Below are 288,358 nucleotides of genomic sequence, written 5' to 3'. Positions count from 1 at the left end.
CTTTCGGAGAGGAAAAAGGTATTTTCAAGAACTGCATTATATATTTTCCAGAACTACAGTACATATCATTATATATATGAACACTGTGCAGTCAATTTTAGGCGAAAGGAGCGTCTTGGGCACAGTAGACGTTTTACAGATGCGGGTGCTTTCGCAAACTCGTGGCACAACATGCAGTAATTACGTTAGCGTTATTAACGGCATGCGCGATATGAACAATCCCGTGTCGGTGGCTGAGTGGTTAGAGCGCTCGGCTACGTTGGAGTAGCCGCAGATTCGAAACAGACCGGGGCGGCCGCGTTTCGATGGAGGCGAAATACAAATGGAGGCTGTGCTCTGTACGATGTCGAATCATCTTAAGGGGACACAGAGCTTTGTCACAATTTTTGTTGCATGCAAAATCTAATAGTTCGGCATTAATTGGCGCTTGTACGGCAGCAAGACGACGCGTGTATTGCTGAGATATTACGCGAGATCGAGCGTACTGAGATTGTTGTGTTCAAAATCTGCCGCCGCACCCCACAATTATCGGGAAAGAGCTTGGCATCGTTCCAAAAGTGCCGGAAAAAAAATTACGCGTGTGATTTCGTACGCAAATCATGGAGCAAACATTTCTGCACAGCGTTCAGGATGGTGTCATATTCCATTTCGCTTCCCCATTTGGCATACATCTGTTAGTCAGGTTGTTGGGGGATGTATAGTTTGCGATAGGGGATTCGAACCAACGACATGTGCAGCTTCCGGTGCGGCAGCTGACGTATAAGTATTAGCCACCGTCATGACTGATGAATAGAGACAGCTGCGTACGGTCGTTTTTAAATAGCGACAATGAATGAATCAGGTAGAGCGGCAGAAGGAGGAAAAATATGTTTCTTCCATTCCTTCGTTGTTTCAGTTCTTCGAACGAACCAAGCTGTCGTTTACTCGAAGCTTACTCGAGCGCTTTCAGCTATAGAAGCCCCGGTTTAAATTCAATTGTCGGCGCCAGTGTTTATCGGGCCACACATAAAGCTTAGTGACGCACTGACGCGCTTTTGTGCATACTCGCACGCGTTCTCAAACGATGGCAGATCTTCCAGATTAAGAAACAAGGATAGTCTTGGATTTTTCTGCAAAACTGCGATGCTTATTGAAGACTGGGAACATCGGTGACACCTCCCAATGGCCAGCAAAGAAATTCAGCACGCTTGCAGGGCAATCAATTAGCTAATACTGCAAATTTTAAGCATGAAAAAAAAAAGCGAACAGTGAAAAGGCACAATTAGGCTTAAAAAAGCAAAAGTGCTCGGCGTGGGCCGTCTGTGGCACTCAGATGAATCGCTCCAAAAGTTCTGGCCTGCGGCTTGGTTCTTGGGGCATAAGATTACACGGTTATGCCGGAACAGAATGATCGTCTATGCCCCCTAAATACCCGAGCGTTCCGTTTCATAAATTTAAGCTAAATGCGCATTAACAGAGGGATCGTGCTCCCTCCGTTGAGCGTCATGCACAGAATTTCCCTCCGCACCGGCCCTCAACATTTGGTTGAGGCTAGGCCTATAACGCCTTTCTGACAAGAAAAGGTTATTAAATATGCTCCAGGTTACTCAAAACACCAAACATTAAATTCAACGCTTTCGTCGAATGTTTGTGACATTTATTTAATCGTCCAACTTGGCATGTGAAATAGTTGCCGTGTCCCCCCCCCCCCCCTTTTTTTTTTTCGTGATTGGTCCAATATGATTACTAGTAAATTTTTGCAGGTTTCGTCAAAATTATTGACAACCCTCGTTTGCTGGGATTTATGGAGGGAGTTTATTCTGCGTTGCGGTGTCTGATTGTTTGGTTTTTCTAAAGCGTTTGCACTCTGTTCCGCGAAAAAGTCATTAGAGCGATTTGATAGACGCTCTTTCATTGCATTGTTCCTAAACTTAATTTGGTTTGAAGGACGGTGACTCGCTAATGTGTGCGTAGAGCGTAAAAATGCCCATTTCTTCTTGCAACGAAACGTTTTTCTACATATTGCACAGCGATGATATAAGTGCTAACACGCACAGTGACTCCATAAGAAAAATATTTCAGTATCTGCTGTTAAATGTAGTCTGCGAGATGTACATGAAGTCGCGATGCGATTTTGTTTTCGGACGTGCGCTGCAATGACCGCTATATGGAAACACTTCGTTTTAAATTTCTGCGATTTAGGATGTCTTGCGGTGGCTCAACCTGACGCAGATTTGAGGTTTGAATGCAGGAATGGGGATAAAAAAGAAAATATTTGATTAAGAAACGCCAAAGTATGAAAGCTTCCATTCCAACAGACCAGATAGAATTAGCAGATATATCAAAGCTAATCAATAAGCGCAAAGTGGCCGATATAAGGAAGTATAACATGGAGAAAATTAAGCATGCTGTAAAGAACGGGGGAAGCTTTAAAGCGGTGAAGAAGAAATTGGCTTAGGCAAAAATCAGATGTATGCGATAAGGGACAAGGCGGGCAACGTCATCACGAATATGGACAAAGATAGTCAAAGTAGTCGAAGAGTTCTATACTGATCTTTACAGTAGCCAGAGTAGTCAGGACCGCAATGAGATTGGCAGTAAGGAAAAACAGTCAGACATTCCACCAGTGACGAAGGACGAAATTAAGAAAGCCTTAAAAACTATGAAAAGGGGGAAAGCAGCTGGAGAGGATCAGGTAACTACAGATTTGTTGAAGGACGGGGGGGACAACGTGCTAGAAAAGCTAGCCACCCTGTATACGCAGTGCCTGATGTCATCGACGGTACCGGAACCATGGAAGAATGCAAACATTATCCTCATTCATAAGAAAGGGGATTCTAAGGACCTTAAAAATTACAGACTAATAAGCTTATTGTCTGTTACGTATAAGGTATTTACCAAGGTAATCGCTATAGAATCAGGTCAGCCTTAGACTGCAACCAAGCAAAGGATCAAGCAGGTTTTTTGGAAAGGGCACTCTGCTATCGATCATATCCATATCATCAACAAAGTGACAGAAAAATGCTCGGAGTATAACTAGCCCTTACAGATAGCATTCATTGCTTACGAAAAAGTATTTGACTCAGTAGAAACTTCGGCGGTCATGCAGGCATTGCGAAATCAGGGTGTCTACACCCTGATTTCGCGAGTCGTACGTGAAAGTGCTGGAAGATATATATAAGTGTCGCACAGCAACCATAGTTCTTCATAAAGAAAGTAACAAAATTCCCATACAGAAAGGTGTTAGGCAAGGAGACATGGTATACCCAGTACTGTTCAAAGCCTGCTTAGAAGAAGTGTTTAGAGACTTGGAATGGAAGCAGTTAGGGAAAAGAGTAGATGGAGAATACCTCAGCAATCTGCAATTTGCTGATCACACTGCCTTGCTAAGTAACTCAGGGGAAGAACTGCAAATAATAATTTATGGGGCTGAAATATGGAGGCTAATGAAGAGGGTTTTACTTAAGTTGAGGACAACGCAGAGGGCTATGCAACGTAAAAAAGGTAGGGGTAACATTAAGAGATAGGAAGTGTGCAGAGTGGGTCAGAGAAATAACTCGTTACTGACATTCTAGTGGAAATCAAGAAGAAATGGGCGTGGGCAGGACATGTAGTGCGAAGAGAGTATAACCGATGGTCGCTTAGGGTAACAAACTGAATTCCAAGGGAAGGAAAGCGTAGCAGGGGGCGACAGAAAGTTAGGTAGGCGGATAAGGTTAAGAAGTTCGCAGGGATCAAGTGGATGCAGCTATCATAGGACCGGGGCAATTGGATGAATATGGGAGAAGCCTTCGCCCTGTTGTGGGTATAGCCAGTATAGCTATATAGGCTGCTGCTGCTGCTGCTGATGATGATGATGATACACGTTTAAAACTGACATCTGTCAGCAAAATAATAAAATAGTGGCACGTCAGAGTGGGCGTCAAATGTGCTGAAAGGTGTGGAAACAGACCGGGAAATCACGGATGAAAGTGGTCGTCAGACGAGTTTCTTCTTGAGCAGCGTGATAGACGGAGTGCTGATACATTCACCACCGATGTTATGTATGTACAAGGCCTCGAATATCTGGCTTGTGCGTATTTCGCTGTATGTTTGTATGATGCTGCACTTGTCTAAGGCTGAACGGCAGCTGCGGTATGATGCACAATGCACTGCCATATGGTTCCCAGTTTCAGTCCGGAGGTTTTTCTTGTGTTCCAACAACCAGTCGTTCATGCAACGACCTGTCTGGCCCACGTAACATCTACCACATGAGGGGGGGGGGGGGGGATCTTATAGACTACACCGGTCTTGCATGCAACAAATGGATCCTGGTGCACTTGTGTTGTGTTGGTCATATGGGCAACTCGCTTCCTCTGTGGTAAGCCGAATAATATGCACTGACAGGAGTATCTGTACCACTCTGTCTGTGGAGGCAGAGGACAGGGGAGCTTTGCTTACGCCGCGCGTGTTCGCAGAATAAACAGACTAAAAAAGAAAGACGAAGCCAAAAGCGAGCCACTGGCAGGGAGAGATAATTATTTGGAGAAAAAAAAATTACACTACCGCGGAACATTTTTTCTGGCCATCCGTAAACTGCGCGCTGCAAAGTCCTCGAAAGTAGCGCGCTTGTCCTTTCTCCGAACCTCCAATTTCCCTCCCTCTCATACATATACATATTTTCTTCAAGCGTACTCGAAAGAATGGCGCATCAGGAAGAAAGAGCGCCCTTGACGACAGGCGGCGGCCGGCCAAACGAGCGCTCGCGTGCACGCGCAAATGCTAGGAACGTGCTCCGCGCACCAAGGCAGTTGCGTCGGAACACGACCGGGCGCCCAAGGTCTGCCCGCGGTCGTGTGCATCGCCTTCTCGCCGACGAACCACGGCGGCGAAGCGCGTCCCGCACACTCGCTGGCGATCTTAGATCCATACCATGGCGCTGTAGGCCTGCGGCTGCGGCGCCTGACTGCCGAGCTCGAGGTCACAGGTTGGAGACCCGGTCATGGCGGCCGCGTTTCGATGAAGATGGAATACAAAGTCAACTGCGTATTTCGGTGCACGTTAAAGTTGCTAACTAATCCGGAGCACTGTACTATGGACGGCAGCCTCGCTATTCGCTTCGAGATCGGCCTTGAGGTGGTGCCAGCGTCGCTCCGACGCTCGCAGAAACGCGGCCTATGTCTGCTTCCGAGTTTACGGCGGGTTTGTTGGCGATGAAAACGAAGCTTAAGCAATGCATTAGCGATTTACTGTTTAGAATGTTCCAATATTGTAGAAAACAGAAAAAATTCCGAGGGTATCGTCAATGCAGCAAAAAAAAAAAAAAAAAAAAAAGTGCGCGGATTTTAGGAAAACAGGGCACGCAACCACCCGTCTTTTAGATCTACTGGCATCGCTTTGCACGCTTTTTGCGTTGTACGGCGCTCACAGGCCTGATACTTGGGCCTGAACATGACCATAGCCTCCTTTATACATGACATATCGCCTTTTCGACAGCGTGCGCGTGTCTTTCACGAGTGAGACAGGTAAATTAAGTATGAAGCCCACGGAGGTCCAAGGTTCGTGCTCTGACTTGCAGTACTTTAGATTGAATCGGTTCATATATCGTACTTGACTCGAGGATGAAGCAGGTGAATTGCAGCACTGACAGCGTACTGTCCGGAGGGTTGCCGTAGACTGAGTGGACACTCCGGCTAGACAACCAGGCACAAGTATTCCCCAAAAATGAGATTACGCCGACACTGTACAGGAAACCTCGCCGCACAGGAAAGCTGACTGCTCACGTGTAGAGCGGTGAGTGGACTGAGTTTGCCGAGCTCACAACAAGGCGGATGCTTCTTGCGGCGGATAATCTGGCGTTGCACTGTGATATGACTCTAAATGATTTCCTGCAACTGAGGGAATTATAAGATATTTCAAATGTGTGTGATGTTTATAAACGGTATATTAGTAGTGTATTTTTTTCAATTACAATGAATTTCACCATGCGACAGAACTTTTACACACATCACAAAATTTAGGACTATCAGCGATTAATTTTCAGTAACGTTAAAGTGCGAGCTACCAATCAGTAGCTGCGAAGACATCGTAAAAACTGCGGTCGCTGTCATGTTCTGGCAAGAAATTTTAAAGGATTTCTTTATCATTGTAATTAGTGTTGAGCAGTGACTTAGGGTGGTTCTGTCATTTACTTCCAAAACAGGTGTCGTATATAAAACAATCCTGAAAGAAATGGAGTTCATCTCATCATGAGAGTATAAATATGCATTTGTTCCTGAAAAACACCGATGGTTAAGCCCCTATAAGCTATTTTACTCCCATTGTCAGAAGCAACCAGTTTGCTCGAAAGACAGCACAGACGAAAAGGGGTTCTAATGATTCTAACGGGCTACCATGTACATTGATTAATTATGTAATATTTAGTGTAACAGGTGCTGCGAAGATTTGTTTCTCAAACGTTCGAGCATTTCTCTAAAGCGAAATGTGCTCATTACCACTGTTACGGATGCGCAGAGTCCTTCAACAGAAAAAAAAAAAAAAAAAAAAAAAAAGAGAAGAAATGCATATATGGGTTTTGTCGTTGACCGCGTGGAATTGTTTACGCACAGTGAAGTTTCTCCGCCGAGGAGCGCCTTTCGAAACGACCGGGTTCGAACCCCCCGTTCTCGAAATCAGCAGTCGAGAACCCTACCACTGATACACCGCATGAGACACCACTGAATAAACAGAGTGTGGAATTATACCGAAAGTGGAAAATGCAGATCAGGAAGGAAGCTTTCTTTGACAACTCAAGAGGCAGTGCCCTACTTTTTGAAGCTAGATCAGGGTGCCTCAGAACACGCAGCTACAAAAAGAAATTTAACAATGAAGATGACGCATGTGCTGTATGTGGTGTTAACTCCAGTGAAACAATTGACCATATTATACTCGAATGTAATGGTATCCATCCGGAAGTTGATCCGGAAGAAGCTCTGGGGTTTAGAGATTCCAGTGGCCGGGTGAATAAACCGGCGGTGGAAACTAGCAAAAAACGACTGGGAGATTGGTGGCTTAAAAGCAGAGAAGTGACATAATGTTAGTAATAGAGAAACAAAAATTTTAATAGAATGATGGTTTAGTTAACCAATCTAAGTCAATAATTAAGATATATGGAGAAAAATGAGCATGATAGCTACTGCTACCACCCCGTTTCAAAGGGGACGCTCCTATATTCCATCCATCCATCCATCCAATCCATCCACCACGACAAAAATTTAACAGCAAAAAAAAAAAAAAAAAAAAAAAAAGAGAAGAAAAAAAAAAAAAACTCGGACAACTCTATCGTGGATACCGAAGGCACAGAGTGGCTTGTTCAAAGTGTATTTTGCTATGCAGCAGTCAGCGGTCGCAAGTTTCAGTGGTTGCGGTATTCCAAACAGAAACGGTAATATACGATTTTTGAGCGTTTGCATTAAGTTGTATTGACGGTAGCAGTGACCTGCTTTGCTTTGACACGGCGTCTAACGACAGCAGCACTTCGTTTGAGACAACGCTTGTCAAAAAATCTCAAGCTCCGAAGACCGTGACTGAAGATATGTCCTTTCCTGCGTGACATATACTCGATATGGACAAGTACTTTTTTTTATTATTATTATTGGAGCGGGGGGTAATAATAGCCTGTTCATATTTATTTTGCAAGAGGCAGATAAGTAAGCAAAAGCGCACAGGAACCGCGAAACAAAGTGCACTCTTGTACACGCCGCACGCGCGCACGTAAATCCCTCCCGGCTGGCACACGACACGAACACGCATCCACACTGGGTGGGGTTCGCCACTATGACGCTAGGAGGCGACTCTGCTCGATCTCGAGGCCAATGTACAGAACCCTACCAACTACTAGATTCGTCATCTGAATAAATTAATTCGCTTATTAGTTTCACCTGAAGGGCGAGACCATTTTGAACCACCCAAACGAAGAACCGTCAGGTGCACAGTGTTATAGGCCAGTATAGCAATGCAGCTTGTTTAGTTTTTATGAAAGCGCAGCGGCAACCCAAGAGCGGAAAGGTATGCGTTCTTTTTTATTTGTAGGGTTTAACGTTCCGGTGCGGTTCAGGATATGAAGGCGCCGTAGTGGAGGGCTACAAAGATTTTGACCTCCTGGGATTTTTAACGCGCACTGACATGGCACAGCACACGAGCGCCGGCGCCTTGCTTTTCGCCTCCTTCGAAAAGGGCCGCCGCAGCCGGAATTCCCAATGCCTGCTCTGCGCCCTAAAGTTCGGCTCAGGTCAATCTTTTTGAAGCGAAAAGCTTCACTACGAGGGTCGGAGCCGAGCTTCACTTATGCCGTATGCCGCGACCGAGCGACGTCCAAGCCAAGGCCAGCTGCGCAGCTCCCTCGCCAAGCTCTGCCGGCGTTGCCTAGTAACGTTTAAGAGGTGTGCGACTCCGCTTCATTAAAAAAAAACTGACACACACACACACACACACACACACACACACACACACACACACACACACACACACACACACACACACACACACACACACACACACACACACACACACACACACACACACACACACACACACACACACACACACACACACACACACACACACACACACACACACACACACACACACACACACACACACACACACACACACACACACACACACACACACACACACACACACACACACACACACACACACACACACACACACACACACACACACACACACACGCGCGCGCGCGCGCGCGCGCGCGCGCGCACACAACTTAGAACCTTTAGTAGACTTGCAGACCTGACGGTGGCAGGTCATAACGCGGCTGTTCGAAAAAGGTGGGCAGCAGAGCCAGTAGCTAACACTAATTGATACTTCGAAACTGCGAGCGTAGTCCTCGGACAAGGACCATGCCGGCTGCGCGGACGCCTCTTCGCCAATGCTGGAGCTACTTTGATTTATTCTGTTTACGACGAGGTCATTAAACGTTTTAGTTATTCCGTTCAAATGCCGCTAATAAGTGAATTTGGGAGGTCATCTGCCTCTCTCTGGTGAAAATCTAGTGAAAATTTAATCGACCAAGTGTAAGCAGTGTAAGGCGCACGCTGGGCCTTACACTGCTTACACTTGGTCGATTAAATTTTCATACGCCGGCGCACGAAAGTCTCCTGCGAAAAGCGAAAGATTTCTGAGAAAGAGAGACAAACAGAAGAACGGAATAGCAGGGATGTTAGCTAGGCGACACCCTGTAGGATACCATACACGTGCAAAGGGGGACAAACGGAGAAAAAGGAAACAAAGCGAAATATCACTGAGGAAATCGCGACACGAAGGGCAACGCTACGTGCACGTATCCCTTACTGTCGAACGGCAAAATGCAAAGTAATAAAGAGAGATTACTTTTTGGCTCTATTAAAAAAAGCAATCAACACAAAAAGTCAATCAGCAACACCATATGATTAGAGCGTATATAACATGCTTTAGAGGACTTATTTTTGGTTCCTGCAACTCCACTGAGGGATTGATCTACCTTGGAGCTTTTACGAAACGCTGGGAGCGCCATTTTTCAGCACAGTGCAGCAGTCGACCGTGGAGCGGGCCGCGCAGAGTCAAAGCGATGGTCTACTGTGCGGCCGTGGACTGTATAATAACCGAACGCAGACTAAAGTGCGAAAGGTCCGGAGAAGAAAACTGCAGGTTTTTCAAAATACTGAAAGCTAGCTTGCACGAATGCGACAAGACCGGGAGCGATCGAAACGTCGGAGTGGCTTGCACGCATCAACAGACGTGGCATTTACAACAGTCCGGACAAATACCAAGTCTGTGCACGTCATTTCGTGTCAGGATTGCAGTCACCGAAAAGTTTAGACGGCTGACCTGCAAAATGATTACGTGAAGCTAGATTGGCGAGTTCCTGCCGCAATCCGTGCCTCAATTTGTACAACATCAGAGGTGCAAGCATAAGCCACTCTCGTCTGCGACGTTCCGATCGCTGGTCTGGTCGTATTCGTGCAAGCGTACCTTAGGTATTTTGAAAAACTCGCAGTCGTCTTGTCCGGACTTCACCTTTTGCACTTTAGTCTAGCTGCATTCGACTATTGAAGCCCACGACCGCACAGTAGACCATCGCTTTGACCTTATTTGCGCCGAGTGCTGTACTGTACAGGAAAATGGCGCTCTCAGCATTTCGTACAAGCTTCCTCTACAGTGTTCTAGAATTCTAGAACACTATAACCTATCATCATCAGCCTGACTATACCCATTGCAGGGCGAAGGCCGCTCCCCTATTTCTCCAATTAACCCGGTTCTGTGCTAGCTGCATCCACTTGACCCCTGTGAACGTCTTAACCTCATCCGCCCACCTAACTTTCTGCCGCCCCCTGCTACGCTTTCCTTCCCTTGGAATCCAGTTTGTAACCCTAAGCGACTACCGGTTATCCTCTCTTCGCGCTACATGTCCTGCCCATGCCCATTTCTTCTTGATTTCTACTAGAATGTCCGTAACTTGAGTTATTTCTCTGACCCACTTTGCACGCTTCCTATCTCTTAACGTTACCCCTACCATTTTTCGTTCCATAGCTCTCTGCGTTGTCCTCAACTTCATTAGAACCCTCTAACCCACTCCAGTATTTCCTGCCAAGAAAACCCTATGGCCAGTCACAATACCATTATCGATATGGCGCCGAAAATGAGCCCCCCAGGTTGGAAGGCGTCCCATATGTTACTGGGGATGAACAAAGGGCGATTCCTAGTAGCTCCAGGACGAATGAAGCGGCTGGGCTAAAGCCAAAAGGACGCTCAGTTGTGGATGTGTCGGGAAGAGACCGGAAAGTCCGATGTTGCAAGGAGATATATCACATAGCAACATGGAATGTAAGATCTATGACGCAAGGTAAACTGGATATCGTCAAGCGAGAAATGGACAGATTGAACATTGATATCTTGGGTATCAGCGAGCTCAAGTGGACCGGAATGGGAGAATTTAACTCCGGCGACCATTATGTCTTTTATTGTGGGCACGAATCCAAGAGAAGGAATGGGGTCGCTCTCATAGTAAACAGAAGAATGGGCAAAGCAGTGCTAGGGTACAACCCCAAAAACGACCGAATGATTTCACTTCGGATCCAAGGTCACCCTTTCAACATAACAGTTATCCAAGTCTATGCACCGACCACTGCTGCTGAAGAAGCTGACGTTGAGAGATTTTATGCGGACCTACAATGCCTTTTAGACCGCACCCCATCATCAGACGTCGTTTTTCTCATAGGAGACTGGAATGCTAAGGTCGGGAGTGAAGAAATATCCGGAATTACAGGCAAGTTCGGTCTTGGTGAGCCAAATGAAGCTGGGCAGAGGCTAGTAGAGTTCTGTCAAGAAAACAACCTGACCATAGCGAATACTCATTTTCAACAGCTCAAGAGGCGCCTGTACACATGGATTTCACCGGACGGTCTGTACAGGAATCAGATCGATTATATTATTTGCCGGCAGAGATGGAGAAGCGCTATACAAGCAGTAAAAACAAGGCCTGGGGCCGATTGTGGCACCGATCATCAGCTTCTTGTTGCCAAAATTAAGCTTCGATTGAGGAAAACGCAGAAAACTAGAAGGCCTTTCAGGTATGATCTGGATCAGATTCCATTAGAATATGCTGTGGAAGTGAGCAATCGATTTCAAGAATTAGATCTAGAAGACAAAGAGCCCGAAGAGATGTGGACTGATGTTCGTGATATAATACAAGAAGTTGCTACTAAGGTAGTTCCAAAGCAAAAGAAATGCAAAAAAGCAAACTGGTTATCTGAAGAGGCTTTGCAAATAGCTGAGGAAAGGAGGATGGCAAAAGGTATGGGGGAAAGAGAAAGATACAAGGTTCTCAATGCGGATTTTCAGAAAATAGCAAGGAGAGATAAGAATGCCTTCTTGAACATACAGTGTCAAGCAGTTGAGGACAACAGCCAATTAAGGAACACAAGAGCTCTGTATAAGACAATCAAAGATATCAAAGGAAGCTTCTGTGCTAAGCTGGGCGTGATAAAGGACAAACGAGGCAAGGACCTCACTGAAGCCTCAGAGATAAAGAAGAGGTGGCAGGAATACACAGAAGAACTGTACAAGAAGGACCCGGATGTGCAAACCCAACATAGGACGGTTGTGATTACTGATCTCGAGCCGGGCATCCTGAAGAGTGAAGTTGAATGGGCCTTAGCCAGCCTTGCTAAGAACAAAGCTAGCGGAATTGATGGTATTCCAGCTGAGTTGCTTCAAAACCTCAACCACGACGCTGTTAACACACTGCATACATTATGTCAAAAGATTTGGACAACCCTGCAGTGGCCACAGGATTGGAGGAGGTCAGTTTACATCCCCATTCCAAAGAAAGGCAGTGCCAAAGATTGTTCCAACTACCGCACGATCGCGCTTATTTCGCATGCTAGCAAGGTGATGTTAAAAATCCTGCAAGGTAGGCTGCAGCAGTATGTGGATCGGGAGCTTCCGGACGTGCAAGCTGGGTTTCGCAAGGGCAGAGGAACTAGAGACCAAATTGCCAACCTTCGCTGGATCATGGAAAAAGCAAGAGAGTTCCAGAAACCCATTTACTTCTGCTTTATTGATTATGCGAAAGCGTTTGACTGCGTAGATCACAGCAGATTGTGGCAAGCTCTCCAAGAGATGGGAGTTCCAATTCACCTCATCTGTCTCCTCAGGAACCTTTATGAAGGGCAAGAGGCCACAGTCAGAAATGGGCATGGTCTTACTGATTGGTTTCCGATTGAGAAAGGGGTGAGGCAAGGCTGCATACTGTCGCCCTGCCTATTGAACCTATATGCAGAGTGCATCATGAGGAAGGCCGGTCTGGACGAGTCTTCAGCTGGAGTAAAGATCGCTGGAAAACGCATCAACAACCTTAGATATGCGGATGATACCACTTTAATGGCAGAAAGTGAAGTGGATCTCAAGAGACTTCTGATGCGCGTACAAGAAGAGAGTGAGAAGTTTGGGCTTAAACTGAACATTAAAAAGACGAAGATCATGGCGTCTTGCCCTATCAAGTCCTGGAGCATCAATGGACAAGAAGTGGAAGCTGTGACAGATTTTCTGTTCTTGGGCGCCAAGATTACCTCGGAAGGAGACTGCAGCCATGAAATTAGGAGACGCCTGCTTCTGGGAAAGAGAGCAATGGTTAGCCTTGATCGCCTAGTAAAGAGCAGAGACATTAGTCTGCCAACCAAGATCCGTATAACCCATGCTATGGTCTTTCCAGTTGTGATGTATGGATGCGAGAGTTGGACTGTGAAAAAGGCTGACCGCCGAAGAATTGACGCGTTTGAATTGTGGTGCTGGCGAAGACTCTTAAGAGTTCCTTGGACTGCCAGAAGATCAAATCAGTCGATATTGTCGACCATAAACCCTGACTGCTCATTGGAGGGTCAAATTCTAAAGTTAAAGCTCAGCTACTTTGGTCATCTGATGAGAAGAGAGGAGTCGCTGGAGAAAGATTTGATGTTGGGAAAGGTTGAGGGTCGCCGGAGAAGGGGTAGGCAGCGAACGCGATGGTTAGATGGCATTCTCGAGGCATTGCAGATGAAGCTATGTGATGTTAAGAAGATAGTGAGAGACCGGAAAGCGTGGCGTGACATGGTCCATAGGGTCATGAAGAGTCGGACACGACTGAACGCCTGAACTGAACTGAACTGACTCGTTAGCCTCCACGTTTCAGCCCCATAGGCGAGTACAGGTAAGATGCAACTGTTGTATACTTTCCTCTTGAGTGACACTGGTAAGCTGCTAGTCATAATCTGCAAGTGCTTGCCAAATGCGCTCCATCCCATTCTTATTCTTCTTGTTATTTCCTTTTCATGGTCCGGATCTGTGGTTACTACCTGTCCTAAGTAGACGCATTCGCCTACTACTTTCAGTGCTTCGCTACCTAACGTAAACTGCTGTTCTTTCCCGAGGATGTTGAACATTACCTTAGTCTTCTGCATATTGATTTTCAAGCCTACCTTCCTACTTTTCCTCTCTAGGTCAGCAATCATTCTTTGCACTTTATCTCCTGAGTTACTTAGCAAGGCAATGTCATCAACAAATCGCAGATTACTGAGGTATTCTCCTTCTACCCTTATCCCTAACTGCCCCCATTCCAAGTCTCTGAATACTTCCTCTAAGCAAGCTGTGAATAGTACTGGGGAGATTGTGTCTCCTTGCCTAACACTTTTCTTTACGGGCATTTTGTTACTTTTTTTATGCAGAACTATGGTTGCTGTGCAGCCACTATATATATATATCTTCCAGAACTTTCACGTACGGCTCGTCTACCCCCTGATTTCGCAATGCCTGCATAACAGCCGAGGTTTCTACTGAGTCAAATGCTTGTTCGTAATCAATGAATGCTATGTATAAGGGCTGGTTATATTCCAAGCATTTTTCCATCACCTGACTGATGGTATGGATATGATCGATAGTAGAGTACCGTTTCTGAAACCCTGCTTGATCCTTTGCTTGATTGCAGTCTAAGGGTGTCCTGATTCTATTAGCGATTACCTTAGTAAATACCTTATACGTAACAGACAGTAAGCTGATTGGTCTGTAATTTTTAAGGTCCTTAGCGTCCCCTTTCTTATGAATGAGGATAATGCTTGCGTTCTTCCATGATTCCGGTACCGTCGATCTCACCAGGCACTGCGTATACAGGGTGGCCAGTTTCTCTAGCACAATATCCCCCCCCCCCCCGTCCTTCATCAAATCAATAGTTATCTGATCCTCTCCAGCTGCTTTCCCTCTTTTCGTAGTTTCTGTTGCTTTCTTAACCTCATCCTTCGTCACTGGTGGAATGTCTGACTGTTTTTCCTTACTGCCAATCTCATTGCAGCCCGGAACAGTCTCGCTACTGTAGAGATGAGTATAGAACTCCTCGGTTACTTTGACTATCTTGTCCATATTCATGATGACGTTGCCCGCCTTGTCCCTTAGCGCATACATCTGATTTTTGCCTACGCCAATTTCTTCTTCACCGCTTTAAGACTTCCCCAGTTCTTTACAGCATGCTTAATTTTCTCCATGTTATACTTCCTTATATCGGCCACTTTGCGCTTATTGATTAGCTTCGATATCTCTGCCAATTATATCTGGTCTGTTCGATTGGAAGCTTTCATACTCTAGCGTTTCTTGATCAAATCTTTCGTCTCCTTAGACAGCTTACCGGTATCCTCTCTAACTATCCGACCACCTACTTCTACAGCGCACTCAGTAATGATATCTCTGAAACTATTGTTTTATTCTTCTAGGGTAACGTTGCCATCCTCTGTTAGAGCTGAATATCTATTCCGTAGTGTGATCCTGAACTATTCTGCCCTCCACCTCACCGCTAAATCGTTGATGACTTCTTACTACTCTGTTGTGTTCCTTCTTCAGATTTAGACTAATTCGGAACCTCACCATCCTGTGGTCACTGCATCGCACTTTCCCAATTACCTCTACATTTTGCATAATGGCGTGGGTTGAACACAGTATGAAGTCAGTTTTATTTTTAGTCTCCCCGTTAGGACTTTTCCATGTCCATTTCCCGTTCTTCCGTTTGCTGAAGAAGGTATTCACAATTGTCAAGTTACTGCGCTCTGCAAACTCAACTAGTAATTCCCCCCTGCTATTCCTAGAACCAATGCCATAGTCACCTACTGCCTGGTATCCTGCCTGCTTTTTCCCTACCTTAGCATTGAAGTCGCCCATTAGTACAGTATACTGCGTCTTTACTTTTCGCATTGCCGATTCTACATCTTTGTAGAAGCTTTCAACTGCCTGGTCATCATAACTACATGTAGGTGCATAGGCCTGTAAAACCATCAGTTTATACCGCTTATTAAGCCTAATTACGAGGCTTGCCATCCTCTCATTAATACTATAGAATTAATCTATATTACCCGCTATATACTTATCGACAAGGAAACCTACTCCTAGTTCTCGCCTCTCCGCTAAACCTCAATAACACAGTACCCGCCCATCCTTCAGTACAGCATATGCCTCATTCAGCCTCCTAACCTCACTAAGCCCTATGACATCCCTTTTCATACCCTCTACTTCCTCTAACAGCACTGCTAAACTAGTTTCAGTAGCTAGGGTTCTAGCATTAAACGTTGCTAGGGTCAGTTTCCAATGGCGGCCTGTCCAGCGGAGCCAGGAATTCTTAGCACCATCTGCTGCATCCCAGGTCTGACCGTCGCCGTGGTCACTTGCTCCGCAGCCGCTGGTGACTGAGGGCCGGGGTTTTATGGGACTCACCAGTGTTCACCGGCATCAGGTCGCACCCCAAACTTGTTTATGCAATTTTGCAGGAAATGCGAAATTCTGCAAGGTAGGCAGAGGCTTGCCTAGCTAGCGGCTTTTATATGTCCGTAAGGATAAGAAGTATGAACCTTGCCGAGGCAAGATTTCTGTGCTCTGTACCATGCACTTTCTTACAGCTTGCTATTACTGGCCCACAGGTCTATTGAAGCTCATTTATATAGCCTGTACTAGGCAATTTGTCACAATTTACTATTCCTCAATCGCAGCCTTGCTGGGAGATGATTAATTACATGCTGTAAAAAATGTGTTGCAAAAGTTCTGCTGGAGAAGATAATATGAGGAAAGGTTTCCTGTTTCCAAGGATCTTTGCTCTTTCATAGCTGTATAATAAAGATTAGTCACTTTAACTTTTGGCTATTTTCTTGTGCCCGACTGTTTCGCTTGGTGCCCGTAGCAAAGTTGGGCTAAGCATCGAGACCTTGCTTTCAACTAATGTTTTCATTATAAAGAACCACAAGACAAGTTGGCTTTATGCCTGGCTTTTGGTACTTGACTCCTTTACCTTGAACACACTGCATATAGTGCAGATGTTAATACATTCCCACATTTCAGTATGTATGCATTACCAGCCTATGTGCCTACTGGAAAAATCTGAATGTACACAATCTGTTTTTCTGTTCAACCAGACCTCAAGCACAAAGTACACAACAGCAAAATAGTTACAGGCTCTTCCAAGCTTTGAGTGGAAGAAATAATAGTTTCACATTCTGAAGGTTCTGTAGGTTTCAAGAGATGCCATTAAAACAAAGCTTTTGTTTTAGTACTTTTTTGACTGCAGCAATCAGTATAGAGAAATCAAGCATGGGAATTTCAAACATGGAGAGCTCCACAGTTGTATGTGAATGGCATAAAATGTCCCACACACTATGCTTGGTTAATTTTGTTTATGAGTGGGGTTTTCTCGCATGCACTGCATCCTCGGCAAGTGGATATGTTTCTCCGACTACTGGAATAGCTGTCACTAGCCGATACAGGCCCTCAACATGCACTAGTAGAGGTTTTTGGCCGTATATTCTTGACTGCATACATGTTGAGGTACGATGCAAGCAGAATGAATACAGCAATGCTAAAAATTCAACTTATATGTTATGCAGTTTCGTTTTCGTAATACAACTCAAGTAAAAATCAAATGCTTGAGAAAGATTATTGACAGTTAATGTTAAACATGATATAGTTCTTCGGCATTCTACCTCCTACAGGTTTTAGAAAAAAAGAAAAGCACATATATGTGAACAAAATCAGCTTAAAATAGCGAAGATTGTGCACACTTGTAAGGTTTCGAAGCACTGGTAAATCTAGATCTTCTGAGGAATAGCACAACATGCTGTTATAATCGCATATGTCACAATTTTAGCTAAGCAACTAAAACGCGGTGTACCGGCCGTGCTTGCAGACAGCTGCAGTACACGGCAAGACAAGAAACCCTAGCTGCTTTGACTCTCTCGGGCAGCGCAGCATAAACAGAGAAATCTTTTGTAAAGGCTTCCAATAAAGTGCTGTGTCCTCCTGGTATTTGCATGCTTTCAGCTCTTTGCCGTCGCAGCTACAACTTGTGCGACTGTCTGCTCCCTCGAAACTGCGGCTGCCAGCAGTCTATTTATGACTTCTGCTAGCGAAATGCCTCTAAAAATGTTTACCCTAGTATATTTTTAGACATATGTAGAGACTGCATGATAACATCGACAAACCAACTTCAGCCGAATTAATGATGCTAAACTTCAGCCCGGACAGACGACGCATGCTGTAATGGTTGCCCTATGCAACGGTTTTTCATCCATTTTCTTCAAATAGGAAACGTTAAATAGGGTCATAATATGTGCGCAGATCATTGACCTTTTCTACGACCTTATTCGCACTTATGAAAACACGTGAAAAGTCGAATTTAAGCTTGTCGATGCAGAGTTTCAAGCACAGCGCAGCAGACGCATGTCTGCAAGATAGATCCGGAAGTCAGAATTATCCAGCGTGCTTTGCAGCTTGTTCAGATTGGATGTCACCTATGGCAGCACATCCTTTACGTCATGAAGCATCATTTTCACATCACCGTATGATGTGCATGCATTACGTATCCCGCTGCACAAGGTCAGCCAATCAGATTTCAGGAAGCGCCTTTTGGCGGCAAGCAGTACATTTCACCCCTTTCCTAATATAAGCATAAATGCTTTCCTTCCTACCATCTATACCTTCTTTTTCCCTCCACAGTTATGTTCGCCATCCAGGCAGCATGAATAGCTCTGCTAACAAAGTCCGCTCTGACCAACTTTCTTAGTGCAGCACTGTAGGCCCAAACGATCACTAATCTCAAAATGACCGCAGCCTCCCCTCCGCCCCCCTACTGGGGTGGATGTCTAAGGCAGAAAGTTTAAACACTTATCTTCTTTCAGCAACGTAACGGGAAAATAAAACTGTGTTCATGTTTTTAAATACACTTGTATGCACATATGAAAGCCACCGCGTCAACTGATGCGTCTGAAGCAAGGAGGTTGCAGACGCGGTTCAAGCATGTCGTCTGTTACCTGTCTGCTTGAGATACGTCTGCAAACGCAGTGGCTTTCATATGCATACAAAAGTGTGCATAAAAACGGAAACAGTTTTATTTTCAGTTGCGTTCCTAAAAGAAGAAGGTAAGTAGCATTTAAAATTTCTGCCTTATACCCATCCACCACAGTAGGGGGGGGGTTGCAGTTTTGAGATTAGCCGACGCCATATAGGGGATCGTTTGGTTTGGGACTGCTTCAATGCCCGTCATGCCTCTGGTCAGGCCATAGGGGAGGGACGTGGAGATACACAACGGCGTCAATGCAATGCCACCTTTATTGATACTACACCTGAGGCTGATAATGCTTGCACCAGGCTCCAGAGTTCTGAAACCGAAACATATTGAAACATACCCTTTCCTTTAAAGGAGAGAAGACTGTCACAACACTTCGTAACCAGGCTGTTACTGCACCACATAATCACTTAGATGCCACGGTAGCATTCTTTTTCGCGCCGGTCGGGTGTGGACTGCACTGAAGGTTGATATAACCTAACACGGCGCTCTTCCACAATACTGGGTGAATTCTTGCATTCAAACACGTGTGGTGTGGCAGGTGCAATCTTTGGTGACATGCTGGCACTATCTGGACTGGTGGGAATCTCTTGAACGTCTCCATAAAGTCCATGTCTAAGTCTTTGATTTGATTTCGGCACTTGTCGCTGGTGCACCGTATTTCTTCTCAGTGTGCTGCCATTAACATCACCCTTGTAGGACCTTGGAGTCACAGGTTGCACAACGGTACCCTGCACCGTTTCTCCTTTGCATAGTGTGGGGAGATCCTCTGACGTCCTGTTGTAGTACATTTTCATCCGCCTTGTCTTCTTAGTCCACCGTGCTCGCTGATTCAATGTACACGGCTTTAAGAGCTCATTTGTCGAGTGCCGTTCGAGTCCTCTTACTCATCATTAGTTGAGCTGGACTTGCCTTCCTGCTTTGGCATGGTGTGTTGCGATGACCTAGGAAAGACAAATGTGAATCGTGGCCTATTCCTAGTGCTTTCTTTAGCGGAGACTTTGCTGCCTTGACTGCTGATTCGACTAATCCATTTGACTGGGCATACCCTGGACTTGATGTGTCATGAACAAACTGCCACTTAGCAGCAAACTCGGTGAATTCACTGCACGAAAATTGAGAACCATTGTCACTCACAAGTACAGCTGGAATGCCATAACGGGCAAAATGTGCTTTGAGCTCCTTGGCAACAGCTGAAGCAGTGGTAGAAGTAAGCTCATCTATTTCCCAAAAGTTGCTGCCGTAGTCAACAGTTACTACGAAATTCTGACCTTTGCACTCCATTAGGTATGTGCCAACTCTATCCCATGGATACTTGGATTCTGAATGTGGTATGAGACTCTCCTTCTGTTGTGCATGGCTGTACTTTTGACATACTTCACATGACTGGATGAAGTCTTGGATCTCAGAGTTCATTCCGGGCCGGAAAATGCACTCCATTGTTCTCCGCAAATAGCTTTCAATTCCTAGATGGGATACATGAAGAACCTGCTTCATGTCTGCTCGCATGTTCTGTGGTATCACAACTCGTTGGCCCTTGTAGACGAAACCTTCGTCGATTATCAGTTCATCACGGAAGTTGAAGTATGCATGTGTTCCTTCTGGGGGATTTGACCTGTCTTTCTACCATCCTTCCTGAATCAACCTCATCAGGTTCCACATAACAATGTTGGTCTGTGTTTTCCTTGATTGCGTCAAGTCTGGCACTTGATGCGTTGACGACAAACAACACTGACTACCTCTGCCAGTGGTCCACAGCCTGTGTCCTTTAGGTATGCTCTGGACATTGCATCAGCAACAAAGAGCTGTCTTCCTTGGCAGTATTTGACTGTGAAGTTATACCTCTGCACTTGTAACAACATGCTCAGCAGTCATTTGGGCACCTTGTCAAGAGCTTTCTTCATGATGCTCTGCAGTGGTTTGTGGTCAGATATGACTGCGGTGTGCCTGCCAAAGGTGTATTGGTGAAACTTGTGCAGGGAAAAGCAGATAGCTAACATCACTTTCTCTATCTGGGCATACTAGTCTCTGTTGCCATCAGAGCTCTACTAGAATAGCAGATAGGAGAACAGTCTTACAGCACCACAGCACCTAGGCCTTTCTCACTGGCATCACATTGCACTGGGAGTTCATTGTTTGAATCATAGAACTTCAGGACAGGCAGTGAGGCCAGTAGTTCTTTCATTCTGTTGAATGCACTCTGCTGTTGAGTGGTCCATGCCCATTCTGTGTGCTTGGCTGTGAGACTCCTGATAGGTTCCATAATGTCAGATATACCTGGTAGAAATCTTGCAAGGTAGTTTACCATGCCACAGAACCGTAAAGGTCCACTCACATCGGTGGCTGCTTTCATGTTAACGATAGCAGTGATCTTGTTAGGGTCAACTTCCAATTCATGCGACGTGAGCCTGTGGCCCATGAAGGTTATCTGTTCTGCCTTCAGTTCAAGCTTGCCCTTGTTAATATGAATGCCCTGGTTCCGATATCTCCATGAGTGCGTACAGATTTCTGTCATGTTCCTTCTGTGCGACTTCCTTGGAGCTGCCCTTTCCATATACTATGATGTCATCTGCGACACACGTGATTTCTTGCAGGCCACCCACTGCAGCATTTGGAAGACTTCACTACTGACTTATAGGCTAAATGTAAGTCGAAGCCACCTGTGCCTTCCAAATGGTGTTCAGAAGGTTGTGAGTATGCTAGACTCATACCCAAGCTTGCAATGCCAGTATCCATTCCGCAAATCAAGACTTTTGCCGCTGCTAGTTCAGTTAAGACATCTTAAAGGACTGGTAAAGGGTGTAATTCTCTTTTCAGAGCACTGTTGAGTGCTTGTGGATCAATGTGTATAAGAAACTCACCATCTTCCTTGATGGCGACGACCATGCGACTGACCCATTGCGTAGGATTGTCCACCTTTGCGATGATTTGCTTGGCTGTCAGATCCTTCAGCAAATTTTCCAACTTCGATTTGATGCTCACGGGCACTCTGCATGCTGCCGACGTCTGAGGTTCTACCGTTGGGTCAACTTTCAGCTGTACATACCCTGGAAAGCATCCTTGTGCACTGTTGACGACATCTGGGTACCCTGCTAGTAATCCATCTTGAAGCACTGTTGTCTTAACTGCTGAAACAAGGTCATAGTTGACACTGATTAGCCACGTCCGCTCTGAGGTTTCTCTCCCCAGGAGTGGCGTAAGGTCGCCTGCAACAACAACAAACTGAACTGAGTACTTATTTGTAGCACTGTTGGTCAGGTGTAGTCTACATTTTCCTTTTGGCTCGAGAGCTGTACTGTTGTACATCTGAAGCTTTGTAGGGGCATCTTGCAGTGTCTCGTTCCGAGCATAGTGCTCTGGGATTATATCCACTGATGTACTGCTGTCAACTTGAAACTTGATAACATCATTTCTGTTCTGCAGGGTGGCGAAGACGCCTTTCCTCTCGTGCTCACGCACAGTCAAAACCTCTTCCGAACTGGACCCATCATTGACTAAGTGAACAGAATTCTTTGACTTACACTGTTTTGCCCTAGGCAGGGCAGTGTCGTCTTGAATATGTGCACTGTCCCGCAATACCTGCTGCTTCTATTTGCCTTGGACACATACTTCCTGTTCTGCTTGGTGATGACATTAACAGCATCGCTGTCACATACTGGTACCTCCTCGTAGGAATGGCTTCATCTACTGTGCCGAGGTTTCATGTATGTGGCACAATACCTTCACAACCATATCAACAGTAGGCTCTTCTAACCTTAGTAGTTTTGTGCGCAATTCCTCGCTGGCCATGCCGAAAACTACCTGGCCGCGGATCATCTTGTCACATCGGTCCGCAAAGTTGCATTCTTTCGCTTTTCGTCCAAGATCGATCATAAAAGCGTCAAACGATTCGCTTGCTTGCTGTTTTCTGCAGCGAAAAACACAGCGCGTACAACTCGTTGCGCTTCGGCGCGAAATATTCATCGAGTTTCTGAAGCACTATGGCGAGGTCTTTGGCGCTGGCTCCGCTTCGGTTGGGCTGCCGAAGTCTAACTTGTTATATATCTCAATAACGGCTGTCCCGCCAATCGTTAGCAGTGGTGCAACTTTCTGTTCTGAAGACTTGGCGTCTTGGCAGGTTGCGATGAAGTAGAGTTCATAACGCTGTCAATCCGCTCGCAAGTCGCCTATGCTATGGTGCGTCTGGCGCGTCAGTAGGAGCTGCCGACGCCATGTTGCGGTTAGCTTGTCACGTCGGCATGCCCACCTTTGCTCCACCGTTGTCACTTGCCCTCGTGCGGTCTTGAGTGACCTGGCTTGTTGCTTTTTGCATCTGACATTTCTGATGCTTCTGACCCCATGTTTCAATGCTCGTCGTACCTCCGTCAGGCCGTACGGGAGGGGCGTGGATATCGTGGAGGCGCACACCGGATTTAAAGCAACGCCATTTTCATTGATGATGCTATGCTATGCTACGCTTCATCACCTGATGCCGATAACGCTTGCACCAGGCTCGAGAGTTCCGAAACCGAAACATATTGCATCACGGTCACTCCACACCACGCAGTTTTCCAACTGTTTTTCATCTAAGGTTATCTCTGACAGGAAGTAGCGCGATGGTCACATGACCTTCCAAGCTTCCTCCATTATTTGCTTTTAGCAGACAATGCGAATCGCCACCATAGAGCTTCTAAATACTACCTAGAGGGAAAGCTGGCAGCGCTGCACTTCATCATTATGGAGGCTCAAGGCATGCCGGGAAGACAAGGCTTCGAATATGCTTGTTCACTGTTCTAATATAGTTCTAATCATAAAAAAATGGCTGTGATTTGACCAATGGCCATCCCGAGTAGAATTGCGGAAGCAACGAATTACGAAGATCTGCTCGCCTAAAGCGATCAGCCTATGTTTGGCTCAACTTCTCCATGGCTGACTGCGCCGGTACCGGCGCGGTGCCACATATATATATATACACTCCGCGCATGCGCAGTGGCTCCGGCGTATCGCAAGAGCAATGACGTCACTGCGGATGCATGGCACATGGCGCAGCGAACGCAGAAGTTGGCGGTGGCTCCGGTCCCTCCCCCCCCCCCCCCCTTCCCTGGCGCGCCAACGCGCCAACTGTGCACCGTGTGACGTCACTCCCTCTTGGCGCATACGCAGCTGGCGCGGCGGCGGTGCACCTCTGAGTCACCCGCGCTTCCGAGGAGTTTGTGGCGGCTTCGACGCGGCTCTCCAGCTGCGCTCCATGTGATGTCACTCGCTCCTCGCGCATGCGCAGCCTGGCTCATCGGGAGCTCCGCGAAATGGCTCACCTACTAGCGTAGTGTTGCTTTCGAAACAATAAAAAAAAAAAAAAAAAAAAAACTAGCGGGAAACTTGGGACCACTAAAGAGCGATGAGGCGAAAGCGTCTATTGCACTGTAGTGCGAAGCCCTCCACTATGGCGCTTCTTTTTTTCACTCCCACCTTCCTCCTTTTCCTTACGGCTCGGTTAAGGCGTCCGCGGATAATTGTGACAGATATAATGCGCCTTTTCCTGTAAACCAATTTGAAACGCCGCTGATGCCTGCTGTACTGCATCTGCTTCTGTATGCTGTGTGGTGCGGCGTTCGAGGAAGCGCCAAATAAAAGGCACCGCACGGATGCCTGAACAGGACGCCCGGCGGGGTCGGATGCGTGCATGCGTGAACCGCCTGATGAGTACACAGTCAGTCATCTCTGTCATATTGTCACACTGTCACTATCACTACCTACCACTATCCCTGGGTCACTATCTACCCCTAACTAGCGGTGGCGGTCTCCATGGCAACCACGCTACCATGACGCTAGACAAGAACCAAGATTCGTTTCTCACGTGCCCGGCGTGGCTGTGAACGATTGGCGGCTATAGTGGGACAGGACGCCGAACGTGAGCATGAGACATTAAAAGCTTTCGCCTTGATAATAATTCGATCATAGGAAGGGAAAGGCGAAGTATCTGACACGCTTGTTTCTGTGGACACCTGGCCGCACCGTAGGGAAGGGAGAAGGTGGAGAGAAAGTAGATGGAAAAAAGTGCCGTAGTGGAGGGCTACGGAGTAATTTCGGCCACCTGGGGATCTAACGTGCGCTGACATCGCACAGCACACGGACATCTCTTAGTTTCGCGAAGGAGGGCGCTGCGGTGCCGGCATGATCGGACGCGTCTCCGCACAGCTCAGTGCTTTGATGCTGTTATCGGGAGAAATCCTGCCCATCGACTGAAAACAAGTGAAGAATCGGATGTCGGAACCCGCCGGGAATACGTGGATAACAAGTTCTCCACCAAGTGAGTCCGATTTCTCGAATCATCAAGGATTTTTGGGCGAAGCGAGCTAAGCCTAACCCAGACGATAAGTGGTCGAGGCCCCGACGGGGGAGCCGAGGGTGCAGCAGCCCCACCGGCGGCGAAGAAATTCAGCACGGCACGAAGCGCGCGGGAAATTTGAAGTGAGTGCAGCCATGGATGTGGTTGAAGGTGAAGAAGTGGACCCGCGGGAGTTCACGGTGCCGGGACAGTGGTTCCAGTGCAGAGGGAAGAAGGTTGTCCCGCTTGAAAAGAGCAGGAGGGAAATCGAGGACGAGCAGTTCAGGCATAAGCAGGCCGGACGAAAACTGGCAGCATTTTCTGTAGAAAGACAAGAGGCAAGAATCCCGGAGGGAGCAGACAAGATTATTCTCCGACCCGAAGGAGGACTAGATAGACTCCTTAAACGTGGAGCCGCATATTTAACAAGAATGATCAGGGCGTCGGCGGGCGTAAATATTGAAGAAACGGAAGAGCAAGACATCGTGATACCCAACACGAAACAACATTCCATTCTCATCGCTACAACAAATGGGGAAAGGAAAATGAAATACGCGAGCATAAACCGAATTAAGCTAGGGGAAGAAGAAGAGGTGGCAGTCTTCGCCTACGTGGGCACTCCGGAGGAGTGCGGCAAGGGAGTGGTGCACGGGGTGGATAGGATTTTCACCCAAGAGGACATCATGCAAATGCTAAGGCACAAGGCAAACCCGGAGGCTATCGGGGTAAGAAGACTCGGGAAAGATTCCACGACTATATTAATACTCTTCAAGGAGGAGAAAGTACCGAGGACCGTCATCCTTGGGGGAGCCCCGCACAGATGCTACCTGAATAAGAAGAAATATGAAGTATGCAAGGCATGCGGAAGACTAGGCCATAGAATCGACGTATGTCCAAACCCGACAAACATCAAGTGCCGTGGTTGCGGACAGGAAAATCCACCAGAGGACCACACCTGCAAGCTGAAGTGCCAACTCTGCGGGAAAGAACACATGCTGGGGGACAGCAAATGCAAGCTCATCCATCGTACACCGTACGAAATCAAAAAGACAATCTGGGAAAAGAAGATGAAGAAAGAAGCGGAATCGGGGGGAGCAACCAACCAAATCGCAAAAACCCAAGAACACCAGAGCTGCCCAAGAGCCAGACAAGAAGGGGAGAAGGAAGGGTACAAGTCCAGGACGAGCTCCTTCCCTAGACTAGGAGAGGAGCAGCGGACAGCCTCCAGGGGACGAAGCTCTTCCAGGCGGAGGAGCCAATCCAGGGGACTGTCAAGCTCGAGAGCCAGGACCCCCAGTCTAGACCGAGACGAACCAACAACCGAGAATGGTGAGAGCAAAGGCGTGAGCTTCGCAGGCAAGGTTACCCAGGGCCGAAATATTAAGGACAAAAAAGACGAGGAAATAGAAAAATTAACAAGCATTATTAAGAGCATGAATGCAACGATCCTTAGTTTAAAGGAGGAAATACAAAATTTAAAAACAGAGCGCAATACAGTGGCGACTAAATCTCAAACAAAAGCAGGCGGATCTGAAATAGGGGCGCCCAACAAAATCGAAGGCCAATATCTTACAGCTAAAGTCGACAACAAGGGAGCGGAGAATAATATGATGGTCGAGGATACCTCTCCACCCCCACCTAAACGCAAAGTTAGGGAGGATAACAGCTCAGACCTAACAGTGGATGAAAAGCTAGAGAAATTAAATGCGAAACTGGACAGAAGTCTTAAGAATTTCGCTAAGGAAAGAGACAGTAAACTTGAGGACTTAGCCAAGCAGATTCAACATATGCAGATACAGATGCAAAATCACTTTCACCTCATGACGGAGGCGTTCCAGCAATTAAAGGGGGAAACCGCCAACCTAAATGCGAGAGTGACTATACTTGAGGAGAACAAAACAAAGTTGAATAATGTACAGACCGCCCAATAACATCCAAATTTGGCAGTGGAACTGTCGCGGGTATCGACGCAAGCGACCGGTATTGCAGAGCACGCTGTCGCTCCGCGAATCAGCCCCCCTTGCTATAGCGTTGCAGGAGACCGGCGGCCCGGCCAAATTGCAAGGGTATCGCGCCTTCCACAATGGGAAAGGGGACAAATCGAGAGTTACAACACTGGTGCAGAGAAACATAGCAACAATCCAACACGAATTAGAAGACAACGTCATAGAAAACGTCTTTGTAGAAATTCTAACAGGAAAAAAGGAGGAATCAAACACTTTCCTACTCAATATCTACAGCCCACCGAGACAACGGAAGGTCCGCTTCAGGGCGATAATGAACAAGGCACTTAAGATAGCAGGGAACCAGCCGCTAATTATAGTGGGGGACATTAACGCCTATCATCCGGAGTGGGGGTACAGTAAGGAAGACGCAAAGGGGAGACAGTTGTGGGAGGACACGCATAACCTGGGGATAACATTGCTGACTGACCCATTACACCCCACGCGGGCGGGGAACAGCGTTACCGCCGATACCTCACCGGACCTGACCCTGATTAAAAACGTAGAAACAACGCAATGGCTAAATACGGAACTCAACCTGGGGAGCGACCACTCAATAGTGGAAACCACGGTTGAAATCAGGAGTAAAGTCGAAGAAAAAAGTGCTTCCGGACGAAAATCACAGACTGGGACCGATTTAGAGAGATTAGGGGGAACAGAGACCTGACAGAGATAGGAAATATAGAGGACTGGTGCGAAGCGGTAAAGAAAGACACCAGGAAAACAAGACGCTAGAAGGGGAAAAAGCTCCGGAAATAGCGGATGCCCGACTCCTACACGTGGGAGGCCAAACAGGGCATGGAACGTCGACTTAAAAGGCAAGGCAGAAACAACAAAAATCTCAGAAGAAGACTGGCGCGTCATAACAAAGAAATAGAAGATTACGCCTTTAAACTATGTGAACAAAATTGGACTAACAAATGTGGCGACATGGAAAGGAATATGAACCTCCCGCAGACGTGGAATATCCTAAGACATTTAATAGACCCTGAAACGTCCAAAACACAAGCACGAGTCAAAATGGCTAAGGTTAGACACGCATGCGAAGAGCAGAACGATGACATATTCATGAAGAAACTCGTCGAGACATACATAGGGGACACCGAAATTAGAGAGCTACCGACTACCAGGGAATTCCAAATGAGAAGTTAGATGCGCCCATTACGAGAGCTGAAGTAAGGGCGGAGATAGCGAAACTCAAAACCAAGTCAGCTCCAGGGCCAGATGGAGTCACGAATAAGATGCTCAGGAATTTAGATGACAACTCGATAGAGGCCCTTACCAGCTACATGCAGAAATGCTGGGAAAAAGGGGAGATCTCACCGCTGTGGAAAGAGGCTATCGTGATCCTGATCCCAAAACCCGGGAAGCAACCGAAACTGGAAAATCTCCGGCCTATATCGCTCACGTCATGTGTAGGAAAGTTAATGGAACACATAATTCAGACCAGAATTTCAAATTATATGGAGGAAAAAGAGAAATGGCCAGACGAGATGTATGGCTTCAGGCCCCATCTGAGCACACAGGACGTCATGCTGCGGCTGCAGCAAGACATAATTAATTCAAGAACCAAAGATGCGAAAGTCATTATGGGACTGGACCTAAAAAGGGCCTTCGACAACGTCAAGCACGAAGCCCACTTGGAAGGGCTCCAGCAGGCAGGAATAGGGCTAAAAACTTATCGCTATGTCAGAAATTTCTTAACGGACCGCACGGCGGTTATAACTTTCCATGAAATACAATCTGGGGTGATCAGGCTAGGTAACAGGGGGACACCTCAGGGATCGGTACTGTCACCCACCCTTTTCAACATGGCCATGAGAGGGCTCCCGAAGGAATTGCGGAAAATTGGGAATTACAACTTAAATTACAGCCTGTACGCGGACGACATCAATCTCTGGATCAACAGAGGGAGCGACGCAGAGATCAATGAAACGCTGCAGGCGGCAGCAGATGTCATCTCTAAGTACGCGGCGGACAGAGGACTTAAATGTTCGCCTGAAAAATCAGAAATCTTCGTGTATAATGACAAGGCACTCAGGAACAAACCTCCCTCTGACCCACAGGTGTACGTGGAAGGAAGGGAGATACCAAAAGTAGAGACAATACGAATATTGGGACTCTACTTACAAACACACGGAAGGAACACGATCACCATTAAAAAGTTGGAAAACCACGCGACCCAGACATTAAACCTCATCAGGAGGGTCTCACGTAACGGAGGCGGCCTCAAGGAAAAAAACCTCCTGAGATTGGTACAAGCCTTCATCATTAGCAGAGTGGGCTACGCCACGCCATATCTGAACCTAAAGGCAGATGAGAGGAGAAAGATAGACGCGCTCATCAGAAAATGCGTTAAAAAGGCCCTAGGCCTCCCAACATGTACATCGACGGAGCAGCTACTGGCCCTAGGACTGCACAATACGATTTCAGAAATCATGGAAGCGGTTAAAACCTCGCAACTTGAAAGACTCAGCACGACGCGAGTGAGAAGAGCTACGCTAAGTAACCTTGGAATAGCCACAGACAGGGGGCAAAAGGAAAGGGTTGACATTGACAGGAAAATCAGGGCGCACCTAAGAATCCCTCCCCTACCCAAAAACATGCACCCTGAGTTTAATAGGGAAAGGCGACAGAAAAGGGCGGAAGCGATAGAAACAATATATCGGAGCAAACCTCCAAATGAAGTTGCCTACGTAGATGCGGCAGGAAACAGACATAGTCGATACATGACCATAGCGGCGGTAGATGGGGGAGGCACCCTCATCACGGTGGCTACCATACTAGGGAAAGAAACCGAGATAGCGGAGGAAGCTGCGATAGCGATCGCTTGCGTTGGCACCAAAGCTAGATATATTATTAGCGACAGTAAAACTGCAATCCAAAATTTCAGTAGGGAAGGGTAAACCCCCTCACCACCAAAATTTTAACACAAGGAGTGATTGATAGGACGATCAACATCATCTGGACCCCGGCGCACGAATCTGTCAGCGGTAACGAGGCGGCCCACAGTGCAGCTCGAGATCTCTACCTCCGAGCTGTACAGGATGGCTCGGCTCAGGCAGAACATAATAGAGAAGGGCGATTAATCTCGTATCAAGACATTACAGAACACTACAGGCAATGCCGGATGCGTTTTCCCCCACCAAACACGGCGTTAAATAGAGGTCAGGCAATGGCGTGGAGACGCCTGCAGACTGGAGTATACCCAAACCCAGTACTAAATAAACATATCCGATCGGACTGCGAGGACGATAAATGTAAAAAGTGTGGGGCGAGAGGAACCCTCGACCATATAATTTTGGGAGTGCGCTTACACCCCGGGCAGGGCGCAAAACGTTAGCAGTAGGGAAGCCTGGGAAACCTTATTGCGAAGCTCGGACCCTGAGCTCCAACTCACCGCCGTCCAACTGGCAGCAAAGGCCGCCGGCGAAACCAAACCGGCCAGCATCTAATGCGACCATCCCGTGCGGCTGGGCCGCTAAGTCCCCTCCCCCTTAAAGGGGGGTGAGACAGAGCGGCCCAGGCGGTGTGGTCCTTCTCTGTTGGAGAATAAAAGTTTTCAACAACAACAACTCTTAGTTTCGCCTCCATCGAAACGCAGCCGCCAGCGCTCAGGATCGAATCCGGGTAAACCGGCACTGTAGTCACCGTGGCGTTCTACGTATTGCATTTTTTTATTCTGCAGTGGCGTTTTCAAAGATGCTTTGCGCGCTTTGGCGTCGTGTGGTTATACAGCAACGCACGCCGTTCATTTGAGATCCGAAGCATCTGAAGGCTGCAGTGCGACAAGCATGCTCACAACAAAGAGGACGAAAGTACAGTAGCAGCACTTATTATGTGCGGTAAAATTCACATATTACAGCTGCTCTCGGTGTACGATCGAGAAACGGAAACGGTTCTTTTGTTGCCCGTCTTAAAGGTGGCTGCTGGGAAAAGTTCGATTAGTCTCATTCGCGAAAACAGTGCACGTGGCCTGCAGATCGACAAAGACAAACAAGCGAAAATCAGAGCACATTCGCCAGTCCCTTTTTTTCTTATTAGGCACGACATGCCGTTGGAGTGCATAGCAGACTTTTCAGCTGCTCTGAGTGGTAAGCGGAAGTCCGCGGTCTAGTTAACTGCAGTCTGCGTGGTTCATTAACCTAGGCCGTAAAGCCGGGCCATTCAGCTGGATACAGAAACGCACACGACACTAATGAAACGGTTATACTTTTCCGTAAAGCAAAATCGGAAGCTCCTAATTTGTTCTAGTTCTGGCGCTAACAATTTTTTAAAATAATATTTACCGTAAAGAGTGTGCCTGCAAACCTCAAAATTTGTCTTCTGCTTTTAGTTATATTTGGCGACGTGAGAAGAAAGCCTCCTTTCACATTCGGTGCTCGTTTAGGCCTATTTGCTTTTCTGCTCTTTTCATGCAATGCAGGTGCCCACAGAAACAAGTGCGACAGATACTGCGCCTTTCCCATCCTGTGAACCAATTATTATTATTTTTATTAGGCAGATTTTACATAAGCACATATGAAACGTTTCGTTGCAATGCTTTTTCTAGAGTGCACCGCCGTGATGGTGCACTGGTAAAAGCCCGACTACTGTGCCCGGATACCTGGGTTCGATCACGACCGCCGGCGGCTGCGTTCCGATGGAAGCGAAATGAAGTGGCGTTCGTGTGCTGTGCGATGTCAGTGGATGTTAAAGATCCTCAGGTGGTTGAAATTACCCCGGAGCCCTCCACTACGGCACCCCTTTCTCTCTTTTAGCTTTCACTCTTACGGCGCGGTTCAGGTGTCCACAGAAAAAGTGTGGGATACTGCGCCTTCCCTTTCCTGCGAACCAATTTATTATTACTTCTACAAATACATTTCTGGAGTCGCAATTGCGTTTTAGGGCCAAGCCAAGTAGGCACTCCTGTCTTCCCGACATCCCCACCGTGGATGACGTGTCCTTTAGGAAGGCGGCGCCATATTGCCCTTTAGGTCGTATTTAGAAACTCTGGTGACCTCGACTCGGTTCTCTCGCGCTGGCGCCGCACGCACGTTTATCTTTTGTTGTACAGGTAATATTAAAGATAACGGAGGCACGAATCAATCGGCGCTTTTCACAAACTGAGCGTGACGTGCCTGAATTTGAAGAACACAGTTTACAGAACACAGTTTGGCAGGTTTTGCCTGCAGTTGCTGCTCGTGAAGAGCTTTCAACTCACAACGCTTAAAAGCAGACTAAACTAAAAACAACAGATCGCAGCGGCAATGTAATAGTTCAAGCATTTGCCTCGCGTGCGGCAGGTTCGATCCTCTGTTCCTCTGGTTTCAAATGAATAGAATGTCTTACCTTATCTGGTCGGCTTATCCGATGGTCCTAGAACAACGGGCCAAGAACTGTTGCTTCGAAAGCTAAGTGCCTGCCATTAAACACTTCGAATGCGCTACGTTGGCTAGGCCGTACGTAGGCCTCGCCATGACATTGCTGCTCTGGCTCAGGGCAGTGTTGCCACACTGGTAAGCTGAATTTTTTTTCTTCTTCTTCTCCAAGACAACACAAAACTTCCTCTTTTTTCCACGAAATATTTTTTCCGTGAAATTATAATTTTAGAGTGAACACCTGCAATCAATTTCATTAGAAAAGTAGCACAATAAAATGAAATATAAATAAATAAAATATAGATAACACGCAAAATGTTCAAGACACCTCCTTTGATGAACAGTGTCAGCCTGTCTGTGCAGGCTGACACTAACCTTGTTGTTTTAAAGGCTTTCTTAAACGCCCCTTATGGTCTTATTTTGATGCTACAGGTGTTTAGAGATGGTCTTGGTGAGCATTGAGATGATATTCGAAAAGCTCTGCGTGTTAGCTATAATTTACAAATAATTTTTTTTAATTGCCGCTCGCAGTCGAGTAGGGCGTCTCACCACTATGCATTTTCAGCCGCCCAGCCAACGTGACGTCAGTGTGGCAAGCGTTATCATTGGCCATGGCCATATGACGTCACGTGATTTTTGCAGTTACAAATTTTAAAATGAGCACAATTGTTTCTTGAAGTAATATTTTCTTCGTTAGTTATTATTGTATAATAAAAAAAAACGCAAGAATTCTGCGCGCATCTGGATGGAAACAGAATATTTCCGGCGGAGAGAGATCCGTCTGTTCGCAAAAGCACGCGTTGGTTGTCAGGTTGTCTGTTTTGAAATCTCGGGATCCCAACTGCTGCTGCTGCTAGCTTTGTTTCTGGTTCGGAATGGACCACCATTGCTGTGTAGTTGGCTGTAAAGGCGAGGACAGGAAAGATGTCACAGTGCGACATCGTGTTCCAACAAAACAAAGGAACAAGGTGTCAAGCGGGAAAGCGGACTCCAACGCATCGGGCTGTCATGCTGTCATCGTCGGACAAGCGCCAGGAGCGAAGCTTTTGTGGCCGCCACTTTTCCCCTGACGCATACGCCTCAATGTGAGACGTCAACGCCTGAAATCCGACGCGTTGCCGACTCAGCTTCTTCCTGGAATGGTAAGTTTTCTAGGTTGTGAGTTAGTGTGCAAACACACGTAGTACGGCTCGGAGTCTAGCATGGGAGTGCATGAAGCCTAACGCAAGTTTTGCAGGCGCAGATACCTTGCGCGCATTATGTGGGAAAAACACCGAGATTTCGCCCGCTCTTGCGAGAGGAACTACACGTTAAGGCGTTGAAAGTGTATGAAAGGGGGCTCGCGCCCTGTGCGCGGTACGAGCATGGATAAATTTTCACTTCCCTGCGCAGTCGTCCGCTATAGTTCTTGCTTCTTGGCGCGTTAATTCTGAAAGCGCATAAGAAAAAAAAAAATAAGACGAGGCGAGCTGTGCGCATGGAACCATAACATACACTAACGGAGGCGATCACTTGTCGCAGTATAATTTGCCTAGGTGGTGCAGTGAGTAATTAAGGCGGTCGACTGCTGTGCCTAAGGCACAGCGGCCGCTTTTCGACGGAAGCGCAAGCAAGACGTAAGTACGTGCCCGCGTACCGGTGTGGACAAAAGTAAACGGAGCACATTTTTTCTTCTACCATTTTTTACGTGGTGCATATTTGAAACTGGCAGTCGTGGTATGTGTGAGTCGGTAGTAGACGCAAGTGCCATTTCAAATATTGTTTTCTTATCTCCAATGCGGAAGGCTTTATTTTAATGACTGAAAAAGCAACCTGCAGTGGCCAGGCTATAATGTTCTAGAATTGAGAAGTGTGCCGTCTGCCGCCGGCGAGCTGGTCGTTTCAGCGATGACAGGAGAGAGGGCGCTGTGTGCAGGAGGAGCGCAGTGAGCGCGGAGCAGACAGCTGGGTGAACCGTCACCGCTACTTCAATCGGACTCCGAAGGCGCAATAAATTGTGTCGCTCCCACACGCTAGTCTAAATGTATTAAAACGGTTATGTTCATGAACAAAACAACTAGTTCCCTATAAAATAAGCGGCCGTCGTCAGGGAACGGCAATACAAATACAGGCAATGTAAGATACAGATTGCCGACGAACTGCCAAGCAACGGCAAGATATATTTCCTGAACGTATTGGGTGCTTTATTTCTCGAACACTAGCGGGAGGGTCAATGACGAATGTCTAACGCATTTCTATGATCATGTAAATTTTTAATATTGGATGCACCGGTTTATGCGGGCTAGACTGAAGTCTTCCATCGACGCTCGCACGTACTGAAAACGCAGTGAATGGTGTTTTAGGCTAGGCTATAGCGTACTTTTTGCGCCATATGTAAATAGAGGTATGCGAAGATTGCTTGAAGACAAATTATGCCAGCGCTTACTGATGACTTTATTTAAATGTGAGCGAATACATATGAACTGGCAGTCCTACTCAAAATGAAATGAATGAATGAGAGCATATAGCCATGAACGAAACCGCATAGCCGGCGCGGTCGGGTTGCGTTCGCCGTTGTACGGCGGGAAGCATCTCGGCTCTCATTTTCTGCGGTTTTAAGGCAATTGAATGTCTTCAGAGCTACTTCCGAAGACCAATACTGGCGAAAGGACACCGCCTGTTTGAGAATGGCCAAGTTTAGAACGTGAATGGTGTCGACGTCACAGCGAAGTGCGCGCCGCTCGCGACGGAACACCCGCGCGCACAACTTTGAATTTCGCCTGAGTAGACGGAGTTTTTTTTTTTTTTTTTTTTGTAATGAAATTCATTGCCTTAAGGCATCAGTCGGATATGTGATAATGAATTAAGAAATGAATAAAGGAATAAAAACCTTGAAAGTGCAGAGAGAACCTGAGAAGAGATTGATCGCCGTTTCTTCTTTTTTTTTTTTTTGTTCTTGTTGTTTGATTCTAGCAGCATAACAATTTTCTCGCTGTTGCGCTTTACAGTTTAATACCATGGCGAACACGTTTGTTCGTGGTGCACCTTTAGACAGTGCCGCGGAGGTTACAGGAGGCATGGTGCTGTACCCGCTACGGATGTCGTGGCGATTGCAAGCACTGTGCATGCAGTTGTAGCGTGCGTCATCAACAAAAACTGGCATTTGGTCACAGAAACCCCGGCCTCCGTCCCATAGGCCTGCGTGTCGGGGGCGGGGAGTAGGGGGCCTCCTACTTCAGTGGAAAAATAAAGTTTTTAACAACAACAACAACTGGCATGCATTTTATACCTCCGTACCACAAGCTTGGGGAATGCCGGCGGGAAATGCTAGTACTCAACGGCAAAGCTTCCGTAAATGAGGTCGTTAGAGTTAAGATTTTTTACTGTTGTTACTAATGATGGAACGGTCTATCGTCATGGGACAAGAAACTCTTCAGCAGCTTGAGCAGTCGGTGCAAGAAATGTTTGGCGCGGAACGATAGAATGAAGTTATATATGCTTCGCGTACACATACGTATCACGGGCCTCCCCACTCCGCCACTTCACCTTTTTCAGCACCTTAAGAACTATTTTACAGATAAATATCCAAATCTGTAATTGGAAGTTTTGAGCATATTTTGGCTTTGAGGTTCCTAATTGACACCACATTAGAAATCCGGTTCACAGATCCACGAGCATGTATTATTTTAAATTTCGCCTCCGATGAAACACGGCTGGAATTCGATGCTGCGGCTGTGCGACTTTGTTGCTTTTCTCGACGTTACGTCCTTTAAAATGACAATGCCACTCGATCCTGCACAGCATATACTAGTACACGCCAGATTTTACAGCGCGGAGCGCGTACTGAGGAGACTGCCCCAACCAGCGTGCGACTCCCGAGTCAGAAGTTTATAGCGTTTCTTCCGCTCAACGGGCAATCGTTTTATTTTAGCTAGCTCCTTGGCGTCTGTACGCCATTGGCCCCATAACAAAAAGAATTTCAGTTACATTACTCTCTCACAGCCACTATACCCTTCTCTCATCATTCTCTTCAGGTTCTCCCAGCAAGCGGTACGCGCTTGGGTTTCCTTCACGATTGTGGCTGTCTTTCTCGCCGCCTCTGCGCTTATTTTTATTCTTGTTCACATCCGCAGTAGTCGACGTCTCACACGAGACCCCTGAAGTCACTAAATGAGTAAATCACACTCACTGGGATAACAAAACGCGAACGCAGAAGGAAAACAGCGGCCGCAACATACACGGCGTCAGCTTCTGCGCCGCCTCAGTATTAGCTCCCGTCGGCCGCCAGGTGTCACCACATGTCTCAGCAAACTCCATTGCAGGTTGCCTATGTCCGCACCTGTATATGTGCTGTGCGATATCAGTCAGTGCTGTGCGACGTCTCACGCCTGAGTCGAATTTGGGGCGTTGAACCCCATAAACCAAACCGGGCTTTTAATAAAAAATAACAGCACACATAAGATAAAGCAGAAAATTGAAGGGGAAATTAGGGGTGATATGATACAATGAAAGGAGCCAACAGTCTGAGAGGCCAAGGTAAACATAGGCTTCTTTTTTTTTAAAATACTTTTGTGGTTGATATTGACCAGAATTAGTCCTGCAATGATTTTAGGGAGAAAGATAATTAAATACAAAGTGGAAGGAAAAACAACATGGAGTATATAGAAAAAAAAAAAAGAAGATATCCCCTATGTGTATACCTTGGATTGTAAGACTGTTGGCTCCTTTCATTTTCATTCACGTGCCGGATAATAAAACTGCCATTAAAGCTATATTGATTACACACAAATTTCCTTTCTTTTCCTAGCATGGCAAACCATCATCGCCAGGAAGCCCGAAAGACCACGGCACTACACAAGTTTCCACTGGACAGGTTAGCACTGCGATCACGGCATTAATTACATGTACGCTTGAATTTAGGCATCCAGTGCTCTTCCAACTGAGCTATCTACATATGTAATTTTGCTATATGTTGCAGACATATATGATGGCTCCTCCTCGTGGTTCAACACCCATCCCAATGGAAGTGGATGAGACTCTGTGCACTGCAGACAGGGACATCAGTTATGTGCTGCCGTCTAATTCCAGCTTCTGCAGGTATTGATATTTCCACTTCAACAGAGTCTCATTATTTAAAACCAAAAGCCCCAGCTACAGACAGTCATGATATTATGCATTACATTGCAACTGTAGATGGGTTGCAATTATTCAAGCTAGCTCAATGACATACCAAAAAATTATGTCTAGTGGCAGCATACAAGTATTCAAAATATCCTAGTTTAGTTCATCTTTAATGAAAAACAGCATAAAAGTGGATGTCAGACAAAAAAAAGAGAAGCATACTACATTTTTCGTGTGTACTTAAATTTCCTTGTCCCTGTTTTTGCAGTTTTTCCTTTGAAATGGATGTCACCCAACTTTCTATCTACTGCAGCGGGGTCAAGTAGTGCATGTTCACAATTATTTGAGCCAAATCAGATGCAGACTTGCACTTTCAAATACCATGCAGTTCCATGAATAATGTTACAAAACTCATCTAAAGCCTTCACTAGCTTCTTTCTTGGAGTGTTGCAAAGACAGGATCAAGATTGCAGTGCTCCACAGTGCATGGGATGGAGGGCTTGGCCGCAGTATGGGAAATGTAGTTTTGCAAGTTGTGAACAAACAAGCACAGAACACGGTGGTGACACAGCATATATGTCATAGCCTCCTTCCTGGTTCTCAGGAGTATGCGTGTTGGGATGTGAAGAATAAATGCGAGATGGCAGGAGCCATGAAGTCTACTTCCCTGTAGTGTGCGGGACGTTCATGGTGGGGCTAAGAAGTAGAAGAGGGAGTTGAAATATATCGAAATTATGGCATTACATACTCATCATATCAATAAGTCAACAAAATGCAAAGCTGGGAGCTTGATTAGCAAGGGGCCTATAGACCCTATTCACTATCAAGTTTAGCAGGCGGCAGTTGTGGCAACCCTGTATTGCGGAGGCGCCATAACATTGGATGGTTCGAAACTAAAAGCGCACAAACGCTTCAGACGCATCGGTGCTGGTCTATCGGCATTCTTCCTGCTGCGCGCCGCTCATTTGTCGGACACTTGGGACGCCGTTTGCAACGCCGTCCAACCAGAGCGCGAATTTCACAGACGCCGTGTTCTGATTCGCCATGTACCCTCTCTTTTTTCTTTTTTTTTTCTGAATAAGCTCTATACCGGGCTATGGTAGCTTCATTAGGAAGTGCTCGGTACACTTTCCTGTGGTCTGGTACTTCCTGCTATTACTGGCCACACGTTAGAACTTCTTTCAGCTACCTTTGTGCATTTGCTGTCTATGCCAGAGAAAAAAATTTGCCATTTCAGCACAGTTCATTAGGCAAAAAAAGAAATAAAAATGACGAGATACATAGACGTGACATGTACGCTAGGTCACTGATGTGTCACATGTTCACTCGTCCACCACCTGCAAAAATACCCTCCCCTTGACACAGTCCATTGGAGCGCCCACGTTCATAACTATCATGCATGACTTGACATGATTAAGGATGTGGTAATGCTCACAATGGGTCAAGAAATATTGCCTTAACGAGTCTATAGGGGCCATGGCTTATACATACCTTGCACACCACTCACCTTGGATGTGGTGTTAGGATATTTAGTTGCTTCAGGTAGCAAAAGGGCAATTTTTCCTTATATAATATGGTATAATATGGAAATGGGCAGGACATGCAGTGCGAAGAGAGGATAACCGATGGTTGCTTAGGGTAACAAACTGGATTCCAAGGGAAGGAATGAGTAGCAGGGGGTGGCAGAAAGTTAAATGGGCGGATGAGGTTAAGAAGTTTGCAGGGGTCAAGAGGATGTAGCTAGCACAGGACCAGGTTAATTGGAGGAATATGGGAGAGGCCTTCGCCCTGCAGTGGGTATAGTCAGATTGATGATGATGATGAATATGGTCATGTGTCTGCCTAGTGTATATTAGTGCTATTTTTAGAGCCACCACGCAGCCATCAGTTGCACTTTGTGGTTTCATTTTGCACAAACATTTGAGCAAGTCACTAAGATGCACAACGATATTTGATTCTGTTGTGAAAAAATAAGTTTCATAGCCCTAAATTTTACCTAATTTGCTATGGCATTTTTCTATTTCCTGTTGATGCAACGAAAAACAAAAATAAATTGCATACTTACTTTGAACTTTGACAGCAGCTTTATTTAGCACAACATTTTACAGCCAAGACTGCCACATATTAGTTCATAATATTAACAATCACATGGCACCCCCTCGCCCCACCCCAATCCCCGATATCATTGCACTTCTTTTTCAGCGACCATGAAACAGGCCAGTCAGCGATTGAGGAACCCCTCTACAAGGAGCGAAAATTTTTTTGTGTTCAAGGGTCGCCTGCGGTAGCTTCTTCAAAACTGTGCAATGTGCGGACAAGCAAGAATTCTTCTTCAGCATAGTAGGAATTCTTCTTACTGCAGTATTCTTTGCTCTGCCAACCACTGGTCGAAGGAAAGGCAGCAGGAAATGTCCTCCTGGCATTTTATTCTCTGGCTGCTGTGTAGCTTCAGTTCTTCGGTTCCTGCAATCCATCAGGGTGCAATGCATCAGTTCAGTCATGTCCGACCTATGGACCATGTCACGCCACGCTTTCCGGTCTCTCACTATCTTCTTCCTCACAGAGAGGCAATGCTGTAATGGCGGCTAGTTGGTTTTCCATTATAGGTAGGTGCGCTAAACCTTGACCCAAGATGATTCACTAAAACAAGACAAGACTGGTACATGCGCGAACTTTCAACTGTTTATTACATGTACTTCTCTCCTTATATACACACATACAAAGAAAACATGTACAAACACGTGTCAGATACAAGTTTAGTGCAATTCATCAAATCGTAACTCATGGGTCACCGTTTTCCATCACACTGCCTGTTAACTGGATCTCTGCGCGTCACCGCTATCGACAGATTGCTTACGCATTCCGTGGAACCGGCCCATGCCATTTTTTATGCTTCAAAGATTATTCTTTCGCGCCGGTCTGTGAAATGTCCGATTATAGCAGTTTCTTCAAATCTTGGGATGCATTTTTTACAGCTATTAACGTGCTTGGCGAGATTGCTTGGGTCATTATTTTTGCCACAATTCCTTCGATGTTCACCCAATGTTATGTTTATACATCTTTTGGTCTGGCCCACGTATCTCCTGCCGCAAGACAGAGGCATGCTGTACACAACAAGCTATTCACAGTTTATGATCTTTTGATGGTCGATCCGCATGTTGTGCTAACCCTCTTTTACCTATCCCGGGAGTTAATTTTTCTGCACAATGAGGTTAGTTTTGGGGGGCTGAAAAGACAACGGGGGTTTCTTGTTTTGCTGCAATTTTCTTAAGTCGGTGCGATACCTTGTGTACGTATGTATCTGACACGTGTTTGTACATGTTTTCTTTGTATGTGTGTACAGTCGTGCCCCGTTAATATGACCTCCGTTAATATGGACGACCGAATTATGGACAGTTTTTCTGGGGACGAAACTTTTTCAATGTATTTATGCCTCGTTAATATGGAAACTCGCTGTCTGGACAATGGACAGGGGAAGAATGCACATAGCCCACTTGAGCCCATGTATTTTTGTCTCGTTAATATGGACGGCGCTTGAAAAAAAGCAGAGGAGTCCAAACGCAAGTGAAAGAAGGGCGCGCCGCCCGCGAACCTATGCAATAGCCGATACGGCCGGATGCTTGAACGAGTCCTGTGGGGTTGGAAAGAACCATAGCAGGCGCGTCGCCGTTTTAGGGAGGGGGAGGGGGGAGCGCAGGAGCAAACCGAGGGCCAGCTAATTAAGAAAGACCCCGACAGGAGGGAGCCGGGAGATTTCTGAGTGCAGCGGAAGCGCCGCAAAGAGAGGCCGCAGTCGGGAAAACAGCAGCAGGTGGTTGCAATAAATTCTACTGGACGTGAACAGAGAGGCCGGTAAAGGCGGAAGAAAGAAATGACAGGAAGAAAGACAAGCGCCTAACGTGGCGGCAGGAACTGAAGTTTTTCTTTCCCAAAGCACAATGTGTGTTCCACGAAGCCGTTAACGCTTTTCGGTCAGAGTTAAGACACACTCACGAAGTAGAGCGACAAAAAAAAAATGCGACGAGCACGCAACTGGGACCGGGAGTCCCGTCCTGGACGCGCTTCCCTTTCATGCTCCTGGTTTTCGTCACTGTTGCGCTGCCGAACTGTCACATTTTGCGCCGTCGGCTTCGCTTTGAGTCAACGATGCGGCCTTGACAAGGTCTGAGCTCTTCGTAGTCGGCTAGCCGTCGTTTACTTCAGCTTGCAGTGTTCGTTTCATAGGAACACACACAAATGGCGCCAGAAGGGGCTGTTCAATAGCCCTCTGCATAGCAGCCTGCCAACATGACTCCCTCGCTTCCTTGCTTTGGCTTTCACTTTATTTTCACCACACATATACAGAAGGTTTAAAAAACTACACGTGGTGAGGAAAGCGAGAAAAAAGCTGGTGCGGTGCAGCTTGACTGGCCCCGCCTCTCCTTAAAGTTGGCAAGCAGGACAGCAAAAATAGCTCAAGAACATAAAAGGTAAAAGGAACAGAAAGAGTAAAGGGAAAAAAAGAAAGGTTATCCAGGCAAAAACAAAAAAGTGCAAAGAATCAGGAGCCTGTAACCCTCAACTTTAGTCTAACTTTTGGCATGGCGGGAGTTAAACGCAAAAGAACGGAGCTGAACGTTGCCGCAAAGAGGGAGATCTGTGAACACAAGCGGCAAAAGCCATCTCAGTCAGTCCAGGCCGTGAGGGATTGGGCCCAAGTTAAGCTAGGCCTCAGCCTCGCCAGGTCGACAGTAGCATCGATATTAAAAGACTCCGACAAATGGCTCAGCGTCGGCATCGCAGCGTCAGCCACAGTCCGACAGCGCCCAGCACAGTTCGAAGAGATGGAGTCGGCCTTATTGATGTGGTTCGGGAATGTGCGCGCAAATGGTGCTGTAGTGAGCGACGAAATGCTTCAAGAGAAGGCTCGCTGCCTCGGCAACATTATGGGTACGTACCGTTCCTTCTCCTCCGTCTTGATAGACTTTAGCTGTGATGACTTACGAAATATTTTGTTCAGTAAAACAAGGTGATGTTTACTGAGAAAAAATATTCTGCGCTCTGTCTAGGCGTGACTGACTTCAGCTACTCAAGAGGATGGCTGACAAGGTTTAAGAACCGACATACCGACATGGCATTTCGAGTCGACGGATTCATGGAGAAGGGGGCAGCATCTACAGCTCGGCTGTTTCCTCGTCTCAAGAAAATCTCAAACAGCTACTTAGCAGCTATCTCCTGGATGATATCTACAACTTTGACGAAACCGGTTTCTTCTATAAGCTCGGTCCATCCGCAACTCTTGCTCGCGGCCCTGCAACAGGAAAAAAGCGCAGTAAGGAGCGAATTACGGTAGGCCTCATGTGCAATGCGAGTGGGACGGACAAGGTGAAGCCAATCGTAGTGGCCAAATCAAAAAGACCCCGATGCTTTGGAAAAACCTTCTCCCCATCTATATACTGTACATATGAAGCAAATAGAAAATCATGGATGACTTCAAATATTTTTAGAGGGTTTCTGCAAACATTTGACCAAAAACTAAAGCTAAGCGGTCGCAAAGTGGTTCTTCTCGTTGATAATGCCGACTGCCACACTATCTCCCCTGAAGAGTTCAAAAATATCAACCTCATCTTTCTCCCACCAAACATGACTGCTAAAATTCAGCCACTTGATGCCGGCATAATTAGAGCAACAAAAGCACACTACCGAGCTGCCTTGGTCCGACACTACCTTCGTTGTGCCGAGAAGCAGGAGCCGCAGACAGTAGATCTTCGCTGGTGCTTGAGGCAGCTTAAGCTTGCGTGGGATGCCGTAAGTGAAACGACCATCACTAACTGCTGGCGCCACACTGGTATTTTACCGCATCAGGAGTTGGACCCAGAAAGTTGTAGTTTGGATGATGACATTCCCCTGGCAAGGCTTCGAGGATCACTAAAAGAGGCAGGTGCAGCTGACCCAGAGAGCGCCGCAGAACAACTCCTCACCGCGGATGACGAAGCGGACGTGGAGGAGCAGCTCAGTGATGAGGTCATTTTGGAAGTGGCGGCAAATATAGAATCGGACACTGATTCATCAGCCAGTGAAGAGTTGGTGCTCGAAAGTACGACCAACATAAAGCCTACCATTACGCGTGTCATAGTGCGTGAGTCGCTTCAGACTGCACTGCAATATTTTGAGGACAACGATGACAGGGATAATGCACTCAAAATTGCCGGTGTTCGGTCTAATTTTGAGTCCAGTGCACACCGGTATGCACAAAAACAGTCATTAATTACACATTTATTTTCTCAATAAAATCTTTTTAGTTTTTATTCATGACTCGTTATTATGGATGACTCGCTTTATGGACAGTTTTGGTCGGAAACCAAAGTGTCCATATTAACGAGGCACAACTGTATATAAGGAGAGAAGTACATGTAATAAACAGTTGAAAGTTCGCGCATGTACCAGTCTTATCTTGTTTTAGTGAATCGTCTTGGGTCAAAGTTTAGCACGCCTACCTATGATGGAAAGCCAACTAGCCGCCATTACAGCATTGCTTGCGATAATTTCGAGTTCATGTGGCTTTATCGTCCCTGACCTGTGGCCATTACCACATGTATACCTTTTCGTCAACCTAATTGCAGAAGAATGAACACGAACCTGAACCCTGACCTACGCCCTGTCACAGAGACTCTCTACACCGGTGCTGATGATCATGCTCGGCAGGATGGCACCTAGCGAAAAAACAGCCAGGCCCCTCTGCAAGATACTTCGTGCGGAGAGCTGGAGACAAGTGCGATTCTACCGCCAACACATCCAGGTTATCTGTGCGTCAACACTAGAACAAAACGCGGTCCATCTTATGACAAGGTACTTGCTGAACTTGGCCGAAAAAATTGGAGAGCAACGATGGAATATAGCCCCAGGAAAGCTACCACGCAAGAGAAAAGGAAACGGCAATGATGCGTTTGGACATAACCTTTCAGACTGCCAGCTACCAGGCATAGTGACTTCGACTCTGGACAAAGGTTCCAAGTTCGCACCGCAGCCGCACATGAAGCCTCTGCAGCTGATCAGCATGGTGCACGCAGTCTCGGACCGGGCGCCAGCCAACCAGAAGGACTCTCGTGTGTCTGAAGGACTGCAGTGCATCCTGAAATACTCAAGACCGAAGAATAGAGGGTGTGCCGAGAGAAAAACTGTGTCTTTCTTGAAGCAGAGGAACCTTAGACTGATACTATCGGACAAGACGGCAAGGCTCATGGTCATGAACAAGGATGACTACGACCAGAAAGCTCTGGAAGCCATCAACAGTAGCTTCGAAGCAATGGACCTCTGCGAGGAGCACCTTAACCAGGTACGCTTGGGGGTGGCAAAGAGTTGTGGACGTATGGGACATGATAAGCTAAGGATTGTGGTGAAAGGAAGTAGTGAGCTTTCACTGAGACCATTCTTTGCCGTGAAGACTCACAAGGAAGGGTTGTCGTTCCGAATGATCGTCGAGGGCCGGGGCACGTGGCAAAGGCATGTAGCCAAGTATCTTCAGGCACACCTATCCGCACTCCCCATCAATGACCCGAGGCTGCCGAGATAATCGAACAATAAGCCAGGCTAGCCCGTTGCCAAAATATGCTTAGCAAAAGGGCAAGAAAACCAAGGTCGAAGCGGGAGCAGCGACTGTGGCTGCGGCCGATGGCTAATGCTCATGACATTTGGTTCAAGGAAGGTTGAACCTCCACAACATTTTTAAAATTGCAGTACTGCCCCTACACTATTAGGCTGTAAATAAATTGAAACTAATATTTCAGCTCGGCAAATATAGAAAAAGGAGTTTTGGTTTGATTTGTGCTTCACCTGTATTACTCCACTGCTGGAATGGACGCATTCTGCGATTTGTTTTCATGCATTCACAGCTAGGAGTATCAATAAACAAACCTTTAAGCATTCATTTCCTTGTGTCAATATTGAGCACTTGCATGGTAACAATAGTAACATTCCATATAGGTTATGCCTGCTTAGTCTAGGCTGCCTTGGCACAAGCCTTGAGTGTTCTGATTTTAATTTTTTTTTCTGCAAAATTCCATTCCAAATGAATGAATGTTTATTGTAGATGCTTGGAAGCATGTGCTCAGACAGAATTGGTGATATGCTCAGTGTTCTCCTTCTAGCACCTTGTATGGATGTGTATATCTATATATATTTTTTACTAGGATTTGAGCTTCCTTCCAGGCTTTGTTCATTTTTCGCTAGCTAAAGTTCTACACCTTTCTCGCTTGTACACCTACAAGCTCTACGACAGACATCCATTAGTTTTGGCACTTTAGAGGAATAAGATGTCTGTTCTTAGTGTCACAAAGCAGACACTCGACAAAGTGCATAACTTGGCGTTCATAAAAGCATTCTCTATTTCTTCAGCCTAAAGATAAACTGGCACTACCATGCACCACCCTAAGCAGTGTGCCTGGCACACGTGATAAACTCCGCCACGACCTCCTTTAGTAGTACAAAGGAGGCTATGACTCAGCATGCAGTGAAGCGACAATCGCCTGAAATTAAAGGAATGCTACGTAGGTCACCGACGGAAATTCACGCCGAATGCGACTAACGACGCAGGCCGGCAGCACCACTCTGTTGCCTTCGCTCAGCCTGCCCCAAATACACTTCGTGAACAAGCAGTATGCTATGAAGCGCCGCTGCCTGAAAATACCACGCGTTACAGCAAACGGATCACACAAAATATGCGCATCTGCCACCCGACGCTTCCGCACAACCAATTGATTTGTTCATCTCTGTCCCCATCGATGTTCGCCCCCTCCTCCTCCAGTGCAATGTGCACAGCCCGACGGACTTCGGGTGTCAGACACACGGTTCAGAATGCTGGGTGGTCAGTAATGCAGCCGCCGTACTGTTGGCACACGACCACCACTGGAACGCTGCGGCAGCACAATCTTCAGGTGCGGGCATGCTTTCGCAGCGGCACCTGCGTATAAGCAAGATGTGAGACGGCGCCAAAGCAAACATGAAACGGCCTTTCGTGAAATAATAAAGTTGCAATAACGCATGCCACGGAACGCACCATGGTAGGCCGCCGTCTCCGTCGCCACCAGGTGATTCAGATGGGCCAGGCGATGACATGCTGCTGTCGTCGCTGTCAACCAGCGGGTCACGAAAGGGGCGGCAGCTGTGCGCCTTGCTATTTTTTTTTTTTCTGGTGGGTGCATCGGCTTGTATGAGTTGAGGGGTAGAGTGACAAGAGGAGGAGCATCATTTTTAATATGGAATATCTGCGTTGTTAAAGAAGTTAGCGTAAATGTTTTTGCGCTGTGCCGACAAGTGAAGGAATACCGATCGCTCGTGCACCTTTCTTAAGCACGGCTTCAAGCTTTTCATGGGTCCTTTAAGGAAGAAGAAAATGCACGAGCTTGCTACTGGCTCTGTAGCTGAGCCACCTCCGCTGCCTCATGCGGAAAGAGAAAATATAGAAGAAAAAAGGAAAGACGTGCGTTGCAACAGCCGTCGTCTGCCACCGAAGCAGTGGCGGGTGTAATGACGGCCTACAACAGATACAACCGCCGGTGGCAGGCGAGCCCTCGCCGCAAACGGCAGGGGCCTACTACCATTCCCAGCCCATTCCCGCAGTAGCTTGCATTTCCCACAAAATGGGAAATTTCCCACGATTTGGTAACACTGGCTCAGGGTTGTATGTGTGCGAGTTTCATCGCTAGTACTGATTCTATGCATGAAAGATGGGTCATCACTGGCACCTTGATAGAGTTCACAACCGATTTCGACGCAGTATTGCTTCCTACTGTGCTTGGGTCAACAGGCAAAGGAATTTCGCCACTAAGTGGAGTATGTTCATTTCACACGCGAGGATTGCCTGGACTGTTCTGTATGACATGGCGACAATAGCAGCAAAGTTGTCGATTCTCATCTCGCGCACAAGCAGCCACCTGCTCCAGACTGCTTTTGGTGCAGTGGTACTACCATTTTTGTGAAACTCCATGATAGCTGTTCACCCACTAGCTGAGATGAGGCTGTTCTCATGGGAGCACTCCTACGAGTTCACTCGCTGGTGTGCAGCATAGCACTGCATTCTCTGAGGAAGCAGTGAGGTAGGAAAATGGTCAAATCTAGACACAACTTTCCAATATAGTGAAGGAACTGTTTATTTGTATGTTGCCTGGGTACTTTGAAACTTGAGGCCAAGCAGGAACAATAATTTTGAAACAGTTCAGTAATGCTGCTTAGTACAAACTGCGCTCCGAACTGCAATGAGAACCAGGGAAAAAAAACTACAGCGTCACCACTGCAGGAAGAATAACATCAATACCAAATGACTTCAAGACCTGAACTACACTTCTCAAAATAATGGACTTCACTCTCTGCTTAATAATAATAATAATAATAAAAAAAGAAACCTCTCAACTATGCGATCACATGAGAGAAATATGTATAACGAAAAAATTCCAAGTACCATTTGCCTTATACAACCTTCAAAACTGAAAAGTAGAGCTTGTGCACACCTGCAACTCACTCTGCACCTTCAAAGCTCAGTAAGGATAACGTGCACCATTTACATAAAGGCAGCACAATGCCCCAATAAACTAGACAGAGACAAATAACACACAGTACAGAAACCTGCTGACCAGACAACAAGGATTTTGCAGACAAGGCTGTTCCTACAGCAATGCTGCTTGTACAGAAGAAATTGCAGTATGTCTGTACGTGCATGTGTGTAAGCATCTCTCTCTGGCCCAGTTTTAAAAAGAATGCAAACAAAAAACCAGCAAGTGCATGGAGATATGGCACAAAAACAATTTGCTGTTTGGCATATAAGATGTTTTCTACATCTTCACAGAACCATGTCACTGTGCTTAGATAGCAAAAAATGGAGATGGAGACAGCATACCTGCCCCTCAATTAAGCTGCATGACAAGTGTTTTAATGTATGCATGAAAAATCCTACGAAATGCAAAATCTACTTGTAGGAGACGATACAAACCAAAGGATGTGTCTGACATCTTGTTACAAAACCAGACTTGCATTTTTAGGAATGCTTTTTTTTTTGTTGCAACACTGCACCCACTTAGGAAAGCTACTGTGAGATCGCCACATTTGAAATGTCCTATCGAATGCAATGTGTCCATGGTGTTTATTAATAGCTGCTTGCGCATCAACAGTGGCATCACACAGCTCTTCTAAGCGTGCCAAACGGGTGTAGTTTTGCCGGGAGCAACATTTTCATTAATGGGCCAAACACAAGTGCAACGAGTTGGCAGCCTCTGGACAATTTTCAAAACTAGTTACAAGGGAGACCTTTGTCCTCCAAACTGCCAACATGCTTGACAACTATACAACATTAATGTGATGCACACAGAATGTTTACACCCCCGACAATTCTTTTACCACATTCGATCTTGCTGTACCAGCCAACAAGCACACAATAAAAAGTGACAGCTCCAAAACCAATTGTTTCGACATACAATATTCTTTGCTCTCTGGTGTTTGAAGTGAAAAACACAGAACTTCATAACAGAGAGATTTGTACCTGCTATGACAATTAAACTGGCCTGCAGAAGTAAGCAAGAATCCTTGCAGACCCCAGGTTTGTTACCAATTCTTGGGGCAATGCTAAGCACGGCCGTGCAAGACTCTCTTCCTCCCTGCTTACCCTGTTTCTGCAGCCACAATGGTGCACAACATAAAAACAATGAAAGGTACAGATAAAGGTGAACAAGAAATGAGTGATGTGCTTACAAACAGTGGTGGTCCTGGTACTTCATGCTTTTCCTCAATTTTCGGAAAATGAAACGGAATGTTTTAAGGGGGGGATGCACAATTTGGAGTAGCACTTCCACCCCTGTAACACAACAATAATGGAACTTATATGTCCAAGCTAATGTAATATTAATACCAAAGTTAAAAGCTAGCATGTTAACTAAGCACAAAGTAAATACCTTTTACAAGGAAAGACAGCTGTGGTTATTTCACATGGAATAAATACACTTTCAAAGTTTAAACTTTAAAACCTCCCATAATTTGGGTACATGATAACAAGAAAATGGAAGCGAACATGACAAGGACATGCAAAAATATTTACTATATCAGCTGTTGATGATGACATGGCTCTGATGATGCTGGTAATTAAATGCCTACTTACTCAGTATATCTTGTTGCTTAATGAAAAAGCAGTCTAAAATACTTTCTTTCTCTCTCTTATCGCCTCTTCGTGCCACTTTTTTCAGTTGTGAGATTTTGATTGCGTGAGCATTAAGTGGGTATGTTTTCAAGGTCGTGTCACCAGAAGGTTGTCGGCAGGATTGCATTCAAACGAAACAAGTGATAAGTAAACGAATAGTTGCACTAGATAGAGAATGAAAAAATCTCACTGAGGGAAAAATTTGGTGCATGCAGAGTGATTAGTTTATTAGAGCCAATTAAACCAATCAGACGTCAGGTAAGTTTGTCGCCAGAAGTTTGTCGGCATGCTATTGTTAGAACGAAACGAATGATAAGAGAACGAGTGATTGCACTAGATAAAGGATGAAAAACTCTCGCTGGGGAAAAAATTTAGTGCACGTGGAGTAATTAATTAGAGCCAATTAATTCAATCAGATGTCGAAATACCGTCAACGTTCAAGGGGAGTCATGTGGTATCCAACTTCCATGGGGTGTTACGTCATAGTGCGACGTCACAAACTGGAAGCCTTCCGTGTCTCTTTATTCTACAAAGGATGCTTACTCATTCCCCCAATGTGGGTGCCACAGTGATCTCGAATTTTTTTCGGTTACACCTTGTGGAAGCACCTCTTGAGCATCAGGGCAACATGGCTACGAATACAAACGAGTTTGATTTTAAAGTGAAAACCAAAACCTTGCATGAACACACCATCACCTTCCGCTGTTTCTGTCTTTTAAAAGCCAACAGATGAGAAATGCATGCGGCAGTCAAGTGCTGCCAAACCGCACACGCCGCGCCTCCAACTCTTGCACCACTGTATCATGCTTTATGCTGCATCGCGCTGCAAATGTTCGGGTGTTTCTTGCCTTTCCCATTTCTTGCCACACTTTTATCCTCTTTCACTCTTTGAACGAACCCCGCTGCCTTGTTTCCACGTTTGTAGACAGCTTTACTTTTTTCCCCCTATGCACTTAATGACTTCCTTCACGGCTTCAAGGCCTATGCAAAGTTGGCTTCTCCTGAATGCTGCCAATCCTGGTGGTAAAGCCAATAATAAAAAAAAAAATTGCCCTTTGCTCACATGAAATAAAAAAGGAAGCACCAAAAAAACTTGCGATCAGGCTGAGAAGTCATTACAAGTGGAGAGGTGGTGATGCTTGCTTGTAATTTAGTAACATAAGACTGAAAGACTAACCACCACTTAAAATGTTTCAGAGGGCCAACTGCTTCTGTGACACAGAAAATGCAAATGTTATGGATATCTTTCTTAGAATAAGCTTCTACGTTTTGTAATGTGGTAACATGACATCCTGGCCAAACACTTTCTGTAGGGCTATGAAACGTTTTTGGCCAATTCTTTTCGACCAAATACTAAAAATGAGGCCGTTACAGTGGCAATGAAGCAGTGTCAACATCTGCAGTGTTCCTAATTCCTTGCAGATGCACCGGCAGAGCGGCTAAAACAACAAACAGAATTAAACTGGGCAAGTTGGGCTCATCAACTCCGCAAAAAGCGCTGGGTGCTGTCATCGGTGTACAGCATGCGCTGTACGCCGATGACATCACCCTGTGGGCCATACAGGGCTCCCTCGGAGACATTGAGGCCATCCTGTAGCAGGCGGCGACCATATTGGACCGTTATGCTCGTCGCTGTGGCCTCCAATGCTCCCCCTAAAAATCTGAATTTGTGCACATACGCCCATCACCGAAGTGCACAGCCAAAATTGCGCTGTCTCTTGAGACAGGTCCAATCCCTGAACATGTCAAAGTCCGGGTACTGGGGCTCTTCATACATCAACACAGACAGTCAAACGACATTGGCGAAACTGCGTAAGGTGGGGGACCAGGTGGGCCGCATGGTCCGTCGGGTTTTTAACAAGCGCGAGGGGTTACGATGCAAGGACGCCTTGAGGCTGGCGCATGCATTTGTAACCAGTCGAATTCTATACTCAACTCCGTACCTCCACCTGCGGAAGCAAGTCGAGGATGCACTCGAAGTCCCCCCCCCCCCCCCCCCCCCCTGCAAAATTATTAAACAGTCCCTGGACCTCCCCGTGAACACCTCCAACCAGCGTCTCCTGGGGCTGGGCATGGTGAACACGTTTCGGGAGCACCGGGAAGCCCACTTGACAAACCTATATACACGTCTCTCGAAGACATCGTCGGGTCGCCGCCTTCTTGCCCGACTACATATCCAACACACCACTCTCATGGAAGAGCGCGTATGCATTCCATCCCAGTGGAGATGCACCCTCCACGTGCGCCCTCTTCCCGCAAACATGACCCGTGAGGACCATAATGGCCGGTGTCTGGCGCGGGCGGAAGTCCTGGCTCATCCCTATGGATCGAAACCTGGCATATTCTACGTGGACGCCTGCGGTCCCCACCATGGGGGATGGTATACGGCTGCAGTTGTCCACCAATCCAAACTAGTGAATGGACTTACTTTTCGAGCCTGCGACAGAACACATGCGGAGGAGGTTGCCATTGCATTAGCTGCAGCTTATCCCACTTTCAAAACAATTCTTTCTGACTCATGGGGGGCCTGTCGGAACGTCGAGCAGGACTGGGTACCGTACCTAGCCCATCACCTTCTTCAAAACAGCGTCTACACCGGGGACCCCGCTCATCGGAATATCATTTGGGCTCCTGCTCACATAGGCCTTGAGAGAACTGAGGCAGCTGACGCTGCCGCCCGTGCGTTCTCTCACCGGGCATTCCCCTCCGACCCTGATGATCAGGAACTCGAAATCACTCCAGCTTACTCTTTCAAAGATATTGTTTTACTATATCAATCTGGCCACGACATTTATCACCACCCATGTAAAAGGACTCTCAAAGGCTGAGGCGAGGCTTCTGCTCCATCTTTATACAAATACTTTGCTGTGCCCGGCAGCTCTCGAACACATCAACCATTCTTTCTTGGGCAGCTGTCCGCACTGTGCGGAGAAGTCTTTGGACATTTACCACATGGTGTGGGCCTGCCCCTCCAACCCTGCTATCCCCCCTCCTCCCAACCCCACCCGGGAGGACTGGGAGGCGACCTTGCTCGGATGCTCTGACCTACAGGCCCAAAAGGGCTTGGTTGAGCGCGCCCGGGCAGCGGCCAACGCCACTGGAGTTCCGTACTAGGGACCCCACCTAGTGCTTGTGAGGACTGGCCTCTTAAGGGTTGGTGCAATCATACCTCCCTGTGAATGCTCTTTTGAGCCAATAAATTTCTTTCACCACAATAAATGTCTTTCACCACCACCACCACACCGAAAAAATGAAGGTCATGAGCAACATTAGGTTTTCTAGCAAGCTGCTTCTCGCCCATAAATGCATGGAGTCCAAAAAAAAAAAAAAAAAGCAACGGCGAGCGGGGGAGCACGCGCAGCAATCAGATAAAATGCGCGGCCGGCGCCATGCAGGAAGAAGGGGGCTGAGCTGGGGGCTGAAAGGGGGGCGGAGCTGGTTACGAGGCAGACGCCAATGCGAAACCCAGGAACGGGCGCCAAAGAGCTGCACTCTAAAAGAGAGAGAACTAAAACACTCAGTCTCCTTAAAAATGCCCTAAAAACTCAACATACTGTACAGAGGCTAGCTAAAACCATAAGACGTGGGATATCAGAATAGCACACCAGCAGTATATCTACGCTAGTACTGCCTTAGGCCAGTTTCCCATGCATGTGATTTTCGCCTGCGACACTGCGAATTTCGTCGGTCTGCGACTGGGAAGAGCCATCGTTCAAGCCGCAGACTGCTTGCAACTGCTTGCCAACTTGTTGGAATTCGATCGCAGCGTCGGTGTGATCTGTCTGCAACTAACCATGGACTGACCAATAGGGAGCATCCCGACGGCGCGTCATGAGCACGTCACTTGCCGTCACCTGCTATCGCCGGAAGTGAAGTATCGCAAGCAGTGCAGCAACGTAGTTTAATAATGCAAACTGATTTATTCCAATAACAGCATACGAAATATTCTGTCGTGACTAAAAACGCACATAAAACTAGCAACATCGATACACGTTTTGATGTGTTAATGTTGCATTTAACAAATGGTTGGCTGTACATGCATCAAGCAACCCTGCGTGTCAGCCCGACCGAATTCGCTGAGAACGTGCTGTATGTGAAAGCACTGACTGAAAATCGCACTGCGGCGTCACTGACTAGACAGATTATTTTCGGTCCAGTCGCAGCATGTGAAACGGTCCTTAGCCACATCATCATCATCAGCCTGACTATACCCACTGCAGGGCGAAGGCCTCTCCCATATTTCTCCACTTAACCCGGTTCTGTGCTAGCTGCATTCACTTGACCCCTGCGAACTTCTTAATCTCATCCGCCCACCTAACTTTCTGCCGCCCCCTGCTACGCTTTCCTTCCCTTGGAATCCAGTTTGTTACCCTAAGCGACCATCGGTTATCCTCTCTTCGATGTCCTGCCCATGCCCATTTCTTCTTCTTAATTTCCACTAGAATGTCGGTAACTTGAGTTATTTCTCTGACCCACTCTGCATGCTTCCTATCTCTTAATGTTACCCCTACCATTTTTCGTTCCATACCCCTCTGGGTTGTCCTTAACTTAAGTAGAACTCTCTTGGTTAGCCTTCACATCTCAGCCCCATATGTGAGTACAGGTAAGATGCAACTGTTGTATACTTTCCTCTTGAGCGATACCGATAAGCTGCTAGTCATAATCTACGAGTGCTTGCCAAATGCGCCACAACTGGCAAGCAAGTCAAACGGGCCGTTCTAAACACTTCTCAGTGCTCCATTGGGTGAAAAATGCTTGTGTGCTTAAGAGGCTGTTCAAAAACATGCACTGCTATTTATGGAGTGATGCAGTGCAGCCTTGTCTTGAGCAATTTGCCCCCTTGGCAAATCCTGCATGAACTAATATGATTCTCAAGAACCAGGGCCCAACAGTGCAACTAGACCACCACTGCTGAAGCATAACACAACGAAATGATAAAGAGCATAAACCACATAAATCTTCTGCCATTTACGCAGATGAGTTTTGGTGTCGAACACAAAAACTGAGTTTTCAAGTCTTCCCAGCACCGTGGGAAAATTGAAAAGATGATAAAACTAATAAAAACAAAAGGACAGGGTCTTCCCAGCACCGTGGGAAGATTAAAAAGATGATAAAACTAATAAAAACAAGAGGACAGGGAGAAAACAACCCTACCAGAACTAGATACAAGGAAACATCCACATTTTTTTTTTTCACTCTCATTAGCAGCCGGCAAGCACGTATTCTCCTGCACAACAGCTGATGTTTCAGGAGCTACTCATGGGCCATGTTGCATGTGTACAAGCTTTGGGGGAGGGAGAATGTCAAAAACTCCCAACAGAGCAACAACGACTGCTTCATCCAGCAGACCAGGAAGGATGCTCATCATTCGGAGCCAAACCACTCTGTCTTGTACTTGATTGATTAAGAAGCACGTAGCGATCATAGCTGGCAGGTTCCAGCTAGGTCTGCTCTGTTGAACCAGAACAGGCATTTTTTTTTCGCCCTCAGCCAGGAGGACAGGCGTCTCGATGCTTGCTGAACACCAGCAAGTGACTTTGTTCGCCTCACTCTAAGGCCAAGTGGACATGCTGGAGACTCCGGTCAGCATGGGACTTGTCTCAAGTACTTGATCTGCTCCCCAGTTGGAAAAAGGAGCTTTCACTGTGCAGCACCATCTCTCCACAGCTTCTGCTGTTCGAGCAAACGCTCCAGCGGTGAGGGGCCGGGTCCCGACCACAGAGACTGCATTGGAAAAAAAGACAGTCTTTGAAGTCTCAAACTGCAATTTGCAAATGCACAGCAGTAAATACGGGCAATGAATTATTGATGTAGCGGGATAAGAAGCCTCATGGGTAAAGAAATGCATTGTTTGTCATAAAAATCAGCGACCGGCTGGATGGAAACGTCACTACACCGGTAATGACACCTACACATTGCTGCACCTGCGATCTGCGTCATCCCCTCCAGACACCTTAAGGGAAATGTTAAACCAACGGAAAACACAAGCTCAATGCTGAGGCATCAATGGCTTCTAATCTTATGACAGTGAAAACACATAATGTAATTAGGTGTCCTCATGAATTTTTGGCTCAATCAGCTCTGCCTTCCAGTATTGATCTTGCCTGCAAAAGCACTGTTGACACATGAAGGAGTTAGGGCAAAAAATTTTAGGCTGAGTGCTTCATTTTATTAGAATCGTGTGTAAGGCAGTGTACATGACCTGTGTCCATAGGTCGGCACCATGAGGAGGGGCTCACTCACACTAACGACCAGTGACACTCAACGCCACTCACCCACTCCCATGCATCGTCAAACACTCACACTCATGGCCACTCCTGTTTGCGGCCACTCACTCACACTCACGGTCACTCTGATACATGTCCACTCACTCACGCCCACTCATGTCCTCTCCCATTCATGGCCACTCATTCACATTCATACTCGCGGCAACTCTCATACATGTCCACACACTCACACCCGTTCCCATTCACGGCCATTGACTCACACTCATGCCCGCCAACACTTGCATCCACACAGTCGCACTTACTCATGGCTGCTCCTATTTGCGGCCACTCACTCCCACACTCATGCCTGGTCCTGTTCATGGCCACTCACTCACACTCATGAGCCTGCTCCCATTCCCGGCCACTGGCTCACACTCATACCCATGGCCGCTCCCATTCGTGGCCACTCACTCGCGCTCACACTCATGGCCGCTCCCATTTGCGGCCACTCACTCACATTCATGGGCACTCCTATTCATAGCCACTCACTCACACTCATGACCACTCTCATACGTGTTCACTCACTCACACTCACGCCGTGAGTGTGGGTGAGGCGATATGAGTGCACTCATGAGTGAGTGTGCCGACCTATGCAAGAAAGTATAAGAATAGCGCAGGTAGGCTTACACTTAAACAAGCATTATGCAGGACATTATGCATTTTGTCACTTCTGCACTTTTGGCTCAGCAGTTAATTAAATCTACTGGAACCCACTTGTTTGAACAGTAGCCGTTTTTATCAAAAAACCAAAACTTATTGTTAGGTCTCATTTCTGCGGCACAATCATCACTGGGTATAAAAAATAAACCAAAATTAGAGCTACGAGATCTGTTCTAAGCGATGGGTCCGGAATCAATTTGAGCCGCCATTTTGGAAACGAACACGAACAAGAATTGCGCATACTAAACGCCCGTTTCACGTGCAGTGGTTTTACTCACCGCCACTGCGATCATCATCAGCCTGCGACAGGACAGAGTGTAGGTCCAGCCTCAAACGGCTTGAGCAGCATCACTATGCTCGCTCTGCGTGCGACCAATGACTAACACTGAACACCGGGATGTCCTCTGATGAGCGGTCACACGGGATAATTTGCTGCGGCAGAGGTCAAACTATTTGTTTTAGTTAAACTGAATCTTGCACTGAATCTGAAAGCGCACTGACTGTAATATCAATGCAATCCGTGTTGTTACCACTATTGCGAGAAATCCCAGACAGCCTATGCAAACACCAAGCAACCCTGCATGCTGTCCTTGCATGTCAGTCCAATCATACTCACTACATACGCGTCGCATGCGAAAGCACTGATTGAAAATCACACTACAACATCAGCATCAATATTTTCGTTTGGCGCAAGCGCACTTTAAAGTGCGGTAGCTCACTTTTATTGCGAAAGCAATACTGCTCGCAGTTTAAGCCTTCAGCGTAGAATGGTGGTGCCCACCATTGACCTTTGACCTTTAGATGGCCCCTGTAGACGACCCCAAGCTGGCAGGAGCTGCCAACTTTGGTCTCTTGTTTCACATGGGACGGTTGTCAGAATCAGCCTGCCAGGACCCTGGCATTCACGTTACTCCTAGAGTCCAATAAGGCACGTTCATATGGCTTGGTTAAAGAGGGGCTTTATATGTGGGCTGGAAGGAGCTGCCAACATGGGTCTCTCGTTTCACATGGGACGCTTATGTTAGTATCAGTCCGCCAGGACCTTGGCATTTCGTTACCTCTCTAGGCCACTAAGGCACATTCATACGGCTTGGTTAAAGCGGGGCTTTATGTGTGGGCTGGGGAAGAAGAAGAAGAATTAGAAGAATGTTCGGTCACCCGCAGCTATTGCTTTCACTCAATATTCGGTTCAGCAGTGTTGAACTCTTCTAATTTTTTCCCATGTCAATTTTATCCTGCAGCGTTTGAACATCAACACCATACTCATCGCAGCTTTAGTAGCACTGCCAAGAAGTACCGAGATCGAGTATAGTGTGGGTCTCTAGAAGATTGGCTTCTAGAGCTCTGCATAGTATAGCCCTTTGTTTTCCAGGTAATGGATATTTTTTGACAATACCGCACTCCTTGAGCGGATGAACAATGAAGTATGTTTGTCGGGTCGGGACGCCTAAACACCCGTATATTTCACCTCGCTCAACTCTTTGGTTCTCCGATGCGCACTCTCGCTGCTTCATGCACTTCCTTTTCTCCCTCCCTCTCTATACTTTTCGTCCTGGCTTCTGTCGTTCTTGCGCATTCCTCCATGCAGCTTGGTAAGAGCTCGTTTTTCGCCACAGCACTTCTCATGTGAATCCAGCAAAACAAAAACAACTTCCAGTCAAAGAACACCGAACGCGACTTCCTTACCAAGCATGGTGAGCGCGCTGACCATAAGATCGCCTTCGAGGAAGTGAGCTGTGAAACATGCTGCCTTTAAGTTGTATCACACCCAGTTCACCAAGGCGACTGGAATCAGGTTGCCGGGGACGCTAGCCCGCTAGCTCCCTTTCGCACGCCAGCTAACAAAAGAGGGGAAGCAAAGGCCGTGGCCTTGCTGCTGCTCGCTCATCTTGCAGCCCTGTGGTGACATGCCTCGAAATGCTCAGCCACCCGCCTCTGCTCACTGACCATATTGTTAACATCAGCTTCGGGCTGATTCATCCTTTTAGTGATTGTTCGTTCTCCACTACCCCCCAACCTTTCACACACACTCTGCACGGGGACAAAAGCTTCTTTTTCTGCCTTGCTGTAGAATTGTGCAGAAATTATTTCACAATGGTGGGGTGGGTTTATTTTCCAAGCAGTAGTTGTGTGCCAGGCTGGTCTCGCTTAACTTGGGCAGAGATGCGAGTCATCTGTGGACCCACCTTGACAACCATGGAAAAAGGACATGGAACAATCGTAATTATAAAACTGCTAGTGCTCACATTTCTGGCTTCATCGAGATATTTTATTTCAGAGAGCCGGAGCTGGGAATTCTCAGATTTATTGCCCTCATATAACGTTCCCTAAACGTTCAGATTTTTCCTTTGTTTGTTTTATTCTGTCATTATAAATTGTCGTCAAAAGAATAAGAGTTTATTACAAAGGTGGCCCTAACAGCAGTTACTTGAACGCAGCTTTCACTAACAGTCGCAAGTCTTACTTGGCGGATGACGATTTGTCGACTGGTGGTGGTAGTGGTTATTTATTGAATAATCAAACGAAAGGAAGGAAAAGAGTGCCGCCAGCTGCGGCAACTGCTATCTAAAATCTGAAGCACCCAAGCTGTGACCGGTGGAAAAGCAAAGGAATAGGGAGAGGATAGCGAAGGGAAGTGCAGAGGGGAGCGATAGCAACAAAGGACAGGAAAAGGACTGTGCTGATATTTGGCCTGCAGCCTTTTTACTTCTCGTAGAAGAGACCATTTATTTTGTCAGTTAATGAAAATGCAACATATACAGTCGAACCTGGATATATCGAACCCAGATAGTTCGAATTTTGGTTATATCGAACTCGCGGAATAACCCCTTAAATATCCAATGTAAAAGTATAGGAAAGATGCGTCGTAGATCGAACTCAATTTCACCGGTCGTTCAATATATCGAACTCCGCACCACGCACTGGACGGTGTGCCTCCCCCAAAGACGATCGCATCACCTCGGCCGTTTGCCGCGTCTCGTTTTCAAGCCACGCGCGGAGGGAATGAGAGGACACAGCTCGGCGACAGCTGCAGCGAAAGCCCTTCCCCCAAAGGTGCGCGCATCTGCGGTGATTGCTGCCGCACTAGCACGTGACGTTTGCAAGTCATGTGTGTGAAGGAACGAGAGGGAACCAATGCAGCCGTGGTGTTCGGGAGAGGGGAAAAACGCGATAGAGCGAAGCGCAAGGGTGTGCCCACTCTTCTGCTGAGCTTTATCTCTCCCCTTCCTCTCTCTTTCCCAGTCGCATTCGCCGCAGCACGCACTACGCATGCGTGGACAAGCCAGCTCAGCCTGTGGCAGACGCATAGAGAAAGAGATTGGTAAAGAGTGGACACTCGGCGAAAACTGGCCCAAGGAAAACGACGCGCGACTTGTTGCGCTGCCGCCGATTGATGGATTACGGCACCAGCGCAGACATGCGCGGACGGGCTCACGACGGCACTTGCTGCAGCGGTAGCCTGCCGGAGCAGACGACAAAAAGCTGTCGAAGGGAGCGAGCAGTTGTTGGCTCGTGCTTTGCCACGCCTGTGCGGCACAGACCACATATTTTATCTCTCGTGGGCTGCTACGCGGAACGACGCCAAGGTGAGCAACGTTTTTTGCTGAACTACGCTGCATTTGAAGCAGTTTACCATGACCACGCCGGCCGGTGCCAATTAAGTTTCGCAGCTCATGAACAGGCGCGCCGGCTGTTCAGGCATAGAGAAGTTCAGGTGCAGTTCGTGACGCTGCGGCAGTTTCCAACCGCGGCGAGGTTTAATATGTTGTGTTCTTGCGAAACTGAGCTGCATTTCAAACAGTTTATCTCAGCGCGCTGAACAAAGTGGCATGCGAAGCACCAAGGCACGCCGTTGCGCCAACATGGCGTGTTAGCCGGCCGGTGCGGCCAGGCCTGACACGGTTTGCCGAACGACTAGTTTTCCTAAGTGTCGCGTTTAACAGGGCGACGGTAAGGTCAGAAATGTTGCATTCTAGACTTTTTTGTCAAACTGTGCAGAATTTCAGGCAGTTTAGCTCAGTACGGCGGCGACTGCGCTTCACAAAGTCGCGCGTGAAGGGAAAGCTAACAGGCATGACAAGGCGTGCTGGCCGCCGCGGTGACGTGACATGGCATGAGGCGGTTTTGCGGACGGCTAGTTTTGCGTGGTGTTGCGTTTAACAGTGCAACCGCAAGATGAGAAATGTTTCATTCTTGTCAAACTGCGAGACATTTTGGGCAGTTTAGCTCAGCACGGCGGTCTGCACTTCACAAAGTCGCGTATGAAGGGCAAGCCAACATGGCGTGCTCACCGACCGCGGTTTTGCGAACGGCTAGTTTTGCGTGGTGTCGCGTTGCATCTAACGGGACAACATTAAAGTGAGGTGTTTTATTATGCTGCAAGCTTCATTACTTCAGGTGTTCAGCACTTTTGAGGAACATTGTTAGTTTAGTGGCTGTTATTTCACTCACTGTAGAAATGCATTTTCAGATAGGTTCGGTTAGCCTGCCTTTCCTGACCTCTACGTTGTAAGAGTAGCTTTTGTATCAATTTTACGAATGACAGCTTTTCTGTTCTGGACCATAACTGCTGCTCACCAAGTCTTTAGTACGCACCCACATGCACAGATGTGTGCGTGGTGCAGTGCCCTTACAGTTCATTGCAATCTTCTGCATCATGTTCATTCCTTTTCCAACGGCACTGCATGGACCCACGGATTGCAGCCGAAGCACGGCAGCTGCGACGAGTGAACAGTGTGGCCTTCCCCCAAGCGTCAGTACTCCTCTCTGCCCTGAACAATACAAGTTACCTTCGCTAAGGTAGCCGCTACTAGGACTGTGTAGTTTATGATAATGCCTGCTTTGCTACATATCATTTGCCATAATTCGGAAATCAACGTTATGCTATTTTTTTTGTCGCTTAAGTACTGTTTCTCGTCTTGTGTATTATTTTTCTGTACTGTGCACATCGTCTAATGTGTGCCAAGTTTTGTCAATGCATCCGTCTACATCTGTTGCATCTCTTATGTGTTTTATATGCAGCAAAATAAATGTTCATTTCACAAAGCACTTGGAATCTTTTTTGCAATACTGTTTCGCAAAGACTGTGGCGCAGCTGCGTTGATGGCCAGTTTAGAGAACTGGGAATCAATTTTTCATGTTGTTATGCATGCTGAACATAAATAGAAACACTAGCAGACCGTGTAAAACCAAAATAATGCACCAAAAGGGCAGGGAAGGGCACAGCACATGCTTCCATTCAAATCGCGCGCCTTTCAGCAAGACCGGAAGTAGTTGCTGCCGGTCGCTTGGTGCGCTACAGTCAAATGGGCTGCTGGGCCCTATGGGAGTGTCCGCTCTTTACCAATCTCGTTCTCTATGGCAGACGCTTCTCCAGTGCGTGTTGTGAACACTCTGCGCACGGCGCAGCGGCTGGCGTGCGATGAGTGTCTCGTGTCGTCGTGCTGAACGCACGTATACGATGGCCGTGAACGCTAAAAACGGCAAATTTTTTTTTTTTTTTTGCTACAGTCGTTTATTCTTGCCGTCGGGCTGAACGTATGCTATGGCGGCTGCGGAGGTTAAGAAGCGGCAATTGTTTTTTTCTTTTGCGAGAGTTGTTCTTGTCGGGCTGAACGTTCGGCACAGCGTTAGCTATGGCGGCTGCGGACATTAAGAAGCTGCAGTTTTTTTTTTTTTTTTGCGAGAGTTGTTCATTCGTGCAACTATAAATCAATGAAAGCACGCGGTCGGCTGCGGTCATGCCATTGGCTTTTAGCACTGTTCGCTCCAAACGGCAATAGCAGCTATCATGCTTGCCAATGATTTTGTAGCAGCGGACTACACCCGCCCCATGATAAACCGAACCAGGCTTGTGCAATCAAGCCATCACACGGGCACTCTGCCAAGTTCGCTCCCTGCCATCGCAGGATCTATGAAAAGTGTAGTTAAAAGATAAACAAGTCGTGGCATTATCGCTGCGCAGCATCTTGGCACGCTGCCAGTAAATGAGCTGCGGATGCGCCGGTCGAAACAGAGAAACGCGCCACCGAACGTTTTTTTTTTTCTTTCAAATTCTCGGGGGCAAAAATGGGGAGTGGGTTCATTATGAGAGTGGGTTGACTACGTGACAAATACCGTATCATTTTTCAAGATCGCAAGTGGCGTCTCAAGCAGATTTCTGTATATCGAATTATCAATATATCGAACTATTTCACGATCCCCTTCGAGTTCGATATATCCGGGTTTGACTGCAGCAGTCTAGAGCGGCAATAAATGAAACTGTATAACATGATAGGGACAAAGTACAAAACTGAGCTGTGCGCGATTTCCCAGCAACGTGTTCCCTCATTGTTACAACCAGTACAGCACAGACCACAGATTGACAGAATAAAACTTCTTGAAAGGTCTTATAAAAACGGCTGTCAGGCTCGGCTCACGCCCAACAGCCTAAAGATCTTAACAGATGTGGAACAAGCCGAGCTTCGGGTTTTCTGGTGTACCCCGGTCGTTGCAGTGTATTAGGCGGACGTTGTCATTTTTTTTTTATTTCCTGCCATGCCTAATTGCTGTTTCTTGCGTTTACAACGCCCTGCTTTTAAGGGGACATAGACTGACGTTGATTCTTATTGATGTGTTAATTAACAAAGGTAGTAATCAGACCAAAACGGGGACTTTGTAAGAGAGAAAGGCAAAAGTCCTTGTCCTTTCTTCCTGTCACTAATCTCTTTGATTTCCTATCCCTCTTCCTTACTATCCCGTTATTTCCATCGCTCCAGTTCAGGTACTTCTGATGATTAGGCAGCAGATACTGGGGCTGGCAAAAATCTTTTTACTTCCGTTTTTGTTTATATGAATAAAACTATTTGCTACAACTGTACTACTACTACTGCAGGAAAGGCAAAATATTTACCAGATATCGCTGCCATAGGCTGTATTAACAAGCAAAATGAGATTATGTCAACCACGTGCTGCCAGACGTAAGTTCGGCAGCCCTTTCCAAGAACTTTCAATGCGTGATCGGATATTGTTTATAAATGAAGTAGGGAGGTAAAATGTACGAATTCTTGTTTGTTTTAACAAAAAGCAGAATAAATTTGAAAATTTCCCTAATTTCACGACTAGTTGGCGGCGTAGCTGGCTCTTTCCAGCAAAGGTTTGCTTTAATTATTGAAACATTGCTGCGGGAGTATAATGATTAGAAATAGACATGGTAACACGAGTTTGGATGTTTTTCTCTGGGATACAAGCAACTAGCATATGGCATGCAGATTTGTAATCAAAAGCTGTTCTTTTGCTTTTTTTTTTTTGGGGGGGGGAGGGGACTTTATGCAAATCACGTCGAATGAGGCTAAGCATTCCAGGATACTCACCAGGTATTGCATATGCCTACTTCATGCTACGTTTACTGAAAACTCGACTGAGATATTTATGGTGTTAAACCCTTCCAAGACGTTCCACTCGTGCATGGGTGATTAACACATGTTGAAATTTACCATTCATCTATATGCCCCATTTCAACGAAACATAAGTTGCTGAGTACACTGTTAACATATGTATAGAGATCATTTTGCACAGCACGATAAATGACACAGTCATCCCTTAATTTGTACTCAAAGACTTCCACATCTTTACTAGATTTAAAAAAATATCGAAACCAATACAGACCTTAGGAAGTTTGGAACCTCGAAAGAACATGAGTTGGTTTAGCTCCTTTGAACAAACCATGCTGCGCTCGGTCAGCCGAATGATTTCTGAACTGAGTGAATATATTCACTATGGTATCTGAACTGTTAATTTTATTTTTTGGAAGCAGTCAATCTGTTGCAAAAGAAAGCGACGCACACAAGCACATTTTTGTGACCAACTGTTAAAGATACCAGGAGAAATTTTCCATAACAGCCACTCATGAAATAACTTGTTGCGAAGGCTAAATCCCCAACAAAACAAACAACAGAGGAAAAGACAGCAGCACACCAAATAACAAAAAAAACTCGGCCAACGCCGAGTAAACAAATGTCAACAACCAAAGTGGCTATGACGATTGCATTGCAAAATTGATGCAGCGCTAAACATGTAAAATTGAAAAGGAGTCATATATATTAGAGACAATAATTAAAAAGGCCAAAGCTGATACAGTGAGGGATAAAAGAAAGAAATCGAAAATTTCAAAGGGAGCATTGATATGTACAGCATTGGGCTTAAGTCAGGTGGAAAATATATTGATACAAAGATGAACAAAATTTCTTCTTGGGTGGCATGCTACAACTCAGATTGCTTACTGATTACAGGTGATGGCTGCATCAAGTATTTCATGAATAAGCTGGCTGTTTATTTGCCATTATACTTGTGTTTGGAAAGGTCGGAGGGCGGCGGCTGCAGTGTATAATTTCACGACAGTGAATGGCCAAGTCACCAAATATTTTATCTCTCGTTGTGAATATGCTTCTGCAGTCTTTTGCTGACACAAGCGACCTGTCTCCCTGAAGTATTCTTTGCGGCAAGATTGAGATATAGAATGTACGACTCCTATGGCGCATATTAAACAACGGAAGCGATACGCCTTACTGTACATTCATGCATTTGTTAGGCTGGTTTGTCCATGCGTCGATAAAGCCTAAATAGACGGTGACGAGCACTCTCTATCACTGTACAGTCATTACCAGAATGTGGAACGCAATGAATGTAGGCTAGCTTTTGCTTGATCTCTTGCATTCGGCGAAGTTAGATTTTTTTCTTCGCGTATCACTTAACGATTTCTTGGCTTCTTAATGACTGGGAAAAACAATCTTGTTCAGCAACATATGCAGCAGAAACATGATAATTTAGGTAGTAGCAAGGTGTGAGGAATTATAGTGAGGCAACCGGCAACGGACTACCTTACAGCCGGAGATCATAGGAGTTATAACTAGACTATAACTCCTGTCAGGAGTAATAGCCTAGTGTTAGGAAAAACAATTTTCTGCTTTTGACATTAATTTGCACTTAGATAATTGCGCCTTTTTCGGTCGAATGAAATCAGCCTAGCCAAAAACTATGTATTTTGTTCAACAAATTTAAGCGGCTGGAAACTGAAAACCGCAAGTTAACAGAGACATTATTGCCCTCTCATTTGAGTTCGCTCGTCCGCATATAACTGCTTAGTGTTCAGCGCATTTGCTAGCTCGCCGTGCGCATTCATCATACCCATAGAGCACACTATATGAACCCTACCCAATCCGCATAGCACAGTTGGTGTGACGTGGTGGGAGACAGGTAGTTTAGCTCCCATTTATACCAACAGCATTAGCCGTTCATACGGCTGATTTGAAATATGTGTCATGGTCGAAATAACAAATATTCTCAAAAAGACATGATGTAATGAGATATAATACCAAAACTCAGGGGGCTTGTTAAACACTTTCTTAAAGCAGTAAATGCGATAGCAGTTTCGGTTTTGCAGTGTCTGGAATTTTTCTCCCAGCATTTGTTCGTATATCAAAGTGAATTTTATGTTTCTGCCATTACCGTATACACGCGTGTAATGGCCGCACGCATGTAATGGCCGCACCCCGAACTTTAGAAAGAAAATTGGGAAAAAAAACTTTTAAAAAATTTCCCAAGTAAAAGCATCACCATGAGTTTCAAGAAGTTGGGCAGTGCCGTCTACTGTGCGGTGCAAGAAATACGGAACGTTTTGTGGTTACTGCCGCCAGGTGGGGCCCAAAAAATTAAGTGAAAGCCAAAATGAAGCGTAAGGTTAGAAGCAGAATTGCCCATAAGAATTAAGAACAAAATATTTGAGGAAAAAAAAAGTCGAGCATGGGGGCAGCGGCCACCACCTCCGTTACAAAGGGGGCGCTCCTAGCTGCAGCGATGACCGCCTGTTACAAAGGGTGAGGCCAGCAAATCCAATCCAATCCAATCCAAGTCTGTTCGCTCCTCCGTTTTATAGCCATTTCCTCGATCGCCTGAAGCATATCATGTGCGATCTCGCAATCGGAACGCATCGCTGCCCTGATTTGTTCTGCGCTCGTGAGCTGAAGATTTTTTTTTGCCTCGATGGAAAAATACGTTAGTTACACCGCTCACTTTAAGCTGGGACAAGGACGAGCCTGAAGTCCCGATGAGTTCAGAGGAGGAGGAGGACGATGACGAGGAGTGATGTTTTGGACACGGGACAAGCCTGAAATCCCGACGAGTTTAGCGGAGGAGGACGAGGAGTTTTTTGACAATAATAAAGACAGGTACCACCGCAAATAATTTTTTTCGCTGTCTTTTTTTCTTATGTAAGCGCCGCACCCCCTGATTTTCACCCCAATCTCGAAAAAAAAAAGTGCCGCCATTACACGCGTGTATACGATATGTTGTTTTTATTCTGTTTGTAATTCTTTTCTTGATTTCTCGTTTGCGGTTCTTATGTTTCTTCTTTATCCTTGGGGGAGTCAATGAATTAATTCTGTTGCATACGTACATACAGAAAGGCGAAACTTTTCGCAAGCCAACAACCAGCTCTATGGGTGATTCTTCACTTTAATAGAGGGTGCACAGCGATAAAGAGCCATGTGTTGGACATGCACTTTTGGCAATGCGCGCTTAATTTTGTGTGTAAGAATAAAATTATTTCTTCTGTTCCTGTTGTTAATCAACTCCAACTACCCTTTCACCCTCATCTGCATTTCACTTCCTGCTTGATCCCATACCTTACAGCGCAGTTCTATTCTCCTATTCAGTAAGGAGCTGATAACCTTACATTCCTCAGGACCAATTATTTCTCCCACCACTGGCATACCATGCTGTCATCCCTTGAACACGTGCACTCAAGCGATGCATGGCTTGGAGTGGTGCGCGCGCATTTTTCATTTGACAGTGGTGACTGCTTACTGAATTGCAACCGAGCGCTTCCTGCTTTCTTGATGCACTCCCCCCTCCGTCCCCGGTTGTGAGGAGATTTGGCCGCATAGTACAACAAAACACATTCTTGACACAAAGCCGAACAAAAAGACTTAAGGTTTGTACAGCAGCTCTTCTGTGTTGTAAAGACTCCTTTATCATGGCGGAGGGGTGTCAGGACGCTTTTCCAGTAGCGCGCCCACCAAGTAGCCGCCAGTCAAAAGTGCGTTTGCCGTGTTGGTTTTCCTGGGCTTCCTTGAATCTTTTCTGCGAAAATTACTTTGAATTGGTGATGACGGCTACAGTGGGGGCAGTAGGAACAGTGCTGGCCCAATGCCTACTTCTCCTGGCTATAGAAGATCATCTGTAGACACATCTGCAGCCCCTCGTGGAATCTTTGACTCATGGTTAAGTGAGGCTGGTGAACGTCTCTACACCTTCTCGCTTAGGCCAGTACATGCAGCGAGCATGCATGCTTCTGCGAAAGCATAGATGGTGCCAGTACTGCGCCCGATTATTGTTCCCTATTTCGCTGCGTCCTTGGTCGAGGAACATATTATTATTGGAAAAACATGGGAACTGTAGCTGCCTCCGCATTTTTGTCTTGCAATGCATGGCCATCGAAAAATAGAGTGGACGAAGAAGCTTTGGGTGCCACTGCATAAGCATTCTTTGAAAAAAATTTTGCATTTCTAGGAAGTGATTGCAACAAAGGAATACAGGAAATGAAGTGTACATTAGTCTGACAATTGATACCTGCAGCCTTGTGCCTTATCCCCCCCCCCCCCACCTCTAGACTAGTTAGGTCGCCGTGGCGATAGCGTTTTCGATTTTCAGAGAAACTCACTTCCGGATTTCTGCCCCTGGCCCTTTATATAATGCCTTTACATGTGCGTGGGAAAAGGCATGTATTGTGGGGTTAAACCAGATTCTGAAGTCACAGCTGCTTCCGGGAGATGCTTGAACTGGGACTATGGGAGGCTGTGGTATGGACCAATCGGGAATACCGATACATCGAAATGACAGCGACCAACCGAGATACAGGCCAGCTGCACGAGAAAGGCAGGAACACGCGATGGAAGTCTATTTAATCACAGATGACTAACGCATTAGAATAAATTCAAGAGGACTCTCTAAGTCACCGACTGCCTCACCTAGTGTGTCTATGGATCAAATAGCAACTGTGGCTGCCACAACGTCCTTTTCATCATTTTTTTTTACTTAATGTGATTAGTCATTAACTACTATTTGCTACAGTCATAGATTCTCAATCACACAAAGACCTAGCCATCTTCTAGCCATCAATTAACATTTTCTATCTGAACCAACATGGCTTTTGGAAGCAGCTATCATGCGAGACCCAGCTCGCTGAATTCATCCACGACATTTTACAGCACTTAGAAAGCCTCGTCTAAATTGACGCAGTTTTTCTAGACTTCTCAAAAGCATTCGATCATGTTCTCCATAATCATCTTCTTTTAAAATTATCATCGCTCAGAATTCCGCATAATCTGCTGACCTGGCTAGAACATTTCCTTAAAAGGATGCAAACAGTTCGCCTATATCAATAACTGCACCTCAGCTCTTGGCAACGTAACATCCGGCGTACCGCAAGGAGCAGGCTTGTCACCTCTTTTATTCCTCATTTACATCAATGACCTGCCAATTACAGTCGAAGACTGATTTTTCGGACATGCACAATTATTCGGACTTTTTCCCGGCCCCAGGACATACCTTATAAAGTCAATGTATTACGCGGCTCAAAATTGCGGACACTCAATTCGGACATTCTTTTCGGACATTCCAAGCATCAGCCGGGCCAACTGCCACATATTTTGAGCTCGGAGCACTTAGTATGCTCACCGATGAGTGGAAGTCGGGGCACCCACAACGCTGCACAGTTGCTTCCGCCACGCGGGATTTGTGCTGAATGACAAGTCAGCTGCCTTGGAAGAGGAGAGCGTTGTCGAGCAGCTGTCAGGCAGTGAGCAGCTCATTGACGACCTTTGCACTGTAGGTGTCGAAATTCCATCGACTGTCTCGTTTTCAGAGTTCGAGTTGGAACTGTGCGCTGGGCTCACAGATGCAGAAACTATTCGCCAAGTGCTTGCGGAGTCTGAGAGCGACGACGACAATGACTCATCTTCAGCAGCGCAGCCGACGCAAGCTGAGCTGATGCAAGCGGCCGCAACCCTTTCGTCGGCTTACAGCGACACTACGACTCTCGGCTAAATTCAGGCGGACCTGTTAGCACGGAAGCGGAGTATGGTGTTTTTTAGAAAAGCATTCATGACTTTTTCCAGCCTCAAAGTCAATAATAGGCAAAAAATTGAGCTTTTTTGGTACACATTTGTTTTTTCAGACATTTTCACAGTCCGTTGAGAGTTCGAAAAATCTGTCGTCGACTGTAACACAAAATCCATGCTACGCTTATTTGCAGATGATTGCGCTAATACAGCCCAATCCTCAGTGCTAACGACTACCACTCTGCAACAGGACTTAACATCTATTGCAAAGTGGTGCGACAAATGGCACATGCCTCTTAATCTAAGTAAATGAAAATCCATAACATTTTCGAGCAAACGCAGTCACTGACTACACTTACAATATAAAATCAGTGGCCATTGCTAAAACATCATCTTACAAATACCTGGGAGTGCATATTACGTCATCGCTATCATGGACAACACACATACAATCCATCTGTTCAAAGGCATCACGCACACTTGGCTTCCTTCGACGCAATCTAAAATTCTGCATCACCCGAAGTAAAAAGTAGGCATATATACAACATTCGTATGTGTGAAGCTAGAGTACACATCATCTGCCTGGCATCCTTCGCAAGCATGCCTCACCTCAGAAATTGAAGTCATTCAAAACTGCGCCGCCCGTTTCATCACATCCCAATACTCAAAAAGTACAAGCGTCACTTTACTAAAACGATCTCTCGGCCTGCCAACACTCACATCCCACCGCGTAATCTCACACCTATGCCTTTTCTACTCTTTCTTCTATCATTCAGCAAGACATTCTTGGCTCAAACCACCCTCTAGAACATCATCTCGCATAAACAACAGCCACCCCATCGCACGCATTACTGCCCGCACCTCCGCCATGAGCAGTTTGTTTTTCCCGACGCCATAGTGCTTTGGAACGGCCTTCCTGATAACATAACAACATGCACTGACTGCCATCTATTCAGCGACAAACTGGCTAATCACATTTCGCAACCCCAGCGACATATTTTCCATCACTGCACACTGCCGTAAGTAGAGTCATGTTAAAACCCTATTGGGGTGCTGAAGCTTAAATACTACCCGGTTTTCTATTTTACTTTTTGAAAACCTGCTTTTCCATCACACTTTACTTTTGTTCTTAGGTTGCATATTATTGTGTTCCTTTTGTAACCTGTGCATTTTTGTTTTTTTCTACCACTACCCCCAAACCTATAAGTACACCCCCCCCCCCCCCCCCCCCTGCATTACTCTTTATTTGTTGTTCTTAGGTTGTACATTATTGTATTCCTTTTGTAACCTGTGCATTCTCATTCTATTCCGCCACTTGGGGCGGCGGTGTGGTTGCACACTTTTGCTCCATTCTGATCATAACAAAACGATCAGAACATCAATATGACCGGTGGCTTGCCTTTTTTGGCTTTGTTAATGACCTCCTAAATGTTATAAAGAGTTTGAAGGTCAAAACATGACACGGGAACATAGTCACATTTGTGATTTTTGCGCATCGTGAGATTTATTTTACGCTCCAAAGAACGAAACTCCCTCACGCTTGAGGAAAACAGCTTAAATGTGAATTTCTGAATATGCTCTTTTTACATTAAAACTTTTTGCAGTAAAAAGAATGCTAATTCGACTGCGCACTAGCCGACTCTTTATAGCGTGCACTGTCGTTGCACTTCGAAAAAGTTCGCATATATAGAATAATAGCAATCTAGCTTCTCTAAACAGCTCCAATTCTTCCTCGGCAAACGCATGCTTGAAACAGGCAGCGACCGCTACCCATTAAAATCACTACGTATTTCCTGACCCCGTCTGGAATGTCGACAGTGCTAGCGTAAACAGATTTATCTTTTCATTTTAGTCTGTGCTATTTTTTTTTTTGCTTTCTTTGGTGCCATTTACTTTTCACCTTCATGTTTGCTTTGCTTCTGTATTGTTTCTAAAAGACTCTTTTCAGGTTATCATGGCCAGTAACACTGTTTTCTGGATCAGCAGCCACAGCCTCTGCATTCTGATGATATTTGTTTCAAGTCTAAGTGTGCTCCATTTTAACGCTACCCATTCCAACCTGGTACCTGCTCCTGAAGTGAGGAGCGCACATAGCATCAGCGAATGATGGACATACTTAGGCTGACAAAGACAAGTCTTCTCACTGAACTGTTGGTTACTGGACTGAGGCTTTCCTTTCATTCCGATCAGGTTGGCAGTTCAGTAATAAAAATTTGCTGATCCTTGTGGTTGTGCAGTATTAAGAATTTAATTTGAAGGAAATGCTTTCCTGCTGAGAAAAAATCAAGGAAACCGAGTTAATGATTTTCACTGCTGGATGTCTGGGGAGAGAAGCATTCCAACCCAATCACATTGATATTGCATAACGTTTCTTCTGTTATTTCGATTCTGACTCATATCTACTCACACTCACACTAACACTCACGTCCATTCCCGCTCACAACCTCTCACTTGCACTCACACTCATGTCCGCATCCCACTTGCATTCACTCATTCACACTCACGTCCACTCCCGCTCGCATCTACTCACACTCACGCCCAGTTTCGCTGGCATCCACTCACTTGCTTTCCCACTCACGTCCATATCCCGCTCGCATCCACTCACTCACACTCAAGTCCACTCCCGCTCGCAACTACTCACTCGCGCTCACACTCATGTCCACTTCCATTCAAGGCCATTCACTCACAGTGTGAGTGTGAGTGAGGCGATATGAGTGCACTCATCAGCGAGTGTGCCGACCTATTCCTGTGCCTACTAAATAATTTGCAACTACAACTTTTCTCTCATTCATTCCGGTTTTGGCTACGACAACAGCTGACTAGGCACTGCAACAACACAGAGAGCTTGATACAACACCGAAGCCATGTGAGGCAAGCATAATGGCTCCGTCGTCTCTCTACAGTCGAACCCGGATATATCGAACTCGAAGGGGATCGCGAAATAGTTCGATATATCGATAATTCGATATACAGAAATTGGCTTGTGACGGCACTTACGATGCGAAAAAACGATACCGTATTTGTCGCGTAATCAACCCACTCGCGTAATAAACCCACCGTCCACTTTTGCACCCGAGAATTTGAAAAAGAAAGAAAAAATGCGTTAAGGCCAGCTCACTCACATGCAAGCGACTGAGCGATATCAGCGACGAGCGGCAGCGACAGAGCGAAAATCTTCAAACTTGTTGGAACTGCGTCCCTCTCGCCGCTCCAGCCACCGCGGCAGCTCAAAACAAGGTTTCTGTGTCACCGCGGCGGCAGAAATCGCGAGCATTTTCGCTTGCATGTCAATGGAGCGCGTCAGTCCGTTTCGGTCGTCTCATCCACAGCTCATTGACAGCGTGCCAAGATGCTGCGCAGCGATAACGTCAGGGCGCGTTTATCTTTTGATAGCTCCTGCGGTGGCGGGGAGCGAACTTGGCAGAGTGCCCGTGATGGCTTGATTGCACAAGTCTAGTTCGATTTATCACGCCGCGCTTGGGGCGGGCGTCATGATCGCAGCAGCTGACGGCGTGCTTTCGCTGATTCATACATGCAAGGATAAACGATAAAAAAAAAAAAAAAGCCCTGCCGCTTCTTAACGTCCGTAGCCGCCATATCTTATGCTACGCCGCGCGTACAGCACAACGATAAGAAAGAATGACTCTCGCAAAAAAAAAAAAAAAAAAAAAAAAAAAAAAAAAAAAAAAAAAAAAAAAGCAGAGAGAGCTGCCGCTTTTTAACATCCTCAGGCGCCGTAGCCACGTCAGCCGCCGCGCCGCCGCACACAGAGGGTTCACAACACACGCTGGAGAAAGCGTCCGACGTCTGTCTGAAAACGGGCTGAGCTGGCTTGGCGCATGCGTTGCGCGTGCTGAAGGAGAGAGATAGCTCGGCAAAAGAATGGGCACACCCACGCACATGACTTGTAAACGTCATGAGTTGGCGCGCGGGAAACAACTGCATATGCGCGCGCCTTTGGGGAATGGGCGCGGCGCTGCCCAGACCAGCCGTCGCCGAACTGTCCCCTCTCATTCCTTCCGCGCGTGGCTTGAAAACATCACGCGGCAAACGGCCACGGGTGATGCGATCGTCTTTGGGGAAGGCCCACTTTCCAGTGCGTGGTGCGGAGTTCGATATATCGAACGACCGGTGAAATTGAGTTCGATATATAACGCGGCTTTCCTATACTTTTACATGGGATTTTCAAGGGATATTTCGTGAGTTCGATATAACCAAAATTCGATATATCCGGGTTCGATATAACCGGGTTCGACTGTAATTCACTGCAACTTTTACGCTGCCATGTCCCAAGAGCCAGCAGGTAAGCAAATGAACAAACAGTTATTACATCGCACTCGTCGTGGCGGCTCGGTGGCTAAAGAACTATCAGTTCAGTTCAGTCGTTCAGTCATGTCCGACTCTTCGTGACCCTATCTCGCCACGCTTTCCGGTCTCTCACTATCTTGCTAACATCACATAACTTCATCTGCAGCGCCTCGAGGATGCCATCTAACCATCGCGTTCGTTGCCTACCCCTTCTCCAGTGACCCTCAACCTTTCCCAACATCAATTCTTTCTCCAGAGACTCCTCTCTTCTCATCAGATGACCAAAGTAGCTGAGCTTTAACTTTAGAATTTGACCCTCCAATGAGCAGTCAGGGTTTATGGTCAACAATATCGACTGATTTGATCTTCTGGCAGTCCAGGGAACTCTCAAGAGTCTCCGCCAGCACCCCAATTCAAACGCGTCAATTTTTCGGTGGTCAGCCTTCTTCACAGTCCAACTCTCGCATCCATACATCACAACTGGAAAGACCATAGCACGAGTTATACGGATCTTGGTTGGCAGACTAATGTCTCTGCACTTTACTAGGTGGTCAAGGCTAGCCATGGCTCTCTTTCCCAAAAGCAGGCGTCTCCTAATTTCATGGCTGCAGTCTCCTTTTGGTGGCATTTTTTCCTTGTTAATGCGTAAGTCATTCCTGTATATCGATCCGCACGCAGTTTTCGTCTACAATTGTGAAATGATTTATAACTGATTTTTTTTTTCTCACCAGTTTCGGTTTCGACATCCGAGAGATGGCTGTGATGTTACAATCATGTCCCGATGCGCGGCATGGAAAAACAGCAATATAATTGCTCATTCTTCCCTTGTAGTGATTCCTGTTCTTGAGGCAGGCTGGCTTTATCATTGTAGTGAATTCAAATTATGCAGCAATGATTATATCGCTGTATTTTCATCCCTCGCGTGACCTAGACTTGACTGTGATGTCACAGCCATCGCTTGGCTGTTGAAACCGAAACTGAAACAGGTGTCAAAAGAAATTCGATTAAAAATTATTTAGCAGTCGTAGGCGAATGTGACGTGGCAATCTGTGTACAGTAATGTCCTAGGCATCATTAATTAGGTGTCTATAGTCCTTTAAGACGTTCAGCTACTGAACTGAAGTACCCAGGTCTGAACCCAGCCGCGGTGGCAGTGCTTCAATGGAGGCTAAACAAGACTGTACGTGTGCTGTGCAATGTTAGTGCAAGTTAAAAGAACCCCAGGTGGTTGAAATTATTACATAGCCCTCCACTATGGCACCACTTTCTCCTTTCATTCTCCCCTTCCCCCTTCTTTTATGGCGTGGTTCAGGTGTTTATCGAGATGTGCGACAGATATTGTGCCTTTTTTTTTCTTATAAATAAATTTACAATTTATTGTTATTTACCACATCACTGTTTTTGTATGCCTCACATGACCTCAATGTGCCAAGTTGTCTGTGACATCACAGCCACCATTCAGTTGTTCAAATAGAAACCAAATCAGCACAAGAGGAAAAAATGCACCAATATAAATGAAATTAGGATGCCAGCACCACTGCTCAGAGCCCAATGTGCCACTGGCAGCTTCACAGTAAAAATTTAGTTATTTACTGAGCTTCGATGAATTTCACCATGCCCCAATGTTACGTAGGAGAAAGTTGAAAAGCTGTGCAGTATGGAGTGGGCCCAAACGATCGTCGATCTGACATCAGCGAATCTTAACGCACTGTCCCTGGTGACCGACGACAAGCTGATGGGTGCTTTCCTGTCTGTTAGCTCTCTGCTTGAAATGTGTCAGCAGACGACAATTCACATGCATACAGGCATGTATTTAAGGATGCTCATGGGGTACCAATAATAAATTTTATCAAGTTATACTGAGTGTGGAGAGGCGGCCTTTCTTTGAAGCCTCGAAAGGACCCCGAGGAGCTAATGTGTGGTCAAATGCAGTTACTCGCATGAACATCAAGACCACGTCAAAAACGTATGTGTGTGACATTCATTTTCAGCCTTACGACATCACTTCCTATGGACACATAGTCAACGTCCAAGTTGGAAAGATTCCTCAAGGTAGGTGAATGCGCAATGAAGGTGCAGTGCCTTCTATTTTCCCAAACATTCCGGTGCATCCCTAGTGCGCATGTGGTATGAGCCATTTGCCAATGAGTCTTTGACGTGCGGTAAGAGAAAAATTTTAAATGTTTAAATTTTAACAGAAATTACGTGTTTCAACAGAAATGTGTGTTTTATAAATACAACTTTGTAAGCATGCAAGCCATCGAGTCTGCTGACATTTGAAGCAGGGAGGTAGCAAACAGCAAGCTTGAGAGCACTTGTTTGTGGGGGGAGTGGTGGGGGGCGGGGGGGGCTAAGGTCACCTTGTGATCAATGATTAACCCATACTGGAGCGGTGACTGTTTGGGCCCACTGCGCAGTGCAGGTTTTTTAACTGTCTGTTATGTAAAAATGCTGCTGTGCCCTACACGTCATTCCAAACAATGAACAAAGCCAAAATTAGGCGTCACTGCTTGATCTTTATCTAATTTTCCTTTTCCGCAAAAAATGATCCTATAGCTCTTTTTGAGTATGCGGCTGCTTGTCTGGAAGAAAAAAACGTATTTACTCTTGAGGAAATCATACTCAATACAATAGAGCCCTGCTATAGTAAACTTGGATATAGTAAAGTGAAACTGAGGTCCCAGTTTATCTTAGTTCATCTTCCATAGATGACATGTACAGGGGTGGTCAAAAATTACCAGGCCAGAGGGTCTGCTTCTGAGCAGTATAGTCAGGCAGCTACGATGGCCTCAAATCTCAAAATACATGTGGAGGGTAGAAGAAGCATTATTCTAACCTCTGAGATAATCTATAGCTGGGATCTCACGTGTCAGAATATGCTGACCAGAAGCAAAACCTGCGGCCTGCGAACTTTTGACCCCCTGTACATTTTCTCTCCTTTATAGAAAATACATTTTTTGTAAAAATTGGTCATAGTAAAGTGCATCTAGCCATGGCTATGAATTCGCACGAAATGGCTTTGCTGCACGCACGCTACCTAAGACTGCGAGGCCATTCTTTATTTAAAAAAAAAGAAAAATATAATTTTTTTTTTAAATGGCTTTACCACCATGCTTAGCAGCACTGAGGAGAAGCCAACTTTACGCGGACTTTGGAGCCGTGAGGGAAAGCATGCAGCGCGTAGGAAAAGGAAAATTAAAGCTGTCTACAAACATGGAAAGAAGGCAGCGCGATCCGTTCAGGAAGTAAAAGTGCAGTGAAAAATAGGGAAGAGAAGAAACAATTGAACATTTGCAGCACGAAGCATGAGGCAGTGCTGGCAAGAACTGGAGCGCGAAGTGTGCGGTTTTGCAGCGCTTGAGGAGGAGGAGGAATAACTTTTATTTGGTGTCCGGCAGGGTTTAGCACGACCGGGCCTAGGCCTCCCACGTGGGAAAGTCTTTTCGCCGCCACGAGGGCCTGACTGCCACATACATTTCTCATCTATTGCCTTTTTAATGACAGAAACAGCAGAAAATGACATCGTGTTTATGCAAGGCTTTGGCTTTCACATGAAATCAAACTGTTCTATTCATAGTCATGCTACCCTCATGTGCAAGTGGTGCTTCCACAACATGTAAACAAAAAAATCTAGTAGCTGAGAAAATGATACGAACAGGCAAAAAGAGATGGAAGGTATTTTAGAGTGCTTTAATTTTTTTATTAGCATATGAGACGTGTTCAGTAAGTAGGCATTTAATTACCAGAAAGCATCTTCAGGACCATGATACCACCAACAACTGATATAATAAAGACCCCGATACACAGTAGACCACCTTTATAGTAAGGTCATTGGGATTGGCAAACATCTTTACTATATCAGGGTCTTTGCTAAATCAGTTGTTGGAGATTACATGGCCCTGAAGATGCTGACTGGTAATTAAATGGCTACTTACTGAACACATATTTTTGTTTATTGAAAAACCCCTCTAAATTACCTTCTATCCCTCTCTCTTACCACCTGTTAGTGCCATTTTTTTTTTTTTTTGGTTATTAGATTTCTAGTTTACATCTTGTGGAAGTACCTCTTAAGCATGAGGGCAACGTGGCTACAAATACAGCTTAGCTCGATTTCATGCGAAAACCAAAGCCTTGCATTACATGGCATCATCTTCCGCTTTTTGTCTTTTAAAAGGCAATAGACCTTATGCAAAATTGCTGCCATCTATCAGACCTTCAGCGAACCGCACTACGCGACGCCATGTTGAAGGGTTGAGTGAGTTGGCTGCACTTACGGCTGCTGCCATCGTGCTAGTTGCGTCTGCTTTGTGCTGTGATTTCCATGTTATCTGTTCGCATTCAGAGCAAAAAAAGAGGGAATAATAGATGATTGACTTTTCCACGCTGCCTACATTCCAATTTTACTTCGTGAAGCGATACTGCACTGCCAAAACTTCTTGCGACTGATGGCATCAGCATAGCTACAAACAGCAAAACCTTTGTTGCTGCTCCGACGCATTCCTTAATACACTGCTTAAATACGCGTCCATGAAAGTGCAAAACATACTAATATTGCTTCCGGGTGTAAAACATGTCTGTGATGTCATTACGCTGCGTCAGGCGCTGCAGGATGTTTTCGAGTCCAGCACGGGCAAGGATCAACTTGTTACTACAGGGCAGCGCTTGTTCCTGTGGTTTCTTCCTTTCGTCCCCGTTTGTTCGCGCTGTTTTTTTGGATATTGTTACTGCGCCCGGCGCTTGGTTGTGATCATTGTCGTTCCGTATAGTATGTTGTATGCAAGTATACATGACGTAGCTTAATGTTTTTTTTTTGTTTTTTTTTTTTGATATAGGACTGATGCCTTATAAACACTGTGCTCCGATGGACCTTCACAATTCCCATTACGGCGTGCGCACTATTGTTCTCATCTTCTGTCTGAACATTTAGCCACTGATGTATCTCGTAAGTGTGTAAACAATCATATAGCAGATCCCATATTCTATATGTTATTGGCTAAAACTCCCAACCACGTGAATTTGTCGGCGAAACGAGACAGGTCACGACGTGATTCCATGCGCACTGATCCTCCTCAGATATGTAGCTCCTGTCACAGTCGCATCATGGTTCTATTTCATGAAAATCAATATATCAGCAGATACCACTGCCTGCAAAATGAATCGCAGAGGTCTGCCTTATACCCACATGCAATCTCAAGTTCCTTCATGGATGCATATTTGAGCAGTGCTATGTGCAATGTGCAGTTTTTGCAGCAAAGTCATTCTCCTCTCCAATGCCGCATTTTTTTCTTTTCTTCCCGTAATTCTTTACGGAATTGAAGCAGTATTTCATTTTTTTTTTTGTGGTCCATGTCACAATGAGCTCAGCAGTGAGACAGGCACCAACTATCAGAGCCTATTCAGAATCTGTACCAGTTTCCAGCATTGGAGAAAAGCTGATTTTTTTTTTTAAGTTTCGGGAAACGAGGGGGGAGGGGGGCAAACGAGGTTTTAGTGCCTTTCTTTGCTTGTGAAGATTTTGAATAAAAAAAAATTAATAGCATTGCAATGTTCAACACTAGCGACATTCTTCCCGAAATTGTTTTGTGCAAACGTAGCGAACACATATGGGCTGTCTAATGTTGAATGGTTTTCGTTTTAAGCTGCCGAACATATTCTGCAAAGTCTGAATTTATGGGGAGGCAGTCAGTTGACACCTGAAAGAACACAAATGTCATCAGTGTTGAGCTGTGATACATGGGATTTTTTTTTTTTGGGGGCCATATTACAAAACAAATATTATTTGCCAGCAGCAATTCAGGGAAGTAGTAGAATGTACCGAGCAATGGGCATACAGAAAATGTGATGCATTCATATATAGGGCTGGGTACTTTTAGACAAAATAAAGTTGGAAGACATGCGTGCGGTCATCCTTGTTTCCACTGCGATAGCCGCAGTATCAAACTTCACTGCTAAGCACGGTAATACCCGTGTTACACGGGTGTTTTAAACGGCCGTTCAGTTGAGCGTCAGTTGAACGCCGTAACGGCCGTGGGAGCGGAACGGTGGTGGCTACGCTCACACGGCACTTTCACTGTTCGGTCGGTTCACGGCGCTGGTTGAACAGCGCCATCGTCCTTGCGTACACGGGCGCATTGTGTTTCTGAGCTCGCAGTTCGGCAAGGTGATCTTGCCACAAGTTTATAAGTAAATGCGTCAGTGACGCTGTCCAGGCAAAGCGTTTCTGCGCCGGAGTGCTCACCTGCAGCGGAGACACGTTGCTGCTGGGGGCTACCATCCCGTCGAAACGGACGGAAACGGCGGCGGAACGGAGACCGGCCACCTCCGTTGGTGTCAATCGCCGTTGAAGTTTCAACAGCGCTCGCGCTGCCGTGTAACTCCGCCTAACGGCCGTTAAGGCCAACTGCCGTTTTCCTCAACGGCCGTTAACGTGCCCGTGTAACAAGGGTATAAGGCTCGCTACAAACGGTATTGCTTTGTGGATAGTGTCAAATGGTTGACAGTTTCAATCCCTACCTCATTACACTAATTTGATGGCATGCCATGAAGGTTAAATGAAATATGGATGGGAGAAAACAAAACTGGCATGGTCCAAATTAAGGCGTAAATCCATACCTCGCAGAGAAAAAAAATCTCTCACTAGTAAAAAACTAAAAAATAAACAGTGCGGTGACCGCAATCACTATAGCAATAACAATCATGTGAACTCGCGATAGACGAGAGCAGCTAAATGGTAGAAGCAGTTGCTGCCGTGCATATATACTTTGAGTCATTCCTTTTGCAAGTCGTGTTCTGGAGACGCATCTCAGCAACTGAAGCCTGGACCGTAGTCAACTATATTCAATTCATCGATTAATCGAATGCTTAAAGACGTTAGAATATCTCGCTAGAATTTAAGAGAAAAGTCTGGCACCTTTGAAGTGCCAAAACGTGTTCTATCTGGATACCTGGATGTATACACACGGACCAAATCTGTTGACAGCTTGTACGCATGAAACCGTAAAAGCTGGAATGAGTTGGCACAACAAGGAAATCAGGAACAACACGCTTGCAATCTTTTACGTGAAAAGGCGATGCACAGTCCCTCTACAGGCAAATTTAATGCACCGTGGGCGATATATTTCGTCTGCCTTAGTACCGAGTATGGATTTGCAATCTTTCAAAGTATGCTAAGATATCATTTTACAATTCAGGCGCGCTGTTTATCGAAAGTGTGCCTATAGCACGACAACCACGTGAGAGCAGATTGCCACAAGCCTCAAGAAAAAAAAAAAAAGATCTGAAGGAATATAACTTGAAGTTTTTCGTACAAGGGACACGACACAACAGTATGTCGATATTATCGGCGACACCGATAGATGGCAGCAATTTTGCATAAGGTTTATAGATGAAAAATGCCTGTGCCAGTCAAGTGTTGCAAAACCGCACATGCAGTGCCTCCACTTCTTTCCCCCGCTGACTCGTGCTTCACGCTGCACAGTGCTGTGAAATTTCGCCCGTTTCTTCCCTTTCTTATTTCTCACTGCATTTTTACTTTTTTTCTATTTTCTGAACGGACCGTGCCGCCTTCTTTCTATGTTTGTAAACAGCTGTACTTTTTTTTTTCTACGCACTGTATGCTTTCCCTCACGGCTCCAAGGCCTTTAAAGTTTGCTTCCCGTGAGCGCTGCTAAGCCAGGTGATAAAAAAAAGTGTTTTGTGATCCTAGGTAACGTGCGTGCGGCGATGTCATTTCATGGGAAGTCGTTACCACGGCCAGACGCGCTTTACTATTGGCCAACACCGATCTGTGACGTAAGCAAGATGCGGTGGCACTGCTGTCACCAAACTGGGCTGACGGGATGAAAAAGAGGCCTAGTGCCCACCGGAATGTATGGAACCAAAAGATTTCAAAGCATTTTTGTAAGTTAACAGTGCGTTAATTATGTTGCCATTTGGTGCTAAGTAACTATGAACATCGCAGAACATTGCAAAACTATGAAACCTTACTACAGATGCATAGTATTTTTTAAACAGCGTGGAACACATGGAGGTGCAAGCCAGGAGCACGGCCCATAGAAACGCATCCAAGGAAAACTTACAAAAATTATTTTACGATTATGCGGAGTATAAATAAGTTCGGCTGAAAGTTAAACGTTGGCTAGCATTTTGAAGTAAACGTGTGACAAAGCATGCTGCATCATTTTGAAGTTAATCTATCGTTATAATGCCATGATAAATGTGCATTATAAAACCGACATACCCATGAAAAAGTGGCTATCCACTGGGTGCTTCTCGCAATTGCGACAGCTTCTCGTGCTGTCTGACATGCTGCCACGCAGGTTACATTCCCTCTGAAATACTGCAGCTCAAATGATACAAACTTTTAAGCTGAAGACACTCCTCCACACCAAGATAAACAAGCCACGTTCGCCGGTGTCGTCCACAGCGCCGTTTGTTACGATAAGCCGTTCTCTTTTGTTCCAGTGACATCATGTTCAGAAAGTGCTTTTTGAATGCAGTTTTCCCTAGTATGCGCACCTTGAAGGACCGTTACTATAAAGCAAATTAAGTACATATGGCAGCAGTCAGACTACAAGAGAAGCTGCGGGAGTAGCAAAAACACCAGCGGATAACGCGCCTGACGGCAGTAGTACGGCATCACAACACATAAAATAGATTGTCTCTGAAATGACGCACCATATTCTGTCACATATTTATCCAGAACTTCTAATTGTATAGTGTTCGGTCATTTCTTGTGCTCTGTGAAATAATAATAATAATAATAATAATAATAATAATAATAATAATAATAATAATAAAAAAAATGTTGCGGTAAGTTGTGCTTACATGTTTCTATGGGTCATCCTCAAAACTTGCACCCCATACATTGCATGGTGTTTTAAAAATAGTGCGCCATTGAAAAGGCCTTTCATGTTTTCCCAATCTGTTCTAGGATGCTGGTGTTTGCTCTGTACCAAAAAACGACATCACAGGTGTCTCATGAAATGAGAAATTTGCTGTGAAAGATTTCGCTTGTACATATTCCTATGGGGTGTCGCGAGCGCTGCCTTTGTTTGTAAGCACAGTGTTGGTCTACAAGAGATTTTTACCAAAAATGTCTTTACAACAAAAGAGGCAAAGGCAAAATGCTCAGTCGTCTGTGGAAGTTTCATTTCATTATATCTAAGTTTTTACTATTTACTATAGCGGGGTTCTACTGGAGTAAAGATGTAGTGAAGATTTTTGCCGGTCCCAGTGACTTCACTATAAAGGGGTTCTACTGTACATCTTTTTCTGCCTCACTATGTCTACACTAAGAAGACTCCACGGCCAACATTTTGAAATAATATGATGTGTAACCTAGCCTCTGGGAGCCATACCCAAAAAATCTTTTCACAGCTCACTTGCGAAAACTGCAACCACTTTCCTCCACGACATGGAGATGTGACAGGAAAGCAAATTATGAATAACCCCACCTTTCAAATAAATGTTTCCCTTCCTCTGGGAAATCGCTGCCAGGCAAGCAAGCATAAGAATGCTCCATTCCAACCTGTTGGTAAGGGACCGCTTGCATCTTAGGATCAGTGATTAAAATCGGGTGATCATATTGTTACGGGGATGTACTTAATGTGACGGCACTGCGATGGGCTGAACTCGACGCTAAGACTTCGGTAGCCGTGCAGAATCCACTCTCTCAGCGTCGTTCTCTTTTTCAACGCTTCGTCGTGCCCGCGTTCCTCGATCGTCGTCTTTGTCAGTGAGCACATCACTTTGGTCCCGCGTTTCCCGGTAACACTACCCCCCTCGGCAAAAGGCACCGTCCCGGTGCGTATTAGGCGTGCGGTGTGGAGGGGGAGTAATATGGCTTGAGGAGGGCGACATGTACAATTTCGGAAGTGGGTGTAGCAGTCGGTGACTTTGGGTGGAGCGGTGCAATCTCATAGGTCACGTCGGTCACTGGGCGTAGTACACGGTAAGGACCCGTGTAGTGGGGCAGAAGTTTCTGACACAATCCCACACGACGGCACGGAAGCCAGAGCAGCACCAGAGATCCGGGAGGATAGTGCACATCGCAGTGGTGAGCGTCGTAGCGGCGTTTTTGAGCTTCTTGAGAGACGGTGAGATTGTGACGAGCAATCTGGCGAGCAGCGTCGGCTCGGGCGATGGTATCGCGGGCATAGGTTGTGACGGGGCCAGCGGCGGGAAGCAAAGTGTCGAAGGGCAGTAAGGGGTCTCGTCCAAAGAGAAGATAGAATGGAGAGTACCCAGCAGTGTCATGACGCGAAGAGTTATATGCGAAGGTGACAAATGGCAGACTAATATCCCAGTCGCGATGACTGTCGGATACGTACATTGCGAGCATGTCGGTAAGTGTGCGGTTAATACGCTCCGTAAGGCCGTTCGTATGAGGGTGGTACGCAGTGGTGAACTTGTGCCGAACGAAGCAAGAACGAAGTATTTCCTCAACAACTCGGGAAAGGAAACAGCGGCCACAGTCGGTAAGTAGTTGACGGGGAGCACCATGGTGTAGTATGACGTCGTACAAAAGGAAGTCAGCAACGTCTGTGGCGCAGCTGGTTGGAATGGCGCGAGTGATCATGTACCGTGTGGCATAATCGGTGGCCACAGCGATCCATTTGTTTCCTGACAAGGACTCGGGGAAGGGCCCTAGGAGGTCAAGGCCAACACGAGAAAATGGCTGTCGGGATAGCAATCGGCTGCAGGTGTCCAGGTGGCAGCACAGGGGGTTTCTTCCGGCGTTGACAGAGGTCGCAAGCGCCTACATAACGTTGGACAGAGCGGCAGAGTCCAGGCCAGAAGAAACGCCGGCGCACGCGGTCGTATGTGCGTGAGAGGCCAAGATGACCAGCTGTAGGGGCGTCGTGCATTTGTTCTAGAACGGCAGAGCGTAGGTGTTGGGGAACGACGAGCAAGTGCTCAGCGCCATCAGGTCACATGTTGCGGCGGTATAGCGTATTCCCATGAAGGAAGAACAGGGCGAGGGAAGAGTCACGGCTGTGTGTGCGGAGGCGGTCGATAAGAGAACTGAGGGTTGGGTCCAAGCGCTGTTCGTCGGCTATGTGAGAAAAGTCCGATATAGAGAACACACAGGGGTCCGACTCGTGGTCAGTAGAGGAAGGGGGATCGACGGGATAACGGGACAGACAGTCTGCATCCTGGTGGAGCAGACCTGATTTGTATACAACGGAAAAGGTATACTCCTGCAAGCGCAGTGCCCAGCGGCCGAGGCGGCCAGCAGGATCCTTGAGGGAAGAGAGCCAACATAGGGCGTGGTGATCGGTAATTACAGTGAATGGCCGGCCAAACAAGTAGGGTCTGAATTTTCCAACGGCCCAGACGAGAGCCAGGCACTCCCGTTCCGTAATAGAGTAGTTCTGTTCCGCTGATGACAGGAGACGACTGGCGTAGGCAATCACGCAGTGTTGGCCGCGTTGTCGCTGTGCAAGAATGGCACCAATCCCGTGGCCACTGGCGTCGGTGCGAAGTTCCGTCGGGGCAGACGGGTTGAAATGGGCCAACACAGGAGGATTGGTGAGAACAGCGATGAGGGTGGAGAATGCGTTAGCCTGCTCTGGTCCCCATGAGAAAGGAACGCCTTTCTTCAGGAGATTGGTGAGAGGACGAGCAACAGCGGCAAAGTTTGGGACGAACCGGCGAAAATAAGAGCACAGTCCTATAAAGCTGCGGACATCACGGGATGAACGGGGAGATGGAAAAGCACTGACAGCACGAACTTTGTCAGGATCGGGTTGCACGCCGGTGGAATTCACCAAATGGCCAAGCACTTTAAGTTCGCGGCGACCAAAACTGCACTTCTTTGAGTTCAGTTGAAGTCCGGCACGGCGAAAAAGTGCGAAGATGGAAGAAAGGCGACGAAGATGGCTTTCGAATGAGGGCGAGAAGACAATCACGTCATCCAAGTAACATAGACAAGTCGTCCATTTGAAGCCGCGGAGTAAGGAGTCCATCATTCGTTCAAACGTAGCAGGGGCGTTGCAAAGTCCAAAAGGCATAACCTTAAATTGGTAAAGACCATCGGGTGTGACAAAAGCTGTCTTCTCGCGGTCTTGTTCGTCAACAGAAATTTGCCAGTAGCCGCTACGAAGGTCGATAGAGGAAAAGTAGCGGGCTCCATGTAAACAGTCCAAGGCATCGTCTATTCGCGGCAGCGGGTAAACATCTTTCCTTGTAATCTTGTTCAGATGTCGATAGTCGACGCAAAAGCGCCAACTGTTGTCTTTTTTTCTAACGAGCACGACAGGAGAAGCCCAGAAGCTGTTCGAAGGTTCGATGATATCGTTGGCCAACATCTTGTCGACCTCCTGCTGGATGACTTGGCGCTCAGAAATGGACACACGATAAGGCCTCCGATGTACAGGTTTTGCATCGCCGGTGTCAATGCGGTGAGTCACAACTGATGTTTGGCCCAGAGAACCGGCAGCAAAGTCAAAAATGTCGGAGAAGGATAACAAAAGGTTGTGCAGGTCCTGAGCGTGTTCGGGGCTGAGGTCAGAGGCAATCATTGCGAAAATAGGGTCGGTAATTGTGGTGGGGAGTACGGATGTTGGAAGGACGCTTGAATGTGGGCCAGGGTTGAGTGCACAAATGGTGCAGTCTGTGAGAGGAGACAAGGTAGCAAGGGATATTCCTTCGGGGAGAACTTGGGGTGACAGACTGAAGTTCAGGATAGGAAGGTAGGTGTTGTTCTGTGTAACGCGTACGATGAGATGAGGAAGAACAACGTTGCGGTCAAGAAAGACCTCGGTGATAGGGCAGGCAACATAGTCACCGTCAGGCACAGGCGGGAAAGGTGACAGAGGTAGGTAAACAGCAGAGTCAGGGGGCAGGCGAGCGAACTCGGTGGAGCGAAGGCGGGGTGTAGATGGAGGATGTTCTGAGCAGACAGGTAGGTCCAAACGAAGAAGGCCGCTGGAACAGTCGATAAGGGCAGAGTGGGCCGTTAAAAAGTCAAGGCCGAGGATCACATTGTGAGGGCACTGGTTGAGGACGGTGAACAAAACAGGGATGTGATGACCGGCAAGGGTGACTCGGGCAGTGCACAGCCCAGTGACGGCAGCAGTACTGCCATAGGCAACACAAACGGTGGGCGAAGCGGCGGGGGTCTGTACTTTTTTGAGGCGGCGGCAAAATGATGAGCTCATGATCGAGACTTGGGCACCAGTGTCAATGAGGGCAGAGACGGGAACACCATCCACGAGCAGGGAGAGGAGGTTACAGGGCGAAGAAATGGGCAGAGGATTTCCAGGTCGGGGTACCAATGCAGCGTCACCTCCGGGAGCTGCATCGGCTAGTTTCCCGTGAAGCGGCCGGCAGAGGACGGCGAGGAACTGCGGCTAGGAAGAGGTGAACGGGAACGGCGGGCTGGCGGCGAAGGAGAGCGACTGGACACAGGAGGAGGCGGAGTGGTATCGGTGTGGGGCGGCTCATAACGAGGCGTGAAACGGCGGTGACCGTAATCGGAGTAGCGGTCAACGTAAGGGAAACGTCGAGGTGGTGATGTCCAGTGGCTGCGGCAGTGGCGAGAGATGTGGCCAACACGTGAGCACGTGAAACAGATCGGCCTGTCGTCAGGGGTGTGCCACTCCTCAGGATTTCGGTATCGGTAGCATGGCGTGTAGGTGTTGCGGGGCGCAGCGTGGGCGACCATGGGAGGGATGGGGCTCAAACTGTGGTGTTCCACGTTGTGGCTATAGGGGACGCCCAAGTTAGCAACCTCTTGACGAACGACGGCTTGAATGAGGGATATCGTCGCTAGGTTACTGTCCGAGGAGGGCGGGTTGGGTGCAGCAGGAGCGAGCGCTTCCAGTTCACGACGCACGATGCGGGTCACATTGTCAGTGTTGGAAGGCTGCCTTAGGGTCGGCAGATCCTCGCACGTGGAGCTAGGGGCAGTGTTGGGGAGCCGATTGAAGCGATGTGCAATGCGTTTGTGTTTGGCCTGCTCGAAATGTCGACAAACTTGCAGAACGGAGTCAACCGTAGAGCAGTCTCGACAGAGTAGAAGATTGAAGGCATCGTCGGCTATGCCTTTGAGGATGTGCCCCACCTTATCAGGTTCTGTCATGTCTTTGTCGACTTTTCTGCAGAGGGCCAGAACGTCTTGTATATACGTAATATAAGGCTCGGTAGATGTCTGGGCACGTGTGGCGAGGTCCCTCTTGGCGGCGAGTTGACGGCCAACCGGTTTTCCGAACAGGTCACGGAGTTTTTGTTTGCAAACATCCCAAGAGGGTATATCTGCTTCGTGTGTTTCGAACCACACGCGTGCCGTGCCAGTAAGGTAGAAGATGACATTGGCCAGCATCAGCGTGGCGTCCCACCTGTTGTGCTGGCTAACACGCTCATAAAGCGAAAGCCAGTCCTCGACGTCGACGTCATCTGTACCGCAGAATGTGCCAGGGTCACGGGGGTGGGCTACGACGACAGTTGGAGTTGCGGTGGTTGATGGAGCCGCGTCGGTTGTCATCGTGACGGTTCCGAGGTGACGGACGCTGCGGAGATCCAGTGTCAGATTGTGTCGAACCCGCGACCTCCACCAAGATGTTACGGGGATGTACTTAATGTGACGGCACTGCGATGGGCTGAACTCGACGCTAAGACTTCGGTAGCCATGCAGAATCCACTCTCTCAGCGTCGTTCTCTTTTTCAACGCTTCGTCGTGCCCGCGTTCCTCGATCGTCGTCTTTGTCAGTGAGCACATCACTTTGGTCCCGCGTTTCCCAGTAACAATATGACCCAACAATGGTGATGGACCGCGTTTTCTATGGCCACACTATACTAGTAATAGTACCACTATACCACAAACAAGCAAAGGAAAACCTCCCTGCTAAGGTTATCTCAAAACAGTGCTACACAAGGTACATACAAAGTACATGCCTACAAAACAGTCTGAACAGGTTCAGGTTCATAGCAGTTCTAAAGACAAAAAGATTCAGGGGTTTTTAAAGATTTTCAAAGACCTCTAGTGAAATTGTGTTCAGCACCTTGGTCAGAAAACATTTCCTTCAAGAACAAGATCCTTAATTTTTACTGAGTAAAGAAAAAGGAGGGCACACATCGCCTTATATAACTGAAAGAAGCCAACTGTCAACAGAGCAAAAGAAAACCCAGGTATTTTCTTAATATGTGCTGTACATGAACTGTTAGTGTATTAGCTTTATGAATAATATTTAAATAACCAAACAGAAAAAAAAAAAAAAACACTGCTGGTGGGATCCAAGACCGCAACCTCACAATTTCGCTTACAGAGCTGAGCCACACTGACGATTATTCAATTTTTTACTTTCTTACAACTTCCAGTACTTGTGCAGTGCTCTAGACCATTATATCTTGGGTGTTAATGTTGCTTGTAACCGGTAAAGGTGCAACATGCCCAAATGAAGCTGCCACACACATAGCTTTTCAAGTACCTCATTTTTGAAGGGTTTACAAGGCTTTGAAAGTGGGGTTTTGGAAATCAAGGGTTTTTCCAATGCTCTCAAAAACCACTACAAAACCCTGAGGTTAAGTCAGCAATAGAGACTATTTTCCCTCAAAACTTGAGATGGGCTAGCAACACACTGGCTCACCTGGATCCTGGAATGCATCACCATGGGGTCAATTGGGCCAGCTGGTGACTTGCCACCTGCAAGCAAACACAAGCCCTCTGAGACAGACAACAGCCAGCACAGCAGTCTTTCATGTTAAAAGCAGCCAAGCATTTATTGAAAACTCAGGAAGTATGAACTCTTCATTCAGCAATCTATCAGTTGCTGAAGGGCAGCAATTGGTCACATGTCAAGACATGTCAAAACGAACAGATAGTTAGTCTGAGTTTTACAAGTCCCGCAGAAACAGGCAAGCTTTTGTATTCACACCTCCCCAAAATGCAAAAAATAAAAGAAACCAGGTGATTGCATTCTGCCTGCACAATGCAATTGAATGACTAAACATGAAAAAAACAACAAAAAACAAGCGCACTTAACGAGGTCTCCTGTAGCGAATGTGGTCCATCACGCCATGGGTAAAATGGTGCCTCAGAATTTGCCATTTTAACTGGACACATTATCTACAACAGGCACAAATTTCTTAGCTTTGCTAAAATGCCACTAACAAGTCTTTCCAGTTTAATCCCACATCAAGTGCATATTCCTATTGTTCTGCACTCACAACAACAAACAACTCACTGCTGATAAATAATGCTAAAGAAAAAAGTTAGAGCTCTCCAAACCCTAAGAGCAACCCTAAAGTATATTAAAAATGCATTGCAGCTGTTAAAACATGATCTGGACTTCACGCCGGCAGGAATATTTATTTGCATTCCACCAAAAGCATTTATTTCTCTAAGGGACCGAAATACGTTCGTAAATTTTTTTTGGAGTCAGACAAGCATACTTGCAGATGCTAAAGTGTAAAAAGGCAATGCTATAGTGGAGTCAGCTAGTTAAATTTGGCAGTACAAAAAGCAAAAGGCATACCTTGAATAGCTCTACTGCCTTTACCACCCTTCCATTTAAACAGGAAGTTAATAAGCATGCCATAGTCGAATTCCTGAAAATGCAGTATGCAAACTCTGCAATTTTTTTTTTCTTTCAGTTTCCAGACAAACTTTGTAATACAGTCGAACCCGGTTATATCGAACTCATGGAATATCCCCTTGAAAATCCCATTAAAAGTATAGGAAAGCCGCGTCATATATCGAACTTAATATAACCGGTCGTTTGATATATCGAACTCCGCACCACGCACTGGAAAGTGTGCCTTCCTCAAAGACGATCGCATCACCCTTGGCCGTTTGCCGCGTGACGTTTTCAAGCCAGGCGCGGTAGGAATGAGGGGACAGTTCGGCGACCGCTGGTCTGGGCAGCGCCGCGCCCATTCTCCAAAGGCGCGCGCATCTGCAGTTATCGTTTCCCGCGCGCCAACACGTGACGTTTGCAAGCCATGTGCGTGGTGTGCCCATCCTTTTGCCGAGCTATCTCTCTCCTTCAGCACGCGCTACGCGTGCGCCAAGTCAGCTCAGCCCATTTTCAGAAAGGCGTCGGACGCTTTCTCCAGCGTGTGTTGCGAACCCTCTGCGCGCGGCGGCTGACATGGCTATGGCGCCTGCGGACGTTAAAAAGCGGCAGCTCTCCGGGTTTTTTTTTTTTTTTTTTTTTTTTTTTTTTTTGCGGGAGTCATTTACCCTTGCATGTACGAATCAACGAAAGCACGCGGCCAGCTGCTGCGATCATGACGCCCGCCCCAAGCGCGGCGTGATAAATCAAACCAGGCTTGTGCAATAAAGCCACCACGGGCACTCTGCCAAGTTCGCTCCCCGCCGCCGCAAGAGCTATCAAAAGATAAACACACCGCGACGTTATCGCTGCCCAGCATCTTGGCACGCTGCCAAGAAATGAGCTGTGGATGAGAGGACTGAAACGGAGTGTGACATGCAAGCGAAAACGCTGGTGATTTCTGCCGCGGTGACACAGAAACCTTTTTTGAGCTGCCGCGGTGGCTCCAGCAGCAAGAGGGACGCAGTTCCAACAAGTTTGAAATTTTTCGCTCTGTCGCTGCCGCTCGTCGCCGAGATCGTTGAATCGCTTGCATGTGAACGAGCTGGCCTTTACGCATTTTTTTTTTTTTTTCAAAATCTTGGTGCAAAAGTGGAGGGTGGGTTCATTATGCGAGTGGGTTGATTACGCGACAAATACGGTATCGTTTTTTCGCATCGTAAGTGCCGTCACAAGCCGATTTCTGTATATGGAATTATCGATATATCGAACTATTTCGCGATCCCCTTCGAGTTCGATATATCCGGGTTCGACTGTACTTTTGTTTAACTTTTGTAGGGTAAAAGCAGGCTCACATATTTTAGAACAGCTCAGGGAGCAGTAATAATACCATTTTGGAGCAGCTTTGGGGCAATAAAATGAGGTTTGAAGCATTTAAATGTTTTGGAGCATGCTTCTTAAGTCAAATGCCTTTAACATTTGCAATTTCTTATTCCAGAGCATATTTTCATGATCAATTCCATCCTAACACTTTTGGCTCACTTTAAAGGAACTTGCGAATATTTATTTCGCTCAACGCTTCTCTAGTTCATGAAAACTGCGTTCACATTAGGCCCAATGCGAGATGCGAGCACAGATGCGCAAATCGCATGTCACCAGCCTGCTGTGCTTCTCATAGTTGCTTCATTGGATTGGACTGGATTGCACTTTTGCAGGCAATGCAATGGACCACTGTGTGCAAAACCTATGCTCCACTAAATTTGATGGCAAAATTTCGAGGGAGATGTCTGGAGCTGCTTTTGGAACAATATTACATATTGGAGCCGGTTGGAGCAGGGAAAGCAGCCTAGAGCAACTGGAGCAGCACTTCCACCCCAAATTTGTATCTCTTCAATTTATTATATTTATACTTTTTTGCACCACCATTTCATATGCTTTTCTCACATACTCAGCTCAAATAACTGCATACATATTACCAGTGCGAAGCAAACAAACTAGAACCAAAAAGGCAAAATTATCAGAATTACTACCTTTACGAAAAGCTAGAATGCATGCAAACATGCAATTGTAGCAAAGAGACAGAGTAAAGAGGAAAACGAAGAAAAAATTGTTTATTGTGATTGAATGCTGCTGGTCCTGAGACACGCATGCCAAAGTGCTCTTTATTATTGCACAGTACATGGAAGCCCTACATATTCTCACTGTGAAGCTTGCTTATGCTTCAAAAAGTGGGCAACCAAAACTTGCTCAAAAGCTGGCAACATTATTTTTCATGCTTGTTAGGAATAGTTATAGCTGACCTCATCATGGTCACAAGGGTTTGCAGAAAATAACCCACAGGCGACTTGTGCATCACTTCCCCATCCACATTCCCTACGTTAATGCTTTCTCTGCAGAGTGGATAGTTGAGAATGCTCATGAAAGTAGCACCTTAACCACACCAGCTATACCTGAAACCTATCATTCTAGGCGATTACTTTTGCCTGTCTCCTAGCAACACCTCAGTGGTGTCATTTTTCTTTACAGTAAGACATTCACTTTTTTTAAAAAATAATTTTACTAATGTTCTCTGTGTTCTTCACTTTCCTGCAGCAAGAAGCTCTGCAGTTCATTTCTATGACAGGCACTTTCAAAGGCATGCAGTGTGCACACAAGCAAGCTAGCTAGTGCAATTTGCTGGCCTATGTGCCACAGTCAGGCATAAGTTCTTGGAAGTTGCAGACATTAACTGTTGCAAACACAAAGCTCATTACTGATGTTTAAAACATTTTGCTTACAAAGAAGCATGGTGACTAATGTTGACAATGCAAACAATGAAGAATAAAAACAACAAAAAGACACTGGACAGAGGCAGGCGACAACACAGGTTAAGTACATTTCTTCACACACTATCCCAGTCACCGGGTGACATGCACATATACTATATCTTCAATGCTACCCAAGTCAGCAGCATGCCAGTTCACTATTCATAGCTCTACTGAGGCCATTACACTCACACCAGGCACAATCATGAAATGAGAGTTGCAATATGACAAGAACTGTAACATGCAATCCCAACTTCCAAGCCTCAGGGTCTAATGTGTTGGTAGTTTGTTGGCAGGTCAGAGATTTTGTTTCCTATGCCATTTAGTCAAATGAATGAATGAATGAAATGCGATTTAACAAGCTAAAGATGATTCTGCGCACTTTTCTTCATTCGGTGCCTTGACGCAAGCTAGCTGTTACCCGAGCAATCAGCCAGCCATCAAGGAGAACATCTGCATGTCATGACTAGATCAGATATCCTTGTGGTTTGTATAAGGCACTTTTGCGGAGACAGGGAGCCCAGGGTCCAGCATCCCATAAGCTCGCAGGTGGAACATATGAGCATTCATTCTTTCCATTTTGTATGCAGAATGCTCTATTCATTAGTTTAGGCAACACTTGTTACAAACCTTCCAGTTATCACTGCATGAAGTACTGTACACTCATCAAGGAGCAGCACACTGCCCAGGTGGAGAGTGGCTTCAACCGTCGGTCGTCTCTTGCTCAGCGTGCATCTCACGACCTCTCTTTACTCATAATGGCAATGGCCCACTGCCACTGAAGGCCAACAGTAAAGTGCGATCACAGCTAAGCAAGCGACCATAACGGGCACTGACCACTAGTGCTGGGAATGCCCCCTGGCTGGTATGCTAGTAATCAATCCTCTGCAATACTAGGCTTGAAAGCCAAGGTAACCAGGCTCCGGACTATGCTAATGGGCATCACATATTTTCTAGTTTCCCCCACCTTCTGTGCCTGTTTCAGAAATGGGAGGTCATGCAGCTAAGGGAAGAGTCGCAAAACGCTGAAGTTGGCACCTAAATGCCATTAATTTGTGAATCATGTGAGGATAGTCTGTGTTCCACATCACAGCAGCGTAAAATCAGTGCACAAATTACGATACCCTAATTTGTAGCAGTAGGAGTCGTTCAGCATGTCTATGATGCAATATGGTATGGTTTTCTGTATAAAATTCCATTTTCTTGACAACATAAAGATGAAACTGCTTAACCTACTCTTCCATGAATTGCAAGCCACTGCCAGTGTTGCTTCACCAAAGAATACATTGAATTCTATTAGATTACGGTGTACCAAGTGTGCCATAAAAACAAGCAGCAGAAAAACAAATATATCTGGAGTGAAATTTGTTGACAACTGTGACTGTACACATACCTATCTTGACTACCCCAGATCTGTGCCACAGCTCATTTGAATGCCTTCAAGATATTTGGCTAAGTGACAAATACAGTAAAACCTCATTGATACGTTTTTAAAAAAAATGCAGGAGAAAAACATATCCAGGAAAACATATGATACAAGCTGCCTGATCTTGAAAAATTTGTCTGCTGAATGAGGTACAAAGGCATTTCGAATAGAGATTTGCAGAGCATAAATGTGTAGATTAGCATTTATAGCCACTCAGCAAGCAGAGCTCCTTTTGTAGCTTTCACAGAATTCAGTATGCATTTGCGTGTCGTAAGCACTCGAAGAGATTTAGTAACAAATTCGGTTCGTGAAAGCCAATAACGAATCACGATCGCTTCCTTGGTTGTTTTCTGATGCTTCGCCCCCTTACATCGGTGAGATGTGGAAAAGCCATTGCGATAGCTTACAGTAACCCCGTTTTGGCTTAATTTTGTCCCCCAGATCCAGCCCGCTCGTATATGCAGCTGAATATTGTAGTTATCAAATGGTTCACCCCTCTGCCCCTAAGGCACCGCAAAGAAGCCACTGCATTTCTCCTCATGGAGTCACATTTCCGTGGGAAAGGATGCCTCATATCTTGGCTCGTTGACTTTCTTTGATACTTCGCCCCTTTGCATCTAAGCACTGCAGGTAAGCAACTGTGGCGGGTGAGTGCCTCTGATCAGTTTTTTGTCGCGAGTGCTCATTAGCACACGTCCGGTTATCACAAAATGTATTATACGGTCACAATTTGTCGAAATTTCAAATGTAATAACTGGGAAATCATGTTATCCGGGAACGTATTAACTGGGAGAAAAATAGTGTACTCTATGGGGATGTTGTACTGCTCACAATTTTGAGCGTACAAAATGGCAAATCGTATGAACTGAGAGAAAACATCAACGAAGTCTTACTATACTATAATAAATGTGCTACAACAAAAGAAAGAAGTCGACATTATATGAAAAGTAAGCAGCTTCCTTTGGTTCTTTTTGTTTTCAGGCCCAATGTAATTTTCAGCCTTTGAACCAAACTTTTTTTGCCTATAATCAACCCAGATTCCATTCCACTTATGCTAATGTTTCAGTACATGTGCACACTCCTCGGTGAGTTTATTATAACCTAGTAAAATTCCCTAGAGAGTTTAAAAATAAGAACAAAACACCGCTTGTGAACGCAAACGACTTAAGCTGCTGGACTGTCTCCACACTGTCGCACATAACAGAGCCACACCAGGCTGAAGTGACCATGGAACTTACTTGGAATAACTCTGACAAAAGACCCGCTCCTTCAGAACTGATATTTATGAAGACAACCAGTTTAGGCTTCTTGGCATGCTGCCAAGCCCAATGTCGAATGCCCACTGGCGGGCTGTGGCCGGACAGTCACAGTTAGCCAACGTCACTTTAATTATGGCATTGCATTCGAGGTGCCTTAGTACGAAGCGTTTTACTCTTTGTGCAAATGCATTTGAATGGGAGCAAAGTGCAGTCTCCTTGGCGTGCACAGCTGATCATGCCAGCAGATGACTTGAGATGGACCAGACCTAGGTGAAGAAAATGTGTCATGTGCGATTCCAGTGGAACCTGCTGTTTTCAGAAAGTTTCAGAGGGGTGATCTGGGACAAGCACTCTCTCTTGACATAGCCTTGGAACACAATTTGCATTCCAGCCCAGTTGTTCACTAGCATTCACTGATCTCCCAAAGAGTCTTTTGCAATTGTATTTCTTACAATATGATATGAATGTGATCAATGACAAATTCACAATGGAATTTTGGATGTTGTGAGCCCTGTCCCTGTCTTGTGCCGTACGGATAGTATGAACATACAAGCCACAAGAGGGCAGTAAGAGGGACACACAGTCCACGCATAACCAACTCCATGATTACTGCACATGTTACATATACAGGGATTGTCGGCGCAGCCCACACGTCACTGACATTGCATGTGAGTGTTTGGGGTGCGACCTGCGTGCTGCCAATGTCGCGATCGCTAGCTGTGCTGTAAGCCCCGAGCTGCGGCTGTAAATGAATCTTATCAGCTGTAAGCATACCTGCGAGAACGAATTTTCTACGCTTCCGCACACTGATGGATGATAAAAATTTCGTAACACATTTTTTTGTGACCTGGTGAGATTCACAACACTGATATTCTGCTGTACTACAAATGAAGCTGATTTTAATGCCTTGTTTCTACAAGTTTTTGTGTTTCCCCCATTTTCATGATTTCACAGATAAAAGGTGTTCATATTAAGAGTATGTTGTGCTACTTCACACAGCACTCCATTACTTTACCCTCAGTTTAGCCTTGAGAGCTTATGCATAGTGTGGCTAGAAAAGTTCCACTTCTAAAGTGCACTAGAAGCACAGCCAGTAGAGTACAAAACAGAGAACCCCACAGTGCTGGACTGCACTCACTCAGGTACGAGCATGTTTTCGAAAAGTGATGACTTTAACGTGCTAGAGAGTATACTCATTTGCTTTCAGAATGGAGAGAACATACTAACACGCTGCTCAAGCTGTGACTGTTTGATTTACTCTGTGATGATACTCTATGAATACAAGGTTCAATACCCCAAAGCTGTACAGGGGGTACGAAGGAGAAAGACACTGTAGTGGAAGGCTTTAGATTAATTTTGGCCCCTTCTGGTTCTCTAGCACACGCTGACATCACAGCACGGAGGCATTTTTGTAGTTTGCCTCTATTATAGTGCAGCTTTCACACATTAGATTTAATCCCGTGACATCTGCATCAGCAATCTAAAACAATACCATCGCACAAACAGGCAAAGCTTCTGAACAAGCAAAGTTCAAGCAAAGAAGCAAGGTCCAGGCGAACTGTCATGCACAGCAGTGGGTAGTGCTTTGTTCCACCAGAGAAGCTGTCAAGAGGTGCTAATGCTGTACAGCATCCCCTTTAACTGCGCATGTTTCCTATGCACTATTCAAAACACAGAAAATAAGCACGTGCTGATTAGTATTCCACCGTATAATGAAAGAAAAAGAAATAGGCAAGAGACAGAATAGGGTCAAATATCTTGATGATCAGGAGGGAAGGTGGCCATCACCGGCATTACAATGCCACATGGCAGCGGAAATGAGAGTGGCGCCGATTCAAGCAAACCTTCTTTGGACACGTGATGAAGACCAGACGGCCAGGGAGAGTTGAATAGTGAGTAAGTGTTTGCGGGCAAGTCGGATCCAGAGGGTTGAGCTGCACCACCAGGAGACATCACCTGGCAGCCATTGACCTGCAACAAAAAAAAAAAAAAAAAAAAAAAAAAAAAAAAAAAAAAAAAAAAAAAAAAAAAGAGGTAATCTGAAGCAGCACACTGGGACCTACCACCTTTAATACAGATGAGCCAATCGCTTATTTTTTATTTTCTTTTAGATCTTTTACACAATGCAATATTAACTAGTGCCCAATAAGGTGTCTTTATATTCAACAAGCAAGACCAAACATTTTTAATAGAGAAAAAGCTCGTTGATTCGAACTTCCCGGGACAGGAACAAAATTCGAATAATCCGATGCTTCAATTATGGAATGGCCTTGAACGAACTGACAAAAACTATTTGCATTACAGTAATTTACCATATTTACTCGCGTAACAAACCCACTTGCATAATGAACCTACCCACCCCCCGCTGTTTGCCTAAAAATTTGAGAAAAAAAAAAAAAAAAAAAAAAAAAAAAAAAAAAGGAGGCGTCAGTCGTAAGCGCTTCCCTGTTTCGCAGAGTCACTGTCCACAACGTATTTCTTGGCAGTGCTCCAAGATGCTGTGCAGCGATAACATCACGGTATGTTTACACATTGCAGTTAGCTCTAGCAGGACGAAAAGAGAGGGGGGGGGGGGGGGGGGGGGGGATCGAACTTTGCAGAGTGCCAGCACTTGTCCTGTTGTGCAAGCCTTGTTTTATGATGCATTCGGTAGGGGGGACAGGAGCCGATAGCAGTACAGGAGCACACGGAAACGCTCTGTGCATGTCAAGAGCAGAGCGCCACAATCATGTGACCGCACTTCTCTCCTCAGCATTCTCCGCCTGCCCGCAGTGGCGGCCGTTGCAACCCGAGGAGAGGCCAAGGCTGTTTTGTATGCCTTTGTTCTCACAGCGTGGCGATCTGCCTCCTTTGGCCCTTTCGACGCCAGCAAAGACTCTCAAACATGCATACAGCACCTGAGCAATGCTTTCCGCTCGCCGAGCGCCGACATTATATCAACGTTTTGCAGCCGCCGACTGAAGAGAAAAAAAATTAATAAAAAGATGGCGCGGATATGACGCTTTATGCCATGTGACTTCCTCTACTCTCGCTTTAGACTAGGAGCAGCCGGGAGTGCACTTTGGTGCTCTCAGCGGAGGAAAAGCCCTCCTCCTCTACCATTGGAAGCCAGTGATTCTACTCCTGCTCTCCCACTGGAGGGCGCCCGCTTGTCTGAGAGCCCTTTCGAAGTGCTCTCGAGTGCGCCTGCTCTCCCACTCGAATTCGGCATTAGTATGTTTGCTTGCCTACTGTCACTCAATCATTGGAATGTGCAATAGCAGCAAATGCCCTTTGAAGCGAACTATGCTAAAAGCTAAACACTGCCGCTTTTTTTTTTTTGAGAGGGGGGGGGGGGAGGGGGAGAGAGAGAGAGAGAGAGGAGGAGGAGGAGGAGGAGGACGTGCTGTGTGCCAAGCTGCCCTGGTGTGGCGGCGCGTAGTTCGAATTATCCGTAGCGAAATTGATTTGCGTTCGAATTAACAGGCTATTTTGCACACAGATCTCTATAGAGCCTGACCGGACCAAGCAGTATAATTCGAATTATCTGAAAATTCGAATGGTCGATGTTCGAATTGACAAGATTTCACTGTAGCATTCTTCACTACTCTAACGCTACCTGATCCGACAGAAATAGAATGACGAGTGCTGAAAAAAGATTCAGAATGTGTAGAGATAACACAGGTTAGTGCTGTCACCTCCTTTTGCCCCGTGCCTGCTGCAGTTTTTAGTTTTTGTCACACTAACTGGCCAGCACCTCCACCCTCCTAAGAGAGATGAAATTGCACAATGTCCTCCTGTAATGGGTATTCATCTAAACAGAGCAGCTCCCTCTATGATTAACTGTAATAGATATCCGAAGCAAAAAGAATAAATTACTCCCAGGCTTGGTTTCAAAGCAAGGTCATGATAACTACTTTATGCACCAGTAAGTGAAAGTGCGTTTCTGTGACAGATGCAGCGATGTACACAAGCTCTTTTGAGGTTTGCGCAACCAGGCTACTGCCTCTGGCACAGGTAGTAACACCCAGGAACTTGTGCCATTTTCATATTTCCTGGCTTATACAGACAACAGAGATGCCCACAAAGCCAAATCTGAAAGCACTTTCTCCAAATGAGAGCCATCTAGTGCACAAATATTTCTAGGTATTTCCAGACATCCAGATTCAGAATATCTCAAATTTCTATTTTTCTGAAACTTTTTGAGCAATGAAAGATTTTCGGAAGAATGTTTACAACTTTACAGGAGACTCCCTGCTCGTTTCTGTGGAAAGCATATGATACACTAGTGTTCTCTCAAACTTTTGTCGGCACTGTACTCGTGTAATTTTCTCTTTGCCAAGCATCCCAATACAATTTTATACCTTCCACAGCACACAGCGTCTCATACTAAACCCTAAGCAACATGAAAATATTATTAGAAGTGATGCAAGCTCCTCTATTTTACACTGCTAATGCTATACTTTGGCCACAGCCTCCTATATTATTTATGCCTGGTCATAGGTGTCGAAATCAAGGTACCAGTGGAAAAAGAATGTGGCCGCTGTCCTACTGTGGCGAGATAGCGGTCGCTAGTGTGTGCTACTCGTGGTAGCTCGTTTTCAGGAGGCTATGCTTTCCGGCGGTTCTGCAGGCGTTCCTACACGGCAGTGGCACATAGTATGCTGAAATTTCAACAACTCTGTCAGCAATAAAAATCTGCACCATGAAGATGTGTGTTTTAGTTATTCAAATGCCTAATTAGAAGATTGTAGGAGCTTTTATGTTGCCTACTGTCCGAATCAATTAAAAATTGGCTTGACCGCCGAGTGGGTGCATAAGAGCTGCGCTCTAACGTCGGAACGCTGAGACGTGTGTCGTTTGCTCGAGCAGCGATGGAGACAGCCCAGCAAGAGCCACCAGTAGTAGGTTGCCTCGCCTGAAAAACTAGAAGCCGTTCAATAACTTCATGCCACTAACAATAACCCCTAGTTTCATATCAGCAGCTCAGATGACAGAGAAAGTCAAAACTCGCCTGTTTATCAAAGATATCCCAATTCCCTCTCAAACTCCCACAGGGTCCTGTGCTTTGGCTAACTTCAAATAACAAAACCAATTTCCTGATCTGTTTTAATTTACAAACTTTGAACGACTGCGATCTAATGATAATACCGAGGAATGCCTTCCTTTGCCCTGCTTTCACCAAACTGTGCCGTGCAGAATGAGATTTGTAATTTTGAACTGAATTCACCAGATGGAGGGTGAAGCAGTGGATGCCCTTTACCTGCTGCAGCAGTTTGCCGAAACACGAGGGGATGGCAGATGGACTGTGCGGAATGATCGCCCATCATTAAGTATTTATCCCTTTATAACAACCCCCCAGGATGCACTTCAAAATAAAGAGGAATCAGTGTGGTCACTACTTATTAAGTGCATGCAAGCAAAGGTCACAGACTTCTTTGCAGCCTTCTAATTGTCCCCTGTGGCATACAAGACAAGTAAAAGTGGTACCTGCCTAAGAACAAAGCAGTTGCAAGCGGTGAACGGCAGAAGTAAGCAGACATGTTAAGCAGTTCTTCTGGTAATAGATCTGCCAGTACTAAGCAGCAATGAGATCCCAAAATAATTTCATTCGAAACTCTTAATCTTGACCTCTGTGGCTGAAGAAAACATACACTCGCCAAGTACACAAAAAAAATAATAAATGCTTTACAACATGACATTTCAAGACCAACATCATGTTTTAAAGAGCAACTGCGGCGATTTTTCAATCATACTGAGTTAATGATTGATTTATATTGCTGAAGGCTCTGCCACCACACTACCCGATTACATTTTTCACAATACGCAAGCAATACTTTTAAATAAACAAAGTTTTTAAATAAACAAAAAACTTGAAACGAAATTGAAACTTCCGCGTGGGGCCTCACTGCTTTGCATGATATCACATGACAAAACAGGTGAGCAGCCGAGCCGCATGCACCCGCTCTGCCGAGGTGCACCAACGTCAATCGCTGCCGCGTACGGCACAATGTGAAATGTGAAACATTTTGCGATGTTGGTGAGTCGCCTCGATGTCATCGAGCAGCGACAGCTAGATTAGTCATTCAAATGCAAAAAAAAAAAACAAGCAATATTTGGCATGCACGGCCAATGAGGGCAAAACAAGCTAGCAATCTTGCCGTATGAAGCACTAATTCCTGAGAATTTTTAAGGCATTTATGCATTCACAAACTGCGATTCAAGTGGCTGGCATATATGAGGCGACCGATCGTTACTACAAATTCCCCTTTTTTTTTCTCGATACAGACTTTAAATCCACCTCGCTGCAAGTTAAACTATTGTCCACAGAGCAATACCCCTGCCACATAAAAAATTTAATGTCATTCCTACCAAATGGCATTTGTTCAATTTATATAATTTTTTTCTGCGCACTGCTACATGACAAAAGCTATAATGCCTTTTGCAAATAATGGCAACTGCGATGGATAAAAATTGGAGCATACACAAAGTTTTATAGGCTTTCGATATGTTACCAAAATGATTGCGCTCTGAGCGAAAGCAGCTTTCAAATTCCTGTTGACGTCTTACATGCCATACGTAACCAGCCTGCTGATCCCGACTATCCATTACAAGGCTCAGCGGCGATGCTGGCGTTTGTTTACGCAAGGGTATGGAAAGTGCACCGAGCTAGGGAGCAAAATTTTAAAGTGCACGGGGTGGACAGGATGTTTCAAATATGTGCACTTCACACACTAAAGCAAGTTTCATAAGCAACAAGCCATCTGCCATTAGTGTGTCGTCCGATGGATACAACCTTCGAGAATATGCGCCCAGCGGCGCAGCATATCCACGTAACCCCGTTCCGTTCTCGCAGGATCGTTTGCTCGGCGTAATAAATGTTAAGCGGTACACCAAAATATGACCAACCCCAGCCGCGTCAAGAAAGTCGACGACAAATTTGCAACACTTGCCGCACTGAAAGCAGCAAGCTTACCGCAATGTTTCTGCCCATGAGAGTGGCAGACAATGGCGCTCTGGCCTAAATGGTTTCACACCGAATTTGCTGCACTTTGGAATTGATAGGCACTATATTAAATGGTCTGTTCGTCAATCTAACTGTCACAGAGTAAAAGACAGATGCAATTTCGACAAACCATTAGCAGCGGAGCTAGAGTACGAGATCGGATGAGCTGAGCCACATAGCGGCAGCTGGCAGCTGCGAGCAGAAATTCACTTATCGCAGTTATCCCCAAAATCTCGTTGCAGATCAGCGATCCTCATTAAGGTTTTTTTTTTTTTTACATTAATTTATCCAATCGCGTATTATTTAAGAGATCAACAAATTTTAGCCTGCTTTTTTTTTTTTTCTGACGGTGGCTCGCAAACAGACTGCAGCAGGCGGTCTAGCTTATGTCTTGCGCGAAAATATCATTGACGCAGCATACGATTTAAACCATCGCCCAGTACTCGCAAGGCCAAACTACTGTTTCAAAACCATCCTGTGTTCGTAGCAGTCCTGCGTTTTCATTACCACCGTCGTCCGCTCGAAAACCCCTGCATGACTAAGACATCAAACTCAGCGTTGGCTGTAAAAATTTCTTGTCTGACAGCGCGAGCTGCAGGTCCCAGAGCGCTATCTTTAAAATTACTTTGTGGGAAAACTAAAGCATCCTCAACTGTGCTTTTTGGAACGCGCAATCTTGACGTTGAGAAGAACCTCTCATGCAAGTTTCTTTGATATCTGTGACCATCGAAAAGTCGCCGGAGTTGACCTTTAAAGCATCTTTTTTTTTTTCTTTTTCAGTACTTGACGAGTATATGTTTTCCTCAGCCACAATATCGGCCCATCGCCATACAGGATTCTGCCGAACCCTCGACTAAAATCTTGACCTCTGTGCACATTTATGCCTTCATCCACTCAAACAGCTGAAAACGTACAGAAGGCGTTGTTAATGTCAACTGCTATGCTCCATGGCCATGCTGGCAGTGCATGCCTGAATGCATGTTTTCAGGTGGCTGCCGCAGGGGTATTAGCGACTGCGTAAGTAGAAATGAGGCAAAAAGGAAAGGCAAGGGCAGAAGGGTTTTGGTGCACAGGGCAGGCATCTTCCTAAAGGAGGCCATGGTCAATCGAAAGAGGGGCCAACTAAAGGCATAGCCAAATCCGCATCCATAGTCTGTTTATTCTACAATACCACGCCGGCCATGTTTACAGCACACTTTGTTACAACACTGTTGAGGAGTCTGGTGCCATGACAGCTACATTTTGCTCATTTCTATGAAAAGCATTGATTAATGCACATTACTGGGAGTGTTAACTGCTCCATAATGGCATAATGCCCCATAATGGCTTCTTTCAGTGTGCAATGCAGTACAGCTTCTTTCCATGGGTTGTCGCATGTGGTAAGGCTTGACTGAACAAACAGCGAACACCACATGCCTGACCGGTGTGAAGTTTCGGTGCGCTGGAAAATGCCATGCAGATGGAAGCGATACAAGTGCACATTTCTAGAAAAAAAAAAAAAGTGAAAAGTTAATTATAGTTCGAAACGGTGTGCAGCTATAGGCTCATTTGGAAGGCTGAGCGACACGGCCAGTAGCCATCATCAGAGAGGGCTGGAAATGAAACCCCTACAATAGAGCTGTGTAGCTAGCGACACCGTAGGCCCGTAAACTGTCAACACACCTACCATTGCATACATTTAGGAGGGCCACAGGAAGCAATGTAATAGGCAATTTGAGCCTAAGGGCTAATATTTGGGCAACTGTTTGTCAAACACATGATACTTCAACATGGTGCCACCTTCGGAGCCCGGCCAAAATAACCGATGGCAACCACGGGGCATCCAAATAAATAAGCGCCCGACGCCACCAACTTACACGGGCGTTTGGTGGGAGTTCAAATGATACGAGTTAATATGGCTTATTAATGTGGTTTTACTGTACACTTTTCAGAGTGGCAGTGAAACCATTAATGACAGCAGTAAGACTAACAGCAGTGGCAGCATTTAGAAACACTGCGGTGACCTTTTTGCAACAAATTTGATACATATTTGATTTAAAAACAAACTTATCACTGCTTACGCAGTTCCTGCTTAGTCTTACTTCGTGCAGGAAAGTGTGTGGGTTATATGAGAGGACAATTTTTTTTAGTTCATGGGATTTGAAGTTCAAGGTGAGGGTTTTATGCATGAAAATACAGTATGCATGACTAATGAGGTAGTGCTGTTCCTCATAGGTGGTCAGGTTTTTGCCAAGGCTTGAAACCCTCACGAGTCTTGCATAATTAGGTGCTCACCTCCATCAGGTGCGGTGGTGCCCATGGGGGCTGTGGAGGTGGTATAGCCATGGCAGAGATCAGGTTGTCCTGGAAGAGGCCTGGGCCCCTCGCCACTTCGTTGGGATCCAGATTTGTTTGCTGCTCCTGTTCTTGCAGGTGCTGCTCCTGCAGCTTCTGTTCCTGCAGGTGCTGTTCTTGAAACTTCTGTTCCTCCTGCAGCTGCTGCTGTTCCTCCTCCTGCTGCTGCTGCTGCTGCTGTTGCTCCTGCTGCTGCGGCTGTTGCTCCTGCTGCTGCGGCTGCTGCTGCGGCTGTTGCTGCGGCTGTTGCTGCTGTTGTTGCTGCGGCTGTTGCTGTTGCTGCGGCTGTTGCTGCTGTTGCTGTTGCAGCTGTTGCTGTTGCTGCTGTTGCTGCTGCAGCTGTTGTTGCTGCAGCTTCTGTTGCTGCAGCTGTTGTTGCTGTAATTGCTGTTGCTGTAGCTGCTGCTGAAGGTGCTGCTGCTGTTGCTGTTGCTGCTGGCGCAGTAGGCTTTCTAGTGGGTGACTGCCCATTGGCTGGCCAGTGCCTAAGTACAGCAAGGGCGCCGGTTGAGGGATTCCTGGTGCAGCCAGGGGCGGGGGAGGCACATAGTAGTTCCACAAGAAGGGTGGCCCCAATGCTGGTGCACCCAAGCCTGCTGGTGCGCCCAAGCCTGCCGGTGCGCCCAGGCCTGCCGGTGCGCCCAGGCCTGCCGGTGCGCCCAGGCCTGCCGGTACACCCAGGCCTGCCGGTACACCCAGGCCTGCCGGTACACCCAAGCCTGCCGGAGCCCCAAGGCTTGCCAGTCCACCAGGCACAAAGGCTGGTGCCACCGGCTGCTGGGCAGCAGCCTGCTGCTGCCCACCGCCTTCCATTTGCTGTGAAGAAAGGGATGAGCAGCACTGCTCAGTGGTTGTCCTAGTCCATCAGAACTAAAAAAAGGCACATCCCAGGTTGTTATGCTTCGTACCATACATAACTATCAAATCATTGTCCTACCCTATACAGTTAAATCATGAAAAATGACATAACTGCTGCGGAAACAAACAATAATTTGGTATTACTGATGCATGCAGATGAAAATCCCACATATGATAAAGTGCCACTAACATCACAATACATTACCACAATAATCTGATTTCTTGATTTAATTGTTATAACCCTCATGCCTAGAGGCATTACACAGGTGGAGTGGCATACACACAAAAATGGAGAGAAAAATACAGTGCTTGCATGAATGTTAAAAAGCACCTGAATATATGATGTACAACATTAGCTAATGCTTCACAGAATTGCTCATGTTAATAACGCCAACAACTTTTGCACAAAGGCCATTCCAGTCGCAGATTGACCTTTTGAAAGAAGCATTTATTTTTGCATGTCAAAATACCCACTTTGTGATGTTGGTCAATGCAATGGGATAAATAAATTGGTTGGGGGATGAGATCATGTAGAAGCACGATGATAGTAAAATTTGTAGAAAAAGAAAATGCGGGAATTTTTTTTCTGTTTGGTTTATGGTTTATGTGATTTAACATCCCAAAGTGATTAAGGTTATGAAGGACGCCCTAGTGGAGTGGTCCTGAAATTTTCTTTAATGTGCACTGACATCACACAGCACATGGGTGCCTTGTTTTTGCCTCACTGAAAAGTGGTGGCCAAGATTTGACCTTGCATCTTTGGATTCAGTAGTCAAGCACCATAACCACCGAGACACTGCTGTGGGATGAACATTTTTCTGTGTGCTGTCAACAGTGGGAGGCAGAAGTTTTACCGAAAATGGGCTTGCTGTGCAATTGTAGTTAGCAAGAATAAAATGAACAGTGCTATTATGGACCATACTTCTCAGAATCAGTAATTAGTAAAGATGAGCACTGTGCAAACAGCAAAATTTTGGATGGGAAGCAAATTCGAACATAAAAACTGAGTGCTAATTGAACTGAACATTTTTTGAATAATTGTCAAGTTAAATTACAGATGAAGTCTTATGCAAACCATGGCCAGAAGAACGCAAATTTTTTTTAGAGGTATGTGAATAACAAATTTTTAGGTGCAAAGCAAATGCTATGAATGAATAGCACACAGAATATTTTCTAATCAATTCAAAAATTAGCACACTTCAAAATAAAGAGAAACATTTCCCACAAAACACAGCTATGAAAACAGACATATTGCAAAAAAAAATGTTTTCCCTTATCACAAGGTATCGGTAATTTGCAGCCCCTGTAAGGACTACCAAACATTAAATTAATAAGCAAGGATCATGTAGTAATCCGTTTTTGCAATTACAGTTAAATCTCTACGTAACAAACCTCCATGTAGCGAATTCCTTGATATTACAGTCTTTCGATTCCCCAATGCTGGGCCTATTGAAGTGTGCGTACATACAGTCAAACCCGGATATATCGAATTTTGGCTATATCGAACTCACGGAATATCCCCTTGAAAATTCTATGTAAAAGTATAGGAAAGCCGCGTCATATATCGAACTCAATTTCACCGGTCGTTCGATATATCGAACTCCACACCACGCACTGGAAAGTGTGCCTTTCCCAAAGACGTCGCATCACCCTCGGCCGTTTGCCGCGCGACGTTTTCAAGTCACACGCGGAAGGAATGAGGGCGGACAATTCGGCTAGGGCAGTGCCGCGCGCATTTGTGGTTGTTATCGTTTCCCGTGTGCCAGCACGTGACGTTTGCAAGACGTGCGTGAATGAACCAGAGAGAACCGGTGGGAATAAGAGGGGAAAAACGCAATAGAGCGAAGCGTAAGGGTGTGCCCATTCTTTTGCCTACCTATCTCTCTCCTTCCTCTTTCCCGGCCTTCGTTCGCAGTAGCATGCGTTACGCATGCGCCAAGCCAGCTCAGCCCGTTTTCAGACAGAACGTCTGACGCTTTCTCCAGCGTGTGTTGCGAACCCTCTGCGATCGGCGGCTGACGTGGCTATGGCGCCTGCGGAAGTTACGAAACCACAGATTTTGTTTGTTTTTTTTTTTTTTTTTTTTTTTTTTTTTTTTTTGCGAGAGTTGTCTACTATTATTGTTGCGCTGTACGCGCGGCGTAGCATAAGATATGGCGTTACGAAGCTGCATTTTTTTTTTTTTCTGCGAGAGTCGTTTATCCTTGCAAGTATGAATCAACGAAAGCACGCGGTCAGCTGCGATCATGACACTGGCTTTTAGCATTTTTCGCTTCAAACAGCATTTGCAGCATCTGTATCACGCTTTCCAATGATTTTGTGGCAGTGGACTACGCCCGCCCCAGGCGCGGCGTGATAAATCGAGCCAGGCTTGTGCAATCAAGCCATCACGGGCAGTCTGCCAAGTTCGATCCCCGCCGCCGCAGGAGCTATAAAAAGATAAACACAACACGCTGCGACGTTATCGCTGCGCAGCATCTTGGCACGCTGCCAAGAAATGAGCTGTGGATGAGATGACTGAAACTGAGTGCGACAAGCAAGCGAAAACGCTGGCGATTTCCCCCGCCACAACACAGAAACTTTGTTTTGAGCTGCCAGGGATGCAGTTCCAACGAGTTGGAAATTTTTTGCTCTGTCACTCCCGCTCGTCGCTGAGATCGCTTGCATGTGAGCGAGCTGGCCTTAACGCTGGATTTTTTTTTTTTTTCCAAATTCTTGAGTGCAAAAGCGGAGGGTGGGTTCATTATGAGAGTGAGTTGGTGAGTTGATTACGCGGCAAATACGGTATCATTTTTTCGCATCGTAAGTGCCATTCCGAGCTGATTTCTGTATATCGAATTATCGATATATCGAACTATTTCGCGATCCCCTTCGAGTTCGATATATCCGGGTTTGACTGTATTTGAAAACTCTATGCAACGAAAATGTTGTGGCGGTTGACCTTGACATAATGAATTTGTGGCCCCGACTGTCTCTTAGCTAGCGCTGAATTACTGAAAATTTGGCAGTACTCTGCAAGTTCTATTACGATAAAGCAAGAACTGACGTGAGAAGAACGTTTACAATTCCAATAAGTGCCTGCAGTTGATACAATGCGCTGTGTTTCATCATCAACAGCGCATCTACATGGTGATTAAATGCAGCACACTTGGCTGCTTTCACTTTTGGAATGTGGCACTATAATAATTCATGCTCAAAAGCAGTGAAAAATAACAGGATAAAAATAGAATATACGGGGCGAGCTCTGTGCGCCCATCGCCGCCACGCGACTGCTCACGAGATTCCGGCCCCGATAGCTCTCGTGAATCAGCAGCGGGAAGTGCGGAGTCTGTTTCATGCGGGGGAGGTGGGAATCAAGGACGGCGGGCGAGCAGGAGTATGCGTGAAGACGCAGGTGCCTCCGCCTCCTTGGCCAGTGGCGGCGTGACTGCGCACCCTCCTCTAGCCACAGCCTGGCTTCGATCAGCATGATCGCAAAACGTTCCACCATTTTGATGAATTCAATTAATGGGAATTTACTGTAAACACTATCACGGTGATCTTCCTTAATTCAATTCTTAATGTGATTTTCATTCTGCGTTGTCATTTTGAGTCTTCACGCGAAAACTGCATACAACGAAAACCTGGATGGAATGAAAAATCGCAGGCAATTTACAATTTTGTTATCACCACATTTAACTGCATTCGATAATATCCGTTATCAGTGAAAAAAAAAAAAAAGTAATATCTCAGAATCACTTAAGGTTCATATAAAAGGAAGTTTACTAAGATGCTGTCACGAAGCACTGTAAGGTGGATACCTCCTTACTGGAGGGGTCATGTCAGCACTCGATTAAAGACGAGGCTAAGCACTAGCAAAAGCCAGCACACTGCTGCGTGGACTTTAGCCGCATGCTGGCAGTTTCCTCTTTGAGAAAAAAACAAGCCAAGTTATCTAGAAATATCACAATGTTTCGATCCTAGTTTAGATCAACTTGAAATTCGTCACTCCTAAGTGCTTCAAAGGTTTGCAAACAGCTCTTTCATTATTCGAACTGTTCGCAAATAAGTGGGACAGCGAAAGTGCTGTGCAACTGAACCGAATGGAACAGCAAGTACTATTCAAAATCTATCACAAGTTTTGAACATATATACACTCCTAATGATTAGGTTACCAGAGTCAAGGGCTGAATAATGAAATTGTTTGCATTTTTTAGGTAACCTACACTTTCAGTGTCAGCATAATGCGCAGTTTGGTGCGAGTGCCAAGTAGAACGTGATAGCACATTCCATTTCGCACTCGCGGCTCCGCAGGATGTTTCGCATTCACCGCTATTGTGGAGGGTGGCAGTAGCGAACACTCTCGAAGGATAGGCTACACCAACCCAAATATCGAAGAAAGTGAAAGATTAACTCATTCCCTACTGCGCTCATTGAGTATCGTTAGCCCACTAACGATGACTTCGCGCACCAATTTTGAACCCTTCCGCGTCGCTCACGGACACGCTATAATATCTAGCGTGTAGTCGGATAACTGAAGCTTAGATTTTATTGCTGCTTACATTTTTTCCAGTGAGGTGGCTATTTCTGAACGCGCTTCAAGCACACAGCAGCGTCGGAGTCGCATGCGAGAATGGTGGCATCCACATCGACAGCTCGGAATCCGCATTGATGACGCGCGCTTCAAAATGTCTCAAATCTCCCGATTCCACACTGTGTACGACAGATTTTATCGATGACCCAAGCAGCAGTGACTCTGAAGATGCTGTCTTATCGTCAGAATTCAGTTCCGACCCCGATAACGATGGAAACCAGCCCGAAACATCGGCGGCCAAACTTTGTTGACCTGTTTTGCATGCGCCTGGGACCGCTCTAAATGTTTTGTTTCTGTTGCTGGTGTCATTTATCTCATTCCCAGGGTGTCAACGTCATTTGGGCCCGATATCTTGCCTCCCACAAAACAGGGAGTGGCGTTCTGCCTAAGAAGAGAATCTGGCATCCGTTTCGGCTTGACGCTTTGCTGCGGCCCGTGTTGATTGCTCATTTTGCATCAAGAAAATTATTCAATGCTGCACTTTTATTTTTTCACGGGGAGTGGCCAATATAATTCTGTGCATTTAGCATATCTCGAAAAATTTTAGAAGTTTTTGCTGTTTCATTTACAAGTACATTTCGTCAAGTTTTGTTCAATTTTTTCTAAAATCTGGATTTTGGGGAATTATATTGTGTGTTACAACCCATAACTTCATAGTCAAAGTTGTGTGGCTAAAAAGCGAATCTATTTAGCTTTCTTTTCGTGTATTGTATACAATTTTTCATGATAGTTTTTCAAAAAAAAAAAGAAAAAAAATTCTACTGAAACCTACCGAAAACGGCCATTTTCCTCACGGTAGGGAAAGAAAAACAGCTGCCGCCGTAGCTCAGTGGCAGAGCACTAAATGCGAAATTTGGATGTCGTGGGTTCAGATCCCACCACCATCATGTGGTTGTTTTTGCTTCTGCTTGCTAAATAAATACCTCCACAATTAATTAATACTTCACATTCATCAAAAGCAAAGAAAAAGGGAGGAAAAAAGAACCCCTATGTTTTCCTTTGCATAAGTGGCTGTTAGCTCCCTTTTTAAGGGGGGACATGGGTCTTAAAACTAACTTTATTATTTACTGCCCAAATGTGATGAAACCTCACAGAAATGATCAGTTTTTTCTGCTGATTTCGAATATGCAAAAATTTCTCTTCTCGGGATATTAGTTCTAAGGGTATTAGAGAATTATTGCTATTGTCTGCTCAAACAATAGAGGAAAAAATGCTCATTAGAAATTAATTTTTAATATACAGGTAGATACTATAAAGTATAAGGAATGCAATGTTGGAAGCGCATTTTTTATTTTCACTTCAAGACCCGGCTCCCCTTAACTTGAAATCCTTACACAGTTGCCATGCCTGTGAGTGCGAAGTTCAGTGGGCTGCTAAATCTCTATTATTAGCTCAATTTTAAAACTGCTTCCAACATTGCACTCCTTACACTTTATAGTATCTATCTGTATATTAAAAATAATTTCTGATGAGCATTTTTTTCCCTATTGTTTAAGCAGACAATACAATAATTCTCTAATATCTTTGAAACTAATTGCCCTAGACGATAAATGTTTGCATATTTGAAATCAGTAGAAAAAACTGAACAATTCTGTGAGGTTTCATAAAATTTGGGTAATAAATAACAATACCAATTTTAAGACCCATGTCCCCCCTTAAGTGCCGCATAACAAAGCCCCTCATTTCCACTGCATTCCGTCTCAGGCCACATGTAATATATAGCTGAAATGAAACTAACATTTTCTAAACCTCAGCAAAGCATTATTATTTTTATCAGGCGAGGGGAGTCTCAAAAATTGCAAAATATTTGAAACAATTATGATGATTATAATGCAATCGCAAACTCATCAAAGGATGACTCAGGCGTCGAATTATCCTTAAAGCAGTTTTTTTTTTTTTGCATCTTCCTTTTTATATTTGCGGTCACAGCCTCTTATACAAAAAAATTTCAACTCTTGAACGAGCAATATTGGTAACTTGGTAACGGTAACAAGAATTAAAATCTGTCCAATAAATTCCCTCCTACCAAGCCAAAGTGCTGCTGTGGCTGTGGAGGGGGCATTGCTGGTACTCCTGGATCGAAGGTGAGAGGAGCAGTAGGACCATTCAGATGCTGCCCATTGGCTGGATGGGGGAGGCGAAAATTCCCTCGGTTGCCGCTGTTGGTGGCTAGCTTATGGCTGCAGGGAACAAAAAACAGTTGGGATAAAGGTCTCATGCTGGACTAGGAAACAGATTCCACATGACAATCTGGTTGAAACCTGCGAATCCAAAAATGAATAGCTGATGGAAGGACAGATAGCTCCAGAAAACTGCCCATGTGCTGGCTACAAAGAAAGGACCAGCCCACCACATGGTGATCAGTGAAAGTAGGTTCAATGCTCCCCTTTCAGATTCCAACTCAATACAATGCACACAAAAGTTACTGACACAGTACTTGTTTCCTGCCTGAAAATTACCTTTGACAGCCCTGCAGGCTCAAACTGATCCTCAGTAAATGCATTTCAAGGACATGTCCCCGATTCAAAACAGGCATTTGAAGTTCTAAAGTCACTAGATGCGAAGGTTAAATGTTGTATGTTAAGCCTGAAACCAGGCCCACAGGATGCATGAACAGTCTTTTTGAAAAATTTAGAGCCCAGGAGGTTTGCTTCTTAGCCACACCATGCGGCTTGTAATGCATTCTCAGTGTTCCAAATCTCCTGAAGGTAAGAAGATTTTCTGCCCTACTTTCACCAACTGCAAGGACTTCCATGAATGCTAAAGAAGCACTACATACGATTGAAGCAGACTCCGTGAGCTCCAAACTTTTGACAAAGACTACCTGAATTTTACATTGCACACACACACAAAAAAAAGGCAGCAGTAACAACATTAAAACAGTACAAACAGAAATGATAACAGAGACAAGACACAAGGGAGCTTCAGCACTGACAACAAAAGTTCTGATGAGGAAAGTGCACTGGGAGAGGTGTCAATCCCGTGCAGTATTACAGTTGGTCTCTGCACAGTGTGTTACACACAACTTCAAACAAAGTTTTAAAATGTGTGCCCAGCCAATGTACTCATTGACCTCTGCCGGCTGTGAGCGCGAGGCCATGTGAGGTGAGCAGAGCACTCCTCTCCCTTTTTCGCGTGTGCTTCCCTCTTTTGGTGGTTTTTCACCCTGGCACATGAGTGGACATTCACTCACTATGGTGGCTGTTTCTGAGTGTTGTTTTTGCAGTGTATAATCACTCCTGTGGAATAAGGGCCGTCCTCGAGTACGCAACTAAGGTCTCTCCCCTCTGGCCCGAACCCATCGTAGTGGCAACTTATCGCACCATAGGTGCTAGAATGAGGCTTCCGTACAGCACACGAGTGCCTGGCTTTTTGTCTCCATCGAAAAGCAGTCGCCGCAGCCGGGATCGAACCCATGTCCCCAGGAATCAGCAGTCAAGCAACCTAATTGTACTTGAATCGTTTTAATTGAATAATAATTTGCAGTAACATCCACTGGAAAAAGCAAAAAGATTTGCTCACTAGAATGCCACCTGTGCATTTACAAGACTTGTTGTCATGTGCTACACCCATGGGCCATAATGGAGGAACCCAATCTTTTCATGAGGTATCGAATGACATTCATTAAAGACCTAATCTGCAATGGTATATGAGAGGTTGCCTGAAGTAGAGGTTGAAACTGAAACGTCTCAACTTGAAAGCTGACGGACATACTGAGCACATACTGAGCATAGCTGGCACTGAGCTGCCATTGCCACAGAAGGTGCAGGTGGTACCTATAACTCGTATCAACACAGCTGGCTGCAAACAACTAGTAAAGAAAAAAGTAGCTCAGGTGGAGACAGGGTTCCAGGAACTTTATCTTTGGATTAAATATAATGAAAATGGACAATCAAATTTTTATGATGACTCTGAATATGCAATCACTTTTCTGATATGTCAATTAGTTCTGTACACTGTTAGACATTTTCACTCCATTTTCAAAAACAACAGAAAAATAAAACACTGGTCAGAAAACTTATTTACCTGTGGCTAGGTAGTACATGGTACGAGGAATACAATGTATGAGCACTTGTTTTATTCAGCTAATACTAGTTATTTTACAACTTGTAAAGCTGAATGTAGAGTGGACTGGCTGACGAGCAGTTTAAATCTGAGTACACAAAAAAATTTGCAAGCAGAAATGGAGAAATCAAGTTCCAACGTTGTATTCTTTATTCCAATAGCGGCATGTTATAATATAAACTACTCCTTTACCTGGTCTAGATGCAAAGTTATCCTCCTTGTAAACAAGCGAACACTATTATATAAACCGTATTACAGTGAAAGCTCAATTCAAACCTCGATAATTCGAATTTTCGGACAATTCGAACAACACTACTTGGTCCGGCCAAGCTTCATAGAGATCTGTGTAAAACAAAGCCCGTTAATTCGAACGCGAGTCGGTTCTGCTACAAATAATTCGAACTACGCGCTGCCGCGTCGAGGCGGCTTGGCGCACATCACGCAGCGAAAAAAAAAAGAAAAAAAAGAAAACACCTCCGCGATCGGTAGGCATAATTAGAGGCTGCGCATGTCCAAAATGGGGGCAGAAGATGGAACCAGGTAAAACTATGGAAGAGCAGGTAAAACTTAAATGGCGCCATGACCGGCGTGGCGGCCGGTGGCGTTGGAGGGAGGGGACGGCGGCCGCGGCAAGGTCAGTGCATGGCCGCGCGGCGGCGGCTGCCTGCTCTCTCTTCTGCGCAACCTCCGTACCGTAGCTCGCAACTAAATACTCGTTAATTCCAACCCTGTTAATTTGGAAATAGGGATGAGTACTGTCGGCGCGGTCCCAGCCAACGGCCATAAAAGGCGATGATCTCGGATGGGCACTATGGGTTAAACTTTTTTGCGCTAGCCATCCATCCTTCCACGCATCAGTCGTCAACGGAAACACACGAGTCAGCCGCGATCATGACGCCGGCTTTTAGCACCGTTCGTTCCGATGATTGGAGTGGCAGTAGACGGCGCCGCCCGCTCCAGCAAGATAGAGCGAACGTACTGAAAAGAAGGCTTGCACAACCGGACAAGCTCGCTTTCCTCTCCCCTGCTGGAGCTAAAGTCAAAAGATAAACACGCCGTTATCGCTGCGCAGCATCATGGCGCACTGCCAAGAAATGTGTTGTGGACCTTGACGGCGCGAAAAGGAGGGACGCGCTAACGACTGACGCCTTTAATAGAGACTTTTAGTATAGCGTATGGACGCTTTCGTACGATAAACGGCAGCAATTTATGGGACGCTACTCTGTGTGTTGCATCGGCGCTTTTAGTTGGCCGTACGAAAGCGCGAACGCCAACTACAGTGGTGACATCTAGATTTAAAATAAAAAAACACATTCAAGCTTTTTTTTTTGTCCCTAGCCAAAACCAGCCAAGTCGCACCAGCATTTTAGCCAGTTTCTTTGCTGCGACAGTTTCGTTATGGTGGCTAGAAGGGGGCAGTGTGACGGGCGACGTACCCGCGCCTTGTGAGAGGAAGGCGCGATCCGCGATGAAATTTCCCGGCGCCGCAAGGGGCGCTGCAGCGCTCTGGTGTGCATGGGGAACCAGCCGCTGCGGGTGCGGGCGAGGTCTGGGACGCGTGGACTGCACTTGTTTGCACGTGGACCGCGAACGATTTGAAGCTGATAGTAACACATGTACCACAGCGAAGTGGGTGATTTTGTGCTGATCCTGTGTTATGCAGTAGATAACACTGTGCGCACTCGTGGCGCAAAAGCGCGAACATGTTTTGTACCAGGGCGCAGTAGCAGGTACAAAGCGCGCAAAGCCGAAACCCCCTTTTCAGACCACCTAAATATGTAGCATAACGTGAACTGGGGTTGCGAAATATCAAACGTGCTGACAAGGAGCTGACGACTAATTGTGTCTCGTTTGCGAACGCATGGCATATTAAGTCAGGACAAGTTTTTCGGTATGGAATACTCGAGACAAATCTTCACCCAAGACCTGCGAAGTTGCTCGTAACTATCATCTGCCCTAGTTTCTATAACCTTGCCCGTCCTCAGAAACAGAAGAATATTCAAGCCAAACTTAATTGTTACGCTATGCCTTTGCTGATTAACAGCTGAAAATAATATTTGAATACGCTGGACATGTTTATATTTCAGGACATATGCTCGAAGCATTGTGATGCTGGCTCTCTTATTCAGCTGTGCCTCAGTTCCGGCCGCAATAATGTGGGTGAAACAAGGGATAGCCAGCTTATCTTTTACATGGCAGGATGTGTGACACAGAAGTTTAGCAGCACAATTTCTTGCCAGAATTGTGATTAGTCACCCGAGCAGCAGCTGAATGCAAATAAGATCGCTGTGCACGCAACAATTTTTATAGGGGAGGCTTATTTTACAGCCAGGGACAAAAGTTTGAGGGATGTTGGCTCGTGGAATTGTGTGTGTGTGTGTGGGTGGGCGGGCGGTGGGTGGGGTCGGGCAATTGTGAAGAAAACTTTGTGGAGTCATGAGGGGACATGCACGCTCCATTCAGAGAAAAAAAAATAAAAATCAGAAGACAAACTAGCGAGGCAACGAAGAAATAAATTTTTCCCACAAATCCCCACCCCCAAACGTTTGTTCCTGGCTGTAGCATATAGAACTACGCTGGCCGGCTTTAGTAGGGGACGCATTCACATTTTTTGTCAAAAAATGAAAATGTTTTATGCTTTCAGTGTGCATGATTTCGCGCAGTTTCTCAGCAGTCTAACAAACTCCACCAAGTGGGATGCGTGATGCGTGATAAAGAGGTTACTGCAAAATGTTTCCAGTTTGTGGTGCTAACTATGAATTCTTTTTTGTTACTCTTTGAATAAAGAACAAGGCTCTTCAAAATGAGCGCCAGAAACATTTGAAGTTATAAACAGAGTGAATTCGAAGCAGAGCCATTAATTCGTTGTTCAGTTGCTCTGACGTCTGCATTTGTATATTGTATTAATAAAATAAACGTCATTTATGCTCTTGTGGACATTTTGTGCAAATGATTTATTTGCCTTAATTGTAATGAAGTGTTTCCTTTGGTCTTGTGGATTTATCCAGCAAAAGCAGTGATGGAAAATATTTAGTGCATGATATGAGATGCGCCAGAACATCCACAAGTGCACCTATTATTTATGAGCTACAGCTTCCAAGTAACGTAGCCATAACGGCATGTTGCTGGTGCATGCAGCCCGACGAACAGAGCACTGTCTGTTCATCGTCCTGTCTGTTTTACGTTTGTCTACTTGTTAGCATGTCTTAGTGCACTGAGAACTAATTTGCTACTACATCCTTTTTTTATTTTTTTTTCTGTGGCCACTCATTATATTTTCCGCGGCTGCAGCCGAACTCCAAAGCTCCCAGTCAGAGTTCCGAATCGTTCGTGTTCGTTGTCCATGTTCACTTTTGCTATCAAGCTTTTAGTGAAAACTAAATGCGTGCAGAGTTAACATTCTGATATGCGTTCTATTAAAGCTTGCTCTTCCTAAATTGCGTCGCTAAACTCCATTTGCGTGCACTGATGGAGAAAACAATGCATCTTTTCATCTCCGATCTGCAAACATTTCATCGTGTTGGCATCGCACCAGAATAAAAATTCAAACGCGACACACAATTCACGCGACGCGTGCCTGGTGCCCTGTGCCGCCCCCTCCAACCGCCGCGACGGCTGCACACCAGCTGCAAGTAGCGCCATCTATAGCTTTCATCGCTCCCCTGTGCGCCTCGCCGGCTCCCGCCCATCACACTGCCCCCTTCTAGACACCATAGTTTCGTTGTACTCCCAACGTTGGTATTCCCATGTTGAATACTTGTATTGCCGTCATGGTGAGTACCGGCTGCCTTTCAGCCCCGTACTGCCAAACATATTTTTACGAATACACACGTGTAAGCAGTCAAGCTAAGGCGATCCACTTCATGGCGTTGCCATGCCAACAAAGCAACGCTACTCGTCAAGCTTAGGCACTGCCGCCGTTCAAAATAAAAAAACAAAGCAAATTATTCACTAATTATTGGAGCTGAATGCTACACGAGGCAAAGCGAAGACCCCGTGTGTCATTTATAGGCGGCAGCGCGCCCAAAAACGCGGTAACGAAGACAAATTCACTCTGAAGCGGGCGGCCTGGACGCCGCCATCTTGTCAACGCTCATCTCCCATCGTACGCGAGGGCCGGGCACGATAAACTCAAGTTTCGGCGTACGCTGGCCGATTGTACGAAAGAGCTCGTTCTCGGGTATCGTATAGCGCATGCGCAGTGCGTGTCACAATATTTTTGGCGTGCGCTATTCCTCTGCGTGTGTTTGTGTACGCTATACTAAATGTCTCTTATTATCTTTTTTTTTTCCCCTTCAGATTCGTAGGCACAAATTGGGGCTAGGCGGGTTCATTATGCGAGCGAGTTTGTTACCCGACTAAATACGGTACATTTACCATAATACAAATGGTTTTGGTCAGTTTTTTCGAAGCCATTTGATAATTCGAACTTTTTTCCCGGTCCCGTGAAGCTGAAATTAACGAGCTTTTACTGTATAGATTGGGTGGGAATATAGGTCGACCCCCTTACCGTGAAGTGAAAGAAAGAAAAATTAAACAAGAAAAAAAAAAGTGGAGACGCGCATATATTAAAAATATCGGCTGTATCCCTGCGTCACTGGAGCTACGATCTTAGTCCAAACTTTTAGCAGAGTCGTCGGAAGACGACTCTCCGATGACTCTTTGCTGCTCGCCACATTCCAGTGTGTGTCATCTAGTTCTATCAAGTGTGTTGCTTAAGCAGCATTTCTTGAAAGGTTACATGCAAACAGCTAATCTTGTCCACGGCATCGCACGGTCTTTTTCTGAACCGCCGAACTGTTGCCGCTGCAAACTGCCTCCACATGCAGTTATTCATTGCTAAAGAGGCATTTTATACTCTCGTAGGTCGAACGAAAGAAAGCACGCGAAGATGAATGCACTTGTGACAGGGAAAAAAAATGCGAGCAACTGCAGGATGTCGATACAGCTTTAGCTGTCCGTTCATAAGCAAGCACACCACTTGCTTACAGATTGTGCCTCAAATTCCAGTTTGTATGGTAAAAATGTGTTTTGAGAACATTAACAAAACAGAAATGGGATTTATCTAGCTCATTTGCATCTAATAAAGTGCAGTGAATGATACAGGGAGTGAATAAATTAGTAGATATGTAGGAGATGAGCCGAAAGTCTCCGAACATCAATTAAAAAAAAAATATATATATATATATATTTTTTGATGATTTTCGGTCCCTCAAGAGCCCTGCCCCCCCAACCGCCCCATTTATGTAAATATTTTGCATAGGCAATGCTTGACAAAGCATTATTGTCCAGTGACACCATTAAATACAATGTCAAAGCAGAACAGCAGGGAACAAGTTAAACCTACTGCCTCACAAAAATGATCACAAGAAGTAAAAGCTAAATCTCACGTAAGCAGCGATGGCTGTTGATACCAAGGCTTTTCATCAGGCTTATGGTTGTTCCGAGACTGCATCTGCAATGACATAAAACAGGGAGCCAGGTTAAAGGTTAGTGCCATACAAGTGATGTCTTGCATATTTAGTTTGCACTGAAACAATGATTAAATCAAGGCAATGTGTTACGATGAAGTACAAACCTTTGATGCAAGGAGAAATTGAAACAATTTGATAAAATATTAGTTTACCGCACACAAAACTATTTGGAATGGAAACTAGAAATGCAAAAACGAAGAAGCAAATGCACAGCCAATTCCACAGCAGACAGGCAGCCAGCGTAGCAAAGAACCATCCAATTTAAAATTTGAAGAAAGCAGCAGAAATGGGTGTATATTGTGAGAAATGCACACATGCTCATGTCCCGACAACCACAGAGCAACAGAAAAGATACGGGAGTGCAGATTGAATCTTTGACAGAAACAATTTACAAATGCTGCGCTCCATCCAAGCAATACAAAGTCCTGCACAATCCTCACTTCCTCGGTAAGGTGCTAAAAATAAACCGCCAGTTTTTCACACCTCTAAAAATGAGCAACAAAACAAAAGTTTTAATAATAAAAACAAAACAAAACAAAAAAAAAATACCTGCACACTTTACAGAGCCCACTATTCAAAATTACAAAACAAAGAAAATGTTTTCATGCTCCAATATGCACTCTTACTGAGGAGTTTGAACTTGCACAGTGACGCGAGTGCAATGTACTAAATTAGAAAACTAAAATAACACTACTCGCAGTACAGAGCACAAAACAAGTAAACCTGAAGCTATAATGCAAAGTCAATTCGCAATTTGAGACTTTTTTATCCTTGCCAGCATACAGTGGTGGGTTGATATGTGCTTTATCCTTTTTGTTGGCAACACTCACAGAACTGATTTTTTTTTTTTTTTTTTTTGCAGCCACAATGCACACTTCTTTATGCATTATGATATGCTACGTCCCTGCTAACTTTCCATGACACAGAATGAGGTGGCCAAAAATAAGACAAGTAATACAATCACAATAAATGAAAAACTAACTTTTCTTTGCAATTTGAAATCACAATGCATACATGCATAACAGAGGTTGTGTTTTCCTTTCCGTCTACTGCTGCATAAAAAACTAGCTGGTATACACACACATCGCTCATACATTAGGGTTAACTATCATATTACTACCAGTAGACCAAACTGTAATCCAGGCCCTCTAACACCCATTTTGAACAAACTAGACCCCAAGTATGAAAAGAAAAAAAAAAAAAAACAGCATGCAGGGAACATGCCAAGGGTTGTACTAAAGGCGTCTGCAAAGCAAGATTAAGGAACATTCACAGCCAAGCAACAAGCGGACTTGTGCAATTATGAAAGAAAAAAAAGAGGTGTGCAAAAAGCAACATTTTCTATATATGCACGGAATGGCCCAACTCGTCAAGCCAAGCAGGCATTCATGCAGGAGTACGAAAATATGTTTAGGTAATCTACTTTGCAAGAACAAACTACAAATTTCTTCCAGATGCTTTAGCTTTCTTTCTTCTACAGAACTTTACAAGCTTATCACTAACTGCTAGTTAAAGGTGTCAATATAATTAATAGGCATATTTATTATTTCAGACAACACAAAGAAGAAACTAAATACAGGCCAATAGCTTCGTTCGTTCAAAAAAAGCAACCTGTTTTCACAATGAATTTTCTTACCTATTTGATTTCCTATTGCTGCGCTTGGTTAATTTTAAAAATGGTTAATATGAGTATCTTCCATGGTCTCAATGACTGAATTAGCAACGCTTTACTGTATATTTACCGAAAAAAGAATTCTTCCAAGCGGAATAACATCCACGAAAAAGAAACTGTACTCTAAAATAAACACATAAAAAAAGGTTACCTCACTTTTAAATGAAAACAGAAAAGCTCAAACTAAAGACCCCTTCTCTTTTTCTAATAGGGAACCCAAGCTGGCGTTCGAATGGATGGATGGAATATAGGAGCGCCGCTTTGAAACGAGGTGGTAGCAGCTACTATCATGGTAGTTTTTTTCCCATATCCTGAATACTGTTTTAGATTGGTTAACTATACCATCATTCCACTTATTGAATTTTTATTTCTACATTACTAACATCATGTCACTTTAGCGCTTTTAAGCCACAAATCTTCCAATCGCTTTTTGTTAGCTTCCACTGCAGGTTCATTCACCCGACCACTGGTATCTCTAAATCCCAGGGCATAAGGAAGAGTGACTGCGTCTGCATTGACATCCTGATGGATACCACCACATTCGAGTGTAAGATAATTGTTTCTATTGATTTACCACATATGCATGTGCCATCTTCATGGTTAAATTTCTTTTTGTAGCAGTGTGTTCTAAGGCACCCTGATCTAGCTTCAAAAAGTAGAGCACTGCCTCTTGAGTTATCAAAGAAAGCTTCCTTCCTGATCTGCCTTTTCCACTTCCGGTATAGTTCTACATCCCGTTTCTTTTCCATAGAATTTATCCAATTTCGCCTTCTGTGTTTTTCACCTGTTTAACAAATTCAAGCACTGGAACAAAAAAATCTAGAAAATTTTAATAAATTACAGGAACACTTCCATCAACATTTATATTTTTGGAACTACTGCTCTTGCGCATCACTTGTGCCAAGTTTAGTTAAATGAGCTTTGACTACACAACTGCTATAGAATATTTTGTCACTGCTACTTCTGAAGCCTCACCTCAAGGGGAGAAGCGGGTCTTTGAACGGTCGAAAAAAGTAAAAAAGTAATTTTGAGAAAAACTCATTTCCGGAACGTTTATCCTTTCGAGCACCTGCATTCAAATTATTAACACTGAATTTGGTCAGGAAACGTGATAAAATCAACTTTCAAAACGTCACGGCACCCACGAAATGCCCCCCCCCAAAATAAAATTTGTTCGAAATTCCTGCGCGCGCCGCGGGTGTTGCAGCTGGCCGATCGCCACCATCATGGGCTTTGTTTGAAGCTGTTTTATAATTGGTTCACAGGAAAGAAAAGGTGCAGTATCTGTCACACTTGTTCTGTGGACACCTCAGCGCCATAAGGGAAGGGAGGAACATGGGAGTGAAAGTGAAAAGAGAGAAAGGGGTGCCGTAGTGGAGGGCTCTGAAGTAATTTCGACCACCTGGGGATCTTTCACGTGCATTGACATCGATCGTACAGCACACGTATGACACTTCGTTTCGCCTTCACCCAAACGCAGTCCCCGGCGGTCGGGATCGAACCCAGGTACTCTGGCACAGTAGTCTGGCATCTTACCACTGCGGCGGGGGAAGCTGTTTTTGTTGCGTACAATTTGCGCCATCTCAAAATGAATGCGCTCAAGCCAGCACTGCTCAAGCGGAGTGGCTGCGCACACCAGTTTTCCGAAGGCTGTTTATGGCCTCTGATTGGCTTTCACATGACGAACTTTTCAAGCGCACCGTTCCACGTCTTCCATTGGCTGGCGTGACCGGTGCGCCATTTTTTTTTTTTTTCCTGTTCTGCATTTGCTGTCGTCGCTGCCGCTTCATGCGCGTCTGCGTTTGTGCTCGTGTTTTTCTCAATGCACCGCATTGTGCCAAGTGTTTCCTTGCGATCGAGATGCCGGAAAACAGTAGACTGCAACTGTGCACGCAACGAGCCTTTGCAAGCCGTAAGATACGGGCGTGGAACAAAAATCAAACGCCAGCCACAGGCGTGCAGTCGGGACCTGCATTATATCCGGTGCCAGGCTTGTTTGTGTGCAGTGAACATCAACTACGCTGCCCGGTGACGACACCAATGGTTCAAAGTACACCGCGAATTGCATTCCAGATCATGGTACACTTCGTGGTGTTGACGCAGCTTACCCGTACTACTCTACAGCAGAGCCGGTGCACTGTATTGAGCGGTCGGCGCGAAGACTGCTCTGTCGGGAAAGTCAGCGACCCAATGAGAGTTTCATGCGATGCCGAAACTGAGCTCATGATTATGGACATGAAAGTATTAAACAACTTCATCTCGCGCACAAAGCGTGAAACCTGCAGCGAGATAGCGAAGATGTGAGCGGTCAAACTGCTCGAGCGTCACAACGGACTTTTTCAAGGCCATCCAACTGTTTATCATGGTTGGGCTTGGGCCTCCTTTGCTCCAAACCGCTTGTTCCCTCAAGAAACCATTTTCAGAGCTCAAAAATGCTGTCGTTGAAGCTGGGCACCATAGCCCTGCACTCTCGTCGGCAAAAAAAAAAAAAAAAAAAAAAATGTCGACCCATAGCTTCATGAAAATATTTTTTACACTTTCATCACGTAAACACTTCAACATTTTATAAAATATGTTTCCTTGGATTTGCAGGGAGACAGAGAACATTCAAATAAAATCTGTAGTTGAAGATTCCTCCCAAAATTTTCTAGTCAGTTTCAAAACTCCAAATGCGATTTTCTCAACTTCATATTTTTTACCAACACAAATAGCCTTACGGAACATTTCATTATGTTCTTGTGGCACAATTCTAACAAGCCTTATACCATTGAATTCAGGAAGAATTTAACTGTGCAGCAATGCTATTTTTATGTTGCTAGGTAGAACAGATAAAATTTTGAGGACAGTAATGCGAGCTAATCATATTTTAAAATAATGAAGCATCAGCATAATTGAACATATTTATATGATAATGCACCTCAATAACATTACAATATAGATAGCATAGTTCCACATGGCAGGTCATTGGCTACAGCTACATTTTAATCGGAACAAAATGATATTGGGAGAGAGGTTCTTAACGACCCAAAAGAAATTACCAAATCAGGCACGAGTTATGTTTCCATAGCATGAGAACTAACCGAGATACAGTGAAACAAATTATATGTTTGAAAACAGCACAAAGAAACACATATGCAGGACGAATTTCGTTATAATATCTCTAATAATAAAAACTTTGGTTTTAAGACCAGTGTCTCCCCTTAGACTAACACGTAAGACACACCAGAATGCATTAACTATATATGGTAAAAGTCCTGTGCTACAAGACTGACAAGTCAAATCTCTTGCATAGTGTTAAAAGGGAAGAGCGATATCCATGGTACAGGACTGGGCCCACTGAGTGCAGTTTATTTCATTTGTTGTCTTATATTTCAATATTTGCATCTGCCATAGATCAATTCATGCTAAACACCTTTCGGTGTTAGTTTTCTATTTTTTTTTTTCTCCATGCGCATGAATGGTGTTTACTGGTTGTCATTAACCTTGACCCCTGCTTTTTTCAGGGTGTCTACCAAGTTGATGTTTCCAAATTCCCCATGTTTCCAGGTTGTCCAGACTGCTTTGCAAAATTCCTCAAGTGCCACACAGTACTGTGTTTTATGCGAAAACAGGCTGACGTAATACCACCCGCTGTTGTCATTCTCTAGCAAGCATGTTAAATAAAAATACAAAATACAGTTGCTGACAGATTTTAGGCTTTGCGGGAGCTGGAAAATAGTCCGAACTGAAGAGCTAAAAAAATCCACTAAAATATCCTACAACTGCTCTGAAAAAACGGCTTCAAATACCATTGAGAGCTGCCGCATGATCCATTCTCGTGATCTGCTTCCGTGCACCACCCGTGCGCATACGCTAGCATGATCTGATACCGGATGCCGCCAGTGCACACGCGCTGATTATTCCCGACGTGGAAGATCGTCGGCAAGCATGCGACTCCTTCAAGGCGATAGCGCGTATCAGCGGCACCTCGCCAAAATGGATCATGCTACGCTGTCCAAAGTCATTCTTTCGTCATGTCTGCACCGCTCCACTTCACGAGAGGGCTACACAGCTGGAAATTATGCTGCGAATGAATGCGCCTGCAGTGCAAAGTGATAACATTCAGTTTCCACAGGTAACAATAGTCGCGAAGGCAGTGAAATGGAACTCTCTGCATTGCCTGTGTGCACCCCGTGTGGCAGAAACGAACGCTTCCATCAATGTTTGGCACAGGAAGGACTCACACTGTTCATGATGGAATTCATAAGCGGCGCAACATTTTCTGCTGCCTTGCTCAAGCTCTCTACTAGGTAACACAAGAAAACAAAGAGAGGCCGGCAGTTGTCAGACAGCTCACGTGCAAACTGTAGGAAGTGCATCCTCTGTGTTGCGTGGAGCTATTGGCGACAGCATCGAGGAAGTATCCTCTCTGACCTCGCTTTGAAATTCGATGTTCTGCAACGCTTTTCGCTGCTTTGCTGGGACGGTCCAGCGGACAGCACAGTGAGGAAGGCTGGCGGTCATTGAGGAGAAGACGCTCATCGTACGAGCCGTGGGAAGCGCATCCTCCTTGTTGAGCGTGAAAGCATCATTGCGACGTTCGTTCCCTTTAAGTAAAACTACTGCTAATCTTGCCTGACACAAGCACGAATTCCTCGAGCTTTCCTGGTTATCCGGATTCCCTGGGAATTCCCTGCTTTCCCAATTGGCAGACACCCTGTTTGTAAATGTCCACTAAACAGTCAACGTAAGTACCAGTCCGTACAAGCCTCTCCCATGCAATCGCTCATCAATACTACACCTACCCTGCATGTTATAACCCCTTGCAGCACATTCCCCTCAATCCATGTCTGTGTTTGTTCAAAGCAATGGCTTGCTCTTTTGCAGTCCAAATTTGGTTTCACGGTAATGGTACAAATGTGACCCCTCACGTTATGTGCCGTAGATGTTGACACAGCATCAGCAGACGCATCCCTCCGCCCAATATGGCTGTCAGCCTGGCTTGCGCTTCGCTGCTCCCGCTGCTGAAAGATGGCCTAACGGCAGGAATAATTTGCAAGGGGAAGGGATGGAGACAAAAGTTTCACATTGGAAGTAATCATGAAAAGGCACAAAAACTCTGAGCCACACAGGAGAAAAAAGTGAAACAAAAGTCAGAATTCATTAGTTGTGCAATGATTCGAAAGTTGCCCAATGGTGCTTCAGCAGACTGTTCATGGGCCAACTGGCAGCCCCAAAAATAGAGTTTTGAATGCCACGCAACAGTGATCAATCGCAGCAAGCATCCCTCAAGCACGATGCTAGGGACACTTTCTTCACTTTTATCTGTTTCAAAAAAATCATCTCCTGTCAAACGCTCGCCTCTGTGTCCCTGATGCATCATCTCCAACTCGGCACTGTAGCCAAAATGGAAGCTACAAAAGCAGGCCTAACGAAGCATATGCAACACTGCAACAAGCACAGTGCTTCATATGACCAGACACTCTTCCCACAACTCCTGACAAGACATACGACAATACTCTTGCACAGTCCACCATCGCCTTTAACACAATGCCATTATGTGAAATACACAGTCACCAATAATCACGTGAAGTGAATTTTGCATGGTTCATTATACATCTATAACATGTTCAATCATTTACATGTTTATGAAGCCAGCTGGCAGAAATGATACGCAACCTTGCAGCATTTAACAATAACCCTCATAAGGTTTTTAAATGTGTTGCAAGACTAGCAGTGCTCATGCACCTTGTTCATGAGAATCAGAGCAGGGTGAAAAGGTGCTTGTGAAGTAAACTGTTAGTCCAGCATTTTATTTTAGACTCGCATGTCTAAATGACGGCTGGAAACCCCGGCATCTCGAATCTGCAATCTCAGCATGACAGTGGAGAGCTCCAGATTTATTTAGGTCAGTTGAGAATCCGACATCATACAGCACAGGGGTATTTTTGCATTTCGCCAACGAAACAACTGCTACGGAAGGGTTACCACTTCTTTGGATGCAAAAAAAAACAAAACAAAAAACAAATACAAAAACAAACCAAGAGCCAGTCATTAACTTGCAGTGACCTTTCCACAGTTACAACAGAGCGCCAGGTTCCTTTAGAGAAGTTAATTCAGAAAATAAGTCAGCTGCTCGAAAATGTAAAAGTAGACACAGGATTTATGCCAATAATCTTAGCATCTGTAGCCTAAACAAATATGGGGTACAGAAAGGCAAGTATGTGAAAGCACCGAAGGAGACAATAAGGTAGCAAACACCCCTGAAAATACCAGATGAGAAAGCGGAATGACTACTTGCAAACCAGATGTGCCAGCGAAAAGTTATTCAATGCACTCTCTATAACGCACAGTAAACTGTACACAGACTTGGGCACATTACAGCCTCGCCCCTCAACAAAACTACCTCCAACAGATTAGATGCTTGATGCAGATACAAGTCATAAGCATTCCTCTGTCATTTGGGCCTCCATCGTGTAAGATGAAAGATTGGCACATAGTGCGTGCTTTAGTAACCTTAATTGGCATAATTCAATTTGCACTGTTAGGTGCTTTCTCTGTCAACACACCAGTGGCACGGTCCTCTGCTCATCACACCCATTTCTCCACCATGCTCCTATGGAGGCTGTCATACCTGCATGGCCACATTGCGGCCTAGACGTCGCTCCTTCATCGAGGTCATTCCCTTGGGGGGGCCCCTCTTCTCCGGCTCTGCAGCCTTGTCGCCATCCAACTTGAACCGCACCTCCAGTGCTGCACCATCTGATGAGCCACCCTTGTCTGGTGACAGTTGAACACAGGCAATTCAGAAACTGCCGCTTTCACAAAGGTCAGCACCAGACACAAATTTACAGCCTGTATTTGACTCAAAGCAGCAAGTTTTGTTATAAGGGTATTTTTCTTTACATGTAATCAACACAAAAATCCTGCATCCAACATTACTGCAAGAGACCCGGCATACAAAAGGAAAGCCTGTCCAATGTTCAGCCTTAGTAGGCAGTCAAAGATTAAATGAAAGATTTTTTTAGTCTGTTAGGATGGCTTCTAGAACGATGCATATATGAAACAAAACTAATTTTAAGCAGCACAGTAGCAAACAATGCACGCATCTGGTGGCGTGACAGAAGATTAGGCGGCTCCCCTGATACAACATTCTGAACAAAGAAGGAGCTTACTCAAAACCACACCCACTGGTTCACGTGGTTCGCAATATAGTCGCCAATCGATTTTCACTGGGTCCTTCGTATCAGCCATTAAGTTATACGCCTGAAATACCGAACGCTGCAGGTATAAGAGCTATGAAACGAAGCACTCGATGGCGCTCTCAATGTTCTGCTCTGTTGAATATGAGGAACATGGTTTATTTGTTTTGATACGGCATCCTTGTAGAAGAAATCATGTTCTATCACAGATAAAAGTTACTGGAATGCGAAAAGCATTTTTCTATGACAGTGGCATCTACCCACTGAAAACACTTGAAAAGTAAGACTTGTGTACTCCATCCATTTAAGTATTGCCCACTGAACTGTTTGCCAGCCAGCGAAACTCTTAAGCTCTAAGAAGCTAGGCTAAGAAGCTGGCTCTCTCGCCATGTCTGGAGTTGAGTTTGAGAATACAGGCTTTACAGACACACAACTGGCTATGCAAATGCAGTGTTCAGGGCCAGTGCACACAATATGCATGAGTAAATAACTAGGGCACAAACACACGTGAAACGATATTAAAAACTTTCAAACAAGTTTTAACGCACTATTTTTGCTTTGTATCTGCTCCTGAATTATTGAACAGAGATTCTAACAAGGCTAGCATTTGCTAAGGTAAGTTTGGAAAGATAACAGCACTTTTAAGACAGCGGTGAAAGTCAATGCTAGCCCACATTTGTTTATTTTATAGCAGGCATGATCGTGCCATGAAGTGAGACCTATCTGTTTGAGATGAAATATGCTCTCATAAAGTTGGCACCAATGCTCACTGCTAGCACGAAGCTGTGGTATTTCTTATGTAAATTACTGCAAAGCAAATTCTTGCACCAGTGGGTCAATAGGCAATGTTTTGACCACGAGTTGGAAAATGTAGCTCTTCGGTAAAATCAATGCATCAATTCTGAACCCATGAGAAATGCTTTCTGGCATGCAACAGTTAATTTTTAAGAGGCAGCTTCTACTTTGCGAATGAGCTGGCCACTTCTCATCTCATCCTTCATATAAGCGCGCGTGCTACTGCTGTTACTGCCACCGCCTGACCGGCAGCCCCCGTCGCGCTTCTCCTCAGTAGCCTCGACGGCTCGCCGTCAGGGGAGGCGTGGCGATGGCATCGCGTGAACAAACTTGAGCTTAGGTTCTCTAAAAGGTATGAAAAATTGCCACATCACTGCCATTTTGTTTTCTGCACCCTCAAACCAGTGGCATCCCACATACCCGCTGGTACCTCTGTTTGAATATAGCACTGCTCCAACCGTCGCTCGGTTTTCCTGCAGAAGCAGACTGATCAGTTTTTCAAGCCACTGGGTAAATAAAGTGATGTTTTTAGTGTGAATTTGTTTTATCGGATTACTAGATTTTCTGGATGTTTTTTGGGACCCTTGTGGTCAGAAAAATCGGTCAGCGACTATATGAAGGTTGAAGGCTGAAATGGAGTTGCAGCACACATTCTCAGAATTTCAGGTGTAAGCATGATGCCAAAATATTGTGCAGCTGTTTTGTGCACATGCACAATTGAACTTCAATATAGGGACCATGTAAAAAATAGTAGAGTAGTTTGGTATAAATGAAATTTGTAATATTAAATTTCATCAAAAACGTATCCAACAGCCGTGTGATTCAGTCAGGGATGAAAACTTAGGTGATCTTTATGAAAGAAATAGGAAGCCCCTTCTTTAATGTTTCGGTGAAGTTCCAAAGGTGCCCAAAGCAATTTTGAGGATCACAAGAGACCGAGTGAGCCAGACTCACTTCGCCACACAGCACTTTGGAAGGCTTAGGAAGAAAATATGGTACAGTGCAGTCCACTTATAACGATACCAGATACAGCAATATATCGCTTATAACGATCAAATTCTTGAGATTTACCATTTTTCCCATTGCCCTACGTAAAAAAAACCCAGATATAACGATCGATTATTGGCGGTACATCGGATACGATAGCTTTATCATCGCCCGGTAGGTGTTTACCACGAACATTTGACTGAATATTCAATAAAAGATAAAACATTAAGAAAATGACGTGAAAACTCGACATATGTGGCGAAAACGAAAAAAAATAAATAAGCACTATCATCATCGCAATCACAGCCATGCAAAGGGAGTTGCTGCGAACGTATCGGCATTTCGGGCAGGGTTTCAAGGTTGAAAGCCCCATGAAAAAATACGGACATCCGCACTCTACGATTTTAATGATCATCAAGGCTGGGGATGTCCTTCAGTTCATCCAGTCGCTAATTGGTTTCGTGCATGCAAAAAGGACTGCTGCCAGCGAAGTGATGCTCACAGTAATTGTCAAGCTTCAGCTGCTGTTCAAGCGAGCGCGAATTTTAAGTATGCTTAAGTTAGTTTATGGCTATTGATATATACTGTAATAAAGTGTTTAGTGCTCTTTATGATGATTAGCGTTGGTTAACCAGATTCACTCATCGCTAGTAAGTAGGCAAGCCTACATGCATGAGAAAATACGTGGGTGTGCTTTTTTTATTTTCCATCTTTTTTTTCTCGCCGGTCCAGATATAACGTTAATCGGTTATAACGATCGGATTTTCAGGTTTTCTCAATATCTTTATAAGCGGACTGCACTGTAATATTAAGAGTCAAGAAGCGAGCAGAGTGAGTCTGGGCACAAACTGGCCTTCGCTCGAATCGCTCCTCGAGTGGAGAAAAAACTCTAGGATTTCCCCTATAATCTTAAGGTAGCACTGATGCAATTATGAGCACTTCTAGACAGCCACTCCAGTTGTAAACGTAGTGATTGTTGCAGCATTCACCCACTGTGCGGATTTAATTCCACCAGTAGAGAAAGCTTTTCACGAAAGCAGATACAATGAGCATGCAGGGAACCATGTGCCAAAGCGTCGGCTAAGTGATGGCTGTTCGACCCAGAACTCCCGGCATATCGTTTTATGGGTGTGGCTGCAGCTAGTCTCCCGATGTCTCTGCCAGTGGTGCTGAAGCGTAGATAACCGCTGTCGGTCACCAAATCCAGTGCTGTAGCTGATTATCGAATTTCGCTTCTGCGGTGTGGGCACATTTCACTAGCTACCTAAACAATGTTCCACCACCTAACCTGTGCATTTGCGTCGGGGCCTTTTGATGACAAACAGCCCGTTTGCTCTGCGTAGTGGCTTCTGCAGATAGCAGCACACTTTTGGGGAATGGCGTATTGCATACAGGAAGCTGGGAGGCATGGAGATACAGTTGGGCTGTGGGAACATCTGTGCTGCACGATTTGCCTCTTGCCTCAGGGTATATAGCCTTCAGACACGCAGTGCTACCAAGGGAGTGCATTGCTTCATTTGCTCCACAAGAGGGGCGTTTGTGGTTAGCAAAAGGCTTGGCTTTTCAAGCACACTTACAACTACAAAACTTGCTTCTGGAGAGTTGAATTTGTTGTTATAAGTGCATGCGTAGTGATGCGCTGTGTAGAAAATGGTTTTGCTCTGAACTACCATTGCAAATGCCACCTTCCACCTTTCATTTTTGGCACCCTCTTTTGACATACTGCTAAATAACAGTTTGCTAAATAAGCACAGCTGAAGAGACATATGCTTTCACATTTTTTTCATTACTCGCGATATTGAGCGTACGGACTGGGAAATCGTATGAACTAGGAAAATATCAATGAGGTTTGAAGGCAGTTCACAGAACAGCTTTCCTTCCTCCCTTCATGAGTATAGTCTAACAGCCTTAAAAGGCAGTAAATACTCTTTTGTTTCATGTGGACTTTCAGACGATAGCTCAGTTTGACAAAAAAAAAAAGGGGGGGGGGGGGGTAAACACCATCTGAGCCATGGGTCATGTAGACTGCTCCCATGCTTTTAACAGTTTCAAGAGACCAAGGTCACAGCAGCCACATCCAATAAAACTCCAGCAACACACACACACACTGAGACACAAAAAAAAAATGTCCACCACTTCAGCATGCAAGGTAAAAGGAAGCCGATGCAGGCACACTCAAAGCAAAGCGACCAGCAAATTTTACGCACGTTGACCTCGCCTAAATGTTGTCTCAGCCACTGAGCTACACTGATGCAACGAAAAATATAACTGAGAGCCTGATCCATCACCAGTTCACAGTTCTTCAATTTCCTCACCTTTTGCAGTAACTCGGGCAGGGTATCCTCCTCTGCCATACTCAGCTTACTAGCCTATTATGTGTCTCTCGTGAAAATCAAACACTGATCCAGCACATTTCACCGCTTTCCGATTGTTCTGTCGTCAAAGCAGCTTAAAACACAACTGCCTTCCCCATTCCCCTAGAAAAGGTTATCAACTCAGACAAGATGAAACAGAAGGAATTTATGTAAAGCATTTATTTATGAATTTATGTAAAGCAGAGGTAAAATTTTAACAAAACATTTTTGAACAGTGCCAGAAACAAAATGCCAAAACTATGAACTTGATATTAATAAAAAAGACGTTACACGGTTACACAGCTGCAAACAATAGTTTGTGCTAGCAGTCCAAAAAAATGCTTACTTATTTCCCTTCTCTGTAGAGCACCACGCCTGAGATCGATTGCTGCAAGCAACGATGGATGTTCAGAATTAACAAGTGAGCAAACTAGACCAAGCTTCACTGAATACAGAACCAAAGAAATGATGGGGGCATGTGGCATTTCGACTGCTCACTGCTTCAGCTTAAACACTTTGCTGTGGTTACTCCTAGCAGGTTCGCAATAAGCATCGGCAATCTGCCAGAAAAATCCGACGCAGCAATGGGACGAAAGCTGCAAAGCTGAAGGCTATAAAACATTACGCAGAACTAACCAGACGTTTAGGCCAGATGTATTTTTGCCCAACACTGCTGAGCTGTTTGCTCAGCAATTATTAGACTGTCATAATAAACATGAAGTGTTGCTGGAATACTAATTTTCTCAAAAAGCATTACTCCATTATCCTTCTTTATGGGGGATAAATAAAAAAGAAAGGAAAGTCACTGATCTTGCAGATCACAACAGAAACCTTGAACTATAGTCAAACAACTAACTATTCCTCTAGACACTCTGACAAATATCTGCTGGCAGATATGAGGCATGCACATAGTAAGCCCAGATAGTAGAACCCCTCTATAGTAAAAAAAGTCACATGGACCAGCAAAACCCTTTACTACATCAGCTGCGGTGACGGCATGGCCTTCAAGGTGCTCTCTGGTAATTGGCTATTTACAAAACACACAGTGTTGGTTTATAAAAGAAACACCCAGAAATGCCTGCCATCCTGCCCTTTTATCCCTTCATGTGGCATTTTCTTTTTTCAATATCACATTTTCAATTTTGCTTGTGTCTTGAGAAAGTACCGGATGCTGAATGTAATGAGAGTTTGATTGCAGGTGAAAAAATGAAGGTTTGTGTGAACACGGCCTTGAGTTTTCTTTATGCATGCGTAGTGCGACTGCACTTTTACTGCTGCTGTGCCGGGCTTCGTGCTGCCTAGAGCTGCGAACATTTGCCCCCCTTCCATCCCCTTCGCACACCTTAATGCACTTTTACTTTATTTTCAACGGAACACTGCACATTTTTTTTCTATATTCACTGGCAGCTTCACTTGGCAATGACAAACTCAATGATGCGGCAGGCTCTCCAATCTCACAGTTTTTACTTGCACGTTGGTCACATCACATGATGAATGCACCGGCTGTCAAAAATGAAGAATTTTTTTCTTTCTATTGCACATAGATGGACCCCAATTTTAAATCTACGAGCCTATGCAGTGGAGACCACTTAAGACATGACTGCTTACAGTGCGGTTTTTTCTGGTCACCAGTTGGTCTCTCACGGAGCTTTGTGCGAAGTCACACCGTTCATTATGCAGTTGCGTGAAGCGAAATACAGGTTATAATGTGGCTTTGAAATCTGCCTGCTGACAGTCCAGAGAACAGCAAGTGCATTTGACTGCGCGAAGTAGCAGGGTCTGCCCAACACAGTATTTTGTGCCACGTGCCACGCTACAAGGGCGCAAAGCCTTTATATAAAGCCAATGAGGAAGAGATCCTTGCTACTTCTAACATTGCTGTCAAAGGATTATACGTGTTGCGAAGTTTCTCCTCTGCTCAATAAGGCAACGTAAATATGGTCTGAGATGAGAAAGTACTAGAAAAAAAGCTGGCTTGTGGCAAAAAATCAGAATTGGCATTCTAACAATGTGAAATGATCACTAAATGCTTTTTTTACTTCACTCTATAATTCATAATTAAAATAGATGGTTTATATTGTACATTTTCCTGGATAATTGATTTGTCCCCCCCAAATTTATATATGTATATAAAAAAAACATCAGAGAGGCTGGCTTTACAGTAACTATAGTACTTCACAGTAATACAAACAGCTCATACACGTGGTAGAGGTGTTTCTTGCGATATTAAACATTCTAGAACCAATGTGGATATAAATGAACGTTCACAACCAGCTTTACTTTTTTCTTTTCTGCACCGTGCACTTTGCCTCATGACCCCAACACCTTCAAAAAGTTAGCTTCTCCTAGCAGTTTAGGAGACTCCACTGCAAGGCAAAGGCCTCTCCCATATTTTTCCAATTACCCCGGTTCGCTAGCTGCATCCACTTGACCCCTGCGAACTTCTTAAACTCATCCGCCCACCTAATTTTCTGCCGCGCCCTGCTACGCTTTCCTTCCCTTGGAATCCAGTTTGTTACCCTAAGCGAACATTGGTTATCCTCTCTTCGTACTACATGTCCTACCCATGCCTATTTCTTCTTCTTAATTTCCACTAGAATGTCGGTAACTTGAGTTATTTCTCTGACCCACTCTGCAGCTTCCTATCTCTTAATGTTACCGCTAACATTTTTCATTCCATAGCCCTCTGGGTTGTCCTCAACTTAAGTAGAACCCTCTTGGATAGCCTCCACGTTTCAGCCCCATAGGGAAGTACAGGTAAAGGGCCTGTCACACTAGCGCGACACGGCGCCGATTTGGTCTGCCAACAGAGCGTCTTCCTGATGTCTGCATCTATGTCACACTGCGCCGACGAAAACAGTCGGCAGACAGTCGGTGTCGGCGCCACGTTGCTCGCAAGACGGTTGTCGGCCAACGGTCGCCCAACTCCTATGTCACACTAGCGAGACAACGTGCGAAACCTCCCCACCGACTAGGGTCTCCCATTCTCAGTCTCTTATCGTGTCATTATACAATTCGTTTTCTCAATCCTTTTATTTTTTCTGCCATGCGAGATTCTCCTTTCTAGACCTACTATCATTTTTATTTTACTTTGTTTATTTTCATAAATTTAAGGGACTTTTTTTTTAGTTCTATTTCATAAATTCGACCATACCAAAACAAGCGCCTCACCAGGCCGAGACTGAATACTGCCCAGTATTTTGCGGTTGTGGTTGCCGGATCAGAACGGCAGTGTTCGATAAAAGCTGTTCATGGCGAATAAAAGACAGTATATTAAAAGCAGAAAAAAAAGAAAACAAAAACTACGTGTGGGATCGAACTTGCGACCTCCTGTATGATAGCTAGGTGCGCTAACCACTGCCCCACAAAAGTTAGGCTTAACCAGTGCTTTCAGAGGTTGAGATATGGTTTTAGCTGATATGTTGTCTTGCTATGTGAAAGTTGCGAAGGCAGTAGTATAGTTTACCGCTTAACTGACTGCCCAGCTTGCTGAGAGTAAACTGCAGATAGTTTGAATCATGCCGTGTATAGTGCGTAAAACCTTCGGCGGATTTCGTAAAACCTTAGGCTTATTTCACAGGGCCGGCCGTGGGACCACAGCTGCTGTTGGTTCTGTTGTAAAGTTTAAACGCAAGTTCTGCGCTTTTTTGCGCACACAATTCTTGAAACATACTGAATTATGGAACAAACATTTACTGCATGATGCGTAATGTAGCGTTGATATTGGGTTGCGAAGCAGCGACGCAGCGGCTAGACGTTCCGACTGTAAACACAACGATCGAAGTGCGCAGGAGGAACGGCATCTCTGCTGGCTTCAGGAAAATAATCGCCTGTTTTCGTCATTTCTTTGTCACATACTATGTTCATTTTGCACTATTCTGTGCAGTTTGGAAACACGGAAAGATTGCTCATGGTCCCGACAAGCAACGCAAATCTATGCGCCCCGAATTCACTCGCCCCGAAAAGAAAACGCTGCTGTTGATATTCCACATGCATTCGGCAGCCCCGAGTATTTTGGCGGCTCACGCTCGCATTTCAGTCAGGGATTATGCATTAATTCTACTTTTTTACGTATATTAGTGCTGAAAGGTATTTGCCGTCGACGTGGTGTACTGAGTCGGCTTTGCGTTTCGAGAAAGCTTTCGCTCGGCGGCCGATCTCGCGAAGACTCTGCCACCGACAGTCGGCAGACTGGTTTTGTCGGTGTCCCCAGCCTCAAAACCTGTCACACTGAGAAGACATTTGGTTTTCGGTCATGTTGGTGTCGTCGTCAGCCTAGTGTGACTGCTTGTTCGGCCGACCGTCGGTGTCATCGGGTCTGTGTCGGCGTCGTGTCGCACTAGTGTGACAGGCCCTTAAGATGCAACTGTTGTATACTTTCCTTGTGAGCGATACCGGTAAGCTGCTAGTCATAATCTCCGAGTGCTTGCCACATGCGCTCCATCCCAATCTTATTCTTCTTGTTATTTCCTTTTCGTGGTCCGGATCTGTGGTTACTACCTGTCCTAAGTAGACATATTCGCCTACTACTTTCAGTGCTTCGCTACCTAACGTAAACTGCTGTTCCTTTCAGAGGCTGTTGAACATTACCTTAGTCTTCTGCATATTGATTTTCAAGCCTACCTTTCTACTTTTCCTGTCTAGATCATCAATCATTATTTGCAGTTCATCCCCCCCGAGTTCCTTAGCAAGGCAATGTCATTAGCAAATCGCACAGTACTGAAGTATTCTCCATCTACCCTTATCCCTAACTGTTCCCATTTCAAGTCTCTGAATACTTTCTCTAAGCAAGCTGTGAATAGCACTGGGGAGATCGTGTCTCCTTGCCTAACACCTTTCTGTATAGGAATTCTGGTATGATGATGATGATAATTTTAATGGCACAAGGGCATCTCAGGCCAAAGAGCGCTAAACACAAGGTTAACGGTGTACTCAAGTTTATGTAATGTGATAGTTGTGATGTTTCATGAAGGGATAAAAAACAGTGGTGTATAGGGCCTAAAATGCATTCGCTCTGTAATATAACTAAAGAACAGTGGTGTATAGGGCCTTTGCGATCATTTGCGATCATAATGAGCTGGGCAAAAATTTAAAAAAGTAAATGTTGATCCTTTAAAAGATCTCATCCGTCCTCCCAAGGAGGAACGGGCTGAGACCCACGTTGATAAGAAATTCCATGTAAAAAGCCTACTTGTGATAAGAATTTAAGCACATACTTTAAAGGAAACACTGGGTTGTCACCAATAAAAATGAATCAGTGTGCAGGTATTTGATAAATGTACAAGGAGGGAAAATGACATCTCCTTTCTGGTTCGAGTTGTGCACATACTATAAAACATGAATTACAGTAAGCCAATGACCACATCTCGAACAGTGTGGTGCAGGAGAGTTTGTTAAAAGATATGTATGTGTTATGTATGTGTGACCGATTCTCGGCCTGCTCAGAGCTACTCCTTTAAATCCGTCTCGTTTTTCTGTGGTGTGCCTGCCCATCCTGGGCTTTATTATGTGTAGTTTATTTTCTGCTGCTGCATCCCATTCCTCTTGCCATTGCCTGATATACAACGGTGGCCTGGTACCCAACATAGCTTAATTTTAAGGTCTAATTTATGGGCAGACACTAGGTTGTAAGAGAGAATTTAGGACTGGGTTCTTATGCCATTTCGAAGAAGATATAGAGGTTAGAACGCTGAGGGAGTGTGTGTAGATTACCGCTGTACGTACCGCATAAACCGTGTATAGGTCGAGTGGGAATATAGGTCGACCCCCTTACCTTGAAGTGAAAAAAAGAAAAAAAAAAAAAGAAAACAACCAAAAATTACCGAAACGCATTTATTTAAAACATCGGCTGCGTCCCTGTATTAGCGGAGCTACGGTCTCACTCTGAAATTTCAGCAGCGTCGTCGGAAGATGACTCTTTGTCGCTCGCTGTCTCCCACAGTGCGTCGTCCTCAGTTCCATCAAGCTTGTTGCTTAAGCAGCACTTCTTAAATGCTTTCTGGACCATAGCATCTGGCAAAGAAGACCAGGCCGACAACACCCAGCTGCAGACGGTCGCAAGCGGAGGCCTTCGCAGGCGACCTGTCGGCGTTTTCGGATTGACGCCGGACATCCACGCATTGTATTCCTGCCGCACTCTGTCCTTAAATGGCTTGTTGAGTACGACGTCGAGTGGCTGAAGGGTGGATGTCATTCCACCAGGAATGACGAGGTCCGTCCTAGCTTCGCTGAGCGCACGCTTTACTGATTCGGTCAGGTGACCGCGAAATGCGTCCAGAACCAGCATGCTCCGACGACTCAGCAGTGCACCGGGCCGGCGATTCCACACCACAAGGATCCAATCAACCATCATGGCCTCGTCCATGTAGCCTTTTTCATTGACGTGCACCACAACACCTGGCGGGAAAGCTTCCTTTGGCATGGTCTTCCTTTTGAAAATCACAAAAGGCGGCAGCTTTCTGCCATCAGCTGTGCATGCAAGCAAGACAGTGAAGCGCGAGTGCTCACTTCCTGTCGACAGAAGTTTCACCTCTTTGGCGCCGCGTTCGTTGACCGTTGTAGACGAAGGCATGTCGAACCACACTGGGGTCTCGTCGGCGTTTGCAATTTGTCCCAGCATGCAGCCGTGCTCTTCTCGAAGCCGAATTACAAATCGCTGAAAGCTGACGAGCTTATTAGCGAACTCCTCCGGCAGCTTCTGGCATATTGATGTGCACCGGCGGAGGGAAAATCTCTTGCGCCTCATGAAACGGCGCACCCATGACTTCAGTGCGCTGAACTCTTCTCGATGTAGTCCGGCTTCACGCGCGAGCTCCAGAGCTTTGCAGCGAATTGAATCCACAGTCACGGGTAGTGAGCGCGCACGAAGCTGCCGCACAAAGTCCGCAAGTGCGTCCTCAAGTTGTGGGTGCACTGCACGACGTCCACGAAAGGACATTTTGCTCGGTTTGCACGCGAACAGCTCACCTTTTTGTCCGTGCCAATACCGCACTCTCTTTTCTGAGACGCCAAACTGGCGCTGAGCCGCCATGTTGCCGTTCGCTTCGGCGAACTCTATAACTTTCTTCTTGAAAGCCGCAGTAAACTGCTTCCGCGTGCCGCTATTCATTGCTAACGCACGTGGTCGAACGAAACTGCACACGCGAAGACTAACATGCCAGTGACTGAAATCAAAAATGCAACCGATGCAACCACGTTTGGATGTCGATACGGCTTTGGCTGTCCGTTCACGTGCAGGCACGCTAGACGTTGCCAGACTGTGACTCACATTCTGCTAAAGACCGCTATATAAGACGAGGGGCGACCTTAGCTTGCTTTTTTTAAGAAAAAATCTCGACTTGTATTCCGGTTTACATGGTACTTTGTTTTCAATAACGTGTCTCACAGTCAGCAAAATTCCATGGCATTCAGCGGTAAATATACTTGTATGTCCGTTTAGTGTTTTTGAAAGTGAAAATCGCAGTCCATGTGCTGCACAGGACACTTGAGCAGACTTTAAAGCACCAGTGTAATATTAATCACAAGTGTACTTTGCCTGAAGTGACATGAAGTGCTGCTGTATGGCAACAGGGGATGCATGTTTCCCCACTTCGAAAAACGACAGGTCACAACTAACAGTGTGCATTTGCCAAGGAGGAATTGTTTTTTTATGGAAGTTGTATGAAGACTTGTAACCGGAACATCCAGATGTTCAATATGCGTGGCAACTCTGATCGGATATGGTGGTGTCAGAGATTGTTTTCTTGAGAAAAGTGCTGTGCTAGTTTTGTCAAGCAGCAGCCGGCGACATGAATGATCCAGTTGGCATAGTACCTTCATAGCATAAGTTACACAAGTCAATTCTCTTCTTCGTTGCAGTGACCATCGGTTCGCAAGACTAGCGATTGGGCTAGTTCGAAAAGCGCCCGTAGCGAGGCGAAGGCCGAGGTGGTGGATGGGATCAAGCAATTTTAGAGCAGAGGATGATGCGGACCCACTGACCATCGAGCCATAGTCAATGTGTGATAGAACTACACTATTCAGAAGGCTCAGAAGGCAGTCGCGGTCTGTGCCCCATGAAAGGTGAGGAGAGAATTTTTAGCAGATTCATTGCTTTGAGACACTTCAGTCGCAACTGTTTTATGTGGGCAATGAAGGAAAGTTTTTCATCAACAACTAAGCCAAGAAATTTATGTTCCTTTTTAAAGGCAAGGCTCTGACCATTCAGTGTTATGTTGGGGTCAGGTCTGATGCCACGCTGCTTAGAGAAAAGTACACAAAGACATTTTTCAGAGTTAAATTTAAACCCATAGTAATCAGCCCACCTGGACAATTTGTTAACACCTAGCTGAATCTATCTTTCACAAATGAACAAGTTGCAAGATTTGAAGCTTATCTGGATGTCATCAACATACACAGAGCAAGAAATGGTTTTTGGCAGCACGCTTTTTAGAGTTCATTTTGACTATGAAAAGTGTGCAATTGAGAACACCACCTTGAGGGACCCCATTTTCCTGTATGTTGTTGTGCCCGGCCAAAGCCGTGCAGAAGGTCAGCCGGACACTGCTCTGCAAAGCACAGGTGCACTGGAGGCGAGCCATGCCAAGGGGAGAGAAGCGACGTGTTTGAACATGAGCTGTGAGCGTCTAGACAGCCCGGCGCCGTGGCCCTGGCGGTGGACCCTTTCTCGCCCCGCGGCATATTTGAAGCAAGGGCGCAGCAAGCTCTTCCATTGGCCCTGCGAAAGTGCTGCCGTCGGATTGGACCATTTGAGCGTCAACGGTTTCTCGGTTACGGAGACTCAACTGCTTCCATTCGAGACTCCGAGTGTGAGTTCATCACTAGCGTCCATTGGGAGCAGTTCGCCCCCTGAGAAAGCAGATGCGGCGGAATCTCCCCGGTCATCACTGCGCGAGGACAGTCGCGTATGGCTATGTTAGCTTTCGGCACCAGAGCCAAACTCGTGTAAATGCCTGTAAAAAGTATATAAAGCTTTTTCTTCATCTCACCAGCGCCGACTCGGATTCATCGCTACCGCCCAGGGAGCTGACAGCCCTCGTTCACGAAACGGGTGACGAGCGCTACGCAACCAACTCCTTGGCACAACCCTGTTGGCAGTGGGCTACTGTGTGATAACCCCTCCCGCACAACAATATACTGCTTTGAGTATGCATTGCCAACACGAACTTTGAACGTCCGTTCAGACAAGTAACTTCGTATTGTATTCAACATGTTCCCTGTGATACCAAGAGAGAAGAGGTAGCGGATGATACCATAGCGCCAAGTTGTATCATATGCTTTTTCAAGATCGAAAAAGACAGATAAAAAATATGTTTTTTGTATACAAAAGCATCCCTTGCATGCGACTCAAATGCAATGTAATGCTCGCTTCCTTCCATGCTTTAGGAAAGCGTTCTATGGCCCATATTTTATTATAAAGGCAAAGTAAAGTTTCAAGCGTGTCCACATGCAGGTGCCTGAGCATTCCATATGTGATCCTGTCAGGACCTGGTGCTGTGTTCCCACAAGCGCCTAGTGCAATCTTCAGCTCCTGCATGGTGAATAGGCTATTGTACCCTCCTGTGCACGGTCTTTTATCACATATAGGCTTCCTCTCCTCAGTTACCTTGTGCCGCAAAAAGGAATCTGTATAGTGCGCTGAGCTGAATACGTATTCAAAGTGTTGCCCTAGTGTGTCTGGACAAGGGGTGCTGGGAGAGTGCTATATCCTTTGAGTGCTCTTATCCTGTTGTATACTTTGTGTGCATCAGAATAAGAGTTCACAGAAGAAAGGAGTGATGACCAGCTTTCTCGCTTGAAGATGCGTCGAACACGCCTGCCATTTGCGTTTGCGCGCTTAAATCCTATTAGGTTTACTGCCGTGGGGTATCGGCGTAACTTCGACCATGCCCTGTTTTGTGTTTCACGCGCAGTCTTAGATTCTGCATTCCCCCAGGGCCTTCGTTTGTTTTGTGGCTTACTTGATGTTTGCAGAATGTATTTTTCCGCAGCATCTATAATGTGCAGTGTGATCCAGAGTTGAGATTCGTCAACGCCTAAGGCAGTAACTGATGAACAGGGCAGAGCTGAGTGTTCCTTGAACATCTCCCAGTTGGCCGCATATTCTTTAAATTTCCTGGGACTAGACACATTTACATTTTTTATTGCCTGTGTACTTCACAGAGATGGGAAAATGGTCGCTTCCATATAGATTGCCAATAACAACCCACTCTGTAGCTGCCAAGAGCATCGGAGAGCCAATGGCTAAATCAATCGCTGTGTACGTATTATGAGCTGAGCTGTAGTATGCTGGCTGTTTTGAGTTGAGTAAACGTGATCCTGAGGACAACAAGAACGTTTCAATTAGTGCACCTCGGAAGTCCGTTCTTCTACATCCCCATAATGGGTGGTGGGCATTAAAGTCTCAGACCAGCAGCCATGGTTCTGGAAGTTGGTCAATCAGCTTTTCAAAATTTTTTGACATAGTCTATGATCTGGCGGAATATACAGCGAACATACTGTTGTTATTTTACCGAATATTAAGGCTTGTATTGCCACTGCCTCTAAGTCTGTGTTAAGCGAGCTGTTTCGACAAGCGACTGACTTTTGTGTTATAATGGCAACGCCACCAGAGGGGTGAGTACTGCCTTGCCTATCTTTCCTGAATACACGATACTGCTCGAGAAAAATTGTGTCTGTTGGTTTCAAATGTGTTTTTTGCAGACAAACTATGTTCGGTTGGTGTTCGGCTAGGATTTCATATACGTCACCCAGATTTTTTAGGAGTCCTAGACAGTTCCAATAAATGATGCTCTCGGTAGCGATTTTGGTAGGTGTGGAAAGAATATAGAGTAGGAGTAATACCCCTGTCAAGCGCGCAAAATAAAGTGCACTTACAGCGAGTGTCACTTACGAAAAGTGCACTATATCGCTGCTAAACAGCGTAACATAAGTGCACTTGCCAAAGTGTGCACTCAGGTCGGAGTGCGTTCGCAAAACAGACTTCGAGGGCTGAGCGCGTAGCCTCGCCGGCAGAAATTTCTTCCTCACAAATGTATTATGTAATAAGATATGTATACAAGTTGATTTTACGTGTTTTGTACATATTTTCATTTGACGAAATGTTTTATAATAGCGACGGGCAAAATATCAAATAAGAAAAACGTGATGTAACCGCGTACGCAACTTCCACATTATGAGTGGTGCGCCACTGCGGCTACGCCATTTTCAGTTAGGGGGCGGTTGTTATTGTTCATGGTGTTCATTGATAAGGGGTCTATGAATCATGGCCCGTTGTCAAATTTTAAGCATTTTTTAAATGTTTTACTACTTTAAAAAGCAGCTCCCTGAACATCGCGCTTGGAGGTTCCAATTTCTTCTTTAAAACATGTTTTTCAGTTGCTAGTTTCATACCAACGAGTGCTTATGCTGCTTATGCGAGAGCACTTCGCTTTCCCGTTTAGCACTGCGTAGCGTAAAGTCTCTTTCAAGCTGCGAAGGGCACTCCGCAGAAGTGCACTTTAACTTGCACGCTTGACTGGGATATAAGACTCGCCGCCCTTACCAGGTGGCTTATTAACTGTTTTATGTTTTTTTCATTTGAAGCGGTCTAGCAGGCCCCGCCTCTCATTGGCGGACTCCCTAGGCGCCACTGACGCTGCGGAGTCCATGCTCACCTCCATCGCCTCTGGTGAAGGCATGGAGGTAGGATATTTTTCAAGAAGAACTAAGTCCCTCTCAGATGTCTTTGGTGTCCCGGACGTCTGGGAGAAAGTGGCCTCCGGGATTGCAAAGATTGGTGCAGCCGGTGGCTGCTTAGTGAGGAGCCGTGGTGGGAGCACGTCAGCAGCATTGCACTGCGTGCCCACAGTTACTAGACGCGGCCTGGCCCCTCTGCGGGCTGCGTCAGCATAGGGAGCGGAGGAAAGCATTCTGTGCTTTTTTCGCGCCTCTCCGTATGTTATCTTCTCAGTTAACTTTATATATAGATTACTTCCTTTTCGGCTTGAAAGGCCGCACAGGACCGTGAATATGCAGGGTGGGTGCCCTCACAGTTCACACATTTGCAGTCAGTTGCACTGCAGTTATCTGTTGTGTGGTCGTGTGCGCTGCACTTTGCACAAGTAAGGCGTCCTCGGCATGTGGCTGCCATGCCCGTACCGCTGGCACTTGAAACACCTGTGGGGGCTTGGTATGTATAGGCTAACATTGCAGCGGATGAATTCAGGAAGTGTGCTTCGGTTGAAAGTGAGAACAATATGTTTCGTTCTTATTTCCTCGTTCTTTTGCCTGATTGTTATCCTTCGAACCGCAGTTACACCTTGGTTCTGGAGGCCTTCAAGGAGATCCGATTCTGTTTCGTTTAGGAAGTCTCGTTCAGCAATCACTCCCTGGCAGCTGTTAAGACTGCGGTGAGGCAATACTTGAACGTCAAGGTGAGCAAATGTCTTTGTTATGAGGAGCTTGTCTGACTGGGTTTTGTCTGATACCTCTATTAGTAGGTCACCAGATCCTAGTTTCTTGGCTTTATAGTTTGCTCCAATGATGGCCTTCAGCGAGCTGGCAATCAGAAAAACTGAAAGTTCATTCACAGGTTTAGACTCTGTTATAGAGAACAGAACAAGAAACTTTGGGAAGTTCTCAGTTGGTGCCATGATTTGTGCGACTTCGGTGCGACTCTTTTTCGAAGGTCGATCAAGTTTTTTTGATGATTGTTTTTCCATGCATTATGGGTGGTCTAAGGGTTCCTAATGTTCTGTCGCCTCTCTTTCACCCTTATATGCAGAGTAAGGTCCCGGAGCCCCTCATCTGGTAGACAGGCGGGGAGCCCGTCGGCCGAGGCTTGACCACGACCTCGACCGCCACCGTTAACGGTTTCTTCCCTCCACCTTTCAACTTATCGCCACGGTATGGTATGGGGGCTAAGGGTCTGTGGTGGCGCCAAGCACCAACACCTCATTACACAAGGTGCCCCTGTGGAGATAGGAATTCTGGTAAACTATGGTTGCTATGCAGCCACTATAAATATCTTCCAGTACTTTCACATACGGCTCGCCTACACCTAGACTTTACTATATCAAAATTTACTATAAAAGGGTTCTACTGAAAGCACAGCTGTAACTACCCAACCTATTAATTAACCCTTCAATATTTTTTTTTTCTGCAAAGACGCAAAGCAAGTGAAAACATAGCTGAAAAGAACAGTCCAAGCACATGCAACCCAGCAGGTTCTAAAAGAGCCGCAATGCACGTGCAACAAGGACTCATTGTGGTGGCAAAGCATGGCACGTGCAACTGGATGGTGCATTCACCAGGAAATGGGACTTCTGCGCCGAGAGGAGGAGGAAAAGTGAAACTGAAGAAAATGCAAAGAAAGCACAGGGGTTTAAGCAAACAAAGACGCTACCCTAGTACATATGCACAGAGTGTGTCTCCCAGCTCACCAGACTTCCTGGAGTCGCCTTCAGGCTCAATGGAGAGCTGCTGTATCTGTTTCATCACCTGGGTGTTTATGGCCTCCGTATAATGGTTTGCCACATACTGGGCTGGTGTCTCTGTGTTCAGCGAGATCACGTTTTTCCTGCATTGCACACACATTTTCATTAAAGGCAAGCTTAACTAACATGTCAACCTTGTAACATCAATGTCAGTGGGTGAATTATTTACAACCACTCAGAGAGAACAAAACAGAACAATTAATTTATTGAGACATGAAATAACAAAGTGACTGTTGAACTTCTACACAAATATCCACAACAGTCATGAATGCAGAGGTGCAAGGTAACACACTTTCACTATGGTCCCCTGTATGCTTATGATTATTTTATTTATGATAATCATAAATTTTAAAACAATTTAACATTAATTGGCGAGGGACCGGCAAATGTATTAAAAACCTAGCTTATATGAGAGAAAATTATGCGTGCCCCACTTTGTACAACAGCTGGCAGCACTGTCCGGAATGGGAGATGGTGGCGGAGCACACTATGGGCAGATGTCACGTCAACCCAGGATGCTTGAAATTGCAATCAAAACTGAGACAAGTGTATGCAACGGTGCAATTCAGCGCATGGCAGCATGTAGTGACAGTTGTGCCCACGACTCTCGGCTCCACGCATATGATGTGCAGTTGTGCATGGTGGCAGTCACCTTGCGCCTTGGTGAAAAACAAATTATGGAAATAATTATGGAAACAGCAGCATGAAGTTATTGCACCCGCGACAACTCCTGGCACGCATGGCCGGCCAGAAAGTGTCACAGTGGAGAGGGGGAACAGACTCCATTTCCACTGCACATCAAAGATGGTTTTACTGGGCAGTTCCCCAGCAGCATGCTTTTCCTATACAAGCATATAAGAAAATACAATGCTCACGGGCTTATTTACTCACGAACACAGTATGCATTCCAAGAAGTCATTTAAGCCCTTTCCCTTGAAGAGTTGGCAGATAGATCCGAACACCCCTAACACCAGCAATGAAAATAAAAGCATGCTCAAACACCACATCCACCAGGGGCACTCAAAGTAAAAATACACACGGCGTCAGAGTTCAGCTGGCCGTCAGCGGGGTGCTAAAAAAAAAACGTTTAACCGCCTCATTCTGGCGCAACGGTTCGCACATGTTGCTGGCTGGTGATATACCATAAAAACCCGTGTATAAATACGAATCCACATACAATACAAGGTGTAATTTGGAGACAGCAAGAACCGGAAAGAAGTTTTCACCCATGTATAATGCCAGCGAGGAAAGATCAACAAGGACTTATTTGCACTACATTTCGCAGTTGTCCCACGAATCGTACCACTCCGCGCTTTCACGACCAATGCAATCCCTACCAGGCATTGAATAGTGTCGCGAACATTCATGTGCCTTAGCTGATTTATTTCCCTTCTCATGTTCTCATGCAGACACGCTTGATCGAAGAATTTCATGCACCATGAGAAGAGCACTTTACATTGACCCGGCAATCGTGGAAGCCACATGGTCTTCCTACTGCTTTAAAACCAGTAGGCCGCTCCCAGCTTGGACACGGGACAGCGCACAAGCCATTGGGCATCACGAGCCGTGCTCGTGCCTGTTCGAGTCTAGCATCGCGTGCAGGCATTAGCGTTTGTGCCTGAAAATGTCTTCTTAGATTCGAGGTTTTCATGATCATTTTCACCTGGTACGTGTATCATCTGCCGAGAGACCCTTGCTAGAGACATCTCTCTGTATAAAATCTTTTTCAGTAACGTTAAACACATTTGCTCTGCCGCATTTCTCGAAAGCACGACCAACGCACTCATTAGGAGTACTAGTCAGGCGTCTGCGATTCGGCTGTAGGGCATGGCCAGCATTGCTAGAGAGGCCCATGAGAGGAGTGAGGGATCGTGCGAGGTGTGCTCACCGTGCTTCCGGTTTCGTGTGTGTCACGGGCACATTGGTCATGAGGATCGCAGAGTTAGCACAGTGAAACCGAAACCATCGAAATAGCTGATGCCACCACTACATAGCTCCTCCTTTGGCTGGAAGCCTGCTGCTGATATAGCTGATAATTAACGAGGCCGGAACGGCGAATTGAGGTCAAATTTTTTTCGAATCTGCATATAAGGCCGGAATCTGACATGCTAAAATAAAAAAAAAAAAAAAAAAAAAAAACTTATTATGCACGGGTTTTTACGGTATGCTATTAGCCAGCCTTCCACGCTCCACACTTTTCAACTATCTAGAGGCACTATTCCTATCCAAAAAGGCCATAAACTGCCAGCAAACAATGCACTGGGGATTGCGATACGGGGCCTGTTGCCGAAGGTGCGTCTCAGAGTGTCCTTGCTGGGTGGCACTGTTTTTTTCTTTAATGACTCAGCAGACATCTGTGAGCAGCATTTTCCCCAGTAGTTTAGAAATGGTTGGACGGCCGAGGTGGAGTGGGGGAGCAGCTTAAAAAAAACTAAAGAAGAAGATTAAGTAAACTGTGTTTAAAGTACTGAAACACAAGTGCTTCAACTGTTCCGAACTGCAACAGCGGGTATTCTTGCTATTTTGTGCGCTTACGTTACATAGTTGGGCACTTACTGAATTCAGCACAACAAATCAAAGAATAGCATGAAGCTACCAAAAGTCAGAAAATATCATGGTGTATTAGTCGGTGCTTAGAGCAAATTTTAGACGCATCCTTTGACACTGGACTAGTTAGCTGCATTGTCTCCCTCAGGAGGACATTGGAAACAGCAAGCTCTCGTGTGTACATGTTTCCAATACTGTCATTATGAAACATGGTGCACACAAGGCACAGAACAGAGTGAGAGAAGGAACACACTATTACCGCCAACTATAACAGCAGTTCTGAGGAAGAAAATGAAGAAATGTATAAATAGCCCCCTGCATATGCCACACTCAAGTGGAAGCAAGTTCACGCAAGGCATAGACATTACTAATCAGGAGCGGAGTACACATGGTCATCCACGTAGTGAAATTCCATATCAACAAATGCTCGCCCTTGTTTTCAAAACTGATGGTCTTTTCTGCAATTATGATCAGGTGACACAAGAGATTGTGGAAGCCTCTTTTCAGAAAAAAATTCTTACCGATACGTTAGCGCATCTTCTGTGGTCCTGCTGCTAGATATGGACTTGGATGGCCGGGTGCACTCATCTCCTTATTAGTAATCTATGCCGTGCAAGAACTTGCTGACTTGTGCCGATGACTACTTCACATATTTATTCGTTTTCTTCATTAAAAGCTCAGTTGCAAATTAGTGGAACTACCTCTCAAGTTTCAATTTTTTTTTTTTTCCCCAATTCGAATGATATGACAGCCATCTCATTTTCAGCAAAAATTCTGAAAACATGTATGTCACTGAAGGTAAGTTTACAAGGCAAGAGTATTTAACGTGCTGTGTGCGCTTACAACAAATTTTGTCCACCAACTGAAATTCCTCGAATAATGCTCCGTCAATCCATAACATGGCGAAGGTCATTAATGCCCACCTTAATTAAGCTGGGCGGCGTTCCGGCTCATCACCACCGGCTGGAATTCCAAAGTAGATTACTTCTAGTACTATGAGCTTGCATTTTATCGCACGGTAGGTGGGTGCAACATGGCCTTATTACGGAAGAAAAAGGTAACCGCGCACGCAGATTGCCCTTCCAGGTAAGCATGGAAATGCACGTAGACTCGAGAGTCCGCAGTTTGTGGGGAACCCCTTGAGGGCAGCATCTGGCAGCAGGCGAAGGAAGCAGACAGCGCATTCGACTTTTCTGGCTGCGGCAGAAGGGAGAGTTTTGCCTCCTGAATACTTCTTGCTCCAAGGAGCAGGCATAATCCCGGAGCGTTGTCCAGATAACCATTTTCAAGGTGTACATGAAGGAGATGCACACACATCCTGTCAAAAGCCACCAGTTGAAGCCGAAAGTTCTGGCTGCGTAGTCTCGGTACTAGTATTTACTTGAAAAATTTGTACACCTCTAATTTATTACCCACGTTTATAAAAAAATACATTTACTCGCATACTTTGTTCTCCCTGCTGCGCTAGGTCACCAGCATGCAAGTTGATAAGCTCAAGGCAGGCCTGGGACTATCGGCTTGGGTGCAAAATGTGTCAGCCAAGAGCGGACACTGTCAAGTCAGCTTGGACAAGTTAATTTCAGCTGCATGACTGTGCCAGTGAATAAAATTACAAAAGATTTTTAATCTGCACGTATGCCATCATGCCAAAGACAGAGAGAGTGATGCAGCGGAAAGGAGACATGGGGGAGAGGGGGTACGCATCGGCGTTAACTTGTATTTCGAAGCTTTGTTGTTTTTTTGCCACTGAAGGAAACGAGTTCAGGCATCGAAGTCTATGCAGCAATATATGGACGGTGTATACTGCATTTGTAGAGTTTTTAGTACGTGCTTACAACGCCACGTAATTTCTGCACCTCTGTTTTGGAGCCTTAATTTAAAGAAAAAACAGCGTGCAAAGTACAAAAGTAAATGTATATGTGTTACCTCTCGCAATCACTGCCCTCAATATGAGAAGCTTCACCCCCGCTATCAAATTCATCACTTGCACAGCATGTTCTCGTGTCCCTGACATATACTCTAATTACCGAAAAAAGTTCACTGCCACTAATCAGCAGTCTTAATTCAGGCTCTCTGCAATATGCTGCATTACAGAGCTTCAAGAGAGAAATGCCACAGAGAAAGTCACTCATTTTACATACCTAATTTGCTTATTCAGGCATACCTGCAGATGCCAAGTTCTCTGCCTCTGCACTTTTCATAATAGGAATACAAGCACACTGCTAGAAAGCAAATGAAAATGATAAAAAAAAAAACGCATGCCTGCCGTGCAGCTCATTTTGTATCGGTGAAAATAAAAAAAATTGACTGATTGATTACAAAGCTGTACTAGTCATCATCATCATCATCAGCCTGACTATACCCACTGCAGGGCGAAGGCCTCTCCCATATTTCTCCACTTAACCCGGTTCTGTGCTAGCTGCATCCACTTGACCCCTGCGAACTTCTTAACCTCATCCGCCCACCTAACTTTCTGCCACCCCCTGCTATGCTTTCCTTCCCTTGGAATCCAGTTTGTTACCCTAAGTGACCATCGGTTATCCTCTCTTCACATTACGTGTCCTGCCCATGCCCATTTCTTCTTCTTAATTTCCACTAGAATGTCGGTAACCTGAGTTATTTCTCTGACCCACTCTGCACGCTTCCTATCTCTTAATGTTACCCCTACCATTTTTCGTTCCATAGCCCTCTGGGTTGTCCTCAACTTAAGTAGAACTCTCTTGGTTAGCCTCCACGTTTCAGCCCTATAGGTGAGTACAGGTAAGATGCAACTGTTGTATACTTTCCTCTTGAGCGATACCGGTAAGCTGCTAGTCATAATCTGTGAGTGCTTGCCAAATGCGCTCCATCCCAATCGTATTCTTCTTGTTATTTCCTTTTCGTGGTCCGGATCTGCGGTTACTACCTGTCCTAAGTAGACATATTCGCCTACTACTTCCAGTATTTCGCTACCTAATGTAAACTGCTGTTCCTTCCCGAGGCTGTTGAACATTACCTTAGATTACCGCAGAGTACTGAGGTATTCTCCATCTACCCTTATCCCTAACTGCTCCCATTCCAAGTCTCTGAATAATTCTTCTAAGCAAGCTGTGAATAGTTCTGGGGAGATTGTGTCTCCTTGACTAACACCTTTCTTTATGGGAATTTTGTTACTTTCTTTATGCAGAACTATGGTTGCTGTGCAGCCACTATATATATCTTCCAGCACTTTTATGTACGGCTCGTCTATCCCCTGATATCGCAATGCCTGCATCACCGCCGAGGTTTCAACTGAGTCAAATGCTTTTTCGTAATCAATGAATGCTATGTATAAGGGCTGGTTATATTCAGAGCATTTTTCTATCACCTGATTGATGGTATGGATATGATCGATAGTAGAGTACAGTTTCCGAAACCCTGCTTGGTCCTTTGCTTGATTGAAGTCTAAAGTTGTCCTGATTCTATTAGCGATTACCTTAGTAAATATCTTATACGTAACAGACAGTAAGCTGATTGGTCTGTAATTTTTAAGGTCCTTAGTGTCCCCTTTCTTATGAATGAGGATAATGTTTGCATTCTTCCATGGTTCCGGTACCGTCGATGACACCAGGCACTGCGTATACAGGGTGGCCAGTTTTTCTAGCATGATATATCCCCCCTGTCCTTCAGCAAATCTATAGTTATCTGATCCTCTCCAGCTGATTTCCCCCTTTTCATAGTTTCTAATGCTTTCTTGACCTCGTCCTTCGTAACTGGTGGAACGTCTGACTGTTTTTCCCTGCCACTAATCTCGTTACGGTCCTGACTACTTTGGCTACTGTAGAGATCTGTATAGAACTCCTCGGCTACTTTGACTATCTTGTCCATATTCGTGATGATGTTGCCCGCCTTGTCCCTTATCGCATACATCTGGTTTTTGCCTATGCCCAATTTCTTCTTTACCGCTTTAAGGCTTCCCCCATTCTTTACAGCATGCTCAATTTTCTCCATGTTATACTTCCTTATATCGGCCACCTTGCACTTATTGATTAGCTTTGATATCTCAGCCAATTCTATCTGGTCTGTTGGATGGGAAGCTTTCATACTCTGGCGTTTCTTAATCAAATCTTTCGTCTCCTTAGACAGCTTACCGGTATCCTCTCTAACTATCCTACCGCCTACTTCTACCGCACATTCAGTAATGATATCTCTGAAATTATTGTTCATTGCTTCTAAGGTAATGTCGCCATCCTCGTTTAGAGCTGAATATCTATTCTGTAGAGAGATCCTGAACTCTTCTGCCCTCCCCCTCACCGCTAATTCGTTGATGGGTTTCTTTCTTACTAATTTGTTGCGTTCCTTCTTCATATTTAGGCTAATTCGGGACCTCACCATCCTGTGGTCACTGCATCGCACTTTCCCAATTACCTCTTTATCTTGCACAATGGCGGGGGTTGAACACAATATGAGGTCAATTTCATTTTTAGTCTCCCCGTTAGGACTTTCCATGTCCATTTCCGGTTCTTCCGTTTGCTGAAGAAGGTATTCATGATTCTTAAGTTATTGCGCTCTACAAATTCAACTAGTAACTCCCCCCTGCTATTCCTAGAACCAATACCATAGTCACCTACTGCCTTGTCTCCTGCCTGCTTTTTCCCTACCTTGGCATTGAAGTCGTCCATTAGTACAGTATACTGCGTCTTTACTTTTCGCATTGCCGATTCTACATCTTTGTAGAAGCTTTCAACTGCCTGGTCATCACAACTACATGTAGGTGTATAGGCCTGTAAAACCATCAGTTTATACCGCTTATTAAGCCTAATTACGAGGCTTGCCATCCTCTCATTAATCTACTAAATCTCTATGCTAAATCTCGTTACAAGAGACACTGTTATAAGAGACACTCGGTCATAAGAGACATTTGAAAATGGTTTGGTTGGTTTTCCTATATCTGCCATGTTAACAACATTGCATAGAAGTGACATGGTTACAAGAGACACTCGGTTACTAAGGACACCTTTTTCAGGTCCCTGGAGTAAAATCTTCACTATTTAGAAGAGACACAACCCAGGTGTGCTCATGCAATGCAGCTGAAGTGTACCAACTCATACATGCTGCACTTCAGATTCCCTTAGGACTTAGATTCTCTTAATTCTGTTCCATATCGGCCTCGGTTACTAAGGACACCTTTTTCAGGTCCCTGGAGTAAAATCTTCACTATTTAGAAGAGACACAACCCAGGTGTGCTCATGCAATGCAGCTGAAGTGTACCAACTCATACATGCTGCACTTCAGATTCCCTTAGGACTTAGATTCTCTTAATTCTGTTCCATATCGGCCTCGGTTACTAAGGACACCTTTTTCAGGTCCCTGGAGTAAAATCTTCACTATTTAGAAGAGACACAACCCAGGTGTGCTCATGCAATGCAGCTGAAGTGAAGTGAAGGCCTCCTTTTTGTTGCTGTAAGTCAGGAACTGAGGAGTGTTTCCCCGTGACTGGAAAGTCGAAACGACCCCGTTGTTTCAGCCACTGGCATCGCATTACTGTCACCTACAAAGCTAATTAAAATGCATGAATGACATCCAGCATTTTTAACTTCTCGCCGTTAAAATTTGATCACAAGATGAAAGCTCGGAATCCTGATGTCTTTCTCTTTGTGAACAATGCTTCTTGCAGCCCCAAAGTTCTTGTGCTCAAAGCCACCAAAGTTATTTTTTACCTCCAAACTTCACACCCTACCTTCAAACAATAGACAAAGGCATTATGCGCTCTGTCAAGTTGCTGCACAAAACAAGGTTGGTAGAACGCCTGCTGCTCTATAGGCAGCAAGACTGTACAATCGTAATTAATGCGAAATTTGCTGTTCAGGTTATTTCAGGTGTCTGGAATGGCCTGAGAAATGAAGCTGTGTAAAACTATTTTAGACAAGCAGGCTTTAAATGCGGTGACATGATGTAAGAGGGCCCATATATGGATACTGTGGAAAGCATCCTTGAAGATGAAGCTTGAGCGAGCATCCAAGGGACTGCTGAGGTACCATAATGTTTTGAGGAATTCGTATCTGCAGATGTGGATCTTGTGTGCTCTCGAAGAGCTTACAGACTGTGCGATTCTCGCGCAAGTAAATGTCACATGTGCCATAGAGGGTGACTACGAGGACATTTCAGAAGAAACGTGTCAGTATCTGAGGGTGACGAGAATGCAAGAGTGCTTCAAAGGTATTAGAGCAACAGGCAGGCTTGCAAAGTGAAGAGCTTTACCTCCAGAATTTGGCAAGGAATACACTCTGCACTCACAAAAATACATACTATAGTATGAATAACTTCTTTAAGCTTTCCTGAACAATTTCCTGTTAATGTGTGTAAGTGCATATATATGCTGATGTGCAGTAAACTGATCAACACAGTGCTTTTATAATTTTTGGTTACAAGAGACCTTGCTTACAAGAGACATTTTTCGGGTCCCTTGAGTGTCTCTTGTAATGAGGTTTAACTGTATTAGCTCAATTTTAAAATTGCTTCCAACATTGCATTCCTTACACTTTATATATAGTATCTATCTCTATATTAAAAATTAATTTCTGATGAGAATTTTTTCCCCTATTGTTTGAGCAGACAGTAGCAATAATTCTCTACTACCTTTAGAACTAATTGCCCTAGAAGAGAAATTTTTGCATATTTGATATCAGTAGAAAAAGCTGAACAATTCCGCGAGGTTTCATAAAATTTGGGTAATAAATAACAAAACCAATTTTAAGACCCATGTCCCCCCTTAACCGCACAGCATGCCTCCATTCTGCATCTGCCAGGTCTCTATGACAGGGCTCAGCACCCGAATGCCAAAGCCACTGAGCCGCCAAGCATAACGAAGGGCCGAGAGACGGGGATGCAACGAATGAGAAGCCTAAAATGAGGCAAGGTACACCGACAAACAAAAATACGAGTTAAGGCTATCAACCTGCAGATTACGAGATTGACTCGGGAGTGCAAGGCTACCACTGCCAGCATGATGAACAAGTCTCGGAGGTGGTAACTGAAGGTAATGAAGTCTGGACTGCAAAACATCTATGCATGAATTGGGATTCTGAATAAAGCAATTTCAATCACTGAAGTCCTACTCTACCGTCTTGATAGAGCACTTTATCCTTTCTTTCGTCTACAGTCGAACCCGGATATATCAAACTCGAAGGGGATCGCGAAACAGTTTGATATATCGATAATTCGATATACAAAAATCGGCTTGGAACGGCACTTACGATGCAAAAAAATGATACCGTATTTGTCGCGTAATCAACTCCCTCGCATAATGAACCCACCCTCCACTTTTGCACTTTAAAGAACCCCAGGTGGTCAAAATTTCCGAAGTCCTCCACTACAGCATCTCTCATAGGCTTAGACGCTGTGGGACGTTAAACCCCAAAAACCACAAACCACTTTTGCACTCGAGAATTTTTGAAGAAAAAAAAAAAAAAAAAAAAAGCATTAAAGCCAGCTTGCCCACATGCAAGCGATTAAGCGACCTCAGGGATGAGCGGCAGCGACAGAGCAAAAAATTTCCAACTTGTTGGAACTGCGTCCCTCTGAAGTTCGAGCCACAGCGGCAGCTCAAAACAAGGTTTCTGTGTCGCCGCCACGGCAGAAATCACCAGCGTTTTCGCTTGCATGTCAAACTCCGTTTCGGTTGTCTCATCCACAGCACATTTTTTGGCAGCGTGCCAAGATGCTGTGCAGCGATAACGTCGTGGTGTGTTTATCTTTTGATAGCTCCTGGGGCGGCAGGGAGCGAACTTGGCACACTGCCCATGATGGCTTGACTGCACAAGCCTGGTTCGATTTATCACGCTGCGCTTGGGGCGGGCCTAGTCCACTGCCACAAAATCATTGGAAAGCGTGATAGAGTAGTTGCAAATGCTGTTTGAAGCGATAAATGCTAAAAGCCGGTGTCATGATCATAGCTGACAGTGTGCTTTCGTCTATTCATACATGCAAGAATAAACAACTCCGGCAAAAAAAAAAAAAAAACTCTGCCGCTTTTTAATTTTCGCAGGCGCCATAGCCACGTCAGCCACCGCGCGCAGAGGGTTCGCAACACACGCTGGAGAAAGCGTCCGACGTTCTGTCTGAAAACGGGCTGAGCTGGCTTGGTGCATGCGTAGCGCGTGACACTGCGAATGAAGGCCAGGAAAGAGGAAGGAGAGAGATAGCTCGGCAAAAGAATGGGAACACCCTTGCGCTTCGCTCTGTCGCGTTTTTCCCCTTTCGTTCCCACAGGTTCTCGCTGGTTTATTTATGCACATGGCTTGCAAGCGTCACGTGTTGGCGCACGGGAAACGATAACCGCAAATGCGCGCACCTTTAGGGAATGGGCGCGGCGCTGCCCTAGCCGAACTGTCCCCTCTCATTACTTCCTCGCGTGGCTTGAAAACGTCGCGTGGCTTGAAAACGTCACGCGGCAAACGGCAGAGGGTGACGTAATCGTCTTTGGGAAAGGCACGCTTTCGAGTGCGTGGTGTGGAGTTCAATATATCGAACGACTGGTGAAATTGAGTTCGATATATGACGCGGCTTTCCTATATTTTTACATGGTATTTTCAAGGGGATATTCCGTGAGTTCGATATAACCAAAATTCGATATATCCGGGTTCGACTAAATCAGGTGTCTGAGGGAAGCCCAATACTAATATTTAATATACGCTATTGAAGGTAAAAAGACTGCCTCTTTTGCAAACTGACACCAGTGTTGGCGGAAATGATAATAAAGGCAAGTTATGTAACTACTCTACTGATTAATGAAACCTTAATAGTACTCTTTAATAGGTAGGCATCTGGCTGCAAACACAGGTTTCTAGCTGACCATTAGTAATAGCTATATGAGTATTCAGAACTTTGGTAACGTTGCTGCCTTTGGCACTGTGCACTGGCCCTTATGTCACTTATGGAATACACCCGTTCTGCTGACAGCCAGAATGTAAAAGTTTCTAGTTACTTACACTGTAGTGCCAACAGTAAAAAGAGAGCTTGACTACCACTGAGAGAAAAAGAAATTTGGCCACCGATCTCACCCATTCATGACGACTTGGCTTAACACTTCGGCAATGTCAAGGAGCCTACTGGCCCTCAAGTCGGCAGCCTCTTTCTTCTTAAGCGTCGAGGCTTTCTCAAAGTGGAGCTCACTGAATGGGAAAATGAACAATGACCATGGTCACAGACTAGTATCTCCAGGTTGGCAACACTAAGGCTACTATTTGTTGTTCCTATTCTAGATTACATCTAATGAAGAAAACACATACAGTCAAACCTTCGTAAAAGCAAAGTTGTATTTTGAGTGGACATTTGTTTCCTGCTATATCCAATAAGTATTAAAAGTATGCAGACAAATTCCAATAAACAAGCTTGCTAATAAGCCCAAGATGAATAACACAGAAGTGTGAAAAGGCACAAGTTCTTCATTTAAAGCCTGAATAAATGTGAAATCTCGTCCTTCATTCAGTGCTAGACAGCACAAATGAACGTGCAGATAGAGATGCTGGCCTCGTACACAAACAGACTTGTTTAAAAATGATGGAATCTTTGTTAGGTGGCACTGGACGGCATTTGACGTGATAAAACTGAACAAAATCAACAAAATGCAACACTTTTCTAGTCTCAACATCCTTCTCTAGACAGCTCCTCAATTTGCTGGCCATGTCGGCGTCCTATACAGTTTAAAGCTCGCTCTTCTTTGCTGTCATTATTACTACCTGCATCACTTACAGGATTCAGCTGATTTATAATTTAACAGTCGGTCATTCATTTCAGGCACCACAACCATGTCATCAGCAGAGCTGAAGTCCTCAAAAATAAAATTCAGAATCGCCAGTTGATGTGGTGACAAGGCCTAACATATTTCCCACCTTTCACGGCACCTTTGGAGTGATTGTCTTCAATCTTGTGCCTTGCGTAAAAGATCAGGAGCGCTACACATACAGAAACATTCTTTTTCTGTGCCCAACGTCAACCACCCTAAAAATCTTGATTTCAATCTCAAATGAAACTGCTTTGCACTTTTATGTTGTCATTTCGAGTCGATGAAATCAATGGAATTGTGGAATGCAGTGCAAGCGTGGGAGGTAAAAGTGGTAGCAGCAGTACGCAGCATGGAGAGGAGAAGGTTCAAACACGTGCCGGTCAGCTACTGATGCTAGTTTCTCATGCTGCTCCTAGATGTCGCTGTCACTAGTGAACGTACAGCAATTAAAATGTACTTTTGCTGCGGCTATTCAAGTGAGAGGAATACCACGTTCCTTTATGCGTTTCTTGCGTCCTTCAGGCACATTCAGCAATGTGAACACAAAAACTGCTTCGCTGCAAATGAATGAGCATCAAATTTTGAATTTTTAAGCAGAAATAAAGCACAAACCAAACAAATCTTGCTTTTACTTCGTTTCATCCGTAATTTGGCGTATCCGTATCAGTGTTTGCTACAACGAGGTTCAGCCGTATTTAACCGAAACTGATGCCATAAACCTAACCTGCCACCCTATGCCCATGCCTGTTCACTACCTTCTAGCACTGTAGATGTGTGGTCTGCTTCAGCGCAGCAGCGTCAACCACCTCAGTTAGACACATTAGCAAAATGTCCCCCTTTTATGATCTGTGTAAAAAAGTACCCCACCTGTGGGCATCGAGCAGCGGCATGAAGCACTGCAATTCCCAATCTTCTGGCAAGGGTGTTGTGAAATCTGCAATTGCATTCAAGATAGAGTCAATAAAATGGAGTACACGCACTAATAACTACACAAACGTTTCTGAACCAAAACACTCACATTTGTCCTTTTGAAACTCAGCGGGAAGCACAACGAGTAAGGCATTCAGCAGCTTGCAGAATCCATGCCAGATCCTTCAAATAAAAACAAGGATGCTAAATACAGAAGCACTTGCTCATTCTAACACAACGTTACACCTACAATGATAGCGACAGTGCCTTGATTTTATGCCACATCCTAAGAGTTCCAATTTCAGGCTGGACCTTAAGCGAGAGGCTGCCAACCTTTCAAAATTGTATGCTTAGTTGGCACATCAACAGCAGACAAGCACAGTATAAGTGTGTGTAATAGCTGCATGCAAGTAAGACCTGCACACCCAACTTTGTAGAGCGAACCCGGAGAAATATGCAATATATATTAGGGAAGCGTCAATATTCCAAACGCCTGATGCGAATCAAACTGCTGTCATTTGATTTGTACTCGACTAAAAACTGATACTATTCAAAATTTTTTTGAACATTAGAAAATTACCAAATTCACCGAAAATTTTCGAGTTCGTTGCAGTTTCATCACACTACGCCATTCACCGTAATGGTCGACGACATGAAGTGTGCGGTGAAGCCTCCTCAAAATGCAAATGGGCCGCTATATGAACAGGGACTACTGCTATCTCATTGCATGGCAAAAAGGGTAGCGGAGAACTTGGGGAACAAAAAAAAGCATGCAGCCATTACATGCCCACACGCACGCACAGTAATTTCATGCTTATGTAATGAGTGAGTGATGACATTGTGGCAAAGCTTTTAATAGTGACTGTTGTATTTGTTTTAAGCTAAATTTGATGTGCAACAAATATAGTGGCCTAACAACAAATTCTAGAAAAGAGATGGATTAGAGTACTCCGAAGTCATACAAAGAAGTTGCTACAGGAAACTGGAAAACAAAAATCATTTTACAAAGAGCATTCTCTCAAAAGTTTGTTATTCACCCCATGACGACAGCTTTTTGCAAGGATTAAAACTTGTCCTCTTCCCTGACATAGCATGCTGGCTGGCACAGCTTCACAGAAACACCAAAACAAACAACTATTACAGTGAAATCGCTGATACGATCTCACATATGTTTTTCAGCTTAACAGCCTTATTTTCGTTCCAGACCAACACCTAATACAGTCAAACCTCGATATAACGAACACGCATATAACGAATTATTGAATATATCGAACTGTTCCGAAATATTTTTGTCAAACACATGTAGTATTTTTAACTTCCCATAGCGAATGCAGTTCGGCATAAAACAGATATTACGAACTTCGCGACGCCAAGCACTAGGGGTGACACGGGTCTTTCAGACCAAAAAATGGCGAAAAAATCACTTTTTAGAAAGTGATTTCTGAAATCAGTAGCTCTTTATCTACCTATCTGCTAAGTTTTTCATTTCTAGGATTGGTATTTTAGTAACAATGCCAATTTATATAATCGATGTCACCCGAATTTGGCCGAAAATGGCCCCCCCAAACAACCATTTTCCGCGAAGCGTAGCTGCCATTTCGTGCGCGGCACCGTAGCCATCTTGGTCACATTCGAAAGAGCCGCCTTTCGTCTTCAAATTGCCGCCTCTGCTGTTTACATTCGCCCATTGGTCGCATAAAAAATAGCAAAAAAAAAAAAACGTATCATTTGCAATCCCATTGGCTTTCGGGATGCACGTGACGATAAGGCGTCACCGCATTGGTGGAGCTGGCTGACGGCGTCTGCTCGGCGTGCCCGAGCCGCGGGGAGATGGTGGAGCAGTGACGCCGGCCGCGCTTGGGTTTCGAACCGCGAGGTGCATTCGCGGCAAGAATTTGTGAAAGAAGTGAAAAAAAATAGTCGATTAATCATCTCAAGTGATGCCCTGTCCTGACTGTGCGCGCTCAGGCTGACGAAAGTCGTGCGCCGAACGATCGTGTGTATGAGCCTGAAGTAGGCCTAGCATGTTCCCCAGCACAGGAGACTGCTACTGCCAGCAGTCGCACCCGCCGCGACAGTGATATTGCAGGCCGCAGATGAGCAGAAAGATAAGGCAAAAACAGAAAAACTTGAACTCGCGCCAACTCCAGTAACGAAGTGGTAGTCGGATTGTTATCGCGATGACGACGGCAGCGTGGCGGACAGTCCACTTGGCGAGGCGGAGTTCACGATAGTCAGATCTAAACAGTTTGCTGAGATTGGCGAAGAGCGAAACATACGGCGGCGATATTGACATTTAAAAAAGTGAACGTGGATAAGAAATCGCCGTCAAACTTATTTTCCAGTGCGTAAACTGCGAGACACGTCATCTTCGTAGAGTTCGCCGTGCGTTTGCGCCGATCGGACCTCGTTCATAGTCCTTAGTGAATGCACTTGCTTCCTGTGCAATGCAGAGCACTGGGAAGCAGCAAGCAGCTTCAAATTACATTTCTTTTCCGCAATAAACGTTCCTCCCCGCTGTCTTAATGCGAGGACGTGGCAAAACGACACACGTAAAAAAAAAAAAAAAAAAAAAGTCGCTGCTTGCATGTGACTCGCGCAGCCGAAAAAGTGACAACTGAATTTGCTGCAACTGCAAATCAAAATGAAAGAAGCGACAGTTGGACGTTGGAAAGCAAAGAGACTACATTCCTGGAGGTTTCTAGCCATTTTAAATTGTAAATATGTGCATTGCACCAGTGAATGTCCGTTAAATAATCCCCCGTTTCTTTTTTGCTCTTTTCTCAAAACATGCATTGTCGACCACTTGCAGTTTTGCGGCCCAAATATCTCAGCACCTATTGCAGATAGAGTAGTAAATTTTTTTTTCAGCATGAAGCCAAATAAATGGAGCACACAATGTTGCAAGTAGATTTTTTGATTTCATGTTCAAAATTTTTAAAATGGTATTTTTTTGTGACTATTATAGTGCTATATTATTACCTTTGAACTTTGTTATGCAATAAAACAAGAAATAATTGCTCAATCAAAAAACTGCTTGCAACGTTGTGTTCCTTATTCTTTCTAGTGCCCAGCAATGTGTTTATCCGAAGTTTTTCTTCTGTGGTCATTTTGCAATTGTTCTTGTAATAATTAGACTAGTTGGTGTAATTATCTCATGAAATAATTGGATCACAATAGAAATAATTGCAGTTTTAAAATCTGCACAAAAAACTGCACAAACCCACCAAGTTGCATCAATTTCGATAGGTAAATAAGAAAAAAAGTTTTAAGACCAATGTTCCCCCTTAATAGCAGGAGGTAGGCTTCGTTGCACTACATGTGTGTCGTGCGGCGCAGCAAATGTTCAGGACTACCTCGCAGGCGCTCACAGCGCCACAGATGCCACGACAGCATTGGGAGTTGACACAAGGTCAATGTAAATGGTCGCGTTACTTGGAAGAAAACGCGTGCAGCTGCCTATTGCCAGCGGCATCAACTCGATAATGAGGGCCCCTGCGAACTGTGAGGCCAATTACTAAAGCACAGAAAAGATCTGCCAGAACTCCAAAGAACTAGAAAGTAAACCTAATATTCACGCTCAGGAATGAATGCAGTTTTTGTTTCTTGCGTAAGAAAAAATGTGTCACATTTATAATAATATTTTAACTTGTTTCTAACGGCCTCTCTCGGCCATTTAGTATCCACTGCGTAGTTGCCCAACTCAGACCAAAGCTTTTTCATCCGCGGAATGGGTGCATCATCGGCCCTGGTTCAACGTTCATCGTTGCGTGCTGCGTACAGAGTGGGTTATCTGTACCAAACAGTCAGTATTTCATTCTGCTGGTTGTGGTAGAGCTTTACAGCAAGGCGAAGACTGTGTGTGCTCGATGAGAAACTGATTGCCGCTGCATGTGTGCATTTCCGGACGATGGGACAATGCTGCGTCACAGCTCGGCGGTTCGGCTCAGTCAGCTCAGCCTCCCAGGCACGTCGCAAAAGTGGTGGCTTGTTTTACGGATACAAGTCTACATGAGCGGCGTATCGCTGCATCTGTTTTAAGTGAACGGTGAAGGTGAGATTTTATTGCCCCCAAGACGCGTGTCGCATTGCGCAAAGCCTTCCGTTCCGCTCCCTTTGCTGCGTGTTTTGCTTACTGGGTCATATTACAGCACCAACGTTCGCAGAATGTGCTTTAGCTGTTATCACAGGGATGTTCCTATTGTCAACGGGATCTTTCTCATGAACATGTTAAATGCTTAAGTTGTAAATTTGTAGCCTCACATTGACTCCTCTCAGTGACAAATGAAGCGCAATTAAAATAATGAAATCTTGAACAGGGCGAGATTCATTGGAGCGAAGCTATATCACAGATATTTTCCCTTCTCAGACGCATTAACTTCTAAATACTAGCAATCCCAATTTGAATTGCTTACCTAAGCTCTTACAGGTTGGTGTTCTAGCGCTAGCGTTAGTTATTCCGTTCGTTTTTCTTTGTTCTTTGACACTGATATGTACTTTGCTTATTAGCAAAATCTGTTACCCTTTTATAATCTCACCACGTCTCGTTTAGAGACCTACGCTCAGGTCATTTTGTTATCATGAGGATTTCATGAAGACCGTGATGAATGAGCGGTGGTCGCTTTCCTACACTTCAAGATTTGCATTGTCGTGAAGCGTCTATGCAAGTAATCGTGAATTATTAAAGCCTGGCTTTCTATGCAGCACAGCTTCACTCATTTATGCCCTTAGTGAAATCCCTCAAGCCATGTGATTCTATCCATGTGCTTGCCGAATTCACTTGAAGGCCCCTGTTCACAAACGAGCCCAAAGAGATAAGCCCCAGAATGCGTTTACATGACGCGCAACGAAAGACTAGGCTAACGACGATGGAGGCAGAGCGATGCTATGATAAGGTGGTTAAAGATGTAACATTTCAGTTAATGTAAAACTTGACAGTAGAAATCCATGTCAAGTAAAGTTGGCTGAACACTTACGGTGTCCATTTTTCTGCCTTATCCGAGCATCGTTCTGCCTCTGTCATTGTTGGCCTTGTTTTTCGTTCACGAGTAAAAAGACAATCAAATTCCCTGCCAAAAGTATGTCACTGCGACGTCACAAGCAACGTCACGTGTTTGTTTCGCCTCACAGTTCGCAAGGGGCGCCGGGAAACTAAAGCCTCACTCAGTCGATACGCAGGCTTCTATGGGAGTTAAGCTACCATACTATTTCTACCATGGTTGACAGCCAAAGAAATCCATGGCCTCCGAGATCAGCCCCGCGCGCACAAACAGGCGCGCGGGGCTGATCTCAGAGGCCATGAGAAATTGTTCGCATCTCACAATCGCTGACAGTGCCGCTTCAGCAGCGGCGGCAGCGGCGCGATTGAATGTTGCTTTTGCCTTTTTGGTTTTTGCGTCTTTCGCGTTTTTTCGTTTTAGTGTTAGCAGCGGCAACGCGGCGTGGTCGTCGTAGCGTTCGGCGGAGGCTGCCGTCAGTCGTCGTGTCGAGTGTGGTGCGCGGGTGTGCGTTGTGCTGCGATGGCGGTGAACGTGAAAAAAAGAGCAGCACTGACGTTAAAGACCAAGCTCAAGATAGAATCAGGGCCTTCAAGGCAGTTTACAAGAGGAGACTAATTGACACTCTTCTCGTGAAGCTAAGCAGGACTTGAAGATCGACTTGCTGGGAGCATTAAAGCGGCATGGGACAGCGTGAAAGGCGAAACGATTGCCAACTGCTTTCGGCATGCAGATTTTGTTCCAGCAGAGGCCCGTGCATCAAGTGACGATTAAGACGAAGCAGAGCTCCGCGAGCTCGATGAGGCCTGGAACGGTTTTTCGCGTTTTGTTGGTGACATGCCCGCAACAATGACTGTACAGGACTTTGTAGGCAAGGACGACATTGCGGCGACCACGGCTGTACTGACGGACGCCGAAGTCGCTGTGGAAGTTTCTGAACATCCCGCAGACGAAGCTTACGCTGACCCTGGAGACGATGAGAACATTGACTCCACAAGAAGCGATTGCTGAATTGGATTTACTGCGCCACACTGCAGTGCTATTGAGAGCAGTGGGTTTGCCCTTGTTGAGTGTTTGAAAACTGTGGAACAGGGCGTGATACGAAACGTGACCAACACAAAAAGCAGGCCGCGATAACGCAGTTCTTTGCGCGTAAATAAATGGACGTGACTCAAGTAGGCACCCTCTGAGTTGCTGTGCCTTCTCTGATTGAATTTTGCTGCTCTTGCATGTATTTTCCACGAAAGTTTATATAGTCGAACCTGGATATATCTAACTCGAAGGGGATCGCGAAATAGTTCAATATATCGATAATTCGATATACAGAAATCGGCTTGTGACGGCACTTACGATGCGAAAAAACGATACCGTATTTGTTGCGTAATCAACCCACTCACACAGTGAACCCACCCTTCACTTTTGCACCCGAGAATTTGGAAAAAGAAAAAAAAAAAGCGTTAAGGCCAGCTCGCTCACATGCAAGCGATTGAGCCACGAGCGGCAGCGACAGAGCAAAAAATTTCCAGCTTGTTGGAACTGCGTCCCTCTCGCCGCTCGAGCCACCGTGGCAGCTCGGAACAAGGTTTCTGTGTCGCCGCAACAGAAATCGTGAGCGTTTTCGCTGCATGTCGATGGCGCGCGCCACTCCGTTTCGGTCGTCTCATCCACAGCTCATTTCTTGGCAACGTGCCAAGATGCTGCGCAGCGATAACGTCAAGGCGCGGGGTGGCGTTTTTATCTTTTGATAGCTCCTGCGGTGGCAGGGAGCAAACTTGGCAGAGTGCCCATTATGGCTTGATTGCACAAGCCTGGTTCATTTATCACGCCGTACTTGGGGCAGGCGTCATGATCGCAGCTGACCACGTGCTTTCGTTGATTTATACATGCAAGGATAAATGACTCCCCCCCCCCCCCCCCCCAAAAGAAAAACCTGCTGCTTTTTAACGTCCGCAGCCGGCCATATCTTACGCTACGCCCCGCGTACAGCACAGGAATGGATGACCGGCAAAAAAACAAACAAAAAACACACACACACACAAAGAGAGAGGGAGAGATCTGCCGCTTCTTAACATCCGCAGGCGCCATAGCCACGTCGGCCGCCGCGCGCAGAGTGTTCGCAACACACGCTGGAGAAAGCGTCCGACGTCTGTCTGAAAACGGGCTGAGCTGGCTTGACGCATGCGTGAGCTCGTGCTGAAGGAAAGAGATAGCTCGGCAAAAGAATGGGCACACCCACGCATATGTCTTGCAAACATCGTGTACTGGCGCGCGGGAAAAGATAACTGCAGATGCGCGTGCGCCTTTGGGGAATAGGCGCGGCGCTGCCAAGACCAGCCGTCGCCAGTCTGTCCCCTCATTCCTTCCGCGCGTGGCTTGAAAATGTCACGCGGCAAACAGCCAAGGGTGATGCGATCGTCTTTGGGGAAGGCACACTTTCCAGTGCGTGGTGCGGAGTTCGATATACAGTCGAACCCGGATATATCGAACTCGAAGGGGATCGCGAAATAGTTCGATATATTGATAATTCGATATACAGAAATCGGCTTGTGACAGCACTTACGATGCGAAAAAACGATGCCGTATTTATCGCGTAATCAACCCACTCCCATAATGAACCCACCCTCCACTTTTGCACCCGAAAATTGAAAAAAAAAAAAAAAAAAACCGTTAAGGCCAGCTCACTCACATGCAAGTGATTGAGCGATCTCAGCGACGAGCGGTAGCGACAGAGCGAAAACTTTCCAACTTGTTGGAACTTCGTCCCTCTCGCCGCTCGAGCCACCGCGGCAGCTCAAAACAAGGTTTCTCTGTCACCGCGGCAGAAATCGCAAGCGTTTCTGCTTGCATGTGGATGGCGCGCGCCATTCCGTTTCGGTCGTCTCATCCACAGCTCATTTCTTGGCAGCGTCCCAAGATGCTGCGCAGCGATGTCGCGGCGTGTTTATCTTTTGATAGCTCCTGCGGTGGCGGGGAGCGAACTTGGCAGAGTGCCCGTGATGGCTTGAAGCCTGGTTCGATTTATCACGCCGCGCTTGGGGCGGGCGTAGTCCGCTTCCACAAAATGATTAGAAAGCATGATAGCTAAATGCTGTTTGAAGCGAAAAATGCTAAAAACCAGTGTCATGATCGCAGCTGACCGCGTGCTTTCGTTAATAAACGACTCCTCCCGCAGAAAAAAAAAAAAAAAAAAAAAAAAAAAAAAAAAAAAAAAACTGCCGCTTAACGTTCGCAGACGCCATATCTTACGCTACGCCGCGCGCACAGCACAGCGATAGAGATAGCTCGGCAAAAGAATGCTTCCCTCTATCGTGTTTTTCCCCTCTCGTTCCCACCGGTTCTCTCTGGCTCATTCATGCACATGGCTTGCAAACGTCACGTGCTGACGCGCGGGAAACGATAACCGCAGATGCGCGCGCCTTTGGGGAATGGCCGCGGCGCTGCCCTAGACCAGCCGTCGCCTAACTGTCCCCTCTCATTCCTTCCGCGCTTGGCTTGAAAACGTCACGCGGCAAACGGCCGAGGGTGATGCGATCGTCTTTGGGGAAGGCACACTTTCACGTGCATGGTGCGGAGTTCGATATATGACACGGCTTTCCTATACTTTTACATGGGATTTTCAAAGGGATATTCCGTGAGTTCGATATAACCAAAATTCGATATATCCGGGTTCGACTGTATCGAAGACCGGTGAAATTGAGTTCGATATACAACGCCGCTTTCCTATACTTTTACATAGGATTTTCAAGGGGATATTCCGCGAGTTCGATATAACCAAATTTCGATATACAGTCGAGCCCACTTATAACGGCCCCACTTAACACAAACTTTCGCTTATAACGAACGAGACCGGAGAGACCGCCAAAATATACATTACTTCAATGGCACAAGATCGCACGTATAACGAACGTCCATGAGCGCTGCCGATCGGTTACAGCGAACGGACGGCGTAAACCCGGCGCCCCGATACGAGATAACGATGGGCTCCCATCCCTTTTGGTCTGTTTTCGCAATCCTCCTCGCAAGCGAGCTACCCTTTGCTCGCCGACGCGCGCTGCCTACGAGTGTCGGCGCATGGTGTGGCCTCCAAGGCCACGCTGCCGCCCCTCCTCGCAACTCCGCTCCTCTCTCCGCCCCTCCTCGCAACTCCGCTCCCCTCTCCTCTCGCCATTCCCTCGTCTCCGACTGTCTCCATGGCGCCGGCCGCCGGCATAGTCTTCGAAGTTTCGTCGTTTCGTTTCCTGGCTGTTCCATTGAGCGGCCGTGCCAGGGGCGCGGGGCGCCAGGAGGCAGGCCTCTCCATACGCTAGCGGTTGTACTGTTTGCACGGGCGGACTGAATGCGCAGCGGCGCGCGCGCCGCTGCATTCAGTACGGCGGTGACGGTTCGTGGCCTCCGAGATTTGTGGAGGTAATCTCTGAGGCCATGGGCGGTTGAAAGCAACTACGGTAGGAGCCAACAGGTGGCAGCACTGATGCTCAGGGATGCCTCTCATTGGTCTCCCCGCAGCATACCATGCCCCGCTGTGTGTCCGTTCCGTTCCATTCCTTAGGCACTTCCTCGCTTGCCCCGCGTGATTGTCGCACGTGCGCACGTGCTCCGTCAGTTGCGGCGCTTTGTTGTCATTTTCGTGTATGTGGTGTGAGCGCTTCGGCTGTCGGGCCTGAGTCGTATAATTCGGGATGGCGGACGAGAATTGCCTGCCTCCAGCGGTCACGAAACGAAAAGCACTGGACAAGGCAACGAAGCGAGCAATTGTGACGGAACTGTCTCAAGGTGCTAAAAATTGCGAGCTGGTGAAGAAGTGCAACGTGTCGAAATCAACCATCTCGACAATTCTGAAGAATAAGGTAAAGATCGCCAGCTTTGACGCCAACACAGCGGACAGAAAGCGCCTGCGGAAGGCCACCTATGCGGACGTAGAGGATGCGCTGCTGAAGTGGTTCGTCGACGCACGGGCTCGCAACATTCCGATAAGTGGACCAATGATGCTGGGCAAAGCCAAAGACTTCGCATTCCTACTAGATTTTCCCGACTTCTGCCCAGGCAATGGCTGGCTACATCGGTGCAAAGTGCGGCATGGGATTGTTTTTAAATCGATTGTCGGTGAGGCGCGTTCGGTAAGTGACCAGGACGTTGCCAATTGGCTTGCAACAAACCGAGCCATTATTGCAAGCTACGCGGAGCAGGATGTGTATAACGCAGATGAAACTGCATTATTTTATCAGATGCTTCCAGACAAGACGCACTCCATGAAAGGGGAGTCATGCACTGGCGGTAAACACAGTAAAGTGCGCGTTACAGTTCTTCTGTGCACTAATATGAATGGCAGCGACCGGCGCATGCCGTTTGTAATCAGAAAATCCAAGAAAACACATTGCTTTCAGAACCATGTACCCGTGCGCTACAGGCACAATACTAAGTCCTGGATGACACGGAATTTATTCGCAGAGTGGCTGGGCGAGTTTGACCGCGACATGCAGAGGCAAAGCAGGCGCGTGCTGCTGTTGCTCGACAATTGCTCAGCGCACCACGTGCAACCGTCTCTGACGGCAGTGACTGTACTTTTCCTGCCGCCCAATACCACTTCTAAAGTGCAGCCTCTTGATTTGGGCATAATACGCTCCTTTAAGGCATCGTATAGGCGCCGCATTGTGCAGCGCTTGCTCATCGCCGTTGACCGTCCGGCCGCTAACTTGCCGCTCCGAGTTTCATTGTATTCAGCCCTTGAGATGGTGAAGGCGGCCTGGGCGGAGGTGACGACCGTTTGCGTGCGAAACTGTTTCCGCAAGGCTTCGTCGACGCAGTACCGGACGTCGGGCCTGATGCCTCCGATGATGATGATTCCGGCAGCAATTTGTGGCAGCGCGTCGTCGACTCCGACATGGGAGGCCCTGGCATTGGTTGGCAGGATTTTATTTCTGCGGATGAAGACGCGGATATTGCGGAACCGTGCACGGACGAAGACATCGTTTCTGAAGTGCGGGCCGAGAGCGACGCGGAAGAATCAGATGAAGATGAAACGTCTGAGCCAGCACCCGTAAGCACGTCTGTAGCAATGGGCTATATAGAGGGCCTCAGACAACTTGTCTATGCCAAGGGACTCGGCGAAGAGCACGCTAGTGCTTTAAATAAACTGGAGACCGCCCTCATCGCATCTGCACTGCCGAAAAAGACGAGCATCACAGACTTTTTTGCTAAGAAATAAATTTCGTGTTTTGACCGCCAACTTTTTTTTTTCTCTTTTTTAGTTTGTGGTCCAGTTACTACGAACTTGGGATATAACAAACGGACGCCGCGTGACGCTCAGGTTCGTTATAAGCGGGCTCGACTGTATCCGGGTTCAATATAACCGGGTTTGACTGTATTACGAATTATGGATAGCGCGAACTATTTTCCGATTTTTTAACTGTTCGTTAAAACGAGGCTTCACTGTTAGAGCCAATGCATTTTTGTACAACATGACCATATTTTCACAAGGGTCCGAATAATATGGTCCAATAGCATATGAAAAACTTATGGGGCTTTGAATTTCCTTCCAAGAAGTAGCGAAAAGTTGCTGAAGAGAAACTGGGGGGGAATAGTAGCCCTGCTAATGCCAACCCCCGTGGCTGATGTTTAGTTACTATTTGCTCGCATAATTAACCGCCTTTCCACTTTTCTCACTGAGAATTAGCTTCTCTTTCTTTTTTTTTTCTCTCAAATCTTTGTGGAGGGTCCCTCAGTTTTGCACCATTGCTGTGGCAGTCTACAGCAGTGATCTTGGAAGCTTGCCAAGATGCTGCAGCCAATCACATCTCCCTGTATTTATCTTTTGATGAGATCTCCCGTGGGAGGGGGGAGATGCTGTGGAGAAACTTGGCAGAGCACGAAGTTTTAGATGCTCTTTGTGGCTTTGTCAAGGGTGCAGAGCAAAGCAATGAAACAAAGTCTTATCGACTCGTTTCCAAGAGTTTCAGAAAAGGTTGCTTCTGACTCTCAAAGTACAAAAATAAAAGTAAGTTCTGTGCCAGCTATGCTTCAATGGCAACCTTCGGGGGCCTGTTTGGGATGATACACTTTTAATTTCGAATTCCTGTGAGACTTGTGTCAACAAGATTCCACTATTCCTCAAACGGCACATTTAACAGAGACAACTCTAAAAATAAACATTAAACAAACAACATACAAATAAATTTAGCAAGTGCACAGACACCCAAGAGTCGGGGAAAAAAAAAGTAGCCTCACTTTTAACCAGAACTTGATACTACAAATCAATACAGTGCTGTACACAAGTGCCAATCACCTATAATTAAAGGTCCCCAGAAAGGGGTCACCAAGAAGGGTAAACAACGCCATAACACTGATAGTTATTGAACCACCCATCATTCTCCCGCAAAAATTTTCGATCTAGCTTCTGCAACACCAGAGATATCGGCGATTAAAAATGACCCTTCCAATTTTCCCTCTCAACTCGTGCGCTGAAGGGAGCCATAAAAAAACAAAGAATACAAGCAAGTTCAAAGCTCCGCCCAGACATACGTCACTTCGACGAACTTCCGGTTGCCGCGCGCTCGCTCGCTGGCGTACTCCGCCAACCCGTCCTCGCTTGCACATGCCTGAGGAGTTCGCCAGTTCGCGCAGCGACGGTTAGTGTAACCGCGAACCCGTGGTTATCCTATGTTACATGGCGGGCCAAACCATGGTTGCACCACTAACCGCGGTTACCGCAAACCGAGCTTGACGACCTCGGTTTGCGTCGTTAACCGAGGTTATGACGGCGTCTGTTGACGGAAGCTACTCGTCGGCGCACGAGTGCACGAAACGTACGAGCGGGTCTGCTTCACAAAGTTATTCATTTGCCCACTGTATCACGTTTAAAGATCAATGTATAGATTATGGTGCCGCCCGACGTCTTCGATTACGGCCGACAGCGCAGCGACTGCGTACTGAAGCCTTGTCGTGCCTACAGTATCGTTTGAACGGCTTGTTGCTGAGCAGAACGCCAAAAAATATGCGGCCTTAGCTATGAAAGTACACGAGTTTGCAACGCTTGCAGCACGGGATGCCGCGAGCAGGCTGAGGTACGTTACACAATTACCGCGGGGGTGGAACGTGCGAGCGCGGCGAACGCCGGCGCCGTGCGTGACCGTCCCTAGTCGTCGCTAGGCCTATTGTTTCGCTTCGAAGCCGCAGCGGTCGACGCTTTGGAACATGATCAACGCTGTCGTAAATCGTCTACTTATGAAACTGCCTTATAGTGATTCCTATCCTGCCATAGTAAAATAATTATAGGATTAACTCTGCTGACGCATTAATCGCAGAGCTAGTACGAGCAGATCGGATCAGCCGAAATGCACCAGCGGCAGCTGGCTTGAGCAGAAACTAGCTTGTATCACGGCTATTGCTCTTACCAGCAATTTGCTGCTGGTCAGCGATCCTCACGAGGGCTTCATACTTGATATTCGGCTCAATATTCTAGACGCCAACAAATTTTAGCACGCTTTATTTCGGACATCGGTGCTAACGATCCGCCATGTGGTTCGCGAACGGTATGCGGGAGGAGGGGCCACAGCGGCGATGTTTACGGCGGTCAAGGAGGTGCTGCCATCGTGCGGTGCTTGACCGTGCTGTTGACGCCTCGTCGGACGACACTCCGATACTCCTGAAACCACGTTATATAATTAAGATATTTGTAAATGCAGCTTCGTTCTGCCGATCCCTGCGTCGCTTCGGTTGTTGCACTTAATGGGCAATGGCCACCTAACCAACAAAAGGCGAGCTGTAACAGCCCGCACAGAGTTCGAGCAGCGTACGAGCAGACGACTTTCGCAGCTACCGGAAGTGTGTTCGTGACGTCATGGTTGCAGTGACCGCAGCGAATGGCAGCTTCTAGCAAGCCTTGCCAGTCAACCGACCCGTGACGTCACGGGATTCGGAAATAGTTCCATGCGACACCGCCAAGCGACATTTCCTCTGCCCGCGAATTTCAAAAAACGCTGTTTTTAAAAATTAATAATAAATCGCTGGCTTTGTTCCAAGGAGTTATACTTTGCGTTAATGCTCAAAAGGATGTGTTCTACACACTGAACCCGTTTATCAGTGGTTTCTTGGGGGCCGTTTCCGTGGACCTTTAATAAAGCATTATGGTCCAGTCCCCAGATAACTGCAGAAAATGTGATGGGACATTCTTAATACTAGATAGAACCCTATTTTTTGCACAGGTCAAGGATGGAGAGCCGAGAGAGATGACGAGACTCACTGCGGTTTTCGGACAAAAGGCTCACTGTGCAGAAGCTCCTGCTTGTGCACAAGCCAGTCTAGGACCGGCTTCACAACAGGCACGCTACAGCAGTCACGCATGTCTCGAGGCTCCTGGAGCGCATGCATGGGCAGCAGGAAGGCATGCAACATGCTTGCTGGAAGAGAAAACGACACTGCATAAGCCAACTTCTCAACACAAATAATTTCATCATATCCAATACACATCAATCTACAACTTGAATACCCAGTGAGATGTAAGTATGACTATACTGTACAATATCGGAGTGTGGCACCTGATAGATTATACTTCAAACACCTATAAGCTTGCAAAGGCTGTGTACCATATGAATATATCAACAATGATAAAAATGTTTTATGACAAATGCAACGGGAATTTAGCACGGCACGGCCTTTTAGATGCATTGTGCCAATCGCACTGATGTAGGCATGCACTTTGCACGTGCCATGGTGCCAATAGCAATTCCGCACAGTTTCTTAGGATTTGTGGGAACAAACAAACTGGTGTCTGCAGATTTTTGCCTCTCCACAAAACTGCCAATTGACGAAAGAGTCTGACAAAGCAAGAAGAAATGCAAAACGCAGCATTGTACAAGACTTGATGAATACGCCAAGTACCCTATCAACGACGGCCAATGACAGCGCTAACGAAGAGAAGCTCACAGATTGTAGCAAGAGACCTCTATGCACAACTGCATATGCAGACATTGGGGCAGTTGTGTACCAAGTGGGTTCCTCAACATTTCAACGGTGTAATTTTTTCTCCTGGCACTATAACTTAGCAGAAAGCAAACGAGTTCGCATTTTATTCTCAGCAGACCTCTCGGCCATAGTGGCTGCAGTTGGTTGCAGCACTCAAGAAATACCACACATCTGTTTCCAAGGTAATCACTGATGAGATTCATGCCGTGGATGCTGACACGGTGACGAAGTGGACTGACGAAGCTTGGGACAACATTACAACACAGAACAACCTCTGCAATATCTTCAATGCCGTATGGACAGATGCGCCCAAGGAAGATGCTAGGCACACCATGACAAGCCTCATGTTAAACGAGATTAAAACATCAGCACGGCTTGCCATCACTCTGGACGTATTGACAAAACTACAACTTATGATCGAAAAATGGAAGTCTCCTGATGCTTCCAGGACCTACTGAACTTGTACTTTGATGGCATGAAGAAATGCATTCTACTGAAAGCAAAAAGGATAGAGAAAAAGGAACGTAACCTTGATTACACTCTATAACACGGCTGCAGTCAGTGGCCTTCAGAAACAAAGTTAGTGCCTGAATGAACACAACTTGTGTGCAGTTAAGTTTACCAAAACTATAAATGATTCCACGAATGTCTTCGTGTAGTCTTTATACAAGGAGGTTTGACAAGAGCACTGACAAAAGGTTTCATAAAAACCTCACAAAAATAATGCGTCTGCCCACACACCACTCCGTCCAACCACCCATATTGGCATTCAATGTGAATTCCTGCTCAGCAGGGTATGACGCAAGCAAGATTTCACAAATTAGTCATCACCAAAATCTATCCATAAAATCTACTCCTTCACTCACTAAGCAACACTGCTCCAATTTTGATTTGTTGATCAATTCAGCCTTGCCCAGCTAGTTACTAGGAATCCTGGACAGTTTAGTCAGCAAGGTGGCTGCCTTGCATGGGCCTCCGGCTTGGTTGGAGTCCTCACTCAAGATAAACTTTTCTTAGAATGCAAAGGCTATGAGAAAGCTGTGTAGCTTTCCTCTGCAGCCATTTTGCTGCATTCAAGTGGATTCCACTGAGTAACTACTCCCTGAAGTGAAATTTACACCACCTTATTTGGTTGATTTGCACGATTTAATGCCCTAAAGGGACTCAGCCTAAGAGGGATGTCATAGTAGTATGTGGTTATTTATTATTAGATATCAAAAAGGAAGGAGAAGACGTTTGCCAGCCCCAGTATCTGTTAACCTGAACTGGGGTGGCGGAAATAAAGGGACAGTGAGGAAGCAGTAGAGGAAATCAGAGGTGAGCGGCAGGGAGAGGGGACAGGTTAGGTAAAAAATAAAAATATAAGGTGATACATTCATAGTACAGGGCTTTGGATAATTTTGAACACCATGACATTGCATGACATGAATGACATTACAAACTACATGAGAGCAAGCAAAGCAGCAATGGGGGCTAGTTGGCTTACCATTTCAAGAATTTTCGCGCTACGGTATACACAGATACACAAGAAAGCAGGAACCACGTACACAGAACAAGCGCCTTGCATTTTGCCTCTATCAATACGCGACTGTCATGGTAGGGGACAAACCCGGCCTCCCAGCTCAGAGGAGTGTACCTTTACCACTGAGCCACTGTGGCGGTGCTTAGGGGCATCCTCAAAGTAATTACCACAATTGAAATAACACAATAAACACAAAGACAAGAACAGACAACGGGACAGTGCTGTCTACCGGGCATCCTTGTCAGTGTCCTCATTACACTATTTCAAAAGTGAGTATTTAAAGTTTTGAATACGAATTGAATATGCTTGTTATTCAATTTGAAATATTCCAAATGTATGAAAATTATCAAATGCATCGAAAAATTTCGGATTCACTGCAGTTTCAACGCACTGCGCATTGCCACAAGCATCCTAAAAACATGACGGTGCCATTTTGTGAGGAGGGACCATTGCTACCACATTGCGCTGGGAAAAGGGTAGCGGACACCTTCTCAACACTACACAAAATGAAGCACTTGGTCAAACCAGGAACAAAATTCCATTCTCATCTCAACTGCAGACAATCACTGTGCAGGAGTTCATCAGGTAAAATTAGTGCGAAGCAAACAGTTTCCAGCAGTTTTTCCAGGCCCATTAGATAATTCAAGTTTACTGTATTCAGCAGCAAGATAGCTCCACCCGGTTTCATGCCGGTCCTTCCTGAACAATAAACTAGAGTACGAAATCCTGTATAATATTTATACTGGATATTTCAGAAGGGTATATAAACTTCTATGCAGTACCAGTTTAATTTTGTCTGTAAATGTCACGCGCATTCCAAAATAAACAAGCCCCGCCGGGGTGGTGCAGTGGTTACGGTACTCGACTACTGTGCCCGAAGCCGTGGGATCAAATCCTGGCCTCGGCGGCCTCTTTTCGATGAAGGTGAAAAGCAAAACGCCCGTTTGCTGTGCGATGTCAGTGCACGTTAAAGAACCCCAGGTGGTCGAAATTTCCGGAGCCCTCCACTACGGCGTCTCTCACAGCTTGAGTCGCTATGGGACGTTAAACCCCACAAAAACCAAACCAAACCTAAAATAAGACGAACGTTTCTTTTTTTAACTTTTTTTTTTCTTGTTCACTGACCAGATATTCAATATTCAAAGGCATTTTTTTCCTATGTTCGTTTTATGTTTGAAAATTTCAATACTCGCACACCTTTAAGTAATATTGATTCCAACAGCCATTACTTTTATTATCCTCTAAACGCTCCAAAACAACAAGCAATCAAGATGGTTTGGTTTGTTCTGTGGGGTTTAACATCCCAAAGAAACTCAGGCTACGAGAAACATAGTGCTGTCCTCTGAAAATTTTGACTAACAGGGGATTTTTAACACGCACTGACGTTGCACACCACACGGGTGCTATGCTTTTCACCTTCATTGAAGAGTGGCTGCCGTGGCTGGAATCCAATCCTGCGTCCTTGGGAACAGAAGTCAAGCGCCCTGACCACTGAGGCACTGTGGCGGGCCAAGCAACAAAAAAGCCCACTTCAATGGAATGCAACATAGTGCACCATACAACCCGTTATAAGTGGCATGAAAGAGTTCAACAGAGTCATTAGAAGTTTTCAGTCTTTCAACATTCCATTTTGCCAGCAATATATTTTGGTTCAATGACAACAATAGTTTTGATTACACAGATTCAACATAAGTATGCTTCACTAAACTAAAGAAGAGGAGCATGTGAAGATAATTCTCGCGAACATCCAAAACATGTGAGGCACATTTCAGCACCTCCTTAGCATGACGAAAGTGTGAACAGCAAAGTCACACACATTTGTAATTGATGAAACACATTCTCAAGAAGTGTAGTCAAGAAAATTCAAATGAATTGAACAACTTTTAAATACATCTGTCAGGTGCATCAAAACGTATCCTGTCCTACCAAGAATATCTTTCACACTTACGTTGCAACACTGATCAAACATAACAGTGGACACTTAATTTATTACGGACCATTCTTAGTATTCCGACTGTGGGAACAGTTGTTGCTTCCATTTAAAGAAACAAGTTTTGCAGTTTTGAGTACAATGACTTTCTTAAACTCGCATGCCTTCAAGGAGCAGTTGGGAATTATTGTGGCCTTGAGAGTTCTTCATGCATCCCTGGATGCCTCACCAGCAAAAGCCCAAAGCACACACAACATGGCAAGCAAACGCACCGACTAGGTCGAGCAACAGGTGCTGGGCCTTCTTTTGCAGGGCTACGATGTCAGAGTTTTTGTTGTCAGACACCTGGGCGCAGTGCTCCTGGTTGAACATGCAGATAGCCACCATTTGCAGCAGCTGCCATGTCTCCAGCTTCTCCACCATCACCAGTGCTGGCAAGCAGCTTGTGAGTGACCCTAGCACACCTTCCGCTCGGCTCATGTCTGCATTCACCAATCATAAGTGGCACAAACTGTCACATGCCGTTACACAGACCAAATGCATTACGACAAAAAGCATTTCGTTTTCTGATTCAATGCAATGTATCGTAGAGCGCAGAACTAGAAAGCTACGTTATGCAGAAACAGGAATTTCCTGCATGAAGCTCACAACCTAAAACGAGGTGCGACAAACCAGGAATGAGCTCAGCCATTGGTGAAAACAAGAATAAGGCGACCGAAAAGAGAATTTACTGTGAGGTGTCGCAACTAGTGACTGTGCCACCACATCAGGCTCCTTATTAACTCTACAAGAATTTAGCAGCAAAAAAAAAAAAAAAAAAAAAAATTCAGCATAGGTTAAACCTGATCAAGGTTTTTACTGTATTTACTCAAATGTAATGAGTTTTTCTCACAATTTTGGCTCTCAATGTCTACCCTCGCGTTATAATCGAATACTGTCATTCGGTTGGCTAAAGCAGCACCGGGGTGCAGCCACATTGGATCCACCGCCACTCAGTTTCAGGTTCCGCAGTTTTACGATGTTATGTTGGCAACATAGGTACCAGGGAAGCCAAATCAGCCTAATCCCAATCCATCCAAAGTCAAAACATTGTGCTTTTTCTCGTGGGCTCAGAATCACATTGTCCCCTTGATCAAGCGCTTGTCGCATCTTTCGCAGAGAATTAGCATGGTTACTTCTGTTATTGCATTTCACACGATGGTAACGCACTGTGCACGGTATGACGCTCGCCTCAAAAAGGCTATTATGATAGCAGAAGGAATAGGAAATTCTACGGCAGCTCGACGGCTAGACGTTACTAATCTACCTTACGTGGGTGGCTCGGAGGCACACACTCCTTGCCGTAACCGACGGCGTGGCAGGAGACTGCAGGAGAGTTGGAGAAACCGAAACCGAACAAAAGCTGCATGAGGAGCTCGAGAATGATGATAAGCGAGCAGTGGCTAGGTGGCGCCAGCCACCACCCGATGCATGGGTTTGGGGCTTTGGGCCGTTGGACCATCCAGCATCTACTGAAAGCTGCAAGGACGACGGGACGGTTTGTTCTGCTGCTCAACGCCACGTGTGCTACGCCTACGCTACAGTGCCCCTACGCTGCTTCATTCTTTGCGTTGTGGATGGACATTGCGTTTGTCGACTGTGCTTGTGCGTTGTGCCACCGCCGTCGTTCTTCATAGTAATGGCGACCGCCACCCCAGTGAAACGACCACAGCAGCCAGCAAATGATTTAGAAAGAAAAGGAAAGATATTGAAGAAGCTGAACGAAGGCATTTCTCGGCAAGAGGTAATGAAAAAGTATGGCATCAAGAGAAGCACGCTAAGCAACTACGCGAAAAACAAAGAAAAAATTTTCGAAGCGTTTGACAGCGGCAAATTCACCGGGAAGAGAAAAAGGCTAAGTATGGCTGCGCACCCGAAACTGGAAGAAGCACTGCTACAGTGGATTACAGATATACATGACGGACAGCTTCCTTTGAGTGGCCCGCTGATCTGTCAGCAACCTGACAGGTACGCACAGAAAATGAACATAGAATCTTTCAGTGCGTCTGAAGGATGGTTCACCCGCTTCAAAGAAAGGCACGGATTAGTCTTTAGAAACGTGTGTGGGGAGAAGGCAGCGGTGGATGAACGCCGCATTGCTGACTGAAAGACAACCGAGCTTCTCCAGTACCTGGCTCGTTATGAACCTGCCGACGAAACGGCACTGTTTTTCAAAGCCTTGCCGGACAAAACAATCACCTTTAAAGGTGACCCATGCGTTGGAGGGAAGAGGAGCAAGGAAAGGGTCACTGTGCTTCTCGCTTCAAATATGTCGGGCACGGAGCGCCTGCCACTACTTGTCATTGGGAAGGCAAAAAACCCAAGGTGTTACATTCCCCGTTTGCCTGTGGAGTATCGAGCCAATAGAAAAGCCTGGATGACCTCGAATATTTTTCAAGCTTGGCTGCAGCAGCTCGACCGCCGCTTCTCCGCTAACAAGAGCAAGGTTTTACTTGTAGCGGACAACTGCAGCGCGCACACCTGAGTGACAGGGCTGGAGTGCATCGAACTCGTATTTCTTCCTCCGAACACGACGGCTGCACTGCAACCGCTGGATCAGGGCATAATTCAGCACGTAATATGCTGATACAGGAAGCATGTGCTACGGATGCTGCTGTGCGAGGATGCAGGGCGAGAATATGACCTAAACGTCCTCAGTGCAATTCACATTTTAGTGCAAGTTTGGAACAACATGCCGGCCGAGGTCATAGCCAACTCCTTCAGGCACAGCAGGTTTGTCCGCCCTGATGACTGACGTTCCTCCAGAGGTGACTGCAGAGGATACCCCAGAGCCCACTGAAAATATGGACAACGAAGAGGTGGATGACAGGCGCTTTGAATTTCTCCTACCTAGTGGTGTCCAGCTTGCAGACTATGTAGCAATAGATGATGATGCTGCCGTTGCTGGCCTACTGACTGACGATGACATATTATCGGAAGTGCTTGACGGGGACGAAAACATTCCGATGAAGACGATCGCGACCCGTCGTCGCGACGTCGCACCGTGCAGGAGGCCGCGGAGGCCCTCGCTGTACTAGAGAAATTTTGTGTAGAGTGTCGAGACAGTGAGCATGTGCACCACCACCTGATGGGGTTGAAGAAAATTGTTCTTGCGCAAATTCTGGCGACTAGGCGAACAAAAATAACGCAGTTTTTCATGCAATAAAGGTATGTTTATGCGCCATACATTTTTCTTATTTTCATGGTCCATTCGATAATCTGGAATTCGGTTAACTTGGACAGTTTTTCCGGTCCCTTGAGATCCGGATTAATGAGCTCTTACTGTATATACGGAGGTCAAAAACTCACCCGTGAGAAGATAGATGTGGGCATGAAACTGAAGAAAAGCTGTTGTGTATTCATAAGGTGTCATTTTACTTTTGCCAATGGACGTGGAACTGCAAAAAAGCATCACATCAATAAATTTTCCACACTGTGCCATGAAAGCGCAGTAGTTTCAACAATTTTTCTTGCTAGTGTTGTTCTAGATGGTAACTCTACTCTACACGAAGCACTTTAATCTGAAGATGACCAAAACGAAGTTGACATATCCACTTTAAATGTCGCTGCCTACAACTGAAGCATGCCAAAAAACTGCCACTGTATCCATTCAGTTCACAATACTCTAATGTTACCCTTCAGCTGCAGTTGATGAAGTTACTTCCAGCAACTTGGCACTGCTTATTGAGACTATATTTAGCATGCAGGCATTTTTATGATCCACCTGCACAGGTACTGCAGTCCCGTAGAACAACCCTGTACCAGTCACATTTACTCTGTGCATCAATGGTGCACAATCCTGTCATTGTAGCTCTACATAAGGCTTGCATCTCCAGAGGGTTGAAAAGGCTAGAGATGTCCATGCAGTGAAGGGTTTTCACTCACCTATCAGACACCATTTTTGAGAAAAGCTTAGAAAGGTTGGTTGCAGCAGCTGGGAAAGGGTGCTGCAGTGCCAGACTGCGCACATGAAAGAAAACTGCAGACAGTTTCTCCCCGCTAGCTGCTTCGAGAAGAGCAAGTTGGTTGTAGGGATGGCCTGCGAAGAACGGACGGGGCTAAGTGGCAAAACATGATACTAGCACCAATGGATACCTCCTCAAACGTGTGTGTGTGTGTGAAGTAATGCTATGCCAGGCTGCGTCAAAACAAACATACTTAATAGTTTCCTTCAAGCATCGTCAGTAGAGGCAATTTAAAGAATCCAAGCCCCACTATCAATGCTTAAAAGTTGGTTATGCTTTGTCGATAATTAGCACCCCTATGTTAGCCAACTTTTTTCTGTTGAAACATAAAACATGACACTATAAGCCTAGCAATGAAATAAATTCTTAGTGAGATAAAAACCACCAACGGAAGTTCCCAATGCTGATGATGTTCATGTAAAGGTAGAAGTAGCCTTATAGTAACCTGTCGGCAAGTGTTCCGTCACTTCTGTGAATGAATGCATGTCTATCATTGTTCTTTAAGGCCAGTGCCCTCTGAAAACTTCAAAGGTGCTTCAAGGGTTTGTAGCAATTTTATAAAATATAATTCGAGGACTTTTAAGGTCCTGGCATAGTAATATTAGGGGGCCATGGTCCAGGGTACAACTTTTTAAGCAAAGAAGCCCAATGAAGGGCTAAAAGCAATGCGCTTAATGCCTTGGTGATAAAATAATGCCTTCAGGTAGAGGATCACTTAAATTATAGAAGAAAAAAGAAAATAACGAGTGTTGTTAATACTAATAATTCACATATTGGGTAATTTTCCTGGCACTTGTTTGGACTTTCTTTAGTTTCACAACATAGGTAACTGTGCTTTGTGTTAGCCCTAAATTGCACACAACTACAAATTATTAAAGAAGAACGTTAAGATGCTCAAGCTTTTTCTGCTATTGCATGGCTAACGGTTTCGAGCTCCATCGGGAGCAGCTGCTTCTGCATTCTCGGAAGGCAATTCAGGGAGCATCTCGCAGAAGAATGTCCTTCTGGCTTGGCAGCCAAATTTTGTATGAAAGAAATGGTTAAACAATGCTAAGAGATTAAAACACTTAAAAGATACAACAGCCCAAGGATACAGACACTGCAAAAATTTTTTTAACGAGATGCTATTTCTGTGTTGTAATGGCACACTGCTCTATAGAGAATGCATTGATAATGAATTTAATGCACAGTAGACTTAATTTAAGCACATGCATGGAAAGCTTTTCTCTGCAAAAATTGGTGCCCAATTTTATACATGTGTTCAGGTCCACGCTTACAAGCAACATTATTTTCCAGTGGTGGACCTGGCCACAACACTGGGCTTTCACAACCCATGTTTTGGGCTTGTAGCAAAGGCGGCATTGACCCCAAGTACGAATGGTACCAGCTGGACAGACTTCCAGCATTACACTGTGGTCATACACTAAGCCAAACTAGCCAAACTTTAAATTCAGGACTTTCCAGTGAGCTCATAAATTCAAAGATATTCGATACCTTGAATGCGGAGTTTCAGAAATCAATTGTTTTTTTAAGGGTTTCAAGGACTGCTATGAATGCTGCAAATTTGATGTCGCTAGTTGCAGCTCAGTTTGAGAGCCCTCGAGGTATATAATGCGGGAGCTTCTTAGGGAATGTGCTCCTTACGCAGCGCACATCTCCCGCTTGTCAAAAAAAATTTCAGCACACCTTAAAGAAATGATTCAAATCACCCACAAGAGCACTAGTCATGCAACTCAAAAACCTTCATGCATACAGATATTTATACTCCTCAATCTAATGTTTCCCCTTTTCCAGTTTACCCCATAAACTTTCAACTTTCGTTACAAGGCTTAATTGTTGAAATGAAAGCTTTGCAATTATTCTGCAACTCTTTCATTTGCAACCAACCTTTCAGCAGTTCTAAGGCTCTCAAGGCAACATGTCAGTGAAAGCTTTAAAGTTTCCCACTGTAGCTGTATGGCTTCACTCAGGTGGTTGTCAATGAGCAGTAGCTCTTTTATCATAAAACTACTCCATACCTGGGGTACTATTTCTTTATTTTCCAAAAACTGCTTCCCTGCTACTCCTTAGCATTGCCCTATCCTTAACATGTTACTAGCTTTACACTGAGCAGCATTCTTAAATAGGAAACTATGTAAGCTGTGAGTGAGCAGGTTTTTTTTTTCCCTCACCTGCACTTTGCAGCGTCATAAAAGCTGCAGTTACACGTTTCAAAATAATGCACTTCCCAAGAAGCTGACCACCAAGGCACAAGCAAAAGGACCTGACCATGATGCCATTTTTACACCATGCATGCCCAAATACAGCATGTCCTGTCATCCAGTTAACTCTACATTGTGTTCTTATTCAAATTTACAACTAACAGAATGAATCTAAATTTCTATACTATGTTGAAGCAGACCTTTCTTTTGATAAAGGCTTACACAGAAGCATGCAGAATGAAAAGCCCTTAAGGGGGGACATGGGTCTTAAAACTAGCTTTGTTATTTACTGCTCAAATTTGATGAAACCTCAAAAATTGTTCAGTCTTTTCTGCTGATTTCAAATATGCAACAATTTCTCTTCTATGGCAATTAGTTCTAAAGGTATTAGAGAATTATTGCTATTGTCTGCTCAACAATAGGGAAGAAATGCTCATAAGAAATTAATTTTTAACATACAGGTAGACACTATAAAGTGTAAGGAATGCAATGTTGGAAGCACATTTTTTATTTTCACTTGTAAAACGTTTATATGCTATCTTGAAATCCTTACACAGTTGTCATGCCTGTGAGTACGAAGTTCTGTCGGCTACTAAATCTCAATTATAAGCTCAATTTTAAAACTGCTTCCAACATTGCATTCCTTACACTTTACAGTATCTATCTCTATATTAAAAATTTCCGATGAGCATTTTTTCCCCTATTGTTTGAGCAGACAGTAGCAATAATTCTCTAATACCTTTAGAACTAATTGCCCTAGAAGAGACATTTTTGCATATTTGAAATCAGTAGAAAAAGCTGAACAATTCCGCAAGGTTTCATAAAATTTGGATAATAAATAAAAACAATTTTAAGACTCATGTCCCCCCTTAATTGGCCCTAGTTGTATTTTGCAGCAGACAATTTTTAAAAAGCCAACACAAGACACAGCACAATGATGACTAAATTCCCTTTCTCTTTAACAAAATCAGGCGCAAAAACCCCACTAAGAATACGCCGTTTCAAAGATTATGGAATGAGTCCAGATAATATACACAGCCAGTGAGGAAAATACAGAAAGGTGAAATACCATTCCGTGGTCCCATTTCAACAGCATGGCGGTAGAAGTTTTCGGCCTGCAGTGACTGACCGCGGTAGCGCGCTGCATCATAAGCACAACAACTTTTCAATCAGTAAACAAAAAGACAATTAAGAAACTCCACTGCCATGCATGAAATAGCTTCCAACAAAGGGACTGCCAGCTTTATGGAAAAAAAAAAAAATAAACTGTGCAGAAAAAATACACTCTAATATAGATGTCACAAAGTAAGGTAGGGAACAGAACGCATATAAATCGTATTCAAATTGAAAACTTGGGAAACTACCAAAAAAGGAGCATACTGCTTAACTAAAAACTGAGCTATCATCACACTGCAGACATCTGTGGCTCATCTAAAAGGAGCAACCTGGATAGCCGTGCCTACAAATTTTAAAAAGATAGGAAAATAAAGCTATTGCACCACAAAATGCATGATTCCAACTACCTGGTAAAAATGTCGATTAGCATTACCTGGCATAAAGACTGAACAGCGTTTCATCTAGTGCGTAGCGAATTTAGTCTGCCTTTGTGTTGCCCTCAACGCAACAAATCTGTCTGCCGACGACAATAACTGAAGTCTTGCCATTTTTCGCATGCTTCTCCCCCTCGCACCTATGTACTGCGGGCAAGCCTCAAAAGCGAGTCATTGTTGCAGTGTCCTTGCCTTTAATGCTGCGCTCTCCAGACCCACCCTACTCACAAGTGCACCATTTACACTTTTTATGAAGATGGAATGCAAGAACACTCATGTACTGAGGCTTCAGCGCACGTGAAAACTTGCAGGCAGTTAAAATTGTTAAAAAGTACTCTACTAAAGCGTGCCTCATAACTCAGTGGCGGCTTTTGCACCCAAAACACACATTAGCTCTGCCAAAATAGTATTTGCACCTCCCCTGCAATCTACACAAAGCTAACATCATCTTCACGTGCCTCAGCTAACCACCTATCTGATTTAACACTCCTAAGAATGTTGATGCTGAGGATTTCACAGTATGAACCGCCACCTTGAACACAAATGTGGTTGCGCATGCAGCTACAGAACACCGCATGAAAACCAGCACAGCCAAAAAAATCATAGCTAACTCGTGCCTATCAGTGCTGAAAATAGGAAAGGAAGAGTAACAATTAACTCACCTATGTCTCCAAGGTGAACTAGGCAATGTTGACAAATGTACAGGACAGATGACTTCTTTGGTTTTTCAGCATTAAGGTCATCCTGCTTATTGTCTGCAACACCATAAGAAGAAAAATTTTCACGTGACAGAGCAGCGCTGTGTTTCCCTAAGAGTTAGACAGTTTATTCTTAGTGGACTCACGGTGCAAGATGCCATAACTTGAGTCTTTTAGATGGCATTTGAAGCTGATATCATACATATAACAGAGTTTTCGGAAAAGCTGAAACAAACAGTAGATATAAAGGTCACCCACGAGCTAAAAGGGGCGTCCACTAGGAACGAGCAATTGTACCTGCAGGTAAAAGCCACTAGCTGTTTCTAGAAGTGCTGTGAGCGATGTCTGCGACTCTCCATTTGCTCTTTCCTGCAAAATAAATATTGCATACCAATATAGCAATCATAAAGTGCACCGCCATTCAAACAGCTGCATTGTGAGACAAACAGAGGGACTCTCAAGTCTGGCTAAAAAGAACAGGCAATGTAGATAACATCCAAACAATCTGAATGCTTACATTTTTTTCAATTAGCGAAACGTGGCTAAACTTGAGGCAATTTTATTATGCTAAGCAGCCTCTGAAGCACAAATGACTGCAGAATGCAAAAAAACATTCTACCCAAGGACAGCCCTTCTAAAAATATGTGAAATGAACCGGCAACAATAAACTATGAAAGCATCTGGTAGTACATGCAAGTTCAGCAGCACTACCCTCAACTCAAACTCAAAAGGCTGTCTCACATACCTTCTTATCAGATGATTTAGCCTGGAATGCTGCAATAGGGTTCCTAAAAGCACTGTTCCAGAGTTCCTGCTCGACCTTCTTGTCCAGTGCGAACTCCAAGTCGGTCAGAAGTAACCCCTCTAGCAGCCAGCACAGCCGTGTGCGGAGGTGAAAGGCCCTCACATTTCGTGGATTGTCATCTGCATACAAGACAGGAAACAGAACACACTGGCCAGGGCAACAGAAACCAGAGATAAAATTATGTTCGTTTGGTTTGGTTTGTGGTGTATTTAACGTTCCAAAGCGACTTAGGCCATGAGAGATGCCGTAGTGGAGGACTGCTGAAATTTTGACCACCTGGGGTTCTTTAACTTGCACTGACATGGCACAGCACACAGGAGCCTTGCTTTCTGCCTGTATTGAAAAGCGGCCGCCAAGGCCAGGATTCGATCACGCATCTTTGGACATAGTAGCCAAGCGCCCTAACCACTGCGCCACTCCAACGGGGTGGAGATAAACAGAGGAAGATGAGCTAATCAGCTGAGTGAATGTAAAGGAACAATTTAAATTCGAATGCATTTTTCCATGCAAGGATGCGGCTGAAATATCTTGTACAGTTGCATCAAACATGAGATTTATTTATTTTTATTTATTTATTTATTGATACTGTCAGCCGTAAGGCTGTTACAGGGTGAATACAAATACATGTAATTAAGGAACACACAGCCACAAGTACAACCTTATACACTTCTAGAAAAATCAATTCAAAAAGTTAGTGCCACAATTAAAAAAAAACATGAAAGTATTTTTATCCATCTCCGCAAGCTGTTAGCTGTTAAGTTCGCACATTTGTATAAAGAAACATACATGATTCACAAACACTACTCCACAAAATTAAGAGGACGCTAAAGTTTTCCCTTAGGAGTGCATGCATAGCACCTTTAACATCACCTTTCTATTCAGCAGTCTTTAAGAAATTTTGCTTGTATTTAAATGTTAAAAACTTTTATTACAGTCTGTAACATCAGCACACATCCGAAACACATGCTGTGAAGTTGCATGCACCACAATGCATTCAATTGGTGCCCCTCTAATGCGCTCGTTACGGGTGACCCTACACGGCCTGTGCATTGCATGCCTACCTGTCATACAGAGCGGCTGGGTTCAAACCCCAAAGGCATCACATAAATTTTATTGAAGTGCATATTTTTTTTTCAGACATTTTTTTCAATTGTGGGTTACGGACATGTCTTTTAAATTAGCCATTTTGCATAAACAAGAAATTCAGTATTGCGACTGGCCTTCCTGAGAAATGTGATTTTGTGCATTTGCACGATTAGACTAGCAGAAGCCACATTTAATTGCAGCTTGGCGGCCTACTGTACTGTAGCGAGTAGCCTAGACCTTCGCAGCAGTTCTCAAGAGCATCACATCTAATCGCATCAATTTGAATTGTGGATGCGGTTGAACTTCACACGTATGCCGCAACAACGGTCAACACCTCAACAGCCACCAAGCACAGAGGTTGCTATGACCAACCACTGGCTCAGCCCGTGCTAATAAAGAAGCTTGCACAATGATTTCTGTGGCTTCTACCAAACTGCAACACAGAAGCCTAGTTTTAGCAAAATTTGTTAGGCCACAAGCGCCTACCAATGTAGAAGTAGAATACCTAGCTGTCACACTTAGGGGTGGTACTGTGCAGAACAACAAAAGGCCTAAAGTGGCACTGAAAGCTGGCACACCCCTCCACAAGCATTCAACCTGGCATGGACACTGCTCTGCAACACTGCCGCGTTGCTGCGTTAAGCGCATGTACTGGAGTGCAAACACAACCTGTGCATATTTTCTAACACGGCAGGCAGTCAGTGTCAACACGTTCTTACAGCATGGAGTTTCACACATCATGATGACCCTGTGTAATTGAGGACCAAGGTTAATCACATGAAAATAGGCATTTTATGCCAAATAGTAACTGTGCAGATGTTTTTCTACTTTTACTCAATGAAGTCAACACAGAATTCTCACAGTGGTTTACAGAGGCACCAACAAAGTAGCACCATAGCTGTAGAAATTCTGGCTCCTGCCCATTGCTTCCAGTATAATCAGTTAGTTGCTGCACATTATGAGCTGTGTGTAAAACAGAATACAAAAATAAAAGGAAACGAAGGGTGGCAATGCTGGGGCTCGACCTCAATTTCTACAAACCATTTAAGAGTGGTTAGTAGAAAGGAGTATGTTTCAACAGCAATGCATTGTCATATTGCAGTTGAAACATACTACTTTACATACTTTTGAATGGTTCGCGGCAATATGTACAGGCAGCATGTGACGCTGCTTTTGTTTGCAAGGTTGTTGCTAAAAAGGCCTCAGTACAACTGCAGAGTCCATGAGCAAAGTCATCGCAACTATGAGGGGCGCAGAAACTGAGTGGAAATGTAGGATATAAATACTGCTGTAATGCAGTACTGTCATTTGTGCACTTGACATCAAAATTGCAGAAACGGCATCAGAGGTCATTAATACTACCATAGCACCACTTTCGAAGCATTAGTAAAAGCTGAAAACCTCGTTTTATTTCGCTTGGAAACTTCCACTAGGCTACGCTTCCACATCGCCTCGCCATTCGAGTACAGCCCCCGGAGACATATATCCCATTTCGAACGGGTAGAAATGATTTTCAAAAAATATTAAGTTATGCGGCTGGACAGCGAATATATACCGGCGGCTCGGCAACGCTCGATTAAATGTGATGCCGAACACCACTAAAAGCGCATGGCACACTGCTAGATGCCACTTAAACGCCGCGTGCCGTCGACAAATCTGTAAAGCTTACCTTTTTTTTTTTTTACCTCTCTAAAACAAAACGTAAAAAAAAAAAAGTTATGCTGCAATTCTACGCGGTGAATTCTTAAGGTTACAGACAACAGTACTCGATGATTGAATATAAGCTCACTTCGAACGCGGCGCGTGTTAAAACAGCCACGCGCGTCCTGACACGATGACCGACCGCGGGACACAAACTGCCACACGGATAAATGCTGGCAGTGAAAACATAACAAAAAGAGACATGCTGAATACATGCATGCTGCAAATGGCACTCTTGCAAATCGCTTTCAGAGAACCGCGAGCTTCACGTCAGCTGCGCGATTTCCAGCGGCTCAGCTAGAAAGATAAGACTTACCGGCTAAAGCTGACTTGACACTTTCAGCCTCCCTGCAGAAAAATGCATGCCACAATTAGCGTGGTTAAAATTACGATGAACAAGCTACAGTGGAACATGGAGAAACAAGGCGCGAGCACAGAAAAATAAAAAGAAAAGGAACAACTATGGCCAAGAAGAATGCACACAGCGTTCTTCGTAGCCACAAGTAAGCGTCCGCAAAGACAGCTTCCAGTTATCGTGCCAACCAATTAATAATAATGTGCGCACATCAGTCGCTTGAACGGATTAACGGTTTCTGTAATAAGATGGTGAGCGTTCAACGTAGGTTCCAGCGCTAGTTGCCGCTCACCATTTCCCATCACGTCTCGAACACGGTAAACAGCAGGTAATCAATCAAAGGGATGAATCGTTGCTCTGGACAAGCCCTTCGAGAAAAATATTTTGCATTCATCCCATTTTGAAAACACAGCGAAACAAGCACGCGGTCGTAGCACAGAGAGCGTTCGAAACAAGGAGCGCGTCTCGCTGCGAGAGTAGAATACTGGCGACCTAAATAATGGTTACTTACTTCAGTATTTCTGAAACTGATGCCTTCATTTCTACGGCGTTAGAAAAGACGGACAGCACGCAGGACAGATTGTTTCAGGCGCAGTTTGCAGCCCGGTACAAAAGACTACAGACACTAACACCCATCTTGCGAACGTCCGAGCGTTTACAAACACACCCGACAACCGTAGGCTTTTCTAGAACCGCCAAGCACCAAAACCCAATCAGTTATCCTAGAGGGCGCTAAATATTTTACGCGGTCGTATTAGTAACGTTAAATAGGTATTAGCAATAAAATAAAACAGTGCTGTAATTAATTTACAGAGCTGTGTATAAAGATATTAATAACAAATAATACGAAAACTCGTAAACTTAGCGCTAATCTAGGTCACGGCGTAGGCCATAGTAAAAAAAAAATAATAAACAGAAAAAAAAGAAAGATGGCCTGGGACCTGGGACGCTGCCGGATTACACCTAGCTAAAGTGAGCTAGAATTGAGTAGTGGATGTTCTTCCGGTTCTTCCTTCCTCCATGAGTAGTGATATTCTAGGCACTATAGTAGAGGGCTCACTCCTCAACCGGCGCCATACATTGCGATGACACCGCCTATGTCAGCAGATTCTAGTTCTGCGCGCCTCCGCAAGGGGCCGCCACCGCAGCATTCAATGTAGCAGCGCGCGGCACCGCGCGCCGTTTGCCTACAGTCCCCAGTTTGCCTTTGCCGGCCTTCCACTTCGCTGCTGTATAGTGCCTAGAATATACTGGTTAGTGTGCCGTGCGGAGGGCTCTCTCAATAGGAGGAGGTGTCCGCGCCGGTATAGTGCCTAGAATATACTGGCTAGTGTGCCGAGGGCGCGCGCTGGCGTGTCCGCCGCGGTGATGCCTTCCCGCTACCACCGCGGGGCGGCGCTACCAATAGCTAAGGTGCTATCGCTCCGCGTTCGCGGCCTCGGCAGCATAGGCGGCATATAGGTCCGGATAGCGCGCTGCGCTTTTCACTATGAAACCTGTCTCTCGACCGTTTAAGCGCACTTTGTGTCTAAAAACAGTCTTGGTGGAAGACATTCATACCGTCCTAGTACTGTGCGGAGAAAATTATACGCTCAAATAGCGCTCGAGGAAGCGTTTAACAAATACTGTCTGGTCCATGTCTGCTATATATCTGTTTTATTTATTCAGCTGAACCGGATAAGGTCTTAAGCAGAACACATATTGACTTCCTGATATCCAGCGAGAGAAGAAATTTGAGAACACCACCTAAAGTTGACACGTTGGTTGCAATAGTTTGTTAGTCTGATTAAACGATCGAGTCCGGGCCGGTTTCAATATATTGCTATGAAATATTCCGATGACGATTTTATTTGATCTAGAGCCACTCGATTGCGATCCACGCATCGCGATCGCGGATGTTGCGTATCGTATCTATCTTCCTTCTGAGTGAGCGCTCAGTCAGCTCATATCCAGGTGGTTGTCCCGAATTATGGCAACTATATTCTCAATCGCGATCTAACCCGGAACGGATCGACGACGAGCTGTTATTGTCCGTGTGACACAGGTATCAGAAAATGCCCTTAATATTTTACACTGTTCATTAATCCAACTTTGAATTTTATTTACTCTTCGGTCTTTTCTTATGGTCCATGGTATATCGCGATGCCGCAGTCAAGTGCTACGAACGTCAATACGGGCCTCATGCTTTCGGATAGTTTACGTCGACGTTTCTGCAATTCAGTCATGCTTATTGCTAAGGTGATATAGGTGATAGGTTAGTGACGTTTTATAGCGTCACATATATGCTACAGAAAAGAAGGGCGCTTTTTATGTTTTCAAAGATCGCATTCGACAATAAACACAAGCAGTCTGAATCTGTTCTTACTCTTTATTCATTTGTTTTATTAGGAAGTCACTTAATTGTTGCTTCATACATAAATGATTATTATGCGGTGCGCTTTTTTTTGTAACAGAAGGAAAGACAAGAAACAAAAGTGGTGATTGTATCACTGATTCTTTTTTTTTTACAAAGTCTACAATATAGTAAAATTTGAGCAAAAAGTCGCAGCAACAATAAACAAGTAAAAATATAGAAATGAACCGCTAAAGGTTTTGGAGAAAGGCCGCACATATGACACCGCAATAATTTTAAAGTAGTCTGATACCAATTTTTGGTGGTATTTTTTTTTTCACTTGCTAATGATGCGCTAGATATTCCTGTAATTCTCCACGTGGTTTCTCGCTTACCACCGCTAAGTAATTTATAATTCATTTTACTTTCTTCACCAGTTTCGGCTTCGCGGTTTCAGCAGCCGAGCGGTTGTTGTACGGTCACAATTGTCTAGGTCACGCGCGGGATTAAAAAAAAAAAAAAAAAAAGCTTTAACCACAGACTCACTTATTAGCTCCTCATTTTGCGCTTTCAATACAGCCACTTGTTCTGCGCTCCATGCCAGTTTTCTCTTAGCTCTTCTCAGAGCGCGAGAAATGTTGCAGCATTTATTTGGCTAGTTGCATGCTTTTTCCTTCTTTCTGCGCATCTTGTGTAAGCCTCCGCTGGTATTTGCATTAAGCGCAGCTAACCCCTTCAGAGTTGACGGTCAAGCGACACTTTTTTTTTCAAAATATATTCCCATGAATGATATGTGCTTCCTGAATCAGCTGGTTGCAGGCCACATTCGGAACAAAGACCCTCCAGTGCACTCTGCCTATATAGCTCTATCTTCAGCTTTAGATATTGTTGTATTGTACGCGCTTGTTTTTTTCTTTTCCGAGAGTATACACTGTAGTGTCCACAGAACTGCGTTCAGGCTTCCAAAAGTTATCACTTTTTCTATGTACAAAGTGACAAAGTTCTTTTTTTTTTTTTTTTTTTTTTAAGGCTCGATAACGCGCGTAGGCTACAGATCCAGCAGGTGCTTCGGTTAATTTGGTCCAAGTTGCAGGTATGTAAACTGAGTCAAACGGATCCCGATGCTCAAAGCTGCACGTCTGCTGCTGCGGGCATGAGTTCTCGCTCGGCTCTTCTAGCTGCTGCCAGCTCCTTGGAAGCATTGTCAAACATCCTTGACGGTGCGTGCATGGCTGTCACCTTCCACCAGGGACAGACTGTCCCGGTGGAAGGAAGGGCCTGTGGATGCCCTCGTTTCCTTGTGTGAATTCCTAGGTTACTGCAGCCAGCTGAATGTTGCTCCGCCTTTGTTTTGTGGAGAGATTGGTGTGCAGTAAGTAACAAATTACTGCTGTGGCACTCATGGCGCACGCGTCTGCACCACTGGCATTACGGCACTGCGTTTTTTGTCGTTTAGCGGCCGGTTGGTCACAGAGGTTCCTCAACTTTCTTTTAGATGTCTTCTTAGGCAGAAGATAGTTCGGATAATGGTCGAATAGCATTGGCACGGTTTCAGGATTAATTCGTGGTCTATCTCTATAGCGAGCTCGTTGACGATGCCGTTTACTGTCACTTTGAACGTTCTCTTGATGTAGCTCTCCTCAAAATATTTTTCGCAGACAACACACGTTGAAGTCAACTTGCGGTCCTGTCTTTTAATCAGCCGCTTCCACTACGCAAGCTGTGCAGGGTCCGATGGCACACCGAACATAGAAACCTAGTCCTGATTCGAGCGGTAGCCACTCCGACAAAGCGACACGAAACATGTCTTTTCCCTGCCCTGATGCTTTATTTTTAGCATCATTAGTCGTTGCAAATTTAATTATCTCATATGAATGCAAGAAACAGAACGACTAAAACAAAAGAACAGCGTAGACGCGTCCAAAGCGCTCGAACCCACTGATGGCTCGGCCAGCGCAGCTGCGGCAAATCAAGGGCGCGCCGGCGGCCGACGGCGTCGACGGCACCTTTACGATGAGCAGCGCCCCTGGCGGCCAAAGTTGGAAGGCATCGCCGGCGCGGACACCTCCTCCCATTGAGAGAGCCCTCCGCACGGCACACTAGCCAGTATATTCTAGGCACTATAGCGCCGGTAGGGTGGCTAGAACTTGTTCAGGTGTGAAAAGCGCGGCGCGTTTCCATTACCGGAAATGGCACCGCTGCTCACCGATGCCGCCAGGGGCGCTGATGCTAAGGGCGCTGTTAGGGTGGCTATCCGCGGTCGCTGCTCATGCATGGGGGCAAGTGCGCGGACTGCGCATAATTGCATGATTTGCGCACCGTGGTTTGGCTTTGGAATGCCGCTGAAGGTGAGAAATGGCTCGGTGACGGTGGTTTGTTGACACGAAACAATTATGAGGCCCGAGTTAAGAAATATTCACCAATCAGAACGGCATTCTGTCTAGAGCAGACGACACGCAGTTGCGAGAATCAATTTTTTTTTTCGGCATAAATTTGCGGAGGTTTAATTTAACGGCAGCTGGACCACTCATAAGGTTCAATTTGTGTGCTGGCATGAAAAGTAGCTGACACAGACCCTCAGACACCTTTCTAGAACGCCCATCCTTCTCCGCGCTGCTAGGGTGATTCGCTCCTAATGCCTTCAGATTTTAATTCATTTGCTTTCATCTCGGCTTCCTCAACAATGTGTGGCATTTTTCTTTATTATCACCACCTTTGCCTCCTGCGGTGGTTTTCTTCGAAGTCCACATGTCGACTAGAAGCTAATAACAATCTGCCTCTTAAGAGCTTCAATTTCAAGCTCATGTGATGTAAACAGAGCATGCAAATTCGCGCTAATACGGTGAGGAAAATTTCAACATATGCGGAAGGTGTTGCATGCTTTTCTTTTGCTCTTTAGATGATTACATGGCAAGACTACTCTGTGTCGCGCAGTGCGTTTGTATCGTGAAAGAATTAGTGGGGTTTTTCTTGCCGAGGCCAAAAGGAAATGGCAAAATTGTACTGGAGGGCTACAGATTAATTTTTCGCCCCATTGAGTTCTTTTAAATGCTTTGTAATCTGAGCAATCGAACGTTTTTGAATTCCCTCTTCTAAGAAATGCTCCAAGGAAATAAATGTAGCTCGTGGAGCATAAAAAAAAAAAAAAAAGAGATGAGTGCACTTACCCAGCAAAACAGAAAAAGACGTGTTTCTGACAGAATACTTGTTTATTAAATCTATCATTATGTGAAAATACGGTCGCCGGCATGTGTACATGATGGTACCCCAAAAAGACTTCAGGTGTCTAGAGAATGAAGTGTGGCAGTTTTCCCTTATTCTGCAGCCCGCTAAAGCACGCATGGCTTCACTCTCTTGGCTTTCCTTTCATCTTCCTTTTGATTTACCCCTTTCAAAAAGAAGTGAACCCGGGTTAAGCAGTAAAATTTAACTACAGAATTCGTCAGAGTAGGTGAGTGCTGGGGGCAGCCTATTTTTGTTGTTTCGCCAATCATTTTCCACATGTCAGTCACCGACTTAGCGTGGAGAGAAGTTCTGCTGAAAAAGCTAGTAATTTTGTTCTCTAGTGTCATAATAAGGTTGTACAGGGAGTGTGTGGGATACAAAAGCCCGCCAAGGTCCCACAGCATCGATGCTTCTGCGGGCAAATCGGAGCTCGGCACGTCTTCTTTCTTCATTAGGCAAGCATCCTTGCAGTCCTCACAGTCGACAGACAACACACGTTTCCTTGCCACATAGCCAGCGATATAATATATAAGGCGGGCATCACTTCGTTCAGCTGAGTAGGAAGCATGGTCCACAGACACTTCAGCTGCATCGCATTGGAGTGGTCGGCTTTCTTCTTCTTGCTCTCCACCGTCGGTCTCATTCAGTAGTTCCTCTACAGATAACAATGACTCAACCACGCCATCAGGCACATTGCCTCCTTTGGGACTTCTGGCAAGACTATAGAAACTGAGGCACCTGAAAGTAAGCACGGAATAGTAACTCATCTTTGAAGCCAAGTGTAAACAATTTAAATATGCAGTGTATATGATGCATGCAAGGTAACAAACTGAATATGGCAGAAAAACAGCAAGATTAGTAATACCTCATGATGACAATGAACTGGGCCGGAAAGAAACCTATCAAGGAAAGAACGAAGAGAACCATGCATGAACTGAAGTCTGTATACGAGAACACAAATCACACCTGACGATCAAGACAGCACCAGCGGCCACTAAGGCAAGCACCTGAGAATGCGCCTATACAGCGCTAAAAAGCGCGCCGTGGGATAAAATAGAATTCATACCTTGCGTCAAAATGCTTCTCGCACACAGCAGAATTCTCTTCCAGTTGCTTATCAGCCCTGGGAATGGCGTTGGTCCATTTGGCGAATAACTCTTCCGAATTTGGAGCTCGGAAGAGGGACACTTTTTCTGTTGAAGATCTGTACCCAGAATTGCATCCAGGCACGAAGCACCAGCGCTGTGTCTTCTTTTTTTTTTTTTTTTTGCTGTTGGTGGCATTCTCAAAGCCGAGCCGACAACAAAATAACCAAAAAATTTCAGAACGCAAAAAGCAGCGCGTGCGATGCGTTCTTACCACGTGCACAACGCTACTGCAGCAATGCGCCTGGCTGCTTGCTCTGACGGCGCCGCTGTCTTCAGCGCCCCCACGTGGCATCGGCGCGCTTTGGGGGCAGCTTTCGCCGGCCGCTTTGCACACCTCAAAAAGTTCTAGCCACCCTAGCGCCGGCGATGCCTTCCAACTTTGGCCGCTAGGGGCGCTGCTCATCGTAAAGGTGCCGTCGACGCCGTCGGCCGCCGGCGCGCCCTTGATTTGCCGCAGCTGCGCTGGCCGAGCCATCAGTGGGTTCGAGCGCTTTGGACGCGTCTACGCTGTTCTTTTGTTTTAGTCGTTCTGTTTCTTGCATTCATATGAGATAATTAAATTTGCAACTACTAATGATGCTAAAAATAAAGCATCAGGGCAGGGAAAGACATGTTTCGTGTCGCTCTGTCGGAGTGGCTACCGCTCGAATCAGGACTAGGTTTCTATGTTCGGTGTGCCATCGGACCCTGCACAGCTTGCTGAGTGGAAGCGGCTGATTAAAAGACAGGGCCGCAAGTTGACTTCAACGTGTGTTGTCTGCGAAAAATATTTTGAGGAGAGCTACATCGAGAGAACGTTCAAAGTGACAGTAAACGGCATCGTCAACGAGCTCAGATAGACCACGAATTAAGCGCGAAACCGTGCCAACGCTATTCGACCATTATCCGAGCCATCTTCTGCCTAAGAAGACATCGAAAAGAAAGTTGAGGAACCTCTATGACCAACCGGCCGCTAAACGACTGCAGACGACACAGCCATGCACGCACCGTCAAGGATGTTTGACAATGCTTCCAAGGAGCTGGCAGCAGAAGAGCCGAGCGAGAACTCATGCCCGCAGCAGTAGACGTGCAGCTTTGAGCCTCGGGATCCGTTTGACTCAATTTACATACCTGCAACTTGGACCAAATTAACCGAAGCAACTGCTGGATCTGAAGCCTACGCGCGTTATCGAGCCTAAAAAAAAGAAAAAGAACTTTGTCACTTTGTACATAGAAAAAGTGATAACTTTTGGAAGCCTGAACGCAGTTCTGTAGACACTACAGTGTATATTCTCGGAAAAGAAAAAAACAAGCGCGTACAATACAACAATATCTAAAGCTGAAGATAGAGCTATGTAGAGTGCACTGGAGGGTCTTTGTTCCGAATGTGGCCTGCAATCAGCTGATTCAGGAAGCACATATCATTCATGGGAATATATTTTACAGAAAAAGTGTCGCTTGACCGTCAACTCTGAAGGGGTTAGCTGCGCTGAATGCAAATACCAGCGGAGGCTTACACAAGATGCGCAGAAAGAAGGAAAATTAAAGCATGCAACTAGCCAAATAAATGCTGCAACATTTCTCGCGCTCTGAGAAGAGCTAAGAGAAAACTAGCATGGAGCGCAGAACAAGTGGCTCTATTGAAAGCGCAAAATGAGGAGCTATTAAGCGAGTCTGTGGTTAAAGCTTGTTCTTTTTTTTTTTTTTTTAATCACGCGCGTGACCTAGACAATAGTGACCGTACAACAACCGCTCGGCTGCTGAAACCGCGAAGCCGAAACTGGTGAAGAAAGTAAAATTATATATAAATTACTTAGCGGTGGTAAGCGAGAAACCACGTGGAGAATTATACAAGAATATCTAGCGCATCATTAGCAAGTGAAAAAAAAAATACCACCAAAAATTGGTATCAGACTACTTTAAAATTATTGCGGTGTCATATGTGCGGCCTTTCTCCAAAACCTTTAGCGGTGCATTTCTATATTTTTACTTGTTTATTGTTGCTGCGCCTTTTTGCTCAAATTTTACTATATTGTAGACTTTGTAAAAAAAAAAAAAAGAATCAGTGATACAATCACCACTTTTGTTTCTTGCCTTTCCTTCTGTTACAAAAGAAAGCACACCGCATAATAATCATTTATGTATGAAGCAACAATTAAGTGACTTCCTAATAAAACAAATGAATAAAGAGTAAGAACAAAAACTGAAGTCAGATTAAGAATGCTTGTGTTTATTGTCGCATGCGATCTTTGAAAACATGCGCGCGTGCAATATATGTTACGAAAAAGCAAGATCGCCCTTCTTTTCTGTGGCATATATGTGACGCTATAAAACGTCACTATAACCTGATATATATCACCTTAGCAATAAGCATGACTGAATTGCAGGAACGTCGACGTAACCTATCCGAAAGCATGAGGCCCGTATACGTATGACGTTCGTAGCACTTGACTGCGGCATCGCGATATACCATGGACCATAAGAAAAGACCGAAGAGTAAATAAAATTCAAAGTTGGATTAATGAACAGTGTAAAATATTAAGGGTATTTTCTGATACCTGTGTCACACGGACAATAACAGTCGTCGTCGATCCGTTCCGGGTTAGATCGCGATTGAGAATATATAGTTCCCATAATTCGGGACAACCACCTGGGCTGACTGAGCGCTCACTCAGAAGGAAGATGCATACGATACCTTACATCCGCAATCGCGATGCGTGGATCGCAATCGAGTGGCTCTAGATCAAATAAAATCGTCATCGGAATATTTCATAGCAATATATTGAATCTGGCCCGGACTCGATCGTTTAATCAAAGATTAACAAACTATTGCAACCGACGTGTCAACTTTAGGTGGTTTTCTCAAATTTCTTCTCTCGCTGGATATCAGGAAGTCAATATGTGTTCTGCTTAAGACCTTATCCGGTTCAGCTGAATAAATAAAACAGATATATAGCAGACATGGACCAGACAGTATTTGTTAAACGCTTCCTCGAGCGCTATTTGAGCGTATGATTTTCTCCGCACAGTACTAGGACGGTATGAATGTCTTCCACCATGACTGTTTTTAGACACAAAGTGCGCTTAAACCGTCAAGAGACAGGTTTCGCAGTGAAAAGCGCAGCACGCTATCCGGACCTATAGACCTCCTTCATGTTTGCAAACAAACAAGACGACCGAGGTGGCGCTGCTCTCGTCAGCGATCCCACGGTAGGCAAAAAGCTCGACCGCGGCACTATGGCCAAGCTTGTCAAGGCCGTGTTATTGTAACTTGAAGGCGCCTTCTTGGCTGACAAAATTACCATGTGCTAGTATTTCGTAAGCCTCAGCGGTGAGGAAAGAAGCGATACATTGAAAAACTCTACGTACACGGCGTGCAGCGTACGAACCCGCACGCCTTACCGATGGAGATTGGGTTCAAGGCGCACGAGAGAAGCGTCGCTGCCAGCCAAGGAACATGAGTAACGTTGACATCTATTTGGTGTTTTTCCCATAAAATTAAGCGCGTAACGCATCGATAATTACAAAGCTTCGGATGCTTACAACTACTTGACGGTTATTTTTCTCGCTCATAAAAAGCTCGCGCAAATCGCGTACGAAGCAGTCCGCTCGAAGCATCAATGCGTTATCGGGTGAATTTCCCACCGAGCGGCAAATGAGCGTTCTTGGTAAGCACGAAACACCTCACGAGTGTCGAGCGGCTGTATGGCTAAGATGATTTAGGCTAGCATGGCAATAGTTGCCTTGACATCGTACGGATTTGCGTATCATTTCGTTATTCGTTGAAATCAACGCTGCGCGTCTGTTATATCTGCTCCATTAGTGGGCGGCTGTCATCATAGCTTGCATTACAATTACGAGCTGCAGCGGCCACTGTGGTTCCGTGGGTTCCGGTAAAAAACATCCCGGGAAAAAATGGCCCCGGATAAAACGTCCCCAAACAGATGCAATCAAACATACTTCGAAGTCGAGCTTCCGCCCTTTTTGGCTTATCAGCGATGAATTGCGCTCATTGTAATCAAACTACGTTTTTTATCTTACATCTGTGTTTATGGTTTTCGCTTGAACATTATTTATATTTTGAACCCTGCCGTTTTATTTTTATTTTTCACGTTCTGGCAGTTCTGTTTACTAAAGGCGTAGACTGCGTTTCCTCGTGTATAGCAGCAGTAATGTATGCTACAGTGATTCTTTATACCTGTCCTCTTAAAATTTGCAAAACATGGTACTGATGCCGTGCGTTAGCAAAAAAAAAAAAAACAAACATTATGGCACTGCAATTTGTGCCGTCAAGCACAAGCACGTCTCTCGAATGTTTAATATTAGTCGGGTGAGTAGACCTATAATAAAAAGCGATATTTCACAGCTTGAAAACTGGAAAATATATATACTGCATACTACTCGCTGGATGTTATACAGTGGTGGGGTTCTTTTTCTTTTTTATTTTTCGCAATGCTTTCTCGCCAAGCCTTCTCCAGTTCCTGTCAGCGTGTAAAGCACCCAGAGAACCCAATGCCCAAACAACGGTTACATCTGGTTGGTTGGTTTGTGTGGTTTAACGCCTCAAAGCAACTCAGGCTATAAGAGGCGCCGCCGTAGTGGAGGACTCCGGAAATTTCGACCACCTGGGGTTCTTTAACGTGCACTGACATCGCACAGCACACATCTATTCTAAAAAAAGGGCATCCAATAAGATGTTCAATTTTTCGTTCCGAGCAGATTTTCAGTCAGTTTCTTCAGTGACATTCTTTCCTAGGGGCCGCTTCCTGAGGGGAACTTTCTGGACGTTTTTTCCGGGGCCGTATATTCCAGGGACATTTTTTTCGGGGCTGCATTTTCTGGGGCCGTTTTTACCTTCACCCGTGGTTCCGTAGTTAGGGCGGCCCAGTTCGGTTTCGGCCACTGTGGCCGCGTTAATGTAGGATAAACCCCACAACTCGCATTCACATTCAGCCGCTGTGAATACAAATAAAAGTGCTCAGCATAAATAAAAAAAATACAGCTCCAATCAAAATCAGTAGGCGTCAACGTGAAGTGGGAATCTTCATCAGGAAGTAGATTAAAATAATTTGACGTGAACGCGGCGAAGGTAAGCCATGCAACATTTATTTCACAGATCGAGTTTACGGACCGCTCTATAATTGAGAGCGCTCTAAAACGCCCGCTCCTATTGGTCGCCGTCGCCATCTTGAAAAGTTGCGTCACGGGATGCTGCGATTGCGTCGCGGAGGCGAAAAAACAGATGACGTCGCGCACCTAATTATGCCCGTGGTTTTAGACTATTTTTGTAGAGCGCGATGAGACGGTCTAAAACGTTTTAGAGCGAGTTATAGAGCGAAAATGGCGGCGGCGTCCGCGGTGGAGTGGTGTGAGTGATGGCTGCGGCGCTGAAGCGGCAACGCCGGCGCGAGCAACGACGAAGGGCGGTGTGTGAGAATGCGTTCTACTTGTTCGGCGAGTTGTTCCGACGCCTATTTCGACTTGAAAATGCGAAAGCGGAATGGTGGTGCGATGAATGCGCCGATGAACTGTGATGAAGCTCGCAGTCGACCACTCTTGACGTGCGGCTGTCATGCGTGCTTCGATTTTTTTTTTTTTTTTGCCTCCGGAGGATTTCGTCTCCACTGGTAGTAGGCCTCTCATAACTGACGGTGAGCAAGTGCGTGCGTCAACTGGCTGAACTCAACTACTGCAAAGTTGGCGCTGAAGGGTGGTTGGGCTCCGCAGTGCGCCCAAAGCAAAAGACGGAGGCGAAGGCGACATACAGTGCAAAACGAATGAAAACGAGCGAGGTTGGTAGTGTACGTTCAACCGCGTTGCTTTTCCCCGTGCTCGTTTTAACTGAAGCATTTGTGTGTGAGACGTTCGTGTGGACATAAAAGTTTATTTTGCCTGTGCTCCGCGATTGATCTTTCTTTTGTTTCTGTTTCCTAAAGAAAAATAAACAAAGCCCCGATTACACTGCTTTCGATATGATTTCTCCGCGCATTTAGGACCATCACACAGTACCTTGACATCAGACGATGCGCAAAAGCCGGCACTATAGCCGTGGAATCAGCTGTTTTACTGAAAATCGCCATTTTTGCGGTTTGTTTACCTCTGCCAGCGCGCCCTCGCGGCAAAAGAAGCTACCCACGAGAGCGTTTAATTACAAAACTGTAGCTGCTTCTTGATTTTTTTTATAACATTGAACTTTAAATGCGGCTTCTTGAAAATATAAAACTTTAGTTAATTTATTCACGCGCTATATCTATAAAAAAGTTAGCAAACTGCTCCTTGACGTGCGAATAAACCTGTTGCCGTGAAAATAAGCGGCCCGGGGCGGCACCCTGGCGATCATTGGTTGATTCCGATTTTCGTCACGCGTTGACGTCTCGCCGAGACGTCACGGCGTCGTCATTTTGACGTCACGCTCTATAACTTTAGAGCGAGAACCGTAATTCGGCCAGCCTACGCATTACAAGATACATATGACTGCCTCGTCTACATATGTTACCTGCGTACACGCGCCCGCACCGGCACTGAAACAGTGCCAAGGTCCGTCCCGCGTCATAAAAAGGCCAAACTAGAGTTATTCGCGACCTTTGATCCGGTAGACCGCTGTGGCCTAAAGGTGAATAAGCTCCAACTTAGCCGTGACGAAGTGTTTGCCGCACATTCTATGGGCAGGCGTCGGTATCCAGCCTTGGCGCTTCAGCGCGGCGGCCCACCACTGTTTACGGCGACTATTGTCGGCAAGAAACCAGTGCAGCTTACTAAACTTCCTCTTGAGTGTCTTTCAGCACATGTCATAGCGACGCGATCAGTCGGCATGGTGATCTGCATTTCCCGACCGCAGCAAGCCATCGCACAATCACGGTAGGCAAAGCGACTCAAGCGTTGTTTTGCCTACCACGCGAAAGTCACTAACGACGACAGCGCCACCGCATTTTCGTGACGTAGCCGGAGTGAAGGAGGTTAATACGCCGAGGCTAGAGTCCCTAGAAGTATTTGCTAGTCTGCCGTCCGAGCGGGGTTCCCTATGGAACCGGTTGGCCGCTTCCCGGATGAAAGCGCAGGGGGCGCTGTACGCATTTGGAGCGTGGTCGCGTTGTGTACGTGGTGCTGTGGCGGTTGTGCCGTACTATAGTGCCTAGAATATACAGTATATTCTAGGCACTATAGCCGTACTGCGAATCTGCGCCGCGCTGATCCGTTGGTGCCGTGACAAGGCTCGTGCACTACGTGCACTTTTTTTCGCTCGCGAGCCGGAATGCGCGCAAATTAGCTAGCATGTGTGCAAGTGTGCCTTTTTTATGGATATGTGATCGCGTCACGTCCAGAAAACGGGGTAAGCGTGATAGCACGTGTTTCTTGCCCGGGTGCAAGACCGGGTAGCGCTCGTGCAAGGTGAAATGTTCTCTCTTCAGGACACCGAAAGACGCAGGGAAGAGGCAAGAGTGGGAGCGCAACATCAAGCGCGGCTGCAAAGGCAATAACATTGTTTATTGTATCAGCTAGGGCATAAAGGAATATGCAAAACGAAAATTAAAAGGCGTAATAAATGAAAGAAAATAGACTGGCTGTGTTCTAATAAAATTCAAGAGAGAACGATGATAAGGCCTTTGCGTGCAAGCAATGTACGAAGATGGGTTGCTCGGCGAAAGGCCCACTGCCGTCAGGTGCCGATATTGTCGGCTTCAGTGGCGGGCAAACCCACAAGTGGTGAATATCTTCCTCATTATTTTGTGAGTTGCAGACAGGAAATCCTGGACGTTGATATAAATATCGGTATCTCAAAATAACCGCATATCTGAATAAATATCGGTATATATAAATATCGGATGATCCGGATCGGGGTTGCCCTCACATTACTGTGACACGAATAAGCTACTGTCGACGTTTGTGAGCGACACTTTAAACCCTGCTTTATTGAGCGAAGTTTTAAGACAGGTAAAAGTAATTGAGATTTCACGGGATGTTACACAACTCACGAAGGATGCCATCTCAACGCTGTTTCCTGACACTCCAAAATACTTGTTGAAACCCCTGCCTCTCAAGAGAAAGGAGCGCAACTTGTACGAGCAAAAACAGTCAGCAGGGAGACCTGCAGAGAAAGAAAAAAAAGTGCACTGATCCTGAAGCAATGTCAGTGGAGCCAGTTGAAGAATACAGCGGTGGTGGATCGTGTGACGTGAGCCTGCTCCAGGAATGCAGAAAGCTGCATGCCACCGCCACTGGGGACAAATGTCGATCTTTCTGATGTTGAACAATGAACATTCGCATAGTGCCACTCAAGCGAGGACGAATCTCCGGAGGCAATTGCCATCGGCGAGTTCTGTTCCATCGCAGTAGTGAAGCTGCGCCATGAATGCTGCTGTGTGCATTCGAGGAAACAAAGTCAAGGAGATGGCTGTAAAGTCGACAGAAGAGGTAATTAATCTTATTCAGGACATGCGAAACTCAGCTTATGTCCTGGCAGCGGATTGAAGCCTATTACCAAGACCTTTCCCACCTACAATGGGCGTTGCTTAATTTGCGACGAACTGTACCATTATTTCTGATGCAACATGCATATAGCCTGCAAATACTTGCGAAAGTTAACTCAGAACACCCTGTCAAGAACAAGAAAAAATTAAGAAACAGACTTCTATGTCTCGAGCAGTTTGTCGTACGAAGGACAAGGTGGCAAAGCTGGTAAAAGCTCTCGGTGAAATGAAAAATGAAAATGAACACCTTCAAGGACAGAGTTTGAAAGAAGTGTTAGTGCACTTCCTCTCAACTAACAGCTGGCTGTTAAAATATGTTTTAGAGGTTGCAAAACGGAAGTCAACAAAAGTGATGGCATATTCTGATGAGTGGCTACTAGGCTTCCTATGTACCAAAGAATGCCTATCAGCAGTTTGCCTGAAGCGCGGTGCGATTTGAAGGGCTCGGGTTCCCATCTTGCGTGCTTTAATTGTGCATGCATCCGAAAGTTTCTAGTTCTACATACGTGTTATAACTTAGCTAAACGTCCGAAGAAGTTAAGATGAAACTGTAGCGTGAATGAAAACGCCGGCGACAGCGCTCTGTTGCTCGCACACATGGTCCTTGGAGCCTAGATTGTGCGTCTAGTATAGCTCTCCATGCAAGCACAATTGTTTGCACAAAATCCTCAGAAGTCTTAATTACAATACGGCACGGCGGTAGCTTCAGCAGGATAATAGGGTATAAAAAGCAGCTTCGTTTCTACATTGGCTCAGAGGCATGCGCGCAAAACTTCGCTCACGAAAAACAAAAGTCGCATCCGTGGTTATGTCAGCAACTCGGCTGCGAATTCAATATTACGAATAAACTGAAATCAAAGACTAAAGAGCGGTATCGCATGTACAAGGCAACTGACAATGAGCATGCAGCGAATGCATTTCGAAGCGCACGGGCGCGCGCGTCGTCTGCTCCGTCAGCAGTGGCGCACTCCGGTTCACCGCAGCGCCACCACGGCGATCATTCAGCGGCAGCCCCCGCCGTGGCCGGCGGACGACAGACTAGCAATATTTCTAGGGACCCTACCGAGGCCGCGAACGCGGAGCGATAGCTGATGATGATAGTGATGATAGTGTTAGCTAGTCCCTTTGTAACGGGTGGACACCAGATTGGTGTCCCAGCTAATAATAAAAAAAAACGACACACACACACACACACACAATTGTCTAAAGAGACATCAACATAAGAAGGTCACACGCAGCACTTCACCTGGACACACCCCACAACCGCGCCTACCCTCACCACACACTCACACCCCCACACCCGGCCCAAACTTCATCACAGTTGGCGAACTGCACTCCACCATTCGGCGAGCCTTCTCGTCGTCGCCGCAGTTGCTTTAAGCAAAGCTTTGTCAGCGGCCGCGCTGTCTCCGGCGGCGCCGTCCACTGTTGCGGGTGGGGTTGAGGGGAAACCGAGCGCCTGCGGGAGTGTGGCGCCCTCTATGGCCGGCATGGAGAGACGAGGGCAGCGCAAGGCTAAATGCTCCACCGATTCGTCCTCAGTGCCGCACACCCTACATAGGGTACACGACACAGCAGGATCGAAACGGCGCCGGTAGAGCAAAGTCCGCAAGACACCAGCCCGCGCCTCAAAAAGGAGGCCGCTGCCTATGCTGTTGTCGTAGAATCGCACCGGGCCGATGCTCTGCTTGTGCTCCCGGTACAGCGCCAACGTGGACTTGGCTTCCATATCCATGGCCCACCTGACACCCTCAGCCTCCCCGACTCGCAGCCGCACTTCGGCAGCCCATTTGGATGGAGAGTCAGCCGCCATAGGGTGGGTGAAAAAGCCAAACTTCTTCTCAAGTTGGTAAACTCGCCTGGCCCAGTCCGTCCGGATGCAAGTGGCAGCCAAATACTCGAACACGCGCCTCGCCCAACGCTCCCGTGGCAAGAAGAGCAGTCGGCCGCGAAAGGCCAACTTGCTGGCCGCCTCCCGTGCCTCGAAGGTGGACCAGCCTACGTCGCCCTGGATGGCCTCAATGGCAACCTGGCCATGGCAGCCAAGGGCAATGCGCCCAACCTCATGTTGTCGCCTCTCAAGCCATCCGCGCGTAACAGCCGACAGGCAAACCACAGAATTGGCGAACGACAGTGCCGGCACGTGTACCAATTTCCAAAGGTCGCGCACCATCAAATAACGGCTGCAGCCCCACAGGCACCGGCGGCGGAGGATGCAATGAGCCCGGAGAGCACTCTGGCGTAGCGCCGCTTCGTGCACAGAGTACATGTCCGCCCCGTCGGAGAGGTGTATTCCGAGGTATTTATATGCTGTGCAGGTGGTCAGATGGTGCCCGCCCAGCGTGATCTCGTCCTCGCCCGCGCGCTCACCAGCCAGCCGGACAACCGCCGTTTTCTTAGTGCTGAACCGCAGCCCCAGCACGGAGATTTCAGCGTGGCAGATATCGACGAGCCGCTGAAGGTCCCTCGCCGATTCTGCCATCACGACCAGGTCGTCGGCGAAAGCAAGTCCTGGCAGTCGGCAGCCCTCGTCGACTCCGCTTGTGCTGAGCCGCAGGCGAAATCCCAGGCTTGATGCAAGCAGGGCCCGCTCCACGCTTGACACATACACCAGGTACAAGAGCGGCGACAGTGGGCAGCCCTGCCGAAGGCCTTTCGTCACCACTATGCGCTCTGAATGCACATCGCCAAAGCACACAGTGATGTAGTTCCGCGTGTAGAGGCGCCGGATGGTCAACACGAGTGTCCTTGGGAGACCGCGCGATAGCAGGCACGCAAACAAGGCCTCATGGGGCACGTTGTCATACGCTTTCTCGACGTCCATGAAGCAGCACAACAACGAGCGCCCCTCCTTCCGCGCGATGCCTGCGCACTGCGTGATGACAAATAAGTTGTCATCTAACCGGCGGCCTGGCCGGAAGCCATTCTGCAGTTCGGTGAGCACACCGCGAGCCTCCACCCAGCCACTGAGCCACTCCTTTAGAACCCTGGCAAAGAGTCTGTACACGACACTGGTGACTGTAATCGGGCGGAAGTCCGGCAGGTTTCCCGTCACTTCTCTATTCTTTGGAATGAGAACGACTCGCCCCCGCCGCCATTCATCCGGGATTGGTGCTCCCTTGATAACAGCTGTCAAGAGGCCAGCGAGCTGTTCTCTTGACTCCGGGCCGAGGCTCTTCACCAAACGAGCCGGCACCTCATCAGGTCCCGGGGCTGTACGAGCACTTATGCGAGTGAGGGCGCGCTCCATGGTCTTGCTGGAGATCTCCCACCGCGGCCCCATCTCTTCCGGAGACCCCTCATCCATCGGCGAGGTTACGGTCTCCTCTTCGGGCTCCTCACATGCCACCGTCTGTCCATACAAGGTGGCATAGTATGCCGTCAGGTACTCTTGCTGATTTTCAGCTGGCTGCCCTGTCGTCGCATCGATGATGGGGGGCAGCGGGGGATCCCGCCGGTCCATTGAACGCACATAGCCCCAAAATTTCTGCGCTGCCGTCTTGCCCTCCTCGCGCAGGGACCTCATGAGCCGAAGGTTGTGCTCTGCGAGTTTCGCCTGCACCAGTGTTTGCACCTTGTGCTTTAGGTGCAAGTAGTCTGCCCAAGCGGCCGCTATCACATCCGGAACACCTTCCTTAATCGTCATCCGGTGGTTGCGATTTGCTGCACGCCGCTCCCGCCACGCCACTTCCACCTCTCGGTCCCACCACGGATTCCTCCTCCTACGAGGACGTGAGCTTTCACGAACCATGTGGTCCAGAATTGTTGCATGTAGCGCAGACATGTACTGGTCGTAGGTCCGCGCCTCCATTCTCCCCGGGGACGCCTCGAACTCGTCGACCACTCGCTCAGTCGCCTGGCATGGAAGGTACGCGCCAGCCCGATCTTAGCTATTGGTAGCGCCGCCCCGCGGTGGCGGCGGGAAGGCATCACCGCGGCGGACACGCCAGCGCGCGCCCTCGGCACACTAGCCAGTCTATTCTAGGCACTATAGCTGCTGTATTCTCGCCATTGCGAAGGTTTTGTTTTGCAGTGGGCAATGTTTTTCTAGCCACTGTAGCAATGTGACCCAACAAATTGTGACTTCTGATACGAAGATGCCACCCCGATAACAAAAGCATTGTGCTAGGCTGCCGGTCACGCTTACGGGAAAGGCGCCACGCACGAATCGAAAGATATGGGGCTCTTGGAAAATAATTGGAGCAAATATAAATCCTCCCTAATGGATATAAATACACGATGACCTGATCACATCAATTACACGTATACCAGCCTAGATTTTCAGTTGTATGTTATTCTATGGCCTTGTGGAAACAATAACCCAGGGGAATTCGTGCAAGCAGGGCCAGCTAGCCGGATTGTCGACATGCTGATCACAGAGCCAAATACGAATGCGAACAAAAAGGAATACAAGCAGTTAGGAAATAACTTTATTCAACGCATTACTAAGCGTCAAGAATGCGCTGGTATATCTGTTGACCACAGCCAGCATATTATAGCTGAAGTGATATAGGCTAATACTTCACAGTTCTGGGTATGTTGCTAAATAGAGTCTAATGGAATTGAATTGTGAAGCTTGTACAAGCCTGCTAACGCGGCGTCGCCGGGAGCAAACAGCTTACTCGGCACAAACTTCCGCGACAATGGGGACTCAGCTATTGTCAGTTCAGCTTTACTGCTTCTTGAGCAAGCTCGAAAATATGACGGCCTGTGGGGCGATCATTCATGACTTGAAAACCACTGTACCCGGCGCAAAGAAGACAACACAAGAAAACAAAAAACGGACACGACACATGTTGTGTCCTTTTAGTTTTTTGTGTGTTCGTAATGCAGAATTCATGGCACGAAAGAAAAACACTCCGTGAAACATATTTTCGAGAAACACTGTATACGGCGCAAAGAAGACAACACAAGATAAAAGGATACCATGTGAGCATGTCTGTCCTTTTCTTTTTTCTTGTGTCGTTTTAAATTTGCGCCGTATACAGTGGTTTACATGTTCACTGAGTTTTTTTTTTTTCGCTAGGCCATGAACTGTATTCGGGCAGCAAATAACTGATGCACTCGGAGTAGTAAAAGACACGCTCCTCCAGTTAAGATTAACACGGGTGTACTTTCTGTCAAGGAAGCTTAGTGGATCCGCCATTCAACAACCCGAGATGCTTACTAAATGCTTGTTTTCACACTCCGAGAGCTCCTGTCAGGTCCTTAATTCTCTATCGATCAGAACACTGTCTACACGAATACAGCTAATTCGCAATTGTGCAAAATTTTCAGATATTAAACTGCTGATAATGGACGGAGGATGCGCAACTGCAAGCTTTTAATATGTGTTTAATAATGACTTGTGGCAATTTTTAAGCACCTTTCTTCCATAAACAGCGTCGACAGTAAATTCACGATCCAGAAGGCAGGCTCGACATTGGATTGGTAAAACGTTTATTCGGGGCCTGCAGTAGAACGCGCGCTCCGGACGGGGCCTACGTCGTCCTCTGGGCACCGGCCGCGCGGCCTGGGTCCCCGCTCGCCGTGGCTGGCTCGCTGGTTCCCTGCCGGGCCAGCGCCTTGATGACCTGCTGGACGGCCCAGAGTTGCTCCTCTCGGTTGTCGCTCCCTGCGGCTGCTTCCAGTCGCGGCGGGATCCTCCCAGACTTAGCTTCTTCCTGGTACTGGGTACAATTCCACAGCATGTGTGTGAAGCCGGCAGTCTCCGTTCGGCAGACTCTGCATTTATCTGTCGGGTGCGTCTCGGGATACATTCTATGCATCAGCAACGGACTGGGGAGTGAGCCCGTCTGTAGCTGTCTGAATAAAACGGCTTGCTCTCGACTGAGCCCCGAGCAAGGGGGTGGAAGAGTTCTGCGAGCTAGGCGGAACACCTTGGTTATTTCGTTGTAGTCCGTCATGCGGTCTTTGGTGCTGAACCACAGCGGCCAGTCGACCGAGGCGCGGTCCGTTAGCGCGCGCGCCTCGGCGTGTGCCGTCTCGTTGTGGTTGGCGTTGCGGTCTGACGCCTCGCCCTCGTGCGCCGGGAACCACTTGATTCTCACTTGTCTGCTGCCATTGTCGTTTTTGGTTGCCTGCAGTATGCGCACAGCTTCTTTCGCTATCCTGCCTTTGGCGTAATTTCTCACCGCCTGCCTCGAGTCGCATAGCACTGTGTGGCAGTCGCGGTCGGCGATGGCCACCTCCTCCGCTTGCTCTGCCTTGGTGCATCTCGTGCTAGCGGTCGTGCGAACGGTGCCGGTCGCGTCGACGACGACCGTCGTGAACCCGTGTATCTTGGCATACTCAGCCGCGTCAACGTAGCGTGCGTGTGTGTCGGCCGCGTGCTGGTCTATCAGCGCCTTGGCTGTCGCTGCTCTCCTCCCTTTGTTATACTCCGGGTGCATGTTCTTCGGTACCGAGTCCACTCTGATGTTGCGCCTGATCTCATCGGGGACGGAGAGCTGCGTCTGCTCCCTGCCTTGATATCAAATTCCCAGGTTGTCCAGGATTTTCCGGCCGGCCTTGGTCGTAGACAGTCTTTCGAGCTGTGCGGCACGTTGGGCCTCCGCTATCTCCTCCAGCGTGTTGTGCACCCCTAGCTGCAGGAGGCGTTTGGTGCTCGTTGTTTCGAACAGTCCCAGTGCCGTCTTGTAGGCTCTGCGGATGAGTATGTCTATCTTGTTTCTCTCGCTCTTGTTCCACTTGTGGTAGGCCGCCACGTACGCTACGTGACATATGACGAACAAGTGGATTATTCTGATCAGGTTCTCTTCCTTCATTCCACTTTTCTTGTTCGTGACTCGTTTGAGTAGTCTCGTGGCGTTCGCCGCTTTCGCATTGAGCCGGGTGACGGTCTCGCCGTTTCTGCCGTGCGTCTCGATCGTCATCCCCAACACTCTGATCTTGTTGACTCTTGGGATCGCGTTTCCCTCTCTGGTCTTGACTTTGATTGCCTCGTACTCTCTCGGGCTGCTCTTAGGTTTGCGGTGCTTGACGGGCGGGTAGACGAGGAGCTCCGACTTGCTCGGCGAGCATCTGAGCCCCGTTCCGTCGAGTTGGTCTTCGATCGCATCAACGGCCGCCTGTAGGGTGGATTCGATGTGGGCATCGCTGCCCCCTTCCACCCACAGCGTTATGTCGTCCGCGTATATCGTATGTCGGACTTCCTTGATGTTCCTGAGCCTTTCGGCCACTCCTATCATCACGAGATTGAAAAGCACCGGCGAGATGACCGATCCCTGAGGTGTGCCTGTGCTTCCCAGCTTCTTCTCTTGTGCTTGGAGGTCCCCCGCTCTGAGCTCGGCAATTCTGTCCGTGAGGAAGTCTTTGATGTAATTGTATGATCTCTCTCCCATGTTGAGTTTCGAGACTTGGGATAGGATCGCTGAGTGCTTCACCTTGTCGAAGGCGCTCTGTAGGTCGAGTCCCAGTACTGCTTTGTTGTCGCCAGTTTTGCCGTCGATGATCTGGTGCTTGAGCTGTATCATGGCGTCTTGGGTACTTAGATGCTGCCTGAAGCCAATGATCGTTTCCTGGTAGAGATCTTCTTTCTCGAGGTATGCTTGCCACCTGTTGAGCAGGACGTGCTCCAACACCTTGCCCACGCAAGATGTGAGCGATATGGGTCGGAGGTTATCCGTGTCGGATGGCTTGCCCGGCTTGGGGATTAGGATGATCTTGGCCTTCTTCCACTGCGTCGGCAGCGTTCCCGTTTTCCAGCATTTGTTGTAATAACTCGTGAGGCTTTCTATGGATTTGTCGTCGAGGTTCTTAAGCGCCTTGTTGGTGATGCGGTCCAGCCCAGCCGCCGACCTGCTGTTGAGGTCCTGCAGTGCCATGCGAACTTCTTCTACGTCTATATCTCTGTCGAGACGGGCGTTGGGCAGCCCCCCGTACGGCCCATGGCACTCCGTGGGCGTAGTCGGCAAGTATCTGTCGCTGATGCGTTTCGTCACCTTATCGGCGCCGTGTTTAGTGACTTCTCGATGGATGAGTTCGACAAAAAGGTGCTGACAGCTGCGGCCTAATACGAATACAGTTTTACACGTTACCCGCGCAAACCTATGTGTCTCTGTACTCTTCATCATCGCGGCTGTGAATCACAAACCTCAGAAAATGGGGCTGTCGAGCACCGCAGTCATTTTCATACAAGCGCCTTAATACACTTTTCGCCAAGGACGCCGGAGAGAAATCGGACACGCGTTTGCAGTTAGTTCTTAGCTCATCGTATAGCACCAGTAGTAGCACAACTTGCTAATATATCCAACCTCTGCATAGCTGCCACATACAAATCTAAAAAGTGCGGACGAAGACGGTACGTTTTTCTAGGAGGAGGAGGTAAACTTTATTAATGAAGAGGTCGTAGGCGCGGGGTGGGTTGACGTTCCCGTCCCCGCGGTGAGCTTCTCTTCTAGGCCGGACGCCAGGTGGCCGACCGACGATGTGGTTCGGCGACCTCTTCGGCCCGCTCCGTGACTCGGAGTTGAGCCTCCGGGTCGGAGCTGAGAAGCGCGACCTCCCACTGAAATTAGGTAGAGAGCTGCAGACTCTGTGATGGCTTGTCTTGATTACATGAGTATAGGATGTGTGGTGTGTCTGCCTTTTGATGTCCACAGAGAGAACAGACAGGGCTGAACTGCTCTGGGAACCATATGGAGTACATGTACGGATTAAAGAAAGTGTCTGTTTGAAGCTGCCGCCAGGTGACTTGTTGTGTTTTACTTAGAGATCTATGGTTCTGGGAAGATTTGTCTTTCTTTCTTGAAGTGGGTAGTAATTTCTTTGTAGGTTGTCATCCGCTCCTTGGCCGACCTGAGCTCAGGGCGGCGCACCTCCCGGTTAACTACGAATCCTAGGGCAAATTGGTGCCCTGCTTCGTTCCCAGGATGGTCCGAATGGGCAGGGACCCAGATCAATGTGATAAGGCGGGTATGGGAGATTTTTTGTAAGATTTTGATGGCTGCGGAGTGGGCCCTTCCTTTTGCAAAATTTCGAATTGCGGTTTTAGAGTCGCTAAATGTGTATTTGGCAGTGGTGGAGGTAATGGCTAAAGCTATGGCAGCCTCTTCGGCCTCCTCCGGAAATTTTGTTTTATTGATTGTCGCCGATGCAGGGGAGAACCTCGATGATCGACAACTGCCAGGGAAAAGGCATCTCTGTCCGCATCTTCTGCCACGTCCACGTGCGCCGTGTCTTTCTGTACTGAAAATCTTTCGTGTAATTTTTGTGCCCTAGCCCTTCTTGTGCCCGTATCGTATTCTGGATGCATGTTTTTAGGCAGAGGACGGACTATTTATTGCTCGTGCACGTGTCTTGGAATCGGCAAAGTGTGGGCACGGGTCCCTTCATATTGTATTCCTGTTTCTTTTTTAGGATGAAACGTCCCGTTTCAGTGCTTGATAGTCGTTCGTATTGTGCGGTGAGGTGTGCTTCCATCATTTCCGCTAAGGTGTTATGAATTCCTAACTTTAGTAGTGTTTCATTTCGGGTATGACGAGGGAGGTTAAGCGCAATTTTATAGGACTGCCTAATTAGAGAATCCAGGTCGTCTCTTTCTCTAACTGTGAGGGTGACGTATGGTGTAGAGTAGATAACTCTGCTAAGAACGAAGGCTTCTACTAGTTTCCTGGTCTCAGCTTCTTTAACGCCTCCACGCCTATTCGCGATTCGTCTGAGGAGGAGGGAAATTTGGTTGACGGTGTTTACCAGTTTCTTAATTAGTGTGTCGTTTTTTTTGGTTTGACTGTATGAGCATTCCCAAGATTCTTAGTGTTTCCACTTCTTGGATGGCTGCACCTTCCGCGTAGATTTTGAACGCAGGTGCTTTATTCTTTCTTTGACGCTTTGGGTGTAGAATGAGTAATTCAGATTTCTGGGGGGAACACGCCAGTCCCGCGGCTTGCGCCTCCTCTACGACTACGTCTACCGCTTGTTGTAGCGTATCTTGTATCGTGCCAATACTCCTCTTGGTGGTCCAAAGGGTGATATCGTCCGCGTACAAAGAGTGTTCTAGGTCTGGGATTCTTGCGAGTTCGTGTGCCATTTTGATTAGGGTTATATTGAATAAAAAGGGGGAGAGGACCGATACTTGCGGAGTTCCTCTATCTCCTAAAGTGAAGGTGTCGGATTTGATAGTGCCAATTTGAATTTTAGCCGTCCCATCGGAGAGAAAGTCCTTGATGTAGTTAAACGTTCTTGAGCCTACATTCAGCAGTGAAAGAGAATCTAGGATTTCTTTGTGTTTAACTATCAAATGCTTTGGTTAAACCTAGGGCTAGGATTGCCCTGGTACTCCTTTCTTGCTCATGAGATAGGACTTCGTTTGCTAGTCTTAGCATCGTATCCTGTGTTGATAAATGTGGTCTAAAGCCGACCATAGTGTTTGGATATAAATTCTCTTTTTGCATGTGGGACTGGAGTCTGTCTAGTATGACGTGGTCTATCAGTTTTCCTATGCAAGAAGTAAGCGAAATAGGTCTGAGGTTTTCGGGCGCGAGCTTTTTCTTTTTGCCAGGTTTTGGGATGAATTTAACAATGGCATGTTTCCAAGACGATGGGAGTTTTCCCTCCCTCCCTCTAACACTCGTTCGCAAAGTCCGCGAGGGCTGTGATAGAAGCGTCGTCTAGATTTCTGAGTGTCTTATTGTTAATGCCGTCCTCTCCTGGGGCGGATGTTGTACGTACCTTAAAGAGGGCTGCTCTTATTTCCGCCATTGTTATGTCAGCATCCAGGATGAAGTTAGGCTCTCCTTTATAATCGGGCAGGGACTTCGTCTCCCGGGTTGTGCAGAAGTATTTCTGCTGTAGCGTGTCTATAATATCTTGATCCGTGCCAGGGTCTATGTTTAAAATTTTGGTGATTTCCTTTTGAGTGGTAGCTTTGTTGGATTCCGGATCAAGGAGATGCCGCAGAAGATTCCACGTCTCCCTCGTGCCTAGATTGCCATTCACATTTTCACAGATATGGTTCCACTGCTGTCGCGCTAGTTCTGCGGTGTCGTGTTGAATTTCTTTCGTGAGTGTGACGATCCTGTTTCTAAGCTTTTTGTTATATTTTTGCTTAAGCCATCTTTTTTCTCGGCTCTGCCTTGCCTCCCACATGTGCGTAAGTCGGCTGTCAACCGTATTTACGCCTAAGTCATGTACTAGTTCCTTAGTGGCCTTTCTCACATCCGATAGGAGGGTCTGTGTCCAGTGTTCTAAGTCTATGATTGGTTCGTTATTTTGGTCGCGGATAGTCCTAAGTTTGTCCCAGTCGGTGATTTTGTTTTTCTGGGTTGGGGTTTGAGATTGGCAATGGTGATTTTAGACATTATAATATAATGGTCACTTCCCAGATTTTGTCTGGTGTTGCTCCAGCTTAAGTCTGGGAGATTTTTGCCTATCGTGAGGTCCGGGCACGTGTCCCATGGTCACGCTGTTGCCTATCCTAGTAGGTTGCATGGGGTCCGTGTATTGGGTGAGCCCTCTTTGCTGGATAAAATCCATTAGGGCCGTTCCTTTCCTGGATATGGTTGCGTGTTCCCATTGCACGTGTTGAGTGTTAAGCGTTGAAGTCGCCCACAATTAGGGTTTGGTTTTGGCCTGCGATTTGGAGGGTTTTGAGTATAGCGGCTTTCGCTGGTCCAGCCGGTGCCCTGGGGTGGCTGTATGCGTTTAGTAGAAACAGAGAAGAGGAGCTTCTTCTGCTAGGCAGAATTTCAATTAATATACAATCGAGCTCTACGTTTTCAATCTCGTGGTTAACCACGGTAAGGTTTCTATGTACCAACGTAGTGGTTAAAGGCTGTTCTTTGATGTGACATGGCAGAACCGCCCGGTACCCTGGCAGTTTTAGTCGAGACATTCTGGGTTCTTGAATCGCTATTACGTCAGGCTTTTCGGATTGCGATTGAATGTGTAACTGCAGATTTGTTTTTTTTTTGTTGCGCATAGACCTGCAGTTCCACTGCCAAATTGTTACGGTTTTAGGATTGGCCATTTTGCTGGGATAGATCGATTGGCGCCCCTTGAGCTGAAGGGAAAAGCCGGTGTAAAATTTCCTGTAAAACGGTGTCAATTACTCCGAACTTGTGATTTACATCCTGTATGTGTTGTTCGAGTCTTTGTGTTAAATTATCAACTCTTTGAGTTAGACTATCGAGTTTCTGGCTGTACTCCTCCACGTTTTGTTCGAAGTTTGGGACTCTATCCTCTACTGAGGTAATTCTTACGTCAGCTGCTACTGCTGGTTTTTTGCGAGGTGTTTCTTCCTTGCTAACTACGCTTACTGGGGTTTCGACTGAGGCGGTCACAGTAGTTTCCATTTCTGTGACTTCCGGCAATGGGAGTGGTTTCGGAGGTGGGTTCTTAGATATGGCGGGTGCTTTTAGTTTACTATTTTCCTCCTCCAGAGAGAGAGAGAGAGAAATAACATTTATTGCACCCGTCAAAAGGTTGGTGAGGATCCGAGGAAAAGCTCTGTCCCAACCATGTCTTCCCCCTCAGCCGTCGACCTGGATCCCTTGGATCTTAGCAGCGGCCAGGGCAAGACGGATGACTTCTCGTTGCCCTTTTTCGTCCTGCTTGAGAAGTAGTGCCTCCCAGGACTAATCTGTTCGGTCAGGTTCTCCAAACCTAGGACACGTCCATATCATATGGATCATGTCCGCTATGCCAGCGCAACGTTTGCACCTGGGGCTAAAAATTTTCGGGTGCCACTTGCTGTAAAGCTGGGGGTTCGGGAATACTCCAGTCTGTAGCTTACGCCACATAACCTCCTCGCTTTTGGTGAGTTGCTTACACGCTTTTGGTAGCACTGATCTGCCTAATTTGTAATGATTTAGGATATCTGGGTAGGTGTTAAGGTCATCGTCGAACTGCAGGGGCTCCTCATCGCGCAAGGGGTACGGGGTTGAGCATAAGTCGTCACTGGGATCCCGGAATGTAGCTAATCCTCGGGCCAGTACGTGCGCTTTCTCGTTCCCCCTCAACCCCTGGTGCGCCGGTGTCCAAATGAGCGCGACCTGCTCTGCCGGTGGTGAACCACTGGCCAACACTCTTGCTGCTATGGCCGAAATGCGGCCCGCGTCAAAGTTTCTAATAGCTGATTTCGAGTCTGTAACTATAATTTTGACCGGCTGTTGTGTTAGAGCTAGCGCGATGGCCACCTCTTCCGCCTCCGTTGTGGTCGAATTTCGGGTGCTGCAGCAAACTACCGAGCCCCCGTCTTCTCTAGTTGCTACTGAAACACGTCCCCTACCGTTCGAGCATTGTGCGGCATCTGTATATAAGACGTCCTGTCTTCCCTCAAAACGGGCTTGCAGCGCTGTTGGTCTATCACTCCCCCGGCTCTCATGGTAAACGGGGTGCATGTTTTTGGGGAGCGGAGGTATTTTTAATTTGTCCCTAACCTGTCTAGGTACTTTTTCTGTACGTCTGGAGCATGCTTGCGGCTCATACCCCAGTTTTTCCAAAATGCTCCGACCAGTACGACTGCGCAACAGTCTCTGGTATTGTGAAGTCCTTGCAGCTTCAATGAGCTCTTCGAGGGTATTGGAGACCCCTAGTCTCATAATCTTGTTTGTCGATGTATTGGGTGGTAAACCCGTTTTTATCCCTTTACGAATGAGAACGTCAAGTTTCTCCTTTTCTGCCTTGTGAAGCCGTAAATACGGCGCCACGTAGACTATCCTACTGATTATAAAAGACTGGACTAGCCTAAGGAGGTTAGCCTCTTTCATGCCCGCATGTTTGTTTGCGATCCGCTTCAGGAGTCTACAGGTTTGACTGGTGCTAGCATCTAGCCTCTGTATCGTTTCCGAGTTCCTGCCGTTGGCCCGAATTTGTAATCTCAGAACTCTAATGGTTGCCACCGTTGGAATAACGTTACCGTTGACCCTGAGTGTTATTTACGGGTTATCCTGCTTTATACGTCGACGATGGGGCGATCGCATTGACGTGAGAACGAGCGCTTCCGATTTCTCGGCCGAACATCTAAGCCCGATCGGTTCTAAGTATCTTTCTATAACTTCGATTGCCCGCTGGAGTGTCTGTTCAATTTCACCGTCACTGCCCCTGCACATCCACAGAGTCAGGTTATCTGCATATAATGTATGGTGTAGTCCTTGGATTTCCTCTAGTTTTGCGGGGAGACCAATCATGGCGATATTAAACAGCGTCGGGGACAACACCGATCCCTGTGGTGTGGCTTTGTTTCCCAGTCGAATACCTTCTACTGTGTGTCCCCCCATACTGATAGTTGCCGTTCTATCGCTGAGGAAGTCGCGTATGTAGTTGTACGTGAGAACTCCAACATCTAATGCACTGAGATTCTGCAGAATAGCCGAGTGCTTCACGTTGTCAAAAGCTTTTGACACGTCTAGACCAACGATCACCCTGGTGTCTACTGTTGAATTGTGTATGATCTGTTCTTTTAGCTGCAGCATACATCGCATGCGGTCAAATGCGGTCTAAATCCTATCATGGTGTTCGGGTAGATATCGTTGTCCTCCAAAAACCGGTTCAGCCGGGCCTGAACAACATGCTCCATTAGTTTCCCCACGCATGACGTGAGCGAGATCGGACGCAAGTGTTCGAAACCCGGCCGCTTCCCCGGCTTCAGGAGGATTACGAGGTTTGCGGCCTTCCATGTCGCTGGCAGCCGACCGGCCTCCCAACACTCCTGCATGAATGCTGCGAGGTGTCGGATCGACGCGTCGTCCAAGTTTCTTAGCATTCGATTGTTGACTCTGTCCGGACCTGCAGCAGGCAGTCTTTGTTCTCAGTCTATTTATTTCTGCCCGGACTTCGGCAACCGTTATCGGGCTATCTAGCTCCGGGTTTTCCTGGCCCTTGTAATAAGGCATTTGTTGGCCTATACCCTCTGCACAGTTCAAATACCGGTCTCGGACTTGGGCTATGAGAGTAGCCGCGGTCCCATCAAAGGTATGTATTAGCCGGTGAATTTGCTGCCTGGCCTCCAGCTTAGATTTGTCGGGATCTAGAAGATGCCGAAGTGCCACGTACTTGCCTTCCCGATATTCCTGTCCAGTTTTTCACAAATGCTGCCCCAGTTTTGCCTCTTTAAAACGAGAGCATATTCTTCAACTCCTTTGTTAAGCACTGCCAATTCTCTGCGCAAGTTCCTATTCCCTCTTTTCTGTGTGAGCCTCGTTTCTAGATCCTTCTTCTTACGCCAGAGCCTGACCATGTGACGGTCTACTCTTTCAATGTCTTCGTCAACCTCTACCTCCTTCGTTGCTTCGTTGACTGACTGAATGACCTTTTTATTCCAATCGTCAATGTTACTTATGCCTTCCTCGTAACCTGTGCGGCCATTTCGGAAAGCCTCCCAGTTCACCAACGTTGCCTTTTTGGTGCGGACGACCGGTGGGCCGTTATCTACTACGATTTCTATAATTTTATGGTCGCTGCCTAAATTTTCACCTGTGTTGCACCACGTGGCGTAAATGCAGCCTCCGGTTAGAGTTAAGTTCGGAGATGTGTCTATCGAAACGCTATTACCCTGGCGGGTTGGTTTCAGGGGATCCGTCAGAAGCAATAAGCCATTCTGCTGAATGCTGTTCCATAGTTCGCGTCCTTTTACCTGCGTGTATCTATACCCCCATGCCGTGTGATGCGCGTTAAAGTCCCCTACTATCAACAGGGGTACTCCTTTCGCGATCACATCGCGCTTTGGCGAATAGCTCATTGAAGTTGCATTGACGTTTTTGTCGAGGCGGGCTATATACAATGAGGATAAATAGACTTTTGAATTTTCTTTTTTGTGGGATTATCTCGATTAGTATATGGTCAACATTTGTTGTCCCGGTATTATGCTGCAGCACCGTTATGTTCCTTTTGACAAGGGTGACCACTCGCGTGTTGTCATCTCGTCCCGCGTATGATATTGTAACTAGCTTAGCGTGCTTACTGCACTCCTGCAATGCGATTACTTCGGGTTTGTCAATGTTGGTCAAAAAAGTTTCCAGTACCGCGCATTTGCGACTGAAGCCCCTACAGTTCCACTGCCAAATGGTATTTCTACGGTGATGCAGAGCCATTTTTAATGCTATGAATATCTTGGTAAACCAACTGAATTCTCTCGTCTCTCCTAGCCATTTCGACCCGCATCTCTGCCATAGCACTGTTCAGGCGTTCTAACGCGGTCATAACTTGTTGTTGGAAAATTTTGTCGTTGTCTTCTTTTTTAGCGAATCGTTTTTCCAATCCTTGGACGCGGGTTTCGAGATCCGGCTTGGGACCTCTTTTCTTTTTTGCTGCAGGAGGACTGTCCCTAGGGGTCTTTTCCTGTTCCTTCTGCGGTGCCTCCGCTACGGGCATTTCGTCTCCATTGGCTGTGAAATTTTGCCTATCGCAATGATTTGTTCCTGCAGTGCGTTAACTTGCGCCTGTAACAACCGATTCTGTTTTTTTAGAGCCTGAACCTCAGCAGAGTCCTGAGAGTCACTACTCACTCCTTTTGATAGTGTCTGCGGCGGTTTCTGCTGCTGCTGCTGCGGCTGTTGCTTTGGTCGAGAGCCCTCCATTATCGTCTTGGACGACGGTGGCTGCAGTCGCGGGAACGAAGAGGAACGGGTTCTTGTACGGCTCTGGGACCGGTTGTGGGACTCACTACGCCCATCGCGACGACTAAAGCGGACCTGTTGCAGCTTCTTGGCCTCCTCCTCGGCGGCTAGCTTCTTTTTGGCTGCCTCCTCGGCGGCTAATTTTGCTTCCCACTTTCTCTTCTTGATAACGTAGGGTGTACGGAAGGGTTCTTTGCAGCGTCTGTCTCCCGTTAGGTGGCCCTTTCCACATAGGCGACATTGGGGAGTGCACTGATGATCTTCGGGCGGCGATACCACCCCACAGCCACGGCACTTAGGTTTTTCACTATCGCACACATCTGAGCGATGACCAAGTTCCCCACATCTGAAGCAAACTTTATATCTTTTGTTGAACAATCGACATGGCTAAGCATGCCTTCAATCCTGACCAATCTTGGGACTTCAGGTTCCAAAAAGGTGATAATAATAGTGGAAGTCTTCCCCATCCGCCGCACCCCAGCGACCGTTGGGTTCTGTGGATTCTTCCTCAATGCTCTGAACAACTGTTCTTCCGTGAATGTATCACAGATCCCATGGACGACTCCTCGGCCGCAGTCCTCCGGTGCGGTCAGATTGGCCACCACTTCATGCTCCTTGTCATCGAGTTTAAAGCAACGGATTGCGGCTACCTTCACGCCTCGACTAAAGTCCAAGGAATGAAAGAGCACCGTACCTTGCTTTCCGTTGACACACCATGAGTCCAGCTCCGACCAGCTGATTCCGGCAGCCATGGCGAGGGCCTGACTAAGCAGCGGGCCCGACGTGCGTTTAATGACGGCTAGACCTTCACGAGGCCTAATAATCACCTTGATACCTTCTTCCGGGAACCTCGGAAGATTCATAGCTATTGACCGTTCAGCCAATTTTCTTCTAGCTCCTTTAGCAGCGCCATGAGCGGCTTCTCCGTTTGGAACGCGGTGTTGCACCACCTTGTCCTCCTTGGAATCATTCAGAAGCGTCCGCTTGCTTTTCGATTCAACCTTTTTCCGTGAGCGTTTGTACCCAGGTGCTGTCGTAGTCTTCTGGATCGAGGTCAGCACCTTCTACGGTCACGTGCATCGTCATTTTTGGTCCACAAACGCGGCGATAGACCGGCGGTGAAGGGGCCTCCGGGCCGGTCTCCTCGGCCGAAGCCGCGCTAGGCCAAACGGGCTCTAGCGTTTCGCAGGTGGTCCGCACAAGACAGACAATAAAAACCAAACTGCTGCACTCACAGTCACAAATTCGGTGCCCACAAGATCACGACGCCTTCCGACGCACAATGGCACCACTGAAACCAAATTCCGATGAAAATTTCTGGCACATCGAGACAAAAAGTGTGGAGCCGACGCAAAACGCGTCCGCACTCCTCAGCCTCTGGTTGCCAACCTCCTCCTCCTCCAAGTGTTTGATTCGATCCCTGAAATTTGAATGTGGTGGAGTGCCTGATCTAGTTTAGACTGTAATGTCTGCAGCTCCATCCCCTTCCCATGAGAGGCCACTCCTGCCCAGCTCACCTGTTTCGGCCCGGGGCTCTGAGTCCGGCTGCTAGTGCTGGCGCCTCCTCCATTGCTGCTGCTTCCGTTGCGTCTGCCGCTGCTGCTCCGTCCGCTACGGCTGCTGCAGCGTCCGCTGTCCAAGGACGAGCTCGAGCTGTCCTTCCTTTTGGTAGATGTTGGGTCGTCACATGTCCGTGATTTGGGTCTTGATTGGTGCTCCGACATTTTCGTTTGGTGTCGTTGAAATCGCTTCTTGCAGCTGTTATCGCCTGTGCGGTGCCCTCCTCCGCAGATAATGCGGCACCGTTGTTGCGGTGGCTCCGGACATACGTCTCTCCTGTGGCCGACTCTTCTGCAGTTTGTGCACGCCTATACTTTAGGAATGAAGGGGTAAACTGAGTACAAGACTCCGAAGTAGACGATGCTATCTGGAAGTTCGTCCGCGTCGAAGTGAAGCAGGAGGGACTTTGATGTTCTTCCCATGGTGCTTGCTTGAACGATTTCAGGGTTTCTTTTTCGGAATTCGGTCATCATTTCTTGGTGCGTTTCGCCATCGTAAGCCCTATAGATAATGCCCTGCAGGGCCTTGTCCGGAGGGGCGATGTACGACGTCATAACAATGTCTTTGCCTTCTATTTTGATTTGCTTGACTGCGACGTAGCGTAGTGCGTTTGCCTGCACCGGCGTCGATATGGTGATCACTTTTTTTGCAGAGTTGGTTCTAGATTGGTCGTTTTCGGCCGCGGGCGCGGTGACGCCGCTCGCTGTTGCGATCGCTTGTCTGATAGATTTCTCGGTGTAGCGCGTGATGTCTACGCCACCCGTTGGTCTGTAGATGATTTTATAGTCCTTCTCCGGGAGTCGGGGTAGCGGTTTCTTGGGATGTAGCGGAGGGAGAGGTTTCGCCTTCGGTTTCTCGGACTGCTCATTTTTCTTCTGAGGTGTTAATGACTCAGCTTTGGGGTTCTTGGTACGGTAAGAAACAATTGTCTTCCAATCTGGCGTTTCGAATTCGGCTGGGGAAGCATTCGTCCCAACTACGGCGTATTCCATGACTGCCGCCGTGGCGTTCGCGCCGCACTAGGCCTGGCGTTCGGGTAAGCAAGGGCGCCGGAGCGACGCTGGATTTAGACAGTCGGAGCTCGGTCTCCCGAGCTCCGATTTGCGTAAATAAGGCCTTGAAAGGTGCCTTGTACACTCACGGTTCTTGTCCTTGTGTCGGAGTCGACGTATCCGGGTGTTGTCCCTTGCAGCAGGTGCTCGAAACGCGGAGCCCACACGAAGCCCATGCGCCTCCGTTGGCCCCCTTAATGCCTTCGTCTACGTTTTTCTAAAGCGAGAAGGCCGCGGTCGCACGAACGCAACCCATCAACCAGCAGAGCGCTACATTGAAGTCTCCGGTGACGCCACCTAGTGCATGTAACATACACTGCGTCAGGGAAGGAGCCTCCGTGAGCCCACTACCCCATTCTAGCTCACTTTAACCTAGCATGACTCTCGGGGTGTGAACTCAACAGTAGAGTCTCCCAAACTTCTTCCGTTTTTGTCTGTTCTTTTATATTTTTTTATTTCTGGACACGTGCATAACATATGTATCAGATCCGCCTTATCCTGACATAGTTTGCACCTATCTGAGAGTTGCTCCGGGTACCACTGGCTTAAAGTAACTGGGTTCGGAAATAACGTCTGTCGGCATGGAGGAACTCCTGTCGGTCTGCGTGCGGGGCCCCCGCATGGGGCCCCCGCCATCCATTCCAAGCGACGGAGGGCCGGATCTCCTTCCGCTGGTGTAAAATAAAAAGTTCTACTCACTCACTCTGTACACGCATGTTTTAGCGACGATCGACAGATGAATGAAAAAAATTATTTGCAACTTATTTGAGGCTTTCATGACACTGTGAATGATAATTGGTTCACAGGAAGGAGGCGCAGTAACATTTGTTTATGTGGACTCCTGAGCCGCGCCGTAAGGAATTAAGGGAAGAAGGTGGGAGCGAAAGTGGAAAGAAAGAAAGGCCGTATAGTGGAGGGATACGGAGTATAATTTCGACCAGCTGGGGATCTTTAACGCGCGCTGCCATCGCAGCTCTCCGTTCCCTCTACCAAAACGCACCTGCCGGTGTGCAGTATCGAACCGGACACTCCGGCACAGTAGTCGCGCAACTTGTGCGCCGTAATTGATCTTTCTCTCTATTTTCCTTTCCGTACCTGCGATTGAACCATTAGAGACCCTCACCCCCCTTTCCGGCGGAGCCAGACGAGGAAGAGAGTGCATGCTCGTACCCACGAGCTAAGCTGTCTGCTGCCTCATTATCCCTCATGACTCGAACATATACTATGTTCAATGATTTTTTGCTTCTTCTCGTTGTTTGCAGAATATACGGTCGGCGATCGACTCAGTCAATCATGCTTCTTATGTAAAAAATTGTGGAAAGCATGCATGACTTGAACTTATTGTGATAGAGTGAAAGCTGCGGGTGTTGCAAGATATCCTCTGTAGCACCGCCTTTTCAATCCGCGGTCTTTCCTTTTTTTATAATTGGTTCATAGGAAAAGCATCTATCACACTTGTTCTGTGGAAACCTGAACCACGCCGTAAGGGATGGGAGAAAGATGGAAAAGTGTAAATAGGTGCCGTGGTAGAGGGCTGCGTAGTATTTTCAACCACCTGGGGATCTTTAATGTGCACTGGCATCGCACAGTACATATTGGATGCCTCTTCGTTTCGCCTCCATCGAAACGCAGCCGCCGGCGATCGGGACCGAGCCCGAGACTTCGGAACTTCAGGTTTTGTGAAAAGGAAGCTAGGCAGGTGGACACCACAGAAGCGTGGACACCCACACTTCTTTAGGTCGTCTTGAATGTCTAATTTAGTGCCACGCGAAGACGGGCTCTATCTATCGTAGTGAACATTTAGCTTAAATTGTAAGTTTATAAAGAAGGAAAGGAGCAGTATCTGTCAAGGTCACTTGAAAGTGAAAACCGGCGCTACGCTAAAGGCCCGAACTACCTGCCGTAGTGAATTTTCCTCTTCGGTATAAATATAACTATTAATTGTTTCCAGGAAGGGAAAGACGCAGTATCTGTCGCACTTGTTATATGGGCACCTGAACCGCACCGTACGATAAGGGAGGAAGGTGGGAGTGAAAGCGGAAAGGTGTGCCAAAGTGGAGGGCTACGGGAGCAATTTCGACCACCTGGGGATCTTTAACGTACGTGCACTGACATCGCACAGCACATGGACGCCTCCATCGTAACGCAGCCGCCGACAGTCGGGATCGAACCCGGGCATTCCGGCTGACATAGTCGCGGGCATCTACTGCACCACCGCGGCTGGGCACTCTTATATACTTTCTGCACACTTGTTTGGAGTCGGCCACTTCTTATGCTTGGGTTGTTTGCGCTGATTATTTCTTTCCCTCCTGCGTCCATTGCCATGGCGATCGCTTTGCGTTGACTTTGCTGCGTTCCCGAAGACTACGCTGGTATTGTCGCTGAATCCCCTGCCTAGTGCTTGGAGTGGCGTAAATCACGCGGAGGGGGTGTGTGAGGTACACAGTTTGGTCCAGACACCTGTCTTTAGCGCAGGTTCATGAGGTGGTGTCCTCCTTTAGTGATAAATAGTGTAGAGTGCGTTGATGTTCAGAGGAAATGGAGCAGACGCCGCGCGAAGGGAACGCACGGCGTCACTTCTGCACTTGTGCATTGTTTTCTGCCGTCACATTTTTGTGGTCATGCTATGGTGGAACGCCTCGCTGCGGTGGCTAAGATGCCCGACTACTGTGCCGGAGCACCAGGTTTCGATCCCGACCACCACCTTTCAATGGAGGTAAAATGAAGAGGCATCCGTGTGCTATGCAATGTCAGTACACGTTAAAGATCCCCAGGTGGTCGAAATACTCCATAGCCCTCCACTACGGCTCCTCTTTCTCTTTAATTCCCACCTTCCTCAATTTCCTTACGGTGCGGTTCAGATGTCCACAGAAACAAGTGCGACAGATACTGAGCCTTTTCCTTCCTGTGAACCAATTTATGGCGGAATGTGAACCAAAAAAAAAATATGGAGAGATGACGCAACAAGAGAGATTGCAAGCACTTGGATACGCGCAACATGTCATTGCCGATCGTGAAAAAAGCGCATTTGTACTTGATGCTTAGCTGGTAACTCACTGACATGAAGCATATATTCATGGTATATATGAAAAAAGAATGGTCATTTCTTTCAAAACTGTGACATAGTCTACTGGCAATAAAGATCATAATCCTACAGCACACCCCAGACGGCCATGTAGGTGTGATGGACGTCCGACAGATGTCATTTTAGGTCCGGGCGTTTGACTGAAATATGCTTATGCTTGACATACATAGCACAGACATCTGTTGGACAATCGTTTGACTCCAGATCATGTCCTAACATGTGTCCCAAGGACCCGGCAAACATCCAGAAGCAGACATTCACATGTTTCCTAGAGCCTAGAAGAAAAAGCGCAAACTGCTATGCGCTCTCGTAAGGGGCTCCAAAAACGATCTCGGTGATGGCTCCGCACTGCTTCAGTGAAACGGTCGCAGCTCTCCTTTCCATAAACACAGTTGTGTGCCCTTGTGTATGTAGAGAGGATACAAGGAGGAACAAGGTAGAAATATATGTTGACCAGCAGTTTCACACGGCATGCTAAAGTATAAATTCAACTCATAGAGAGAAAACCATAGTCCACACAGCCCACACAACGCTGCTTGCCTGTTGTTCAGCATGACATGAATCTCAATTTCTGCTGCTTCCGTCATGTATCACCGTGTCATATATGCTGTTTCTTCGTAGTTTACATCAACTCATTTAGTTAACTCCCGATGCATTTTATGTGTGACATTGCATGCCACAGCTGGTTGTGTATCAGTTCAGTTCAGTCGTTCAGTCGTGTCCGACTCTTCATGACCCTATGGACCATATCACGCCACACTTTCCATGGCTGCATCGCTATCAGCTGTGCAGCCATGGCGATACAGCGTGCCATGTTTGCGGTTTGAAAGGTGAACAAAATGAAGAACTGCTGATGAATTCTGATTCAGATGAAAGCGACAATGATGAAGCAACTGAGCTAAATGGTTTGTTGAATGTTGAATGAAGACAGTGAGAAAGTTCCCTTGCCGTGTATGAATCCGGGCAGCAAACGGAAACCTGCCAAATGTAATACGTACCAAAAACACAGTGCAGTCCACTTATAATGATATTGAGAAAACTGGAAAATCCAATCGTTATAACCAATTATTATTATATCTGGACCGGCGAAAACAACAACAACAAACAAGCACCCACATATTTTTCCATGCATGTATGCTTGCGTACTTACTAGCGATGAGTAAATAGGATTGAACAATGCTAATCATCATAAACAGCACTAAACACTTTATTACAGGATACATCAATAGCCATAAAATAACTTGGGTATACTTAAAAAAGTCAGAATTCATGGTTGCTTGAACAGCAGCTAAAGCTTGACAATTGCTGTGAGCATCGCTTCCAGTAGCCCGCACGTTGGCGGCAGTACTTTTTGCATGCACGAAACCAATTAACGACTGGATGAGCTGCAAGACACATCCTGCCTTGATGTTCGTTAAAAACATAGAGTGTGAATACTCATAATTTTTTCATAAGGCTTCCAACCTTGAAACCCTGCCAGAAATCTCAATGAATCTGCTGTTTCATGTCAAGAGCTATCACGCCGTAAATATAGTGCCAGTATATTCTTGGCACTATAGACCGTTTACAAAGAGTAGTTTCACTCTCCCCAACAGGTGGCGCCACTAGTACGGCCGTCATTGCTGGCCTTCGGAACGCATCGGCGCGCACTGCGGACTGCTGCTGTGCATCTTGTGTAAGAATGCTGGCTGACTTTTAAACACCGCTGCTTGGATGCAGGTGTCATCTGTATTGTCGAAGTATTTTGCAAGGAAGTAGAGCTAATGACCCTGTTGTTTATTGGCGGAAGAACAGACGATGCTTTCTACATAAGGTGCACATCATGGCCTAGCTAGGCCGCTGTTTTTCTCGGCGGTGTATCACGAGTTCGTGTTTCGTTCTGGAAAAATAAAGCGCTTGTGCATTATGAAGAAAGGATATACCTCACGCAACAGCTCATTTTAGTACCGGCAGTAGCCATGGGAATGTAAGAATGACCCTGACGTTTTCTGAGGACTTGTATATTGCGTCATTGATGCCGCGTTATTTTCGCATGGCGTTAAGGAGTACCTTGACGTGGCTATTAATGCATATGCGTTTATAAGAATTGATTGTGCAGAGAAGGAAAGTCAGTGTGGGCATGTCAGTGAATTTGCTTACTTTAATTGGGTACTGTTCCCAAGATATATGCGGTATCGAATCCTGGCCCCGGCGGCTGCTTTTCGATGGAGCCGAAAACCCAGGCGACAGTGTGCTGTGCGATATCAGTACACGTTAAAGAACCTCAGGGGGTGGGAATTTCCGCATCCTCCACTCATAGCTTCAGTCGCTTTGGGATGTTAAACCCCACAAACAAAACAAACTTTAATTAGACAAGCACTGCTGCAATTGTAATAAATGCTGTTTTTATGAAACTAATGCACGGACCAATGATAAAATTTACCATAATAAGAGTTTTTATATCTCCACTTGCTTGGGCTGCCTATACAGTGGGTTCTGAATTCCGATGCAGTTTCCAGTCACTTTCGCCGGAGCGCAGGTGATTACCGCTGAGCGCCTGATGCGGCCATCAAGCAGCGTAATCGTCTTTTGAAGCCAGGACGTTTACAGGAGGTAAAAGTATACCTTATCAATTGTCGGGGATTACACGCGCGTCCATATTGAGCAGTAAATATTGTGCACAGTGTTAAATGGTGAACATTAATAATGCGTCTCAGCCAGCACGGTCTGAACATGCGTTCGCCCTCTGCGCAAGAGAATAAGAAAAAGAAAAAAGTTTGAGGGGGCAATCAGTTTGTAATCTATTCAGTTTTACAGAAAATGTTTTCCACTGAGAGCGCAAGAGAGGGAATTAGTAAAAAAAAAAAAAGGAGTAGACGGCTGACGGTTTGTCGAAACGTTCTAACCAATGCAGATAGTTAGGAGGATGCAATACATGAAATACATGGTAAATTAAACATTTTTTAGCACCTACACACACTATGAGCATTCACATGAAGTTTTTCGGCTGTCTACAAGCTCGTTGTTCCCAGCGATAGCGGGTACGCCGCTCCGTGCAGCCGAGTACTAGCGCTCCGAAAGCCGTCAAACCAGAAGGCCCGAAGGCCAGCGATGGCGGAAGGGTCACATGATCAAATATGGCAGCGCCCATGCGCTCGCGCTGTAAAGAGTCTATACGGTAAATGCGGTCGGCACAATCTTCTACGGACGCACAATCGGCGATGGCGATGCCGATACGGCTGATAGCGCTCATTTCCTAACTGCACGAAAAGGAGCTCGCGGATTTTTCCACGACAGTCTGTTTTCGTCGCATATGTCGATTTTCACGTCATTTTGTCCTTAGCAGTTCATTTTTATTAAACATTCAGACAAGTTTTCGTGATAAACATCTACTGGGCAGTGATAAAGCTATCGCTGTAGCTGATGTACCGCCGATAATCGATAGTTATAGTATCTGGTTTATTTTGACATTGGGCCAACGGGAAAATTGATAAATCTCAAGGAATTTGATGGTTGTAAGCAATATATTGTTATGTCTGGTACCGTTATAAATGGACAGCATTGTATTTAGTAAATGTCCAGCACAGCATCGTAGTGCATTACTAGCATGAAATTTCTAAAGAGCTAACGTGCAAAAAAACTCGAGAGGAAGTCCACAGCAATACCAAAAAAACTTGGCAATGAAAAGGTTAATATAGGACAAGTATTTTTCTTGAAAAAAAAACACAAAAAACAAATGCTAAGGTCGCCTTTTATTCTATATAGCAGTTTTTTGCAGAATTTGTGGCACAATCTGGCAACAAGTGACGTGCCTGTTTGTGAACCATGTTGTGAACAGACAGCCAAAAACATCAAGAGCCTGTAGTTGCTGTCATCTTTTTTTCATCCAAAGCCAAGGAGGGTATAATAACTTGCGTGGAAGAGGTGCCCTTGAGCTGAAGCCACACGCCGCCACCTTGCCATAGGCAGAAAATATGCCAGTTTCGCTTGGCGCTGTCGGTTTGTTCCACTGATTTGGCACTCATGGATGCTGATTTGCTAAATGGTGGCGTCGTGTATTGCATATGAATGTGCACATGAAGCGAATAAAGGTTGAGGGATTATATTTAATCTGTAAGTGCACTAAAGTAATAAAACAATGTGTGCTACTGTTGCTGTCATGTTGTGCTAGGAATGCGCCCATCTATAGAGATACACGGTTTCATTGACATGTGTTCAAAAAATGAAGAGACGCAAAGATTACTGAAGCGAACCTTCCAAACAGAACACTGGGAAAAAAATGACGGACAATTTGCATCCTGTGTTCCCGCAGCACCTGAAAAAAAAAAAACAACAACCTCTAATGACCCGTGGAGAATGCAGTCTTAATTTATGCCGAAAGTGGTAAAACCCGACCCAGGCACACAAAGCATATCGTGCGTGTTCTCGCTGTTTTCGTTTTTGGAGGTGCGCATTATATGCTATAATCACTCTGGCATTACTGTGCGAAGGTTCATTTTAAATGAAAAATAAACCACAGGTGGGGACATTTTAAGTGCTTTACATTAAAATTCCGCAGATGTGAGCAGCCATTCGTTATTGCTTATGCTCGAGTGAAGATGAAAAATTTGGAGGACGTTTAAGCTTCGCCTTCAAGAGTGGAACGCGATAGCGTTATTGCACCTCGTTCGCACCGAGCATACCGAGCGAATGAGTGGGCGGTGCGAACGAGGTGCAATAACGCTATCGCGTTCCACTCTTGAAGGCGAAGCTTAAGCGTCAGGGGCGAGTGGCGCGCCACGTGTCGGGGCAGCGCCGCACATTGCGAGGAGGGGCTGTTCTGTGTTTGCCGCAAGATGGCTCTGCATGTGCGCAGAGCGCAGAAGAAATGTTGCTGAAACGTACTTCACTACTCGTGTAACTGCGACTTCTAATAATTACCGATATACACCGCAGTATAACGTTCTAGGGCACGCTTCTAAGGCAACACCGCATTCACTAGAAGCGCTTTTGTACCGCTTTCAAGCATCGAACTCGAGAAGCAAAAAGAAGCAGAGCTTCGTAATTTCTGACGTGTATAGAAAACGCCCAACCAGGCGCATGCTTTAATGAGATCAAGGGTGTCAAAGCCCAGCTTGAAAAAATGGACACAGATAAGTATAGTGCGGCAGTCATTCGGGCGCGGACGGAACAGCTGTGGGCGGGGGAAACACCAACAAAGCGTGCGTTATCAGACGAGAAACGATAGGCGTGCCGAAAGGAAATACGAGAAATAAGAACTAGCACAGGTATTTCGGCGGACAGTAGTGTAATCAAGAACGCAATCTGGGATCATTTCGCAGATATGCTTTGTCAGTCGCGAAAAACTGAACAGGGCTTCTATAGTGAATTCCTTCCACTTATGCCGAAACTTGAGGAAGAAGTTAAAACACGGCTTGAGCAGCTGATTTCTTTTAAAGTAATTGAGGATGCAATAGATGCCCTGCCAGCAGGTATAGCCCCTGGCCCTGACGGACTGGGTGCAGCCTTCTACTAAGTGTTCAAACCTGCAATAGCCCAGACTCTGCTGATGGTTGTTGACGATAGCTATAAGAAAAAACGTGTTCCGCTGTCTTTCACAACATCCCACATCCCAGACGGCCACTGACGTCCGACGGACAACCGAACTCGGCCTCAACTCGGCGGCCGATTTCGGACGTCCGCCGGAATTCCGGCGTACGTACGAAAGCGGATGGTCGAATCCGTTCGCCCAGCGGACAGCCGCCGTACGTCCGCCACTGGATTTGCTTTTATACAGCTATGATATAGTTTGCAGTCGTCGTGCTCATCTGAACTGCGTATAAATCAGTAATGCCGTCAAGTCCATTATATGATGCCAGAGCGAATCGATGCGATAGAAAGCGGTTCCATTAAACAGCTTTTTTTTTTATTTTCCGCATGTTTCATCGTTGAATTCTTCCATCAAAAATTTTTGATGAAAAGTTAAATGACCATTAAACATTTTTCTATCATGATGCTTCAGTGAAATTTTAATCAGTGGCTGAATAGACGCAGCAAGCAGCAAGCTCAAAAAGAACGAAACCGAACCTATCCTCAAAAAAATCTGAAATGAGCCAATCCAATCCACCTGACAAGTTGAAGTTTAGTCATGAAAGATGGCTTCACGTTTCCGTGTTCTGCATTTTCTGCGCAGTTACAAATACCTACGGCTGTAATGCACTGCTAGCATTGTTTTTGCTGTGGCTTGGTGCGGCTGGCACACTTTGTTCACCCGCCGATTCCAAAGTAAGTATTTCACCGAACTTTTGTTTCTTTAGTGGAACTTTTCGATGCACCGATGGTGCTGAGCTTTTGGATAAGGAAACAGCTCTGTACAGCAGCCGAACGGTCGAGTGTTTTAGGCGAGACTGACAGGATGGCTCCGCGCCGACTAACTAAATTGCAGCCTCAAGTCTGAGGGCCATCTTTCTCGGCATTACTGGACGCTGCGCCAGTAAGCCGCGCAACTTCTCTGTCTCTGATAAAGGAGTGCCTGCCCGAGCTTTAAAGGAGTTAATTTGTTAACCATGCGCAACGTGCTGAGTTGTAAAAACTATACGAGAAAACTTTTGCACTCCGCGAGCCTATCGTGCGACATGCCTACACTTGTGAAAACGTCGCGCGTTTTTTTTTTTTTTTTTATGGACAGCCGCTCATCTTTCTCTCGAGCTTTACGGCAACTACAGTTTCTCTCTCTTAGGTTTAGTAGGTTTAGTAAGAAGGTTTAGTACTCTTCTTCAGCTTTGACAAACCAGGACAGCACCTTGCGCATGTTGGTTATGCATGTGGGACCGAACCGCGCAGAACAACCGGACAAGGAAATGAGAGAAAAAAAAAAAGTCAGCACTTGTCTTTTTCTTGACCCGTTGTTCTGCGCGGTTCTGGCAGGAATTTGACATACCGCCGCCGCGACACAGTTGGGCTGTGAGCTCTGGTGCCTGCAACGCCTTCTTTTATGCAAAACAGGCATACTGGGAGGCCATGCAAGCCGCGGGCTCAAAAGAAAAAAAAAAAAAAACAAAAAAAAAACAAACGAGTTGAGTAAAAGTGAGATGAAAACAAAATTGTTGTTGCTTTGTCCTTACAGATATTCAAAGGCTCCTCACAACTTCATTGCATTATTGACAGCAAGATAATGCCAAAGCTACACTAGAGCCATGCAGCACCTTATAGTACATGATACTGAGCTTATGTCTCGCACTGAAAGCTCTTACCATGTTCTTAGATTATCATATTAAAGTAGCTTTAAACCCATGCTTGTTAATACAGTGATAGCCATAAATTGAATCTAGGGCATCATGCTCACATACAAGGCTTCTGATAACCGCTGGTCACATGATGTGGGCTATAGCAGAAACCTGTACCTGGTCATCTTACAAGCATTTGTGCAATTGATGCTTTTAATGTGTTGTAAAAGTTTTTGTGTTCTGTTTCTGTATGGGAATGCTTTCCTTATTGAAGGCTAACATTTGGCTTGCTACAGCAAAACCTCTACCTAGTCATCCTAAAAACAGCACCGCAGTTGGTGCTTTTAGTGTGTTGTAAAAGTATTTGTGTTCTGCTTCTGTATGGCAATGTTTTTCTCGTTGAAGACTAGCATGAGGCTTCCAAAAATTTTTCAGATGCCATTTGCTGTAGCCGATTTCGTAAGCCAACAGGAAGCAGCACTTTGAACATGGAAAACTGTCATCCACGGGGGAAAAACAGCAACATCCCTTTGCATTCTCATTTCTTTGGTATGGCTAAAAGTGAGTATAGTATCATTATCTATATTATTAATATTGAATCATGATTGTCAGTGTTGAAGTTGTTTGAGCGTGATGATTTTAAACACACAGGACATCCCTTTGACATTAAGGTTTTAGCTTGTTTACATGTAGGATGTAGAACTGGTTTCAACAAACTTTATGCAGCAAATTCTTTTTACATTGCCCACCATGTTACTTTTTGTCATTGTCCGTTCGGTGACTGGAGGAGGGAGAAGTAAATAACCAGTATTTTACGTTTACACAGTCGTCCACTCTTAGCTTGAATGGGAATGTGTGGCATGCAGTTTGCAAAATAGCAATGCATCCGTCGCAGCCATGCATCAAGGCTAAGTGGCTTGTGCGTAGAGGGACTAGCCGCTCCAGCTTCACGTCATCTGCCTCTTTGCTCCGGTGTGCAGACGTGCATTGAGGCAAAGTGGTTTATGTGTAGAGAAACCAGGAGCTTCTTTGTCACATCTGGCTGTTTGTTACGGTGTGCAGATGCACATCGAGGCAAAATGGCTGATGTGTAGAGGGACCAGGAGCTGCTGCTTAACGTTCTTCACCTCTTTACTACAGTGCACAGCCGTGCATTGATGCTAAGTGGCTTGTGCATGGAGGGCCCAGGAGCTGCAGCTTCACGTCTGCCTCTTCGCTCAGGTATGCAGGTGCGTATTGAGGCAAAATGGCTTATGCATAGAGGGACCAGGAGCTGCTGTGTGGCGTAGTCTATATATTTGCTATGGTGCATATTGAAGTACAGTGGGGGGGCTCATGTGTAAAGGTACCATGAGCTGCTGCGTCATGTCGTCTGCCTCTTTACTATCGTGCGCAGGCATGCATCAAGGCAAAGTAGCTTATGCATAGAAGGACCAGGAACTGTTGCTTCACATCTGCTATGATGCGCAGCTGCGTATTGTGGGTGGTGGTGGAAAACATTGCCATCAGATACAAATACAGGAGGTTACTCACTAGCTGACCCTGAGGGGGCCTGTCCTGACAAAAACAAGGGGTCCCTAGTTTGGGACCCCAGTGGTGGTAGAGGGACTAGAGGCTGGTACTTCACGCTGTCTGCCTCTTTGCTACGGTGTGCAGCTGCGATGGATGCAGTGGCATCTCAAAAAGTGCATGCCACGCACTCGCATGTTCAGCCTGAGTGGACGGCTGTGTACCTGCTATAGCTTTGTTATTCATAGAATAAACCTAGGCCAAGTTGGATAAATTATAGCTCACCTCATATGTGGTCAGCAAAAAAAAGCCACTCCAGAAAATCTGATGCATTTACTGTCATAGGATTCTTATTCATATACATGCTACTGACAAGTCAGATTCTTCACCCTCAGAAATGCCAGAAAAATAACCAAGGGTGCATCTGCAATAGTCTAGCTTGCTCTTTCTCTGCAGACTTGAGTCAGATGTGTGTTCCATTGCTGTGGGTGGGACAGGTGTGAATCTTTGATTTTTAAGCTTGCAACAAGTATGTTATTGTAGTTTAAAGGCAAAACGGTACTAATAATCGCAGCCCCCCGTGGCCTTTATCCCCTTTTAATAGTGTTGCTAGACACTGAATTATTAGTTTACTCTGCACTGTTTCTGTCTAGTTAATGTGCGGAGATGTACATATATTTATATGACTTGGAGTTGTCGACTTTGCACTTAGAAACATTGTAGCGTTATCTGATGTGTTGCTTTCATTTCTTTAATGATTTCTGTAAGGTATCGGTGGGTATGCTAGGCACCATTATTAGTCTGCTCTTTTTGAGTCACCTGTTCAATGCCCAGCTGCGGCCGTCTCCCACTTGCCCTCGGACAGGAGGCGGAGAGACGCGCACAGAGAGGCAGCTACAGTGCTTAACGGAAACGTAGGCAGAGAGGGAAAGAAGTCCCCTCTTCCGAGGACTTTGCTGTCGCACTCGAAGACGCGGGGACAGGCAGTTTGTTCTCGTTGCTGTGTCATGTAGGGGGCTCATTTTTATTTAAGGAGCTTTAGTTGGACTGTGAAAAAGGCTGACCGCCGAAGAATTGACGCGTTTGAATTGTGGTGCTGGCGAAGACTCTTAACAGTTCCTTGGACTGCCAGAAGATCAAATCAGTCGATATTGTCGACCATAAACCCTGACTGCTCATTGGAGGGTCAAATTCTAAAGTTAAAGCTCAGCTACTTTGGTCATCTGATGAGAAGAGAGGAGTCACTGGAGAAAGATTTGATGTTGGGAAAGGTTGAGGGTCGCCGGAGAAGGGGTAGGCAGCGAATGCGATGGTTAGATGGCATTCTCGAGGCATTGCAGATGAAGCTATGTGATGTTAAGAAGATAGTGAGAGACCGGAAAGCGTGGCGTGACATGGTCCACAGGGTCACGAAGAGTCGGACACGACTGAACGCCTGAACTGAACTGACGAACAGTATACAACTAAGGGGTCCTTAGTACGCTGACTGGACCCATCACCCGGAGGCAGCACAGCTTTGAAACGAGCACCTCTTTTGGAAGAACTGCTTATCGTTCAAAGAAAAAACACTGTCAGGTTGAAGGGTGTAAGGCCCGCTTCCTTATTGGGGAGCCCATAAAAGTGACAATTATTCAGTGCAGGCGCGCTGAGTGGGGTCTCGTTGAGGATTCCAACCCTGGATGTCAACAATGGTGGGAGATGGCGGCGTTGAAAAAGGGCAAGTGTGTAACAATGACGGTACGATGCGGAGCAGGAGGATGTGGGTGGGCTCTTCTGATTTGGTCCGCAATGGTGCTGACTCGGACGCCAATAATTGCAATAATTGCCCTGTAAAAGGAGCCGCCAAGGATGCAAGCTTTGGGCAATGGTTGCGCACGTGGGACGCTGTTTTGATGGGTTCTAATTTTTTTTTTTTTCCTAGGGGAGAGAGTTTGGCATGTGACCTAGTGAGCCAATCATTTCGAGGTCCATTCTCTAAATTCTGTTTGTTGTGAAACGAATTTGTTGTCCCTTTTGCATTGCTTGTATTAGGGAGAGGGTGAAGAACTTATGAAAGTGGAAAGACATGCCAAAATGTTTGTTAGCCAGTCGTGTGAGTTCGTTGTCATTGGGGATGAGAAATGTGGGCGGAGTCCCGAAGTTAATGAAACGGCCCCGCGGCCTGGAGAACTCGTTCTGAGCTAAATTTTGATCTCTTTCCTCTTCGGCATAGATCATGGTCATTGTTTCACCTGTTGTAAATACGTACATTCATGTATAAAATTTTCAGTTCATCTTCCTCTCCGTTGTCAAGTTGTTGTGGCCAGATGCAGTAAATTCACTATTTTCATTTCTATATAACGTGCCTTTCTGAAGATGGTGAGCTCTTTTGTCCAATCCTGTAAGAAAGCAGCAAAGCGCTCCCAAATCTTTCACAAAACTGTGTGATATCTTTAATACTTACTGCGGCTTGGTGTCACTCACAACATGTAGTTGAGGTAGATTTCTTCCCCCCCCCCCCCTCTTTTTGTTCGTTCAAATGAGGACCAGCGGACACTAACTCTTGCTTTTGTAATGCCCTAGGCCCCGCCTTAAGGCAGTACTCCAATGTCAATACCATTTTTATAGCTATGGCTGTCCAACAGCACTAATGTCTTTTATACACTTCTTTTACTAATCTCTTACCCAAGTGGTGGCTTATACTGCGGGGGTGAAAGTCTCTGGACAGTATGTGTAGATTTTGGACTAGAATCGCGATGTAAACGAATTGTGACCTTATTTCTCTTGCACACATGAAAGAACTAACGTTCAACTTTCACATCGACAAGTATGATCCGAGTTTCCTGGTCGATGTGAAAGTTATGTGCTTTGATTGCAGTTTGTGTAGTCCACACACTTGTCCCCGATATTACATAGGGGCAGATTAGGCGCCTTTACAGGGGCAGTTTCTTTGGCGCCCACTACCTTCCCCATAAATAAGCTACAGTGTTTCTTGTGAACAGCTGGCTCCATTTATAAATACCATTATTTTTTTTGTGATTTGTTGTGCGTAGTTGAGAAATCCATGACATACATGCACAGCTGGTTGCCAGAATTGTGCAGCCATATTTCAGTAACTAACATCCATGCTGCATGCTGCCGGTAATACATCAGGAGCTTGTGGTTGTCAGCTTTTTGTGTTTTGTGTGACTATAAGCCTTGCTATTTTAATGTCACATATAGCGCTGTGGGTAAACAAATAACTTTACTTTTAACTTTACTTTTAACTCTTGTAGAAGCATGAACACTACGCAATCACTGCCGCGGGCTATGCATCCACATTGGGCTTTAGCCACATGTCAAATGTCTATCTTTATTCTGCTGCAGCAGCTTGCATGTTATCAGATAAGTTACTTCGTCGCAGCTGCTCTAAGGAGACGCTTTCTAGACGCTTGTAGCCTAGATGTTGATGTCGATATACCCCCGACACGCCCAGGGAATGTCTTCGGTAGAGGGCACATGGAAACCAGCGAAATGTGCAGTTTACAGAACAAAAAGGTAACAATTTTAAATGATGTTATTATTGATCACTTCTTTTCAGAGCAGGAACAATGACTTTAGAAATCTGCCTGTTAAACCGCTCAAAATGCAGGTTTCTGCCGCCAATGCGTACCTGTGTAATACTGCAAAGCTCTGGCTGTGCTTTATATTCGTATACAGCATCCTTTATGCTTAGTTTCTCTGCATGTGCACTCCATGTCTTGGGCATTGCTGAGGGCGCATAGCAGCAAGCACAACATGCCATGTTTGGTCAGAGTGGCATGTTCAAAAAGACGACATAAAAACATTAAAATACTGAATGCCAGGTTCTGGTCAAACTACGTTTGTATCTTTTGTTATTCTGCATGGGTTTTGCTGCAGTTATATGACCTTTCTATATAGTATGTGACAGTTCTGAATGGAGATGCATGCGTACAGTGCCACCTGGAAAAAGCAATTGAGAGAAACTGGCAGTTGCCCTTGGAGATGTGTAATCAAAGTTCAGCACAGATAACTTGAATTTCATTTTCCCTTCTATTGCAGGAGGAGCCCAGCCTGCTCTTTCCATCTTAGGCCTGAAAGACCAGCAACAGCTGATCAAGCAAATGCACAGGATAGTAACTGCTCCTGGAATACCGGCCTGCGGAGGCCGCCCACAGAGAACTCAATCATCTCCTCGCTAATTCCGAAATATTAAGTTTCAATAAATACCTTTTCCTCCACCACCTCCCCAAGGGAAGAGCTGTCACGGCCAAGGATAATTAAAAAAAATTATTCAAGCAGATTCTTAATACTCCAGTTGGCCTGCATTTTACCATGCCATTCCTTAACATCGATATTTTTTTAGTGTAGGCTATTTATGCATGCAGTTTTTGCAATAAAGCAAAAAAAATGCTGTTTTTACAACCACGCATGCTGGTATGCCTATGCACTTAGCATGTTTTCAGGAATGGTGCATTTGTGTAAAGCTCAGCTAGCATATGTGCCTCTTTGATGGAAGTTTTAATTGCACACTACTGTTCAATGCTTTGTGTGTGAAAGTAAAGCAGACAACAGGAAACTTGAACCTGTTGCATATTCTATTGTCTGCTTTACTCTCACGACAAAGGCATTGAGCACTAGTATGTGACTGAAATTTCCATGGCACATACTTGCTGAGCTTTACACGAATGTTATTGGCAAGTTTTTACACCAATAGCGGGCCCTGCAAGCATGTTCCGGGAAACGTCCGAATGTCCGCCTCCGGCTGCCCGTCGGACGTCCGTGGGACGCGATCCGGATCCACGAACGATAGTCCGACGGACGTCCGCTGTACGTATATCGAACATAACCGGACTTCCGTCGGATGTCCGAAGGTCCGAAAAAGGACGTCCGTCGGTCGACCGTCGGACGTCTATGGCCGTCTGGGATAGTGCTAATTCCTAAAACCGATGACCCTGATAAGCGCCTGTTGGTGGGGTCTATCGCCCGATAAGCCTCACCAACGTCGACTACAAAATTTTCATGAAGGTGCTAGCGAAAAGATTGCAGGGTGTTATAACAACGCTCGTAGGCACGCACCATACATGCGGCATAAAAGGGCGAAGTATCGCTACTAACATACACGTGGCACGATCCATACTAGAATGCTGTGACTCATTTGATGACCGAGTGGCGATGATACAACTAGACCTGGCGAAAGCCTTTGACCGCGTTTCTCACGATGTTCTGTTTGCCGTATTAGATCATGCAAATGTCGGCCGAATAACATTAGAGGGCGTTAGAATGGCATACAAAAACTGTACCACACGGATTGTTGTGAATGGAGAACTCACTGAAAGCCTCCAAGTGCGATCTTCTGTGAGGCAGGGTTGTCCACTGTCGCCATTGTTATTCGCAGCCTACCTTGAACCGCTTTGCTTGGCCATCCGGAATAATGAATGCATAACGGGATTCACGTTACAATCAGTGCATGTGAAAATACTGGCTTATGCCGACGACATCGCTGTCTTTTGTGCAAATAGAGAAAGTATTTGTGAGGTGACGAATGTAGTACAGAAATTTTGCAGCTGCACAGGTGCCCAGATGAACTGGGAAAAAAGCTGCGGTTTCTGGCATGGTAGCTGGGAGGTCACACCCGAACACTATTCTCGGATGCGCTGGTCAACCACTCCAGCATTGTATCTAGGAGTGCCCCTTGATTCTTACCGGGACCCAGATACGTACTGGCATGACCAAGCATCGAGAGCCAAGAAAAAAAGTGATGCGTGGCAAGGAAGGCAGTTATCCATGTTCTCGCGTGCCACTATATGTAATCTGTTCCTTACTGCTAAAGTGTGGTACGTGATGAATGTGCTCAGTGCTTCGAGGACAAACATACAAAAACTTCACCGTGTTTTTGCCGTTTTCATTGGGACGTCGACCTGGGAAAGGACGAGCCGAACAAATTTGTTTCTTTCCGTATAAAAAGGAGGGCTTGGTCTGGCGCATTTATTTTTGCGACAAGTTGTCTCGCGTTTCATGTACCTTCGTGACCAAAATGATGTCTTCCTCACAACAGTAATCCAAGTTCGGCTTGGTCGACTCCTTCCTACTTTTCTTGTCAGTTCGTGCCTCAATGTAGGTGGTACAGTAAGAGGGTACTTGCGAGAAGTGGTGCTCGCGTACAGATTGCTGCATGGGCGCTTTTCCATGGAGTATTTGTACAATGTTAAGCGGAAAAAATTGTATGCGGGCCTAGTGGACACAATGCTTCCTGTACCGATATACCGTTTGTCGCACTGTCCAGGCCCAGGAGATGATGTAATCAAGAGAGTTAAGAAGATGCCAATATCACCACCAGTCAAATCATTTTTCTTTACACTCCACACTAGCACATTATCAGTCAAAACATGGATGCACGCTAAAGGCCTGTTCGTCCCTTGGTCAACAAACTGTTTCTTGTGTAACAGACCAGAGACGATAGAACACGCGTTTTTGGACTGTTGGGATGCCATTTTTTTCTGGGATGTGCTTCAGAGAACTTTAAGAAAAGAGCTACTTCTAGATGCATATGGCATACGATTTTTACTTTTTCCTAATACAGAGGAGTTTCCCTTTGATACAATAATGCTCCTGGGCCTCCACAGCTTGTGGAAAACCAGAATGCAGTTTAACAATGCAGATATACAAGTCAATCCTGTACGAGAACATTTCATACACAGTGTTGTGCGGTTCAGGGAGGTGCATATGACACTCCCCGAGCAGCCACAATGGATTCATGTGCTTGACAGTTTGGTAAAACTGAAAAAGTTTTAACCCGTCGTGTCACGCGAAAGTGTGCTGGCACGTTTTATTGTTCATCGTCTTGTTTTGAATGTCCAAGTTGGCAATAAAGAAAAAAAAAGAACTCGTGGCTGAGTGGTAGCGTCTCCGACTCACACTCCGGAGACCCTGGTTCGATTCCCACCCAGCCCATCTTGGAAGTTGCTTTTTATTTATGAAGTGCATGCATGAAGTGCATGCCGGGATTTATCGCTCACGGCCAACGCCGCCGACGACACCGGCTTTTCTGTGACACGAGCTCCTTAACGCTACCGCGTTAAAATGCTCTCTGCAGCTCAGGTCTAAGCATTAGCCCATTGAAACTGATAGGATAAAAATAATAATTATGAATTTTTGTAGTAGTTACTACAATTGTTATTTTACTTCAGCTGTCACCTTACTTTCTAGCACACACTGAATGACAGTACACATTTGGTCATACTTCATGCATTTGCAGTCTGCATAATTGCGATTACTTTAAAACTCTAGATTCAAATTTTTTACTGCAAGTGAAAAGGATGCGATCGCCCCTGAAACAAGTGATTATATCTTTGACTGCGTTGGCCTGAACAACCACATCTTCAACTTGGATAGTGCAACTGGACAAGAAAGTTAAGATGCACCACACAGTTAATGAAAAATTTGCAATGGTTAATATGACTATAGTTGAACCGAGTTAGATGATCAACTTTGATCGGTTTGTATGGTGTAGTATATTTTTAGATTACACTCATCAAGATCTTTTCACGGAGATATGACTTGATGCTGTATTGTGACGTTCTACTTCAATCACCATAAATATCTGAAGTTAATTAGTTAATACCTGCAATTAATCTAGTGCATTTATACTTGAAATAAGCTATCCAACTATATATGTATGACGATGCAGCATTTTTATATACAACTAACAAATTAATTTCGAATTGTAATGCATAATTAGTAAAGGTGTATGTTGACGTAAGCACATATAACGAAACAGCACTCTTGCAAAGCTCTTAAAACTACTCGACATAAGCTACACAACATATATCCCTCATTCTTGTTGCTAAAGCTTGACTCGGATATTCCGATCATATTCATTATATTGCCACAATTAACTGCAGGGGATGCTAACAGAGCTGAAATTAATAAATAGCTGAAATAAGCTACATTTGTGGCGAAAGCATTAAAAATGGTTTTTGGCTTAGGTTGAACCAATGCACAGAATAGACTCATAAACAAGTGCAGCACAGAGTGCGTATTTGTCTCTTTTCTGTTGCTCTATAATTGTGATCTATTAACGTGAAAGCCTTTATTGCCTCGTCGTTGTTGTGGACAAAATGTGTCCCGCTTTTGCGGCGGCTCTGATCGGGCGAGACAGGATGACGTCACTAGCCGCCAAATTCAAAGCGACCAACCACAAGCTTTATGACCAATCACAATTGAATCGATACTTTAAAAAATAAAATAATAAACCTTGTCCCCTACCGGGGAATCGAACCTCCATCCCTTGGATCCCTAGCCCAGCGCTTTACCACTGCGCCATGCTCTTCATTTTTTTTTCTTTATTGCCGTGAAACACAAAACAAAAATACACATGATAAAAAACGTCAACTACACTTGAGCTAACGCGTACGTGGCTAAAATCTTTTCGAGTACGCTAACTCATCAAAGAGACAATGCCATTGTGGCGGATCCTGCTGCCTCCTGAAAGTTTCGCGTACATAAACAGCACTTTCAATAAAGCTTTCACGCGCAGATCGTGTATCTATATCTGCATGACGCACCTGCATTCGTGTTTTCCACAAACTATGGAGGCCAAGAAGCATAATTAAATCATAAGGTGCATCATCGTTCTACACTGGTAAGAATCTTATACCGTAAGGAGTTAATGGAAGCTCCTTTTTAATTGTCCTTTGGAGGACGTCCCATAGAAAGACAGCATCCCAACACTGTAAGAAAACGTGTTCAATTGTTTCCGGATTTTGCACAACAGGCAATTTGTTGTCCATGGGACGAAGATACCTTTTTCATTCAGCCAGGTATTAACAGGGAGCGTATTAGAGTGAAGTTTGAAAAGGAACGTTTTAGCAGATGGCCTCACGGGCATCTTCTTAACTCTTTTCAAAACGTCCTGCCCTGGGCCTCCACAGTGTAATGCCCGGTAAAAAGGCACCGGCAGCATCACGTCAATGAGATCTTTATACAGTTTTTTTCTAGGAACATTGTAAAGGTAATCAAAAGAAAACCGCACTTCAAGGAACTTGCACGAAAAAACAACCTCGTGCAGGTAGCCAGTCACAGTACCAGGCATGTTTTCGCATGACACAATCCATTCAGGGAGCAGCCTCTGTAATCGCACTTGCATCACAGTTCTTAGAAAGGTATCTTTTTGATCACGGAGGAATATAAATCGCGAAACCACCTGACGCAAGAACAGATGTGCAAGGCCAAGCCCGCCCCTTTTAACAGAAATAAACAAATTCGTCCGGGCGGTTTTTTCCCATGTGGATGCCCAAATAAAAACAGCAAAAGCGCGGTGCATTTTCTGAATTGAGGTTCGTGAGATACACAACACATTTATGAGGCTCCACAGCCTCGAAATAAGAAAAACGTTGCAAATAGAAGCGCGTGAAAACATTGAGAGTTGCCTTCCTTGCCAGGCATCCGCTTTTTCTTTCGCGCTAGATGTTTCTTCCATCCAGTGCACGTTGGGATCTTGATAACATTCTAAAGGCACGCCAAGATATCGTGTTGGGAGAGCAGACCATCGCAGCTACACAGAAGAAATCAGGTGTCACGTCCCAATCACCGTGCCAAAACCCAGAGCTTTTCTCCCAATTGATCTTACATCCGGTTTGATCACAAAATGTTTGGACGACACCCGTGACTTCACAGATGCTCTTTCTAGTTGCACAAAACACTGCTATGTCATCAGCATATGCTAGCATTTTCACGTGTGCTGATTGCAGCTTGAACCCTAATATGCGATCGCTATCAATGATAGCCAAGCAAAGTGGCTCTAAATACAGTGCAAAAAGCAGGGGTGAGAGCGGACAGCCCTGCCTTACCGATGAACGTACTGCGATGCTGTCAGTCAGTTCACCATTCACTATAATACGGGTCGTGCAGTTCGCATACGCCATTTTAACACCCTCCACTATGACGTCACCAAGGTTAGAATGCTCCAAAATGGAAAACAGAATTTCGTGAGAAACACGGTCAAAGGCTTTCACCAAATCTAACTGCATCATGGCTATCTGACCACCGAGTGCATCAACACACTCTAGTACGGTTCTTGCGACATGTATATTCGTGGCAATGGATCGACCCTTGATGCCGCAACGTTTGATGAGACCCAACCAATTTCTTTATTACGCTTTGCAGTCGTTTTGCTAAAACCTTCATGTACACCTTGTAGTCAACATTGGTGAGGCTAATCGGTCGATATGACCCCACCAACAGTCGTTTCTCCGGATCATCTGTCTTGGGTTTTAGAACAATGTGCGATTTAGAGAAAGACAGTGGGACAGTATTACGTTCATAAGCTTCAGTGATTACACAGAGCATAAACTGAGCCGCATACTGCTGAAAAGTTTTAAAGAAGGCAGCGCTTAGACCATCCGGCCCAGGGGCCTTCCCAGTTGTCAGGTCATCTATTGCAGATACTATCTCCTGCAACGTTACCGGTGTTTCTAGGCGCGCTTTACTTTCGTCATCCAGTGCAGGCATCAGTCTTAGAAAATCTGTTTGAAAGCCGCCTACAGTCTGAAGCTTAGCGCTAAGCAGTTCTTCGAAGTGCTCTGCTACCGCACGCTGAATATCTTTAGCATCTTCAGTGATATGGCCGGCATACCTTATACTCCTTATTTCTTTCTGGCACTTCTCCTGCCCAAAGTTTTTCAGCCCTTGCACGTATGACAGCCGCTGTGTATCTTTCGCTGTCGATTGTTTCCAACTCACTTTTTATCTCTCGTATTTTACTGGCGAAATGCCCTGGCACAGAACTTTCCATGCTCAGAAGAAACTGGAGTTGTTCATTCAGTTCTTTTTCTTTCTCTTTATGCCGCACCTTACTGCTCTTTTCTATGGATTTCAATTTGACCCACTCTTTGAAGCTGTCCCATTCCTCTGCAAAACTTACTGGTCGCATAGCAAGACGATTTTCAAACTCGGTCTTAACTTCCGTAAGGAACTCTTCATCGGCAAGAAGTTTGGCATTCAGTTTCCATAGGTGCCAGTTAAAGCGCTATTTCTTTCCTTTGCGACCAAACACTGCACTCACGAGACAATGATCGCTGAAAGACACAGGTTTGACCTTATATGCAGTACATAGGGAAACAAGATCTACCGAGGCATACACCCTGTCCAATCTAGCATGGCTATCTCGCTGAAAGTGCGTGAACTCTGGCTGGTTTCCAGTGGAGAACACACTACCAACACCCTCAAGGCCATATATTCATGCACAAGTGCATTCAACAGCTCGGAGCTTCTGTCTCTTCGAGGTTTACACTTCGCCGCTCGGTCCACTGCAGCGCACACACAGTTGTAGTCACCAAGTACAAGCAAGATTTTGTCGACCTTGAACCACACCTCAATAGACTCAAAAAACAATTCACGCTCACATCCTGAATTGGGAGCATACACACACACAACACGCCAGCATAAATTAGAGTAGGTAAAATCGGTAACCAAAAGCCGACCGCTTGGACAGGCAAAAACGGACTCTACGCTTACTCCCAGCGTGTTACGTATAAATAAAAGGCATCCACCCGATACACCAACAGAATGGCATACACACACATAAAAGTTTGTTTGAAAAGAAGCCACCATACGGTCAGTGCTTTCTTGGCTCTCAATCTTTGACTCTTGCACAGCTGCTATATCTATATAATTATCCAAAAGGAGGCGACTGAGCTGGCATTGTCGCCTTCTCGCTCCCAGTCCTCTGACATTCAAAGTAGCTACATGCAACGGCTAATTAAGCTTGAGAGTCATGTATTAAGAAGAGACGCCCGTACCCGCATGGTGCCTACCTTCACGGTTGCGTGGCCTCCGCTTCTGACGAACAGCGGCGTATGCATGCATGTAATGTCCTCCCAGCAGAATGTCGGGATGCATTCAAACGAAGTCCAAGCACATTGTTTCATTTTTGCTCACACACGCACCACTTGGTTGCAGAAGGTTCCTGACGCTGGTCGGTAGGCAGCCGACCCACAAATCGTTCAGGACACCACAAAAACTACGGAGGCGGTTTCCCCGCCTGCCGCGTGTCGGCCGAGAAGTTCGGCTTCGGTCTTAACGTGGCTCTTCGGATGCCAGAAGTTTTCGGCGGCGGCTCACCACAAACACCGCCTGGCAGCTGAGTCTCCTCGACGCTTTCCTCATGCGGACGTTTCGCGGCAATTAAGGCTGCTGTCTCCGGCCCAACCTCCATGGCATCAGTACAGGAAGGCTCAGTACTGAGATGATCCTCAGCGTCAGAAAATTTGGTTACGTCTTCTGACGCTTCCTTTGACGCGCTTTCATGGTCCTGGATGGAACGTTCAAGACATGCCGAGTTTCATTCTTTTCATTTGAGACCGTCACCTTATTCTTTGTTAAAACCGTCATGGAAGGCGCGTTTTGTTTCGTTGACTGACCTCTAATGTCAGCAGCCTCCTCCGCATCCGCCTCGTCCATAATTAATTCGGACGAGTCTTCGCTGGTCCCAGGTCCGGCAATGCTAGCGTAGGTTCGTGCACATTGGCTGTCTTCATGCCCGAACCGTCGACAGGTTCCGCAGCGAGGAACCCGGCGCTCTTTGCGGATGTGACCCGTACCGCGGCAGCGTAGGCACAACGGGGGTCTGCCTGGCACAATGACGAGCGCGAGCTCACCGCTAACATTCAACTGATGCGGCAGGTCGTCGAGCTTCATGCCAGCTTTCAGCTTCAGCGTGACGAGTCTAGTAGTTGAGCCCTTTTCTAGCATACCTTTAACACGCCAACGCTCCCGGGAAACTTCTGACACCTTTCCGTACGGCGCAAATGCAGCACGAACATCTTCGTCTGGCACGTTGTGTAGTAGCCAGTGAAGTTTGAGTCGCACGTCCTGGTTCGCCGGGTCAATCACCAAGCAGCGACCGTTTTTCACAGACAGCTCACCTACACTGACAATCTTGTTGACGGCTTCAGTATCCCTGAGAGTGACGGCCCAGACGTGGCTCATCCGATACGCCCCCATAGCGATAACATCGGGGATTAGCGAGTGTTGTGCTAAAGCATCCCGGAAATCTTCTAGCCGGCGTATTGACAAACCATATCCCGTAGGAGCACTCGAGCAGACGACGCTCTGACGCGCAAGCACGTGACACGACGTCACTTCCTTTAAGTTGTTTTTTGCTTGTTTCTATTTTTTTTACGTCGAAGAAAGAGCGCTGTTTTTAGCCACAGATCATGCACCAACCAGCCAGAATGTCCACCCTCTTAAAGTACTCACGCTTGTTTGAGAGCACTGCGTTGAATAGGCATTTGTTGAGCGCAGTAGCTAACTTAACTGCACCTGTTATGCAGAGGCAGTGGCATAGCATGTTTGTAATTTGTTTTTGTAACTCTTTATGTATGTGATCCGTATTCTGCTCAAGTGTCATGGCAAGAAGAAACAAGAGTGTTTATTTTTGCAGTCGTGGGCACCTCATAACATGCTTACGCAGGATGGTGCAGTGAGTCAAATAAATAAGTGCTGGCTTTCACAACAACTGTTTATTCCTTGTATACATCTCAAAGTGACCTTGGCTTACAAACTATCTTACAGCCGCTTCAAAAGCTTCTGAATTAGGTGACATGTTGTACTTGCACCATTATGCCTACCAATTTGTTTGAAGAAGGAAGCATTGCTACAAAATTAAAAGATTAAGCTCACAAATTATAGCAACATTTGAAGAGGGGAGAACCAGAGTATTTTGACATCACTCCCTTATGGTTTGCACACTGATCAGCTAGCAATCCAACTTTTCAAGAAACGCTTGTTAATGTCATCATCATGTGCAACAAGTGTTTTTATATTAAATTAGGTACTACAAGGCTACCCTGATGAAAGTCGTCTAGGAAATAGTATGAAACAACCAGTTTTAGGCATTTAAATTTGAGGAACCCGAGTTCGATCACAGCCATAGCGACCATGTTTTAATAGAGGAAAATGTAAGGCACCCATTTACTGTGCGATGTCAGTGCATGTTAAAAAAAAAATCATTGGTCAAAAATGAGCCGGAGACCTACACTACAGAATCCTGCAGAGCCTAAGTCAAATTGGGACACTAAACAAAACTGAAATGCACTGCTTCTAAATTGAGGTGAAACAATGCCTTTGCTGTCAGTAAATGCACGGCAAGCAATACATTGTAAACCATTTATGCAGAAGCAGTTTGTTTTACTGGCAAATTCCTTCAACTTTTTGGCAGGAAAAAGTGGCAGATGTGACTTCAGTTCTACAAATGACACTGGACAGCCATGCAGCCATCAAAGAAACTACTTTGAATTGCAAATAGCCACATTTGTGTTTGCAAGGAGGTTCAAAGCACAGTGTATAAGCAAGATAGCGATGGAAATAATTCAATGAAAAGAAAGGTGGAGAGTTCGGCCGGCAGCAATATGACCCTAGCGTGCTGCTCAACACTAGATAAGGGAGAAAAGGGAAATAAAAGGAGAATGATGATACAAATGGTTGATGACAAAGTTGTAGTGCAGTGAATTGGTTCGAGTTATAGAGGAGACCACGCACACAGTGGATTGCACTCGTCTCGCATAGTCGACGTATAACACATGAAGTGCATGTTCTCCACATGGACCAGTTGTCATTGCACACATACACCGCGCAGCTACACACTTTCACTCTCATATTCTGGTCCAAATGCATACACAGGCTCGCCACGCACTGATTCTGAAAAATCTCAAACTAGACAGAAACATGATTGATTGCACTGTAAGCAACTGTGTAGGCATGCGAAGCACAGCACTAACAATTTGTGGTGTTTGACTGTTTAAGTAGTGTGGTGTTGCTAGCATGTTTTTCTGAAAAAATATTTCTGTGCAGCTAACTTCAATGCAACATGTGATTGAAGCTGGAACACCTGCAGCAGTACCAGACAGCAAGACAAAAGTGTCCATGCAAATTGCAGAACTTTTGTAGACATGGAAAATAATAAAGTATGATTCATACTTATGAAACCTTTGTCCTTGTCTTCTTTTTGATAGTGCGGCCCTAGGCAGCTGCTGCACCAAGATTTTCATAGGTCAACAGGCCCACCAGAACCAATGCACCCAACCGACCTTCTGCAGGGAGGCCCAGCCGCTACAGATTCCAGTGGCTATGGGAAATGTGTTAATAAACCAGTACTACTGGAACTAGTAGGATCCTAGCAAGAAACCAGTAGGAAATGTTTACCTTGGATAAACAATAATCTTCTTTGGCATTTTTCAGCAATTGCTCTCATTGCTCTTATAAAGTGCTGTACTCTTACTACACAGCTCACAACCCCTAAAAAGATGTTGGCTACATATCTACAGAATATCATTTAATATCTCATCAAGAGATGTGTGGGCATATGTGGGTATTCGGTACATGTCCACTTTCTACTCTCTTCAACGTGGACATTATAATGTATACTATAATGATATATTATTAACATTTGCGGCAGATACTCACTGGATGTTCACTGAGTATAAGTTCATTGGCTAAGATTTTTTTTTGTAAACTGATTTTACGAACATTTACAAGGGAAAGTTATCAGATTGATGGCATGTAACTAGCACTTTGTGCCATCATTTCTGCAATTAGTCATTTAGCTTCGAGGTTGTGACTTCCTTAAAAAGTCTCTTCTCTCGAGCTTGCCAGCTAACTGCATAGGTCTGCATGGAAACTATCGCCTAATATATTGCGTTCGTGTACTTTCGACTCCAGTATAAGCGAGAAGTGTAGCTCCGCTTTTTATTAAATTGACTAAAAGCCAACCCACATATAGCACTAGCCGAGTATAAATTATTTGACAATGATTGAAATATACTGCTAAGAGCAATACGGGATGATCGGCAATGTACGTACCTTTCTCCATCCTTTTGAACCTTTTGCACGATCCAAGACTTGTTGGTTTCGACGCTGTAGGCTTCCAGCCATTCGTTGACGGCTGCCTCGTTTGTCAGGTTCGCGCGATACACTGATCCGTGCCCTTTTGACGCGAGCTCATCTTTTACGAGCTCGAGCTGCTCTGGGAGCTCGTCCATCATCTCTAGTTATCCGCAATTGACACACAAGTTCGCCAAGCAGAAAATCACCCTGGCTAGCGCAGCGCGCAACGGATGAGCCATGTGCACGTGCGTACAACCCAAAAGCACCGGACGAACTGCGCGGAGCTATGCGAATGGGGAGAAGTGCAAACTTCGGGGTGTAGCCGAGCCGAGCGACGATTCCAGAACATACCAGAACAAGAACAGCCACGCAAGTGACCACTGGACTGAAATTTACGTGACACGTGACCGGTAACCGACCGACGTTTACAGAACACCAGAGGAAAAAGCCCGCACCGTGGTCACTGGACCGAAATTAACGTGGTCGCGTGACCGAACTTTTAGCCGACGGCAATTTGCGTGACTTTTACGTGAACTTCAGCTGACAGCCGGGCGGAAATACGAGCCCTGCGCGAAAACGAGACCGAAACGTGCGTACCTTTGACAAACACCAGTGGGGAAAAAAACGTAAATGCGAGCCCTGCGCGAAACGAAACAGAAACCATGAGGAGTCTCGTCGTCTCGTCACAAGGCGCTAGGGAGAAACAGCGTCGCTGCTACTCGCGGAAGTGACGTTTGTCACGTGCTCGCGCGTCAGAGCGTCGTCTGCTCCAGTGCTCCTACGGGATATGGTTTGTCAATACGCAACCCGGTACGGGCGGGCCCTGATATCGGCGTGCAAAAAAACAGTATTCAAAACAAACCGACCTGTTGGAAGTGCAGGCAAAACGACCTGGTAAGTGTTGTCCTGTTCAGCAGTCCTGTTACCGCGGCCTGACCTGGCCGCTGAAGCCGCTCCTGAGGAGCCCTGCATCCTGCGTCCGTTCACTGGCGTGGCCGGAAGCAGAATCCTCGCCATGCTCTTCATAATTCCCCTTGTTTACAGTGAGAATGATAGCGAGATTCCGCGACTGACAGATATTGCGCCTCTCATTTCCTGTATACAAATTATAGAACGCCGGTGAACATTAATGTGTTCAGTGAAATGCTGGTTGTGTTCGACAAGGGGTGCGCGATGTACCGTCACGACAGGTCATGACTTCACATGGTGATTCATGTATATACGAAGCTGGCCTCACCGGGCGTCCGATCAAGGTGTCCGTGCGCTTTTTTATTTGCCGCTTCCTCAAATGCCGCACCACACAGCAAACAGAAGCAGACCCAGATGTCTAGGAGGCGTTAGCACAGCAGGAATAAGTGACGTTTAAAATTGATTTACAGGATAGAAAAGGAGCAGTATCTGTCACAATTCTCCACGTACACATGTACGACGCCGTAAAGGAAGGGAGGAATGTGAAACAGTAGTCACCCTCTTTACTTGAAGCATCATGCACCGCCACATTCGCAACAAATGCGTAGCAAAATTCGACACTCAGGCTTTTGAGTTTCACCACTTTAGTCGCCAAAGTGTCGTAATTTTAATTATTTTTTTCAGGACTTTTCTGGTTCAGCTTCAAGGTCACCACATCATGTTTAGTTAAAAAAATCCACGTTGAAAAAGCACGGCAGTGGCTTATTTAAAAACGAGCGACCTCCCTCACCAAAACATCGTGTTTAAAACTGCGAAAAACACTATACATATTGTAACGTGGCAAGGCTAATCCACGAAGGTAAGTCCAGGCTGGCACCGCACACAGAACACAGAAACACAGCAGTGTCGACCTTATTCTAGCATCAATCATTGCTACCACTTTGTCTTCTTTTGTGTCACTGTTGCTGATCGTTTTCATCTTCAACTTCTAGCGATGCAGGGCATATATGTCACATTACCCCCCTACGAAAAGCACAGTCCCGGTGCGCACTAGGACGAAGTACTACAGGGGTAATGCGGCTTCATCCGGGCGACATGAACAATCTCGGTGCGTGGCATAGAGGACTGTTGCGGCGGATGTGCAGGGGCGATCTCGTATGTCACAGGAGTGACTGGCCGTAAAACACGGTAGGGTCCTGTGTACCGTGGCAGGAGCTTCTCACACAGCCCTACTTTACGAGCGGGAGTCCAGAGCCAGACGAGAGAGCCCGGAGAGTAGTGGACATCCCGGTGGCGAGAATCATGGCGCCGTTTTTGAGAACTTTGTGAGGAAGCTAGTCGGCGGCGAGCGATAACACGGGCGGCGTCAGCTCGGGAGATGGCGTCACGAACGTAGGTACTGGCGTTAGCGGTGGGAGGCAGTACGCTGTCAAACGGAAGGGGAGGGTCACGGCCGTATAGCAGATAAAAGGGTGAATAGCCTATTGTGTCGTGACGAGAGGAATTGTACGCAAACGTTACAAACGGCAAAGTAACATCCCAGTCACGGTGATCATCCGAGACATACATTGACAGCATGTCCGTGAGCATGCGGTTGAGGCGTTCGGTGAGGCCGTTCGTTTGTGGATGGTACGCGGTGGTAAAAGAGTGCTTGATGGAGCAATACCGAAGAATTTCGTCGACTACTCGAGCAATAAAGCAACGGCCACGGTCAGTGAGCAGCTGGCGTGGAGCACCATGGAGCAGGATGACGTCGTGCAGAAGAAACGCAGCCGCGTCAGTTGTACAGCTGGTGGATATCGCTCGGGTGACAGCGTAGCGCGTAGTATAATCCGTGGCCACTGCAATCCATTTATTCTCCGACGCAGAAAGTGGGAAAGGCCCGAGAAGGTCAAGACCAACTCGGGAAAACGGGTCTACTGGGATGTCGATCGGCTGCAGGGATCCAGCTGGCATAACCGAGGGCTTCTTCCGTCGCTGACACCGGTCACAACAAGCCACGTAACGACGCACAGAGCAATAGAGGCCTGGCCAAAAGAAGCGGCGGCGGACGCTGTCGTACGTACGAGATACGCCAAGATGACCCGCTGTAGGTGCGTCGTGCAGCTGTTGAAGAACGGTGGTACGCAGGTGTTCAGGGACTACGAGCAGAAGCTCGGTGCCATCTGGTCGCATATTCCGTCGGTATAAGGTGCCGTTGTGGAGCACAAACAGAGCTAAGGTAGCGTCAAAGTTGTCAGTGCTGAGGCGATTGATAATGCTGTTAAGCTTCGGATCTAAGCGCTGCTCATGGCGAATGTTTGAAAGGTCAGAGATGGCCAACACATATGTGTCATCGTCACACTCGCTCGCAGGTGGTGGATCTACCGGGTTGCGGGACAGGCAATCGGCGTCAGCGTGCAGCCGGCCAGACTTGTGGATGACAGAAAAAGTGTATTCCTGAAGGCGGAGGGCCCAACGGCCCAGGCGACCAGTCAGGTCCTTCAGCGTAGAAAGCCAGCGTAAGGCATGGTGGTCCGTGATGACGGAGAACGGGCGGCCAAACAAGTAAGGGCGAAACTTTGTAATGACCCACACGAGGGCTAAGCACTCACGTTCTGTGATCGAGTAATTCTGTTCAGCCGCAGAAAGGAGGCGACTGGCATAAGCAATGCCGCGAGTGCGACCCATCTGTTGCTGGGCGAGTATGGCACCAATACCGTGACCACTGGCGTCGGTGCGTACCTCCGTTGGGGCCGAGGGATGGAAGTGTGCCAGTACGGGCGGGTCGGTGAGGGCTGCAATGAGCGCAGAAAAGGCTTGAGATTGTTCTTGGTCCCAGCAAAATGGAGTGTCGTTCTTCAAAAGATTGGTGAGTGGTCGAGCCGTCTCCGCGAAGTTGGGTACAAACCGCCGAAAATAGGAGCAAAGCCCAAGAAAACTAAGTACGTCACTGGTACAACGGGGTGTAGGAAATTCACTTACAGCACGTATTTTGTCTAGGTCGGGTTGAACGCCACTGGCGTCGACCACGTGACCGAGCACCTTGAGTTCACGTCGGCCGAAGCTACATTTCTTCGAGTTCAGCTGAAGGCCAGCTCTTCGGAAGACGCCAAGAATAGCATCAAGGCGATGGAGATGGCTCTCGAATGTAGAGGAAAATACAATGACGTCATCGAGATAGCACAAGCACGTCGTCCATTTCAAGCCGCGCAGGAGAGAGTCCATCATGCGCTCGAATGTCGCGGGCGCATTACACAAGCCGAAAGGCATCACCTTGAATTGATACAGGCCATCGGGAGTGACGAAGGCGGTCTTCTCCCGGTCAAGTTCGTCGACTGCGATCTGCCAATAACCGGAAAGAAGATCAATGGAAGAGAAATAGCTGGCACCGTGCAAGCAGTCGAGGGCATCATCTATCCTGGGGAGCGGGTAAACGTTTTTCTTTGTAATTTTGTTGAGGTGTCGGTAATTAACGCAGAATCTCCAGGCATTGTCCTTCTTTTTGACAATCACGACAGGCGACGCCCAGGGACTGCTCGAAGGCTCTATAATGTTTTTTGCTAACATCTGGTCCACTTCATCTTGTATAACGCGTCGTTCTGAAATGGCGAATCGATAAGGTCTTCTGTGAATTGGGCGGGCGTCTCCGGTGTCGATACGATGTGTAACGAGGGACGTTTGTCCTAAGGGGCGGTCACCAAAATAAAAAATATCGCTGCACGAATTCAGAAGACTCGTAAGTGCTGTAGCACGGCCAGGGCGCAAATTAGGTGCAACCATTCCTGATATGCGAGCCTCCAGAGATGGGGACGGTGCAGGTCGTGTCGACACTTTAGCAGTAGGGTCAGGCAAAAGAGCGGCAACTGTGACATCAGACAGTGGGGTCCGTTCGGCGAGAGTAATGCCCTCAGGAAGAACGTGCACAAAAAGGCCGAAGTTCAAGACTGGAATATAAGGGTTGTTATTTTCTACGTGCACGATGTTATGAGGGAGAGCGATTCTACGCTTCAGTGTCACGTCGGTTATGGGGCAAACAACGTAGTCGCCATCAGGAACGGAGGGGAAAGGCGTCATGAGCACATACACTGCAGCTTCTGGTGGCAGACGAGTAAATGTAGAGGAGCGGAGACGGAGCGTTGAAGTATCAGAGGCCTGTTTGTCAGGACAGAGTGGCAGGTCCAGATGAAGCAGCCCAGAAGAACAGTCAATAAGCGCGGAATGTGCAGTTAAAAAGTCGAGTCCTAATATAACGTTGTGAGGGCAACTGGTGAGGACTGTAAATAGCACAGGGATATGGCGGTCGGCAATGGTGATTCTCGCAGTACACATACCAATCACAGTAGCTGTGTTGCCATCAGCAACACGAACGGTAGATGAGGGAGCGGGTGTGAGGACTTTGTTGAGGCGTTGACGGACCTAGGAACTGAGAACGGAAATGTGGGCGCCAGTGTCAATAAGGGCACAAACTGAGACTCCGTCCACAAGAATGTCAATGAGATTACGTCTGGGTGCGAGGGTCAGTTCCGAGTTGACAGTCCGGGTCGGTAATGCAGCGTCACTTCCGGGCGCTGCATTCGCTAGTTTCCCGAGTAGGTGCCGGCGTATGATTGAGAGGAGCCGCGACCAGGTAGCGGGGAACGGGATCGATGAGCCCGGGGAGATGGAGATCGGCTGTAGCGACGAGCAGTTGGGACGGTTTCTGTGCGAGGTTCATCTGGTTGAGGAGGAGAGTGTGTAGGTCGATCATAGGCGGAGTCTGGTGGGGCGACAAAGCGTCGAGGTCCATAGTAATACCGACGGTCAGCGTTGTAATAAAAGCGAGGGGTGGGGAAAGTACGGCTACGGCAATACCGCGAAGTGTGGCCGGCTCGACAGCAAATGAAGCAGATTGGCCTGTCGTCTGAGGTGCGCCACTCTGCAGGGTTGTGACCAAGGTAGCGACGTGGGGAGGGTGTGCTGGCGGTTGTAGCAGCCACTAAAGGAACAGGGTCCGATGGTGGCGGGGGCGGCACGGAGCTAGAGGAGAGGCCGACGTTTGCAAGTTCCTGGCGGACAACGGCCTGTATCATGGCAACGGTGTCGGCCAGCGGAGACGAGAGTGGTGCAGGAGTCAGGGCCTGAAGTTCTCTGCGGACGATCCGAGTCACTGTCGTGGGATGGGAGGGTTGGTGCAAAGGGGCCAGGTCATCGCAGGATGAGGTAGCCGCCGTGTTCGAAGACGCTCAAAGCGATGTACGAGACGTCTTTGTTTAGCCTGCTCGAATTTTCGGCAGACTTGGAGCACCGAGTCGACGGTAGAGCAATCCATGCAGAATAGGATGTGGAATGCATCATCCGCGATACTCTTGAGGATATGTCCTACCTTGTCACTTTCCGGCATGGAGGTGTTAATCTTAAGACACAACGCAAGCACATCCTGAATGTAGGCGAGGTAGGACTCCGTGGGGGATTGAACACGAGAAGAAAGTTCCGTTTTTGCAGCCAGAGCACGTCCAATTGGTTTCCCGAACAAGTCCTTAAGCTTGCGCTTGCAGGTATCCCAGGTAACGAGCTCTTGTTCGTGGTTTTGAAACCTGTTCGAGCTGTTCCCGCCAAATAAAATATGATGTTAGCGAGCATGATGGTGGCGTCCCAGTGGTTGTTGCGGCTGCAGCGCTCATACTCATCAAGCCAATCGTCAACGTCTGGATTGTCGTCGCCATTGAAGACGGGAGGGTGGCGTATTTTCGTTAGAACAACTGGCTGAGCCGATGTTCCCGCGGTGGTAGGGGCTGTTTCGGAGGTCATCGTGGCTGTTTGAGACGTGGTTGTGATCTCAGGTAGGTGGCGGCCGCTGCGTAAATCCAGCTTTTGGCAGCGTAAATGGACTAATCGGCGCGTACGGGGATCTTGATTCACCTCCACCAAGATGTAACGTGGCAAGGCTAGTCCACGAAGGTTAGTCCAGGCTGGCACCGCACACAGAACACAGAAACACAGCAGCGTCGACCTTATTCTAGCATCAATCGTTGCTACCACTTTGTCTTCTTTTGTGTCACTGTTGCTGATCGTTTTCATCTTCAACTTCCAGCGATGCAGGGCATATATGTCACAATATTTTAAAACGTGCTGAATTCATTCCTTGAATAAAATAAGCTACCTCTCTAAATACCGGTTCCAAGAGCCACAAATAAACCTGAAATTGAGCACTTCCTGTAACCCCCATCGATAAAGAACGCCTAGAGTATCTTTTTTCCAAGCTATAAAGAAAGCCCGCAAAATACAATAACTATCATGTGACTCAACTGTTATAGAAAGCTACAGGGCAAACATTTTTAAGCAATAGCTTATGCAGGTCGTCCTGTGAGAAAGCCATCAGCGTCGTAGCAGTAGTCGGCACTGCATGTTGGAAATAATTGGGGCTGCGCAAAAAAATCCTATCATGGCAATTTGTGGTTCTAGAGACTGATGGCTGATAGGCGGCGACAAGTTAATGAAATGATTGTACTCAATTGATTTGACGAATTAAAGAAATGAAAAAGAAAGGAATCGAGAAAAAGGGGCTTCAAAGGTGTTAAAATGCCTAGAATGAAAAGTGAGATCTTGATGCTAATAAACAAAATTCACACTTTGTAATTTATCAATTATAATTGAAGACGAAAAATTGGGAAAAGAAGGTTGAAAGGCATCAAAATTCTCAATGAAAAGTCAATGCTTGATGGCGCTAATTAAAAAAATTTAGAGCATGTAATTGACCAATTATTTGAACTAACTTTAAATAAAAATTTATGCGGTGTCAAAATGCTTAAAATAACAGCGAATGTTTGTTGATGCTAGATATCCATGCATAGAAAGATTTTAAAAATAAGAAAAATAAAAAAAGCTACAAAATTAAAAAAGTGAGAAACATCGTCCATGTATGTGAACCGCTATTGTGTCATAACCTTAACGGTGGAGCTCAAGTGTCCCCCTAATATTTTTTCTACAAAGGAGAGAGTGCCAATTTTGAAGGTGCAAGGGTGGGGATATAGGTTCAGCACAGATTACCGTACAATAATGAGCAAGTGATATGAAGCCCTATTCCGTTGAATCATATTTGAAAAACAGCAAAACGAAAACAAATTGACAAATTTTGTTTAAAACATTCTCTGCTATTACAGCGTTGTTACAGTAAACTATTATGACAGGCACCTAGAACGGCCACCACACGAGAAGGAAGAATCAGAAGCAGGTGCAAATCTCCATGAAAACAACAGTTTAACCGAAACTCAACAAACACTGCACAGGGTTCACAGCATTGCTGAATTTAATTACAACAAGTTTCACTGAAGAGCAAGACTCATCTTCATTGCTGTTTCATTAAAATGCATAAGTTTTGACCTCAGAGTGGGTCACTGCTACAGCTAGGTGACAAGTACTATTAAAAACAATGTGGGCGGTAAGATAGTTAGAGAGCATACTGGTAAGCTGTCTAAGGAGACGAAAGATTTGATTAAGAAATGCCAGAGTATAAAAGCTTTCAATCCAACAGACTAGATAAAATTGGCCGAGATATCAAAGCTGATCAATAAGCACAAGGTGGCCGATATAAGGAAGTATAACAAGGAGAAAATTCAGCCTGCTGTAAAGAACGGGGGAAGCCTTAAAGCGGTAAAAAAAATTGGACATAGGCAAAAACCAGATGTATGCGATAAGGGACAAGGCGGGCAACATCATCACGAATATGGACAAGATAGGCAAAGTAGCCGAGGAGTTTTATACAGATAGATCTCTAGAGTAGCCAAAGTAGTCAGGACCGTAATGAGATTGGCGGTAGGGAAAAACAGTCAGACGTTCCACCAGTGACGAAGGACGAGGTCAAGAAAGCATTAGAAACTACGAAAAGAGGAAAATCAGCTGGAGAAGATCAGATAACTACAGATTTGTTGGAGGACGGGGGGGATATCGTGCTAGAAACACTGGCCACCCTGTATACGCAGTACCTGGTGTCATCGACGGTACCGGAACTATGGAAGAATGCAAACATTATCCTCATTCATAAGAAAGAGGACTCTAAGGACCTTAAAAATTACAGACCAATCAGTTTACTGTCTGTTACGCATAAGGTATTTACTAAGGTAATCGCTAATAAAGTCAGGACAACCGTAGACTGCAATCAAGCAAAGGATCAAGCAGGTTCTCGGAAACGGTACTCTACTATCGATCATATCCATACCATCAACCAGGTAATAGAAAAATGCTCAGAATATAACCAGCCCTTATACATAGCATTCATTGATTACGAAAAAGGCATTTGACTCAGCTGAAACCTCGGTGGTGATACAGGCATTGCGAAATCAGCGGGTAGACGAGCCACACGTGAAAGTGCTGGAAGATATATATAGTGGCTGCACATCAACCATAGTTCTGCATAAAGAAAGTAACAAAATTTCCATAAAGAAAGGTGTTAGGCAAGGAGACACAATCTCCCCAATACTATTCACAGCTTGCTTAGAGGAAGTATTCCGAGACTTGGAATGGGAACAGTTAGGGATAAGGGTAGGTGGAAAATACCTCAGTAATCTGCGATTTGCTGATGACATTGCCTTGCTAAGTAACTCGGGGGATGAACTGCAAATAATGATTGATGACCTAGACAGGAAAAGTAGAAAGGTAGGCTTGCAGAAGACTAAGGTAATGTTCAACAGCCACGGGAAGCAACAGCAGTTTACGTTAAGTAGCGAAGCACTGAAAGTAGTAGGCGAATATGTCTACTTAAGACAAGTAGTAACCACAGATCCGGACCATGAAAATGAAATAACAAGAAGAATAAGATTGGGATGGAACGCATTTGGCAAGCACTCGCAGATTATGACTAGCAGCTTGCCGGTATCGCTCAAGAGGAAAGTATACAACAGTTGCATCTTACCTGTATTCACCTATAGGGCACAAAACGTGGAGGCTAACCAAGAGGGTTCTACTTAAGTTGAAGACAACTCAGAGGGCTATGTAACGAAAAATGGTAGGGGTAACATTAAGAGATAGGAAGCGTGCAGAGTGGGTCTGAAAAATTACTCAAGTTACTGACATTCTAGTGGAAATTAAGAAGAAATGGGCATGGGCAGGACATGTAGTGCGAAGAGAGGATAACCGATGGTCGCTTAGGGTAACAAACTGGATTCCCAGGAAAGGAAAGCGTAGCAGGGGGCGGCAGAAAGTTAGGTGGGCGGATGAGGTTAAGAAGTTCGCAGGGGTCAAGTGGATGCAGCTAGCACAGAACCGGGTTAATTGGAGAAATATGGGAGAGGCCTTCGCCCTACAGTGGGTATAGTCAGGCTGATGATGATGATGATGTTAGAAAGATGCAAGGGTTCTCCCGTGCCACAAGCATACCTTTTAGTCAACCTACAGATAAACTATTTTTCAATGCTAGCTCACTAGGCAACCTGATTTGAAGGTAGTAACAAGTACCAGAAGTGCAAGGCATCTAATTCAATTGAGTGTTTTAAATATGGAAAATGTAAAGGTGAAGACACAAGCTCCACATCTGGCTTGAAAAATGATGATACTCTAGATTTTTGCTTGTACTGACAATAATTTTTGTAGTCAGATCTTTCAAGGCTTATTCTCATCTGAACTTATTGCGTATTGCGCCCTGCTGTTAGGTTCATACTGCTTGTTGAGTTGAAATGCATGCTTTAGGTCACCTTTTTTGTTAACAGCGCTCATATATGATGGAAAGATGTTAACAAAGTCAAGGTATGTGGTCTCGATAACACTGCTCCCATGTAAATCACAAACTATGCCTGATTAGCAAACTGATGATTTAACGTAAAGTAATTTGAAAAAAATAACCCATTCCTTCACACAAAATGTATATTTCAGTTCAGAATTCAGAAGCATCTATTTATTTCTAAACTGACTTTTGAGTCACCCAACAATGCAGGATACCAGGCAAATAAATGCACTGTGTACTAACGCTCCAAACATTTGGTATCCACTTCAGAATCACAATTCTCTTCATGTAGTATGCTGGGTTTTAGGTTGCAATGTGCAGATATTTGTTTTTCTTGAAGTATCACAAGGTAGTTGAAAGGTCGAATCTGGAAAGGGCGTCCAAATAAGAGTGTTCGATCCTCCAATATGCACACAGTGTACAAAACTAAACACATGCAACACAACTGTACACAGGAAAAGCTGTGAGCCTCTCAAACCTACTCTAGCGGGTACAAGACATTACATAATAAACATTTACAGTTATGCCAGAAAAAATGCAATATCCTGAATGTAAGACGCTAGGAACATAAGGCTAAGAACAAGAAATTTACACCTGGGAGTCCTTTTCTTGTACGCCTACTATTGAATAAGCACAATATTTACAACATGATGAAGGCAGCATCAGTGCTGAGCTTTTTACTGCAGAAATTCCTTTGTTGGCAAAGTAATTTAGGAGCACAAAGTCTGTTCATATGATTGAATACAAATGCAATGGCTGAGACTAGCACACATGGGAGATAATCTGCGAGTACTTGCCAATCTGCTTGTCATAATCTGCGAGTACTTGCCAAATGCGGTCCATCCTAACCTTATTATCCTGGTTATTTCTCTTTCATAGTCTGAATCTGCAGTTACTTTAAAGCGAGATTTTTCTTTTTTTCCTAACTGTCCGAGAGAGCAACAGCATACTCTCAAGTATTGTTCATCTCTCATTTAAGAGTGGTTTGTTCTACAGTTTCAATTTATAGTAGTCTGTTCCTTCTTAACATTTCTCTGATGCTGAAGTAAACAGTCAATAAAAATAAGTATTGATGTTCACAAAGAAAAGAGGGGACCAGTGGGTTAGACTAAGCTCAACAAAAAATGTCACGTTCTGACAAAAACCCGAGCTGCCTGCATTGCATGCGCGGCGCTTGCTATGTGTTCAAGCATAATTTTTGACCTTCCTGCAAGCTGTGGTGCAGTTGGTTGCGCCACAACGCACAAAAGAAAATGGCACCTGTTTTCACATGTTTCTTGCGGTCGGATAAAGATATGAGAGCAAATGGCAGCGGGGTTGAGCGCAACAAGTAGACCTTTCGACGAAAGATTGCCTTCGTGGCTAACATAGTTTGCAACATTAATTTTTGTGGTTGCTTTTCGATCACACGACGAAGAGCGCAACAGCAAATGCCTGTAGCTTGTGCATGTTTTGTTGCATATACTGTCAAGTCATAAGATGTTTTGATGCGATATTCTGTGTGTGTATATGTGATCTTAATCGAAGGCAGGAAAGCCGCGATGTAACCTCGCTCTCCTTGCACACTGTCCGGGTATATGTTCGTACAGAAAAGGACACAAAACCTGCTACGAAGGTAACTGCAGTTACCCTGAGCGGTCACTCCAGCGCGATATTGCCGAAACAGGCCCCGTCCTGTGAAGTATAGCTTTTCCCTGTTTTCACTTTCGCGAGTTTCAACAAGTGACTCTTCATCACCGGTCTTAGAAAGCAAGTAAACATCGTTAGGATCCCGGCAAAGTCACGCAACATTAATTCTCAGATTATTAAACTTTCTTTTGAAGGTCATTAGGAACCTGATGAACGAATTAAATATCCACGTACAAAGTAGCTCTGATCGAGCAGAATCGGTATGGTATATAATATAGTATATAAAGTTTAATGTACCAAAGTGGAATCGGCCATGAGGGGTGAAAAATAAGCAGAAAAAGATGATGCACATCTCGATAAAAATGTTCCAAGTATATTAAAAAAATACCAGTAAATCGCTTACATTTCGCTGCAAGTGATCGTGGAGAACGTTGCATTTACACTCATGCACCTCTGCTATAAAACAAAGAGAACAAATGATGGCATTCTTAAAAGCCTTCATGTATATTGATACGTGGCAAGGTTAGTGCACGAAGGTTAGTCCAGGTTGACGCAGCACACAAAGCACAGAATCACAACAGCGTTAACCTTCTTCTAGCCCTAAACGCATGCTACCACTTTGTCGTCTTCTGTGTCGCTGTTTCTGATCGTTGTCTTCTTTAGCGTCCAGCGATGCAGGGCATGTATGTCACATTACCCCCCCCCCCCCCCCCCCCCCACGAAAAGCACAGTCCCGGTGCGCACTAGGACGAACTTACTGCCGGGGTAGTACGGCTTCATTCTGGCGACATGAACAATCTCGGTGCGTGGCATAGAGGACTGTCGCGGCGGATGTACAGGGGCGACCCCGTATGTCACAGCGGTGGCTGGCCGTAAAACACGGTAGGGTCCTGCGTAGCGTGGCAAGGGCTTCTCACACAGCCCAACTTTAAGAGCGGGAGTCCAGAGTAAGACGAGAGAGCCCGGAGAGTAGTGGACATCCCGGTGGCGAGAATCATGGCGCCGTTTTTGAGAATTTTGGGAGGAGGCCAGTCGTCGGCGAGCAATAACACGGGCTGCGTCAGCTCGGGAGATGGCGTCACGAACGTAGCAACTGGCATTAGCGGTGGGAGGTAATACGCTGTCAAATGGAAGGGGAGGGTCGCGGCCGTATAGAAGATAAAACGATGAGTAGCCCATTGTGTCGTGACGAGAGGAATTGTACGCGAACGTTACAAACGGCAAATTAATATCCCAGTCACGGTGATCATCCGAGACATACATAGACAGCCTGTCCGTGAGCGTGCGGTTGAGGCGTTCGGTGAGGCTGTTCGTTTGTGGATGGTAAGCGGTGGTAAAATAGTGCTTAATGGAGCAGTACCGAAGAATTTCGTCGATTACTCGAGCAAGAAAGCAACGGCCACGGTCAGTGAGCAGCTGGCGTGGAGCACCATGGAGCAGGATGATGTCGCGGAGAAGAAACGCAGCCACATCAGTTGCACAGTCTGGTGGGTATCGCTCGGGTGACAGCGTAGCGCGTAGTATAATCCGTGGCCACTGCAATCCATTTATTCTCCGACGCAGAAAGTGGGAAAGGCCCGAGGAGGTCAAGGCCAACTTGGGAAAACGGGTCTACGGGAATGTCGATCGGCTGCAGGGATTCAGCAGGCAAAGCCGAGGGCTACTTCCGTCGCTGACACCGGTCACAAGAAGCAACGTAACGACGAACAGAGCGATAGAGGCCTGGTCAAAAGAAGCGGCGGCGGACGCTATCGTACGTACGAGATACGCCAAGATGACCCGCTGTGGGTGCGTCGTGCAGCTGTTGACGAACGGTGGTACGCAGGTGTTCGGGCACTACGAGCAGAAGCTCGGCGCCATCTGGTCGCATATTCCTTTGGTATAAGGTGCCGTTGTTGAGCACAAACAAAGCAAGGGTAGCATCAAGGTGATCGGTGCGCTGTTCATGGCGAATGTTTGAAAGGTCAGAGATGGCCGACACATATGTGTCATCGTCGCACTCGCTCGCAGGTGGGGGATCTACCGGGTTGCGGGACAGGCAATCGGCGTCAGCGTGCAGCTGGCCAGACTTGTGGACGACAGAAAAAGTGTATTCCTGAAGGCGGAGGGCCCAACGACCCAGGCGACCAGTAGGGTCCTTCAGCGTAGAAAGCCACCGTAAGGCATGGTGGTCCGTGATGACGGAGAACGGGCGGCCAAACAAGTAAGGGCGAAACTTTGTAATGACCCACACGAGGGCTAAGCACTCACGTTCTGTGATCGAGTAATTCTGTTCAGCCGCAGAAAGGAGGCGACTGGCATAAGCAATGCCGCGAGTGCGACCCATCTGTTGCTGGGCGAGTATGGCACCAATACCGTGACCACTGGCGTCGGTGCGTACCTCCGTTGGTGCCGAAGGATTGAAGTGTGCCAGGACGAGCGGGTTGGTGAGGACTGCAATGAGCACAGAAAAGGCTTGGGATTGTTCTTGGTCCCAGCAAAATGGAGCGTAGTTCTTCAAAAGATTGGTGAGTGGACGAGCCGTCTCCGCAAAAGTTAGGTACAAACCGCCGAAAATAGGAGCAAAGCCCAAGAAAGCTACGCACGTCACTGGTACAACGGGGTGTAGGAAATGCACTTACAGCACGTATTTTGTCTGGATCGGGTTGAACGCCACGGGCGTCGACCACGTGACCGAGCACCTTGAGTTCACGTCGGCCGAAGCTACATTTATTCGAGTTCAGCTGAAGGCCAGCTCTTCGGAAGACGCCAATAATGGCATCAAGGCGATGGAGATGGCTTTCGAATGTAGAAGAAAATACAATGACGTCATCGAGATAGCACAAGCACGTCGTCCATTTCAAGCCGCACAGGGGAGAGTCCATCATGCGCTCGAATGTTGCGGGCGCATTACACAAGCCGAAAGGCATCACCTTGAATTGATACAGGCCATCGGGAGTGACGAAGGCGGTCTTCTCCCGGTCCCGTTCGTCGACTGCGATCTGCCAATAACCGGAACGAAGATCAATGGAAGAGAAATAGCTGGCACCGTGTAAGCAGTCGAGGGCATCATCTATCCTGGAGAGCGGGTAAACGTCTTTCTTTGTAATTTTGTTGAGGTGTCGGAAATCAACGCAGAATCTCCAGGTATTGTCCTTCTTTTTAACAAGCACGACAGGCGACGCCCAGGGACTGCTCGAAGGCTCTATAATGTTTTTTGCTAACATCTTGTCCACTTCATCTTGTATGACGCGTCGTTCTGAAATGGCGAATCGATAAGGTCTTCTGTGAATTGGGCGGGCGTCTCCGGTGTCGATACGATGTGTAACGAGGGACGTTTGTCCTAAGGGGCGGTCACCAAAATCGAAAATATCGCTGTTCGAATTCAGGAGACTCGTAAGTGCTGTAGCATGGTCAGGGCGCAAATTAGGTGGAACCATTCCTGATATGCGAGCCTCCGGAGATGGCGACGGTGCAGGTCGTGTCGACACTTTAGCACTAGGGTCAGGCAAAAGAGCGGCAACTGTGACATCAGACAGTGGGGTCCGTTCGGCGAGAGTAATGCCCTCAGGAAGAACGTGCACAAAAAGGCCGAAGTTCAAGACTGGAATATAAGCGTTGTTATTTTCTACGTGCACGATGTTATGAGGGAGAGCGATTCTACGCTGCAGTGTCACGTCGGTTATGGGGCAAACAACGTAGTCGCCATCAGGAACCGAGGAGAAAGGCGACATGAGCACATACACTGCAACACTGCACCTTCTGGTGGCAGACGAGTAAATGTAGAGGAGCGGAGACGGAGCGTTGAAGTATCAGAGGCCTGTTTGTCAGGACAGAGTGGCAGGTCCAGATGAAGCAGTCCAGAAGAACAGTCAATGAGCGCGGAATGTGCAGTTAAAAAGTCGAGTCCTAATATAACGTCGTGAGGGCAACTGGCGAAGACTGTAAATAGGACAGGGATATGGCGGTCGGCAATGGTAATTCTTGCAGTACACATACCAATCACAGTAGCTGTATTGGCATCAGCAACACGAACGGTAGATGAGGAAGCGGGTGTGAGGACTTTGTTGAGGCGTTGACGGAGCGAGGAACTGAGGACGGAAATGTGGGCGCCAGTATCAATAAGGGCAGAAACTGATACTCCGTCCACAAAATGTCAATGAGGTTACGTCTGGGTGCGAGGGTCAGTTCCGAGTTGACAGTCCGGGTTGGTAATGCAGTGTCACTCCCGGGCGCTGCACTCGCTAGTTTGCCAAGTGGGCGCCGGCGTATGATGGGGAGGAGTTGCGACGAGGCAGCGGTGAACGAGATCGACTAGACCGTGGAGATGGAGATCGGCTGGAGTGACGGACACTTGAGACGGCTTCGGTGTGAGGTTCATCTGGGCGAGCAGGGAAGTGTCCAGGTCCATCATATGCGGGGCGGAGCTGTTCAGGTTGGCCAGAGAAGCGTCGAGGTCCGTAGTAGTACCGATGGTCAGCGTTGTAATAGGAACGAGGTGTGGGGAAGGTGCGACTGCGGCAATAACGGGAAGTGTGTCCGGCTCGACAGCAAATAAAACAAATTGGCCTGTCATCTGAGGTGCGCCACTCTGCAGGATTGCTATTAACGTAGCGACGTGGGGAAGCTTGGCTAGTGGTTGCAGCTGCCACTACAGGAACAGGATGCGATGGTGACGTGGGCGGTACGGCGTTGGAGGAAAGACCGACGTTGGCAAGTTCCTGTCGGACAACAGCCTGTATCATGGTCATGGTGTCAGGCACTGGAGATGGGAATGGTGCAGAAGCTAATGCCTCGAGTTCTCGCCCGACGATCCGAGTCATTGTTGCGGACTGAGAAGGCTGTTGCAGAGGAGCCAGATCATCACAGGATGATGTGGCTGCCGTGTTCGGAAGTCGCCCAAAGCGATGTACCAGGCGTCGTTGTTTAGCCTGCTCGAATCTTCGGCAAACTTGAAGCACCGACTCGACTGTAGAGCAATCCATGCAGAAGAGGATGTTGAACGCGTCATCTGCGATGCCTTTGAGGATGTGCCCTACCTTTTCACTTTCCAGCATGGAGCTGTTCGCCTTGCGACACAACGCGAGCACGTCTTGGATGTAGGCCAGGTAGGACTCCGTGGTGGATTTTGAAACCATGTGCGAGCGGTTCCCGCCAAATAGAATATCAGATTTGCCAGCATGATGGTCGCGTCCCAATGATTGTTCCGACTGCATCGCTCGTATTCATCCAGCCAGTCGTCCACATCTGTCTTGTCTTCGCCATTGAAGATGGGAGGGTGGCGGATTTTTGTGAGGACGAGTGGTTGCGCCGATGTTGTTGCGGTGGTAGGAGCTGCCTCAGAGGTCATAGTGGCCGTTGTTGACGTTGTGATCCCAAGTAGGTGGCGGCCACTGCGCAAATCCAGCTTTCGGCTGCTTAAATGGATTTATGTGTGCACGCAGGGATCTTTGGTCACCTCCACCAAGATGATACGTGGCAAGGTTAGTGCACGAAGGTTAGTCCACGTTGACGCAGCACACGAAGCACAGAATCACAGCAGCGTTAACCTTCTTCTAGCCCTAAATGTTGCTACCACTTTGTCGTCTTCTGTGTCACTGTTTCTGATCGTTGTCTTCTTTAGCGTCCAGCGATGCAGGGTATATATGTCATAATATATTAACCTGTGAATGACCTTGACGCGTCTATGGGATGAAACAGACTTTAAACGCTTTTTTATCATCCAGCATAAAACAGTTGTCTATAGGCGAATGTTACAAAGAACTAAAAGACTGAGTATTTCTTATTCAATGAAAGTCTGCCACTTAAATTGGAGGTAGAGTGAGCTAGAAATATGATTTTTAGTTCCCTATAGTTACCGGTAATATTGTTCTTTAGAGTGAAGGAACAGTGGAAGCAGTGGAAGGCCCATCAAAAGAGTCGTCAAATGAAAAACACACTTCCAGTCATTCATATTATCCTCCTTTCATGCGCTAGCAATAGGCCCGGGAGTTGAACAGAGTTGACTATTAGTTTTTTATACATTGCACTTTCTCATTTTCATTTAATTTAATTAGTCGCTACAGCCGCCCACCGTAGCCACACCCAGTTGAGCTAGGCCATAGTGAAGGAAGCCAATGCAACTATTTGCCAGGTAATTCCAGCAGTAATCAGCTCCAAAAGTGCTGAGCAATTCTCCAGGAATAAACCAAACCATTTCTATGAGCAAGCGAAGCTTACGCTTCAGAATATTCGCACGCGCGAACTGGTTTCGAAGGCAGCATCGCTTGGAGCTGTGTAGGCACGCTGCGTTTTTGCCTACATCCCATGTCGCTGCCAATCGCAGCGCCACCTTTGTTTACAAACGTGACGCTTGTCTATAGGGCTTCTGCGCCAACTTGCCCCTCTCCCACCACCTTCATCCCCACATATATGACGCTGCTTCTTTAATTTTTGTCTATTTGTTTTGCCTTATTTGTGGCCTGTACATCTCCTTGTTGCAGCGGCTTAACTGTTACAACCCTGCCCACCTAGCTGTCTCCTGCACTCCACTCTCCAAGCCTGCCCGACTTTCTTCAGGGGTGACCCCAGGCTTATCGTATGCAGCCATAAGGAAATGGAAGGAGTGGCGAGGGGCGAATATAGGATGGGAAGGAGAGAGTGGGTGTTGAAAGGGGTGGGAAGAGCTTAATGCCTATGTTGAGTCAGGGTGCTGGCATGTGCAGATGCGGCGGCGCTTGCTGGTGTCTTTCTTTTCCTTTGTGAGGCGGCCAGCTCGTCTAGTCGACTCGTTTGGGGTCGTATGAGTCAAGAAGGTGTTCTTTCGATAACTGGTCTCAGTCTCCAGGACAGATGTTCCTTGGAATTTTATTTTGTGGTCGGAATCTTTGGAACGTTTAGCCATGGTGTTGTGTTCTCTCAAGAAGTTCCTCACGTCATTCTTTCGTTGACGAATTTAGACGAAAATAGATTTGACTGGAGGGTGGACCGTAGCCTTTTAACATGTGCCTCACATTTGGTTTATCTCAACTCATCCCCATCTCAATTAGACTAGGACGAAAGGAGGATGGTGTTCAGACCAGCCTTTCTTCAGTGATATTTTTTCCCACTTGACATAATCATTCATCATGAAAACTACTATATAATCTGTATTTGCAAAAATTCAATTTTATTCCAAGCACATAATAATGGAATGACCTATCAACAAACTAGCCGTTTTTTACTTCTTCATTTGTGCAATAATTTTTTTTATTTTGCAAATGTATACTATTCTATGCATGATGCATTCTTTTTGTCATATAGATAGATTGCTCATTTTTCTTTTATTTGAGTGTGAAAGTAGGCTCGCTACTTCACCACCCCCGTTTTGCCCCCAGAAGTGCACTTTTGAAGCCCCCTTTGAACCAAATTTCTGGTTAAGCCACTGTTGACGACAGGATGGGTGCTACGTTTAGAACTGACAGAAATCGCAAAAAAAGATCTATCCCATCACTAGGAATAACATGCATGCACTAGATAATCTGAAACACGCCAGCAAAGAAAGAACCGAAAGCTAATGAGGACTACTACGCAAATTTATGCGAGTTTTAAAAACCTTTCATTCTTTTTCTATGAGACAAACGGACGATGTCCTAATGCCCGTGTCACTATTGCAATTCATAATTGCATGGTCGTTCAAGATTTCCCTTGCCAAATGAGCTTTACCGCATACTAAAATCCAAGTATGGTTTAGAAAGGGGAACCAGCCTTTACAGTCCATGCAGTGTTCACCAGTTTTTTGACGAAGTGAACAGGCATGCTCACTCTGCCTTGCATTTAGGTTATGTGCACAATGTATATTCCCCTACATTGAAGAGCAGACTGATAAACAGTCCCAGTGGAACATGAGACATGCATCTCCTCGTGTTTTGCGCCACATTATGAATTCATACTTTTCTCATGGTCTGCTGAAGAACACAGTCTTGAAAGCTTGCGTGGCAATGAAAACAGTCAAACCCAAATTTTGCTGCCATTCTCCAAGTTGTGCAAAAGCCAGTGTACATAAGGTATTATCTCAAAGCTCGTTTTCTGTTGTTCAATAGGTAGTAACTGGATGTCTCTTTTATTTTTCTAGCCTTTTCCTGAGAGCATCTGTGATTGCAACAAGAACATTAGCGGGAAGACAGCATTCAGCTTTCTTTAGTTTCTGAACTTAGCTGTCAAAACTTATTCCCACTTTGTGCGGGCAGGACTTCTGCAGCATTGCCCTGAGACACATGGCTGCTTAAATGAGCTTAATGAGCTTCAAATCCGAAGAGTCGTAACGCAGTAGTGCTTTCTTGGACCGAAGCTCATAAGCGCAGCATAAATACTCAAAAGGATTAAAATACCGGTGAATATCTAGAAACTGAAAGCAGTCATGAGCTGGCAGCTCAAAAAACAGAAAAGGTCAATGAATTCATGATCTATTTGAATCGGGTTAGGATTGAGTCTGCAACCAAAAACTAAATCATCTCTAGGAGCGAGTACAAGAATAACAAGAAAATTGCCAACATGTATAAAAATTGGGGTCGGATTGTCCATGGTGCAAAGGGTTCAAATGAACTGGGCCCTCATTCTCAGGGGCCCCTCGTGAGGTAGAAAAAAAATGGTGGATTTAGACGTTTGGTCCAGAAAATAGTCAAATCATATTCTTCATTATTTCCCATAATTAAAACTGAAGCTAATGTATTGCAATGTCGAATGCTTTAAAATCTCTTCCTCACATTGTATGCTTAATCCTAAAGTCAGCCTCATATTTCGCCATTTAAGGTACTACTAAAGTTTGCCGCCCAAAAAGATGAAAAAAAACATCCAAAATATTTTATCTAGTTCTAAATAGTTCCAGTTGGTTTCATCTGGTCCCAGCTGGTACTCAACTGGCATTAGCTGGCTCCAAATGCCTACCACTGGAAGTCAGTGGGTCCTAGTTGCTGGTCAAGTGGAATCAAAGCATTTTAGCTGGCTTTCAGTTAGGAGCCAGCTCGTGCCCACTGGTAAACCAACTGACATTAATGTTGTTGATCTCAGTTTTCGGTTTTATTATCCTAAGTATAAGCAGTGAAAGCTGTGAGAGAAGCAATAAATTATTAGTTAGGGATTCAATGCTCATAGCTTACAGCCACCACAGTAATTTATCGCTGCCGGGAGTGGAGACTCGAGATTCTCAGGCTGGTCAGTGTTGATCTCATCAAGATTTTCCCAGCTAAGGCTCTAAAAAGCTTATATAATCTATAATGCTTAATTGACTTGCATAAAAGTGGAGTGAAAAAAAGAAAACAAAACAAACATGCCCACAAATACACGCCCCATTCAAAAGTTGAATTCCTGTGAAATATTTAAACTTATACTGCCAATTGTGTAAACATGTAATGTTCTTGAAAAAAACAAACTAGGAGGGCGCTTAAGCTTCGCCTTGTACTAGACGCGACAGCAGCGGGTTAAGTGTCCACCCTATTTTAAAGGAAAGTGCACGTATGTGAAAGAGGTTCCGCATGGGCAGCCAGCAAACGGAAGCCATCAACACTGTCCCATAATACAATTCAACTTAAAGACAGAGCTTGCGTGTCCACCGTCGTCTACAGCAGCGGTGGCTTCTCGGTGGAATGAGCTGCAGACGTTATTTCGTAAAATGCAAATTTATTCTGTACAGTGAAAGAAGGAAAGGGCGTGTGGTACATGCAAACGTGCGTCCTTATGTTTTAAAAGTGAAAATTATGTGTGAAATGTGAATATATGCTGTCTGTGGACAGCCTCTACAAATGCGAATATATATTACTAATTACTGAGTGTGATAAAATTTCGTGATATTTCAGTAGTGTCCTTTTCTACAAGCGCAACCATTTCGAAAAAAATTAGTTCCCTTCATTATTACAGAGCTTGAAGTAATAAACATTTGCTGTACATAAAGTCAGCTTATGTAACAAAATATTGCAGTATATGTAGAAACATTGCCTTAGGTCAGCTTCGATTTGTGCTGCTGGATGAAATCGCAAAACTACTAGATGACTAGCAGCATATTTACAATTAGAATGTAGCTTTGAATAAGACCCATCTCTACTTCCTCTGTGCCCACGCAGGCTGCTGGCCAGAATCAGACAAAAAAAAAAAAAAAACTGCTCGAGAAATTTATCTCACAAATGCGTGTTCTCATTTCTGAGGGAGGATGTTGCGTGTCCTGTCATTTTCTAGAATAGCTCAGTCCAGATGCCAGTCTGTGTGCTCTACGGGAAGTATATGTTCAGGCAATGTTCATAAACAGTGCGCGGAATCTTCGAACAAATGTGGCGTGTGTTTGTAAGAAATTCTAAACCGCATCCAGTCTCAAAAGATGACAACTTGGGGCGGGATAGAGTGCATGCTAATGGGGGTGGCAGGTAGAATTACAGCATATGCTTTAGTAACTTCGACGCGTGGAATTAAGGGCCCTCTTAACTTTTTTGAACCGGACCCCTATACCTGTAGATCCGTTCTTGATAAAAATATGTTCACAACACACTCATCGCTGAACTGGGCCTGAAGCATTGTCTAAACTTTGCCAAGAAAATCTTACATAGCACAGTGTCAACACTTGAAATGCACATTCCACATTTCTGAGCAGAAAATATTCTACATGGTTAATAACCATCATATTAAGGTACACGATCATGAGTTATAAAAATGGTTCAATACTGACACCTCAAAAATTATGAAAACACTGTTCCCGCCTCTTCAGCAGATTCCTTCACAGCAACGTACAGTTCATCATGCAGCAGCAAGTAGAAAAACTTCTCAATGCCCACTGGACAAGCACAGCTTGCACCACACAAGTCACTATGCAGAATGTCAACTGAGACGGCTAAGCTGGTGACATGAAAAAGGTCCAAAGCCTGCTCAAATGACGCATCATTTCCATGCACCATTTTCCAATGGAGTTCTCGTGGTCTACGCCCGAAATTCGCAGATTTATGCCAGCTCGTGCGACCGTACCACACTTCCCATTCATAGCAACCTCTGAATTGCACGTTGAGGAAACTTATAATTCACACCGATCAAATACCGCCAGAAGATTGCTCATAGGCTTTCAAAAAGGATATCCCAGCCTCCTTGCTTGAAGTCCTGCCTAGCAGCAAGAACAATATATGTGCGTTAAAACAGTATTTGGTAGACAGGAGTACACTCTCATTGGAGTATATCTTAAGCCAGGCATGCCATCCAATGCTTTAAGGCTTGAAAACGTCTTGACGATAACACTCGTGTTAATTGCGGAAACTTCACTGCTCACAATGAAATTTGGGGCAGCTCCAACACAGGCACCTGAGGTGCAAAGCTTGCAGGGCTTTTCGCAAGACATTCAATTACAGCGCTAAATGACGGCAGCATAACCTACCTCCAAGGCCCGAAGAATTCCAGCAGCATCGACGTGACTTTTTTAACAAAGTCATCTGCTCTCAACTTTGGCTGGTGCACCAACCTGGAAGCATGTGGAAGTGAACAAAACGCAGTCTTCATATCAGCTGTCTGCGTGCAGACCGCAACAAAGAAATTTGATAAAATCTACAGACTGGGATGTATACAATGACACAGCAAGAAAAGAAATTACTGCCGCAATGCGGGATGAGGGACCAATATCAACAATGGGTCGTTTCTTGAGAGAAAACACGTGAATTACAGCTAAAAATGTTAGCCTACCTTAAATGATGAGGCATTTCAAAGGTTGCGCACTATTCACAGGCTTGGATTGACTGAGATGGCTTTTACCGCTTGTATTCACAGATGTCCCGCTTCGCGCCTACGTCCAGCTCCGTTTTTTTTTTTTTTTGCGTTTAACTCCCGCCATGCCAAAAGTCAGACTAAATTTGAGGGTTACAGGCTCCTGATTCCTTGCACTCTTTTTGCCTAGTTAACCTCCCTGCCTTTCCGTTCTTCTGATTCTTTTTTTTTTCTGCCCTGTAAGCTCTATGTAAGGAAGCGAGGGAGTCAGGTTGGTAGGCTGCTAGGGCTATCGAACAGCCCTTTCCTGTGCCGTTTGTATCTGTGAAATAAACACTGTGGCAGTTCGGCAGCGCAAGAGTAACGAAAACCAGGAGCATGAGAAGGAAGGGCGTCCAGGACGGGACGCCCGGTCCTGTTTGCGTGCTCGTCGCTTTTTTTTTTTTTGGTCGCTCTGCTTCGTGAGTGTGTCTTAACTCTGACCAAAAAGCGTTAACGGCTTCATGGAACACACTTTGTGCTTTAGGATAAAAAAACCTTCAGTTCCCACCCCCACTTTTTGGCGCTTGTCTTTCTCCTATTATTTCTTCCTTACGCTTTTACCGGCCTCTCTGTTCACGTTCAGCAGAATTTATTGCGACCACATGCTGCTGTTTTCCCGACTGCGGCCTCTAGTTGCGGAGCTGCCGCTGCACCCAAAAATCTACCGGTTCCCTCCTTTCGGGCTCTTATTTAGCTGACCCTCGGTTTGCTGTGTGCGTTCCTTTCCGCTCTTGCGCCCCTCCCCCTCCTAAAACGACGACACGCCCGCTTTGGCTCTTTCCAACTCCACAGGACTCGTTCAGGCATCCGGCCATATCGGCTGTCGCATAGGTTCCCGGCCTGCGCGCCCTTCTTAAACTTGCGTTCGGACTCCCCTGCTTTTTTCAAACGATGTCCATAATAACGAGACAAAAATACATGGGCCCAAGTGGGCTGTATGCATTCTTCCCCTGTCCATTGTTCAGACAGTGACTTTCTATATTAACGAGGCATAAATACATTGAACAAGTTTCGTCCCCAGAAAAACTGTTCATAATTTGGGTCGTCCATATTAATGGGGCACGCATTTTCCGTAACAGCCACTCATGAAACGACCTGTCGTGATGACTAAATCCCCAACAAAACAAAAAAAAAAAGAGGAAAAGACAGCAACATCCCAAATAATCACAAAACTCGGCCAACGCCGAGTAAACAAATGTACCTTCAGAAAATTTCGAAGAGGAACGCTGTGGATGTTATGAGGTCCCCACCGGCCACTCCTAAGTGTTTGTCTATAATTCTGTGATCCCGTGGCGAGTTGAAAGAATTGACGAAAAAGCTTCTTCGAACGCCACGCTCACATAATAAAATTACAGGGTTCGGAACTGCTAGGAAAGAGGGTTAAACGTGAACCACTTTGCTGTCGCGAACATCGGCTCGTCCGTCAAATTTAGCCGGACCAAAATGTCCAACTCCCCCGCCTCCCCCCCCCCCCCAAAAAAAAAAAAAAGGTACAAATTCTTGTACGTCCGAAGAGACTACTGGATGCAATTTCCCCAAAAAGTCTGAGACGAGCTTCTTTGTGTTATTCACTTGTTTTCCTTTAAATATTGAACTGATAGATTACACGGTGGTGTCTCCGAAGCTGCTTCGCCGCATGCACCGCACGAGCATCCAGAGAAACCATTTCCCCGTTAGTGTCGTGTAGTTACGGCACATAAACGTAAAATAAAGACAAGAACAACAGAAAGGAGGCGAGCAAGCAGCCCGGAGGGACTGGGCTCCCTGCTGTGCACGCGCTCTTCCCTTCGCCGTCGGTCTCTAGGCATCTGGTTTTGCTCATGCAGTGAATGCCGAATTGTCACCAATACACACCAGAGGCAGCAGCGAATGTGTCAGCTTCGTTTTCAGAGACTATATCGCGCTTTGCAATACTTGCAAAAAAAAAAAAAAAAAGAAACAAAATGACCACTCCAGTAAGTGGAAAGAAGGGTAGCGCTATGGGCTTTTGGAAAGATGCCAGAGAAAGCCAAATGTGAGGGAAGAAGCCTATTCTCTGTTCCGCAGTGCACGAACGTAAATGTCATACAAGAAAATATTGATAAATAAATACCGTGTTGACGAAAGTAATACGAAGTTTCGCACACTAAAAACAGAACTGCGCTTCCCAGAGCGTATAGAAGGCTTGAGACATCCACTTAGTACTGCATTCCTCAGTGCTAGCACGTAATTGGTTTCATTCACGTATATTTCAATTGATTTTTAAGGAAAAAACGAATGTCTGAATATATTACTATGTAAATAAGAAGTTCCGCTTAAGCGGAGAGATAGCCGAGAAAGAGGAAGAGGAAGTGCTTTTGCGGAACAGCTGACTCAAAGTTAAGTCACCACCGCTCCGGTTCTGCTCGCTACCAGTGCCCGCTACCAGTGCCCGCTACCAGTGCCTGGATCCCCGCTTAACAACTCTGATATCTGACCACACAAATTTTCATCCGATTGATTTGTCCGTCTCGAGCAGACGGCAGCAAAAAAAAAAAAAAAAAAAAGACACGCTCTGTTTGCCACACTAATTCGTCCTCTAGACACCAAAATGTCGAGCCAAAAAACATCTCTATACCTTTTAGCTTATAAAGACATGTAGGAGAACGCTTTCCTCTTTCTTTTGTTTTTCCTGCGCCTAAAGAAATTTCAAGAGAGACCTGACATTATGGAGTTAAGAACATCATCCTTCCTCTTCCTGCATTGCTTGGTTTCACTAGAATTTGAGATACAAAGGGCCTTAGCGGAGCGAAATCATTTTTTTTTAATTGGAATTTATTGTATACAAGCCCCCATATAATTTTCTTGCCTCTTCTATCTAGGCTAATGGTTAACATGCGCAGGCTTCTTTCCTGTATATCAGCTGCGTCTTATAAGCTGTGCCGTCCGTCTCATCCTCTTGCATGTTTTACCGCTATATTGGTTATGTGAGGAACGCTAGCACCTTGATCCCATGCTGCAATGATTCGGCGTTGCAGTTGTTCGGGGCCACCTGTGAATCTGTTAGAAGGAACAAGCAGCACAAGACCGAAGAGAGGTTATTCTGGAGAATATAAGAATATAAATTTACAGGACCGGAATATAGAACGATGACGTACAATTCGAAAGGGAGGATCTCGATAAAATGCTCAGACGGTATTTTGCCGGTTTTCCTGGTTTGTTTATGTTTTCCTTTTTTTTTATCTGTCAGTATCACGTTCTCTAACAATTTCGCTGCACCATTTTTTGTTAAGTTTCCGTGTAATGTACAGCGGAATCTTTCATCGAATGTAAGGCAGCAGCTGTGACGTCAGCGCCTGGAAACGGGCATGCAGACGACAAACAGTTCTGCTTCGCGCCGTCTGCGCAAAAAACAATTTGTTTCGCTTTTTAGTTTGCTTGTTTGTTTGCGGCATCCGAATAAAGCACCGCGGGTCAGAGTGAGTTATTTGCTTTGCGCGCTCCGGGGTGTTTGAGCCGGCGGCAAGCATAGGCACAAACAAGTCAGAGAAAACGGGGGTTGCGGGCGGGGGGTACGAGGAGTTCATGCCGTAAAAAAAATATCTTCTAAGAAGACCAGAGGAAAGCGTCCTCGGGCTGCGGACATTACGGTGGAATACCGAAAGCTGGGCAGGGGCTGCGGCATCCGGTCGTCCGAACGGGTGGTAACCTAACACCAAGAGTCGGCGGGCACACCGCGGCAGTACGCTCGAACTCCGCGTCAAAAGGGGCGCTCTTTGAAGTAAGCCGCGGCCACAGCAAAAAGTCTGGACCTCACAATTTCGACCTAACACAATCACGAAATCACTCAACTTCAAACTCACGCGTGAGGTTGAGCTCTAATTTCTTGACCTCACTCAAAAAAAATTTGAGCTATCACCGACCTCACCTCAACCTCACCTCACTCAGTGAGATTGAGGTCATTTTGAGGTTGAGGTCGACCTCATGAGGTTGCCCACCTCTGGTCCCAAATGGCTGAACGATTTGCTTAAAAAAAGCGTTGGCTTTGGAGCTTGCTAACACATCACTGCCAATTTCTTCACTCAGTTGACCTACATCTAAGATAAAGACTCCCTTTCAGGTTTCCTCGCCACCTGAAAACTACATCACCGACTTCGCCTCAACTCTGCAAGTTACAAACTGTTTGCAATATTGTTTCAGGTCAAATGAACAGTCTGGATTGTGACAACTGCTGCACGATCGGAACTCTTGAACATGTCCAACATACCTGCCCTGCTGACGAGCTTGCTCACTATGAACACTGCATGGAGGAGCTTTCCCCAGTGCCTCTAACACTGGATAGTGTTTTAGGACTCTTAGCCTCCCCTAGGCAACAAATGCACTTTCTATTTGCATATTTAAAAGATACTGGTAATATTGACAAGCTGTAATTCCATCTTAGCTAGCAGCTTACTGGTATCGCTCAAGAGGAAAGAATACAACAGTTGCATCTAACTTGTAATCACCTATGAGGCTGAAATGTGGAGGCTAACGAAAAAGGATTCTACTTAAGTTGAGGACAACGCAGAGGGCTATGGAATGAAAAATGGTAGATGTAACGTTAAAATATAGGAAGTGCACAGAGGGGGTCGGAGAAATAACTCGAGTTAATGACATCCTAGTGGAAATCAAAAAGAAGAAATGGGCATGGGCAGGGCATGTAGTACATAGAGAGGACTACCGACAGTCGTTTAGGGTAATAAATTGGATTCCAAGGGAAGGAAAGCGTAGCAGGGGCCGACAGAAAGTTAGGTGGGCGGATGAGGTTAGAAGTTCACAGGGGCAAAGTGGATGCAGCTAGGACAGGACTGGGTAATTAGAGGAGTATGGGGGAGGCCTTCGCCCTGCTGTGGGTATAATTTGGCTGATGATGATGATGAATTCCATCTTGCATGCCACCCTCATGCATTTATCACGCTGTGAGCTTTGTAAGCCCATATGCCAGACTATGCATCTCATCAGCTCATGGTTTAACATTGCTCAACGATGCGCCTTAGTGTGCATTTATGGCTGCAATCTATCTCCACGCACGTTTTTTTTTCTTTTATTTTCCACACCCTGCTCACTCCGTCTTTCTTTCCTCATTTCCCTTCCTACTCAGAGTAGTATTCAGAGAATTGTAAATTCCAACTAAATTTTCTGCTTTTCATTAAAGGGTTTCTCTCTCTCTCCAATGATGCTAGAGGTACCTGCCTAGGTTAGCTTGCCAGCTGAATCTTTCTGTAATGATGGCTCTGAAAGGGCAGTCAGGTTTGTGTATTTATGCACTGACATAAAAAAAGACAGTCATCGCATTTCCATTGGAGTTGCTCATTTGCTTCTCCAGCGTGTACAGCTTAAACCCTTTCAGCACTTCAGAGCTCTAGTACTAGCCTTAGCTGGCTTGAAAAGTGAGCACTTGAAGTTCTTCTCAACTGCGTTCGCAACTTTGCTTCATGCATCTCATGGGCTTCACATTCATCCCTGTCCTTGCCGTTCCTTGTTCTGTCAGAATGCTACGTTTTTCACTGAGCATAATTTAAAACCATGAATCTGGCGCTGCTATGGGCGCCAGGTGCTTACATGTTGTATTTCTGCAGCTTTTGCACATGATGACTGTCTTTCATCAAATCAACTATGCAATGCGTTCCATATTTTATGGCCTAATCTACGTGGATCATGAATGCCTAGACCTCAATGCCTGATTTCACCAAGAAGCATTGAATTTAACAGCGATGCTGGCTACTGATCACATAACCTGCTGACAACTCTGGTCCTTGGAAGGAGAAAAACTATGTAAGCTGCTGCCTCTGCCAGCCACTTTGGGATCTGGCCCAATCATGGATGCCAGGCGCTTACATGATGTATTTCTGCAGGTCGGTTGCTCTTATTGTAATATGTATAGCAAATCCTTGAAAAAAAAAAAAAACAGGCATCAGATCGAATTCACTGGCAGAATATTTATTTATTTATTTATTTATTGTTCCCTCAAGGGTCCACAGGGGACATTACATGAGGGGTGGGCAAACAAAAAGTTAATACGAACACAGATGGTCTTCAATGGCGGTTTTGAATAGAACACGATTGTTGATGGCCGCCACTTCGGATGGAAGGTCATTCCAGTCATTGGCTGTTCGAAGAAAAAATGACATTTTTTATGTTCCGGTGCGGGCCCGTTCAGGGTAGACGGCGTTAGGGTGACTATGACGAGAAAAGCGATGAGCGCGTGTTATCGGGGCAGTTTCATGATCGGAAGTGTGATAAAATTTATGATACAGCGAAAGACGGGCGATTTTACGCCGACAGGCCAGTGTTGGGAGATTAAGCTGAGATTTTAGTGCTGTAACGCTAGTATAGCGAGAGTAGTCTGAGCAAATGAATCTGGCGGCGCGGTTTTGGACTGCTTCGAGCGTGGTGATTAGGTTAGTATAGTGGGGATCATATGCAGCACATGCATAATTAAGTATAAGACGTATGAAAGTTATATAAGCAAGAAGCTTAATGGGAGGGGGAGCTAGTGATAGGTTACGGCGCAAATACCCTAGAACTTGATTGGCTGAATTGGTGATGTGGTGAATATGATGCGACCAGGTTAAATCTTTACTTAAATGGATACCAAGATACTTGTATGAGTTAACGGATGAAATAGGATTGTTGATAATTGTATAAGTATTTTCACGGTGGTTGCGCCGGCGATGGAAAGAAATAAGTGACGTTTTACTGCTATTTAGGGACATGAGCCAAGTACTACACCATTCTTCGACGCGTGCGAGATCTTCTTGAAGAATGGTGGCGTCGGAGGAATTATGTATTGGGCGGTAGATGACGCAATCATCCGCAAAGAGTCGGACATTAGATCTGATGTTAGAGGGTAAATCATTTATGTAGATAAGGAACAGAAGAGGGCCTAAAACGGTCCCCTGAGGGACGCCAGACAAGACAGGGGAGAGGGATGACGAGTGTGAGTTAGCATGAACGAATTGATAACGATCAGTAAGGAAGGCTCGAATCCAATCCAGAACTAGGGGATGAAGGTTTAGGCGTGACAGTTTAAGAATTAGGCGCGCGTGCGGGACTTTATCAAATGCTTTTTCGAAATCCAGAAATATTGAATCCGTGGGAATGTTACGATCTAGGCATGCGTGTATATCATGAAGAAAAAGAACAAGTTGCGTGTCACAGGAATGGTCTTTACGAAAGCCGTGTTGGTTAGAATGAAAAAAATTACGAGATGATAAAAACTTGGCAGTATGAGAATATATGATATGTTCCATAATTTTACAACAAACACAGGTTAATGAGATTGGCCTATAGTTAAGTGGTGAAGATCTGTTACCTTTCTTGTGGACTGGAATGACCTTCCCAATGCGCCAGTCCCGTGGTAATGAGCACGAAGAATATGACTGCTGAAAAATCAGAGACAATATGATACTGCAGAGGTCTTTGGTGTTTTTGAGGATTTTGGCATTGATGCCGTCAATACCAGCGGATGAAGAATTTTTTAGTTTATCGATGACCATGGCGATGCCGCGCGGTTCAAATGCAATGTTATCCATAGGTGTGTGAAGAAAACTGGGTGCATCAGGGAGGTTATTAAGAGGTTCGTTTGTGAATATAGAACAAAATGCATCATTTAGAATATTAGGAACCTCTGATTCAGAAGAGGAAACACCAGAATTATCAGTCAGAGAAATTATGCTAGAGGTGGAGGGGCAAATAGTTTTCCAGAAACGCTTCGGGTTTTCATGCAGCATGTTAGGCAAGGTGGATGAGTAGAAGTTATTCTTAGTTTTGATGACCTCGGTATCGTAATTAGCCGCGGCAGTGTAATATTTCTCCCAGGCGGTAGCCGTGCCTGTAGTTTTAGCTGCACGAAATAATCGCTTCTTTTTGTTATTTAATCTTTTAAGTGTTTTGTTATACCATGGGGATCCAGGACGTTCTGTTACGGTTATGGTCGGGATATGTAAATTTATTAGGCGTTGCATTTCGGACTTAAAGAGTAACCAGTTAGATTCAAGAGAGCGTAGTGAAAAACCAGACGAAAAGTTATCAAGGAAAGCAGCAAGATCGCGGTTAAAGCCAACGTAGTTACCTTTATTATAGAGGGTAAGCGTTTTCTTGATCTTTTTCGCGTTTCGTAAATCACAAGAAAATGTAGCATGAATGGCCATGTGGTCGCTGAGCCCTTTAATGTAAGTGATGGGTGAGAAGCTATTAGGTTGTGATGTCAGCACAAGGTCCAGAATATTAGCAGAATGATCTGTTAAACGAGTTGGACGGTCGATTATTTGATCTAATCCAAACGTGAGGCAGGTGTGAACAAATTCACACTCAGGGTTAGATTTTGAAAGCGTGGAAGCAAGATCCGACCAGACGATAGATGGAAAGTTGAAGTCGCCAAACAATAAGATTGGAGTATTGGTATAAAGGGTCGTTAGCGTGTTTAGGGCATCATGCAACAAGGAATTAAATAAAGGATCATTGTTTGGGGGGCGATAGCATATACCAATGAGAACACGTGGATAACATGCATTACAGCAGAGCCAAACCATTTCCAATTTGCTTGAAATTGTCACACGTGAGCAACGTAATGAGCGATCAGTGGCAATGAGAACCCCCCCACCCCTCATTTCGCTACGATCTGCTCGAAATATATCAAAATTCGGAAGGGAGGGTAAAAATGTTTGTTCACAACTTAAACAACTTTACTTGCTACTGTTTTGAGTGGTCTGCTGTCATCAAAATGCTACTGCTTTCCTCTCGTGACATCAAGGAAAATCCTGGACCTCTTTGTGCAGAACAAGAGCAGAAAATGTTTGAAGCTACCACGCAGACACCATCACTGATGCAAACACAGTCAGACATCTTGCAGGAATTTTCTTGCTTTGGTCTAACCAGCGGGCGATTGAACAAAAAGTAACTGGCCTAACAACGAAGACAGACTACGCAGAAAGTTGTGCCTTGTCTGTGCCATTCTTAAAGGACGCTGCCGAAAAACTGTCCACACGTGTCGAAAAAACTGTTTTCTCTCTTGCAGTTCTGCATGATAGCCAAGACAAATTAAATAGCCGATTCCGTAGGAACAATTTCATAATATATGGCACGGCCGCTCAATGGAGGCGCACTTGGTGCATCCCGTCGCGTCGCGCCTCAATGGCGGGGGAAGCGCGTATTGGGAGAAGTTACAGTTTCCGCCGTCATTCTCCGCGGGGGCGCCACCCTTCCATGACGAGGCGGCGCCGGCACGGACGAGCAGACGACGTGGAAGGAGCGCGCTGGCTGCGTTGGCACGTGTTTTCGTTTGACTGCTCAGCATAACCACGTGGTTCTGATAGCTCTGCGTCGTGTCATCGGTGCCTGTGTCAACAGCGTCCTAAGCGTATGCAGCACCATGCCAGGCAACTGCTGTGTGCTGCTGTGTACCACGAATGCAAGAAAAGATCTGAAGATCGGTTACCATGAGTTCCCGTGCGATTCACAACGTCGAGCAGCATGACTGAAAAGCATATCTTGGGAGGGCTCAGATGGAAAAAGAAGCCGGTGGGAGCCGAGTGACAAGTCACTGGTATACTCACTGCACTTCACAGATGACGATTACAGGAGGAACATAAAATTGAAGATGCTGCTTCCTTCAGCCGTCCCCTCTGTGTTCCCGAACTACCCACATTACAAGTTCCTCACGCGGGCTCATGTTGAGCCAAACAACCTTGAAAAAATGAAGGTGCGCGGGCTAATAGATATATTTTCCCCACTTGTTATAGATACACTTCATTTCCTCCTGGACAACCCCCAGTGTCGTTCTGAAGCATGTGGGTTTCAAGATAGCTCAGCCACGATCACTTTTATGACAATGATATCAAAACGGTATGCCTTGCACAACATAGCATCAGTGAAGCCATGCAGACACCAAGAGGAACCATTCTATTTGTTAGATTACGAGCGACTCTCTTTGTTAGAGTTGGACTTCGCCATATCGAAGACATTCAGGTCCAAGGAGGCACGTCAAAGCGAAGGCTAACCAAGAAAACGTACGAAGCAACAATCACAACAACCAGATCAACAGTGGCGCTAATTAATTACCTTTTTGATCACATCAAGTATCTTACAACAATGTCTGTGATTTAGCATTGCGTTGTGGTTTCTGTACACTACGATAATGCAGTCTGTACAATCAAGTTTAGGGCCGTTATTCGTCACAGTTTTGAAGTTGATTCGAGTATTGTTGAAACAAAACATAATTCAAAATATTCAGGAGCCAGGTCCAAGGTAAATTACCCCAAGTGTGGTCTCGCGCTGCGGAAGAACTAGACGAAAACATGAACTCAGTACCAATATGCAAATGAAAAGAGACAGGTCGCGCTATATGTGCGAGATAAATGAAGTTTAACAAATGCGTAAAGAGAGGGCAATCAGAGTTATATGCCGCAAAATGTTTTCACATTCGGCGCGGGAGCGACTTCATTTCGTGTCGACAACGACACGAACGCTATACGACTCTCACCTGCATTTCGCGCGGGAAGCAGGTTTGAGGATATGCTAAGCAAGCGGCAAGCATCGTTACAGCCGAACGTCTTGCCCAGGTGTGTATACGTGTTGCTACAGCGTGAAGGCGGCCAGTGGGGCGCCATTTTCGTTCATCAGTGGGGCGTCGGTAGGGTGCGTCGGGCCGTCGGCGCGTCGAGCGCGCATACGGAAGATGACGTAACAAGCTGCAGCGCCAGTTGGCATGAATGAATGAAAATAAAAGTTTGGATTTATTCATTCTCTCCAAAAAGTGGGATGAAAAAAAAAATTGAAAAGCCGCCTTTGGGGGCGGTGACGTCAGAGCAAGGAAATTCAGGATTTTGGCGGCCTTAAAAGCAAATATCCGTGCTTGTGTTACCAAAATTAAAAACTTCGATTAACCGTTCTGTTGTAGCGAGCTTCTGTCTTTGAATACCTGAAGCATATTCTTCCTTCGATTCAGTGCATTTCAGTCTACTCATACTTTTTTACTCTGTGGCGGGTGCTCTTAGGGATGTTTGCCAAATGGATAAGCCGAGCTAGAGAAGGCTGAGATAGATTCGTATAGCATTAGTAATCAATAAAAATACACCCGGGATTAAGGTTTAAGGAATAATTACCACTTAGATTGTAGAGGCTAGAAGGTCTCCGCAGTGGAGACACATGTGTTAAAGCTTGACCGGCGTGCCGCATGCGAACTGCCGCCGCCGCAGTGCCAGCCGGGACATATGCAGCCCCGTGCGTGCGGCGAGCGAGTTCCAAGCTCCGTCCACAGCCGGTGTCACCGCGTAGCTAGCGCAGCGGAGACAGAAGACTGCTTGGCTTGATAAACTTCACATGAATTCACGCTCGTACAAGAAATGACAAAACAGCGATGTTATCAGGATTGCCTACTGTACTCGTGCAACAACAGCATGCCTGCACACGTACGAAGCTTTCGGCAACGATGGCACCCGCGGACGCGCTGGGCGACGAACTCCACCGATTCGTGCCTGCCCCCCAGACGGCCATAGACGTCCGACGGACGACCAACGGACGTCCGTTTTCGGTCGTTCGGACGTCCGACGGAAATCCGGTTATATTCGATATACGTACAGCGGACGTCCGTCGGACTATCGTTCGTGGATCCGGATCGCGT

At 46.0% G+C, this 288,358-nt stretch overlaps 1 protein-coding gene, 1 long non-coding RNA gene and 1 pseudogene across 6 annotated transcripts; 2 read left to right on the top strand and 1 right to left on the bottom strand.

Moving 5' to 3' along the window:
• The first annotated feature begins 51,612 nt into the window (after positions 1–51,612).
• LOC146172217 (uncharacterized) lies at positions 51,613–52,888 on the top strand (annotated as a pseudogene).
• On the bottom strand, positions 52,518–191,558 carry LOC146172216 (uncharacterized). 3 transcript variants are annotated; one of them, XM_084585737.1, is made up of 24 exons: positions 191,365–191,557; positions 190,815–190,846; positions 187,652–187,830; positions 187,204–187,275; positions 187,053–187,131; positions 186,871–186,963; positions 185,728–185,799; positions 182,378–182,531; positions 181,802–181,890; positions 178,726–178,935; positions 174,280–174,436; positions 160,154–160,227; positions 160,003–160,069; positions 158,411–158,521; positions 146,790–146,926; positions 133,715–133,756; positions 128,665–128,810; positions 126,962–127,066; positions 120,296–120,360; positions 112,867–113,020; positions 105,350–106,225; positions 97,935–98,061; positions 89,696–89,751; positions 52,518–55,498 (listed from the first exon to the last, which is right to left on the bottom strand). In XM_084585737.1, the coding sequence occupies exons 1-24, from the start codon at positions 191,391–191,393 to the stop codon at positions 55,415–55,417; spliced, it is 3,210 nt and encodes a 1,069-aa protein (XP_084441863.1). In that variant the 5' UTR covers positions 191,394–191,557; the 3' UTR covers positions 52,518–55,414. The 3 variants fall into 3 exon arrangements, with proteins under 3 accessions (XP_084441863.1, XP_084441865.1, XP_084441864.1); XM_084585739.1 differs by lacking the exon at positions 126,962–127,066 and having other exon boundaries at positions 191,365–191,558; XM_084585738.1 differs by lacking the exon at positions 133,715–133,756.
• Positions 191,559–234,362: 42,804 nt separating this feature from the next.
• Positions 234,363–241,422, top strand: LOC146172215 (uncharacterized). Of its 3 annotated transcripts, none has more exons than XR_014702583.1 (4): positions 234,363–234,501; positions 235,878–236,003; positions 236,505–236,671; positions 240,993–241,422. It is a non-coding gene; the product is annotated as an uncharacterized LOC146172215 (long non-coding RNA). The 3 variants fall into 3 exon arrangements; XR_014702584.1 differs by having other exon boundaries at positions 236,583–236,671; positions 240,993–241,418; XR_014702582.1 differs by lacking the exon at positions 236,505–236,671 and having other exon boundaries at positions 240,993–241,326.
• The last annotated feature ends 46,936 nt before the right edge of the window (positions 241,423–288,358 follow it).

Source organism: Amblyomma maculatum, unplaced genomic scaffold (genome assembly GCF_055883805.1).
Source record: "Amblyomma maculatum isolate TAMU_Amacu unplaced genomic scaffold, ASM5588380v1 scaffold_13, whole genome shotgun sequence".
NCBI classification, from domain to species: domain Eukaryota; kingdom Metazoa; phylum Arthropoda; class Arachnida; order Ixodida; family Ixodidae; genus Amblyomma; species Amblyomma maculatum.
This window is presented reverse-complemented; position numbering and strand designations above follow the sequence as displayed.

What these genes read in the sequence shown, in the direction of transcription:
- LOC146172216 (XM_084585737.1), bottom strand. Translation starts at nt 191,393, where the DNA reads ATGAAGGCATCAGTTTCAGAAATACTGAA. An exon ending in CCTTTTGTCCGAAAACCGCA is followed by an intron (nt 160,228 to 174,279) that starts GTGAGTCTCGTC and finishes TTTTATTTGAAG; the next exon opens with GATCTGGCATGGATTCTGCA. An exon ending in CAACAGCCATCGCTGCTTAC is followed by an intron (nt 113,021 to 120,295) that starts GTGAGATTTAGC and finishes TGTTCCCTGCAG; the next exon opens with CCATAAGCTAGCCACCAACA.